General features: G+C 29.1%; 9 protein-coding genes and 1 non-coding gene across 18 annotated transcripts; 6 read left to right on the top strand and 4 right to left on the bottom strand.

The window, feature by feature from the left end:
- The first annotated feature begins 829 nt into the window (after positions 1-829).
- On the top strand, positions 830-15,881 carry LOC111036222. 2 transcript variants are annotated; one of them, XM_022318176.1, is made up of 3 exons: positions 830-964; positions 7,727-8,047; positions 14,808-15,881. In XM_022318176.1, the coding sequence occupies exons 2-3, from the start codon at positions 7,745-7,747 to the stop codon at positions 15,336-15,338; spliced, it is 834 nt and encodes a 277-aa protein (XP_022173868.1). In that variant the 5' UTR covers positions 830-964; positions 7,727-7,744; the 3' UTR covers positions 15,339-15,881. The 2 variants fall into 2 exon arrangements, with proteins under 2 accessions (XP_022173868.1, XP_022173878.1); XM_022318186.1 differs by lacking the exon at positions 830-964 and adding an exon at positions 1,256-1,393.
- A 2,576-nt stretch (positions 15,882-18,457) lies between these two features.
- On the bottom strand, positions 18,458-20,599 carry LOC111036448 (flightin). 2 transcript variants are annotated; one of them, XM_022318472.1, is made up of 4 exons: positions 20,489-20,599; positions 20,198-20,418; positions 19,376-19,719; positions 18,458-18,673 (listed from the first exon to the last, which is right to left on the bottom strand). In XM_022318472.1, exons 2-4 carry the CDS (start codon positions 20,360-20,362, stop codon positions 18,583-18,585), a joined length of 600 nt encoding a protein of 199 aa, XP_022174164.1. In that variant the 5' UTR covers positions 20,363-20,418; positions 20,489-20,599; the 3' UTR covers positions 18,458-18,582. The 2 variants fall into 2 exon arrangements, with proteins under 2 accessions (XP_022174164.1, XP_022174172.1); XM_022318480.1 differs by having other exon boundaries at positions 20,198-20,382; positions 20,489-20,593.
- Positions 20,600-28,414: 7,815 nt separating this feature from the next.
- On the top strand, positions 28,415-30,059 carry LOC111036172 (52 kDa repressor of the inhibitor of the protein kinase-like). Its single transcript, XM_022318101.1, has 2 exons — positions 28,415-28,454; positions 29,125-30,059. The coding sequence occupies exons 1-2, from the start codon at positions 28,415-28,417 to the stop codon at positions 30,057-30,059; spliced, it is 975 nt and encodes a 324-aa protein (XP_022173793.1).
- Positions 30,060-31,551: 1,492 nt separating this feature from the next.
- LOC111036231 (citron Rho-interacting kinase-like) lies at positions 31,552-41,359 on the top strand. Its single transcript, XM_022318198.1, has 26 exons — positions 31,552-31,964; positions 32,096-32,271; positions 32,355-32,536; positions 32,610-32,823; positions 33,043-33,235; positions 34,336-34,550; positions 34,611-34,988; positions 35,046-35,155; positions 35,231-35,513; positions 35,605-35,847; positions 35,995-36,105; positions 36,183-36,443; positions 36,512-36,673; positions 36,789-36,983; positions 37,058-37,252; positions 37,359-37,571; positions 37,638-37,843; positions 37,919-38,155; positions 39,227-39,656; positions 39,736-39,889; positions 39,969-40,194; positions 40,273-40,421; positions 40,477-40,653; positions 40,720-40,878; positions 40,966-41,104; positions 41,209-41,359. Exons 1-26 carry the CDS (start codon positions 31,775-31,777, stop codon positions 41,318-41,320), a joined length of 5,310 nt encoding a protein of 1,769 aa, XP_022173890.1. The 5' UTR covers positions 31,552-31,774; the 3' UTR covers positions 41,321-41,359.
- A 731-nt stretch (positions 41,360-42,090) lies between these two features.
- LOC111036241 (ATP-dependent RNA helicase DDX42) lies at positions 42,091-47,007 on the bottom strand. Its single transcript, XM_022318207.1, has 14 exons — positions 46,805-47,007; positions 46,582-46,726; positions 46,376-46,476; positions 46,188-46,290; positions 45,217-45,514; positions 45,008-45,147; positions 44,713-44,941; positions 44,372-44,640; positions 44,154-44,304; positions 43,868-43,960; positions 43,672-43,805; positions 43,507-43,614; positions 43,316-43,438; positions 42,091-43,251 (listed from the first exon to the last, which is right to left on the bottom strand). Exons 1-14 carry the CDS (start codon positions 47,005-47,007, stop codon positions 43,135-43,137), a joined length of 2,214 nt encoding a protein of 737 aa, XP_022173899.1. The 3' UTR covers positions 42,091-43,134.
- A 3,643-nt stretch (positions 47,008-50,650) lies between these two features.
- LOC111036274 (ubiquitin-like modifier-activating enzyme ATG7) lies at positions 50,651-57,081 on the top strand. Of its 4 annotated transcripts, none has more exons than XM_022318278.1 (16): positions 50,651-50,669; positions 52,515-52,579; positions 52,658-52,886; positions 52,966-53,164; positions 53,232-53,345; positions 53,419-53,657; positions 54,194-54,291; positions 54,363-54,474; positions 54,541-54,685; positions 55,426-55,584; positions 55,722-55,898; positions 55,982-56,113; positions 56,198-56,307; positions 56,367-56,499; positions 56,561-56,680; positions 56,738-57,081. In XM_022318278.1, the coding sequence occupies exons 2-16, from the start codon at positions 52,564-52,566 to the stop codon at positions 56,795-56,797; spliced, it is 2,043 nt and encodes a 680-aa protein (XP_022173970.1). In that variant the 5' UTR covers positions 50,651-50,669; positions 52,515-52,563; the 3' UTR covers positions 56,798-57,081. The 4 variants fall into 4 exon arrangements, with proteins under 4 accessions (XP_022173970.1, XP_022173978.1, XP_022173955.1 ...); XM_022318263.1 differs by lacking the exon at positions 50,651-50,669 and adding an exon at positions 51,328-51,601; XM_022318271.1 differs by lacking the exon at positions 50,651-50,669 and adding an exon at positions 52,315-52,392.
- A 6,400-nt stretch (positions 57,082-63,481) lies between these two features.
- LOC111036049 (thyrotroph embryonic factor) lies at positions 63,482-124,557 on the bottom strand. 4 transcript variants are annotated; one of them, XM_022317956.1, is made up of 7 exons: positions 124,100-124,557; positions 84,373-84,429; positions 66,576-66,724; positions 65,356-65,674; positions 64,933-65,036; positions 64,692-64,829; positions 63,482-63,872 (listed from the first exon to the last, which is right to left on the bottom strand). In XM_022317956.1, the coding sequence occupies exons 1-7, from the start codon at positions 124,176-124,178 to the stop codon at positions 63,789-63,791; spliced, it is 930 nt and encodes a 309-aa protein (XP_022173648.1). In that variant the 5' UTR covers positions 124,179-124,557; the 3' UTR covers positions 63,482-63,788. The 4 variants fall into 4 exon arrangements, with proteins under 4 accessions (XP_022173648.1, XP_022173653.1, XP_022173631.1 ...); XM_022317961.1 differs by lacking the exon at positions 124,100-124,557 and adding an exon at positions 102,651-103,043; XM_022317939.1 differs by lacking the exons at positions 84,373-84,429; positions 124,100-124,557 and adding an exon at positions 76,357-76,890.
- A 23,817-nt stretch (positions 124,558-148,374) lies between these two features.
- Positions 148,375-183,576, top strand: LOC111036188 (cationic amino acid transporter 4). The gene is made up of 10 exons (XM_022318124.1): positions 148,375-148,735; positions 155,118-155,286; positions 162,521-162,769; positions 177,737-177,904; positions 179,273-179,560; positions 180,029-180,279; positions 181,094-181,309; positions 181,382-181,604; positions 182,030-182,191; positions 182,273-183,576. Exons 2-10 carry the CDS (start codon positions 155,139-155,141, stop codon positions 182,473-182,475), a joined length of 1,908 nt encoding a protein of 635 aa, XP_022173816.1. The 5' UTR covers positions 148,375-148,735; positions 155,118-155,138; the 3' UTR covers positions 182,476-183,576.
- Trnae-uuc lies at positions 171,072-171,143 on the top strand. The gene has a single exon. It is a non-coding gene; the product is annotated as a tRNA-Glu (tRNA).
- A 1,458-nt stretch (positions 183,577-185,034) lies between the features above and the next one.
- On the bottom strand, positions 185,035-188,643 carry LOC111036299. Its single transcript, XM_022318294.1, has 3 exons — positions 188,479-188,643; positions 188,328-188,411; positions 185,035-185,356 (listed from the first exon to the last, which is right to left on the bottom strand). The coding sequence occupies exons 1-3, from the start codon at positions 188,509-188,511 to the stop codon at positions 185,171-185,173; spliced, it is 303 nt and encodes a 100-aa protein (XP_022173986.1). The 5' UTR covers positions 188,512-188,643; the 3' UTR covers positions 185,035-185,170.
- Between the last annotated feature and the right edge of the window lie 69,883 nt (positions 188,644-258,526).

The raw sequence follows: 258,526 nt of genomic DNA, 5'->3' as shown, positions 1-258,526 counted from the left end.
CGTGTTTCGCGTCATCTCGCTGTTTGAAAACGAAAATAGCATCTTATAAGTTAAATTGCACACAGCAATCGACCTAAGTAAGTGTAGCAATTAACAACTATGCCTTTTTATTGTGCCTACCTATTATAATATCATCTGGCAGTGACAATAAATGAAAGTAGACATATATATATATACAGCATGTAGATGTGCATAATAATTTTTTTACATATATACTGCCGACAGGGAGAGTTTCGATGTCGGGAAAACCAAGATCGTAGGTAAACATTTTGAAAATTGACATACAAATTACTAAAATATAGGTGAAAAAAAATGTTCTAAAATTCCAAATGGGCGGGATAAAGGTTGTGTACGTCTTTAAACCGTGTGTGGTTAACACGTCACCGTCGTGATATAGCAAATAGCTGAAAATATTAAACTACTTCACTCAATTATTGGTCTTCGCGGTGCGGTTAGGTTTTTGTTGATGATTAGTTTTTACCTAAACAATATTATTCCATTTGCGGTGGACAATGGCACGAAATTGCGACTATTGTAAATAATAACAATAATAATAAATAATGATCGGTTGTTGTATCCGTCGCCCCGTCGATCGTGGTCTGCAGCAGTCGCGGATCGGTCGGCGGACGCGGTCATTCGCGCGAAATCCGAGCTGGGCCGCGTGGGGGCAGCGGGAGGTGGAAGCGGCGTTTGTTTTGCAACGCGGCCGGCCTGTCGTATGGTATTATATAGGTGCGGTGGTAGTCGTGTAGGTATATACCATATGCACTTTATTGGCAGCGTGTCAATACCGCACGGGCGGCGGCGCGAAGGACGCGTAAGGGTACCCTGGTATACGCGCGTAACTCAGTGCCATTTCGTCCATCAAATCCGCCGTGGAAAACTACGTTTTTGGTACATAGGTAACCACCACGCGATACGCACAGCACGCCTATTCCACCGGCTCTTTCACCCCGCGCCCGAGGTGAGTCCAACTGCAGTACTGCATATAACTTATTAGTAATATTATTGTTTTGTCGTCGGCATTGAGACGGCCGTTCTTTTCTGTACGTTTTCGTATATTTTTGTGTGTCGTGCGACCGCCGCCGGCCGCGATCCCGGTACCGTCGTTCCTACGCGGTCATTCGGAGGCGGCTTGAAAGTTTTCCACGTATTTTACGTGAGTTAAGTTTAGTGGTGCAAGACACGGGGACACACCCGCCTGTACCGACCCGGGTCATTGGTATTTGTGATACCTGCCTGCTAGTAACCGTTACCTAACTGATGACTTAAAGTGAATTTCGACCACGATTATATCGCATTGGGGTAATGTTATTGAAAATTAAAACCATGCGTTGCAGTGAACAAAATATTGTGTCCAACAAACCACCAAGCGCCCTCCTCCTTGCACAATGTAAGTAAAATTGTGTATATTCAAACCACCTCTGTTCAATCATTCCACATCAAAATATTATTGTACTACGTGTCCGTCATCGCATTACATCTTGTTCGTGACGCTTTTCTCATATTTTCTCACAACAATTATAACGGTTAGGTGGGCGAAAAAACATCGTCATAATATTGTCGTGTACTCAGACCTCCGACGGACGTGCGAAATACCTACACATAACATACGTCGTTTACGCCTATTATAATTTCGTGTGTCGCTTGGAGACCTTCATATATTATGTCCACAATAATTTCAGATTTGCGGGTAGCCGAAAAACGCGTCTAGCGGTGTGCGTGTGTCCTTTGTGGTTTTGCCACCGCCAAAGTGCGAATATATTTTTCGCACCACACCGGTGTATTGTATATGATGTGTACATGAAATATGCGCATATATCATCCGAGTGCGGTGTGGCCTGCACCGCACCCGGGTGGAGGATGTTATTTTTTTTTTATCGTCGAGTATAAATAGCATTTTGGATAGTCGTGTACACGCCGCCGCTGCCGACTGTTATAAATTCGGACTCGCGCGCGAATTTGGCAAACTTTCCGGGTCAAGCCGCAGCTGCTCAGCCTCGTCGTTTTCGAACTAAGACTATTCGATTCCGCGGACACATAATATTATAATACATTAATTATACCTCCATACGTTTTGTATTATATTCTATATCTACCGGATACTTAAACATTCACACTGCAATGACGCCTGAGCCCTGAGACTTTTTTTTTGATGATGGGTATATAGTTTTATGCACCTACTGCTTTTATTGACAATTTTTTTCTCAGCCCATTTTGTTACGTCGGTGTTTAAATTAAATGCTATTGGTAATAATCAAATTAATTATGAACGTGTAAAATTATACATTAAAAAAAAAATGTAAATCTACTTTAGCTCGATTAGTTTTAACTTTCAGTTCCCCTACATGACGAATTTATTTTAATGACTATTATGCAATCATGATGATCTAATAAAATATGCATAGTAATCATAGTATATAACTATAATATAAGTATCACATAAGTCATATACTACAACAGATATAATTAAAATTTAAAAGTTTTAATCCACGTACATGATTTAATACTAAATTCATTATTGATAACATATTGATGAATATTATGATCGATAATATGTCTATTTCGGCATGGTCACAAGCTGTTCGCCTCAGGGATAATAATCCGTCATTAGAACAGAGTCTGTGATTAAAAATTGTTAATTATTACTAAAATGTAGTGGCCGTTACCTACACCTCTACTCTATAGTTATAGCGTTGTATGTCACTGATTTCGTACTATTGTGTTTTATTTATAGGGTCCACGTCGAACGTCGGCCACGCGACTATAATATATACATATTGTGTATAAATATATAACTATATATATAACTCAAATTGTTTAACGACAATTCATTATTAGCAATGAATACTATGCAAAACATTTTAGTATATTGTATATGTAATATTATATAATAAATAAAAATATCGTTCATCGTCACTCAGTCACTGTGTAATGCTAGGACGTAAATTAAAAACAATATTTTAATACATTACACCACATCTATACGGATATGTACAAATTATTATACAGCATGTCATACCGAATTGGAAAATCATATTTCGCATTTTATAGTATTTGGTTCGATTAACTTAACATTATTTTAAATTCTTAGCGTACCCATTTTCAGAGATGGTTGACAACGCAGGCGACCGCGAAGTATGCGCAAAAGCGTATACGGTGGAATTAATAGCTTAAACTCAAGAGAAGACATTTTTTGTACCTTGTCATGTGTAAAAATAATTTATCATCGGCCCTAGCCCCTAGGTACCTATATAGAATTTATTTTTCAAATGTCCCATATTAGAACACAAAAAGAAACCTATCTGAAAAATCAATGCAATTTAACTTCCATCTAGGTCGTAGCCAATTTGTATGTAATACCTGTTGGCTGTTTGACTGTTAAGAATGAGTTCTGATTTGGTTAATACTATTGAAAAAAATTCGTGAGAGAACACAATATTCCACAGAGTAGTTATACAAATAATTATACAATACGTGTTAAGATTTTTTCAAACAAAGAATTCAATTAGTTTGTAGAAAGTAATATTGTAGGGACCGACCGTATTGTTATTTTACCGATTTTATTTATTTATTTTTATATTTTAATATAATTTGTTGTATAGATAATTCCACCATATTTCAATTATTTTTATATATCAATACTTTAAAAACTCAAAATTAAGTTTGTTTTCATGGCTGCAGCTTCTAAAATGTTTTAAAATTAAGTACTTAAAAACTAAAGTAGTTTGAAACAGATCCCCCCCTCCCATATAGAATATTTTTGTTAGACATTACTTTTAAATCCATTGTGGCATTGTGCCGACATTGGTGTAAATAAGATCCCTACGAGCTACAGTATCTGGATATTTGATTTGAATTGTAAATACCAATGAAACTTCAATGCTTTAACGTACTGATTATATTATTATGCATTATTGTTTACACGTCCTTGTGAAGTCGTGTGTCGTGTTATATCCATATTGCATTTTATACGCAGTAAAATGACATTTTAGAACTGTCGTGATAATTCATTAGACTAAAGTAATTTTTTAAACATTTTATTATACAAGATATATATACGTTGTATAACATGAATAACATAATATAATAACTTATAATAATTCTTATAAAGTCTAAATCTTATAAGTTCGTAATTTTTCTTTTAATATCATAAAATAAATAAAGTCAAATAAAAAGTTGTTTTGAATGTTTTGATAATTTAGCATAAGACTTCATGTTTAATTAAGACTTAGTGATTAATATTTTGTACATACTAACTTATAAGACTTGAAACATTTTCTTAGTAAAATCTCAATGTAGATGTTAAGTTTTAAGAAACACTAAGTAGGTACATTATGTAGAGAAAATAATAGAAGAAAAGTAATATCAGAATAAAAGTATACACAAGTAAAGACACAAGCCCAAAAAAGTGGGATCGTTAATAATTTGCACTAGAATATTAGAGTTAGACTGATGTATGAGAATTATCAAAAAAGTTTTCAGGTGATTAGGAGAATAAGAGATATGGAAAAGAAAATTAGTGTGAGTGAAGCTTGATCGTACCCATTGATTAATAAGAAACAGAAGTGTGTAGAAGCTTCGAATTTTTCATTTAGAATGTTTGATACGATTGGATGACGGATGTGGTTGCGATCAGCACGACTTGAGGGAGACATTGGACTGCAGGGGTGTAATTGTTGAGAGAACAAATGTTTACCTTGATATTATTATGGTTATAGAAATGGTCCTTAGATAATTTCAAGTATAGCACTTGACACTTGTACAATATTATGCAGTATAGATTGACCAAAAAGAAGGCGTATTAGGAGATTGGGCACCCACATTTGCACAATATGTAGAGCTCTCGAGAGACGATACCAAAAGTAAATCAAGTGAGGTTAAATTAAATTTCATATAGTCAGGATCTAGTGATAAATCATTATATTTGTTTCATATTATTAACATTGTGAAAACATCATTCTAAATTTGTGTAGGTATCAAAAATATAAATCCTTAAAAATAATCCTTTGCTTACAAATAATTATCAATAATTTAAATCTTCACACATACAAAAATAAATTACAAAATCGTACAGGAAAAAAATCTTCAAAATAACCCAAAGTTATTAATATTATTACCTGCTACTAACTATAGTATTAATTTCGGTTAACCTTGAAATTTTGATTGAGTGAAACCGAATAAAAACTCAAAATAAAGATGTGTAAGCTTGGAACACGTCATACCATGCAATGTTATAATTATAATAATGATGTAATTTATAACAACAAATTATTACGTTGTCGGATTCTTCATAATATAAAAGAAAAAACACAAGTACCCTATTTAATTATATATACCTCAGCTCAACCTACTAAAACTATGCATTATTCGAATGCCTATAATAATTATTGATCAAAACTATAATTTTTTTATAATTAAGGCGTAGGCATAATTATTCATATTTTTTTATTTACTTTTCTAAAACTTAAGTGGGGTTTAAACAACTATTTTATCTAGTTTAAATTTATATTTTATCTAGTTTAAATTTATATTTTATTTCCCTCACACTCATCTTACGAGACAAATTATTTCACATGACATAACATTTTTGGTATACTTAGATAGTTAGATATTACACTTAAATATTAATTATACCTTAAATTATTTTCTAATAATCATTTTACAATAAAAACACATTGTATTGTTATAAATATATAAATAAATAGGTAGCTTCTATATATTATGTAAGTTATTATAAAAAATTATTATATAGTTCAATGCTAGGTGGTTACAACAATAATACATAATAGATCTAGTAACTATTATATTATTCGTTTACTAAAGTTGATAAGTCAAACCTTTAAAATAAATAATGGTACGTTTCGAAAAATATCCTCAAATTTACAGTAAAAATATTTTGTGCAACTGGATGGGCTTGATGTATAAAAATACGTTCGTTGATTACTCATTATTATTGTACATTTATATCACTTTTAATTCCAAGGCCAAAAAACATAACATTAATATTTGAGTTTAAAAGGTTTTATAGTATATGATAGTAGTAATTTTAATTTAGATAGGAAATTAAATAAAGAATTTCAACGAACAAAATAATAAATTAAAATTTTATTTGACATGGTTTACAACAAGACGTATGTTATAACTTATAAGTATAAAGTTTGAACTTATGCTTGAATGTTTTGTTGAAACTCGACTTGGTATTTGTGGCTTTTATTATAGTCCACTACTGCAGTTGTGAAGTTTATCATACAAAGTAACTGTAGTAAAAAAAAAAACATACAATCGATATTGTTGTAGGTAATGTTGTGATCAATTAATTTTATTTAGACTGCATAATATTGCCAAACAATTAATTGTATGATAAATTATTTTTAACATTTTGACCAATAAAATAAAACAAATTAAAAACATACATTTCTGACCATATTAAAAGAAATCATAGTATTATATTATAATATATGGCTATAAATATTGGCTATGGACCAATTCGTTTAACAAAGCGTGAATTTAATTTTTATGAAAAATACGTAAGACATATAAATACGACTATTAACATTAAATTAAGTAAAAATTGTTTAACTTCTTGACAGGAACGATAAAAATTTGACCACTCAAAAGTAATTAAGAACTTATATTTGTTTTAACAATCAAACACATTAAATAGGTGCGAATAATGAACGAAAATTCATAGATACAATGTACAGGCTAATACGTTTTCAGAATTAGTTCTAAATAAATTGTATTAATACTATGCGCACATTTTTAATTTACAATATTATTATATTATATATATGACAAATTGACAAATTGTAGCCCATATTATATTCTTATAATTACTGATTTTATCACATACCTATTGGCTATTACTATTGAATATATTTTGAAAAGAAAAATTCATTAATATGCCATACAATTTCTACTAATCTTTATTAGGTAGGTACATACTAATTAAGAATCTAGGTCAAAATGTCCACGGTAAAAATTTTTCAATTTTGGAAATTTTACCATAGTCAAGGGCTCATAGGCTTGGATTGTTGTCATCAGATGAAAAATGGCTGCGAAACGGAATATCACAGATATCAATTGTGTGTACCATATACACTTGATTGTTATTGGCTCCCTTTGTGTTGGCATTTTTGAATTTATGAAGAAAGGGATTTAATATGCAATAAACTTGTACATTTTAACCATTTCAAGTATCTATCTATCTATTTATTAAGTATATATTTGAGTTTATGCAATGTTATCACCAATATTGTGATAAATACTTCATTCAGTTCCACTATGTTATATTTATGTATATCCAACAAAGTTATATTTATTTTATATATTTTATGTAACTGCGGATTGCTGATATATCAAAATAAAAAAAATAAAAATTTATGATGACACATGGTACATAATATAGTTGCACAATACTTGAACTTGTTTGTCGTCATTGCTCTAGCATAAATATAAATTTGAGACCATTTAAGGACAGATTTTCTGATCGAAATAATAATAATTAAGTAGGTACCTAAAACCTATAGATGCCTAGATTATTCGGTATATAAATATAAATATTAATAATAATATCATAAATACAAAGTACAAACGCATATTTCATAATTGCAGTAGCAATAACTGTTAGTAACAATTTATTCAAAAATAATTTGTTTAATATTATTAAATAAATTCGATATCTATAACATTATAAATTAATCTTATTTATTTATTCATGCAGTAATACCTAAACAGCAGCATGTCAGAAAGACGGACACTTTTGAGCCGTCCGCGGACCCGTGTGTATGACTGCAACTACAACATCGGCGAGGGTTATTATAAGCCAATGATGGACCACCTGGACCGCAAGTACTACGGTACTTCGGCCGCGCCGGCCGCAGCCAAGCCCTCAAGTGGATTCTTCGACTCCAGTCCAAAAAGCCTGTTCGGCACGTCCGGCTCATCGGCCTTTGACGAATATAGATCTTCGTCACCAGTGCGGTCCCGGCGCAGCGGATCTGACTCCAGATTATCGTTGCCCGATGACGAATTCGAACAAGAGGTAAATGCTGTCGATGACATTATATGTTAATCGTTTATGGTATAATGCATGATGCATCGATCGCTATACGATTATTGTATGTATTAAATCTGTGAAGTTACTTGAGGGACAGTGTAGCAGTGTGAGTATAAAATATATTAGACAAGTACCTAATGTTAGGTAGTATTAAATGTTTGGAACAACATACGTCTCGTCTTAAATATTTTTGGTGAAAACATTGTTTGTAAAGCAGTTTAGCCGGATACTTTGTTAGTAGTAGTTGTAAAATGTATATAGGCCAAGACTCGAGGAAATTTGTCGAGTACTGGCATATCAAACGGTTAATTTAAGAGCAGGAGTTTTGCTTAAAAGTTTTGCTAAAAGGAGTTTTGCTCTTCGTGATTTGAAATATATTATTATTTATTACTGTTGATCGATATTTACCCATTAGATACTGGTTCAGGATAAAGAAATTTACGTAATCACATTTATTTGATCCATCAGATATTTTGAAGTTAAATAAACTACTTTATTTTTATGTGTGAGTACAGCCAATGCATGTAAGAAAAAGAACGTGTGGCATATTTACTGTTTATGAACTATACATGTAGTATACAATATATTTTACTACTATATTAATATATACTATTATTGCCATATTATAAGTATATACCATATATTGGACCTTGGTAGTGAAATAGCATTCCCTCCAAACAAAAAAAAGTCTCTAAAATATTCACCATATTATATAACAGAACTGTGAAAACGGTTAATCAAACCTTAGCTTATAAAAAAAATAAACAAACTGATTGTAAAAACGTATAATCTAACTGTATAGTGTATACATATCACATATGTAGCCATATAGCTAAACGTATAATTTACACCTTGGAGTTTATCCAAAATTAAAGGATGTCAAAGTGTATAAAAATTTGATATGTATTTTTAACATCTATTTTTGGCATTGTATTTTTTCTAACATTTAAATGGGATTAAAAATAATCAAAGAATGATTTACATTGTTATATGGATGCAGTTTTAAAAATATTTGTGTATACATAATAGTATGTACCATATAAGTTTTATATATTATAATTATATAGACACCTGCTATACAAGTTTTGGATGCCTATATAAATATTATCGTCTATATTATTTTAATACATAATACAGTTATTTGTAGTATAGGTAAATAAATATAAATTTAAAAAAACATAAATTTTCCGTTCGTCTTTAAATGTATTTTAACTTTTAACTTGAAGTTCATGAAATTACTTGATTTTTTATCATGTAAGTATGGTAATTGAAATGCAAAATGTCTGAATTTTGAAAACTTTAAGCATTTGTGTTGAATATGAAAATAATAAAAAAGTAACTTAGTAATAATGAGTGGGTGTGTAATTAAGCTAGCTTTAAGAGGATGTTATACCCGCATGGGTTGTCTCCGTCTTACAAGTGCGTAACATAGCTAATTGTACACTCAGCAGAACACGTGTAGCTCCGTTAATTTAAAAATTAAAGTGAATTGACCTCTTATAAAATCTAAACTTAAGATTATTATCTAGGCAACCTCATAGGTTTTTTATTATATTTTAATTTTAACGCGAGTTATGAGTATTTTAACATTGTAAATTTTTTATACATCTTAAAATACTTATAACTCGCGTTAAAATAAAAATATAATAAAAAGCCTATAAGCTTGCCTAGATAATAATCTTAAGTTTAGATTTTATAAGAGGTCAATTCACTTTAATTTTTAAATTAACGGAGCTACACGTGTTCTGCTGAGTGTACAATTTGCTATGTTACGCACTTGTAAGACGGAGACAACCCATGCGGGTATAACGTCCTCTTAATATAAAATATCACATTTATTCGATATCAAATCAGATCCGATATCACACCCAAGCGGTATAACGAATTGAATCCACAAAAACGTCTGCGTCAACAGTCACGAAATTTCTATTTCTTAACTTTTCTCTTAAACTATGATAGCTAGAAAGTTGGTTGATAGCTCATTAAAAAAGGATTATCATGTAGATACAAAATGTGAAATTAAAAATTTTTAAAAAATGTATTTAATTTTTCACAGTTAAAAAAAAGAGTTATTTTTTGCTCGATTTTCATTTAGCGGAGTAGATTTCCGAAACTGGAGAACGGATTTTGTTGTATGAAGTTTTGTTAGCTTCACATTGGCTAGGAAAAGTGCAATGAGGATATTCAGAACTTTGTCTTCAATCGTTAATTCACTACAAAGCTTTAAAGCTGAAAAACATCAAAAAACGCCCAATAAAATGTGTTTTGATTTATTTTAAAGCTCTACAGTGAATTAACTATTAAGGATAAAGTTCTGAAAATCTTCACTGCACTTTTTCTAGCCAACGTGAATCCAACAAGACCCCAAACAATAAAATCCGCTATCCGGTTTTGGAGATCTATCTTACTAAATGAAAATGATTTTTTTAGCGAAGCTGTTCACAACGACATTTTTCTGGATTAAAATTGTTATACCGCTTGAGTGTGATATTTTGATTCGTTATCAAGTATTCAAGTTTAATAAATAAGTAATTTAGTAAATAAAACAAGCAAACGACTTTAATACCTCTTAAATTCAAACCAGTTATATTTAACCTACTATATATTCTACTAATCTACTATAATCAAGGCCGTAACTGGAAATTAATTTCAGGAGGGGTTTTAAGCAAAAAAAAAAAGTGCTCTAATTTTATTAAAATATTTCATAGGTAATTTAATATAGTATAAAAATTTCGGGGGGGGGGTCCCCCAGGTACGGTCTTGACTATAATCTAATATCTTCTCAATAAATTAATTTGTAATTGATAATTTCTTTAAAGTACAATTTTGGTTTAATCATATTGTAATAAAATACATACATATTACATACAATTAATAAATTTCTAAAAATTAAAAATTAAAAATCAAGAAAGTTTACATGTCGATCTCTAACTTGGCAAGCGTTTTTTTTAGATTCTGAGTGGAGCAATGAACTATATGTTAGGTAATGAATTAACAATGAAGTGTCTGAATAGACCATACAATTTGTTTAATATTTTAACTCATATTTATAGGCATATAACATTTTCGATTAATTTCTATAAAAAATGTTTAGCTGCTGGTCAAACAACTTGAGAATGTCATACAAGGTTCCTTATACGTTGGTCTATCATTAAAAAAAAAAAATTCTAACGGAAGGTCAAATTTAAATTTTTATGAGAGTTTGAATTTTATTTTTTTACAACATTGGGTATTCAATAACCATATTATTTGATAAACTATACATATAGGTAACCAATAATATTAATAAGTAATTAGTTATAATGTAATCGATATCTATAAATGAGATTTATATATACCGATTACATTATAACTAATTACTTATTAATTTTAATGGGTACCTATATGTATAGTGTATCAGATAATAAAGTTATTATTATGATCACCATTATTTAAGTCGAATACATACGTCATCTACTCATCTCTATAACGACACCAAAATGTCATACTGATACACACCCAACTATCCAATAATAAGTTCACAGAGAAAAAAACTGTAACCTTGTAAAGCTGTATACCTGTATGAGTATAAATTAAACAGTTAGTTTTTTTTAATAACATTAATGTCCAGGTTACAATAATTTATTTGATGATAAATAAACATTAATAATAATAAATATATATGAAAAACAGCATACCTATATACAGTATGCACCGTGCATCGATGCTCCACTATTGGAGTTCAAAGAGGCATTGCATATTTTGGTGTATACTGTATATTGGAGTATTTTTTTTAAGAATATTTAAGTCCAAATTACAAATTTATGTTTGTTTTACTGATTTTCCGATGTTTACGTTAAAATCTTAAACTCCAGATGTTCGAAGCGTTTTCGAGGTCGTGTACTCATGTGTACAGGAAATGAGCAAATCACCACGTACTACATTTGTTCGAGCAACTTAGAATGATCTTTTCTGTTTTCATTACTTAGATACTTATTGAATAAATTAAGGCCTTGGGATGAAAGGAATAAATACAGCACAATAGTAGGTATATTTTGTGTTACAAAATAATAACTAACACTCTCAGCTGGTTCCTCCCGTGATTTGGCAGAGTGGTTAAATTGTACTGATCAGTGTTATAAGAATACACACACTCGGGCACATTTTGTTGCTGAACTCGCAAGTTAGTGCTCAATATAAAAAAACCTTTTATTATAATTTCACTTTATAAAAAGGAAGACACTATTTCTCAGTATACCCAGAATATTAATATTAAAATGTAGTGGTTGAATGTACCAAATGGATTCTCCGTCTTCTACAAACGAAGCACATACAAATTTGCATTATGAGTAATATTATAGGTACAAAAGATGGCCTAAACTCTATAAAACTACTGTATTATAAAAAATCAATGTGTGTTGTCAAACACAGATAATTTTCTTTTCTTTAAATTTGGTAATATAAATCAATTTCCCTACCTATAACATTAAAGCAAACAATTAGAATTTCAAAAAATCAATTGGTTCTGCTATTGGTTTTTGGCCGACGGCGAGAATTACTTATACTGTGTTTCAAGTTTTCCTACAATTAGTTCACAGACCTTTCCTATTACAGCAAAATATTAAGAAACTAACATGTAAAAAGCAATAATTGAATATATTATGTAGGTAGGTATATATGCATAATAATACTTATAGATATATTGGTATAGGTACCAATTAATAAGACCTAAATACTGTTAATACATATAATGCTAATTAATTGGAAAGTCAGTACCTAACCCTTTTTTAAATTATTTTTTTATAAATTATGGTAAAAGGGAGGCCGTTAGTAACAAATTGCATTAAATATTCGTATTACATCATGATTTATGCAAGCAAGGGTTTCTGACTTTTCAATTAGTTAACATACTTACTATATATTATATAGTGTGTAAGTATTACCGTAACTCGTAAGTACTAGTGGTTGTTTTAACAGTATAAACATTTATAATTATTGTCTCCAATTGTATTATATAATTCAAAGTCATTACAATACAACATTTTTAATTGAATTTCAATTTTTGCCTTCCAAAAGTACCAACTAAATCCAGTTTTTACTAGAAAAAATCTTCAAAGTTGAGCATTGAAGCATTTTTTCATCTATAAAACATACACTTATAAGCAAAAAAGAAAAGATATAACTAAAATAGTTTTTAATTATTTATTGATCATTACAAAATATTATAATTACCAGAAAAAATTAGCCCGATTTTTAAATGTGTACAAACCTCTGTTCAGATTTCATAAGAATACTCACACATTTAACTTTTCATTGGCCCTCGCACTAGAATGTTCAGTGGAACCCATTATTCTGTTGAAATAAATAAAAATATAAATAAGTAAAAAAGAAACAATATTTTATTTTTGTGGAAAATTTTAGTTTTAATCTGTGTGTCGAAAGTGTTCAACAAATGTATTTATAAATTAAATACAGTTTATGTAAAGTTTAGATTAGTTGTGACAACGGTGACGGTGATCAAAAACCATAAAGGAAGACTTTTATTATTATATTTCTCCATGCCAAAAACGCCGAGACGGGACGAAAAGGGAGAGAATCGGCGGACCTCACCGCACCGCACCATAGACCTATAAACTTAATTTCTCTTATTAAACTCGATCCACTTATCAGTTGGTACTTTTGAGGGTTTAAGAAAAAAAGGAAAAATGTACGTAATACCAGTTATCGATCAAAAAAAATTTAATTTGTATTTTTACCAAATATTTATATTAGTAATTTCTTTCCATAATAAATGAATTAATAATTTTGGATTTTTTTGAGGTATTTATGCGATATTTGAAATTGTTATTGTTTTTTTTTATATTTGTATTGATAACATTTTATTTGCTTAGTCAAAAAACTTTAGGAAAATTTAGAGCGAGGTTCTCTAAAGTTATTCATGTGATTATTAAACATATCGATAATAGTATAATACTGAATCATAATTTGTTTTTACATTAAACTAAAAATATACTTAAATAATTCCTAAGCTCACTTTCTTTAAGACATTTTAAATTCTAATTACCTAGTAGTTTAGACAACATTTTATATTTAAATGAAAAACATCAATTATTCCTATAGAATTTTTAGTTATTATGTTGTAATTCGGAAAATAATAGATGTAGTAGATCTCAGATTCTCAGCTCTCAGGGACATAAAACAATATACGTTTTCAGATATGTTATTGAGTAAATAAGTTAGTTAATACAATATAAGTATATGATTGATATGTATGAAGCGTTGTTGACGTGTGATATGTGAATGCATCATCGTGACTCGTGAGGTACTCACCGCACTATTTTGTTCACACACACTATTACACTAATGATCACTATGTACAAATTTACACAACACACACACACATTCACTAACTATAAAAGTCTTTATCGAATCCAATTACCTTAAAAAGTAGGTATATAACTGGCAGTTGGCATTACCTGTTGTATAAGTTATTCAAAGTTATTAGATGGGTGTAGTGAAGTCTGACCCCCGAGAGACCCTACAAATGTTGGTCTACCATTCCAATCATTTGAACTTTAAAATTACTTACAAGTTACAACTATATAGTATGTTCGAACGATTTTGAAATTCGATTGAAACTATAAACATATGCGAATTCGCGATGTATACAGTATAACAGCATACCGACAAGTGATGATGTTACTTTATTTATTATACCTATGATTTAATAATGTATAACATAGATTGTGTGTTATTTGTGTTTCAGGTGGCCGCAATGCGTCGGGCTCGTGCCGCCAAGGTATCAGCTGCCCGGACGGCATCTCTAGAGAAGGAATTCGAGTCAGCGTTCAACGGTTTTGCGTCGGACGGCAAGCCGAGGCCGCGGCTCAACTACACGGAGAAGATGTTGGACACTGTTGGGCTGAACAGCAAATCACAGGGGGCGTTGGAGGACGAGGTCTACAAAAAGAGGACAAAGTCCTTCTTCCAGGACGCGGAGGATGTGGTGGCCACAGCCGAACTGCACGCCAACAACCGACGGTCTGCTGCGTTAAAAGCGCATCTACAGGACCAGGCTGACGAACAGTCTGCCGGTCAGCTGGCGGCTGAGGCCAGGGCGCGCAAGTCCAAGGCCCGTCTACTAGACATACAAAACGAGCTGGATGGCATCGTGGAACGGGATGCTGCCCGCCAGAAGCGCTCGGCCAATCTAAAGGCCCTGTTCGCTGATAACGAAGCGCTCACAGAATCAGTTAGCTCTTTCAAGAAGAAGTCATCGAAAAAAGTGTCATTTTAATGGAATTTAACGTATTTAATATTATTGTTATAAACATAATATATTAAGAGAGAAAGAGGTATAGGTACCGAATCAGATCGGATGTCGTAACCGCTAGCTGTCATCTTTCATCATTACAACAGTTCTCTATTTTTCCCACTCTATCTCTCTTCTCCTCTCCTTTCTCTCTCACTCCGCTCTTCTTCTCATATCCTGACTCTTTTTCTTTCTCTCTTTTTGTCTCACAATTTTTTCTCTTCCACGTTAAAGTCTAATATGGCATTACATATTTTAATAATAGTGATATATTTCATCTGGCGTTGTTTTTTTTTAAATAGATATAGAGCATAACATTTTTGTTCGTCGGATTTGTAGGTATTCGAGCAGGATAGAACAAAGTTTAATTAAATTTCTCTTTTTAGTTACGTTACATAGATTTGAGTTCAAATGTTGTTCGATATTTTTTTTTGTTGTTGCATTTTTGTGTTATTATACATTTAACGAACAACTGAGGTATGTATTACCTTTAACGATTGATTAAATAAATAAATACCTACTTATAATTGTTCGAATATATATATATACGATATAATAATAATATACGTTCAAATCACAAATAATATTATGTTTTGTAAATACTATAGGTACCTATTATATTTTTCGGTTTTCCGAATACCTATATTGTTTTATTTAAAGTTTAAAATACTTTATAAATGTTGGGACGACTAATACCACGAATTTAAAATTATTATGAGCTGTGTTGAATAGTCAAAATATATTGAATATAGTTGCGAGAACTTTTAATTGAATTCCATAACGTTATTTTAGTTACGACTTTTTTTTATTTTATTAAAATATTATTTACAATCTATACAATAAAAACAATAAGTATAATGACTAAATTTGATTGATGGTTATTGACAGGATGTTGTGTTTATGGGCAGGCACTCGGCAGTGCCACCCTACACTTTAAGTTACCACTTAAATGTTTTTAACAGCTGCTCAGATATAAAATATAACAATTCGTACAGCCAACACAGCTATACTCAACAGGTACCTGATATACCCATTATTATTACTTTAAACAGTGGGTATTTGTGACTTGTGGATTCTATTTGACTATTTCTAAACCTATATAGACAAATTATCATTTACGTAAATGAGAGGAGCTTATAGAAGGACTTAACCCTCCCTGGCCTTCACCTCTCAGGCCTTGAGATATTATTTTAATATGTATGTATGTATTATAATCGATATATCAAATATGAAATAGATAAAATGTATTATAAATATAATATATATTATAATTAAATCATTAGTTGTTGGTTAACAGGCATTTGTGTTGTGTAATCGAAATTATGTAAATGTTTTGATATTGCCACGTAGGTATTGTTAGACTTATAAATAGTTATAAAGATAGTGTGAACAATTTGTATATTAGGATAATAGGATCAGTGGGCCAATTGCGCTTAGTGTTTACCTTTTAGTTTTACATTTCGGTATCAAAGCTGTGTTTTGTTCAATCTTATTCCATCAGCTATATAGGTATATTTAAATAATTGAAAATTAAAAACTTATATGTTGATCAATTCGTTACTGCTTAAATGTTTTTTTGTTCTCGACATAAAATTATACATACTTATTAGGTGCGTATAACTTGCATTAAAAATGTAAATACCTGATTTGCAGCCAATATTCTATAACTTACAGTCTTGAGACTTTTATGAAACTTAATCATTCTACGAACATACACAAATATTGAAGTATTACCAAGTTAACTTACCAAAATATTAAATAGGTGTACCTATATTGTGTATTTATATTTTATGCGAAATTGAGACAGTAAGTATGTCGATATGGTGTTAACATTGATTTTATATTATGCTAATACATCAGTGGTATTATCTTATTACAGTTGGGTGTACAATATTATTATTTTTTAATTGTTGATAATTTGAATGGGCTATACAACTATAAAAACAATTGATTTTTTTTTTGTGTGAATATAATATGGTGATTTAAAAAAGAATAAGTTTGTTGGTCTAAAAATTGTTGTCGGACAATTGTTCCGTGTTTCAATATAAGTTGCGTTATACGAGTGACGTCATAAAATCACTATGTTTAGCAAGCCTTATATAATATACACTCGTCACTCGTGATATTTATTTCACACGATTAAAATAACTATAGAGAAAAATTGATTAAGGTATAAGTAATTAAAATACTTTTATAAAAAGGTTATAAATTCTTTAGAATCTAGTATCATTTTTAAAGTATTAAAATTTGTGTCAGGGATATTTATAGGAAAAACAAACAACAAAATATATAAAATAGCTAACATAAATAATATTACATATTATATACCTACTCTGTTATTTAAAATATAAGCAAATGTGTTTTCATCATTTATAACATAATAACTCAAATAAATGTGTTAAAAAACATCACTGAAAATGCATACTTGCATTATATATATACGGTCCGTCTGGCTTGATTTTATGACGTCACACGTAAAACGCGACTCATATTTGAACACGGAACCAATTGTCCGACAACAGTTTTTAGACAACTAAATACTTATTCTTTTTTAAAGCACTATAAAGAGAAATTGATTTTTTTAGTTGTAAAGACCTTTAATTATAACTTTCAAAAATATGAATTCCGAAGTGCTGTCAATGGGAGGTTACTCCACCCACCCACAATCAACCCATCATCAATCGTACAGCTTTTGCACTTAATGTAAATAATTATTTTATTGATAGTCCAATTCAGGGATTCTCAAACTCTTATAAACACTGTACCCCTTTTTATCAATACATTTTGTTGAGTACCCTTTCTTAGTTACTAAACTAAAATATATAAAAAAATTTAAAGACTTAAAGAATTTTTTCCTTGTTGATTTGTTGGCCAGACTCGTATTACCCCAACATTTCGAGTACCCCCAAGGGGTACGCGTATCACAGTTTGAGAATCCCTGGTCTAATTTACTAACTTAGTTGAAAAAAAAATATAATATGATGACAATATTACCGACGAAGTTTTCTATACATAGGTATATAATTTTTATTATTCAGCATATTAATGATAAACATGAGGTCGTAGACTTCGTTGATCAAAATTATAATAAATTTATAAAATAAAAATGATGTAGAAATTCAGTTTTATTGGTTGATGGTTCTATAATACATAGTATATTAGTATTAGTATATTGTACAGCAGAGTTTGCTGTAAGTCTAATTTATCTGTAGCATTGAAAATTATAAATTTAGATATTTTGAGCATGCAATCGGTCTTTAATTGATGGCCGTGGTACATCCAACATATTAGGATGACGTCCTAATGTTGACAGCGTAACCCTGAAACATGAAAATAAACTCATACAATTGTTCTCAATAATAAACAAATCTAAAATAGGCATAAGCAAAAATTTTATAAACAAATGATCGTTTGGATTTCCGTGAAATTCTAAGACGTATAAAATATAAATTAATAATACACTTAGCAAGATATGGTTGGTATGTTTACCTTAATGATTTCCGATCGAAACTTAAAAAATTAATTTCAATCTATGTTTGGATAGTAGAAATATATAGTACCTATAATACCTAACCTAATTGTTCTGGTTTTGTCGTGAAAAGTGTTTGATTTTGATAATCAAAGGCACAGTAAAATATATAATACCTATTTTGAATATTAATAAACCCTAATTTTATGAAATAATGTATAAACTATGAACAATAAGGTATAAAGAAATAGGTACCTAATTCAATAACTGAGAAGTGTGAATACATTAACAACCTATACATTTATAATTTACTATTAAAAAAAGTAGAACCTCGTCTAAAGATTGAAACATTTTGGAGTGCTTATAAGATATTTTCACATGACCTTATGTACAGTATTGGTAATAATGTTAATAAGTTATTTCTGCATATAAACGTTATAGACTTTACCACGTAGGGTACCCTGTATACATGTATAGGTATATAGGAAAAAGCACCTCTTATACCTGTACACGTATATAGTATTAAATTATTTATAATATCACCGCGACTTACCAAGGTGTACCGATGAGCTGGTCGTAGTACTGTCTGTAGTAGTAATGCTTGTCGTGATCTGCCCGGCAAATGGACGGTATTACCATGTAGTCGTTGAGCTTGGACTTGACCAGCGGGAAGTCGGACGACGACAGACGGCGGCCGTCTTTGGTGCACGTCCTGAGCACACGTTCCTCCCACGTCTGCGGCACAGGGACCGGGTCGTACAGTCCCCTCTGCCGCCTGTTCATGTAATTTATGTAGTCGTCGTAGTAATTGCTCTGGTATTCGTACAAGATGTTGTACTGAAGCCTGGTCGGTCGGGCCCAGTGTCTGAAAATCTTGCGCCTGTCTTTTTCCTCGATCTGCGCAATCAAAAACACCGCGATAAGTATGGATTGGTATTAGCACCATATATATATATATACGATATGCCTACGTCATGCGGAGCGTATTGACCGAGTAAAGACATCCATACGAAAAGCTGGTATATTATATGGATACAGTATATAAAGAAGTCATGAAAGAGGCATTCGATTTTGTCGTGAAAATGTAACATTATACACACTCGTGTACACCTAGTGGCTATACAATAGTAGTTGGCACATTGTGAAAAATTCAAAAATTATATTATAATAATAATAAATAAATTCAATTGCTCTAAACATGAGTACCTAGATGAAATTATAACTAAATGGATGATAATAATGATACGACACGATAAATTAATTTCGAACAAGTTTATTATTATTGTTGTTAATTTATACGCTGGAATATCACTGTGTGGCTTGTATTTATTCTACGTTTCAATTCACGTGAAAATAATTATATTAAATTACTCACAGCGAGCTTATAAGTTTTCCTCCATTCGGCTGGTGGTTTAGGAGCTTCAACTGGTTTGGCCGGCTCAGTATCCTCTTCGATCACTTCTTCGTCACCAGCGACATCAGCAGATAAATCTGTGTCGTCACCATCGAGCATCCAGGCAGGTGCATCAGGATCAGCCATGATAGATGTGTGTGATTTTACTAAAAGAGAACAAAAATCGGAAGCCTCTATAAAGACTAAAACGAAACAAAAAATAAAATAAAAACTGTGGTTTGAAATAAAGTATAAGTATATATACACACGAACCTCAACTGAATTCCAATCCAATAAAGTACCGACTGAAAGCTTAAATGAATCGATCACCCTTTTGTCCCATACAACTTATAATTCACTTGTGGCCATGAGTATGGCTCATGCCCAATATTTCAGGGATCGCAAAATGTGCAGTGGAATTCCTGCGCAAAGCGCCCCCCAAATATGTCCGGGAGTGTGGTAACTGTATGCAAATAGTGTACATAGTTTTCGCATCTCCGATCGCAATATTAGGAACCATTGAGAATTCAGATCAGATGTGTGTCTTTTTTGGCGCTGATACACTTTATAGATATCTCATTGTGTCCTAATTGTCATTGTCAATGGTGAACAATGCCAATATTTTGTGATGAAGAAACCTGTAACGGTTTTTGTTTCATTGGAATTATTTTTTTAAAATCTTAAATCATGAAATGTTGGTTGAGAAATATTTGAATACCATATCTTATATACATGTATAGCCTCGAGTATTGTATGCCAAATGCTGAAAAAAGAGCTCCCGGGTGAGGGATGTATGCATACAATACAAATAATATGCAATCAGTTTGATTAATAAAAAATGTAAAAAAAAAAATGACATAAGTTTAATGAAAAATTAATATTCATAGTTTTTGGTAACTCATGGATGTCAAAATACAATGAATAAACTCAACAAGGGGAATTCCTAAAATATGTAAGGTTATGTATTATTTAAATACTCATAAATAAATAATTATATTTTATTAATACATAATTTCCTTTATATTTGGCCAAACAAAATGTTCTTGACCCCTTTATTCATTCATTGCCGTACCTACTGACAAAAAAAGTTGGCCCCGGTGGTCAATCTTATCTAAAATTGTTTTAAAAATAAGCTGTCGAAAACAATACATTTGTAAACATGAAGCTTACGTTTTTTTATTTACTTATAATATGGCAATATGCTAGTTAAAATGTTCATTATACCTCTCTTTTCGAAGTATTTAAATGATTGAATATTTAATAAGTCAGTGTTTTTGTTTTGAATTGCAAATGTAATATTTATTACTATTGATAGATTTTAAAATAACTAACAATAAAATGTATAATTAAGTCAACCTTTTTGATTAATTAAAAAAAATGTTGATTATTTTAATAAGTATAATAATCAATAGGTATTATATGTTAAACTGCAGAGTCAGAAAGTAATATACCTATAGTTCTCCCAGCGTCGTCAATTCAAACGGAGAAAAAAACTGTTTAAGGATAAGTTGTAGTACTAAAGTGAATATAAAATAGGTACATGCATATATTTAGCACATAGTAAGTATACCTATTTTAAATATTTTAATATAATAGTTGATATTCAAATATTTTTTGGATAATTGGATTTAATTCAACCAGGAACTTGTATTAATAATTAATTTTAATCCAAACTTCTTCAAAATCAAAATAAAATAATCTAAACAATTCACTGCAGGATGTATATTTTTTCATATGTTGATTTATTGGTGAACAAAACATCCAAACAGTCTTCTTCGAATAAATAAATGTTGTTGAGATCCTATATAAATAAGTAACAATTTCATAACTTACATTTTAAGACAGTTGATTAAATAACACATATGCAATAGCCAATAGTTGTTTTGATATTTAAAAAATTCAGTTTAATACTTGTTATTATTTAATAGTGGAATTGTTCGAGCAAGTCACAACAAAAACGACCACTGGAAAATACAATACTAGTAGAACCTAAGAAAGAACTTATAAAAAAGTTAGAAAGGGTGTCATGCCGATTTATTGGATAGGAGTTACCTACATATTATTTGAAATACAAAAGAAATAATATTTTGTTATAATTTATATTATTAACTTATCAATTAAAAATGAGTAAATATTATTTCGTACATTCTTTGTTGATAGGTTCATAAAATATAAGTTATTTATTAGAAAAAACTGGATTGCAACCAGATTACTTAATATATATTGTTATATAGGTATCTCCTATACAATATGTACAAGGTACATGGCCGTCTTTAGAAATTACGCGCCCTGAGGTACTTATAAAATTCCGCCCCTCTTTTGTGGCAAGGAGGGGGTAGATTTTCAGAGATAAAAATAAAAAATAGTAAATACCTGTATACAATTATAAAACTTTACTTGTATTTTAAATACAAAATAAATAATGGAACAAATTCACTTTACTTCCCTTGTTTTTTTCTGATTTTTTTTGTAAACATGTAATTGAACGAGTTAAAAACGATTGTGCAAAAATGATTATTTTGAGATTTATGTTCTTTCGAAGTTTGTGACTGTACGCATTCGCACAACGCTGCTGTTTTATACGAATTACGAATTGTATTATGTTGTGTTTTCCAACAAAGCTAGCTGCGGGCTGCATTTTGTCTAATATCGTTATCAGTTATCCAATGAATTATTCGTATAAAAATAGATTTAAGAGAATATCCGAAAATAAACTTTGGAGAAATTTCCACCAAATCATAATACATACGAAAAAAGTGGTTCTTATTTGGGTTTCAGACTTTCAGCAGATTTGATCTCGATCAACGGATAAGAACGATATTTTACGTTTAATCGCACAACTGACAAATCGTCTTTATAGACATTTTGAATTGTTTACAATTTACAAACCAATAATATCACTATAAAAATAAAAAGTACCTACATTCTGAAATTTGTTCTTGTACAAGTATAAACATATTATATTTTTAAATAAAAATATTTGCAAAGTAAGGTTTTCTTAATTATTTGTGTGGTCCTGATCCTGAGATTCCACAAAAAGTCTGTTGACTGTACTTAAGACTGTATCATAGATAGACCGAGAAACGACTTAGGAATCAATCGTGTGCCGTGACTATTACTAGCACTTACCTTGCCGAAGGTAAATCAAATAAAATAAAATGAAAATTTGGTTAAGTAGGTAAACCTCTTTGCTGTACAACAGATGCCGATTGTACCTCAAACAATTTAGAGTGAATTCATTCACTTTCCTGAAATCGTTGTATTTAAATGTTCTAAAAATGTTAGAAACCATGTTTTTAATCACGCAAAAAATAAAAATGCAAATATGTTATTTTCTCAAAAATTTTTATTTTAATTTCGGTTTTTTTGTTTATATAAAATTTTTTATTTTTTCTGGTATTTTCTTGTTTTAAAAGTGATGGTTTCAAAAAAACAATATTGAGTTATTTTCACCACGATTATAATTAAATAAAATTGTTTTCCTGAAATGTAGGTGCCTATGTATTTTAATGTTTTAAAAACAATAATATAAAACAAATTATAACCATATTTTTTTATTTTTAATAATTAAACATGTATACATTATAGTCTATTATTATAATAGCATGATTCATCACTATCAAAATCTGATGCAACTGACGCTTGATCGTCTAAACTATAGTCTTGTTCTATAGCACCCAACGGATTATATAGCTTTCCTGTATATATTTACAAAAAATCTGACAACGGACTTCAGCTCAGAATTCTACAGCGTTTCAAAAACATGAATTTCGCAAGATATCTCCCTTAAAATCGTTTCTTTCGACAATATTGCAATAGAGAACCCTTGGCGTCACGCCACATTCCTTCCACATAGTTAGCGTGAGCTCCAGTATCCGGATTCTTAAATTGGATTGAATGGCGTACCGTTATAGGTGTTTAATCCCCTATTCTTCTGAACAGTAGTAAATTTAAAAAATTTAAAATAGCGAACTTAAATTTGAGAGAGTGACCCCGCCCGATATCTATGTGCATTTAAAATACAATTGTTTTTTACCCCGCGACCTACGACCTATCTACCCAAGGTGGTTTCGTAAAGTTATAGCCTATACTTATTAATGGTTTTATAATTACTTTCCAACGGTCACCTATGATTATGGTTGCACACGGTAAAATCCAAACTTTAATTGCCATAAGAGGAGTTTATTTGTACAACGTTTATGAACTGGAATCAAAAAACAATTTCCTGTATCTCTTTAAACACCACTGGATATCCATTTTCCTTCAACACTGTGTCCACGGTGGTATTTTCGGTGGCTAAACTTAGTTTCATCAATTTCAACTATTTTATTGAATACTCCTAATATAGAAATAATATATTATTATTTACTATCTAAAGTTTCTTAAATGTTGAAAAAAATATAACTATAAATTTGTTATTTTATCAAAATAAAAACTAACCATTTTTTTTATTGCTTATAATCACAGCATCGAAAGTAATTTCAAGGTGGAATGATGTCCAGTCAACAGCGGATGGTTAAGAAGTGTTTATTTGATTTTGATTAACAATAATGTAACATTTTCAAGCCATAAATATGCAAAAGATATTATTTAGTATAGAGATAAATGTGTTCTGTTAAAAAATATATCCATTCTTATGGACCGCGTATAGTAACAATTTTTTTTTTTTTGTTTATCGTGGCTGTTTGTTCGACACCGCCAAGTAAATCCGTCAACAGCCAACACACATCACATCTTCGAAATTTTAAATAATTTCCACGGTCACATTCGAGGTACTCACATACTCTCGTGTGAGTTGGTTGTCAGATGTTATTAAATTCTACTGTTGTAGTTGTCTTATAACTAATATTAGAGACACCTTACCAGACGTTTTATTTTCAAAAATATCGTAGTCGATAAAATGTGTGACGGACATAATATTTTTATTATTTAACAAGGCTACGACCTTAAACAGTCGCCAGTGTGGCCAGTGTGGGTAAGCCGCGCGCCGTCGTTGGAAATTTGAATTCACAGAACCGCCTATAATCATATATTTTAACTGCTATAGGTACACCATCGGGCCAGTTCGTCGCTGTTAATAATTTAATAATTTCACAATACATAATAATAATTATGTGCTTTTCGTATAATCCCTTAGCCTATTTAACACGCGATGAAAACGATGAAAATGACGAATATTAAAAGAGCCGATTGGATTAAAAAAAATCGTTTTTTCATCTGAAAACCGGTAATCGGCGCCCGCTAGATTAGCGAAGAGTGTCCGCCGGCGGCAATCCTGTGGAAGTCCAATAATAATAATTACAATATTAGACATCCCGAGTGATAGGCCCGGGCATCGGACCTCTAACGGACGTGACTCAACGATTGTTTCTGCAATGAACTATAATTTAATTTCATATGAGAAAATAGCAATAAGTTCGTACCGGTGTAATAATATGTATGACAAGTAATAACTTTATGTAAATAATGGTATAGTGAGTTTAAAGGAAAATTACTGACCGAACTGTTCGGGTATGGAGTATACAACGCTTTAACACTCGTTCAATGATAATCGCAGTAGAGATCGACAAAAAAGACACCAACAAAATCAGTAGATAAAAAAAAGTTAAAAATTTGAACCAAAAACTACGAAATTATGAGTATAAATTATTAAGTATCAGCTTTTCCGCGTAATCGGTCCATTTACTTAATCTGTATAGGTATTATACATATACTTTGCCAATTCGATTGACAGTAATCTAAAAACACGTTTACTAAAATACAATTTCCTGGCAATGACAAATTTTGTTTCAAAGACAGATGAAATTGCAAAATATCTCATAAAATCTAAAAATTCCTCAAAATATTCAAAAATATGCAAAACACAATTTTTAATTTGAGTTCTCTGTATCATGAAATACATTTTTACTCTGTTTTTTTTTTAAGGTATCATATAAGAAATATACAAATGCTATAAAATCCCAAGCCTGATCATAAGCATACATTTTTTTATAACTATCAGTAGGTATAATAATTATTATTTTTAATTAATTCTTCAGAACATATAGAAGTTGTAACAATAATTAATGCATCTGAATTGCTAATTATTAGTTGTGTTCTGTGGTAAAAAATGTTGTTTTTATTTAATTTACTTTTACAGATTTTTTATAACTATACTATATTATTTACATATTTTTTATTTATTATGATATCGTTTAGCTCTCTAATTCTACTCTCAATTGAGGGTTTATTGTTTTTTTTCTATTTTATAAATGTTTAATAACATTGGCGTATATCGGTTAAAATTGTTGTCATATCCCCTTTATCTTTTAGTTCCCGAAATTATTCAATCATTATTAGAAACATTTTAAAAACTAGAGTATAGAAAAATGTCTATACTTATACATATTATGTTCATATTTTTTTCTTTTCATAAATGTTATACATTTTTTTTTTTAGGAATACTGCTATGTGTACTGGCTAATAAAGCACATCAATTAAGGAACCCGCAAGGTGAATTCACTAATACTAATAATTAATTATTAATCCAACAGCGAGAATTCCAGTTGTATTGATGGGTAAAACTGCACCTTCAAATAATTCATTGTCACAATGTATACGCGTCTTATAATGTTCAATATTTATACAAAAATAAAATGATACCCAGGTTATAAAAATATTTTGTATTTCTTTTATTTATACTTTCAAGTATAGTTAAGTTCAAAAACCATAATTTTAAATATAGATTATATACTATATAGAATATATATTTATTATATTTTGTTTTAAAGAGTATCTAGTTATCTACTATCTTTAGAGATATCTATAATAGTTTGAGCAATTTCTTCAATAAACTGATTGTAGATGAACGTATTGTCGATTTTTAGAGTTTGGTATACTCGAAAAATAGTATATTTTTTCAACTAATAAAAATAATCTTAAAATATTGATGATGTTGAGAACTTTGACTAAGTAGCCAAGTAGGTATTATAGTTTCTGAACTAAATAAAAAGTCAAAATTTGATTGGGGCTTATGGGCTATGGACTACATTATATATTATTCATATAGGACATAGGTAATAACTAATAACAAATTTCACAATTTCCATGAATTAAATTTTCAATATCATTTTAATTCACTTTTAATCACTTTAATTTTTAATACTATAAAAAACCGATTAAATGACTTGACACAAAAACGTTATTTGTGTGAATTAGTACAGTAAACCACTTATTTTTTTATTTTAACTTAAGGTCGAACATCATTTTTAAAGTAAATATTTATTATACCTAAATAAAATATAAGGATTGTATTATTAGTTTATGTAGGTAGTGATATCAATTTTGTGAGTAAGATTATCTTTGAAGTCCATCAACTCGAGCACTTCACTTTTACTTTAATTAGTTTTTACTTTATTTAAGACATATTTTAAGTAATATAAGATATAATTGTTAAGAACCTAATTTAGGAACTATTTAAATATCAATTTTAATACAAATAAATAAAGTTTGATAATTGTCTCTGTATTAAATAATTTTATTAAACAAGAAAAATATATTTTTTTGTCTCAATAACTTTTTCAATTGTATATACAACTGTATATTATGCAACTGTAACATTAATTTTTTTTTGCTCACGTACATTTAACCTAACTTTAAACGGCGTCGCACAATTTGGAGCCGGAATTTCTTCGTCCGGCTCCAAATTGTGCGACGCCGTTTAAGGTTAGGTTAAATGTACGTGAGCAAAAAAAAAAAATTAATGTTACAGTTGCATAATATACAGTTGTCAATTTGTCATGCGTTTCGGGTTCTGGTTGGTCCATCAGTGAACAACGTAGGAGGATGTTCGGTGCTGAGGACCACCGACAGCCACCGAATTCGCTTGTCTTCAGGATGCCAGCCGACGTTACCCGAAGTTCCAGCTCAGACGTACACGATGTCGTGTCAACTCTGTCCGGTGTATCCACAACGGGGGAACTAATCGCAACTAACCTTAGCGACATGTATTGACGGAACGTTTGTCCTGCACAGTTCGCTACGGGCATATTGTTTTCCAGTGGACTGGATGGTAGTAAGTTTTGTCCGATCTCTTTGGGCTGCTGAAGTAACTTGGGCGATTGTTCGAACGGGACTGACGACGACTGATAGATCTCGGCGTCTCCTACCTAGTGTCGACGACATGTTGTGGCCACGTTCGGCGTCGACGAGTATCGTATTATGGCCGGCCCTGTTCTAACTCTGGTTGGAAACGTCGATGGTATATGAAATCCAGCCGATCTCAGCTCTCCGACCACTAACTTCATCTTGTCACTCTCCGTCAACAATAGCTTGATGGATTCAGACGAGGTAAACTTATTGAAAAATACGTATTAAGCTGGTACAATGATATAGCAGACACGCAGATATGGATGCTTCAAGGTACAGTAGCAAGTGGGTAATGATCGTAATATGTCAATAATCTTCGAGTGACAAAAATAATTTATACTGGTCAAACCTATCGCAACGATGTTTTGTTGATTTTGTATCGGCCAGAAAAATATTAGGTACTCTATCAGTGGCGTACCGACGGGGGGGGGGGGGTTAGGGGTTTAACCCCCCCCCCAAGTAAAATACAAATAATGATTTTTTTATGGAATATTATATTTAGGCTAGGATCATATTATGCGGTTTGTCGGTCGGTCACTTACCGGTGGTTTTAAAAGGTTCCGTATATCGGTCTAGTCTGGCCCCGATAACGCGTTAATAATTATTTTTGTCGAAAAATAATTACTGTCATTCCATGTTACATTAATTTATTACATGGGTCGTGGTTGCTTATGAGCAAAGTACTAAGTTCATACACAGATATACGTGTGCGTGTAATGTGAATGTGCATGTAATACCCACAAGATGGATTCAACGACATGAATCAGTTTTAATTTTCTTAGAACTACAAAATGCTGTTACAATTTCTCTTGAAACCATTTCTTCGTGGCAAGACAAAACTACTTGTTCTACAGCTTTACAACTATTATCCGCAATTCAGAATGTTGAATTCCAGATATCCCTCCGTACTACTGCCAAGATCTTTGGTATAACTTCTCCCTTGAGTCGTTTATTACAAACAGAAAATCTAGACTTATCAACTGCAATGATTCTCGCAACAAACATTGAAGAAATGTTAATTAAAATGCGTAATGATAGTGAAAAAGAATTTAATTATATTTTCAATGATGTTCAAAAAATATGTTCTGATTGGGATGTTGATGTTAAAATTCCACGAAAAGTTGGCAGGCAAGTACACCGTAGTAATATTGAAACAGATTCACCTGAAGTATATTTTCGTGTTTCAATATTCATTCCATTTTTAGATTTTTTTATTACCCAAATTCAAAGACGTTTGTTAGATCATAAACAAATTTTGTCAAGTTTTCACTGTCTCTTGCCATCAAAAATAAATAATTTAGAATTCAAAAAACAATTTGAGACTGACATTGTACATTTAGTACGTCGTTATGAAAAAATCGTTAACTGCAGTGAAGAACAAAGTATCGGAGAACTTAGATTATGGTGGAATTATGTAAGCCAAATGAATGACAATCTTAAAAATGCCCATTCAGCTTTACTTGTATGTGATGAAAAAATATTTCCAATTATACGAAAACTTTTAGTTATTCTTGTTACTCTACCAGTAACGACGTTTACACCAGAAAGGACTTTTTCGACTCTTCGTCGTCTCAAAACCTATCTACGAAATACAACCGGAGAATCTCGCTTAAACGGATTAGCAATGCTAAATATTCATCGGGATATTGAAATCTCAACAGACGCAGTACTAGATGAATTATCAAAATCATCGAGACGAATTAATATTAAGTTATAACTTAATAGGTTAGTGTTTTTAGTCCATAAAATATACATTTTTAAAAAATTTTAATGTGCATGTCTTTAAATATAAGAAGAATACAATTGTTTAAACATTTTTTTTTTTATATATGTATATAAAATATGGTAACCCCCCCATTAAAGAATTCTGCGTACGCCACTGTACTCTATTAAATATTGTTACAAATGAAATGGGACATTTCGCCGTGGCCGGTTAGCCGTAGCCATTTCGCCATGAGTTTAAGCCTTCTGTTGGGCTTGAAATCACCGTAGTCGGCAGTATGCGATCTGCATTATTTGTGAAACATGTCATCTCTTAATCTCTTAAATATTTTTGAACTTTTCTTGTGCAAAACAAACGGGCCCGTTAGTATCGAAGTACTGGAAAAACTTCAATAAGAATGGAATTTTATACTTTTTGGTTACGCAATTAACTAATTACGTGCAACCTTATATTAGATTTTCAATCCTAAGCTTTGAAATTTGTTGTATGCATTTTTAACCACAAAATAATTTTTTTGTGAATTTTAAATTTCCTACATTTTTAACTTAGAATGCTTATGAAAAAAAAATGTGGCTATGTATTATTAATATTTTTCAACAGCTGTTGTTACAATTTATCAGGAGCCTTGTATAACATTTTCAAGCTTTTTGATCAAACGAATACGATTTTATTGATATTTTACAGAATAAAAAACTAAAAATATTTCAAATGTTTATAAATCACTTAAAAATAGTCAAATATGCTGAAAACTTAATCATGCATGTAGAAAATGATAAAATAAACATTTAATGAAAATTTCAAGTACCTATAATTATTAGTTTTTGAATAACAACCATATAAGATCATTGTATGAGAATTTGTTAATTTACTGGTGAATATCTAATATCTAAAACTTTAAACATTCGTAAAAAATTAATTTGACTTTTCTGTGACCTGTACACTTTATTTTTGTTAAAAGTAGGAAAACTTATGGAGAATCCATGTATAGTAATTTGCAAAGCATAAATATATGTATATAAATATATATAATGTATATATTATAGTACATGTTTGTGATTTTTTTCTTGAAATAATATTAAAATAATGTCATTTCGTGACTACCTACTATAAACAAGCGATGAGTGTGTGGAAAGCGTAACAACATAGAATTCGTTTTTCGATTACTCGTAAAAAGGGTAGTGTGGAGTAGAAGGGTGAGATAATATATAGAATATTAGAATATAGATATTGTATAGATAATTGTAATTTTTCGTAAAGACAGACTACATCACTGCGAGATGTTACGCAGCCGTGCACATGCATAATGCTGTGCGTATACTTATACGCAGTTCTTGTCTATAAAAAAAAAAAGTATAGTAGTATAACCTGTATAAGCATCGATAAAAATATTGTTGTCGAGTGTTGTCGTTAGTTAACCGGTAGATAGCGTCGCGCGTCGTGGTCGTGCGCGTTTAGTGTTCATTCCATGAGTCGCCGCAACGGTTTTTTTCGTCCAGCTGCAAAATTGAAATAATATTCGTTATTCGGATTTCAGTACTACCGTGATTTCAGTTATTGAGACGTTGAGTTATCGGCGTATTTGCTTTTGTGGTTCCCGAGTTCCGACAAGCTATTTCCGAGTGTCAGTGCGAATACTGCAATTAGTGTGACACTACGACAGCCCGTAGTCTGTCTCTATACTACTCTATGAGGCCGACGACCATTTCGCGATGGAACCGGCAACCGAATCTATATCGGTGCGATCAATGCGCATTGGCGAAGTGCTCAGTGGTCCGACAATTATGGCTTCGACGGCTCTGAACAAGGAACTGCTGTTCGACGCCATAATATTGCTGTTCGACGAATGCAACAACGACTTCATGAAGAGCGATCCACTGATCACGAATTTCGTAAACAAATGTAAGCTCCGGTCGTCGGCAAATGAGAGAACGTTCTATGTACCTACCTCTTCATTTAATTGGGCTGTTGTACATTTGCACTTATCCAATGTGTTTGCGTAACTGTTGATTGACATGACTTTTCGTTTTCAGTTAAAATGGCGATACCGGAGTTGAAATCCCTCAGAGTCAACCGTTTGGATTTTGAATCCAAACAAGTGATCGGCAAAGGACATTTCGGAGACGTAGAATTAGTAATAGAGAAACATACAAAAGATATTTTTGCCATGAAAGTGTTGAAAAAGGATAATTTGCTTAATCACAGAGATGTAATAAAAATAACTATCATTAAATTTAGCAAATAATGATTCGCCTATATTATGTTAAAATGTCAAATTATTTACTATTTCAGATTGCTTTTTATGAATATGAAAGAGATATTATGGCATCATCAAGTTCTCCCTTTCTAACACAATTGCATTATGCTTTTCAAGACTTTCAAAATCTTTACCTAGTTATGGACTATCACCCAGGTGGAGATTTTGCAAATTTAATTGATAAGTTTAATGGTACATTACCTGAGGAAACAGCAAAGTAATTGTCAAATCGAATAAAGTATTTTAATGTTAATGTGTGTGCTTATTAGTCAATATTATTTATCTTATAGATTTTATATCGCAGAACTCTTATTGGCCGTTAAACATCTGCACACCATGGGGTTTGCTCATCGTGACATTAAACCTGAAAATATGATGCTAGATCGTGTTGGACATTTGAAATTAGTTGATTTTGGTTCTTCAGCAAAACTTAACCGCGATGGAAAAATATGTGCTCGTATGCCTGTTGGTACTTCAGAGTATTTAGCACCAGAAGTCCTAATAGTAATTTTTTATTTAAATAATAATATTTTAAAATTTGTTTTCAAATTGAATGATAAGTGTTAGCTACAGGTATTCTTACACAAATAACATTTCTTAAACAAAAATAATTCTTTATTAGGATAGATATGAATATTTTTGATAAAGAATTGGAAAGTCTACACTATTCTTGTTTAAAATATGTATATAATATATATTTTATACTTGAATATTTACTTACAGTTTATGCAGTCAAATTCAAAATCAATGGAAGGTTATGGACCCCAATGTGATTTGTGGTCTGTTGGTATTGTTGCATATGAGATGGCAACGGGGGATACTCCATTCAATTCTGAACAGCAAGCAGTTATTTATTCAAATATATTAAACTTTGACAATATATTGAAGTATCCTTCTTATTTGAAAGTATCTTCATGTAAGTAACTCAATGTACTGACCTAAAATAATAAACACCACCTTTATCACTTATTAACATTAAAGTTGATTTTGTTAATTGAGAATGAATATTACGATATTGATCAACAGTGTTAAATTATGTATAATATATTAATATACAGTATGTTCAAAAATAAGAGTAACACTAAGTATTATGAATGCTATTTTTTTTTTTAATTGTAACTGCCGTTTTTTAGTTTGAATTTGAATTACTTAAATTTTTCAAGCAACTGACTAATAGTTTTTTCTTATTTCAAAAATTAACCTACTATGAGTGAGCCAAAAATGTATTTAACATATTTTTAACAGTACATTAATAATTTGGTAAAAATAATGTAAATGTGCTTTACTAACAATGACAAACTTGAATTTAAAAACAACCATACAAAATCACACGGAACATTGAAGAATTGTAGATAGACTAAAAGTATGTAAGTGGATGTCGCTCTGCTGTATAGTAGGTGACAAATGGGTCACTGACTGTAATGGGTGGTGTTAAATTTTTAACATTTATAAACGAAAAATGATTCTAAGCAAAGACGGCCAGCCTATAATATTACTTAGTAATTTAGTATATTTGATGATATTGTGATCAAAGTAATTTATTTTACTATTATTTGTTAAAACTACTACAGGTTAAATTCATTTTTGCCAAATTACATTTGTTAAGTCATTGTTAACATAAAATATAATAGTATACTCTAATAGTTACTAGTTGGTACCCACAAATAATATTTTTAAATTACAACAAAACAAATCTTTGTAAACATCAATACATTCATCACTGCTCAGAATCTAAAATATGATAAATACAATATGGCTAAATCAAAGTTGCTTAAAAAATTTAAGTATTTTAACTCAAAAATAGGGGAATAAAGAAATTGTTTAATTACACATGCATTGAAAAAAAATGTTAAAAATTTAAACTTTTCGAAAATAGAATTAGATGTATTGTTAAGAAAAAATCCTAATCAAATTTAGGGTGATGCGTTTGAAATATTTTGTGTTGCCCTAATTGTTGAACACATTGTATAATGATATAACATTTGTTTCATAATCCAAATTATATACAATTTTCAGCTTATAGACAGATGATCGAGTCTTTAGTATGTCATGTAGACAAAAGATTTACTGTCGACATGATGTTAGATTTGGATATTTTTTCAAAAATAAATTTCAATAGCTTACATGACCAAGTACCCCCGTACATTCCGTCACTTTCGTCTGATAATGATGTTTCTAATTTTCCAATACATGAACGTGTTCGTCCAGCACTTAATATAAATGATTTTAAAGTAAGTTGTAGAATATTCTTAAATTTTAACTGTCCAAAATTTTAACTTTGTGTTTTGCAGAAACAAAAACAATTTTCTGGCCGAGATCTACCATTTATTGGTTTCACATATAGTATGCAAGTATCAAAACGAAATCAATCATATTTTATGACCAACAATCCTGAACTAGAAACATCAATTAAAGTAAAGCGTAAGGAATTAGAAGATGCTCAAGTTTTAATACAAGCATATGAAGAAAAAATAACACAATACGACTCATTATTTGTTGAAAATGAAAGGAAGATTAAAAAAATGGAGGAAGAAAATGTTTTATTGCATGTAGATGTGACTTCCTTGAGTAGTGAATTAGGTAGATTAACCAAAATCAGTGAAACTAGTGATACTAGTCATGAGGAAATTAATAATATTACTCAAAAAAAACAAGCAGAAATGGTTAAAGTAAGTGGTCAGTTAGTACATTTTTCATATGTTTATTATCATTAATAATATTTTTAGAATGAAATTGATAAATGGGAAATTAAAACAATTAATGAATTGTATAATATTGAAGAATTAAAAGTACAAATTGAAGATTTACAAGCCCAGAACAATGAATTACAATCACAGTATAATTTTTTTTATTTTTAGACTTATTAATTCAATATAAACACTTCCTAAATATTTAATAACCTATTTCTTAGACTTGGAAAACACCAAGATGACATTAAAATATATCAAAGCAATGAAGAACAGCTCAATAAAAAAATTATAAAACTTAAATCTAAATTAAAGCACATTGTTCGCCGATCAAAACAGTTGACTGAAGAAAATAGTATAGATAATCATGTTTCTGCATTGATATCTGAAATGAAAGTTAAAGAAGATGCTTATGAAGTTGAAAAAAACAAATTAAAAACAGATAATCAATGTCTCAAAAAAAAAATAGTTGTTATGGAAAAAGATTTAGATAGTTTAAATTTAAGAGTAAGTATGTGCTATTGTTAAGTGCCTAGTACCTATAAAAATTCCTTTTAACTACTTATTGTTTTGTTTTAATATGATTTTGTAATTTTAGATTGCCCAGTTTACAGAAAAAGAACTTGCTATGCTATCTGAACATAAAAATATGTGTAATAAGATGGCTTCTGATTTTGAATCAAAATTGAATTGTGTAACTCGTGAGAAAGATAATGAAATTGAAAAATTACACGTACAATTGGCTCAGCTGCAACAACAAAACTGTTGTCTTAACAGTGAATCTTTACTTTCTTTTGAAAAACATGAAACAGCTATCTCTGAAAAAGAAAGTGAAAAAGAGGTAAATATTTTATGTTCTATTATCTTAAATAAATATAACTAAACAGGTACTTTTAGTAATTTAATTATTTTTCAAGCAATTTGAATATTTAGAAATATTTTTTATTTATCACTATTGTTAAGTTTTAAATTAATTAATTTGTTCTAGTATGAAACAGAGTTGCGAAATCGAGAACAAGAAATTCGTGATTTAAAAATAGACTTAAGAATACTTCAAAGAAAAAACAAAACAATGGAAGATAATATGAGTAGTCTTAGAGTAAGAATAATTCAGTTCAAAGACATGTTTCATACATTTTTTTTAGTAATAATAAAACTACCAATATAATATTTTAGGAGTATCACAAAGATGCACGAAATAATTTCAAGCAAGAAATTGCTAAATTACAAGAGGAAAATAATTTGCAAATTAAAAATAAAGAAGATGAACTAAAGTTATTGCAGGATAATATTGCAAATCTCAATCAAGGATTAGAATCATTACAATTGAAATATGACAAAGAAGTAGCTGAACACCAAAGGTTAAGTAATGAATTAACTAGGATAAATAATGAATCTAAGGTTCAAATAAGTGAAAAATCTTCTCTTGAAAGACAAGTAAGTGTTGTTCAGTCAAAAAAATCAATTTTTTCCTATATAACTAAAAAATTAATTTTGCATTTCAGATTCTTGAGTACAAAACAAAATTTCATAAAAGTGAAACAAATATTAAGACATTAAAAGAACTGGTTACTGTTCAAGATGAGCAACTTGAAAGCTTTGAAGATACTATTTTAACCTTTAAAAACAAAGAAAAACAATTTTTGGAAGACATTAAAACCAAACAGGTGCATATTATGCTAATGATTTAGATTTCGCCACCATAACTATAATTATATAAAGTTTTTTCCTGCAAGTTAATACACGTATCAGCTTGTTAAAATTGTGTTTTTATGTTCCTAGAATGAAATTGAAAAAGTAAGAAATGAATTACGTGAAACAAAAAAAATGTTAAATGAAGAAAAATCATTGAGAATTTTAGCTGAAAGTAGGGGAAAAACTTATGAAAGTGTGCAAGATAGTGTTAAAGAAGAGTTGAAATTATTATCAGATCGAATCCATGAGAAAAATGTAGAGATCGACTCAATGAAAAAACAAGTATATATTTAAGCATTAATTATGTACCTATTTGTGTAACGACAAAAAATGGATTTCTAATACTTGTGTTATAGTTAGACGAAGTCAACTCTGATTTAAGAGACAAAAGTACAATGTTCTATACATTACAAATTGAATCGGAAAAGGTCATAAAGGAGTTGAATAAAATGAAGGCTGAAATATCTGAAACTATTAGTCAAAAACAGCTTTTGAAAGAAGCCAACGTTCGATTAACTGCTCAGTTGGAAGCAATGGTTGAAGATTCAAATGTGAGTTTAAATATCAAGTTCATCTATGATAATTTATTAATTACCATATTATGTATACTAATTTTATTTATCAAATGAACTTACAATTTGTATTCTCATATATTAGGTTATGCAGAATGTAATTTCAAAATATAAGAATGGTTTGATGGAACAAAAAGTTTATTACGAAGAACGTTTAATAAAAGCAGATGCTACCATTCTCCAGCAAACAAAGCTTATTGATTTTCTACAAAAAAAGTTTGATGAAGTGACTAAAAAGAAGAGAACTTTGGGTGATATGTTGTTCAGTGGTAAAAACAAAGAAAATATTGATCAAAAAGTAAAATTATTATTTCTCTCTTCATCCTCGGTTATTATTTTCTTAATGCATTACAAATTTATTTAGGAAATTGAATCTCTATTGAATTCTGAAAGAAGTAAATCTAAAGATCTAGCAAATAAACTTTATCAAACTCAAGCTGAATTGAACATGATGAAAACACAAGGTCCAACAACACCTTTAGTGCCAATTTGTCTTAATTTTGAAGCTAATTCGCCTGCATATAAAAAAATAACTTCTAACACATTATCTAATTTTCAGTCATTTCATAAGCAAGTTCAATTTTTCATAATTGCTTAAAACCACAATATGTTAATAATATTTATTATTTTATAATATAAATTTAGGTTTGAAGTAAAGATATGCAAACGTGATGGATTACAATGCTCACACTGTAAAACTGAAATTGTAAGTAGGCAACAAATTAGTCAATGTCAAGAATGTAGGGTTTCTACACATGTGACATGTTCACATGAGTTATTACCTGATTGCACTCCTATAAAAAAAGAAGAACAAACAACTACGCCCATTCTAAACGATAATGAGAAAAAGTCTGAGATTGAATCATGGGTTACTATTTGGGAGTAAGTGCTTAATTGTTTTTATATTTCCAAACTATTTATTTTAGAATTTAAAACCATTTTTTTTTTTCTATTAAATTTAATATTTATATAAATTATTTTAATACTAAGCACTTGTTTTTTGAAGAATCCAAAGTTTTACTTATTTATAAATAAGAGTTGTAAACCACATACAACACACATCTAAAGTAGGTATGGCAATTAACAACACAAACACACTAAGAGCAGTGTAAAGAGTATATTGCTCATAAACCTGATATTCAATAAAGTAAATAAATCTAAGTCACACATATCCAAGGGGGAAAATGTGGACTTGAATAATCACCGAAAGGAAATAGTGCCTAGATAATACCTAATACTATTGCAAATTTAATATGACACCCTTAACTGTCTAGTACAGTCACCTTTGACCATAGCTACCAGTTGGCACGTAACAGAAGTACATGCATTTCTAAAATTTTACAATTTACTTTCATATTTTTTCATTCTTAAGTTAATTACTAAAACGACAATCAACTTTTCAGTTTTAAATTAAACCATCAAAGTGATGTCATTAACAAGCATATGGGTAAAAAAATTAAAATTTAACAATAGATAATAATATGTGTATTGTATACTCATTTTTTCAAGAAGTAAAAATATATTTTTGAATTTTTAAGCTATTCATCTTGTATTTGATGAGTTTTATAATAATATTGTTCATTTTTTATTTTTACTTGTGCACATAAATCAAAAATCAAAATTCTATGTTTGAATAATCATGATTAGATTAACATCCAAGATTATTGCCAAAACAACATGTTGTTGTAACAAATTAATTGAAGTGATTGTGTTTATATATTGAAATTTGAAATACATATCTACTTATTAAAAATAAAAAGTTAATCATGGGTAATTAAAGAATTTGAATGTAATTACCACAGTTATGCTAGATTATTTAACCATAATATTTTTTTTATCAAGCCTGCTAAAAGAATTCTGGACATCATTGATCATTAAAGTAGTTTTAAATTTGTTTTGGAAATATATTTATTACTTCTCTGAGTAACCATTTTTTTTTATTTTTTTTTCTAGCAATACAAAACAGATTTGGGATCGAAAATATGCTAAATTTGAACAAGGGGTACTTCTTATTCTCAACGATAAATATGATACACAACCATTTTATACTCTGCCATTGATGATGTCATCAAATATTGTTAAAGTTGTTGATGTGGCAGAATCAAATGATTCAACATTTGACAAAAACTCTAATGAAGATTATGATCAGATGTTTAAAATTGAAGTGTACAACTTAAACACTGGTTGGATGACCCTTTTTTTGTACATAATCGTGTCTAGCTTGTCTGAAAAACGGAATTGGTTGAGTATCATTAAAGAGTTCTTGGATAATTGTGAATGTGCCGCACAATCACAACAAAATCATGATTACAAAGATATTATATACACCTTCCATAAGGATAAATTACTTAATGTTAACTGCATTCATCAAATATCACAAAGTGTAAGTCTATACTCTAGTGATACTCTTGTGCATTATATGTATTTATATTTATCATATTTTTATTATATGGATTCTATAGGTATTCTTATTAGGTGCTGTTGAAGGATTATTTTCAGTCCATATAAAATCTGAGAACGAACATGTTAAACACGATCTCGTCCCTATAGTTGGACCAAAATTAGTCAATGACTTTGTATTCTTGCCAAAACTTCAATTGGTTTTAATGATTGCTGGTATGTGCTTGTAAAGCATTTTTTTTTTATTCTTTTTTATTTGTTGTATGTATTTATATTATATTTATCTGTATTTTAGGAACCACTAAAGAACTGCTAAAATGTAATATGAGAACTGTTGTCCTAAATTCGGAATTAAGTCATATGTCCAAACCAGTTATTGAAGTAGTTCGTATTGTAGATGAAATACGCAATAGTCAACCATCTAAAAACAATACAACTATGTCTGAATTGAAAGAAATTAACTGTATTGCAGTTTCCCGTTGTAATGAGTTGGTAGTTATAGGATCTGAACATAGTGTTACGTAAGTAATAAAATGATTAATGTAATATAATATAATATAATGTAACCATTTATATTGTAATTTTTTTAATTTCCCAAGGGTTTTAAAATGGCTTGATACGCAGTTTGTTGTAACTAAAATATTGAAAACCAATGTCCCAACTAATTGCATTTGCTTTATGCCCAATGGAATTATATTTACAACCAACAGCTTTTACAAAATTGAAACAGAAAATTTTAGTTGTAAAAGTAAGCAATTTCAAATTGAGCCAGTGGTTCGATTATTAAACATATTGTTTTTCAGGATTTTTTACGGATTCAGTAGCTAAGTCACATGATTATCGACCAATGTTTGTGTGTGAATTGACTAGAAATAAAGAATATCTTTTATGTTACAATGTGTATGGAGTGTTTGTAGACTCCGATGGCAAGAAAACACGGGGTGGTGAAATGAAGTGGCCATACAGTCCAAAAAGTTTTGGTATGTATAATCCAGAAATTTAATACCGATCATTTAATTCACTTTTAATAATTTGTTTTTGTTTAGCTTTCAAAAAGCCATTTTTAATAATTGTATCTGAATCCGAAATTTCGGTTATAAAAATTACCCAGTCATGTTGTGTGGATGAAGACACATGGAGCATCACATCTACTAAACAGCCCAAAGATAAAGCAGTTTTGACCATAAACTGTCCTAAACTCTTAAGTAAATAATACATTAGTTTTTTAATTAATTACATCTGAATCCTAGAATATAGATTTCAATATCATTGATTACATTCTGTTTTTTTAGGAGGTAGCGATATTTGTTTGACAAACACTAATGATTTCCAAGGTACATGTAGTATCTTTCAGTTAGATCCATCTAAAATTATTAGAAACTCAAGCGCTTCAAATGATACTTTAGACACCTTAGGCACACAGGACACAAAGTAAGTGTTTTTGCAAAAAAGTAAATTTTAAGTACCTAAATAGTTTGTACATTTTTTTGTAATATTTAAAAAAAACATAAATTTAATAAAAATCCAAATTGCAGTGATGAATCAGAGTTCAGTTTTACTTCTTCCATGTTGGAAAATTTAGATGAACCAGAGGAAAATCAAAAAAAAGTTTGCTTCAACCCTAATATACAATTTAACAGTAATTAAAAATTTGTTTTTATAATTATTATTTATTATTATTATTTAGATAACTGTTTTTAAATCTAGATTTATCTTTGTATTATTTATTCTATTTACTATTTATAAGTATTTTTCACAATGATAGTGAACCATTTGTTTTTTGTTTTATTTTATTTTTTATATACAAAACTCATGTTTTAAGTTAATCACAATTTTGTATTAAACATATACTTCTTTTTATAATTTGTTTCCGGTCTTTGTTTTTTTTATGTAATTGGTAACTGCATGTCAAATCCAGATGATTTATTTAATCAAACAAAATATTAAATTTTTGAATATAACTTTCAGTGTTATGAAGAACACTAGTGATTAAATTACCTTTTTAATACTAATATAGCTTGAAGTATTACAAGATATATTATTAAAAATAAATAAACATTGTTATAGTTACAATCAAATATATTTACTATACAGATTTCAATAGCATACAACAAAATGAATACTAAATTATTTCATTTGAATTTTAGAGCATTAATGAGAATAATAATTTAGTCTTAAAAGACAAAATAAAACAATACAAAAATATTTAAATTTGTACAAAAGTAAAACTAACTACATATTTACTAAATAAATTGAACATTCAATATTGAAATAATTTATTTTTGTTATTAGTTTATATACCTAATGCAAAATCAGTACTGTATTACGGCCAGCAAAAAGTGAACCGTGATATTCGTGTACCTATCAATTTTTGTTATTGAAGTTACTCCAATTGTTTTACAGAGTAAAATAAATTATCTATCATAAGTTTTTATGGTGTTCTCAGAATTTGATTAACATTATTATATGGTAATTAAAATGCGTGTAAGTTGTAAGATGATCCTAGTCCGTCCAACAAGAGAGCGCAATTAGGTAGCAACCAAAACAACTAATAATTCGCGCATAATGGGCAACTGCATGGTGAGAGAAATTAGACTTTGAAATGTCACTTGAATGCACAGGGGAGTAGCGGTCTCTCTGTGGGACATAGTTCAATATGTGCTCAGTACTCACAAACGTAGACCTCTGAATATTGTAAAAACCGTAAGTAAATCATAATCAGGGCTCACTTTTTGTTGATCATACTATAATGAATCATTATTAATGATTAATTAACAATTAATAACTACTCCATTTTAAAATGTGTTACAAATAATAAATTATGTCTTATACGTGTGATGAGAATGTTACTAATTTATTGTTTGCAAAATCTTATAACAGTTACAGTTATAAGCATTGATTAATTTTATTCATTTTTTACATAATATAGATTGGAATAACAGTGAGTTTACAAATTGAGAATACTAGACATGACTCAGAGCCAGCCTTAAGGTAGAGCAATAGGCCTGGGACAATTTGTTAATGGCAAGGCCTTAGAATATCATTTTTTAATAGTGAGGCCCCAAATGTCAAACAAATGCACGAGGCCCGATTTTCTTAATGAATGATGTTGGAAATCTAGTCCCCAAAAGAAAACCCTAGCACAATCACACATGGGATGTTGGTGGGGACTTAATTTCTGGGGTTATTTCTTTATGCGGTACCCACTGGCCCTTGCCTAAAGCCAGCTCTGATGACAACATGACAGGTTGTAAAAGTTATGTGTATACACAAAATATATCATTAATGAACGGATTTTGAATTTTTTGATAAAATAAATTAAATTTTGCAGTTGAAAAATGTGTGAACATTTTTTATTAATTAGATAACTACTTAAGTCATTATAAGGTCTTATGATTTAAATAGTTAAATAGGTTTAAGATCAAACAAAATCAAATTATGGTCACTTATAAATAAACTTTTCAGTTATCCCATCTGTTTTTTTTAGCTTTTCTTTCTTTTAATGGACCCGTATGCACTTTTACAGATGAACTTGATCCAACTGTTTGTTCCCAAGTGTGATCTTCACTGGCTTTAAACTGTAATCATAGTAATACAATTGAATACATGAACGACAATAAAGCAGTATAAATATTTTATTACTTGGTTTTGGTATTGCATTTTAAATGCTTCTTTTAGTGCCAACAGTCTTCCTGCTCCGGGACCCCCTTTTGACGCTGGGGGTACTGTAGCTGCAGGTTTTGGACACTGATACGAACTCGATGCCTACAATATAAAATTCATTATGTTTCAATATCAGTGGCATTAACTTGTTGAAATAGAACACTACTAACCGAAAAATTATTGGAACCTGACGGATCTCTATATCCCAGTCCTGCGCCCCCGGCAGTTACTGATTTACCCTTTCCGCCTTTGAAACGACTTTTTCTGAACCAAGAGCTCTAGAATAATACATGGTTGAATAATAGTTTCAATTAAGTTCAATGATGGCTTTTTACCTGCATGGCAAGATCTATAAGTGGTTTGGGAACCTCCTGCCCCACACCTTCAAGACTTCGAACTAAGTGACCGGCAAATTCGTGATCTTTTGGTGTGACTAGAGTAAATGCTGTACCTTTTTCTCCCGCTCGACCTGAAAATAACATTTTATATACAAAATAAATCTGTTAAGCAAACAAATGATAAATATCTTACCAGTTCTTCCAATACGATGTGTATGTGTGTCAATATCTCTAGCTATGTCATAATTCACAACTGTTCTGATATGAGCTATATCTAGACCTCTAGCTACATAAATTAAGAAAAACAATAAAAATATATTAGTCATATGGACATTGTCGCATTTGAAACAGTCATAATAGTGCAAATTGTAGAAATCAAGAGAAATCTGTTCCAAGATAATTTCTTTCATTTGGGACAAATCTGGTTTCTTAATTAATTTGTATTTTAAATGTATTATTATAAAAATATATGATCTTACCAGCAACATCTGTAGCTACCATTATGTTGACTTCTTGTTTTTTGAATTTCGTTATTACTTTGTTCCTCTCGGCCTGGTCCATGTCACCATGTAACAGCAACACTTCATACTCTTTTAGAGCTAACGTACTGGCTAGTTGTTCTGCGTCCAACTATAAGTTATCCAAATATATTATATTTTTCATTTATTTATTTATTTCATATCAAAATTGAACATACTTTTTTAGTAACGAATACGAGAATAGATCCAGTTGATGTAAATTGAACTATATTATCCAACAACCATTGGCACTTGTCACTCTGTGGCATGACCAACATAACTTGTGTTACATCAGTGTTTGCTTCACCAACATCCCCTTGAACAATTCTTATAGGGTCAGTAAGAATGTCGCGTGCCAACTTTTCAATTTTCTTTTTAAATGTGGCAGAAAACAACAATGTTTGGCGATCAGGTCTCACGTGGTCACAAATGGAACGCACCTGAGGTTCTAGACATTAACAAACACGTTGCTTAAAAAATGTCACATAAATACTTGATAAAAAATCACATTAATATTTACCAAAACCCATATTGAACATTCTATCAGCTTCATCTAGTACTAAGAATGTTACTCGAGTTAAGTTGGTTGCAGACATTTTTACTAAATCGATTACTCTGCCAGGAGTACCTACTATAATTTCAGCACCTCCTTCAAGTGCTTTGGATTGTTCCCACTTTGAACCTCCGCCATAACAACACACTACTCTCAGGTTATAGATTTTTCCAAATTTTTTTGCTTCTACATAGATCTAGACAACAAAACACATTTAGAATTAATGATTTTTAACAATTTATTTTTTATTATTGATTTATACTTGTTGAGACAATTCTCTGGTAGGTGCCAATATCAAACCAACTGGCCCATCGCCTTCTTTCAGTTCTGGTTGATCCATTATGTGTACTAACATTGGCCAAATGAATGCTAAAGTTTTACCACTTCCAGTTTTGGCAATACCTATAGATGTTTATAATAAGTTAAAAATATTAATTTAAAAAAAGTTCTTATAAAATATCTTAAATTTACCAATGATATCACGCCCAGCAAGCGCAGCAGGAACTGCTTGACTTTGAATTGGTGTAGGTTGTACATAGTCAGACTTGCGAATAATTTTCATAAGGGCATCATCAAAATTAAAATGAGCAAATGATGTGACTGGATAAGGTAAATCGGCCCCATTTACTCGGAGACCAAGAGTCTTACGTAGTTGAATAACTTTATCCACAGTTAAAGATGATATTTCATTGTGTGGAGTGTAAAAGTTCTTTTCAAAGCTTTCGTATTTGATTAATGAATGATCAATGGGAGGTAAAGGGTCTATTTCCTATGGGAAAAAAAATAGAAGCATATTAGAATATATAATGAATACTAAATACATATGAATATGTTTAAATATTTTTAAAATAAGTAAATAGATTTTATTATAAATCAAAATTATCAGTGGCATTTATTTCTTTAAGTTATGAATCAAAATTAAGCGAAAATTATTAGCTCTTTAGTTAATAACAATTTAAATGTAGCAAAGGCTTTACAGCAAACGAGGATGTGAAAACTAAGTAAGGATAAACAATTTTTAATTTTTAAGTTAGAGAGTAAGAGTTAAAATTGAATAAATTAGATATTTTCAATAATTGAGCTATGATAAGAGTAAGAGCTTAGCAACAAGCAAAACACGCTTGAATAACTAATGCATTTTATTACAGTAAATGATTTATTCCTATAATTAGTAAAAATGTTAAGCTTTAACTTATATCTTACTGTACTAAAAATATATACTTTATATCACTATAAAAACCAATAGTTTTTACGCTACTTATCATTTATTTTAAAATATAGTAGTTAACAGTTCAAAAACTAATGATTGCAATATTTGTTTTGATATATTGAAAATTTAACCATAAATATATATTTATATATTAAGTAAAAAGGTTTAGGTAAAGTAGATATGATTTTAACTATGATAATTTTGGAAATTGAATCACTTATTTGGTACCAACTTTTTTCTTTGGCGGTGCTATAGGATTACCATCTTCGTCATAATCAATTTCTATGTCTGAAGTTTCATCAACAAGACCTGCTGTTGGATTTTCTTCCATATACCTAACAGCATGATTGAAAATAAGTTATTATTTAGTTATTTGAGCAATGCTAGATATTAGAATAAAGTGTAAGATATTTTCCACACCTGTAGTATGATTCTTCAATGTCCTCTTCTTCGATGTCTTGTCTAATACCTTTTTCATCTTCCTTTTTTTCTTTTTTGTTAGAAGTTTTTGCTTTTTTTACCTTAGAAAATTAATTATTTTTTTTATTATTCTGGACAGGAAATCAGACCTGAATTACCTACAAATTTTTCTATATACTCAATTCCAAAAAATTTGCGTAACATACTTCTTTTTCTAATCCTTCCATGAAAGCATCTAATGGGTCTTCAGATGAATCAGATTCGCAGTCAGATTTTTTATTAGATGGACTATCGGGCGCAGGAATGTACTCGAGTTGTGGCTGTTGCTGTTCATCTTCATCTTCAAAATACCTTAAACAACATAAGAGTTCAGAGTCAGGCAAAATGATACCAAAACTATCAGTAGGAGAGTGTGTGAACTTCGCTTACTCTTCTTCAGTTTTTGCTCGTTTCTTTGGCACACCCCAAGTGTTGGAGATTGCCGAATGGTTTATGGCGTTCAAAGTGGAGTAGCCTTGTTTACTGAGTCCACTATTTGCAGGTGGAGGTATAGCGACTGATCGGGACGACGACGATCGTCCACCGGAGTTGAACGAAAACGATATTTTATCATTCATCTTGTTGTTGTGCATGGTGTTGTCGGATGTCCAAAGGATTCACAAGATTACCATAACGGGCCGAACAAGATTAGGTAACAATTACTTATTATTGTAATTGTGGTGATTAATAAATTATTTGGCTGAGCAGAAAGAATACAACATAACAATCTATAACTAAAATAGTTAATGAATATAACACTAAGTCAACACGTTAACGCGTACCGCCGTCGACCGGGACAAATCGTGCGTACTGTTTGACAATTTTTATCACGACAATTAAACGAGCTTATCGGCCGTTATCATAACAGAGCATATCACCCCAGACTGATTTGTAAACATCACGGACTAAGATAGAATTACTGTTAGCCACGGACTAAGATGTACTTAGTCCGTGCTGTTAGTAAACGTATTGCAGGTTAGCACGAAGCTGAACTATCTATAGAAGATATTATTTAATATCTTTATAGAAACTAATCTATCTTAGTCCGCGTTGAACATCGATTTGAGCCTTAAGGCCTTAAGGGCTCAAGGCCACATAATAGACCTTCGAAAGGGCCATCGTAAGGATATTAAATATGTAAGTTATAACCACGGACTAAGTGGCTTAGTAGACTTAGAAGACTTAGTCCGTGGTTATAACTTATAATCGGTGTTGGTGAGTTGCGGCCCAATTCCTAAATAGCGTACGAGTTGCGGCCCGGGTTTATGAGAGATACGTACGAATTGCGGCCATACAATAATGTATATATTACATATATGTATTATATACTTTATGTCCATTGTCCATGTATAGTATTTAAACATCACAATATTACGTATTTTCTAGTATCAATTGTCGTACTTATATTAATATTTGTCTTAAAAAAAATAAATAATAAAAAATAAAAGTATTGGTATAATACAATAATAATCATAATAATGTCGAAAAATTGAAAGTATTCATGTATTAATAAAAAAATAAAAATTTTATGTTATAACTGTTTTAAGAATACAGGTAGTATAGTATAATGAAAATAATTTAAAAAAAAAAAAAGTATTCATATATTAATAAAAAAAATGTTGTGTTATATAAATAAAAAATTGACTATTGTTTTGGTAAAAACTTAAAAGTTATTTTTTTTAAATTAACGTTTATCTTAACGAGTTAACGAAAACATATGAGTAACTTTTAACTTAACTTAACTTTATTATTTTAAAATAATTTAACTAATCGAGTAAAAAAAAATCGTTAGTTTGACCAGCCTTGGTAATAGGTATATAATATATATATATATATTATAGGTAAGGTACATAGATAATGATAATGATACTTAGCTTCTCTGACCAATAACAACTCTTCAATTCTTTCTTATTCTTCTCTCACCAATACCATTAATAATTCTGCTGAATCCACAATCCCTAGAAAAAGACCTAATACCAATTTATACCCTCCCTCCCCCCTTGGTGGAATTCCTCCAGTACCGAAGCCGTAAATAGTAGAACACGATTTTTTAGAAACTTCCGACGCTCAGGGTCCATGTCTGACTTCTTTAAATATCGTAACGCATGCGCTTTCACCACCCGTCTAGTGTCTACTCAAAAGCGAAAAGAGGAAAAACTGGAAAGATTTTTGTTCAAGTCGAAACCCTTCTCATTCAATACAACACCTCTGGACCACTGCCAAGAGCTACAACAATTGTATTAACCCTCATAAATGCTATGAAAATGATGTTTGGTTCGACAACTTCTGCTCCAAAGTTGTCCCCGGTCATGTTCCATCAGCTTCAGAATCTGCCCAAATTATTATTCCCAATATTCTCCACCCCAGTTCCTCACACATGACTTTACTATGCCCGAACTATATAAGTATAAGAAAATGTGATAATATTTACAGCGCGAGTCACGTATTAAAATATGTCATATGAGTTTTGTGAGCAACTTTGTCGCAATACATGGTAATAATAGTGTGTTCTGGACAACTGGTCAATAAATTTAAAACATAGGAATAAAATATTTCCCTCATTTTTAAAATAATACAAGTACAAAAAAAAAAAACAGAATTTTCAAATTTAATATTTGAGATAATTGTAACATAATGTTGACATGAGTTTCTGTGGCACTATCTGCTAGAGCCAAAAATAAATAATAATTAGCAAATGCTGCAACTCTCCAGCACTGCTTATAAGTTATAAGTATATAAAATTTAAATAAACATTTGGTTCTTTTATTTAAATGTTTTCAAATAGATAACTCAAAAAAGTCAACATATTTTGAAAATTGTATAGTGTATAGAAAATTGTAAAATAAAAATTTGTTGAACAATTTCAAGTACCTATACGGTTATTGTTTTTTAAATTACCTACAATAAAATATGTCAAATTATTGAGGATAACAATATACGTATAGTTAATTTACAATTTCAATGTGGAATAAATTTAATTTCGAACGCTCACAAAAAATGTATGTTAAACTTTCCCATGAACATTTTTGTCATTATTATAGATAAAATACTTACGAGAAATATTGAATTAACTTTTTAAGTGTATTGACTGAGCAAAAAATTATTGATACCTAATAAATGAAAATAAATAAAAAGTTCCTCATTCCAATAAATAGCTGAAAAAACTTCAACATATTTTTAAAATTGCATGACTTGTACAAAAACATAGTACCTATAAATATTTGGTGAAAACTTAAATTGCCTATGGTAATTCGTTATTGAGTTCAGCAAAGTTAGTAAACAGTCAATTGTCCCTATGTTATATGTACCACGAACTAAGATATCTTAGTTCGTGTTATGTACCCAGCAAAGGTATGAAAAAAATAATAACCTAACCTCGTTTCTATGGTTCAGACTTCAGATCTCATCACGAATTAAGATATCTTAATTCGTGGATCTCATCTCAGGTAAACAAAAACCAAAACAGCTGATCGAGTGTCGCTTCTATATTGTTCTAAATGGTATAGGTACACTAGAGAACCTTAATAAATAATAATAACCTTAATTAAGGCTCTTTCATCTTTGCCTCTTTAATATACACTAAAAGAAAATCATTAGTTATCATAAATCTATATACATAAATATGGAGCCAAAAATGTATAAAAATTCATTAATTAAGAACGGCTGGACCGATTTGGCTCAAATTTTTTTTAATTGTTCGTAATGGTCAGAAGAAGGTTTTTACGAAAACATTTTGGAAAAACCCTTTTTTTTAAAAATGTTTTGATGATTTAATTTTTGAGTTCCGGAATGTTTTTTTGAATTGACAGCTACAGCACGCTACAGCTTATAAAATTGTCCATATGACATAATTAATCGTTAAAATGGGGCTCCCGGCCAACACCGAAAAAATGGATCAACGTGGAGAAATATGTCATGTATTGAATATTAAGTATTAATATTATGTTTCACTATATAAAGTTAAGTTTAAATTTTGTAAAGTGATAATTTTCGTATCGTTTTTATTCCTTTCGATTTTATTTATAATCTTAAATACCCTCTCTTAACATAGAACGTAATAGTCTATAGAAGAGATAAAAATATAAAATGTCGGTTTTATCTATATGAAAATAAAATATGATTCGATTATTACGACTTCATTTTCCATTATCCGTTGTTGGCGTTACCAGAAAAACTACGGGAGTACAATTTTATTTTATTTTAATAATCTAACAAGACACAATCCTGGACGGCTTTAGATTCACAATTGGACCGGGTAAGTCCGACCCAGGGAGTTACTCAAACAAAGATTTTAAGTCACAGATATATATATATATATATTCTATATATCTGTGTTTTAAGTTGACGAAGAAAATATTTGTTTATATATACGATTGTTATTGGTTATGGGATGAATATAAATATAGAACCGTTGTACGAAAATGATGTAGAAATGGTTATTTTTTTATGTTTAATGGTTGCCTGCAGTGGTTCATCGGGCAGATCAGGTATATAAGCATGCATATAATTGAACTTTTCGCACATTGCCTGCCAAGGTGGCTGAGTTGCATTTATAGCCGCTCATCGGCGTGTCCGCAATCAAAATAAATATAAAACATATTATTTCAATAATACACAGCAGGTAGGCACAATATACAGCTAGCATTATCACCATCGAGTCTCATTTAGAGTTGGCATTTTTAATGGACAACAAAATGCACGGGATCAGCTTTAACATATATATATATAATCACAGGTATATAGAATAATAAAAAAAATATTTATTCTATATACCAGCTGCTGTGTATGTAATAAATAATATTGCACTATTACATTAATAATTAATATCTATGGATCATATTCAAATATTATTGGTATCAAATATCAATCAATCTCTTATCAGTCGTGGTATACCTATTCGAGAGCTGCTATCTTCACAATCATGGATCAGTAATCACAGACATGACTTGCCTGTTAAATTTAATATCTTACTATCTTAGTCCGTGCTATACGAATATACGTTACATATACCTACCTAATTGTTCTATGGTAATACGTAAATTATATATTCTATTTTATGCCTTTTGTTTAAGTATAAAAGCCTATGTTCCTTATAATCTATGGTGGAACGGTGGCGTACTTGCATAGCTAAATCTATGGAAATGTCATCTTCATTCTCACGAGTTACGAATCACGAACATTTTATAGGTAATAGTCTATTATTCATTCTAAATTCTTTAATTCTTCAGTCTTCCAAGGTAGGTTATTGGATTTTATAAAACAATAAATTATAATATAATATTACAATACAATTATTGTAGACACAGACATGATCAGAAGTCCTACACTTGTGCTTAATACTTAAAAAGTTAAAAAGGTTAAGGATTTAAGTCACAGTATAAATATAATTTAATATATAGTTTTCACTGGGCACTTTATTAAGCTGTACACATGTAGCTTTGGATTGACTTTGGTACACTGGGTGGCCGATTTCTGAATACTGTGTAGGTATTAGGTAATTATTACTTACAATGGTATATCTGAAAAAAATTACATGTATAAAATGTAATTTCAGTGTAAAATTTTCAATTCTTCTTAATACACCCTTATTATATTCATCGTGTATTCTTCGTCAATTCATTCTTTTAAATTTGTCCAAGTCAATTTTTTAATAATCCCGTTTACTAAAAAGTACATAAAATTGAAATAATTCTATATACAAATACATTGTTCAAACAATAATTGGACAGTTAAAAACTAACCAAAATAATCGAACTAAATTTGATTATTATAACAAATAATTTACTATTAATTGATAATATTGTCAAATAATTTGTTAATAATATGTACAACTAGATTAGATAAATGTAATTATCATAATCATGCATTTAAAATTTTGATTAGTAGCTTCTAAGATTTACAGAAGAGTACAGGTATTATGCATAGTATTTAAGTAAATGTTTGGTAGTGTTTAAAGAAATTTGTATTCACAATAATTTGTAAGTTGTATTTATTTTTGTAATATTATTAGAATGTAATAAAATTTAATTTTCAATACTATAAAGTAAAAATGTAAGTAGTAAAATATGTTAATGTTTGTATATTTTATTTTACTTTTCAGAAAAAAAATATTTGTGAATATGTAACATTTGTATCAATCAACTTACAAAATGGCTAGTTTACCAGGTAAATTATATATCTTTAATTATTATGATAGTTAACTAAATATAGCCATGCATAAATTACTCCATTATACATTTATAGAAACAGCAAGTACCACTAATAATGAAGATTCAAAAACCTCAGTAAAAAATGATGAAATATTATTGCGATTTGAACCATTATCATCTTGTCTTGATCCTAATTTTTGGTTCAAAGTTTGTCAATTAAAGTTAGAAGTGGATAAACTAGATGAAGTCCATAGACCATTGATTGGATACTATACTTCAAATAATAATCCATTTATGTCATTTGACTGTTCATCCTTCAACCAGTATGTGATTTGAATTTTGTATTTCATATCAAATTTTTTAAATCATCAATATGTATTTTTTTTACTATTTATGTTATAGAGAAGTTAATGATGAAACGTCTCTTAAATATATTGCTCGTGGCTACTGTTTAAATAAAAATACAATAGAATCATTTAAAATATGTGATAAAAATGAGTTATTAAAAGAATTTGGTGAACGTTTATTAGATGATTTCCGTTCTGGTAAAGCTATTGAAGACCCATCCATAATTCCAGCTTTTCATGTATTAATGTACACAGTGAGTTGTTTTGTTATTATTTGGAATAATTATGTTACTTAATTTAATATGTAATTAACTATTTTAGGATTTAAAACGATATATTTTTTACTATTGGTTTGCTTTCCCATCATTTTCCGGGCCAAAGTATTGTCTAAACGATGTACCTACTCTTCTTAAAAATACATTTTCTCCTACACAGGTAAATATTATAATATTAAATGTGTCTTATTCCATTGTTATATTATACTAGCATTCAAATTATTATATTTTAGTTTGATTTATTGGTTTTTGGATTTAAAAATCTAAAAATTGATCAAAGAGGATTTTTTGGAGTTGTATCTTCACAAGAAGGAAACCTTACAGTTATGACTTTAAAAGAGTACATTGATTTCTTTAAAAATAATACAGAAATTGGTTCAGTTGGTTATTTAGTATTTGCTGATCCATCAGATTTATTGAATAATCCTGGATGGCCATTACGAAATCTTCTGTATTTAATTTTATTTCACTGGTAATATATACAAATTAAAATAAATAAATATTATTTTAAGAGTATAAACTCTTATTCAACACGAGAAGTGACCTGGGTAGCCAACTACTGCAAATGGGTCTGGCTTTACTACACACAGGCAGGAGATAGTTGACTCAGTGGGGATTGCCTGTCCAGGGCCACTTGTTGTTTTGAATGCTTTGTAATACCATTGATTATAAATACTTTAAATTGCTCACTGCGATACAAAATCTGTGCACTACTTTTACTAGCAGTTCTGGTGTTGTTATCCAGAACTGACTAGACGGCTCTTCTAATTGAGCTCAACAAATTTTTTACCACATTGAGCAATCTATAGTATTTATAATCAATGGTAATAATTACTAAAAATGCAACACTATACTAAGTTAGAAGTTGAGTATAGTAAACTATCCATTTCTTCTCTTGGTAATAAAATAAATCACTGTATGATATAAAATGAAGGTTTGGTGGCAAAATTGCTATCAAATTGATGGCATTTGTGGGACAATTGTATTAATAGTAATTTTTACTTTTAGTCCCTCCATGAGAACTTCAATTTTGAGAGTAATAGCATTAAGAGGTTCTCCTACTACTACATTTTCAGCGAGCATGTTATTTAATATAAAAGTATCTTGTAAGTTTTAGTAATATTATTATGAAATAAAAAATAATTTCTTAACATGTTTGTATTTGTTTGATATTTAGCTGAAAATATTTTTAAACAAGATGCTATTAAATATGTGGGCTGGGAAAAAAATGCTAAAGGAATATTCTGTCCAAAATATGTAGACCTCAGTAGAACAATGGACTCTACAAAGTTAGTATATTTAAAAACCTGTCTAAGATTGTTTTGGTGTTTTATTAATTATTATTATATTTTTAGACAAGCAAAGGAATCTGTAGATCTAAATCTTAAGTTAATGAAATGGCGCATTGCTCCTGATTTAAACTTAGAAATTGTTGCTCAATCAAAATGTCTAATTATTGGGGCTGGCACACTTGGTTGTTGTGTGGCTAGAAATTTATTGGTTTGTATAACATTATTCAATCCACTAGATAGATTTAGATTTTAATGGTATACCTATTAAGATTCAATAGAAAATTTAGACTAAATTGTTCCAAATTCTATAACTTTTGTGTAAATACATATATTTTAAATCAAATATTTAAAATGTTCACGAAATCTGTTAAATGAACTAATATTATAGTAGCATAATGTGTATAAGATTAAATGTTATAATTTATGAACAAAGTCCATAAGAACATAATATCTATATTTTGTACTTAATAGTTATGTTATTGTCAGTCTCAATAACATTATTGACACCAGCATTGGAATGTAGAATTTTGTAAAATGTTTGTTAGAATAAAATAATTTACTTTTTAGCGGCCCTTCAAAAATGTGTATACATTGTTGGTTATAAAAAAATGTGGCTGAGCCCTGATGTAAATACTTTAAATATGTATTAGCTATTTCAATTCTTTCAACCATATTATGCATAACTTCTAAAATTCCATGATTGCTGTCTCAAATAAGTTGTTATTGATAATGGTTGATCATCAACATTGACATTAACATGTTTTATATATTTTTTATTGCTTCAAAAATCAAATTAATGAATAACAAACATTTTTATTTTTAAACTGCTAAAACTAATCCAATAAGTAATGGCATTTGATTAGTTTTTTGTTTAAAAATGACACATAGCACATCTTTAATCAAATTATATCTGTGTAATTTAATATTATTGTAATTTCTATTTTTTAGGCATGGGGTGTTCGTAACATAACATTTATCGACTCTGGGAAAGTATCGTATTCAAATCCAGTAAGACAGTCATTATACAGGCATTCTCATTGCATCAATTCAAATACTTACAAAGCAATAGCTGCTGCTGATGTATTACGTGAAATACATCCAGAAATTGTACGTACTAATAAATAATTTAATATTGATACATCAATTATTGTTGTTAAATAATCATTCATTGATATTTATACTACTGGAATTTGAAATTGTGAATTTATATTGTGTTTAATTTATTATTGACATGGTATTTTTAGAATAGTACTGGTGTGGTTATGAGTATTCCAATGCCTGGCCACGCGGCAAACATTGATGATCATAAAAATGTAGATTTACTATCAAAATTAATAGAAGATAATGATATTATATTTTTGTTGACGGATTCTCGAGAAAGTCGTTGGTTGCCTACCATGTTATCTACATTACACAATAAGGTACCTAATTATTTATTTACGACCTACAGTTTTTTTATTATGTTTAAATATTACAATTAGTTAATTTGTTATTTATGTTCTAGCTTGCCATAACTGCAGCATTAGGATTTGAATCATATTTAGTTATCAGACATGGAGTTAAAGTACCAGATGTTTCTACTGGTGAACAAAAATTAGGCTGCTATTTTTGTAATGATGTCACAGCACCGGGAAATGTAAGGATTAATCATTATTTTTTAGAAATTACTATATTTCTTTGTATTTCATTATTGTTTATAATAAAAATTATTTAAATGAAGTCACTCGCAGATAGGACACTTGATCAGCAATGCACAGTCACCAGACCTGGTGTTTCCAACATAGCAGGAGCTTTGGCTGTCGAGTTATTTGTGTCATACATTCAATTGAAGTATACTTGTTAAAACAATGATAGTTGAACAGTTACTCAAGTGAGATTTGTTTGTTTAGGTCCAATGTGTTGGCGAATGCTAAATCTTGTTTAGGGATTGTACCTCATTCCATAAGAGGATTTATATCTGATTTTCAGCAGATAATACCCTTTACTTCAAGTTTTTTTCAGTGTATTGCATGTTCGACAATAGTAAGTTTTAAACATATAACTGTTATGTAATTAATTTACTTTGATTTACTTTTTTTTACAGGTGATTAATGACTTTTTGAATAAAAAAGAAGAGTTTTTAAACAATGTTTTTACAAATCCTAACTATTTAGAAGATTTAACTGGATTAACCAGTCTTAAGAATGAATTTGAAAACATGGAAGTGAGTACATTTTGAAAACTATCCAACAAATTGTTCATGTTAAAATTATATTTGTAGAATTTTGAAATTGATGATTCCGATATTGAAGATTCTGGAACTTATAGTGAACGTGTGTGATACATTTTATAGATTTATACGTTAATTTTATTATATTGTTTGTTATTATGATTATTTACTCAAAATTTCTTTTTTCATGTATGAATGTAAAGCTGGTAGGTAATTTGTCAAGTATTTTAATTTTTAAAATTCAATTGTATTAATATATACAGTGCTGAATAATATGTTAGTTTATAATTGTTTCAAATATGATTGAGATTTGCATTGTTTTGAATTTCAGTATAACAGTTTATTAGTACCTATGCCCTAAATCATACAATATAAAAACATATTGAAACATGAAACATGAAACTTGTATTATTTATTATTTTATAGTTACAAGTTAAAATTACTAAATAAACTTGAACAATTGTGTGCATACATGTTGGATGTTGTAACAAGTTTGTTGTTTTATTCATGCAAAATTAATTATATAAGATAGGTACCTACAACCTACATACATAATGTAAGGCAGAAACATAAACTTATTAATCCTTTTTATAGATATCTGTTATTTCTATTTAAAACTCGGTATTGCATTTTAGTTTATAAGAAAATTAGTTTCAATAACACTTCCAATTTACACAGTAATCAAAACTGAAACCACTTATGTCGTTGATAAAATGTGGTCTATTTTTCAGTTTTAGTAATACTATGCAAATTAAGTGTTACCTCTGATATCTATTGGTACATTTTTAACATTGTATAATAATATTACAGGAACTTAGTTTTTATATTTTGTTTTTTATAGTTGATTTTAACACTGGTCTCGAAAATTAAAATTACAAAACTACAGTATGACTCATAATATTTATATGAGTATTCAAAGACTGAAAAATAAGAATAATTTGTATCTTAGCTCCTTCAGCACTGCAGACAATTCCACCTCAAAGTGTTCACACCAATCTATAAAACTATAAACTGCTTTTTATTATATTAAGAGTTCCTTTATTTTTGTAAGTACCTATAGGTACTTACTTAGTTATTATGAACTTATTTTCTTGACATTCATCTTACAAGGGTGCAGCAAAAGAGGATTATTGGAGAATGATGTGGATATAAAAATGTAAGTGTATGTTATATGTTTTCACACCACAGCGAAGCGTTGGACTGCAGATATTATTATAATATATTTGTACTGCCCACGGAACCACTAAAAAACATTTCATAGTACCATGTTTATCGTTTCATCGAGGATGCTTGCTTATGAGTAGATACCTCCACGTTATTTGTACGAATCTAAGTCAAAATAACCACGGACAATAAAATCAAACCAAACTATCCAATTTTAGTTTTTTTAAATTAACACAAATATTTTAAAATTTCGGTATACTCAAATAATATATTTAAAAATTAAATTATAAAATGTAAATAATTCAATTACATATAGGTAATAGATTATTATTTATTAGATACCACTATATTTTCTAATAAAAACTAATTCAAATTTTTTTAGAAAATAAATATTTGTTCACAGAATTTGAGAGTTGATTTTGTTAGTGTAGTAGATTATATAGATACATTAAAGGCCGGGTTTTCAATTGCCATAATAACTGTCTGTTAATATAATAGTAAGTGTGTTTAAATCGTGATTTGTGAAGAAAAAATTGATATAAAACGTATTAAAGTGACGGTACAAGCTAAAATTATCACTATAAATGATATGTAATTAACCAACGATTAAAAAGTTAATAAAGTTGTGGTTAAACCTGCTGTTTCGGGTAACTGGAGTTTCATAAACAGTTTAACTGGGACAATGTATTAACCGACAGTTATTAAATAGTCAATTGAAAAACCATGGCAATAGAAAAGGATCTAGGAACTAATCAGGTTTCTATATATTTCTATATTTCCCCCCATTCCACCCTTAGGTTGAGGTATTAATTTTTGTCGAAAGCTGTATTAATAATAATTATAATGATAAAAAAATAAAATGTATTATGAAGTATTATCAATGCTCACCAAGTTTAGCTCATGGATCCGCTGTGTACACTTTACACACGTCACACACACATGATAAAAGTGTGATGTTATTATTGCTATCAACTTTATTTATTTTTCTATAAGCTCAATACAGCGTATTTAGGTTGAAATAATGTTACGAGTTAATTTTATAACTAAATATTAAGTTATTTAGCCAATTGTATTAGAAAATAAAGTATTATCTACTAATTTACGTCATTGAATTATTTTACATTTAATTTTGTCTTTTGAAATGTTTGTATCTATTTATAAAAACGTTTTTCTACATTTTCAAATTTGGATATTTTGACCGATTACCGATTTGTACAGTCGGCATGTATAATCTTACTTAAATAAATAATATTAAATATTATATTAAACGAATGTCAGAGCACTGTTTGTTTTGTTTATCTGACCCTAGTACCAACAGCATATACGTCATAGACAACACCGCAAATCGGTTTTCTTTTATGTTTTTTTAATCTCAGAGTAAGAACATTTATTCCAAAAATACTATATGTAGAGAATAAAGTTTTTAAAGGAATGAAATCGATATATTATTGTCTCAAAACAATTTAATATCTATTTAAATGTACAACATTTTAAATTGTAAATACTTTTACTTGTAGAAAAAATGCTCTAATCATCAATTTCGACTTAGGTTTCTGATAGCTGATTGGATCTAGTCGGTACTTTTGAGAGGTAAGAATTGAAAGTAAATTTACCTAGGTATATACTTACATTATAATTAGGTACTAATATTAGGGAAATATCCAGGCAGACCTTACCCAAGACCTATACATATATCAGTGGACGAAGTGGCCCAAAATAAGTGGAGGGATGGAAACTGTGAATTATAAAAAGTGGAAGGATGCCATCCCATCGTATCCCCCCACGTTTCGACCACTGCCTACTACCTGGTAGTGCAGGATACTACCATTGGCTATAAATACAGTACTTACACTGAATGTATTGTATCTGAGTTGTGAAAAAATTGTTGCCCGATATGGCGACATGTCAAACCTCAAAAATATTATCCTCTGTAGTTTGTGTAATAGATGATTTTTAACTTGGATTACTCGAAAATCATAAAAAACGATTTTATATACATATTAATGCGTTTTATCTGTGTTGCGCGTTGTCCCGAGAGAGAAACTAAATATTGCCCAGACATCCTCTTAAGTAGGTATGTCGTTTATGTTGAGTTGGTGCCAAATATTTTATTACTTTATGATTGTCATTTATGAATTATGGGTACCAGCAGATTAATGTATTTATTTATTTTTGCAGAGAGATAATCTGCGAGTCTTCTTATCGCCGAATGTTGATAACCTAACCGGTGCCCGTTTTAAAACGACCAACTGTACCTATTAGTTGTGAACTTGTGACAACCTTTAGGCGAAATGCTCATAAATATAGTTATAATACATTAATACTGAGCTTTAGATGTCGTGCTGGTATAACCTCGAATATAACATGACGTGTGTTACAGACTACAGTCAATGATGAAAATTCAGATAAATATATGACGCAATTGACATATTTTGTAGCATATCTCTAGTATATTTATAGGTAGGTATTAGATGGTATTAGGTACCTAGTTCATAGTTGAAGTTGCATACAACTATACAACCATACAACTATAGGTACAAGCACAACAAATGGATTTTGTTAACATTGATCGCGTGTCAGGTCCTTTAATCAGTGACGACAATAAATAAATAATGCGAATGTAATAATAGTATTATATTAAGAATGCGTATACCTACCTATTGTATATTCTTTATTATATTTATACGTAACGCTAGTTCGATAGTTTTGTGCTAACTCGGACAACGACATATTATTATTTATAAGATCATAATTCACAGTGTAAAATAACTATTGTATTAAAATACCAACGAGAAAAAATAGTCATAATTAAATTAGAACAAATATTTTAAAACAAGATGAGGGATAGGTACCATTTATAACTGGGAGAAGTTAGGAAGTCGGAGGTAGACCAATTGTTATCTAAAGATTAGGCATAGCTACTCTAACAAGTTCTATATTTAAGTGTTAATAGTAATACTTTCTAAAAAATGTTTAGTCAATTATATCAATGTCGACAATATCTATTGAATCTCAACAATTTACAAATATTTTTAACTATGTCTGTTTAGGTAAAATATTTAAATATTGTAAATAATAACTAGTCAATTAAGCAATAGACTTAACAAATTATGTATAGACCTACTTGTTATATTGTCTAGGTCACCAATCGGCGGAGTCTACTACATTTCGATGGTCTACATTACATGTAGCAGGGTCGCCAAACTTTTTTTACGTCGGCGGCGGCAGATCAAATCTGAAATATGTATCGCGGGCCAGCTGTTTGGGAGAAGGTTAGAAATGTACTACAATTGAAGTTCAATTATTGAACAAAGAGAGAACGAATTGTATTATTATATTTCGATATGACTTGACAAAGGAAAAATAATATTTTACTGGTTTCCTCAAAATAATTCACATACCTACATAAATATTATATAACTAGAATCTTGGAAGTCAAGGTCAAAACATCAGCCAGCTTGACAACTGACGAGCCGTAAGTTGGAGACCTATAGACGAATCTGTTTACCTATATCCTATACCTAACTATCGACTTTTCGATTGTTGTCAGTTTACAACCAGTGCCGTATGGTTATGATGGTCGGCTAAACGGACGATCACAAATTGCGCGAGACCCACCCATGATGCTTATAATTTCCCTATAGAAACATTGTAAAACAGTAATTATTTTTTGAATCGTATATTACCCAAATAAAATTTCAGTACATGTATATTCACGTACGATTTAGAAAAATAATCTTCGTGTACTTGTGAAACTTAAGAATTTTATACGTGGGTAACTTAGACGGTAATGTATTACTAATTATGATATAATATTATATTAATGCCAGCCAAAAATGCAGCGATAATAAGGAGTAACTATTGGCTACGATATTATCATAATGTGTGTGCCCGTGGTGATATACAGAGTGCGCGAAATGTTCTTTTTACCAAATTCGCAATAATGGTAATATGCTAATATACATGTAAATATGTAATATTATATTATACTCAAGAACGAAGACTTGCTACTAGGCACTGAGTGGTTCAGCGTCCAGCGACGGAAATATATTTACTAGTCGTAGCCCATTTTCCGTGGAATTCAGCGTTATGAACATCGAGTGGTTAGTCTATGAAGTATGAAAGGTTGGCGACCACTGGTCAAGGATACGTAAATTCTTGTATATAAATATGTTGCCATGCAATGATTGGTTTTAAATTTTCATCATTGGTGGCAACTATATAGAACCAATAGTGTCCAATTATATAGAGTAGGTACAATCGCACACATCGCACACAATTAATTCAATTGAGATTTTGTGATTGAAAAAAATTGAAATACTTTTTTACACTAATAGTGAAGGTATATATTATTGAAATCAATAACATGATAAGCTAATGGTCATTTCGTGTATATTCAATATTCATGCAAAACAATAACATTTTTGGAAATAATTATAATTTGACAACAATGTTATGTATATATGAAGTTCATATATATATAAAAAAAAAAGAAAAAAAAGAAAATCTTACAGCAGCCCTGACCCATACGTTTGTTTTCTCAAACAAAATTACAATTAGGTATTATGTTATTAAAGTATTATAAAAAAAGTAACTATTCACAAAATATCAAATATGATCCTTAGAACAAATACCTTAATTTTCTAAAGCCTAATTAAATAATCCTAAGAAACAATAAGCGAGCTGTCAATAATCATTTAAATGTCTACAAATAAACATTTTTAAAAATCAACACTTAATTGCTAAAAAATAATAATAAAGAAAAAGATAAGTATCTAATCAAACAATTATATAATAATGGTAAAACTAAACATATTCAAAACGCTCGTCAATCATAATGAGGAGGAAGGATAATTATATAATATATATTATATTTTAGAAATTTATACATATTAAAATAAAACAATTAATAATTAATTTGTGATGATCTTATGAATTAATTGACATGTTATACAATATTGGAAGCATAAATAAATAAAACAAATCCCCACGCAACGATATAGATGTAAAACGAAAACAGATCCCTCAAAACTTCACTAAAGAAATCATATCGTCCACTACAGTATATTAACAATGTTATGAAATTAATTGGATCTAAAAGGGTCAATTCTCGATATATTATAATGACCAATGTAACCGATAAAAAAAATAAGAATAAAACGAAGTTAAATCCTATTTTTTTTCTCAGCTAGCATTATATAAAGTCTTATCTTGTACCTATGAATTATTTTTTTTACGTTTATAATATTTTTTTATACTTATCAAGACTATATTAATATAATATGTCAGGTTAACACGCATTTCATTTTTATAAAAACATATAAATAGGACGATTTATAATAATAATAATAATAATAAAAATAGTAATAATAATAATAATAATAATAATAAAATAATAATAATATAATTAATAATTTAATAATTGTAGACCTATTTTATGTACAGAACAACAAAAACCATGTACATCGACTTAAATGCTATTGTAAGTTTAAACTAGGGGAAATTAATTTTGTTTTATATTATGTTATATTGTATCCAGTGTTGTTGTATCGATAAATTTGTTTTCTTCTTGAGAATCTGTTGAGGTCCGATAAATTGTTTGATGATCTTGAATGTGGAATTTCTTTCGTATTTGGAATTGAGATCAGTTGCGTTATAACAATAATATTTATTATATATTATTGTATACATATATATGGTAATATGCATTTTTATTTTTATAAACTACAACGTAATAATATTATAATATAACTCATTTCTATACACGACTCCTTATAGGCGACCACCGCGGTGCGTTGGAAGAGTGAGTGTTTGTTTATTAACGAGCTGACGGTCAACAGTGCGATAAATAGTAACAATAATTTGGGTAAGGTATTTCTTTTTTCAAAAACACAGAGGGTAAGGGTATTATGGTGCATACAAATCCACGGGAAATATTTTAGATCTCGAACTTTGAAAGACGATCTCGGAGTGCTAAATTTTCTTTCTTTAAACGTTCCATCTCTTGTCGAAGGCCCATGTTCTGTAATGTACAAGAATACGTATTTTATTATTTTTGCATTAATAATCTGTTTGGTTTTTTGTTAGAAAAGCAAAGGTTATGTACGTATGTTTACGTATTGGAACACATAAATACGATTCTAAGCCCAGAAATTTAAGAATAAAGTTCAGATAAATCTGCACAGGTTTAAAGTCGACTATATTAGCAGTTTCTATAGTGCACCTATAGTTTGGCTACTTAAATAAAACCCTAATAGTAGACCTCGTAACTATTAAGTAATAAGTAATAACCGAGTAAATTAAAAATAGCCTAATGATGAATAAAAAGTATGTAGGTATTCGATCATTCAAATACTTTTTTTTATAGGTACACAGTACGGTGTTAAATTACAAGATTGGAAAGAAATTAATATTTATCGATGATAAATTATTATATGAAGTATAATGTGATGTAACATGATTAATTAGTCATTAATATGAATTCATTAATGAAATAGAACTTTGTATAATCATCTTTTTTTATAATTGTGATTTCCGTCAGACTTAGTTGTAGTCACTTGATTTTTAATATGACAAGAAATCAGTACAGTGTTTTGGTGATTTTCATATACCGTTAACATTATTCTACTTGGAAATATTATTAAGTACCTGAAAATAAACCTAAAAATACTTTGAAATAGGCCGGGTAAGTTTAAGCGGTTTTGTTTAGATTTTATATTAAACTTCGGATCTCGTTTTGAATTACACCTATGGGTACCACCCCTATTAAACCTACTGCAGTTTATAAGCTTTATATTGGTATTTTTTTAATAATATTCGTCCCATTGTACGAGTTAAATACCTCTTTTTCTAAAAACCCTGCTCTCAATGCAATTTGGTTCTCTTTCATTCGTCTCGCGTCCCTCGATCGCTTTGCGGCCATGTTGTTTTTTCTACGTCTTGCCCAGTATTTCTCATCTTTCAGCCCATCCGGTACAAACTAATGAAAAATTATGGTCAATATGGGGTGTCATTAGAGCCGCGAGTAAGTTCGCGTTGTAATGACAATAATAAACCAATCAAGTTAACGAGGCCCTTCTCACCTGTTTCCTTGATTTCTTTACCATTGGCTGCGGCTTCAATTCTTCGTCGGAAAACGGCCTGGTCCTCGGGTCGAAGTCTCTGCTGGACGACGCGAACGACAATGCTGCAAAAACGAAACACACACCATAAGTACACGCAGGATCACGGTTGTAATAATATAATATGTAATGACTGTATTATATATTAATAGTCATATAATCATAATATTATTATCAGCGATGGCGACGAGAACAAAATATGATAAACACGTATATAGGTAGGCGTACATCGTAACGCCGTTTTGTCACCGTATCAAAGGTTCGAGTACATCGATTTTTTTTATAGAATAATTAATTTTTTTCAGTGTCCCGTCGCACGCTCGCCTTATGATGATGATAATAATAATAATAATAACGATAAAGTATGAATTTTCTAGAACTCACTTGAATCTGCTGGTGACGCCGGGTTTATGGTGATCGGGCTGAGCGGTTCGCTGGGCGACGGAGACGGTTCGCGCTTGGTCAGTATGACACCCACCCCGGCCACGCCGTTTGTCTGCAAGTGTTGTATCGGGTGTATGGAAGCCGGCGGCGGCGGCGGCGGCGAGGACAGGCGGTTGTTGGCGCCCGGCATGAGCGGGCCACCCTGGTGGCCGACCGCCACTATGGTGCCCGGGTTAACATTGCCCGCGGTCGTTCCGTTCTGGTGGTCGCCTTCCACCGGCAATCCGTTTTCGGACAGGAATTCGTCGAGGTCACAATACTGAAACCGAACACATCGCGAGGTTAGATTTGGGCGCAATTATTTTTACAATAATATGAATAATAGTGCGTAATAACAGTGCACACTACTGCAGGATGGTCCACTGTGTTTTCCTGCAGTTTGCATGATTCACCAACACGAGAAAACGGGAGATCACGGTAGACCGCCCAGTGCAAATATTGTGTTTATTATTAATTTTATTTTTTAACTTTTACTTAACTACAGGTACCTAGACAGGAAAAAATCGATTTTGTACAAGACAATTAATTTAGCTTTATCCAGTTTATTTGAAAAAAATTAGTCAAATTAAAATTATATTTAGACATATAATATCTATAACTCTAATCAAAACTAATTAATAATTTATTTGTTTGTTTAATAATTCAGTATAATACATATAATAAGTTTATTACATATAAACAAATAAGTCATATTCCTTGATTTAATAATTTAGTTGATATAAGCCATTGAAGGTATAGTAAAAAGTTTAAAAAATATATTAACTTATTTATTAACATAGTAATTTTCTCCGCATTGATTTTTAAGATTTTTCAGCTAGTTACTTATAAATATATATATATATATTTATATACCTTAAAGATTTCAAAGTTTACTAATTGTTTCCTACTTTTGAATATATCGTTAATATTATAATATTATACCTAGGTGCGTATGGTGACGAAACGAACTGGTGAGTGACATTGCGAATGGTGGTTTGAGCTCGATTTCTTAAGACTTTAACATCACGGTGGGTGAATAAACATTAAACATAATTTGATAAATTGGCTTATCGAAAATTTCATTAGAGTCGTTTCGCCACTGTAACTACAGGACTACTGTTTGGTCGTGGAATATAAACGATATATGTATTTATAGATGACAATATGGACAAAATAATTACCTTAAGGTCATTGTCATATGGTATGGTTTTGTTGTCCCATAGATTCGGTCCCAGAAACGCTGACTGAGATTCTACGACGTTAGTCCACAAAAGCTCGGTTTCTTCTTTTTTATCAGGATTGCCATCTCTTGGTACTCCACAAGCTTTACCTGGAAAACAAATCAAATCACCCATGAAAATCTCGTTAGCAGCAGCATAAAATAATATTAATTGTCTTATATTTTAAGAAAACTATTGGTGATTAATTAATGAAACACAAGTTAATGAAAAATACGCAATATTTGGATCACAACGGTGCAGAATTCGGCCTTCGCCGTAATCCAAGGTAACTTTGAGTTGACAATCAAAAACGCAACAGAAATCAATACAATATAAAAAAAAAATAGTACGAATTAGCGTAATTAAGGTAGGTACATTCGTTACCCCCGTTTGAAACTATATAACTATAAACTATTGCGTATGTCATCTTTCATGTCTTGTGCACAAAATTAATAAACGAGATTTGTAAGATGAGAATAATTGTCGACTTTCTGAAACTTGTTCCAGGAAACGGTTCGCGCAAACACAATGAAAACACATTAGTTCTGTCATTGAAATTCATTAATCAGCTCATGGTTTAGACTTAAAACCGATTTATAGACATTGCTTTTTGTCATTTTGTTCTGTACAATGTTCTATATCATCCGATACGGGAAAAAACTTTGAATCTATATTGAACAGACGAAGATATAATAAACTTATCGGACAACTTTGAATATATAGAGTAGTCGGATAGGCATATATATATATATATTAGTATATAGGAAATGCCGTAAATGGTTTTATATCATTAAAAACGACCATATCAGCAATGTGATGGATACCACTCAAGGCTATACACTGTACTTATTCGACGCAATTAAACGACAATATTGTTATTTTATATCGAATTATATTTTATGCTATTCGATTCGCTTTACAACATTTTTGCTTCGTTGGCGAACATCGTCGAATTAAGCAAAATATACGGATTACAGTCGATTGCTTAAATCTACGCGGGGGTTCTGAAAAAGTATTTTTTTTTTTACCATATTATACACTTAATGTTCAGTTAAGATATTATGCAGCAATTATCGCTGCCCAGATTCGTGCGTAATTTACTGCAGCGTATTGTCAAGTAGGTATATACATACTTTAATCTTGAATACATATTTTAGATGATTCGTTTTTTCCGTTCGAGATTAGTTCGGTTATTTAGAGTTGGTATAATGTATGTGTGTATTTGTTTATTTTTTATCATAAGACGACAACATCTAAAAAAAAACCACCGTCCTTGCCGATTAAAAAAAAAAAAGAAAATAAAAGATTAAAACCACTAACGACCGCAGGCCAAGCCATCAAAAAACGTTCTTGCATAAAAAAAATAAATAAATGAAAAAAAGTTAACAAGACACACGCGCTTTGGTTTTGGTACAATGCAATAATAACAAGAAGTATACATATTACTATTATACATGTGTATACCAACAATATACAATTGTGCGAAAATATTCACAGAACCGAAGAGAGACGGCGGACAAACCTACATTTACCGGTCTGATAATTGCACCGCTACCGCGGTACCAAAGAAGAGTAGGTATTATACCTTTACATTTACAGTTGCGATCGTTTCGTAATGCAGGAAGTAGGAAGCCGTAACAGATTTGACACGTTTTTTCTTCCATTACGATTCGTTTTCACTTTCGTCTTCATCTCTCAGACATCAATCTGCGCTTGTCCGATTCGTCTGTCTCTTTTCCCCCCTCCCTCTATCAAAACACTAACTGACTCTCGGTATGTACATTATAATATGCGAGTAAGTGTGAGTGTGTAATTCGCGGTTGACGTTCGATTTACCCTCAAAAAAATCAAAACTACGTACGAGCATTGCCTATGACTACTCGTGTTTTCCGAATATCCGGACATTTATTGCTGGAGAAATGATACATTATTCACTTTAAGTTGATTTATTGTGAAGAAAAAAATATTTTTGAGATACAATAAACTAAAATACTGTGGCGTGTTCATAATCTTTCATTGCTCTATTCGTCGACTGGCTAACCTACCAGTAAACTTGAATACGATATTGTACATAAGTACTTATTATTTTTGTAACTTAATAGTTCATATTGCATACATATTTTACCTATAATATATAGGTATATAATATTATTTTACTTATAGTAAATGCTAAAAAAAACACTCGAGAAGTATACCCCCAGACACCACTTATGATATCACGTTTAACTGTCTAAAATTATTTATATGGTTAATACACTCATTCATTTGCTAGTGTTTTATTGTACACGTTTATATCGTAATAATTATACAAGGCCTAGTAATATAATATAATTATGTGTACAAAATAATATTAAATATAGATAATCATTATTCAGACTCCATCTATACAAAAAAATAGTTTATTCAGAAATTATGCATTACTTTATATTTTATCAGTGTTGAACTATGACTGAGATGACTGTATAACTAAATAGATTCGACGTATAACTGATATATGAATGATTTTATTATACATAAATTATCATAATTATCTACACACATAATAAATTTATTCGATTATTTTGTTTCAATTTGATGTATAAGTTAAACTCATTTTAATATTTACACCACAAAGGTAGACGGTGGATTTATCAATCATTTTTTAACATTATTGAGCAGTGCAGCTGTTGAAAGATTTAGGTGTGCAATATTACTATTAAAATACAATATCTTATAATCATTAATAATCTTTATTCTTTATAGTAAAAATGGTTGTATATCACTGTGTTTTATTTACTCGGCAATTACTAATTACCCATAAAGACAATAGCAGTAATGTTATAAAATATTGCACCTATATAAGGAATGCACAAGTGACTGTCGTCACTGGCTTGTACATTTTTCGATAACCAAAAAAAAAAAAATCGTCGCAACTTAAACGCATATTGAAAAATGTTTATAAGATTATCTAGATCCTAGATAACATTCAAAATTACAAATATAATTTTTCATTTCACGAAACTGGCATGCGTAGGTATAATTGAAAGTGATATAGGTATTAGGTAAATGATATTAACAAAAACTAGTTTAGACGATGATAACAATAATATGTAACTGAATAACATATATTCTGCACGATAAGTTTAACATATTTAGATATTTAGCAAAGTCGTTCAGTATTTTTTAAAGGGTCCTATTAATACACGGTGGTGTATGAAAACGTAGTCACAAAAGTACTGTTTATAACGGTACTTACCTTATTATTAGTACATATATAATAATTAATAACATTATACAAACGATAATAATACATTTCACAAATAATTTCAACCGTTACACGTTTACTCGTTTATTATTCTGTTTTTAATATTATATCCCACGGGCCATTTTAAACTTTCTATTCAAAGTAGATTTCGTTGGAGTCGACGCGTGTGCGCAAAATTTTGAGATTATCGCGTCAAAACGTGTGTGAAAATTCAAATTCCATTAATTTGTCTAATATATTATTTGCTGATAATCCGTCTAGATAAAGCCGGTCGGAAACGGTCGGGCGCGTTTCTTCTGAAAAATAAAATATATCGTCCGCGAACACGTATTACGTTTTTTTATTTTTTTTATCTGATTCGCAGTGTTCATTAATAGTAGCGGTATAACGGCGGCGTGCATTATTATTATAGTATAATGTGATTATATGCCGTGCTCGCAGACTACGACGTCGGCGGCAGTTTGCGTGAAGTGAAAGTGCTGCTCGAGAGTCCGGATATATAATATTATTATTCCGATTGCGCAACATCAGCAGAAGAGCAAGTCGTTCGGCCCGAAGAACTTAACTACTTCGCTACTATTATCATCATTAAATATTTTTTATATATTTTTTTCGCGTTAACTGGAAGTATAAAATTATCCGTTGGCCCGTCAACAATGGGTTTTTGGCTTTCTCTCATCTTTATTTTTTTCGTTTCGAAAAAAATCCAAAACCAGTTTGAAATCATACACGACGAACACAGATACTACTTGTAACGCAAAATATTGAATTCGCCAGGAATTTGGATGACGAATATCGTTTCACTCATTTATCAACACCAGTTTCGGTACATGACTGATTCGTTTTCTAGTCAACTAATTTTTTTTTGGTAGTTCATTATTTTCTAGAAAATTTCAAGCTTATATTTCAGAATCGAAATCGTGTGGGGTACAAGATTACATTACTATTGACCGATACATTTTAGTTTACAGGACATCTTAGACAAGAATGAAACCAGTAAGTTAGTTATTAACCAATGTTAACCTATTATAAATAAATAAAAATAGTTATTTATTATAATTTCCTTAAATAGATAGAAATATAGAAACCAAATATCAAATAATTTCGTACGAAAGTCTGTCTATACACGATATGAGTACATGTCAGGTCGTCAACATAATATTATAACTATTAAGCACAATATTACTCATTAGTTATTAACTATTGTTATCGCGTGTGTATATATTTTATACGTCTTGGTCGTTAAAATGCCAAAATAAATACGTCGTTAATAACAATACAAGTAGTTATATTAGTTTTAATTACATTAAAATGAATAAATAATTCAAATTGTGCAGTAATATATATACAATTTAATAGCACAACACTGTAATATCGTTTGGACGTCAGACGACAGCAAAAAAATCATATAAAATATAATATTATCGGCAAGGGCAGTTAGCACACCCATTTAAACACATACTCTAAAAATATAATGTTCAGCCACCCTCTGTGAAAAAAACATGTTCTTATCCTTGTCATTATTATTACACTGCACCTCTGTATATGTATCACAATACGATATTTGTAAGTAACTAACATTGTTATTTGTTGCTGGTGCAAATTAGAATATTAATTGTCAGGAGAACTTTGAGGCGTCCCAATATTTAAACCTAATTTTTGTACTAATTATTAAAAAAAAAAAATATGTTAGTAACATACCTATTTTCAATTTGGTAGCGTGTACTTATTATTAGATTACAGTATTATAGTAGGTACCTATCAATTGGCCATTAATATTACATTATACCAGCAGAAAATCGTACTCAACATCAAGCCCGACACCCATTACAGTGGTGATATACTGTACAAATTCAATGTGAACAAAGCACAATTGCATTTAAATTTCCCAAAAGTATCTAAAACTATTCACCAAGTAAGACATTCGTACAGAGAAGGGTATTTAAAAAATATAGTAACTGTTTTATGTACAATGTACATAGGTAATATAAAGCATACAACGAGAGTTGGTATATTATTGGTATTATAACGTCGGTCGAGGCCTATAATAGCTGTCTGCCGGTCCGCGTGGCAATTATTTTACCGTTGTGTTTTCTATTTTTGCAGACGGCAGTGAAAAAAAAAACTGTTAATAACGATTCCGGGCTCGGTAGGAGATTGGAAAAAATAAAAACGAATCACGCAAGGCGGCGGCGGCGGCGGCGGCGGCGTGGATTCCGGAAGGACACCGGTTGCGTCGGCGTCGTCAAGCGGGTATTTCCCGGCGAAAGTGGTTCCCATCTCACTTTCACCCGTCGCGCCACACCATCGCGTGCGGTATAGTGTGACCAACGTACCAAGACCGACCGAGCGAACGTCTTTCACCGTCACCTTCCCCTCGCCCCACTGTGCCGACCGATTAAAAAACGCGCGTCCCGTTATTATTTGCGAGTTTTAATAGATATTACTCAACCGCCCGTCCGCCTGGCGGCCCCACCGGAGCGAACCTCCGACAATTTATAGCGAGTATAGTTATACCTAAACATTATTATTATTATTTTTTATTTTGTACCGTTATCATTTATACCGACCGGACCGAACTGTCCGCCGGACGGTGGGATTCGCGCTCTGGTTTTCGCGCGTGGGCACACAGATAAAGCGAAGAAAGTGAGAGTTTTCGAATACACACGCCGATTTACGACCGGACGTCCGAGGGGATACGATGTATAATAATAATATAATGTTTTAGCGTGTGTGTGCGTGGTGTGTGCGTAAATACGCTAACGGACGGACCGGAGCGCGTGCATAAACGAAATATATAAAATACACATATTATTTATAGACGAAAAAAAAAAAATTAATAAAAACACTTTCACTTCTGCGGCGACGGAATTGTCAATATCACAGACGGTGCTGCAGGTCCGTGGTGGGCGGCCATTTCTAAGTAAATGTATATGCATACACACACACACACACATATATATATATATATTATAATATTATTAATATGTATATGTAAACGGGCACGATCGAATCTCGACGTATATTATGACGACGTCGTCGGATAATGTATATAGAGAGACGAATATTTTAAGTGTATTATTTTTATTATTATTAAAAAGTGACTGCGTTTGCGTGTTGGTCGCGACAGGGGAAATCGTATAATAGGCATAATATTATTATTATACTGCACCACCAGGGCAGCTATAAATATTATTATTTCACGCTGCCCGCGCGTGCAGCATTATCCCGATATTGTAATATACCTATATGTGCATAGTACACACACACTGCCTACAATGTATCGAAAAATATAGATGAGTATTTTGCCATCTATACATATCGACAGGCGAGTATTATAGAGGAGCCTTTTGAATGCTCGGGCTTTGTAACAAAATTTAATTTAATGATTGCAGCACGTCCGAAAAGTTTAAAAAATGATTGACGACCGAAGTTCAAAACGAAATCTAGGCATACATAATATTATTATAATTGAATTTAAACTCTGATCGAATGAAAATAATAGAATAGATTAACACAGGTTTATCACTAAAATATTATGCTTTAGTTGATACGAGCGTCTCTCTGCATCAGCTCACTTTCATCTGGCCAATTATAGTCAATACATTAGATGTAGGTACATATATATAGGTACTAACTTAATTCTTCAATATTAATTTTAATGGACCTATTTAGTTATAGTTAACTGTAAAATATGTGTTGTACATCAGTTGTTTCAATACACTTTCGACAAATTCGTTAAATAACATAATAAGAGAAAAATCACACACAATGTGAGTACCTATTATTTATAGTACTACAACGATAAAATATTTAATATAACTTCGTGTTTACATACTCGTTGTATATCGTCGAGCAGTAATTTATAATTTCTATTCCAGTAATATCGATCTTGAGAAAACAAACGAAATGAAAAAAAAAATGTAGTTTATTCTATGCCCACGTCGTTGATTTGTTTTTTTTTCTTTCTTTCTTTAAGGCGCTAACCGGTCGAACAAGGCTACCCCGGAAATAACGGAGCGGAGCGCAAGTGAAAGTGGATAATACAGTCGGCTGGCTCCTCGGCGTGCAGTATATACGACTATAGCGGAATACTGTTCGAATTTAACGTTATTTCTGCACGTGACTACAAATACAAAAAAATAACCGCATAATAATAATATACTTTTCAACCATATTTTCGCATTTGTGGTCTATCGTTAAAGTCTCCAAAAACTCTTATCGATAATAATATAATATTATCGTCTTCGTTGAAATAGTTTCGTCTGAGTCGTCAGGAGGATAAAAATCAAAAAAATCATATGTGAACACTCATCAACACACATACACACACACACACACACATACACATATATATCTATACATTACAATGTTTATTCTATACGCGTTCTGACGTGAGCGGATATATTATATAGGTAATAGGTTTGCTTTTGTTGTCGCTGCTGCAGTGTTCAATATCGCTTTCTGTTTTCATTTATTGGCCAGACAAAGGTGTGAAAAGCATATGAATAAAAAAACACATCGAAAGAATAACGCGTGCGCGTACATCATAAAATGTATATTGTGTAATAATAAATAAATTGATTAACGTCCTAAAATCCCTGCTATCAATTAATGATGATTATAAAACTTTCGAATTTCACTCATTAAGATTCGTTAAGGACGTTCTCATGTGCATATTATGTATTATACAAAAGTAATTAGCTGACCATTGAAATTGAAAGTGCGTGCATATACCGTGTGTGTATATATGTATATTTTCTGTTAAATGGCACATCGTAGAATATTTGTCAGCAGAAAGTCCAACGGATTTAGAACAAATAAAACTAAACAGCTGCACGTGTCACTTAGAAGGAGTGAATATTTTTTATGCAGGGAATGGGGAAAAAAAATTATGTTTTATTACATTAACATGGCGAACGCATTAAGTGCTTATTGTTATTACTATATTCCTTTTTTTTTATGATCACAAGTGATATCTATTTAATAATCTCGAACAATGTAAACACCGAACGGATTAGAAACTTCAGTAAATGTAATTCAAAGATAAATTACAATAAATTTCGTTAGCCGAGATAATATGACACTCTGTACGTTACTATTTATTCGTTTTTAAGGCGATAAGTGTACCTACACAAATAGTGAATAAGACGTGTTTACTTTCATATATTCAGTTTAGCTGCAGCGGGAAATGTACTGCTCGCATTCGTTCATGGATAATTCACTTGAATCTCAATAAATTTGTCGCGGCGTACAATGATATTAATATATTATTGCCTCTACGGTGTACACGGACGTACAATAAATAACACAGTGAGTAGGGGTTGTAGAAGAGAAGAAAATCATTTGTAATGACCCAAATGTATTGTTGTTCATTATGAAAGCTTAATCACGTGTGCGCTCGAGAATCGAATAGAAAGTGGTGTGCGTCTCTTTCAAGGTCGTTTCTACATACATTTCACTTTTGGGTATTCAAAATGTGACAAGACAATATTATCATCTGTTTCATTTCATTGCGAAAGAAACTCACCGGTTCTTTTTCGTTTTTTTTCTTTTATAGTAAACGTATATTGTTTATAGTAACCGTAATGATTATGGTTTCATTTTTTCAGAGCTATTTACGTTGATAACATTATTGGATTATAGCTTTGGAAAAAAATATACAAAAAAATATACGTTTGATGCGTTACCTAATGTTACCAGCAATATGAAAAAAAAATCTATATTTGCTGATAGATAAATAATCAAATTGTACACCAACAAAAATATTTTTTTGTTACGCAAACGATAACTTATCGCACTGTCGACCTTTGGTAAATTTGTTATGTTTAACCCTTAAAAATGTCACCTTGAGGTTTGAAATGTTGTGTACGTGATCACACAAACTTGTCCACCGATATATAATAATAATAATAATAATAATAATAATATAATATACTTAAATCATCATTAATTTAACACTATTGGAATTAACTTTATTTTTCTCTCATCTGTGATGAAAATGCTTAAGAAATATATGCTTCATATTTAGGAAGAAAATAAATTAGGTTTCTTTATTACGTTATATTTAAAAAATTAAATAAATAAATAGAGTAAGATATACATTGAACTTTGACTTAGCACCTAATTTACACGAATACGTTAAAAATTATAACTAAATCAATTATTTGTTGGTATTTTTTAGAAAATATATTTAAATAGTGATTTTTAATATTCAATATTCGGGCGGAATTTTTTTCCGCCCAATGATTAAGTATAAGACTTATTATACATATATTATATGGGAACATTATTTATAATAATTATAATAAATTAATGTATGTAGATATTCGACGTAGATATTGAAAATCACGAATTCAGAAACGCTTCGTTTCGTTTGACTGCGATATGTAAGTATTAGTATAAACATTGGGAATTTAATACGTTACACCTGTCCAGCAGTTGTAGAAAACGCAAAATAAAGTATATAATAATTGTTCGTATAAAAACATTTAATACCATTCATTAGCATCTGATGTCGCCAAAACTGTTGATACTGATTCCATCTGGTTGAATCCGGAGCTAACGATTGGAGTTGCTGTAGGTGTTGCTGTGTCTGCGCCTGCAGTTGAGCATTATGGTGCTGGTAGTCCATTACAATACACTTTGCTTCGTACATTTTTGATTTAAAATATACGCGAAATAATAATAATAAGTAAAAAAAAATCGAAAAAAAATTACGAGCGTGAAAACGATAAGTACGATATTTTTCGGTGGACAAGGAGGACTTTGCCGAGACTTAAAAAACAATAATTTCTCAATAACCGTAAAAAAATCCGTCGGAATTCGAACGTCCAATCACAGCATGATCACGTAAAAAACGGCTTAAAAACAAATTTCGAAAAAATAAAATAACAACAAAAACGAAATCGTCTTTTATAAAATTTTTCTGGAAACGTTTAAGCTTTACTGTGCTTCGACTACCGACGGGGGCACGCGTGTTCTCGGGGGAACTGATCTCGGCACGCAGCACCGGCGCTGACTGGCAGTCACGACGCCGCCGGTACCGTCTTGGCGCTCGCACCGCACGGTCCCCCACAACTGCGGAACCACGGTGACCCTCTCCACGCGGCTTCTCACCAAACATTATCATATCAATTTCGTTCCTTATCTGCTTCTCATAAATAATAATAACGATAATAATGATGATAATAATAATAATAATAAAAAAAAAATAATAATAATAATAATAATAATATGTAGGAAAAAAATGTACATATTATGTACGTATAAATCGTTCCCAAATTTACATTTGTCCACCATCCATATCCGGACCTTTCCTTTCTTAATCGTCAATTTGAATTTCGAACGGCCGTCGATGCTATTGTGTCCAATTTAATATACGATATTGTTTCCGTTGGGTTCATAATATTATGTGAGCTGCAGTATATATTATAGCCAACATATTATGCAGTAGTAATGGCAGACACCATTATAGTTTTATACGATTAAACGAATATCCAAAAAATTATTAGTTATTACTTATTACGATCATAACCACACTTCATAGTTCAAGGACAGTTGATTTTTTTTAAAATTGTGTCTTTGATTAATATAAATTAGCTATCTAATAAAATTAATTTTTTTTTCAAGAATCTCATTCAACTACTTAAGTATAGTATAGGTAGTATAGATACATTAATAAATATCATACTTTTTACGTTTACATAACATCTATTTATTAAATTAAAATGGACTAAAAATCAATAATCTATAATCCTGGCAATTTTTATATTTCCATGCATGCAATACATTTTTAACTATCATTATTAAAATTTAATCTAACACAACAAAATACTAATTTCGGTTCAATAGCATGTTATATATCAATATATTATAATATAAAATTCTTTTTGCACTACTCGTTTAATATTTTTAAATAATTCTCTTCATTTCCGACATAATAATATATTAATATAGGCATAAAGTATATATAAAATGTATAGCTATTATTTATTATACTATAATATAACACATATACCTATTTTATATTACATTACTCTTAGGACATAGAGTGACAAATAAAAAAAAAAATTAAACAATTAATCATAGTTTTGGATTAAAAATAAATATAGTGTCTATAGGATGATTGTTTGAACTGTTAACTTTCAATATCACGAAAAGTATTATGTTTTTGAAAAAGTATGTTTTGTGAAGCAAAATATTTTTTTGATTATTTTCATAGATAAAAATCAAATTTCAATTGAGTAGTTATAATTATTGAGTATTTAAAGTTTAGATTGAAGAAATAGAGGAGCAATATTTTTCTGGATAGTCCTGTGCCACTACAGTATACTACTTAATATCTAAACATTAAAAATTAACTAATTGAATATGCTAGTTCGAAATGTAATTGTTATACTTGAAAATTCTCAGAAGAATATTCTGTTTCGGGATAAGAAATGAAAAATCTATACGATTACTCAGAAAAGTAAACAATTTAGGAACAGTAACGTTTAAAAATATAATTTTTTTCAAAAAATTGTTTGAAATGACTAAATTATGTAAAATAAAATATTTTTAATAACTTAAATATTTTACGAATTAAGTTTATTTTTTTTTTATGGCGATAACTTCATGAAGGTCTTTTACATTAGCAACAACAATTATATTTATAATGTAAATGAAATATATGTAAGTATATCAAAGTTCAATGGAAAATTCGACAAATATGATTTACGTTTATACTGACTTTAATATGACGTTATCGGTAGTAGTATATTATAGTAATTTTACGCACATTCATTCAAAAAAACATTGTGCTAATAAATGAAATAATGCAATATTATGTTGAGATAAGTTGAAACAGTTTCATTTATACAAGACATTGTATTGCTTATAAATAATAACAAATATAATTATGAAATATTTGTATAGTTAACCAGATTGTCAGAGTGTAATAATAATAATAATAATAATAATAATATTAATGTTTTGATTTGGATAAACGATAAACCTAACCTAATTTTACATTTGAACATCACCTACATCAATATACATGACTCAATTACTACAACGGTTCAATAGTTTCCCGTGCACACGCATAAAATACATGGAATCATGGAATCGATCAAGTAATTATGTTTGAAAGAAATTAGAAGACGTTTATTAAGTACATTACATTTGTCATAAATGGCGTAATATTAATAAAAAGTAATAACCCGCCATAACCGTTACCAAATATGATATGCTTTTAAATAAAATTGTTATAACATTTAGCAATGTGAAGCAATCATTAATTTTCCTTCGTCAATCTCATCATTAAAAATGTTTAAATTATTTAAAAAGTGAAATTATTTTTCAACTCTTACAAATTAACCAAGTTTAAACCGGTGGTAAAACGGTGGTACGTCTATCGACGTATCGTCGAAAGAATGGAGTGCGGACCGTTACACGAATTTACAATTCCAGTTTATGGGAACACATAATAATAATTACTACATTGAATTTTGTAAGGTGTTTATTTTTGTCCGCCATGTTATGTTTTGTTTATGTTCTAATGTCAATTCACATATGGTGTTGACGGTTGTTTAACGAGTTTTTATGTATTTTCTGTTAGCTGCGTATAGGTAAATAGCCAATATTGTCCTTGTAAAATATAAGAAACTATAAATACTATGGACACTATTATAGCTTTGTCAAGCTGTATAATGTTGGAATTATGTATTCCAAAAACAAACGCATTTTTTCTAAAGCACCATAAAAAAAATACGGTAACAATATAGTCTGTAAGTCGCAGGTATCCGTATTATTATACTACAGCTGTATACCTCTATTTAGGTATATATACCGTATTTCGGTCATATTATTCAGTTGTGCTTTAAGACTATCGCGCTCAATATTTATTATTATATTTTTCAGTTTTGTTCGGCGTGCCAGCGTGTATTAAGTGCGGCTAAATAACGTGGGCAAATCGTCACGACATGTTCAGCTGGATACATACACTTGCACTCTCTACTGCGAAGTGCAAACACGATATCTCGTTAGACCAGTTCGCCTTTCCTTTGGTGTACCGTTTTTAGAGAAACTTCTTTACGCATATCTCGTTTACCAACAATTTGGACACCCTCTGAATGCATTTGAAACACGCATCCGGTTTTAAGACGAGTTAATTGAAAATTTACATTGCCAATATGTACATATTGGTACGTATACATGTATATATACCCACTATGGTCCACAAAGTGTTTATAATATAATTATAATATATATATTAATATTGTACTTGTTTTATTTATAGACCCGCGACGGTTTGGCACGCGCGAATGTTTTTCGTATGTGAAAGTGAAAGAAACGAGAATAATGTAATAATATAATCTAAAAAAAAAACATGACTATAACCACGTGGTTTTTTTGGGATTATGCAGCAATAGTTCACATTTTTATTATTAAAAATCCACCATCATCGTATTGCAAAATATATAAATATTAGACAGTTACAATTTGTATAGGTAGGTTGTACCGGTGGTCCTGTATTAATTGTATGTCTGGGTATCGACTGAATACCCGATAATGTGAATAATACATTTCTGTTTGTTTTAAACAAGAAGCTTCACTGTTTTGAGGCTTAGAAACTGACTAAAAATCACCTATTATACTACAGACAAGGCTACAAATCGCAATACATGAATCGAATTGTGTACGTAGAACAGTTTAAAAAATGTCGTCCAATAGATATAAAACATCCTTCGGTTTTCATTGTGACTGCTGTTATAGATTTTAGGCATATTAATCTGTGTTTTAAATGCTCCAATGCTCCCGGTGAATGAATCAAATGGCCGAATTATAATAATAAAACTGAGTACAGAGTTTAAATTATAAAGATTTTATTAAATATTTGCTTTACAGATAAGCGAATATAATAATATATGAACGTGATTATTATATAAATTGTTATGTTTTGTCTTTAATGTGATTCCAAAACATTCGAGCCAATGTGCACGACCGTTCAAATCTTTTATACTTGATGAAGCCGTGTTATTTGTGAAAAATAATATAATTTTTAAAACGGTTTGTCGTTTTTTAATTTTTTCGTGGACGGTGGTCACAATTAGAAATTAAGACGTGTAAACGTATTTTGGTAACCAATAGTCGCGGAGAAAATCGCACGAGCGCGTGATAACAATCACGCACACTCTAAAACAGTTAGGTATACTCCACTGCACAGTCCACACAAACTCTTACGCGGAAGTGAACGGTATATTCGAGCGATGTAATCCGTAGGCAAACGCTGCGGTGGGAAAAATAAGGATTCGCGAAGATCCTTCTTGCGGTGTTTCAGAGCCAATTATCGAGAAATTCGGAGGAGCGAACCAGCAGCTGGCATGGGCGACATTCAATATGGCGCGGCCTGTGCACGGTAGTTTTGCGTAGCAAATACAAGATCAAGGATTTCCTATTCTTATATCCATGAACACCGAGTGGCCTCCAATAGAACAAGATACCGGGCCGAGAACAAGGCTGTGTTGAGCCGTTTGAGAAAGAGAGAAAAAATCCTAACCTTGTGCAAAAAAAGTTATAATACTAGAATTTATATTTCAAAACTCATCTCCATATTGACATAAATTCTCGCCGTGATTTCTTAACGTATTCTAATAATTCAAACAAACGATACACTAGGAAATTATAAAACATAAATAATAATAATCACCAAAGCTGTCGAGTAGACACTTTTCATTGTGGTTTTCATAAATCATTTGTTGTAGCGAAATGTGAATTATAAACTATAATCAATGGTTAAATATACTATATTATACTAGTATATTTAATCAATGCTATAATGTAGTTCGTTAATGCTAAATAAATCTAAATTCGATATAAACATTTTAAAGCTACTTAAAAGATAACTGCAAGTCCGTTGTAACAGAAGTTTTATAAAAAATATTCCCGTAAAAAATTAATAACAAAACAAACATATTTAAGTAGATGCATAAATAAGAATCCATGTAATTTTCTTTTAATAAACCTATTTTTTGATAGAAAAAACAATAATAAAAATAAAAATATACGACAATACACAAACTTAATAATCTGAAGACTCATGGATGGTACCTAGAAATATTCTTAAACTGAATAATTTTCTATAAAGTATAAACTATCAATACAATAACTTGTGACAATGCTCTAATCATTTCTTTATAGGTACTAGATTACTCCAATTGTAAAAAAATAATAAAATAATCAAAAACATTTCTTTTATTTTTTTTTAAATTTTGAGTCATAATAAATTTATAGATAATATATAATATATATGCTTGCATTCAGTGAAGATGTTGTTGAATAGGTCTATTTTCCAATTATTATAATAACTATATAACCAGGAAAAGAATTATTGTGCCAACGCAGTCACCGTTAAAAATATTCATTATGCGTAGCGAAATAAGGTACCTACTAAATAAGAAAAGAAAAATATTTTTGAAGTTCTGTCTTTATAACTCAAAATCAAAATGCTTGAATACAACAAACGGACGTAAAATATTAAAATATTAATTTTAATTATCATTTATGAATACAATTATTAATACATTATCTAATAATCAAAAATTAAAAATTATATAATTATACAGGGTGCATACTGCTCACCTCCGTTTTCCCTTTAATTTATACATAATCCGATTCTCAAAATTTAAAGTATAATTAAGGACCATATTTACAATTATTTTTTTCAAATAAGTACTACCAAACCGTTTTACTGCAAATTGATAGGTATCTGATAGGTAAGTGCATGATTTTTATAAAAACTTTAATGAATCGAAATCGAAATTCAATTATGTAGTTTCAAAATCATTAAAATGTATGTAATGGATTTTAAGTCCATATAACATTGGTTAGGTCTGATATCATAATTAGTTTTAATACTCCAACCATTTTTATCAATTATTAAATATTAATTACTATAATTTCAAAATCATCATAGCTCCCGTATCTTCCAGAGCTATAATTATTACAACCATAAAGTTAAATAATTCAAAACAGCGAATTCGAATTTCAGTTTGGATACATTTAAATTTTAAAAAGCATCTGCTTAGCAACTTAAAGAAAGTAGTTCTCATATGAAAAAAATCTATTATCATCACAAGATACCCAACTCTTTAATTGTATTAACAATTTAAGGATCTAAAAATATGGTCCTTATAAGTGCACCTACTAAAAAGTTCCAAAAATCAGATTTCGAAAAAATGTACCTATTATGAACAAATAAATGAGGGGCATGTTTGGCGAATCACCCTGTAAAATAGCTGAAATTAATACTACCATTTGATTTAGGTAAATATAAAATAAAATATAATTTATATAATTTATTAATTTATTGTATATAATAAATTAATATTCATCGTCAAGACTAGTTTATTTCATATTGTTGAAATTAAAAAATAAATACATTTTCTCAATACATTTATGTAACATAACTAAAATTATTTTAAAATATAAATATGTTTGATAATAGCTATCAGATATTATAATACGAAGTTGATAGAAATAGTTATAAATTGTGCCAAATCAGAACAATACAAATTAATTAACTTGTATAGTTGGCATGCATATATGTATTATGTTTATAATGGTTTGAACACAATCAAAATGTGTATTTATTTATCGTAGGTGATTATTACTGATTTCGAATTTAACAACGTGCCATACGTAACCCAACTGTAATTATAAAGTAATGTGTTTTATTGGGAGATCCACAGCACTAATTAATTTCAAACCAGATACAAAATACGATGTCGTTATATTAGTTTTATAGGCAATACTGCTTAATATCGTGTTCGATTTGGCTATGTATAATTGCATTCGATACGCGTTTATGGTGAATATTGTGATTAATTTATAACTTTCTCGTCATTAACCATTTTTAAATTGTCATTTTCGAAGTAACAAAATAGACGACACCCATGTACGTGTAAGAAATAAATGTAAGTATTTTATGAAATATGTTATGATAACGTGTAAGTACATAATTTTTATGATATAAAGTAGGCACAACGTTTGGAAGTGAACTTAAGAACGGTACCGTATCGTTCGTATACATCATGTAACTAATTTTAAAAGTATATTATAAATTATTTTAACGCGGGTAATTAACATTAAGAATTTTAAATTTAAGTACGAGTCAACGAGTAAAAGGATAATATAAATCTTTAATTATGCACATTTTTGTCTTTCATTTTTAGAAAGTACTCAATCAGTCTCGATAGTAGGAGGCACACACTCGGACTATATATTATGTATCATCAGTCATCACTATTCAAACGCAAAACGAGCATAATCAGAAGAAAAGTGTCGTCAACAGTTCAATTATAATTTTTTTTTTATAGACGTTAACTATTTATTGAATATTGGTGTTACTGTCTATAATGTGGAGTTTTCGATTACCGTAACCAATGATTGTAACTTAGCGTAAACGAAGAACAATAATTAACGTGTGTGTTAGTAGAGTTAAAATCTATGTTATGCTATGAGCAAACAATATACCTGAAGTTTTGCGGTTGACTCTTTTTGGGACGCTGGCCAGCGATTGAGTTTTCTTACCTGTAACAAAACGTATACACATTATAAATAAATAATAAATATGCTCCCAAATTCGATGCAATTAAAACGATCACGGTAATAATAATATACCTAATAAGTAATGACATACAAATAGGTAATGCCATTAAAACTAATGAGTATTATACTGCAATAGCAGCTACAGCGAAAAAAATCGCAATATTATACTTTATAACAATATTGAAGTGCATGATAAACGTATAACATTATTTTTGCAGTCTTCTGATCATTAATTTACTCCTAAAATACTTTCAGGTAGTTAATTCGTCGAACATACGAGACAGTTGTGCTGCACGCACGTCCAAGGGGACGTCGAACGATCGCCACTGACCGGTTATGTGTTTCAAGGATTTCGGTAAAATGTCTCATATTTTGTATCACGAAAAAATAAATATTACTCCGATGTTTAAGTCAATGCTCTTAAAATGCAATTACACTCGTGATCATTAAGAACCCTTATCCGTTCCAGTCAGATTTTTTAACTTGGAGTAATGCCGCGCGACTGTGTCACGCAATTACTGCTGTCGGATACAAAATTTTAAAAATCGTAAATTATACATATTTGTAATCAATGATATTATTTACTTAAGTTTCGACATTGTTGCCATCATCCGTTTAACGTGCAAAAAAATAAATCTCCTTACATTATGTAACATTGCTTCATATCCTTTTTTCTTTTTTTGCGCGCGTTCTTTATTATTATTTTTGTGAATAATTTGGCCCTTCCGAAATAATTTCTGTTCGCACTACACGACGAGCACTATACTATGGGACGACCATTATGCATAAACGCTATAATATCTTTCTCTGTTAAACGTTTTATAATAATAAATAGTACCTAATGGTAACAACAACAACAAGGTATTAAGTACTTTGTTTTTCCCAACCAAATATTCCCGTATAATATACAGAAATATTACACTTGTGACGACAAGTTATACTATGGCGGTGTATTAAAAACGATTGCTTGTAATATGTATATAATAATATATATGACATACGTGACTGTTTTACATATTTATAAGACGCTGGCCGCTTTTTATCGTGTCGCGATCCATTAGGTTATTAAAAACGTTTGTTATACTAGCGCGATTTTAGTACTAAGTTGTGCTGGAAAAAAATCGTTTTCCTTGGTTTAGTGTGCTCGGACGAGGACGAACGAATTGAAAAAAAAAATGACCGAATACTAATAAAAACCGCCGAGGGGATTGCACTCGGTGCTCGAGCCGGGAAGAGACCCTTCGCCGGCGCCCGCCGTACCTATAACCTCCTAATATTATTATAATAATGACGGCGGGCGCCGGTCACGCCAATCTCCGGGGACAAGCGTATCATTTATTATAATATTTTTCTCCCAATAATATTATATTTGTACCTACCCAAAGGTAGGATGTATATAGGGGGCCTCGGCTGGTCGATCGATCGGACGTTAATATTTCCCTTCGTCGTCACTCGTCAATCACTTAAAAACGTGATGTTTATTATTATTGTTAATAGGTATATCTCGTGTACACCACCGAGGCGATATTATAGCGTATTCGTGTTTTTTTAATTTGCTACCCCCTTAAGAGAACGTCGTGCCCAGATGTGTTGTCTCCTTCTTACTAACGCGCAAATATAAACCTAGCAAATATTATATTTAAAAGAATTAATTTCACTTTGTTATTCTTATAATATTAAAGCGAATTGACCTAGGTATTATCGCATGTAAAGGCAATAATATTATTTAGGCCCCAAGTATACTTTTAATTTAATTTTAAATTTAAATTTTGTTGTAGACTAAAATGTTTTTAACTTGCTTCAAAATATTTTAAGAATTCAACGTGACGCCGCCTTGAATAATATTCCTAACTTTTTACCTTTCAATTTGATAGAATATCAATTCACTCTATTATAAAAAATAACTGAGTAAAGTGGATTTTTCCGATTATAAATTTGGTCATGTTCTGCGTTAGTCAGACGGAGACAATAGATGCAACGAATTGTTTCATGGCATTTCAAATACACCGAACAGAGACTCTACGCCTACATGCATATTTTTAAATGCTCGGCAGATAATTTGGTTTAAGTGCCTAAAACTTTTCTGACCTCTGCTTTATAAAAAGTTTTTATATCACGGGTCGTCTGTGAATTTAAAATTGATACCATGACTAATTTTATACGAATTGAACTGAACTTTCCACAAGATTATTCATATATCATTTTTTATTAGAATAAAGGCTTCGACTACTAAGTTCATTATTCTGCAAATTACAAATATTACAATGGCCTATATTTTACAAATTGTTCTACATTATTGATGACATTTAATTGATATAATAATATACATAATACCTAGTATTTACAATTATTCATAATTATTAATATATTTTGAAATCTCGACCGAATTATTATTTAATAGGTAACATAAATAATATGTTTGTGTTTTTGTACTTTTATTCACATGATAGGGAAGACATATTTTCTTGAACTGTTTCTAAAATCACCTCATAAGAGTATAAGGACCCATGTATACACCTCTTAGCTGACTTTGCACGAACATTCCACTTTGTTTTAGATATTTCGTACAATTGTAGAAAATAGCCTACATCAGATACCTTGTAGTGTAAATGAGCATATATTAAAATCTTTTTATACTCTAGGAAAACATTTGTTTTCAATTGTGTTCATTAATAGGTATTATAATATAGTTAGCTAACTTAAGATTAATTTTTTTTCATTATTTTAGGGAATTGACGGATTGTTGTAACAATTGATTTTGCGATTAAAAGATACCTCGAATCTTGGATGAACGAAGTGGGGTATGTGACACCCCCACACCACACCCCATCCTCCTCCTTCGCGCCTGCCCTGGCGACGAGTAATATTGTTTGAATCCGGTTGGAGTGTTTTCTCGTCGGTTGTGACTCGTGACGAACACACACATTAAGCGCCGTCCGGAGCAAAGAAAAATTTGTTGGAAACACGTGTGCCGACATAGACGTCGACAGTGTTTCCGATTTCTCGTCATAAGCGGAACATAAATATTTGTCGACGACAATGTCAGAAAAATATGTTTCTTGGTCTGGACCGGGTTTATATGCATGCAGTACGCACAGGTTAGGTATACCTGGCCTGCCCCGCACAACCACACACCACCCGCCTAACCCGCCTTCCCACTCGTCACTGCCACACAATACCCGGCACCCACTCTTACCAGTCCGACCGCCCGCCCGTTCACTAACCTAACAGGACACGTGTCCCGTAACGCATGCATTGTATGAAGAACCCCACCCCCAACCCAACACCAATCGGGCCGCAAAAATGTCGATCGGTTCGGGGAATCGCTAGAAATAATACATTACCACTGGATTATCGTCGTCGTCGTGTCGATACAATACAATTATTATACATTTTGCAAGGTAGGAGGTATGAAATTCGTTCAGTTTTCAAACGCCGTATAAATTATATTATATTGTCCCCACTCGTCATCGCAGCGGAACGATTTTCGAAACACGTGTCGCCCGGAAGCGCTGGTGTCACACGCACCACACACAACTAGCTGTTGATACGATCCGAAGAAATGGTATATAAATTCGATTCTAATTCGAATGTTCTTTATTTTTTTTGTCTACCTTATAAATTGTAATATTTAAGCCAGTATGGCAACAGAATATCTATACTAATATCTGTATTACAATATCCCCAGACAAAAGCAAAAAACTCCGATTTAACCGTATTGAATTTTTGAATTTTTCCCAAAATTAATATTAATACATTGTATACATTATTTTGTTCAATATTTACTCTTCAATAATACATACGTATCATACGTATACAGCATAATGTGGATAATAAAATACTACAGTATAATGGTTAGGTTAATCATTGTCACGGCGTTTCCATCAAAACTTTACCAGATTTATCATTACAATTTAAACATCATTCATACCCAGTATTAAAAAAAAAATATTATTTAAATAAACAAATGGTTTGGTCAATTGTACATTTGTGTTGGATATTGCTGGCTAGCACCTACTTCAGTTACTACATGCATGTAACGTGCAACAATATTTTTAAGAAAATGTCAAAATTTAATTTTTTACAAGCACTATCGTTATAGATTAATATCATGGCGTATGAGATGTATATAATTACAATACAGATACATCAGTATTGATGGGTGATTGCACGGCACTTTTTAACATGTACCTAAGACAAATGAAAATTGTTCTATGCTTAACTAATATAAGTAATACCGTTTGAGACCTTAAAATTTATAAAAACAATCTAAAATTTTTTTAACCATATCGTTGGTTTGAGAGGTTAAAATTCACTTCTTATTACGCTAGTACTTTATATCTATATATTGGCTTTATTAAACATTTTATACTGAGTACATTTTTACAGTGTAAATTATTGTTTTATGTTATTATATACGGTCAAAACAAATACTACATTTATTAAAACAATGATTTCATAGTTATTTATAAATGTTTGTTTGTCATGACATAGAGATTTAAAAATTATTATTTCAGATCCGGTATAAATACAAGTGATTAAAATGGAACTTATAGGTAAATGACTCAATATTAAGGTTATACACCTAGTTCCAACACAAACGTACAATAATTTCAATAACTGATACACTTTAAATTATAGTCGGTTGCGAACAAAGTCTCGTCGTAGACATTCATGTCTGTCTACAACGACCCAACAACTCGATGATTATTAATATTTTACAGCCAAAATGTAAAAAACTTGAAGACATCTATAAATAATATTTACATAGGTAAGTGTAAATATAAATAAAAGTTTAAAAAAATAAAGAATTAAAGATAATTGAGCCCGATTGTAAGTTATTAATAATTAAATGTATTTAATAAAATAATCATGTACAATTGTGCACCATAATCTTAATACCTAATGAATAAAATTGTTTTGTCCAAACCATTAATACCTATTAAAAATGTATTTGTATTTTGTTGTAATAAGATTTAAATAACGATGGTTGGTGATGTTAATCTCCAGAAGTGTTTTAAAAGCTGTAGATAAAACCGATGAGATAATCAAAATGTTTTCAATGGTCTAGTGTTTTTAGTTTTTTATAATAAATTAATATATAAATTATTTATAATTGTGGTCAGTAATGTTTTGTATACTTCCTATAGGAAAATTAATAGGGTTTAAAAATTTTGATCAGAATCATAGTCTATAAAAAAACCGGTGAAAGTAGTTGAATTTTCCGACGACTTCATAAATTAAAAAGAACAGCTACTTATAGATTATGATGTTTGTCAAAAACCGGCAAAAGTTATATTCATTAAGAACTTTCCAATAATCCAATCACATAATGATATATACGTAGATTAAATTAGAAAACTTATCTACAGTGAAAAGTGTTTGTTATTTTCAAAGTGCCGTAATTTAAAAATATAGATAGGTATTGTGATTTACACAAATATTGAAATTATGTTTCTTAATACATTGTAAATAATTCTCCAATGTTTTTATGCATATAGTACGAACTTGTATTATATCTGGTTAAGACAATAGCTAAAAATGTCATTGTCCATATAGATTACTGATAAACGTAAAAGTTTCCAGTCACGAATAATATTTTTTACTTAGGTGCAACAAAATAACTAAAATCATTATTCTTCCTTTAAGTATCTAATTGCATACACAGTTAAACTCAACATTTCTATAAAAAATTGTGTGTATAATATACTTTTTAGATTTTTTGGTTATACTATTTGAACTATAATTATTAGGAACCTTGTATTATATTTTCTAGATCTATCAAGCGAACATCTTTTTTATCGTTGTTTATAGAAAAAACCTAATAAAATCAAGGATGTCAAATGTATATAAAATAGCTCAACATTTTCAAAATATTATGAAAATTATACCAAGTAGGTATTGCAAATACATAATGCATGATATTAAATGAATATCATATGAACATTTCATGTTTATATGTTTAAATGTTATTACTTATTATGGTTATTCATTTTTTAATTACAACTAAGAATTATTATTATTTTAAAAGTTTTAGGAATGTTCAATGTTGACACCTAAAAAGTACCAATTAGATCTAATTTGCTATCAGATACCACACTCAAAGTTGAAAATCAAAGTATTTTTCAACTATATAAATCGTGTAGCAACAAACGTATATAAAACCACAAATCATTCTAAAATCAATACATTCATCGCTCCACTCAAATATATTATGTAATCTAAATTAAGTCAAACAATATAGGTAACTGACTTTAAATGAATTAATAACAGTTGAAATAAAAATACATTAAACATTAGTAATATTTTTGTATGTGTATATTTTTTTAAATCTTAAATTGTAATGGAATAACTATCACAAGTGCGTTTTTAATAATGGAAAACAGAAGGTCAGCTAATGTATGATTACTAAGTACTTTAAAATGGTAGATACTATAATACCAATTATTAATAATTAAATAATTAATATTTTCCAATTTATCAATAATATATTGGATATAATATCTTAAATATTGATAAAATATTTAGTTTAAGTTCACATTTTTAGAAACCAATTTAATAACAAATAATAAACTAATCGGCTTAACTCTTAATATATTAATATTCGAGTGTTTATGACTAAATATATTACATACCTATAACTTAAATTCTATCCATTATTTATTCTTATATCTCTTATATTATATTTCATTATAATTTTTGTCTACAAAATTATGTATAATAAGTTTTTAAAAGAATAAAAATGAGTTGCAGCAAAAATGTACTTTTTACTACATATCGTTCTATTGTGTAACATACAAACTATAGCAAGAAAAAGTTTATTTATAATTAAACTTAAAATACAAATTTTATGATGTTTGGAAAATAAGGTTTCATCCCCGGGTGATTTTTAAATACCGTACTTTGTTCTTCAAAACGATTATTAAAAAATATTTTTTTCATAGAGTTAAGGCTTCAACATCTATAGCCATTAGCCTAAAGGTTATTGAGTAGGTTTTAAATTGTGAGGAGCGTAATGTCGGTTAGAACACGTGTATATTTACGCGAGGACTTGTCACCAAAACCCAAGTGGTCACCCATCTGGGAACTAATGACACTGGCTAATGCTTAACCTCAGAACACGTTAGTGACTGGGTCCAAAGCCTGTGCCACACACTCATTTTTATACAACTAAAATGTGTAAATATTTTTTATTGATTACAGTTAATATTATTAAATGAATATTTTGCTATGAAAATAAATAAATGCGATATAAATATTAATTTATTAATCATTATCTATAGTTTATCAATTATAGCGAATTTTATTTTACATAAATATTTTTATGATCAGTGAACTTATTTTAGACAGTAGGGTTTTATTATAAATTAATTATTTATGTACATAAAATATTATCTGTACGTGTGAATTGAAATTATTTTGTTCGTCGTTAAATATTTAATTTTAATATATAATAATTTAAATTACCAACCCGTGAAGTTTAAACTGGGAATAAGTCAGTGTATTTGTAACTGTTTTTCTGAGTCTTTTAAAACCCCATTACTTATTTTAATAGCATTCTTATTTTAAAGATAATATGGTATGCATGTAATTGGATAATAATTTATAATTATTAAGTGGTAATTCTTTAAAAATAATGAAGTGCGTGCCTGTAGTATTATAACAATGAATAGGAGTAATTTTAGGTAATTGTATTAATACTTACTAAAATAAAGGTACTCATAGTCATGGGCTATAAACAAATATTTATGTAAAACTTAATTTGCATTAACGCTTTATAACATTTTAATATTTAATATATTCATAAGTATATTCATTATTTAGAAACCCAAAATTAATTGTATTATATTTTCAATTATAAATCCTTGTGAATTCAAATTTCTGTAATCCCCAAAATAAGTAAATCAGATTATAGGGAATAATTATTAAATAGAATTAAACATAACTTATTGAAATCGACTAAGGTACAAAATAGCCAAAAGTATTTTGAAAGTTTAATTTCATATAAAACGTGAGTCATATATTTAAATTTTTAACTGCACAATACGTAGCTTATAGAATACAAAATATACTGATTAACTAAACAAATACAACTGAATACCTACTGATAGTGGACTATTTAGTATATTAAAAAATTTCGACTAATTTGATAAAAGAAATAAATAATGTTTATAGTCCAATTATTATACCATAATTATTATTTATCAATCATAATACCATCATATTTATTTTGATATCAAAGTCCCTATAATGATTATTTTGATAAATAAAGATATGTATGAAAAATTATAGATAGGTATAAATAATGAGTGGGTAACATAGAACACAGTTCTTGGATTCGAACGTTTAAAAAATGTTAAGGTATACAATTGTTTCCTGTGTGATATGAACTGTACACTAGTTACTAGTAGTTAGTGTACCCACGGACTATAGAATATCTATCACACCTACGTCTTATATTATTTATGTCTTATCACATCAGAAAATAATATTATATACAGCGAAAACAAAGTATCCATAATAACAACGTAAAAACTAAACATTTTTATTTACGTTAAAAAAATCACATAACACAATAATACCTATACAGCACACCTTATATTATTATTATTATTATTATTATTATTATAACATATAGAACAATATCATGAGACAATCGTATACCTGGTATGGGTATGAGGTAAGTCTTTGGCGGGTAGTACTCGTGATTGGAAGCGGTCCATTGGTTATTTGACATCGGTGACTGTTGTTTCACTTGGCGGTTTTGTATCATTTCGATCGTTTTAAGCGCACATTAAGAACGGTCTGCGGTCGTATGGTGTTGTCCGAATATAATTATAACGTACAATAATTATAAGACGAAAAGCCTACAGTGCGTCAGTGCCAACAGTGGCACGGGGTGTGAGTGTCGACTTTGCGGCCGAGTGGAGAATAAAATATTAGCACGGCAAACGCGAATAACAATAACGTGTGATCGAGACTAAATGGGCAAAAAACTACAACGAAATACGTTCTCCAGACTGGGTGGGCCACGGCACGACAATCTGTGCAGGACGAAACTATTTCATTAATACTATTGTTACGCTTATTGGTGCCATTGGTGATATCTGTACCGGCCGATTCGAGTTCGCGGTACAACGTGTACAAAATGTCGGGGCCGGTCCTAAAGTCGATGCGCAGACGAGATTATTAATGTATTACACAATTATTATATTATTATTGACACGTGTTTATATATCACCGAGTGATACGGTCCGTACGGATGTTATTGTCGGATAAGACGAATCGCAGACGCGCGGGTTTGAGAGAAAAGAAACGAATGATCTCGGCCGAAGAATTATTGGAAACCGACAAAAACGTGAGGGACACGACGGACGAACGGGTCGATCGAGTGAGATGAGTTATCTGACAATGTGACGTATAATATAATATACGTGCGATGTGATACGGGCAACGGTCTTAAATGCAACTTGCGTAAGAATAAATATCATTGCGTGTTATTCGCCAATTGTTGTAATTTATTTTTTTGTCGTCGAAAATAAATCCAGTGTCTGTAAGCGCAGTATACATCCATCGCATGCACACTAACTTGACTAACTATTGAACTGAAAACCTGGGCCGTATATCCCAAATGACAGAGCAGGGTGCACGGACCCACGTGCTGTGCCGTTACGTCACGTGTACTCTCAACGTGAATCGTAGTATTCTAAGGATACAGACTTTTCTTTGTCGACAACTTTTTATACTAGGTATCGAACTTAAAAATTCAATTATACGGTTTATGAAAATACGATTTCCTATACCGAGTATTCATAACGTTTTTCTTTACGATTTCACGCTGCAGACTACATTAATTAATAGCAACAATAAAACAAATACTATTGATTATGGTAACGTTATATTATTATATATGGTGTGGTAACAATATAATGGTATATATGGAACACCCTTTATACGGCGACTGTTAAGCGGCCATACAGATGCATCACCACAGCTTTTAGAAAGTCTCAGTATTCGGATAAACCACGAATAACGGCCAGTGAACACAGTTATGGAATTAAAACAACATTTCTAAATCATTAGCGCAAAATCGACGTTCAAATGGGTGGAAAATAAATAATAACTAATAACAATGACGCTAGTCGCAGTTAAAACACATCTAAATTTCTACGTGTGTAGCAAAAATATTGCAATGTATGTACTACCTACGTTTTTTATTTGCCGTTGGCCCAAATTCTATTTGAGAGTAACGTACCACTAACTAAGATGATGCAATGTTTCTCATAATTAGTACATAGAACATAGAATATGTTCTCTATTCGAGTTTTTCTCTGTCAATAACCTTTGTTGTTTTGTTATCTATGTATATATATATATATATTACATACAATGTATAGCTAAAAAATCAATTCGGCGTTCATAATTTAAAATAAATATAACGGAATGAAAGAGACTGCAGTTGAAGCTGTGTCATGTTCAACAGTCTTCCTAATAATAGAGATACATATATTTTATGAACGTATATAATATGTACAGCATTAAGACTGACAGGTTGTGCATCTTTTTTTTTAATCGTATCGATATACACGGGCTACGACGGTTTCGGTTTGGACGTCGTATTTTTTTAATACTATCCCACGCTGTAAAATGCAATATGAAATGAAGTACATTTAACGTGATGTCAATATAATAATAATAATATAATCTTAACTTCTATTAGACTTATATAAGGCCAACACCAATGTCCAATGTTTTGTATAGTTATAAAAGTTAGACTCTTGGGCGTATCTATAACGTCAATACTTATCCTGATCTATTAAATGATCTTGATTTTTCGTTTAAAATACAAATATCGAAAGAAAAAATGTATTTTAAAAATCACGGCACTTTTCATTAGATCACTGTAAGGTACATAGAGATACTGTGCGTAAATTTCTATATACTTCAAGTCAGAAAGTTACAAATTTCATTACTCATTATTATTATAATATTATACATTATTATTTATTATATACCTACTTTAGAATAGAAAATATTATGTGGGTACCTACGTATGCAACACAATTTGAATGGATAATAGATTGCGCCATTTGATGTCGAGGAAATTTAAACATATCGCTACTTAAATCAAATATATTGGGTCAATATACTTTGATGATTGGGGAGAAGTAATGTCAACACCCCTCTCCCACCCCACATAATAGCAATACTATAGAAAAATTTTAATTTTAGGAAAATATCTACAAATATGGTTACATTGATATTTCATTTACATTATAATATCTTATATTTTCACGAAAACAGACGTATAATATATTATTAAAAAAGGTGTTCAGAAATAAACATATATTCTCAGCAGCATATCTTGGCCACAATTCATAAATACAAGTATAAATATATGTATAGTATAGTATAATAGTAGACGGTTTCTAAATGAATATGGAATAATATATTATTATGTTTTATTCCATTATATGATGTTTAGTTAAGGACGTTGTGTTATCAATCACCAGTTAATCAAAGAATACACATTTTGTTAAAAGTATCAATAAATTCAAGTAGTAAGTACGCCAAAACTTAATTTGAGTAATAGTTATACATTTTAAACCTGTCATAAAATTATTGAAATATTCGTTTCTTTATGTAAATAAAGCTTAATGTAAGTTTATAATATATTATAATGTTTCCAATGGAAATATTATTCAAACGCGTACTGCGGCAGGTAATAGACATTTGTCATACACTCATATAGTCATATGTATACGCTAATTCTTATCCAACTACATAACAATAAAATATATCATTTGAGTACAAGACCTATATATTTATATTTGCTGCAGCAAACGAAACTTTATCACAAAACAAACATATTTTAACCAAATAAACGTGTATTTATTTTATAATAATTAAAAAAGTGTCTAGTTTCGAATATTGTAATTATTATTTAAAAGATTAGTTGGTTAAGTGAAAAAATATCGAATCCAAAGTCAGTTTTAAATTTGAACTTTGAAATTCAAATGTTGACAATATTGGACTTCAACCGTAAAATTCGAAATTTTAGAGATTTTGCTGTAGGTAATTCAAAAATGTTGATCTTTGAAGCTTAAAAGATTTAAACTCTACTAAAATTATTATTTGTATATACACAGTGAAATTTTCAAAATATTTATACATAATTTTTAGCTATATTAATACCATTGTACATTGTACGGTATTTCGGTATTAGGTATTTACTATAAGTTGTATGCGATGTTGTAGACAAAAACTAAGTCAACCTACCGGAATTAAGAAAGTATGAATAATAATTTAAATTATATAATACACAGCGCGATGGATGAGGTTTCGATTCGTATCTATCTCAATGATAACAGTATAATACATGATTTTTAGAACCCTGATTAGTTAAGTGACCTAACCTGAACCACCCGTCAAGTCAGCTATACAATTTGCATTTTGTTGACACTGCAGTTTGTAATGCCACCTACCTATACGTTCATTTCTATCAGTCGATACGCCCATTATTGTTAAAACTATTATTTAAGTGCTTTGTTGATTTTATACTATGACGAACATAAAAGTAAAGCACTGCAGTAAACAATTACTTGGTGTGTATTATAGCAAAATAGCTTACACAATATACTCGTAAAGTATACACATATTTACTATAATAGTCACCAGCTAAAATCGGTGTTAGTCTATCTAAATGTATAAAATTAAAATGATTCGGTATACCCATAAAACTATATATAACGCAAACTTATACGGAGCGTTTTGAGGTTTCACCATGGGCGCAATATTTGGTGACTTATCTCTATACATACGGGCCTACATGGCTGCATGCCGTATAGTACTCGATTAATGGAAATAAATAACATCTCACTATATATAAAACTGTTTTACCCACTTACCCACTATGCACTCTAACTGACTCGAGATGATTTACACATTCTATCTTTGATTTAAATTTAATAGAAAAAAATATATATTCATGTATTCATTTAAAATATAATTACAGACGTGAGCCCAATGTGCATAGTATGAGTTCAAAACTAAATCGAATGCAGTTTTATACGTAATAATGTTGTGCGATAAATTTATATCTATTTTAATCGTTACTGTATTTGTCGTAAAAATGAATTTGTATATTTTTTTCTCGTAATGTGATCATTAAAACCTTACTATGTCAGTATTTAATTTCAATACACATGTATCGTGTATGCTGTACTTAGCTAGACAGTAGACACCACTAATCATAAAATAATGTAAAAACCTGTTTTTTAATCAGGTATAGATAGGCTTGTGCGTTTGCTAGTTTTTTTTCATATACCGATGATATTGTACTGCAGGTATTACAGAGTAGATGTATTTTTGTTTTTTATACGCGAGACAGAATGGCCATGATGGTGTATACGTTTTTGTAATCGTGAAAAAATAATATATTGTTAAGAGTTCAATTATGTATTACCCACGGTTAGATCTTATACCGGACATGTCGCTACATTTTAGAACCAGACTGACCAACCTATCTCATAGTTATTGAGATGAATACAGTATCTATTAACTCCCGAATACGTAAACAGAGTTCATTAGTTGAATAGTGTTTGATCTTACAGAGAAAAAGTTGAAATTACCTTTTGTTATTTTATACGCTGTAACACGAGTACAATTTTCACATAGAAGATTTGTGTGGTTAGGTCTTAGATTATACTAGTAACTTTATATTTTATGGTAATTTACCATATACCATGAAAAAATATTCTATTTCGTCTATTAAATAGTTTTTTCAAATGTATTGCATATACCCAATACATAATATCTAGCTACACCTATACACCTTATATTAGTATATTACTATACATTTATACCTACAACAACTAATTCAGAACGTGTTAGATATTTATATTTTATTCTAATGGAGAAACATTTTTAGTAAGTATCTATGTTTGGTAAAAAAAAATCATAAATAATTCAATATAATTGATTCATTTAAATAATTGTTTTAAAACATAAGTTTACCATTAAAACACAAGATATATGATGGGAATAAATAATAATATATCTATAGGTATTTAGTTATAATAAATTTGAATAATATTGATGTTAAACTAACTACCTAGTACAATAAAAAAAAAAATCGTGTATACGAAAATACTATTGCCAATTGTTTACTTTTAATTCAAATTTAATATAAATATATACTTTCAATTTTATTTGATATTTTTAAGACTTCAGTAGAGGAAATCATTTAGATAAAAACTATTAAGTCTGAACAAATATATTAATCGATTTTATAGTACCTAATTTATGCTACGCACCTTCCTACGTCTCACGATATATTATTAGTTCGTTTTTTAGTGTATGTCTCAATGTCTGGACACGTCTTATTCTGAACAAAATATTATTTTACTATTATGCTATACTTTATTTACTGAAAAAAAAATAGAAAACACATTTAACAGTTAATGTGGCTAGTTTGCCTTGAAAATTGTTCTGGCCATAATAATACTTTTATCTTGAGTTTTGCCGTTGATGCCGTTGGTCTTCTTTCGTGATTTTTTTTATAACTCATACCAATGTTATTTTTATGTGTTGCATAAATTGACGTGCATATTATTACGAAAGTGAACATTTTTAACACGGTATAGCGCAGAAGTATAAATTATGCATGTACCCGGTTACCTAGGTGTATAATATTATGTGTAAATCCATACAACGCACACAATATTATACACACATATTATAATGCAATATCTATAGTTAATCACGACCCGATGCTGGGCTGTAAAATGTAGGAAGAGAGAAACCACTATGGCCACTATATATAATATAGTATATGTATAACGGCCAAATGACAAAGATTTATTCAGTAATCTCAGAAACAAAATATGTGTGTTTGTTGCCTCTCTCGCCCGCATTACTGGAAATCAATATTATGTACATACCATTTGCGTGTCAATATATATGAAAGAGAAACCCCAGACATACACAGAATGTTTGACACAGCGAGGTCAAAACTGTGCTATTGACTACAACGGTATCATAGTATAATATTATACAGGTGTATATTTAAACTATATTTCCCACAAAGAGGAACACATCTCATTCGTTTTGTCGTCATAATGGTTTGGCCGATGTCTGCCCGATACTAACTACTATAATAATAGGCACGCGTGAGGTGCGCAGTGGATTTTTTTAAATGTACATATTATTTAAATTACTACAACAAGTCAGAAAATGTTTATTCACTTCCCATAAATATAATATAGTGATATAGGCATTGTACGGGCGCTCAAGTAAATACAACGAATCAGTAGGAGGTATAGTCGGTATCGAATCAATAAGTAAATAGTATTTTAGCTGTACTAACAGAATATCGACATCCTTAGTACTCAGACTTACTTGTAACTTGTTTAGTGTAATTTTTAATATTTTAATAGCTATAAAACGTTTTCGATAAATTATTATTCATATTTATGAAAATACTTGTCTTAGTCAAATGAGTAATGATTTTAATTTGTTATCTTTTATAGTTTTACGATGATGCCCGACAAGTGTTACTTCGTTCTACTCACGGAGTAATGGTTGATGGGAAAAAATTATAAAATTTATTATTTCCCCGGTACTAATTACTTAATCTCAGTTATCGTTATTCATTATTACTTATTACACAGCGATTTTCATATATTTGCTGCACGTATTATATTCGCCGATAAAGCATTGCCGCATTGGCATTTTTATCTCAAACCCACATTTTACCGTGTAAGCACGCAGTAATACGGTATTCACACGAGTAAACGACACAGGCACACCAAAATTGATCAGAATATAATAAATAACAACCAGAACGTTTGTTATATTGTTTATAATGTCAGGGCATTCCATCTTTCATCTGACATAGGGGATCGCAAGTACCATGTTCTATTAGTTCATATATATATGCTATGTATTATTTACCTAATCATAATAGTTGAATAATGTTATTTGTTAATATGATTTTAATTTTTTAATTTTATCTAATGATTGGTAACACACTATCACTATTAAAGACGTAGTAACCCCGTAACCACGACTAGTATTACTGCCGTCATGCTTCAGGCATTGCAATGAATTAGAATATTGAAACCTAATTTATTATTGTGGATTGATATGGTTTAGCTAAAATGATGAACAACTAAACAATTTTTAATTTTTTGAATAATATTATGTTGAATTTTCGTGTACCTACTATTATTTATTACTAAAAAAACTCCAATTGCTAGCCCCAGGCACATGTCTACCTCGTCTATACGTTCATCCTAGATTGAATGGTTGAAAGTAAGTGTATGTGTTCGATAACCATTATGTGTACATGTGTATTAATATACTATATATTACATTATAGTGTAATTATTTGTTTAGCTAACGTTTACAAGAAATGTTAAGGATAGTATAAAAAATAGTATAATTTATACTTGGAAATTGGTGTTTTCTTTCTTTTTAAATATCGATTTTGTAATTTTGTAATTTTTAAAAATTAAAATATAATTGAAATTTATTATCAACTAAAATGTACGTGTAGTTATTGCTAATCATAGTGAGGTTATGGGAGCCACAACGCCCCGTAATATACACGTGGTTTAACAAAGTAAAGAATCATTTGTTACCTATATATAGTCTAATATTTTACTTATTAGTGATTTATATCATAAGGGAGACGATGTTTAAGTATTTATCAACAAGACTAGACTCGATTATCGTGCAACTCATTTAGACATTTCGGCTTTACAACATTTAACACTGGTGATTGTGTACTATTAAACCAGTTGGTCGGCTGTATGTAAATATCAGATTAAAATGTAAATTGCGTATCTTTAAGTTGCTTCTAAGTAGGTAATATCATCAAACACATTACTATATAGGTATTTATATATTAATACCAATAATTGTAGTCAACATACGTTTTTATCGTGCCTATACCTATTAATATAATTGTTTTTAACAAAATTCAATGGAATTTTTCGTTATTAATTATTTTAAGTGTTTACGAAACTGAAATGTTTGTACCTGCAGGCTAACCATATTGTGTAAGGTAGGAGAAGCGTATTTAGTGTATTACCAACATCATTACAATATAAATACTTATTAGTTATTATACTAGATCATGTGTTAACGTACTCGCTTTACAGCGTTAGGCGCTGATCTACATATTATTGGTTAATTCTTGACACGTTTTCGCTGCTCACCATTAAAATATAATTTAATATCGGTTTAATAATTATAATGGACTCATTAAAAACGTGATTGAGGTAAATCACTATAAAATATCGTATACTACCCACTACGTGGGTGTCGCTATGCAGTATCATTATCTTTGGAACATTACATTATTATATTTTTGTAATAATAACACACTATTCGAGCGCCGAGGTACGTGTTAGAGTGGCTTGTAATTAAGCTCACACTTTACCGAAAAACCACCAAAACGGTACCAGACATTATCAATAGTCAATATACTAATCAGTAATCATAAACGCGTGCAAATGATAATACGATATTACTGAACGAACGCCGCCGCTCTTTAACCGACCGACATTCCGGCTCATGTGTGCGTGCGTGTGCGCCGTGCATGTGCGCATGCGCGCGGCGCAAGGCTGACGAAAAAAACGTATTATAAATTATACAATGTTGAATATTGTACATGTACACAATGACAGTCGAACAGTATTGCAGCAATAAAACGACCAAATCGAGGCGCACTATCGCGGCAGACTGACGATTTTGGGCAAATCACATGTTTCCCGCCATCATAATTCAGATTAGTGTACATTATTATATATAATGTTATAAATTACAATATTATTATTTATTACTCGACCGGGTTCGAACGAGGATAACGCATGGATCCTCGTTCTTCTCTCGTCGGTCGTTATTTGAAAACGTTCCACCGAACCGACATTAGACCCGAGTCACGTACGGTCTCTCGTTTTATACCCATCCCAACGAATTATTATCATCTCCTACGTTGCGTGTCACCAGTAACGCGCAAAGTAAACAGTGTAAAAAAGTGTTATAGTACACAAAAAATACCATTTTAATTATAATATTGTCGTTATATTAATATGTAGTTATACGGTAACGTAGACACGCAGAGCGACACGCATCGTCGATGGGTGATAATATTATAATATTATTATAATTACGAGGTTATCTCAGCAGAGTCTTACCCATGTCTACCGATTCTTCAGCGAAATCTTCTTTTAGGCTCGAATGGTCCATACATCTAACGTCAACGTTCCCCTGGATCGACGACGACGACGAAGAAGAAGAAGAAGAAGAAGAGGAGGAGGAGGAGGAGAACGAATGCGTTCGAATTTTTTTTTTTTACCGAGATAAATTAATTATTAACAAATCATTGCAGATTAATAATTATAATGTTGCGATACTGCAGCCGTATTATAGTGACGACGGCGGCGGCGGCACGAACGCGCAACACTATCACGAAATGAGTAAAACGCTCTCTGATCACAATGTATTCGGCCGGGACGGGACACACTGTGCACGCAAAACGACTACACGCTATGGTCGCCGCGTATTATATTAGCCGGACGGACGACGGTCGGGCGCGTACTTATCTATAGTGTGCAGCACGGCACGAAATACGTTCTATCAAATTCTTATTTCGTCACGGCTAATTAAAAGATAAACACAAAAAAAATATGGGGAAAAAAAAAAAATTAAATAAAACCGGTTCGATCGAGAACCAGATAATGTTTTAATATTTTATACACGTTTCCCCCCTCCCCTCCGCCGCCGGAGCCGGGTCGCGCGTCCACCGCGGCAATACTATGACGTCAATAATATCGTTGAAAAAGCGTATTCACATTATATCATTATTATTATTATTATTATTATTATATTATTATTATATTATAATATTATAATAATTTATATGCTATCTTTACGCGCTCAAGGACTCTCCAACGCCCATTATTTGCGTATCGGTGGCTGCGATATGCGATGTGCGCGGCGGCGGCGGTGACGGCTGTATAGTTGCTGTACACTGTACAGTCTGTGCTGTATAGTTGTTCAAGTTGTTGTATAGAATGGAGTGATGATAATAATTAATAATTATTGTTTTTGACAATAATACGCACGCACGCACACACACACAATACAATACAAGTGGTCACATGCGTGGATGCGTGTTGCTGGCTCGGTGTGATATTATTGCACCAAAAGCGTTTTTTTTTTTTCGTCAGACTAGATTACGATTTTAGGCTCTGGTGGTAATAATTAAAACATCATGGAAGATACTCATAGAATAAGGCTACGTATACTGTGCGCGTGTTGGTGTCATCGGAGACCGTCGATTGAACCTCAGACACGGCAAAGGAATTTTTCCTACTTTTTCTGTGTTTAGATTGCGACCGATGGATTAGGAAATTCAAAGTCATAATTAGTTAACATTTTGTAAGTGATATTCAAAAAATACTTATCACAAATAAAAATCAGTCAAAATATATAGTAGGCATTAAATAATTTTAAAAAACATTTAAACTAAAGTACATTTCTGGCCAGCCAGTGTAATACAATTATAATTATTCAAAAATAAATAAAAATCAGTCAAAATACATCTGATTACATACATCATTTACACAATTATTATTTGTCTTTTTAAAGAAGGGTTTTTAAGTAAAATAGTTCTGAGGTATTGTAAAGGGGATGTAATTTTATTTTTTAAACTGTTTACCAATAGATATTTTTTTTTTTTAAATACGTTGCTCTACGTTTTACAGGTATTAAATTTTGACCGACGTTATTTTTATGTATGTGTCTGTTTGACATGTATTAAAAAAGAGTTAAATTTTAAATGAAAGCTTTCACAGGCATTTGTTGTAAGCTGCATACTACTGCTCATTTCAGCCCACATTTCAAGGGGGAAATGTGAATTAAAATCATTATATTTATCAATTAAATAATTAGTAAATGTTCTTAATTGATCATTTAAGTGCCGAATAAAAGATAACACACACGCATAAAAATCTCCAACCATATCGGGATTTAGATAAAGCAATCACTGAATTCATAATTGTAATCTAATGTCAATCCAAGTTCTTGGTTCTAACGCCACCACGACTGACCTAAATGAAAATGACATCCTTATATTTTGATTAATATCAGCTGCTCTATAAATCTAAGATTCGAAATCAATGTGAATTGCTTCAGGGTTAAAATTTAAATCAATTTTGGATCTTTAATTAAGGCTTTAAATTCATTTTCATAAGCGTTACATTCTTTACTGCAAAAAAATGCAAGGAATAATTATTCAACATACCATGAACAATAAATAACTGTAAGAAATATTTTGTACTACAATGAAATGTACCGTCTAAGAATATTTCTTTTACTAAGTTAAAAGCTTGCTTGAGTTACTAGTACATGAAAACATAATATTATTTACCCAATCATTGATTAAAACAATTGGTTCACCTTGAATAGTTTTTATGTTTAACAATTTGATTATTTCATATTCTTCTTTGATAATTTTTGCTAAAGTTGGTAAGATCTTTCTTCTAGCCATATAAATTTCTCTGCGTATACATGAAATATCATTAGTTGTCAAGCCATTGACTCCAAAAAAAAAAAAATAATAATAAATATAAATTAATTAAATAAATAAATATTATTATTAATAAAATGAATACTACGTATAGTATATTTATTAAATAGTAAAAATAGTAAAAATGTGTATTTTGCTTACCATTTCTATTTATTTGACTATTTATCAATGTTGTCGGTCTTGCAGTAATATCTTCAGTTGCTTCTCGTTTTTAATGGCTTCGATTAGGTATTTTGTCTCTTTAATTGTGCAGAAGAATCCGTTTCATGACAATTATCAGAAAAAACACTTTCATTTTCTAAAAGCACTGATCCAGTTTTCTTCAAATAACATTTGCATTTCTTATTTGTGCAACTCCAACGATCGACATCATAGGCCAACATTTTTTGGAAACGATTATTCGAAGTTATAATGCACTAGTATCTTTAAAGTATCACTCGACTCTAAGTCACTTGACGTACTAAGCTAAAATATTTTACTTGAGTAATGTACTAGTTATCGTAATATTACCAGTTGTAAATTAAATGTACACGTGGTTGCAATGATATTAATCGATAAGAGTACATATCGGTCGTGGGATACAAATAAAAACCAACTATATTGTTTAAATAGATCTGCACACCATATGAGTCAAATATACTAGATGTATTTACTATTTACTGGGTGTAACGCTTACCTATACTATACAATAGTAAATAAGAAAAGATAGGGAAAAAGTCGTTTACCTATCTGACTTGCGGACGCAATCGAAACACTGAAAAGGTATAAAAGGTTGAAACGGGACGCCCACCCAATGTTATTCCTAACGCCGTTTTATTCCAAAATTAATAAACATTATTCTGACGAATTTTTTAGAGCAATTCAGGCTTCGGCGAACACCTGTTGTAAAAGTCTGGCCACGCCTATATGCAAGTGGTTCAGCGTTTGCGCGTGTGGCATCGTTGCTGAGTATAATATTATTGTAATATATTAGGAAATATTGTAAACGAACGTTGATTATACCTACAGAATCGTTGTTCGGAATTCTTCCTAAACGTTGTCGTTGATTTACGGCCGCCGTGAATATTATTATCACGCCGACATACAAATACTAGTCTATGACGTTGGTGATTTGGAACGATGTCAACGATATTATCATTATCATAATAAATTGATAAACGTCATTGTAATTTAACGATCACGCGGTTATAGGGTTTTTTTTTTTTTATTCTCAGACATTATTATCGACAACGCATATCGTCACGGGCAGACGGTCGTCGCTTACTAAAATGTAGGAACTGCGACAAGAAGTAGCAGTTATATTATATATTTCATGCACCATATAAGATATGCGTAGGAACCTATCGAAACAACACACGAGCCGTCCGTGGCTTACGTATAAATTGTATAATATTTGCCATTAGGCATAATAATCTGATTAATATTTTTTTTTATAATTATTCAATGATGTCGCCTTGTAAAGCATCACCTTAGAGTAGTTTATTATTTAAATTTAAATCAACGCTTGACCCTGAATCTATATACATTTTTTTCGAAAAAAAAATTAAAAATAATATGCATGTATTCAAAAGTAAAATGGTAGTGTTTTATATAGGACCACCATTTGTTATTTATTATTATTATTTTTTATTCTTGATTCAGCATCAACAACTAAGGAATTAATGTATAATATATATATTAACTTGTTAGGTTTTATAAACTATTGGCTAAAAAAAAAATACCAATAGTACCTATACGATATTTATGTTACTAAATAGAATAGGTAATATACAGTAATATAAATGGTTTAAACAAATACATGTTAATCCATTTTAGGAAAATAAAAAGATTGTAATATAATGTAAAGACTTTTTTTACAGTTGTCCTATTGTAGGGTTAAGAGAGTTGTATCTATAGGTTATCCAGAGTGTCAGTTTTCTCTGGTTTCAGTAGTGGCAAAAAGGTGTTTTGATATAACAATAAGGAATAGAGGTTAATAGGATTCGTCTTCACTAGTCAGGATATGAGGTCTGGCTGCAGTATAAAATAAGCGAAATAGTGTAAAATATAAGGTCCTAAGTGCGTTAGACAATCTGATGAGACGATTTTCAATAGTCAATACTAATATTCAAAATTTTTTTGAACTACTTTAAGTCGTCTTTTGTTCAGACGAAATCTGTGATAGTTGATATTTTGATTACGGAATAAATACTTGTTAAAATAATTAATAGAAAGATATTATCTTTTTTTTTATCTTTTTGCTAACTTAGTATTTTAAATAGTAATTTTTTATATAATAATTCATTATAGTATATTCATTTTAAATATATAACATATAATTATGCGGTGTACCTACCTATATAATAATAAATTATAATATTTATTATAGTTTTGATATGTTGCGTTCTACACGTATATTCTAAAGTATAGACTTTTTAGAATTTTTAAGAACTTTTTTTAGGACCAAATGAATACAACATAATATATTATAGAGGTATACTATATGTTTGCAGAAAAGATATTCTTCGTAGGTATATGCTATACAAAAATATCATGCGAATTGAAAAATCCAAAATAATCTGCAGCAGTAACTTATTAGTTATTATTATTTTAAATTAATATATAGTAATGATATATACAACGGCATTCTGCGAACACAATTCAGAGAAAACTGTGTTCTATGATTTTAAATAAAAGATATTTAACAAGACTCTTAAATAAAAAATATCAAAAAAAGATTAAATACTATAATTTTTGAACATTTTGTAACTAAAACGATATTTTTTATCACAGGATAATAGGTACCTATTTTATACGGTTTCATCGGATAAGCATTGTAGAGCAGACGATTATTTATTTTTTGATTTGAAGGTTAATTAATGCTCTTCGATTACATAGATTTTACAATTAACATTAACAGTTTTAGGAAGTGAGAAAAAAGGCATGAGGGCGCTAATACTTGCTACCATGGAGTTTTTAATGCAAACTAACTAGTTATATCTACATGACAGAATAATGGCGGCATAATCAGATATATTTTTATCATTTGTGTTGAATCCAGCAATAATTACGTTTTACATGCAACAGGTACATAGCATACCTACGGTACAAATATCCTTGGAATAACTATGTAATACATATTCACCATAATTTAATGTTAAAAATCATATTTTTGTACTTCAAATAGTTTTGTAACTAGAAATGAAATAGGATTTAATTCACAAAATGAGTAGTTATACTTTCATAAAATAACATACCTACCGAGTGTGATATCAGTTATACTTCAGTTTTCTACTATAAACCTAAACATCGTTTACCTTAATGTGTTTAATATTTATATAGAACTAGAAATTAAAATGTAATGTTAGATTAAGATCATATAGATAAGTAATGTTCCTATTTTATTTTATTATGTTAGTGAAAGCAATAATGAAATGGTCGACTGGGACGAGACGACCTTTGTTTAACAAGAATCTGTAAAAAAAAAAATGGTGTCGGCTAACAGTTTAATGCTATGTTTATGAATATAAAATTTTTTAAGGCCTAGAACCTGTTTTTTAAGAAAACTGGTCATTTCTAAACTGAAATATCCCTAAGAAGATGAACAAGAGTCTTACAAGTTAATTGCATTGTGTTTAAACCAGTTTTCATCATACATTTAATATCACAAAATAAATCTATTTTTAAAATGTTATATATTTATCTATGATACATAATAATAGTATACATCAGTGCATACATATTATTGTAAATAATTATTTTTAGAAAGAAAAGCCTATATGGAGGCATTATCATCGATTCTGAAACCTATAGAAAAGTTGTGAGACTATGGAAGAAACAAAGGTGAAAATCTAAGTAGAAAATAGCCCGACTTAACAGTCATACTAATTTAAGTATTTTTCGATATTTATCGGTATTTTTAGTGTCATACATTATTATAAGTAATTCTACGCAAGTGCATATTCTGAAAAAAAGTCAAGTAAAAAATGGCACGATAAAAAACGACAAGGTATAAATCATTAAATGAGCTTTTTATTCAAAAACTTCAAATATTTTTTAGTTAAAATATCAAGTATATGATAAATAAAAATAAAAAGTATCTTTTTTAGGTCTGGTCTATTATTCAGGTGGATTGGCTATCCCCTGAGTAAGTTTTTACCTCAATAAATGATAGTACAATTTGTAATTCAATGGTCTCGGTAAAGTTATTACTTATTTCTTTGAGCTGGTCTATTTTCCTTCAAAGAATGAGATACCTTTTTCCTCCACGAAAAAAAGGTTAGTTTAAAACCTTCTTAGCTGTTTATTTTATTTATATTAAACATAATTTGACAAAAATATAATATTATTATGAAAAAAATAAAATGGTTAAAAGGTAATTCAAATATTTTCTTTTTTTTGTTTATTATAGACTTACTTTCTTTATGGATGAAAATGGTATTTCAATATTGGGGGCAAATGACTGGTGCATATGACTTACAACACCTAGTATATGCGTGCAGCACCCAAGTCATAGGCGTCAACCTCTTTGTCAGACGTGCAACTTTGGCCCAACAATTTGGTAACAGAGCTTGGTTTGGCAGTTTAAGTGTGGATGTGCAGCATCATTACTGGACTTGAAGTAAAATGTTTGCGTTATTGTCATACTATTATTAATTGTTAAGAGGACCCTACGCCCGCATATGTTGTCTCCGTCTTACAAATGCACAACAAAGCAAAAACAGTTGGCGCAGGACAACTATACTCCCTTTGTATTTATAGTGGAATTACCAAAATTCCTCAACTAATAGGGAGGTACTGTGTCGTGGCTTTGCTTTTTTTCGATAGTGTACTAACCAATAATTTTTTATAATTAAATGAAAAAAAAAAACAGTAAAAACCTAATTTTCTTAAACCGATAACTTTAATTGTATTTATGTTATACAAATAATAAAAACCGTACGACATTGATTAAGTTTTTCCCTGTGCATAATGGAATTTTGGCAGTTCTACCATAAATACAGAGAGAGTTTAGTTATCTCGCGCCAAACAGCTTTTGCTATGTTGTACATTTGTAAGACGGAGACAATACATACAGACGTTAGCTTAATAGCGTGTGTAGTGTGTGTACAATTGTAGCGTCCTACAACTTAAACGATTGTTTCTAGTGTTCTTTTCCATCAGAATATATAAACAGTATTAACGAATCTGCAGAGCAGTGTTACTCACGAGTATACTACATTAACTTAATATATCTAATTTTATTATTTTATAATATTTAAATTAAATGTACAGTTGGTAATATTGGTATCATCTATAACGACCACAAAGGGACGACCGTTGAAAATACATCGTTACAACCAGAATATTATTATGCCCTAAATTGATTTTTATTTTCATATAATAATCGATTAATTAATTTTAACATACGAGTACATAGCAGTATACTCCTATCACAATAATGTATTAATGTGACAATAATAAACCTGACATCTGCTGTTATTTGCAATAATTTATAACTGTACAAATAGAATATGAAAACATTGAAAAAAAAAAAAAAAATGTTTTATGTTTTTCTCATATTTTACTGATTGCCACCATAATTATTCACCGTTACAGTATTTTATTCACAAATTACATAAAATATATTCTTGTGCCTTAATAAAATTTGTTCTCGTAGTATTTATCTTCTAAACAGTAAACTAAATCATTTTAAATTGATAAAAATATTAATAATATTTTATTGCAGCATTATGAAGTGCATATTCGTTTTAATTAGAATCAAAGAAAATACGATTGTTAATAATTATTATTCACATTTCAATGTTGTTTAAATGATTATAATAGGTATTTTGCGAGCAAAACAATCGGCTCTGATTATATGGTTATCTATTGATAAATTATTTTGCATTCCCTGCAATATTCTGAAATGACGCCCCTCAGGACGTGATGCCTGCATAATATATTGTCTCCGTCTTACAAAACGTACGACATAGCAAATTTGCTTTAACAGAATATATTTTTATGTTGTTAGTTTTAATATTACAGTAAATTGACGCAGTATATGTATTATTAAATCTAGAGGATATTATCTTTGTTCTCTCATTTGTTATTTTAATATTAAAGCGAGTTATAAGCTTTTTTAAATTCCAATATTTTGCACACCTGTAATTCTTTTTAAAATTAATACATAAAAATACCGACGAGAGAACACAATTATAATTGTAGTCCATTTATGTATAATATTAAAATAACACTAATAACACATAATGATTCATAGATTCTGTGGAATGCAAATTTGAAGGTGTACGTTTATAAGACGGATACAGCACATGCGGACATCACGTCCCCGTAAGTCCTCTACCTATTTTACCATGAATATATATTGCCCCATTAAAATTATGTTTGTGCCTACTAATCAACAACATATACTGTTTTAAGATCTTAAAACCATGCCACGGCCTAACATTATATTTTCCACCCATTTTTCAAGAACAGTGTATAACACTTTTTTTTAGTGTGATAACACCGATACACGCCAACTGGCATATTTAACTGTTACAATAATATACAAAAGATTTTTTTCGGCAGGTATGTTTTAATTACTACGAGGAGTCGTGTTCAGGTTTATTTTCGCCAATGCACGAGTGGTGCATTTATTTCAAAAAGCAATTTGATATTATACTTGCTATTTTTATCACACTTTGGAGTCGATCAAATCAAGTGGGTAAAGCTACCTGAACTCGACATGCACAATGATTGATTTATGAAACGTTACTAATTTTATCAAAATGGCTATACATTTTAATTATCAAAAGGTGAGAATATTGAATATGGTCTGACGAGTATAACTAAAATCTGTTGGTACGTTGACTAAAAAATAAATAATTCGTTGAAAATTTCAAGTTCTTGTTCCGGTCTACGAATCATACTAAATATATTTTTTTGTAATCATACCATTTCTCAGTGTAATATTTACTCGGGTGTAGAATAATAATTACACTTGTTAGGTTTTTATTATTTCTATCGAATTTCAAAGTTTTTTCCGCTCCTGTTTTAAACGTTTCCAAACCGTAATGACCACACGTATTTATCAAATAACGCTGACTCGACCCCTATAATATGTATACCCATTATACATGCGACCCTACAACGCGCGTGTCTTTTTTTCAAGGGAGGATTTAGTTCTGTGCGTATATTACTTTCACTGCATGTTAGTTCCATTCAGGGGAAAAACGGGGGAAGCCGGAGAACTGTCGTTTTAAAAAAAAAAATTGTTTTTTCTTAGTAGGTACACGAGTTAGGGTCACTGGACGATTTGTCAACTGCTGGGAATTGCTATATATATATATATTGTATCGGGTGCGCCACATATCCACATATCGACGACAGCAGACACCCAGCAGAAGAAGCCCGACACCAGGTTTCTGTGGTCACTATATCGTATATCACTCTCTTCGGAAATATACCGGCTGCAAGCACACGCGTATATTATACCTACGGAGGTACGCACATAATAATAATATGTATGTAACTGGTAAGTACAGTGGTATAGAATAATGTGCCTCAAATACATCGCTATTTTTCAGCACGTTCCTACACGTCGTCAAATTATATTATCATAACATAGTATATGATTATATTACGCGTCCCGCGATCGACACTTTACAGGAAACGGGATAACTGGTGGGGGGGGGGGGGAGCTCGCCATTGTCGGTTTATAAGTACCCACAATATAACCACTCGTTTCTTCAACAATTGTCAGATGTTGTGAAGACGGAAATGGACCGGGTACCAATTAAGTTTCGCAGATAAATTATTCTTGGACATTGTGATTGGTCAAAGGCCAAAACGTCTTAAAACTTTTACCACTTGTTTTTGTCAGTTCTTCAGGCAATGGTATACATATTACATACCAAATTGTCCGGTCTGTCCCGTGTAATATCGATGATATAAGTTCGATTCTAAAAATGTGCTTTTAGACCAAGCTTGTTGAAGTAATTATAAGCATGTGAATAATAGGTTTTTATTTATTCGTGTATGGCAACAATTATAATAACACAGTAACATTTAAAATTATATAATAGGTAATATTATAATATATAGAATGATTCACCAAGCATGCTAACCCCCTTTTTCTCCAATAATATACAACTATTCAAAATCTAATTTTTGACATTTTTAAATACTTCTTATAAGGAGTGTCCTTCTGATTTTCAAACGAGGATCCTCCTTTCTTTACTACTGTAAATTATTTAGTCGATAATTTTTATGAACATTTTTACGGATCAGAATCAAAATTTTAACGAGTAGTTATTGAGTTATTTAGTTTTATGTAGGTACTAAAGATAATGTTCCACGATAATAGGTTTGAAAGATATACAGGTTATGGTGATTTAAATTGTTTAGTAATTAATATTAATAATTTTAGTTGGTCCTGTATAGTAAATACTAGATTTAATATTATATTTATTTTATATTTTTGTTAAACCATTTTTAAGGAATACTATTCTTATAGTATAAATAATTTATTAACCTATACAGCTATAGTGGTAGGTTTTGGCTGGAATATGCGAGGACAAACGCAGTAAGACATATTATAAGTATATTACATTATTACAATAAATACTAAATCGGTAGAATAATATATAAATATATATATTATAATGTTTGGTTAGCCTTGGACGTTTTTCTGATAATTATAGTTGATCATTCTAAACGTTGATATTAACATATTAATAATTATGCACAAATAAATAAGATGTTATAATATGTTGTGAAAAACATAAAATAGGCACATATACCAAAATGTATGCATGTACTGCGATCATTTTCAGAAAGAAAGGACAATGGTTAACCTATTGGACATATTATGCAGATGTGACTATTGGATAGTGATAAGTAAAACGTGCGTGTCAGTAAAGTCGAACTCACCCGCCTTCGTAAACTATTGACAAGTGAAATATTGATTAGATTAGGGAAAGAAAATTAAATGTTTTTATGACATTTGGATAACTAAGTAATAAATTATTTTTCTCAGCACCCAAGATGGCTTTTCAGTTTTCAAGATAATATTGTAGATTATTACAACTACAGCACTTGTGTACTGGAATATCGTATCCCTAAGACCATTGAATTAATCTATATATTTGACTCTATACAGCCTAATTTTTATTAGGGTCCATACCAAATCGTTGTGCCACGTGTCATTCATTTTTTTCCGTAATTATTATCAAATGAGATTTGTGACATACTGATATTAGTAATAATGATAATAGTTATAGGGTAATTTTAATAGATAATAGGACTGGGCTGTCCTGGAGTATCAGTACAATATTTCTATTAGTTTGTTAATACAAATAAAGATAAATCATAAATGTGAATGAAAATCGTCATTTAAGAAAATAAGATAATTAAACTATAAATTATTCAATCATATTTTAATCAACTTACAAAGTAAAAAATTAATAGATTATTTTAGAAAGAAACCTAAACGAAGTATGCGTAGTACCAAATATATACATTATTTTAATAATTCAAGTATTAAAGGTATTCGTTTATCTCTCTCTCTCTATATATATATTAGCCAAATACCACTCACCGACACCCTTGCTCACTCACACATCACTCTTAAAAACTACAAATAACAAGTATAACTTTATTTGAAGTAGTGGTCCCTCTAGTGATCTAGATGTGCGATAAATAAGGATTTTCCGATATGCGCATTTTAAAGATGTGGTCAACAAGGGACTGTTGTGTATAAATGGATACCATTTGTTCCAGATTACAATAGTAATAGAAGATATTAATATTTATTTTTATGCATACAAATGGTTGCAATTGGTTATTAGGCAGATCAGGACGTGATCGGGTACAAGCAAGTATCAAGTAACTTCTACATCTTAAAACCAAATTTCAAGTGTATAGCAATAGCTTATATACTCAACAATCACTCAATTAAATTTGACGAAAATCTCAGTGATTGTTTTTAGAGATGTCACGTTAAAATATATACCAAGTATTAAATCTAATCCGCGACTTGCAGTTGCCCATCTATTTCGAATTAGACTCTAACAGATGCCGATTTGTCAGTGAACTGAAACTAAAACTGAGACACACTCAAACCGAGAGACACTCTCATAGCGTATATACAGCACACGGACGAAGCCGGGATATTTAGGTAGTTTTTCATAATTATAGGCATCTCACTTTTGTTATTTGGCAAGGCAGTTATTTAATTTTTTTTCACATTATATATAAATACATTAATTATAATGTAAAAAAAACTATTTTTACTCATACATTAATGTATATTATACTACACTATCTGTAAATAATTATCTGATAAAAGTAGTCAAGAGGTAGGAGCCTTGAGTAAAGAAATCTTCCATTGGTGGAACTTCATGGCATTGAATGATTGATTTAACATATAGGTACCTATTAGAAGAATGTGTTTATATTTTACACTATATGTGCCATTGCATCATCTATGACCTACAATTTTACATAGACAGTAGTCAAAGTAACTCAGAAAAGCTGGTTGGTGGATACATATTTGTATTATAATATTCAGAATAACATTAAGCTCTTAATAATATTATAAGACCGTTTAAAAAAAAAAATTAAAAATTAAAAAAATAAAATATAGATTACAGGGTATAGATATGTTTTAATGAAACATAATTAAAATAAAATAATATTTAGTCGTGTCAACGTAATTTTATTATAAACTATAGTTATGAAAAGTTATAGTCTTTTGAAAAATTAACGAGTTAATTATCACCTTCGTTGTAATACTCGGGTTAATTATCATACTCGGTTATAATTATTTATTAACTGTCTAATAAGTACTAGTCAGTTGCACACTATACAATAAACATTATAATCGTTACCGTAAAAGCAATAGGATAATTTTTTTTTTCATGTAATATATCATAGGGCAGCGGACATTTATGTACATTGGCGAATTGTGGTCAAAAATATTGTACGGAGGCTAGTACGGAGGTCAGGTCAGAATTTATGTTTGGAAAGTATAAATAAATGTTTATTTTATGTGCATATGCTATTTAAAAACGTGTAGGTATAGTCCGTCCAGCGAGAGGACAACCCGTGGGCCGACCAAAATCGGTTTTTCAACGCATCCTCACTGGACATCCCGCCATATGGGAACTGGTTTCGAAAGCAGGGTGACGCGGGGGAATGAGTAGAACATAGAGTACTCTTACATACTTACTCTATATGGCGTAGAATCGGCACGTTCTCTCTCCGGACAAAGTATAATATAATATTATGCCGTTGGTATACACTATACACTGGGTTACAAATTGGCCGGCATCATAGTACCATAAAATTAAATTTTATAATTTTTTTTCCGAAGAAGGACACTTATAAATTGTATGTAAATGCACGATTACAGCAGTAATTTCATGCTCGTGGTCATAAATGTATTAATTGTATTTAATCAATGTATATAGTCAGAGGTATCATGACGTTGCATTTTCATACGGGCATTGACTATTGAGTACGAGGCATGTGTATCAACAAATGGCTACTTTAACTTGGATGTTTACTATAATCCGGTTATAGAGTATAATATTATAGTTCTACTATTATAGAACAATTAAAATACACACGAGGCAATATAGAAAAATTATATTACAGAGAAAATTCAAAATCAAGAAATATCATATAATAATATAATTTATTGATAATGGCTGTATTTGGTTCAAAAAACTAACTTTTATAACTAATAACTATTAACTGTAAATAGGTGCATTAATAATAATTGTATTAAAACACAGATCACCATTACATTATATGTAATATTATATAGATAATATATTTTGTTCGTTTAGAAAATAGGTACGTACAGATGGCTATGAAATAAGTTTGTAGAAAATAATCTAATGATTATGTTCATGAATATTATAATTTTTCAATAGTTATAAATAAAAGTATATATTATTTGTTTTTGATAGCTATACATACAGGGCGTTTCACCAAGCATGCTCGAACCCTTTTTTTCTTCAATACTGCAGTTATTTGAAATTTCATTTTGACCATATTTTCACATTCTTGAAATTTTTTTGTACCACGTGGGGATCGTTGATGTAGAGATTCAAATACCTGGTTTTTTCAAAAAAGAACTCCCTTTTTTACAATAAATTATTAAGAGGATAATTTTTTTGAAAATGTTGAAATGTCAGAAACGAATAGTTTTTGAGTTATTTAACTTTGTGCGCTAAGGATAATAATATTGATAATGGGTCTGAAAGAAAAGGGGAAGAATATGGTGATATGATAATTTTAATAAGCATCAATATTAGTAATTTGTAAAAATGATCCAGGTATAATTAATAGGAAACCCAACATTACATCGAATTTAAATTTTAAAAGGCCATTTTTAAGGACTAAACCACTAAACTTATAATGTAAATATTTTAATAACTGAGAAACTAATTTTTTGAATTTTAAATTAGATATATCAACATTTTTCAAAAAATTATCTATTAAATAATTTACAGTAAAGGGTGGGGGGGGGTTATCATTTAAAAAAAAAAAAGTTTGGATCACCACAGGACACTTTTGAGTAGTGTAAAAAACTTCCAGAATTTGAAAATAATACGGTCTTAACGATATATTTAAAACATTTAAAAATTTGAATTTGAATAGATAAATAATTAAAGGGAAGAATGATGGGGTTGATTATGCTCACTGAATTACTCTGCATATTTAAATTGTATTAGTAAGTGCAATTTACCACAATGGAATTGTAAATCCTGCATATAAGTAAGTTAATCATTTTACACTGTATAGGCACTTAGTTTTCATTTAACTAATTACAAGGTTGTACACTGGTTCTCGTTAAATTGTTTTATAAATATAGAGTTTATAATGTATAATATTATAATATACAATATACTTAAATGGTTAAATATTATGTATGATGGTATTTAATATGATGTTATGTTACTGAACATTAACTTCTGAAAATAGTTTGCACTTATTATTTAATAACAAATACTTAAGAGTAAAAACTGTACCTACTTCTAATGGGGCTATTATGGTACCTTTAATTGAAATTATTATTTTAATTTATTTTAAGGTACCTTTAAAGAGGTCTATTTAATTGGTAAAATCGTTATATTTTGAGACAGTGATCGATTGATCATTATTGCCTATTGGTTTTAAGTTATTTATCGTATAATTGTACTCAAAGTTCAATTTAAATTTGAACAATTAACATATTATGATAGGTAAATTAAAAAAATCTATTTGTACTAAAATATAATTAATACGTGTACTATTGTTTAAGTATGAAACATAAGGTAATAATTAATAAGTAATTGAATACTTCCAACGTAGAAGTAGCATTTTTTTTTTTTAGGTGGTCCACCATACATTAATCTACCAATACACCACACAAGGTTGGTGCACATATGACGTGCCTTATACATATTATATCATAGAAACATATACACTATACCTATAGGTAAACTTTGTTGTCCATTATGAGTTTAACCTATGACATTAATGCGATCAAAGTCAATTTTGTTTTAATTTCAAAAATCTAAATGCAATTATTTATTAGTACACCTGTACATGATAAATAGTACCTTTTGCAGTAGTTTGATGCATTGTTTTAACATGTACTGGCATGCTACAGTTTATTTTCATTATTTTAAGTGTACGGATTCAAAAACTAATAGAGACTCGAAGCCTCTGTTTATATACCTACAACTGTGTTCTCGGATTTCTTGAGAATTGGTGTGGAAGTATCGTGTTTCGTGGGAATCCATTGATGGCTGACCAATTATCCACACGTCACTCGTTTCGTTTACGGTTAAAAGGACTTCGGTACCTGCGTGTGTCGACTCCGTCTTACCAACAAATATCATAGAAAATGTTAGGTAGGACATCCTCTTAAGAAGAAGTGAGCAACGCTAAAGTAACACAGAGAAGAACCTGTGTATAGGTATACTATATTATACAGCTATACAGCCGAACGTGTATACTATACGCAAAGCCGAAAAATAACGAATAAAACTTTGTCCAATATCGAATGCGAAATTTAAGCATAATAATATTCAGTTAATATTTATAGAGAAATATATTCACGTAGCCATATTATCAGTCAAATTATTTCGTGAACGAAAAATATAGCTTATACTGTTCACATTATCAACTTCGCCGTTGGCCTGTGATTATACGCATTCGCCTTTGACCCATTTAAACGGAAATGGTTAGGCTATCGGATTATTTTGTATCAAATAACCTCGGTTTTCAATTAGGCTAAGCCAGCAATCGACAAAAATAGAATATTTTGTCATTATTTTTATACTTCATTAGCTGTCTTAAATATGCCTATATAATAAAATGATTTTTATTTACTTTTATTTTTTTATTAAACCCATCCAATAAACTTAAACATAAGGGTTATTCACCTTTAGTTGGTTGTATTATTCACTCAATCGTAAAATATAAACAAAACCGTTCATACTTAGACATTTTGGCCTATATTGTACCCAGATGCGTCATTTGTCATTTCAGAGTTTTGTGTTGAATGCTAAAAAATTTGCCAACCATAATCAAAACCACTCTGATGTACTATCAGATTTATAAAACTATGATTAAACATAACAACATTTTAATAATTTATTATGTTTTCTTTAAAAAATAAAAATTATTAGGTACATAACACTACATAATGCAAAAATCTAATAAGTTACTTTTAAATTAAAAATTATCAATACAAAGGAAATACCGAAGATTATTTGAGATAGCTTATATTTAAGTTTTTAGAATGTTCAATGTTTATATACAAATATATCCAACTAAGTATTATGACAATTAATAAAAATGTTTTGAACTTTTAGTATGTCATTATTTTAGCTAAAAAAGCGTCTCTTAATGTCATTAACTAATCTGAACAACATATAAAGAACATTGTGGAACAAATGTATTTATACCCAGTTCACCGATACCCAGCTTTCAATAGTTTTTAAAAAAAGTCTAATTGATCGACAACGATGATAATATACGCTACGACCTACACAAGACAATTGACAAATATAATATTACAATATATAGGTATACCTATATTTAAAATATAAATAACTGAAAAGTTCACTACTGCGGTTTTTAAATTTATTCATTTCATTATTTTGTATTTAACTTATATTATTATAATACGTTATAATTATTTTTATTTTTTAATATATCAGACATGTACCTATATGCATAAATTATTTTATTTATTTTATTAAAGCGAGGTGAATACGTGTTTGTCTGCGAATTGGGAAATCACTGGCAAGTGCACACCATATCCCACAAATTACTCAAATGGTTGTACCTATAGACTACCACAGAATATAATACTATTACGTGTCTACGCTACTTTAGGTGACAATTTACAGCTAATCTAAATTTCGTCCCGATTGCCCGCAGGCGTACACCGTAGTAAACATTAATATTAAAAACTAATAAACATTCCGTGTTTGATTGAGTGAAAATCAAACGAAATGCACGTCATACATATTATGTGCGCAGTTCGTCAACATTTTAATATAATATTATATTATCGTAGTCGGCGACCATTGTCTGTAATATTATTATAGGTTTAACACAAATATACAATCTAACAATATAATAATTATTGTCAGTGACACCATTATACATAAATATTTAACGTTTAATATTGTAAGGACATTTCACCCGCAAGTGTTTTCCTCGTCTTACAAGTGCGCAACATGGCAAATTTAAGTTCAGAAGTTATCATATTTTAATTATTTAGTTTGCTTGGTTACTTTTAATGTTAGAGTGAATTTACCTAATATTATTAACCTTAAACATAACATAGGTACTTTCTGTGGTTTATTAGAAGGGTTTTTAGATATTTTAATTTTGAAGAGAGTTATACAATAATAAAATATAAAAATTTCAAAATGCTCATAACTAGTTTCAAAATAATTTAAGAATCAAAAAATTTTTTTTAGAAACCACGGGAAATGTGTATACCTTGATGTTTATAACAGGTAAAATTAATTTAATAATAAAACAAACGAAGCTAAATATATATAGTAAAATATATACCGCAGAACCTAAATTTTCTGTTACCTACACACGCTTGTAAGACGTAGACAACATATGAAGGATAAAGATGAAACGTACTCATCCATGGGTGCCGCCCGGAATTTTGTCAGGCGTCGTGCTAGTACACAATAATGCTTAAATTATTTGAGTTAAATACGTAGGAATATTTTTTCAAATTATATGACAATACACAGTTATTTTAGTTTTTTCCACAGCTTCAAAGTAATGCTAGGTATTAGAAAATCCTAAAAAGATTAGATGAGTTTACCTAATTCATTGAAAATGCAATTAATTAATTTGGAAAAAACCTAGACGTCTTGTTATTATTTAAAAATATATTATTTTTTTTGTAAAGCCCTCTTGCACCACCCTCCCGGCGCCCAGGTCCTCGTCTTAAATGGTTTTGCGAAGAGATCAATAACAAAATTAACAACATATTTTTAAACATAATAATATTATTATTGAACCTGTAGTAGGACGTACGTTATTTCAATAGTAAATGTTTGCTGACAACTAGATGCTGATAACTGATGTGTTATAGATAATGCATTTCCTATAGTATTATTCCATAGGTTTGGACCCCTTTTTAAGGTCATGAACTCATGAAAATATTTCTGCCTATTGATATTTGGTAAATATCATTATAAAATCGGATAAAAATCAAAAAACAAAAATTGGTAGTAACTACTGAATAAAAAATGAATTCTTACATAAACATGATATTCAATATTGCCTTGGGCAATATATGCTCCTCGCCAATATTCAATGTAGGCAGATAATTTCGTGTTTATCTTATATTTAATTATTTTCTTCTTCGTTAGTTTAAACTGATTTTGAATAAATGATTTCTGGGAAATAGATTTTGCTATTGCGACGTGTTTTAGGACAACATAAAGTGTATTGTGGTGTATTATAATATAATTTATCTATATAAGGGAGTAACATCTAGAAAAAATGTAGATAGGTAACCTGCCAATCGTCTTTTATTTTTTCGTAGACGGACAATAATCATTCTTAACCATCACATATATTAGAGGCAAATAAATGAAAACATAAATCGATTAAAATATCATAGAAAACAATAGTATTTTAAAACTAGCATGGTAGAATAGATTAATTTTGAGCAAAATAACAATAATATGTGAGTTAGAAGAAAAGACAGACTGACAATTTGCTTGTCAATTTAAGGAATTAATTAAAGTAAGAAAACTTTTGCATTGGGAAAAATTAATGTAGTGTTCAAAATAATGTGTGGCATGCCGCAGATGGATGATAAATGATAATTATAGATCGTAATTAACTGATTGACTTGTCGTTAAAAAGGTTAGGCGTGTAGAGTGACGGTTAAAATAATTTAAATGTGGTTCTAATAAAATGTCGATTGTGTACCTATTAGGATTAATAACAAATTACGTCAAATGTTTAAAATCGTTGCAGATATAAACTAATTACATAGACTATGTACAGTTTTTAAGAAATATAATTTATTCAGTAACTTATATTATCTATGATAATGATATACTTTTAGCATAATAATATTAAGGTTTAAACTTTTTGTATAGAGGTAAATATTATTATAGTTATTACTTATCGGTTATTTATTAGATTAGGACCATTATCTGTTCAATAAATCGTGGTACATTAAATTTGTTATTAGATTTGCATTTACGCAATATGATAAAAATGAGATTGGCAGGTAATTAGTTTTGATGATGCACCTTTGGTTTAAGATTATTAAACGTAATTTCGTATTTAAAAATACGAAATAGAACATTACCTGTTAAGCTATTGACAAAAATATAAGTATACCATTATAAATTAAGATGATCTGCTGATGTAATTATTCGAATGGAAGTACAAAATTAAACATAGTTTGCTATAATATGTAAGCAGTTAACAATGATAATTATAAATCAAATATAGCCATATGGATAGGTATTATACATTTATACCTCTATACGAATCATACATAAACTTGGGTTCTAAGAATATTATTGTTGTTCTTTTCAAAAGTGTGTAATGTAATGTGCGTTTTATAGATAATAGTTATATTTTTGGTGTTCTAAGTATCGAATTACAGTAATTGCTCAGACGCTCAGTGCTCACATACGGTCAAGGGGATTTGAAAACCAGTACAATCATTTACGATGATTAAAATAGCATATATTTTGTATAAACTACAGCATGGCAATTATTTTTAGAAGTAATCATATGCATTGACATAAACAATAGATGAAGATTTTAATTTGGCGAAGCTCGAAAAGATTCTTGTATTGAAGAGAATATCTTGTTCTTTTTGAATTTTATATTATTATTACTGTTACAATTCGAACTTTTATTTGATAAGATAATAATATTATTATGTAACAATGATCATATATGTGATTAATAAATACCAATCACTATTTTCTTATTCGAATAATGTGATTATTAGTTGCTGAGCGATTAAATACATGTATTTAAATCAAAGCTGACGACTTAATGAAGACATTGCACACCACGTGGTTCATAAGTTTATAACGCATAATGCATATGACATTTAAGTATTCTAATTATAATTTTCAAAACGAGTAATCACTTTTAACATTCCAAGTTAATATTTATATAAATATCCTACAAGAATAATTTTATTTAAAAATACATTTTAGTTAAATTAAAACATTAATCTAACTTATCTACAATAATCTTACGTACTTATCTAAAATGTCAATACTGTTATAGAATCTGACTTAAGAATATGCAGGTACCTATTGAATTTTAATTATTATTCTTTTTCTGTAATATATTAATATATTTAAAAATGTTTAGAAATTATAATTATTGTCGATCAACATTAAATTTTTGAAAAATAAAGCACCAGCATTAACTCATTTTAAAAATATAAAATGAACAGCTTTTTTTCAAATAAAATGAATAATAATTAGTTATTACACGTTTACAATTCGTATCATAATTCATAACAATACTTCGACGTGAAAAATTTAAAAATGTGTTGTTACTTACCGAAAAATGGATGAAACGATTCGTCTAGTATCATGTCATCGAACATGGACTCTCCGTTGTTGGTTCGTAAATCGCACATGTCTGTATGATAATTTGTATAAATGTGAGAGCAAAAATAATGTAATCAAAAAAAAAACCGTCGTCACCAACTACGACAGTTTTGATCACGTGTGCGAGTCATGAAAAAACTGTACAATCGAAAAAAGAGCGTATATTATTGTAATTTATAATATTATTTTATGACAGTAAAAATCACGGTTATGATTTATGAGTGTCCGTTGCTTTTACAATCAATAATACTTGAGTAACAATATCAATTAACTTCGTTGTTTTAAATGAAAACAAAAAACAAAAAACAAAACAAACGAACGGACGAGTACAACTGAGTGCTATAGTACTTTTAAATAAGTAACACACGTGAAACACCCGACACTTACCAACCTACTGAACGGGGCGATAGAACGAACAGTCGACGGGTCGACGTGCAGAAGCGTCTGGTATATCTAGCCATGACGTCATACTAATTGGACCGGTTTGTTTTTAATATTTCTCGTGTTTGGTCAAATCCAAATCATTTTCTCTGACGCTGATAACAGTGATAACTTAACTGCGAGACGGTCCCTATTAATTTGTAGGCAACACATGTAAATGCTCCGTGTAAACATGTATTCCGAATAGACATAATAAAAAAATTATATTAGGTACTTAAAACATAATCGCCATCGACGGTGTGACGATTGTTGCAGCGACCGTACTGTACGCCAGCCATACCGAAAAACCACATTTTGATTACCTATTTGTTTAGTTTCAATTTTAACATGGATGCAAATGATATTTAAGGACTTTACAGGTTCTATATTATAGTATTAAATATCAAACTACAATTGAGTTTGATAGGTAAAAATCGTGATAAATAATATTTTATGATTAAATGCCCTTGTTGATTTTGACAAATACGTAGTACCTATTAAAACTGGCCAATAATAATAAACGTTACTTATTTTTCAGAAATTGTTTGTATGAATAATACTATTTTTCTGTGTTCTATACACTTTAAATTCACATCAACGCGCAAGTCAAACGTGACTGTAAAATATATATTAACATTAACATTGTTTTTTTGCTTACCGCTTGTACAATGAACTTGATACAATTTTAAGACTGTTATTTCATTTTACTTTTTTTCTTTTCATTAGTTATTACTTATTACTAGTTAGTTAATTCAATAAACATCAATCAATTCATACGTATTTAACAGTTAACAGATATATTTTTCTAAGAATATAAAATCGAGTCTCACTGTACCTGAATAAATCGTATATCATACTTCATCTGTTTATAGTATTTAAATTTTAAGTAAGGTGTTAATGCTAAGACAATTGTATGAAGTGATAAAAAATAATAATGTACATATTTAATTAGACGTGTTGAACATAAATATATTTGGGCTAGACTACAACTTTTCAATTGATTTTGACGGAAAAAACAGGAGAAGTTGATCAGCTGTATGCTATAGGATGGGTACAAATGTACCTTGTTATTGACTAGGTGTCTAGCTCGGTCTAGGTCACTGATATGAATGTATTAATTTTGAATTTAATGATAATAATCATAAAATACGAAAAACGATTCCAAAGGTTCACGATTTGTCTATTATTATCAAAAATATATTTAATTCAAGTATGCATTAGGTACCTATGTATAATTATAAGTCATTATAATTTATTACAATAATACCGTACATTCAACTAATTTTTACCAAAAACATTGAATATTGTGTTAAAATATTATGAAATTGTAAAGTATTGAATATGTTTCTATGTGTATCATAATTCGCACGGTTGTTATATTAACTTCAGTCAGTATACCTAGCCACCTAGGTACCGTACAGAAAGAATGTTGTAAATAGGTACCTAATAAGAAGTATATACAGCTTAAAATCAATTTAAATATTTTAAAATGTTTAGTGTTAAATGTACATACGAAATAAAAATATACGTAATGGCGAAACAATTAAAGACTAGGTACATTAATATTTTTTGAATCACAGAAAAATGATTAAAATCGTTATTTTTAATTTAAATATTCACTTTCATAAATATTTGATTTTAAAATCACCCTAAAAAAATATCTTCATATTGAGTATAAATCAAGATAGATTTCATAATTTTGAAACTTGTATTTATCAAATTTATGGCTAAAATTATGTTTGTACTAATCTTAGACATGTAATGCTCATTAACCCTCAGTTTATGTTAATTTACGTAATATCTTATACACTCTCAACAATTTGTTAAGTTGCTTAAGAAAAGTAATTTGAAATATAGAATTTTTAACAAAGTAATTGTGGAGGGCATTGACAGTTATATTTTAACTATTGTGCATTTTAGCACCGCCCACTATAGAGTGATTGCCAAATACCGCCTATATGGTTAACACATTGCCTCTACTACAGAATGGTTCTGTTAATTTTTTACAGTACCTAAGTATAATAATTCATCTAAAAAAGTATGAACGTCTTTGAAATTATTTCTTTTACATGATTTTAAGACATTACGAAACATAATTTAAGAAAAAACAATATTTTTTGTATTTTTATATTTATTCATTGTATTGTTAAAATATTTCATGTTACTTACTTTTATACTAAATTTCATATTAATAATTATAATTTTATTATAAGTTTAAATAACCAAAAGTATTTGCTAGAAATTTCAAATCTATGGTTATATTAATTTATAAATTACAATAAAAAACAACATACATTTTCGACAACTAGTGATGTAAATATTCTTAATTACCCGTGGTTTCTTATTTGCTATTCCCAAATCCCAATTATTGAGAAAATAATAATTTCCAATATACAATCCCAAATTACCAACTACAGACTCAATTTTCTACCTGCAGAGACAAATCTCAAAGTAGTAGATTGAAGCTGTTTAGGGCGATAACATCTGAGTTAAACTTACAACGTTATAGGTGTATAAAACCAATACGTTCCAATAAGGAGCTCTCTCAATCTATTTAGGACTATTGAAAACTGAAAATAATGAATTTCTCTGAAATGTAAACAAATGTTAAATACCTATTACGTTGTCATAACTCACGAATAATGATCATCGACGAATGTATAACATTTCTTTCTAACAAAAAGTTAATAATTAATATTTAATTTTTAATTTTTTTTTGATTATATTTATTTACACTTATAAATAGTTGAATGAGAAAAAATGTAAAATTAATTACTGTCTATAATTGGAGACAGTTGATTCATTTGACTGGAAAATCCACATAATCGGGATGCTTTATAATTAACATCAACACACGCATAATAACAGATGTTAAAGGATATTCAAAGATAAATTTTGATCAAATCATTATATTTATTCAAGGATGGATATTGAAAAAAAAAATACTTCTAAAAACAAGTTAAAAGACCTTCAGTGAAGGATTGTTTACCTATGTCATTCCTTAGTACCTACATAATGATATATAATTTACAATCATAAATAACCGTGTAATCAAAAATTATGATAATATGTAGATTGTATTTGCGTTTAAGTTTACTTATTTATTTTATCAACAAAAATTTTTTAGATTTCACTTACGAATATAAACAATAGTAATTATGTTTTATGCGATGTTATCGAGGTAAAGATTATTATTCTCACACAGTCAAATGTTAATATTTTATAAATGTCACCAATACTGTTAATGTAAGGTCGACTTTATTTTGCTATTTTAAATAAATAGAAGATGTTGCTGAACTTAATAGACTGCATGCTTATACTTTATACACATTATAATCAGTTGTCTGGGTTTGCGTTCCACTTCGTAACTACATATATAGTTCACCACGGCCGACATTATAAATTATAATTATATGTAAATATTTTGGTTAAGACAAATATTGAGTTGTCTAGCCTCTACTCCACCTGAGCACCTTATTCATTTTTTTTTTTTTTTGATTACCTATTTAATTAATTTAAGATTAAATTTATTCTTTAATTTATAATGCTACATTACTAAATAGTTTTACACCATAAAAAGCATCCAACACATCCTGTGCATTGATTTTGTGTTTTTTAATTTTTAATTATTATTATTTGTGCATTTGTCATTACCTTTTGGAGCAGTAAAAATTTATAGATTTACAACTCAATATATTTTCCGGTAGAAAAATGAATCAAGTTGGTACTTAGGGAGTTGCCTATGCCTATACCGATGCCAATTAGCCCGTGAACTGTGGTTGGTTTACTAAAACCGAGACACGCTGATATAGCTTCATATTTTATGTTTGTTCACTTTTTCAGGAAAAGTCGGGTTAAACATTTAGTAATTACTCGTTGTAAAAAATATGCGATTTATTTTTGCAAAAACTTGTTTAACCTACCTGCATATTATTAATAAAATAATAATTACTAATGTAAAATAAAATATTGTCAATCTGAGTGACTTAAAACGATTTTGATATTTTTTTCTTATTCTGGGTTAAAAATACCAAATAGGTAGGTATAGCATTTGTTATACTTTCGATTGAATAAATATTCTTTAAAACTGCTGTCAAAAGTATAAAAATTTAAAACCTTGACATTCTTCATATAAATCCAGACTACTTGATGGTGATCAAAAAATGTAAAAACTTTGGTATTAGATTATTAAGAAATATTACTTGATTGATGAGAATATTTAGTATCACAAATACGAAAATACAAACTATTTTGATTCGAGAACGATTCATTTATTCCTAAATCTCGAAAATAAATAACTTATATTGATTTGATCAAATACAAATCAGATTGTTATTTGAAGTTAAACGGGTTGACGATGTAATAAAATATCCTTAGAACTTAACAGAATGCAGATAGAAGCTGACGAACCATCTCCTCTCAGAGTCGTCTTTTGTGTGCATTGCTTTATCATTGAATTTAAAATTAATATAATATCTATTACCAATAATGATGAGGTATCTATACTAATAGTACTCTACTAAATACAGCAACTACTTACATATACACAGCTATATTACTCCGGTTTATATTATTGTTTGTGACATTTTTTTTCAAATTACCCAAGTACCAAAACTATGAACTTAAAACTTAAGAGCATACATATAAACAGTACTTTTCTATACTATTTTTTAAATACTACTGAGTTATACGTAGCCAAACTTCCTACACTTTGTTATACGATTATTTATTGATTGGGTTGTTAATTATAAAACCGGCATGATGAGAGACCGCTTTGATCTTGAAAATTTAGTTCACTCTTTCAAACAAATTACACTTTAATAATTGTAACTTGTAGACGATAATAATATATTATGTACAATGATAATATGATATCCAATATATTATTTTAACATTAACTTAAACATAGTTTGCCGTAAAATTAAGCTTATCAGTTATCATGATTGCAATTAACATTAAGCTATTTATATACTATTTAAGTTAATTAAAATGGTTATATTATTACATATTTATGTTATATGGACAGTTGGTTAAACTATTTTTCATATATATAAATACTGTGTATTCTGCCCAACAAAGAATAACTGTATTTTGTCATTTCCACATTTTATTTATAAAACGTTCAATAAATAAACAATGTTACTTTGAACTACTAAATTTGTTTTTATTTAATACTAGTAACAAGGCACTAGTTCAAAGTGTTATTTTGTACTGTCTGTGATTCAGTGGCTATTTATTTTAAAACTCGATAAATAATTAAGGTGCATTATGTGTAATATAAGTTTATCAAATACTAGGTGGTAGGTAGGTTTATTCAGTGCTGTCTATTGAATAGTGGCGAATGTGCCATGACAAAAAACAGTATGGGAAAGGCCATTTTAGTCTTGTGTGAAATAACTCGTTTACCGCTATTTATATATATTTTATTTTTTAAACCTTTTATAGGCAAAAGTAATTTAATTAAAAACTGTATAGTGTGGGACAAGTAGGGTTTTTTTTTTATTATGAAAAAAGCGACGAGACAGGGCTGCCAAGTACTAACCTTGGGATAAGAAGATCCCCACGGAAATCTCCTCGTGCTGTAACGAAAATGGGTCTGCAGCAAGCTTAATGGGAGCCGAAAAGAGAGAGCACGACATCGTTCTCACCTCTTTGGCCAACAGGTGGAGTCGCTGTGACAACGCGGCCTGGACCCGTAGGATTTTTCCAGACATTTAAATATGAGCCAGAAGACGTCCTAAGGACCATCATGTGACTTAGGATCTTACTGGATAAGGGTTCTTTATCAATCATGCACTACTTATAGCATCGGACTAGCACTGACAGTGGTTAGTGTTTTCTTACCATAAGGTATGGGTAGTTATGTGTTACGAATATGTGTCCTATTTGTTGGTATTTCATGATGGTTTTATCCTTTATTTTTAGAACTAGGTTGTACAATATTTGTGTATTATTTTTTATTACATGTGATTTGGTTATTTTTGAATGTTTTGGGCATTTCTAGTATAGTGTATTTTTTTTTTTACCTACGCTCTTACCTATATACATATAATTGTGCAATCTTTTAATCAGGATTTTGTCTCATTTTATACCACTGTGTTCCGGTATGTATCCATTATTATATTTAATTCATATTTTATGTTATAATAGTGTTCATAATAATATAATACATAGACATAAAAAAAAATTAACACTTGAAGAGTTTCGCTCCAATGTTCTGTAACTCAATTTTTAGTAGATACACTATATAAACCAGTTGTCAGCTATTTGTAAAGTCTGTATAACATGAAAATTTCAGTATACAAGAATTGTATATTTGTATTTATTTAATAAATACGTGTGTTATCTTTTTAATACAAATTAATACTACAATGTGGAAATAGTATCTGATATGTCTATATATTTTAACTTCTTCAATAGATACCTTTTGTCTCACAACAGGTGAATTGTGTGTTTATTGTATACGTGGTATTCTATGCTTGCAACTGCCGGATTGCAAATGTGCATATAGTTACGCCACGGTTCTGACGTTATACGAGTTGCACCTTTTATAGTTTCCCTATATGTAATCTTAATCATATAGGTACATTTAGCATTTGCAATTTTCCGTTTTAATATGTTTTAGAGCAATACTAATAATAAATTATCAAAAGAAGCGTTGGAGAAATCGAAATAAATATACAGTTTACGGGAAGCGCATCCAACACATAAAGTCCAATACTAAATAGATACTGAGAAATTGATGTATTTATATTATTAACTTCGTCTGATTTATACATATAAACGTCTTATCCATTCGTAATAAACGAATGTATGACTTAAATCATCTAACGATGCATCATTAAAACATTATCATTTATCAATAATGCAGGAAGCTGATACATATTAAGAAATATCTGATTTAAATCAATATTTTTCCGAAATAAATCTGTCTAATTAGGTATAACCTATACTGATATAGACTATATTATATGTGTGATAAGTGATGAGTGATATAATTATGACCTACAATTAATTGTCTTGAAATTTTCAAAAACTATAGGTACAGTGCATATAAAATGTATTATTTGAAGTTTTTTTAAAAATTAATATCATTAAAATTGAATTTTTACTATAGAAAAAATTACATTTAGATAATATGTATAATAATTTGTCATGTGGATCGCATAAGTATAATTTGTTGAAGAGTCCATTCGCAGATGATTTACTATATATACCTACCAATTAAATAACCATTATTTTACTACTGACAACGTATAAATTCACTATTTGGAGAGCATTGAAAAACGTTTAGGGTGGGTGGTGTGAAAAATATTAAATGTGAGTTAAGAAAAAAAAAGATCAAGCCGCCACTTTATATAGTCATATATATATATAATATATATATATATATAATCTTTATGTACATAATATAATCTATTTAGGTACAAGGCAGTGACGTAAGCAGGATTTTTCAATTGGGGAGGGGGGCTTGAAAATTAATTACAATTTTACTTTTATTTTGTCTAGTCTAATAATTTCAGACATTTAGGTGAGGTATTTGAGAACGTTTGTACAACTTTAACGTCTCAACTTTTCTAGTAGAAAAATGATCTGATCCTAAAGTTCGAAGGAGGTTTTTGAAAGCAAATTGGATCTAGTTGGTAATTTTGGTAGGTAAAATTAAAAGTTATAAGTACTTTTTTATAATAATCGGGAAATACAAAAACAAATAAATGAAAATTTGTTTAAACTGTTTGGTAATATACCAACCATTTTCTTAGTAATTTATCATTAATTCATAATCAATTGGTTTAAAATTAAAAATAAATAATAGCATTTTGTTTGTTCTAGTCAAAATACTTTTTGAACCAAATTTGTCATTTATAAAGGTGCCACACAAAACTTTTGGTCTTTGGAGCACTCCGCATTCAAATAACAGAATAATGGTGGTTTGTAAAATCAATACATTAATAATATGCATGCTTCGCTTCACTTAGTTCACTTTGTATCAAACATATAAATGAGATATATTTATAACTCACAACTGACTTGTTGCAACGATAAAAATTATCGATGCACGCGAGTATATTCAAATATTCAAATATTAATACTATGTGTCCTGTGTAGATATTTCAAACTGTTTATTTAATTTAAAAGTTACCTTAAAATTGTTTACTTATTACGTCTTTTAGATAACATACCTACCTAATATAATTTAAGATACATTTCGTAGTGTAACATTTAATTTCAAAAATAATATTTAACACTCCAGTACGCAGTAGTAGGTAATCATATAATTTATTTTAATACTTAACAACTCATAGCCTATCTGCCTGTAGGTACTTAATAACCATTAGCTACTTATTTCACAATCATTCAAGTATAAGGAAACTACTAATATATATTATAATGTTTATATATGATTAACGAGGTATATGCTTATGGTGTATCGTGTATACCTATATAGAATCTGTTACAGTGTTATCTTCCAATGGCGCACTGAAGGAGGTCGATTTTGGGTCTGAACCCCTCCTTTAATATACATGGAATAGTGTCATATGCACTTACTATCAAAGTATCTAATTATTTGAAGATAAAAAAACTATAGTGTTGTAATTTTTATAGCTAAGGGTTGAAAATGTAGTACAAGATTCCTAATAAGTCATAACTCATAAAGCTATTTCAATTTGGAACCAATACGTCTAAACATTTTTTTTTTTTATAGACATTTTTAAGTTCAAATTTTCACAAAATACGGTGTTCAAACGATGTATAACGATTTGAATTATTTCGTTGTGTTTCAAAAATATTTTTGTGGGAATTTGAAACTTCTACATATATTTTTATATTATATTATGTACACAGTAACCGCTTAAAAACATTTGGATACATTTTATTCTATAACTTATTCATAGTTCATAGTTTATACCTACTGTATATTTGTATACCTATTGCACACGGTGTATAGTACTGTGTTAATGTGTTATTAATAGTAAAACAAACTATTATAATAATTATTAATAGCAAATAGCGTTACGTGGGTAGAGTAATGTTGATGATTATTAGTTAATTACACGACAAATAAGTTGATTTTTAGCGAAATCTTGAGTGGGAGAGGAAATATATCATACATATTATATTATAAAATTATTTAAATTGATATTTTTACTGGATATAACATATATGCATTGATGGTATACAAAATCAAATAATAAAATGAAATGTATTTAATGTATTTTTTTTTTTAATGGCCATGAAACTTTTTTACATTTTGTATTGCATCAACTATATGTTTAAATATTTAACTTTCGGTTTACATTAAAAATAGCGTTGAGTTTTTGAATATTATTTTTTTGTTTAACAATATTACCTTGAAACGCTTTCAAATAATTTCAGGTTAAACTGTCTAGGCCTTATACATCGTCGTGGCAAACCGGATATTTTGAAAACTGGAACACGAACGAAATGTTCGTCTACGTTTCGACCATGGTTATCTACAAAGACGGTCAATGTCTAAACAGATATATTTTTGTACTGCAAAAAAAAATATTTTAAATGGGGTGTATGATGTACATGAGTGAGTGATAAAAAAGAACGCAATCGCGGTTGTCGCTGACTTTAGTGAGTTACTTAAAAACATCTGATAGGTACATGATACCGAACATGAAGTATTGTACATGGATGGGCTTAACTAAAAAGCGGTTTACCATTTTTGAAAATGCTTTTATTTAATTTAATATCAGAATAATAGTAGATCTCACTGAGAAAAACTTGAGGCTCAGGATTATTGGGGCTTACAAATATATTATTGATAACACACATTTAACATCGCCAAACATAAATTGACAAAGATAGCAGAAATGCTTACTATTTATTGGTTTAAACATGATATATAATTTTAGTTTTAGTTGTATCATATTCATATATCGAACCTAGTGAACAATTTGTTTTTTTTAAATGGGTAACGACTAGGGCTCGAAAGAATTTATATTGAAAACTAGCGAAATATTCATATATTTATGTGCTTAAAAACACTGGAAATTGGAATGATTAAAAAACATTTAATTATTATTTAAAAAAAACATTTTAATACTACAATATTTATTTCAAATTAGTTGACTGATAAATTAAAATATTATTGTTTTGTACATATACAAATAAAACATGAATTTATAATTATATATATATTTTTTTTTAAACTGCAGATAATATTTGAAGTAAATATATTCAATGAATTTTGTTTATAAATGATGGTATTTCGGTTATTAAATGAACACTTAATTGAATTTTTTACATTCACACTATCGAATACTATTCAGAATAGAATATTTAGTAGGTGTGCATAGTAGCAAGTAGTGACTTACATAGATACCTATCTATTTTATTTTTTAAATTTCTATATGCGTAACGAAAAAGAAAATCGCTGAAAAAAAGTCCACTGAAAAAAAATACACCGAAAAAAATTTTAATATAAATATGAACACATAATTTATTGTGCTATAAGTTATAATTTATAATAATAAATCACTTTATATTGAGTCATTAGGTAGTTACTGGTATTATATAGAACCTACAGTCAAAAGACATCAGTCTTAGGTACATACTACATTTATACGACAATTACACAACTATAAGAATTAATAATATAATAAGTCAATACAAGATAAGTGGTAGTACCTATAATATTAATTCGTTGCTCAAGTTTCAAATGGATCAACTATTTTTTTAAATTTTATTCATCTTAGTAACATCAGGTACTTGGTCATTAATTATTATTATTATTATCTGCTATCTTTATATACTATATACTGTATACATTACTATGTATTATTGTATTATGCTCTTTTGAATTATAATCAACGAAATATTTTAAAAATACAAAATTTTACTCTGTTGTAAACTGTACTCTATTGTGAGGACGTTATACGGGCATGTGTTGTCTCCGCCTTACAAGGGCGTAACATACGAAATTTTAAGCTCAGCAGATCACGTTTAGCTCAGTTAGCATAAAAATTAGAGTGAATTGACCTCTTATTAAAATTAAAGGTAAGTTATTACGGAGGGTTTCTTTTGGGCTTTTTGTTATATTTTAATTTTAAAGAGAGTTATAAGTATTTTAAGTTGTACAAAAAATTTACAATTTTTAAATACTCATAATTTTCTTAAAAATCAAAATATAATAAAAAGCCCATGAGAAGCCCTTCGTAATAATCTTACCTTTAATTTTAATAAGAGGTCAATTCACTCTAATTTTTAAGCTAACTGAGCTAAACGTGATCTGAACGTAAAATGTTTGATGTGTTACGCTCTTGTAAGACGGAGACAACACATGCGGGTATAACGTACTCTTAATGATTAGAGTTAAATTTGAATTCAATGATATAAAATCATTGTACATGACAAACGATTCTGATCGAAGACGGTCTCTCAACCTATAATGTTACTTAGTATATTAGATGATATTATATTGTGACTTAAGTAGTTTATTTGTCTGTTAGGCATTAATACAACAGTAAGTTAAATTAATTTTTGCTAAAAAAATTACATTTGAAAAGTTATTGAGTGTAAAAAATATAATAAGATACTCTAAAAGTTTCAAGTACCCACGAATAATATTTCTAAATTACAACAAAATCATTATTCTAGGTTATTTAATATGTAATTTCGTTCGAATACGAATATTTTGTTACGGATATAACCTATTTTTGTGGACCTTTGTTTTAAATTTTCAATTCTTAGCTATAAGAGTTGAACAGTTTTTAACTAAAAAAAATTTTTCAATTTTCAATTTGATAAATGTTGTCAAAATTTGAACTTTGTGTGCCTATATAAAAAAGGCAATTGATATTGAAATAATATAGGAAACCAGGAAACTTACGTCAAACTTTTCGACTCAACAAATACGATTTTATTGACACTTACAGTAAAAAAAAGAAAAAAATTAAAAACTGGAAATGTCAGTAAACAGCTCAAAATAAGTCAAAATTTTGAAAATCATATCAAGCATAGGAAATGATAAAATAAACGTTTGTTGCAAATTGCAAGTATCAACAGTTATTCGTTTTTGAATTACAATAAAATAGGAAAATCGTTCCATGAGAAATCGAGTGAATATCCAACGTTGTAAAAATTTGAACGTCCCCATATAAATTTAATTTGACATTCCAGTAGCCCTTATTTTTTTGATAATAGTAGACAAACTTATTAGGTTTATAGAATTAAATTTTCAAATCTTAGTTTTAAAAAGGAAAACATTTTTATGAATTACTAACTCAAAATAATTTGAAAATGTTCGTGATTTTTACATATTTTGTCGAAAATCAGAATTCAGACGCTCATAAAAGGTTGTTGTGTATTTACTCTCAACTTTTTTTGCTTCTGCAAAATTGATTTTATCGACATTAATTTAAAAAAACTAATAATAATCAAAAATTGTATATACTTGTAAATAACTCAACATAAGTCAAAATATTTTGAAAATTGTATGGTGTATAGGAAATGCTAATTTTAACTTCCAGTGATAATTGCATGTATTTTCGTTAATTTGTATTAGAGTTACCTACGTCAAAAACCGATTTTGATTAAAAATGCCCACTTTTCCTTAATTTTTATTTTGTTTTTCCTTTTGAAAACTACTGGGAATTTTTTTAATTTTGACCTCCCGAAGCACCGAAAAAATTCACTTTTTCATTGAAAAAGATACTGAAGTTAAAAATTGAAACATTATTTCGATTTCTTATCGTGTACACAGACACACAAAAAAAACACACATCGTTGTAAAATTATTACAATCACTGCTCCGCTCAGAACCTAAAATGATCAAGCGACGTCCTTAACTTTTACATTTGAATGTCTTTAGAGAAATTTCTTAGCTGTAGATTTTTTTCCCAGTGCTTGAGTTTATAATTTGGTCCTCACTTAAACATATACAATTATAAACTGGTATTTACCACTCATTATATTTAGTAACCATAAAATATGATTTAAGTTTAATATGAGAGGACAGATGAGATTTGCTGATTTATCTGCAGACAGACGGCTAGACGTTATCGTTATATAGTACTGAATACCAATTATTATTATAAACAGAGGCACTATAGTCTATGTTATGAGAACCGTGTTTATAACAGACATAGAAATAGTTTCCAACACGGCGTAATCGGATTCATCGGGTGGGATTTTGTAGGTTTTACTGTTTTAGCATCTAGTCGCGATCAATGAAAACTAACTAGGTATACAACGACTACGTGATAGAATAATATTGACCGGCCCACGATTACAATGAATGAACTCTCTGTCCGGTTACACTATACAATAACAGAATATGAGATAATATTATTATGCAGGAAATATAACTTATAAGCACTATAATAATATACTGCAGAGGATCCTAACCATTTTCAACTTGAGGCTCAACTGAAATGTCTAGTGAGTAGTGGGTACACTGAGTAGTGAGCTTACTCATATTATGTGCATAGGACAGGCATTAGCCACAGGTGCGGATTTTCGCTCCAGTTCACCGCGGACATAGTAAAGCGAATAGCGATACATTTTTAATCACGAACCGTGAAATTTTTCGTAAAATTATAAGTTTAATAAAATATTATGCCCTAAAATATGTTTATATATACAGTATGAATCACTATTACAAGCATCGGTTAGAACGAAATACATATACTGATTATAACAACTTATAATGAGCAAGACCCTAGGTCCCGACTCGGCACGAACCCATATGATTGTGTGAAAAAATATTATATTATATTTACAGCCAGCATGGTTTGATATCGGCTGCAACAGTCAAATAAAACTATACTAACGACCTTCTACGAAGGACGTTATATTATGTCCATTATTTTTGGTTGTGTAGATATGAATTGCTTATAATAATTACCTAGGTTCATTTTATTTCTGTGTTATGTACCTATAAAAATATTATTACGAGTAAGCTGGTTCAAACAACAACAGTCAAAAATCAAGCAAAAACTGACCAACTGGCTGAAAAAATTGAGGTAGACAATTTCCAATCCTCCGCAATTTCGGATTCAGCGCTACTGATCTGTAAATCGATTACAACGTTCTAACGTATAAGTCTAACCGTATTTACCGTCTACGAAAAACCCCGCTGGCCCTTGAAACTCGTTATAACCGATTTCTACTATTAATGAATATTATATTTTTAATTACTATTACAGTATATAATATATGGGTACTGTACTTATTCCCAGACACCAATTTGCCGTCTAAAAATATTATTGCAATATAATTATCGTTAGAAAATACTGTCTGGGTTATATTATATTACACAACAGTAAAGTGATCGTATGTTATAGACAGTCGTTATTTTATAATATATTATGTGTAGTACGTATATTTGGAAATATTTTTCAGCGATTAAGTAATTATTAAAAACGATGGTCAGAGCAGCGAAGAAATTTTATGTGCTGACTTGACACTATATTTTTATTATTTAACATCGCCGCACACGCAGGTACCGAACAGTCCCGTATGTATTGAAACTCGGCAAGTGCATTAGTTGTATGTTTGCATGGCAGTTGTACGCGAGCAAGCGACAGCAGGTGATTTTTGGATGTTTGGCTTTTTAAACCAATAAAAGTGTTTCCGAAATAAAATTAGGTTAACATTTTCTTAATTCGATCAACTTTCGTGACCGAATAAGCGCCGGGGTGTTCATAGTTGTGATCATCCTATAGCAGTCAATGCGGTCTAAAAGGAACTTCCGGTTGATCGTATACCATCGTACTCCATAGTTCATAATATTAAGCTGAGAGAGCTGGTTAATTTTATATCAGAGATCGAACATTATAGCTTAGAGAATACGAATGTCAGAAGATCGTATGTTCATACTTAGTCTTAGAAATTACTCTATTATAAACTTAAGGCGTAACTGTGTAAGTGTAATACGCGTAAGTGAAATAAATAACTTGTTATCAAAACAATTGTTAATTTATTTAGTTAGTTCGCATATTTTACATTAATGAGAAATATGCCATCGATGTGATAAGTTTTGGAAACTGCTGCTCTTAATTGTTATTTATTATTCTCGTCCTATAATTAATTACTTTTGATTACTTTTCAATTATTTTACTCTTGAAAATAGATGTTGATTCATCTAGTAGAACCAAAAATGTAGAAACATGAAGCACGAATTTTGATATATTTTAGGTTTTGGTGTTTTTGATTAAAACATGCTTCTAAAATGCACCGGGTTTGATTGACCTTTAAACTAAATAGTCTAGCTGGTTGTGGTCCTTGCATGACGAAAATGCATAAATTATATGCAATTAAATTGCATTTATTATATTATTAATATATCATGTATAATATGCTTGTAGCTGTAGTTTGCAGCAACTACCAAATAGAAACGTATAAACGAGTTGTATTTATTTTTATTTCTCCATTTCAGAATATAATTATGGGTGTAGACCAAAAGTGAATATATTATCAAATTATTGTATTAAGTACATACCTACTATTGAATTGCTGAAAATAGTGTTGGAAGCACTACGGCATATTGTGCAGTTTTAATTTTCAAGTTTATAAAAAACACTCAATGTTGAATAAAACCACAAGTTTTACGAAATTACGAATGCTGCGATAGGCATCATAGAAACATTTCATGCGTCCATCAAGGTTTTTTTTCTTACTACTGATAATATAACAATATACACCAAAAAAGTTATTGACTTTAAACGTTATTGTTATTTATTTTAAGTTCAATGTTAATTTTATTAAAACATGTTTTTTTGTATTTAAAAGAAAATGTACAATCTAAATAGCCAGCATGTTGAACTTAAAAGATTTGTTATGGAGAATGATTTTTTTATGTATAGAATTATATTTATATAATGTATATAATATTTGTATATAATTATATTATAAAAGGATAAACCTTTTGTGTTGACTGGCTTACAGCCACATTTTTCGCTTTTTGCGTTCAGGTCTACCTCCAAAATAAAGTAATGACTGAGTGTGGCAAAACAATGTTCATGTTAATTTGTAAAATTGTTTGTTCCTTACGGGACGGACGGACAGTAAACGGAGGCTATTGTATTTGGGATGGGTTTGATTATTAATATTCTTTGATGGTAGCTAAATGCAGATTATCTAAATAATGATGTTTTGGGGAGATTTTCCAGAAATATCTCAACAGACGAGTATAAATAGTGATCAGGAGTTGACCTACCACGTTTTATACAGTTGTAGTAATCTATTCGTATACCTATACGTCATATTCGTTGTAAAGCGTATTAATATATTATTATTATTTATGATAATAAATTATAATATTACATCGGTTGATTATTGTGTGATTTTGCAGTCTATTTGTGTGTACTATGTACGAATATTCTATTTTATTTTTAAATTTATCTATAGATTTTCAGTGTGTAGTGGGGCGTGGAGAGAAAATTATACCCACAGTCATTGCGTTCCAAGAAATAAATGTACAGTATGCCATTTTCGATATTTTAAGTCTAACTATAATATAACCTATACATATATACGTTATATTATATTATTATGTACGAAATTGCACACATATAATATATTATATACTAAACAGTCACTATATACGGGTACCTAATATAATACACAGATGCTGTTATTGTAGTTGTAGTTGTACGAATACTGCAATTTAGCAACTCAAATAATAGGTACCTATAATATTATATTTGGTTTGGTTTTCCTTTCTTCCTGTGTATTGTTCGTAGAGTATATTTCCAACAGTACCGCCTATAATATATTATTCCTTGGTGACCCGCAGAGACCTCTCAGCCACAACTCGTATTTTACGTCCTCTTATTGAATTAGCTTCAATACCTATTTCCTACACCCCATATATAACACATAATATATACATATCATATAGGTAATAGGTATATTTATATGTACGGTATAGGTTTGTGTTTACGAGCCTGGTTTTGATTGTATACGCCCAAAATACAAGAATTACCTTTATGACCTGCACATGCTCACAGTCCACGAACCAATGGAATAATGACCCTCGTTTTAATTTACTAGACATTTGATAGACATCACCGTGGTCCGCAAAAGCCAGTGATATCACATTCCGAAAATGAATTATAGTCGTGGGCACAAGACAGTTTTTCATGTCAATTATAAATTATAATAGGTAATCTCATACACATTGCAGTATTTAAATATCATTATGCGATTATATTAATTCATATAGAGGACACGTGCAGCACAAATACGTATTATATGTATATTTTGTGTTATACCCTATGTTTTTTATTGAATGCATTTATAATAAATTATCATGGTTATCGCCTCGGCATATACTATAATATTATGTTAAAATTATGTTAATATAAGAATATTCACTACCTATTTACATAGGTATATACCATACAGGATGATTCTGTATTCACCGTGTTTTCCCCATCCATAACTTAGTAATCGGAATGATAAAATACAATTCAGGCTATCGTAATTGAGGGTAACCGGAAAAAAAGTCCGGCACATATATTATAATAAGGGGTAATCGGAATAAAAATCCCCAGACTACAATATACTCACAAACACATGCAAATTATTGAACAAATATTTTTTTTCACTTTAATTGCCTAGTGCAATTACCAACATTATTAATATTCAATTACAAATATATACTTATACTGTAGTAATATATACTTGAAATTTATAAAATGTTAAATTTTTATAGCTAGGGATTGAAAATTTTAAATATCAAGTACCTATGTTTCTTATAATGTTTTGACCATAATACAAATAAAATATTATTAGGAAGCGTTTTTACAAGTTTTACTTTATATATAGATGAAATATTTAAAATATTATAAAATAAAAATAATTATCAAACAATAGTTAATGGAGGTACTCAAAGTAAAAAAAAAATATTTCGAATACGTCAAATAATAATAATAAAAACAATTTTCAAATAATAGTCAATTAATTTAGGTAGGTTTAACTCACAGTTAAAAATTTAATATACAAATTACAAATATTTCGAATGATCGTTTACGTCCAATAATATGTCAAATAATACAAATAATAAAATAATTATCAAACAATAGTTAACTTACTATTAATTATTAGATTGTCTCCTAATATTGTGGCTTACCGAATTCAAAAAATTTGGAGTATTTATTTTGAATAAATACTTTTATATTTATAAAATATTTATTTTGAATATTTAAAGTTCAATAATTTGCATTTGTTTGGGTGAGTAATATTGTATAGTCAGGGGATTTTTTTTCAAGGGGATTTTTATTCCGCAATTCATAATAAGTTAAAAAGAAAAATACGATATGATACACAATCAAACTTCCACTTAGTATTAATATAAATTATAACTAAATGATTTACGTGACGAAATTAATAAATAATGTTGTAGGTAACAATATCGGCAAAATATTACTTTAAATATTTTTCATAGGACTTTTTTACTCTAGAATTTTTTACCATCATTCCGTAGTGGATATGTGAGTTGGACATTTCAGCGTGTTTAAATGAAATTGTAGATCATAATATTGTGAGCTCGATTCAAATGACCAATTTGAGTGCAGTATAGTTGTTTTATTCAGGTACAGATATAAAATAATATAATTATATAAGTTTGATAGCCCACATGAGCGCTTTTATAAAATGTTTGAGTTAGTTTATATTAATAGAGCATTTAATTTCAAGCTGTATATGTTCCTCGTTTATCATATTATGTATATTGTACAATGTGTATAATTCAGTAGGGGAAAAAAAAGTCCACGGAAAAAAAAGTTAGAAAAAAAGTTCAGAAAAAAAATTAAGTATAAATGTGAACACATGTACCTGCACTCTACTCCTAACTAGTAATTCATAATTCATAAATTATTATAGCCAATAGGTATAAGCAATTTTATATGTGGATCCTCAATTAATAAGAAGTTTTTTTTTTACTTATTTATTCAATAAAAATTTTCAAATATAAATAATTTTATGTCTGAATATGGCTTATGTTTAAGTGTTTAACTATTGATTATGTATTATAAGCAACTTGTAATAGTAAAAAAAATTAAATATAAATATGAACTCGTATATAAATAATATACAGTGTTATAAGTCAAAAAACGTCACGGGTATAAGTATAACATCTTAGGTATATATATTTATTCAAAAATTACACAACTATAAAAATAATAATATAATAAGTTAATACAAAACAGGTGGTAGAATAATATATTTAGTCAAAAATTATAGTCAAAAGACATCAGCCTTACGTATATACATACTACATTTATACAAAAATTACACATGTTAATAATTTATGACATTATTTTAATTATAATATTTCATATTTTTTTATAGGTACACGCCACACAGTAATTACTTATTAGGTGTAGAGTATACATGTATTCACTTTTATATTACATTTTTTTTCTGGGCTTTTTTCCTTGGGCTTTTTTCCGTGGTCTTTTTTCCGCGATTCGTATAGTTCATTAAGTAGCTACGTTTAGTTTAAACATTTAAATTGTCGTTTTATCTTCTCATGTTCATAAGTATGTACTTATTAAGTTCGTAATGGAAGTGATAAAAGTACCAAATATTTAGTAACCGAGAAAAAGTGTTAATTATCAACTGGCATACAAGTATCAATAAATTAGAACTCTTAAATTAAATAAATAATAATATCTTTTACTTACAAGTCTTATTAAAAAATGAAAAAAAAAATGTAGGTATTTATAATAAACACTCATCTTAAATGAGTAAAGAATGCAATAATTATCGTTTTATACAAATCAGTAATAACTCACTCTCAAATAGACTATGCAAATCAAGCTCAAATGACCTATGGTAGTTCTAAGTTAAAAAAAAGTAGGTAATGAGTGCTATGAGTACTATGAGTGCTTAAATGGGCTAAAAAAAGTGAAGTCAAATTACCTTATTAGTAAAAAAAGGTACCTTTGCCCAAACGGGTGCAGCCTGTGGACATAATGAGGGTGATCACTTATTTGTAATTAGAATGGCATTTTTCACTTTTCATACTTATATTTTTGTTTCGTTTTTATTAAATTGATTTTATAAATGATTTTTTTGTTAAGAGGATGTCAGTCCACTATTTGTCTATTCTTTTTCTGGCCCGCCTGTAACATAGACAAAACACATTTACGCAGAATAATTTTTTTTTAGTTTTTGAATAACTTTAGAGTAAAATCACCCATTACCAAATCAAATTAGAATAATACTTTTGAGGGAATGACATATCGATTTGTTTAAATATTGTCTTAAAACAATTTAAACGTCATTACAATTTTAAATTCAAATTTTTTAGTTTGAAAGTTGAGTACAAAGTCAAATAATATTGAAATATAAAACCAATATGTCAAAGTCAAACCCTCTAAAATATTATCCTCAATAATTTTTATAATAGGTGAGTTAATTTTAAGGTTACTCAAAAATCATAAAAGGTGAAAGCGTTTTATTTATATTGCACGTGTGTCTGAGAGAAAAACAGGTATTGCGTTGACATCCTCTTAATAAAATATTATGCTCAAGAAATAAATATGTGTTTAATGTATATTGTATCGACTATCAATTACTTCACCATTTCAATATAAAATTATTATTTATAATTTTAAAAAGAAACTTGTCTCGCTTCTTTCAAAAAACGTGTGTGTTCTGATATTAGTTTTAATGTTAACGATAAACAACATTGTGGTTAAAAAAAAACGATTTTATACACCGTGTTCGGTAAAAATCACGATTGCTGACGTGTCAAACATTTTCGATGGTTGTCACTTGACTGTAATTTTTTATTACTCTGAGAAAATCGAAAATTTACCTATTTAAAATACCACCCATGCTCATTTTCGTTCCACGTAAGAAAAAAAATGTTGACAGAAAAAGATAAAAAAAAAAATCAAAAAATTATTAAAATAGCAGTTTGCAGTATCTACATAAATTTAAAATGCAACTACCGTGCACGTAGTTCATGACGATAAATAATAATGGCACCTATATATATTATGTATTTAAGTTATAGATTATTTATAAATTATAATACTTATTATTTTTCATTGAATATATTTTTATTCTTTTGAAAATTTAGCTTGTAAAACGAAAATTCACACACAAAATATGTGTAATTATATGAAAACGTCTTGATGAACATATTATGGGGACAATAGATTTAAGATTAATATCTAATCATGTACTCACCGAAGATAATTATACCGTATCCAAGGTTAAGTTAGGTTTTGAAATAAAAAATTAGTTACCATAAAACGTAAAAACTGTATTGTATACTAAAACAGGTTTTAACGTGAAAATAAATAAATAATTAAATAAATGATTGAATACACTTTTGTTAACTGCATTTATTCAACTGGTCTCTCTTATTATTAATTTTTTACGGTAGGTAAATAATGAACAAAAAAAACAATAACGAAATGTTGTTAAATATGATTTTAAGTCTCATTTTTACCCTAAAAGACAATATGATGAATATGACTGATTAGAAAATAAAAAAAAAAATACTTTTTCAAATCACTTACTAGTAAGTAGAAATATCAAAAAAAAAAAAAACCAAACACATTTATCATAAATTATTGTAAAATACTATTACTGATATATTCATTACTTTAGTTAGAATTTATAATGTGTACTTATTTACAACCGTTTATTTATTTTATAAATAATGAATTACTTGTTTATACAGTTAACATATTATGAGTTGATATCGTGTACTATATTACTGATAAATATATATTTTTATAATTAATTATTCAATATTTTAATAACTTTAATCCCATAGTTTATACCTAATATCTAATTATAAATGTATATTACTACATCATACATACCTATGTGTTTTCGATCTCTTTAAACAACAATACTATACACATAAATTAAAAGAGATTGTATTTAAATAATTTAAGACAGCACAAAGCACAATAATAGTTTATTTGAGAAAAAACATTTATTATCCTGTATCTAAAGTACCTAATTTGTTTTTAAATGTACTAGTCTTAAGCTTTTAAGGTACTAAATTAGAAAATAATGTACTTTAAGTAAAACAAAGATTTAGATAGCTACGAATCATATAATATTGATCCCCTGAAGCAACTAGGAAAGTGAAGGTTAAAATTGGGCACTAGTTCTAAGAGTCTCTTCTTTTGTCAATTTAAAAATTGAATAAAGGGCTCCATCTATGGTTAAATACATTAAACTTGATTAGAGTAAACTTTTTTGAACTTAGTTATAAACGGTATGCCAGTATACGACATTCTATGACATATTATGCTGCATTATACTGTAGATATAATCGATATAATATCGATGCAATATCATCAATAATCCGGTGAAAGAATTCGTAATATTTATTAGAATTTTGTCCATACAATATAAGATAATTATCTAACTATCTTTTTGAATTGATAGAATATTTGTTCACTGTTCCTAACAGTGGTAAAATCATCATGAGTTTGTTTTTTTTATATTTAATAATAATGAAAATATGAAATACATATTATATTAATATTATATTGATTTACAAATTATATATTTTATGGTCACACCATAAATTTATAAAAACGTTTTTAATTTGTCAAAATTGTATTCATTTCACATCTGATGATGATATACCTAATATTAATAATAACGTATTTCTGTAAATACTATAAATAATAGCCTAACCTAAAGTCTAACCTAACCTAACACATATACACATTGCAATATTAACATATATTATATTAAATAGTTTGAGACAACTAAGGTAGTTCTTAGAGTTTAATCAACTCTACGAGTCCATAATAATGTTCAATATAAAGTGTTTTCTAAAAAATCAATAATCATCTGGACTCTAGAGATTCATGTGGTTTCAACAATAGCTTCATAGTTGAAATAATACCGTGACAATACAGACGTTAGACATATTATTATGTATACTATAATATATGAACGTCTTCAATCTCTATATCTCATAATAGTACAGCCAATATGGGTAGGGTACATAAATTATTAGTACCTATAAATTATAACATAATGTGTGTAGGTATACTGTACAGTGTGAGTACACTACTTCACTATAATGTAACCGTAATTGCACCCTATACATTATCTATACATAATATGATATTATGATTGCACATATTTTGTGTGTGTCTGATTCGAAATCTTAATTTCATAGGATATGTTAATAATAATATATTGTAATCTAAGTACTCGGTAATCTACAAAGAGTTTTTGGATGAATTAACTATTAAAAGATAAGTGGGAATTGGGAGGAGTGAACATGGTAGGTGGATATAGGTGATCTTCCTACATAATATAGGAACATACATATAGTTATAAATATTTAAGTTTTATATTAATTTACGTAATATCTCTTATCACTGCATTCGACATTATTTTCATGCAAGCAGCAAACACCTACCTTAATAATTTGTGTGTCACACATTACGTACCATAATGTAATTTATTATACGTGCCTAAATGTATTACGATTTACGGTGAAGTAAGCATAGGTACAGCTCCCCTTGCAGGCCAAAGACAAGACGTCGTGACAACAACATACATATTATAATGTCAAATAATTTCATTCGGCCATACCAACATCAAGATGGACCCAAGTTTGCCCTCCCTTAGAAAAAAATCCTCGTGCAACCATTGTCATTCGTAGTGTTGGCATCGGTCGCAGCTGTCGATTCTACGGGGCTTACGCGATATCTATGAACCTCCTTACAGTCTGTACTGCGGCCTGCGGGTAGCATTATAACCGTATATGGCGGGCGATATAGCCGCGCATGAACGAAACGACTCACTAGCGGCCCCCGGACGGTTGCGAAATCGATTTTCCGGGTCGGCTGCAGTACGTCACACAGTGCGTCCGTGCCGCCGTCTAGTAGTCGTCGTTTAAAAAACAAAAAGCCCACAATTATATTGTCAACGCAAACACCGATAAAACAAAAAACCGCCCGACTGTCGATAACGATATTACGTATTATGTTATAATATTATGTGATATAATATTGTGTTGGACTGATTATACGATAAATCAGTAATCGAAACGGCGTATAAGTGACGGACGACGCACCCGCAGTTTCAGGGACGAAAAACAAAAACAAAAAAAAGTTATAAATCGAAATGTGTGCCGCCGATTTGTGTTGACTATTGACCTCGCATAACATTGTAACCGTAGTGTTGTTTGGTAAGTAATTTTTACCCTTTTCTATTCGTCGTACCCACATTACACCCTCGCCTCGCATTAAATATGGATTATATTATTATTGTTTATGGATATTAGATCGTCTGTTACGCTATTCGCCACAATATGCACCCATCTAAGTACAGTATCTATACATATACAGGATGCGACTAAAGGATTTAACGATTTCATATAGAATTGATTTCTAATATGGAATATGTCTGGATTCTGCATGATACACTCTGTATGCACACGTATACACACATACTGATATATTATATAAATATAATTTATAATATACCGCACCTATATACACATTTTTTTTTGGTCGTTTTAAGTTTTATTTTCTCTCCACTCGCTATTATACTCATGAATAAAACCCGTTCCGAACAGATTTTTGAATAATATAAATGTAATTAATTTTTGATGGCCGTCTGGAGCATGAATAGTGCAGTTGTGAGTTTTGTCCTAAGAAAATACTTCGTATGGGTCGGGGCAATGCCTCGTGTATGGCAATACGTGTGTTTAGTTATCGATGATCGGATGTGTATATATTTTGAGTGCCACTTAACCATGTTGGATCGAACAGTATCATTTTAGGCGTTTCGATTTAGTCGTAGTCATGTGATTAACTCGCGGATTACACTGCAATCTGTTTTCTGACCGATAATTTGTACAGCAGTTTTTCAAAAACTCGTCATACAACAATTTTGAATTTTGAGTAGTGTTTAAACTAGCAGCAGCGGTTCCCGAACTGGAGGTCGCAGAAAAATAAATAAATTTACATATTTTTGGTTTTATTTTTTATTTATATTAATTGTGTAAAACTGTATTTTATGAAGTAATATTAACTTCTAAACAATTTTACTTTGATATCACTTATTTTTATATTTAATTTGTTCTCAATTTTCTATAGTACCTACCTATTATTATTTAATGTTTAACAGAAACTAGTAAGTGTAGTTGTACTTGTACTAGCTATTATCTAGTAAATACAAATAAGCGGTCGGGTGATAAAGATTAATTAAATTATGAAAGCAAATAGTGTCATACGACAATATTATACATTTATGTGTAAAAACTAAGAGCACTTAATTCACGGATATATAATGCAATATGCGAAGAAATGAAATCATAATAGGTACACGTGTTTACCTAACCCATCAAGACGGGTGTTCTCTTTCATAATATTTTTTTTAGTTAAATTTTATAAAAATAATTTAACAATTTAGATTAATTATAAAAACTCCATAATATCTTAGGTTGATAATTGAAAATTGAATTTAAATAATAATATTTTTTAAACTACGATTACTTGCATTCCTCGGTAAAATGTCAATGTGTTTGTGGTATGTAGTTTGTCTTTAGGCGTAGAAAAAGTAATGATACAATCAAAAATGAATTCTCTAAATAACTACATAGACTTGATTTCCTATCTTTGAATGTAGGTATTGCTTGTATGAAAAATGTTTAGTAGGCGCACATACCTATAGTTAGATGCACCTACTAAATCGATTTCACCTTCAATCAAAATAATGTGGGCAAGTGGGTCCACTATCTACTATAGATGTAATAGATGTGTTAAATTTGAATCAATAATATAAAACCATTGTAGGTATACGAAAAATGAGTATGAGCGAAGACGGTCTGCATATATTACTATGTATATTTGATGATATTATTGTGATTTAAGTAATTTATTTTACAAATGGTAATAAAGTAAGTACTTAGGTTGAAATAATTTTTGACGAAAAATTGTATTTGAAAATGTTTTTGTGTAAATAAAATATAAAAATGTACTTTAAAGATTTCAAGTACCCACGAATAATATTTTTAAAACACAGCAAAATAACTAAAATCATTATTTTTTGTTTAAATAGGTATCTAATTTTGTCAAAAATTGAATTTAAAATGTATAAAAAAAACTGAGTTTATATTTTTTGTTGGATTTTTTAGTTTCAGAATGAAGTGAAATATATTTTTTACATTTTCAATCCTTATCTGCAAAAATTAAACATTTTATACATTTTAAACTACCAAATAATTTGTAAAAATCGTGCCTATATATCTTTAATATTTTTAAATAGCTATAATAAAAACATAAAAGTGTATTCATTTATCAAGCATTTTGATAGAGTGAAAAATGTTTATCAACAATTATCAAAAAAAAAATTGAAAATTTCTCATGCTAATTATTAACTTTAAAAGAGTCAAAATATTTGATATTTTTGTATTGAAAAATAATAGCAAAATAAAATAAAAAATAAACTTTTGATGAAAATTTCAAGTATCGGCAGTCGATTTTTCGTTTTTGAATCACAACAAAATTAGAAAATCGTTTAACTAGACAACGTGTTAAAATATAGTATATTATCCAATGTTGTAAAAATTCCAAACGCTCATAAAACATTTAATAGACTTTCCGGTTTCTTTTTTTTTTAAGAGATAGAAAAATGTATGTGGACTCTTTTATTAAATTTTCAATTCTTAGATATACATAAAAAGAACATTTATTTTGAATTACTAACTTACAACAATTTGCAAATATTTGTGTTTTTGAAGAAATTATAAACTTACACGGTTATCGAAAATTATTGTGAATTTACACTCAATTTTTTTTTATTTCACTAATAACAACTTATGAGTAGCCATGTTGTATATTATTATTTCATGTTTTTTGACTATCGAAAGTAATTAAAAAAAATTTTTTTTAAAACAACTTCTCATTCATGTGTAAATAAAATTTCAAAAATTGAGTCGTCTCATGACGCCTGGGAGATGTGAAACATAGATTTTATTTTGTATTCAAAATTTGCTTGAAAGTTGAAAGGATGGTTTATAAAAGGAAATTAACATTGATATAAAGCATATTCCAAAAAAAAAATTGTTTATTTGTTATTTAAGGCACATTAGATGTTTTGCATATGGAGCTCAAATTTATTGAAATTAATAAAAAATATGTTACTACAAACATTTAAAACCTTATATCGTCAAGAATAACTAGAAATTGCAATTGCACTACTTGTTTAAAAAAAATGTTTCCATATAAAATAAAAGAATTAGACAACTATCGTACATGTTTAGAATCTGCAGTATGTAAGGTATGATTATTTAATGAATTGTAAAATGAGAAATTAACAGATATAATCAATAATTATACAAAATATTTTTACATCATATACATATGTTGCTTAGGTATGTACATTTTGGTATTCATCTCGTATAGTTAAAAAACTGCACAATTGCATTTGCATCATTTAGATATAACCCAACTAATAATATCTGTATTAGTCAAATATAAAAACATTATGATTTGTTCATTTATCGTTTTCGTTTGCACCAGTTGAAATATTCTCATTATTTTGTTTTGTCAAAATCAGCCGAGTTTTGTTTTTTTAGTACCTGTATAAACCTCATATACTTTGCAACTTCGCCCCTAATATATAAATATTGCTGTTACTCAATTTTAAATTTAAATATAATAGCTTTTTTAGCCTAAATGACAAAATATAAAAAATAAATGCTTAAAAATAATAAACTTATTACTATCCCTCTCATGCCCATTTCAGTTTTATTTTGTTTAGTAAGATGAAACAAAATTCATTTGTGAGCCACATTATTGCGACATATACAGATTAATCGAGTTGAAAAATAAAGCTGCAAAGTACAAACCCTTCTAGAGTTTCAAGGAATTGTTTGTATTGATTATAACTTTTTACTTTTTATTGAAAACGGTCCTGTAGTTTTTGAGTTTATAGAGCACAAGAAAACAAGCAAATGAACATTCATTTTATGTATTAGATAAGACTAATATCCCTTAAATTAAATCAGTTACATAAAAAACTTTTGTGCAGGCTGTACATACAATTTATGTAAGTCAAACTACCTTATAATAATCAATGAAATAATAATATAATATTCTTTCTATATAGTTTAATTTAAGTAAATTATCAGCAATAGTAGCAATTTGAAAACTCTCATTTGTAAATATTGTTCGGGTTGAGGGATATTATGTATTTTTTCCGGGGGTGTCTTATCCTCTCAAGCCACTTCTAGATATGTGTATACAAGCATGCTTTATAATTTTATTATAAAATATATTTAACAACCATAACACATAGTTGATTAAACGTAGTAAAAATCATTCAATAATAAACAGAAAAAAGGCCATACAAAATTCTACGTCAGGCTTACTGATCTTGATTTAAATTTATTAACAAAGTATACTTGTTCTTATACTTATACACCTATAGGAACTGTATTTTTTCACACAGCCAATATACACAGCCAATAGGCTCAACATATGGAAATTAAATATTTTTTTAATATACGTATATATTTTTTAGTTTAAATTGAATGCGTACGTGTAAGACACCTAAATATTTTATCCGTTACATATGTGGGTACATAATTTATAATTATGTATTGGAGTTTTGAAGCTCTTAAATGTATTTTTATATGTATTGATTTTATATTTAAAGTAATCTATGCCATTAAATTTGATTAAGTATAATTAAACGTGTTTCCATTAAGATAATTCAGTACCTAATGAGTAAAATAAATATCAATTAGTATTCTTATCCACAATATTATATCTATAACATAACCTTATATCTGAACTACGTATAAGAAAGTTACTCATTAATCATTATTATAATATATCAATTATATGTATGAATGTTGTACACAATATTATAATATAATATTTACTTTTTTTAATACCTACTAAATCGTGATTATATATCTGATACATTATTATAGGTAATCGTTTTTATTGATGCACGAATTCCCGAGGTATTATTATTTCTACTTCCAAGTATATATTCAATGTTATCTGCTATCCATATATTAAATCGTTTTGATATTTTGGGTTGAGCATGCTACGTCACGCCGCCAGTCGGTGTAGGGTATACCGTATAGAGCGTATAATATGTACGTACCTACTATTATTTTAATTTTAAAAATAAATCGATGTAATACGACTAAGAGCCTTACAGCCAACAATTTAATAATAAATAACTTCTATGTACAAAAGTAAAAGGTTTGACAACGATATTAATTAATATTAATCCTCGAGGATTGAAAACAAATTAAATTCTAATTTTTAACTCTTCAATTTTAATCAGTATTAAACCCATCAGAAATAATAAACACCAAATTAAATAACCCAATGTTTATTTTAATTTTTAAGCTCTTAATAAAAAGTTTAAAGTATTTTTTAGTAGTTGATTTCAAAAAGTACACAGTCGTTCAATATAAATGTATCTTAATTGCAATAATTATTATTAACTAATTGTTAACCGTTGTACTATACCTATATTGTTTATTGGTTTAATTTATTTATTAGATGGAATATATTATGATGAACGAATATCATGAACAATAACCTAATCGAGTTCAAAAATAATACCTAATATTTAAAAAAAAAAAAAACATTTTCCATCCTATATTGTACAGAGTACCTACCCACAGACTATCAGTACCTAGTGACTCTTCAATCAATTTTTGATATTTGTTTGTTATTAAAAAATGAAAAACTGTAGATATTTGAAATTTTGATCAGTTATTCATTGTATAGTTTTCTGTACAAGATAAAAATTGAAAAATATTTTGACTATTTTTGAGGTATTTATAATCATAAATTTTTTTCGATTTTTTCAATTATTACATGTACACTATTTTTCATTCAGTCCAAAAACTTGGAAATGTAATTCAAGGTTTACTATACGTTTTCATTTTAGCCATTTAAAAATATTAAAGACACATAGGCACTATTTTTTTTATAAATTTAGTTCAAAATTTGACGAAATTTGTGAAAATCACGAAAATTTGGAAATTAATTTGTAGTTAAAAATGTATAAAATGTTCAATTTGTAAAGCTAAAACTTGTAAATTTAATTCAAGGTTCCTTATATGTATTTCATACTGAAAACAAAACAATCTAAAAATTATATAAACACAATTTATTTTTATAGATATTTAAGTTTAAATTTCGAAAAAATTAGATATATTCAAACGAAAAATAACGATTTTAGTTATTTTATTATAATTTAAAAATATTATTCGTGGGTACTTGAAATGATTTCATGGTATAGCTTATTACTATGAATATTAAAATAAATTAGGTACTATGATAATTAATAGCAATATATTCATATGATGATTGGCTGGCAGACCGGCTGCAATAATTTAACATTAGAATCAAACTTAACACATCGGTGACCTATACCCAATGACTAGGTATATTCGACTCCTACTGTATAACATAAAGGTTACCGATACTTTCCCTCTTCTTAAACCTCATAATTGATAAATATTTAATAAAATAAAAACATTCATTGTGTTTTTTAAGTATTCTAATAAATTTGTTTTTTTAATTTTTCAGAGTTCAACAAGTTTATTCATCATGCCGGGTTCAAGGCACAAAATATTAAGCCATGTGTTCAGTGGCTTTTCTGAAAAGATGGGCCGTACAAAAGTATTGGACATTGGCACTCAAGCAATCGAAACACCACTAAAACGATGTTTGACAACATTTGACATAACTCTTTTAGGTATACTCAAGTTTTTCCATATTTTAATAGCAACAAAGTTACTTACATTGTTTTTTTTTTTTGTAATTTAATTTGATGCATAAAATATTCAATACAAGTCATTTGTATGAATAATTTTGACAGAATTGCAATGTTTCAGCGGTGTTTTAAATTAAGTACTAAATTTATAGCGCAAATTGAAAAAACTAAAACAAGATATCTTAAAATATTATCCATCTATTATACTGAATTAATCGGTACCAAATTTGGCATACATATAGAGAGTCCTCGAGACTTGGGGGGTATTTATAGCAACGTTTTTCAACCCCTATATAGGTTGTTTACGTTTGGCTCACAAACATTGAATATTTGTTTGGTTATGTAGAGGATTGACATAGGCAACTTTCCATGCGTTGCTATCGTTTTTTTTTTAATAAAAGAAAATAATTAATATTTAATTTATTGTTTGCTATTTAAATGTGCTTACCTATTTTTTGGAAACCGATTGTGTGTATAATAATAACTTGAAAATTTTAATATAAAAGAATTACCTACTATTATGAAATTAAAATCATAACCGGTTATTCGTTTATTACTAGTTACTGGTTGCCATTGGTTACACTGAAGAAAAACTGTTACTTATTAGTTATTACTATCCTCCGCAAGCATATTGCGCATCTCAGGTTCACTTATCCCTGGTTAAACTCTGTAATTCAACTAGTTTTTTATAAACTTTAAAAGTTATCTATTTTTTATTAATATTGATACACAACCTAATTTAACAACACTATTATTTAGTATTTATCTTTACCATCGTAAAAATTATAAATTATGAAAAGTTGTTTCTTTAATCACTAATTTAAACTAATTTTTAAAACATTTCTTGGGTCCAAATCAAAGGTATAAATGGTAAAACATTATTTTTGATTTGCTATGATATAGTATAATTATATTATGTTAATATATAAATTATATATACATGGTTCTAATTATAAAAATGTTACAATATTAAATACATAGTAAATAGGTAGATGGCATTAATTGAATGAAATATGTATAATGCACGTGATATATACTTTATAAGTATTTTAAATCTTCCTAACAGTTATCCTAATGTTTTTTACTGTTCATTAAGGTTTAAACATTTAGCAATAACACCGTATGTATTTACGTAATCACAATATATTGATCAAAAATAAATAGTGTTTGTTATTGGTCAAGTAATATATTATCGATTTACACTTTTCAGAATATTTAAATCTATTATACTATCATAGCATTAGTAATAACATATTCAATGTTTGTATTTAGTTATTTATTTAAAGATAAATTCTAATAATACAAATGTTAAAATGATTAATGACGATAAAAATGAATACACCTATATTATCTCCAAGAACTTAATTAATGAAAACACGTAAGATATTATGTAATATTATGTCAGTAGTAGGTATTGTTACTGTCGTTGGTAATTATATTGAAAGATGTAAATTATGTGATAAAATGATTTACCTCATAACCTATACATTATAGTATAATAAGTCGATATAAATAATATCATAGAACAATGATAATTGGTATTGAGTATGTGAGTACCTATTCTCACTGGTTGCATATTATTTTGATCACTTATCACCAACCAATAATAATTAACACGTACCTATACACTGGTTTAGGTGTATGCTTGAAATAATTAGTTAATATTGGCAGTCACTGTGCATATTTTTATTTAACACAACGAAATTTAGCCACCATGACATTTAGAATTTAGTTGCAAAATATTCCCCACTTTTACACACATAGGTGTATACAACTATAATATTATTCTGTCCATTGCATATATTTGCCAATCTTGGCTTAAGGATCACTTTTGGAAAGTACGCCCAACCAATCATGTTATATGATATTATTAACATAACGCCTTCGTATGGAAAATATACCTTATCGTACACACCGCGCTTCGAGTAATATTAGGAATAATTATAAAACACCATAATAGGTGCCTAACCTTAAATTGTGAATGTCTAAAATTGTAGTTGTATAAAAACAACCACACAATGATATGAGTTTTGGAAAAATTCTGCACTCCGAAATTTAGTACATATCGTCATATATACTGCAGGTTACTATGGGACTGTAGATATCCCAAATTTTGGTCAAACACCTAAACATGTGTTATGCCTATGGTGTAGGTATTGATTTCTCATATTTTGTTACATATTATTAGTACAACATTATTTAAGCAGGCACATTAAAAATGATAGTACAATTACACACACACAGGTGTACATTAAATAAAAAAACATTTTTAAACACATAATAATTATAATATAAATAATATATATATTAAATATTAAATATTATATACCACTATAGTATCTGCAATATAATTCAATAATCATTAGCATTTTATATTTTTTTTGCAGAATTTACCAATAATAATTGTATAGCCTTGCAGACGGTTTCTTTCCGGGTTTGTAGAATTATTTAACTGGCTGCAATAAACCATCTCTTAACTGGGGCTAAAAAGGGTAGAGTTGTATTATATTTTAGAAATATTTGTTTTACTATATGATATTGATTGAATACACTAAGACTTGTAGAATCTACAATAACAGATTACAATTTTTATCATCTGGATAAAATAATAGATAAATCTTTTAAAAATTATAATATAAATAAGATATAATACACGGAAAAACTACCTGAATAATGCTTAAACCTGCTATTTAATTGACTACATTTTGAATACATTTATTGGAATACATACAATCTGTAATGGTATTTACAATAAGTACATTGTTGCCAAAAATATGTACTAGACTTGAAGATGTGAGGAGAAAGTCACCCAGCAGTAACATTCAATACGATCGATTACATGATTAGACTCTATTATTATATTATACAATGTATATTACATATTAGTTTTTTTTCTTTGGTTAACTATTTAATTTAATAGAGCCATAACAGCGCTTTTTAAGCCTTCTAGGTGGATTACCAGGAATGTTAACTGAGTTGAGCTCAGAAATAAGTGGATTCGGATGGTTCGCGAGGTGACAATTTAAGTGCTCGTAGTAGGATGTGGCCACTTCGGCGACAGTCTGTAGGTATACCAAGATCTGAGTGTAGTGTATGATTCGTTACATAGAAGGGCGAGTTAGTAATTATACGGAGTGATATTGATTGGAACGTTTGTATTTTGTAAATGTTGGACTTCTATGCCACTCGACACCATAAGTCCAAATAAGCTTTAGGAGACTTTTTTAAAACAACAATTTATTTTTTAAGTTGAGATTGGAATGTTTACCGAGGTATAGGGACTTCCGTCTTAAGTTTAAGAGAATACATTTTTGTTTTATATGTTCTGACCAAGTTAAGCGTTTGTCAAGAATCAAACCTAAGTACTCGACACTAGTAACCACTGGAATAATTTTATTTGACAGAAAAAGAAGAAGAACAATGCCTTACTTAAGAGCAACAAAAGTTATATGCGAAGACTTCTCATTTTTATTTTTATTTTTCATTTGGAGTACCATTCTTCCATGTCATTAGGGTGACTTCGAAATTGATGGCTGAATCATTTGTATTAGGATGGTAATTTATTGTTGGATAGGTAAATAAATAAGTACAAATGTTGAATAAAATATTGTTGACTTTTTTGTTCGACTATATAGAACCATTACTTGATCAATAACAAAACATAACTTATATAACTTATAATGTAGATTTATAGCAGTATTGACTATTGGTACATAGATATTGCTACCTACATTTTAAAACTCAATCCAGAGTAAACAGAATTAGGAAGATTGAAAATAGCTTATATATTTTACTGCATGTATTACATTTGTAACTTGTAAGTATTAAGTAGCTAGCTGTATACGTTATTCGGATACAACATTTGGATTTCACTTTGGGAAAAGTGAAAAAAACATAAGATACTGTACAATACTGGTGTATCTCGGTTTTGGTGTACCTTTGTAGACTGTAAAACCCGGCAAATCGGTGTCGGTGTACCTCGCTTTGTGAACTAATTCTACCTAGATTTGTATTCGTCTGTGTAACACTTGGTATATTTTCGAGCGTGATTAAAACTACTGCAATAATGTCTACTTTTGTGATATTTCTAATAAAAGTGTTCCTGAAATTATTGCCAAAATCATTCGATCATTTTGTTAGTACCCTTATAAGACACAAACATACATCTATTAAAAAAAATAAAAATATTTCTTTTATTTCTGTAACCAATGGCAACAGTATAGTCTATAATACATTAAAAGACAGTATGTATGAAATAACCTATATTATATAAATAAAAAGTTGATCGATTTTCGTGAGTTAACTAAAGCAACTTATCTGGGTTGAAGACGAAACTATAAACACTCCCCCCGGGCCCCGAGTCTCAAGGAATATATGCTCAAAATTAAGTGCCAATTGGTTCAGCAGCTTCTGAGATTACCGAGTACTTACAACCATACAGACATTTTGATATATAATATATTATTTATAGATAGCTGACCTGGCAATGCTTTGCCATTAACTATGCATATTTTACTATCATATTCAGTGATAGTGTAGCTTTCTATGAGTGAAAGAATTTTTGGAATCAGTTTAGTTACAAAGATAAGGTATCCCTACATACGAACAAATATATATATCTTTATATACATACTATTAGTACAGATATAAATACAGATTTTAATATCTACTTATTTATTTTTTGTTCACTAACCATTATAATTTAATAATGAATATTTCTTATATAGTATTATTATAAATAATGAATCTAAGTACCCATAACAAAAAATTCGAAATAGGTATATAAAAATATAAAGAATATAAGAACTAGTTAGTTATAACAAAGTTACAATTTTATTATGATAAAAATAAATATATACATCATTAATCATTAATATTGGTTCATAGGTAATGTAGAAAAGTATGAAAAAAATTATATTACAAATGCCAACATTTATCAAATGTCTATTGAGTGTTTTAACAAACAACAGTTCTAAATATCCGCATTCTTGTAGTATTTTAATATTTTTGACTAATGTGTATTCATCAATTACTGGTAACTCCTAATGTCAACAATATTGCTACAATGAGGTCGCACACCTTAACCTAATATAATATGTATGTGATACGTATAATGTATATCATACGTAAATATAATGATATAACTATATAAGCATATGAAGTTAAACACCACTTGACTGCTAGCTGCAGGATTATTACTGGCAGTTTAAATGTAAAAATTGCTACCTTAAATACTATATTATATAGTAATAAGGCTGCATTAGTTCTGTACTTATATGTCCCAAAGATAACTAACGAAAAAACCTCTAATCCGAATTGGAATTTAGTCAGAATTATGTACGTTACACCTATTCCAGTTTTTTACGTTTTATCTGAGTTGTAGCATGATTAATATTTAAATCATTTTAATATGTGTATTGAGCATAGAAAGGAGAGGGGCTAAGAGGGCCACAGCCCCTTGGAATATTGTTCAGGCCCCCCTCACCGTGCATTTTGTAGTTACATTTTTAGAATATATGTTGTGTAGCTGAAACATTATAGGGTATAGCCCCTCCCCCCCATATAAATTCATCACGAAATGCCTATGGTATTGTGTCCACCATACATTCATACCTATAATATTATAATTTATAATCGTTGCCTGTTGAAAAATAACGACTGTCGACTACTATACAAACTACTATAATAGCATGGGGCTTTTCATTCAAGGTTCAACAATCAACGGCATGTTCTACTGCACACATCCAAATATTTTTGTGTTACCTACTTTATGTTTTCAAAAATATATACAATGAGATATAAAATGTATACACAACTAAAAGGGAATGACTTATATAACAGCAGAATAAATATAGTATACAAAGAAACATTCATTGAAAATACCATTGCACTTAAAATAGAAGAAAACCAAATTACCAAATTTGAATTGATAAAAAAAATAAAACAAGTTTTAGCAGTTCTATAATATAGTTCAATATGACATCATCAAACAAAAAAAATGTGGGCAAATGGCAAATGCTGCACATTGGGTGTCTTGTGGGTCACTGCTATGGAAGTGTTAAATTTGAACTCAATAATATAAAATCATTGTATAGGTAGGAAAAATAATTCTGAGTTAAAACGGTTGGTCATATATCACTAAGTATTATTATTAAGTAGTATGATTATTATCTACTAAATAATGTAAAGTAGAAGGGGGGTTTTCAAAAAATCTCAAGTATTTTAAAATATGGTTTTTCAGTATATTTAAAAATTCCAAAATCAGATATTGAAGAAAATAGTGGGTGAGCGAGCATGATAAATCACCCTGTATATATATTTTAGATTTTATGGTTACAGTATGAATCACTGATGATAAAACTTTCATCTTACAAGCATATTAACAGTAAAAATTGAAAATTTTATTAATTTTTTATTACAAACCATACCTTTACATAATAATAATTACATGTACACTTTCACGATTTTGATACATTTTTTTTAAAAAATGCTAATAAAAAAGAAAATCGTGCTTACATATTTTTATATTTTTGAATTGCCATTATAAAAACTTATGATAAACCTTGTATTAAATTCTTACGTTATTTGACACAGCAATATTTTATCATATTTATAAAAATAAAACTAAAAAAAATCGAAATTTTTTCATGCCTATAACAATTAATAGCTCAAGTATAGTTAAAATATTTTAAAAATGTATGGCTTATAGAAATGATTAATACAAACATTGGGTAATGTCAAATACAGTTATTTAGTAAAATATTATTTTACAAAAAATTAAGAAAACCGTTAGTTCACACGGTAGATGTAGAAAATATTCAAACTTCAGTAGCTCTTAAAAAATTAATTTGTCTTCCGTATAAACTTTTTTCTTTTGTTAAAGGAAGAAAAACTTTAGAGGAATTTCTAATTTCACTTTCAAATGTTCGATGAAAAAAGAAAATTTTTTATTAATTTCTTACTCCAAATAATTACAAATTCTAGTTAGTTTGACAAACTTTGTTAAAATGATAACTTTGAGCGCTTATCAAAATTGTTTGTAGGTATTTTTGGTTAGTTGACCTGTTATAGCGAAATCGTTATTTATGAAATATTATTGTTGTAACATTAACCGTTGTAAAATGTAAGCGAACGCGTTATTTTCAAGATGTACCTTCGTCCTTCAATGTATGTAAATATGTTTTTTAACCGTTAACTATGTTTTATTTTTGCACAGGAATCGGGCACATGGTGGGTGCTGGGATTTACGTACTGATCGGCACGGTCGCTAAGGAAATGGCTGGTCCAGCAATCATTCTATCGTTTATGTTGGCTGGTGCAGCGTCCATGTTGGCTGCATTGTGCTACGCCGAATTCGGGACACGTATACCAAAAGCCGGTTCTGCGTACGTGTACACGTACGTGAGCGTCGGCGAGTTTTGGGCATTCGTTATTGGATGGAACATCATACTCGAGCACATGATTGGTAATAATAATTTCAGGCGATGCATAATAAGAGCAACTGAGCAACTGATCCTTGACGGACCGGTACTCGGTAGTAGGTAGTGCGTGCCTGCAGCAGGCCTTCAAAACGTTAGATACTCACAACGTATTATAACGGAAAATAATGAAAAAAAAATAAACAAAATCAATAAACAAAAAAAAATCGAATATTATTTGACATAATATACCATTAATCATAATTGATGATTAAAAATAAACAATAAACGTATATGATGTGACTTAAAAGTGTTGCAAATAACGTCAGTACTTTTTCTCTGCGTCAAACTTAATTTTATTATTGTTTTTAGATCTTGACATTTTTTTTGAAATACTTTATCCCTGTTCGATTTATTAATATTGCATTTAATAGAATATTAGTTTATTCCTGGAATTCAAATTTCAATTAGATATAGATCTGCGAGCGTGTGGTTTGGAGTATTTACTAAATATACTTATACCTATTTAACATTATTAGGCCATTTCAAGTTGTATTATTGTGTATACATAACCTTCTTGCGTGTGTGGACGAATAGGTAGGTACTTTCTTCACAGGCGTTATTATACCTTCGGGCTACGGGGGCATTTAAAATTACTTTTTTTTAGTGTTTTCATATTATAAATTCCATGACTAAATACATAGGTAGGATCGCAACTTCGTGATACGCAGGTGTCATGGCCGTCGTTGGCAGTGCATGATATTATCACTTCAGTTTATTAGTTAAGAAACCAAAAATTCGTTACTTGTAATCGGTGACTATTTCCCCTTAAAATTACGACAGGTGAAATGTATTATATTGCGGTGATAATATGTGATTATAAAATCTAGTTAATGTGTTTGATGTTAATAAGAGTGTGAATGTGTGATAGTCAAAACTAAATTGTGAATACTGAATAAAAAATATTACTTCATCGGCTTCGAATGGTTGTGGGAACAAAAACTGAGTTGAATACTTATATATATAATATATATTCTAATATATTTCTATATTATCTGACATTACCCTACCTATAACATTCAATCACACTTTTGATCGTATTATTACTTGATAAGTAAAAATTAAATTAAATTAAGTTCCTGTATTGAAACTATTGTGTATTTTAGACCATTTCTGGACTGTGGAAGGTATGGACTATTGATTACCTATAATAATATAATATAGGTATGATAACATATTTTCGCCTTTCCCAAAACCCAATTGTTACAGAACATAGCTTACTAGAATAAATCACGGATATAGTTATTAAGTTATTTGTTTGATTCTTCTGAAACTGTTTCTTCGACTTCTTTAATAAATTATAATGAGTACTAATACAATTTGTTTGCTTATTAACAGTGTTGTGTAAAAATACTTTAAAAAAGTATTTGAGTATTTGAAAGAAGAATTTAATACATTTTTCTCATTATAAATATCAGTAAAGTTTTAACTGAGAGGGATTTTACAGTTAAATTTAAATTAATATACCTAATACAAAATGTCAAGTTGTATAAAAAAAACAATGTTCTACAAATATACAGTTGGGTATTTGCGTTATAATTTATAATATTATACTTGATATACCGTTGATGAAAAAAGATTTAAAAAAAAAAATACTAGCTATGCTAACTATGCTTTTATATATTAGAAATGAGTAGTGAATTTGATTTACAAACATTATTAAAATATTAATTTTATAATTCACAATAAGAAACACTCAAATAACTGAAATTAAAATAAACTTTTGATACCTTTAAATATTAATAAACAATATTCTGGCATAATCTGCATTAGTAAAAAAACAATTAATAGTGTGCTGAAATAATTTTTAAGGTAAATAAATTATGCTAGAATAAACATATTCAAATACAAGACAATTTTCAAAAGTTTATATTTCATAATTAAACTACCCTCAATGGTTTTGAATCAAATACGTCGTGTCTGCCAACAACACTCTCATCATTGTAAAACCAATACTATATACCTATAAACTGTCGTTCATTTCAAAATCTAAAATATTAACCAACTGAAATGATGGAAAATTAATATTATTTACATAAAAAGAACATTTTTTGGTTTAAAAGAATCTAAAAATATTTTAGGACAAAAGTTCTGTATAAAGATTTGTATATCTGTGGTGTACCTTCTAGCTATATATACTTAGTATCTATATCAATATCATTTATTGGGTTTAGGTTGTTTATGCATATAGCCGTGAAGGTACCATACTATTATATAATATATACCTATTAGTTTAAGAAATGATTAAAGTATAAATAAAAACTTTATAGATGAACCGAAATAGAATAGCAATACATCTAATAAAATATAATATACTACAGAAGTCGGCCGCATCCTATGTTCGGTTATATTTACATTATTTGCCGAATATTCTAATGATGATTCTGAACAAACATCGGTCCAAACAAACGTTAAGGCAATGTGAAAAAAACGATACCTTATTAGTTATTCATTGTGTTCGCAAATTAATAACTTCATTTCTGATCTATATTAAATAAACAGTAATATGAGACACGGTAAGTGCACTACTACTCAGAAAGCATTCTTAGAAAAAATTGAATATTAGTTTAATTTATAGGAACTGTGGATTGGTTAATAAAATAATGTAATGGAAAATAATAAATTAACATAGGTAACACTTTTATTCCGGGAACGGGAATCGAATCCGAGTCTCCTGGTATCCTAGCCACTTGACCAGGATTCAGGCCAATATTAAATGCAAAGAAAATTAAAAATATAGGTACCTACATATTTTATATTTTATAGATTTACACAGTTAATTGTGTAAGATTCGTGTTAAACATACAAATTTAAATATTTTTACAATGCAATAAATAGGTTAAAAGTGATAAAAAATACACCTAAAACCTGCGTATACGGAATGTATCTGCTACTGGTGGCTTCTATTGATGCCAAATTTGTCTCTATAATATCATTGAGTTTCAAATGAAAGTCGGCTCGTTAAACGTTAAGTAATAACTAATAAGTATAGGTACTTAATATTATTGTTATAATAATTAGGTATATTTATGTAGAATGCTTTTAAACATTTATACTGGATACTAGTGGATAGTATTACTTTTTACATTTATTCATTTATACTGCTAAGTACTAGGTAGTAGGTACATGCAACATTGCGACATGCCTATTATACCTTCCTGGTAACTACACAATAGGTACTGATTACTCATTGACATTAGAAGACGGGGAAGTCCAGAAGTCCTATAATTCTTATATTTAATGTTGATTATGTGAAATCCTGCAGATTTCCTTTTCTAAGTAAGTACCCACATCACCAGCTGTATGTAAGCCTTTTGTATAAGGTATTACTATAATCGATACCTACTTTATACTAGATACAACCTACCCAGTCACTACTGCGAGTACTACAGCCTACATGTTGGTTCTTCTAACTCGAGGGTGTCCAACTATTTAACTTTGTCCAACATCTATTAGCCACAATATAAAAAAGATAAATTTACATTTATTTAAAAATTTAAAGCAACTACCTATGCAAAGCAAAATATAAATTCACATATTTTCTTCTTTTCCTTTGTCAATTACATATGTTGTTAATATTTAAAGATATGAAAATGTGTCGCGGCGTTCCTCTAGTCAATACCTACGTTTTACATAAACACTAAAACACTTAGATAACATTATTCATCATCAATATCAATTTAGTTTTATCGACTGAAGTATTAAAGGAAATATTTGGAATTCGTGGACCACCAAGCACTTTTTTTGGCCCTTGTTAAAAAAGGTTGGTCACCACTGTTCTAACTCACATAGGCATAAGTCAGAGAGTGATTGTACACTTTTATCTTCGCTTACTTGGAAAAATTAAAATACGATTTCGTACCAATAGAACAATTTTTTTCTTCATCAATACTGCAGGATGATTTTCCTCGAGGAAATATAATTATGTGTACTGGGAAATTGTTTTTACAATCATAATTAATTATTAGAATAGATAAACGAGTGGAGGTGTATGTGTAAGTAGTGAGTAGGTATATCTATGTGTATTTGTGAATAACGATCAGTTCTATCAGTTGGGCCCAGTATTTATATCCATACTTTAATATTTTTGCTATTATTATGAAATTATGAAATTAAAAAAATATACATGAATTTTAATTGCGAGCTATTATCGCTTATTATAATCTGCCGAAAGGGAAGACACGAATTCACGTATATATTATATAAATGTACAAAAAGTAATAGGTATGTATTATATTATAAGTACACGCATTTACAAAGATTTGTATGCTGGCTTGTAATTATAACATTCTTATATAATTTATTTCTAAAATTTACTTTTTCTGTCCCGGTTAAGTAAGTTATATCAACTGGGTAATTCAATAACGATAGAAACAAAACAGCAACATGTATCCATATTTTCTAAGAAAACAATTTAAAAATATTTTCTTATTTAATATTTTTCATTTTTTTTCAGTTATTTATTAACAAATAAAAAAATTTATCAAATTTCCATCAACCATTGTGAATTTCAAAATACTTTTACAAGTACTCACCACTTTAAAATCCGAATTTTGATACCCAGATTTTTCAAGAAAAATGATTCTTTTTTTTAAAGGCGCATTAGATGTTTTACATGCTTAAAGCTTTTCGAGCATGCGCGTATGAGAGCGTTGCCACGGTGTCACCCATCTCATTTGATGTTTTACATCAAAATTAAATTCCGATTTCGATCTTGAATCTCAAAGTCCTCGTTTGTGCAGTGTGCATCTCTTTGAAATGCATAATTCAGAAAATCCTTTCTTATTGCACATTTAGATAACCAAAGAACATGCAATATTAAAAATGTCAAATTCGTTCGTTTTCTAGATTTTGAGATGTAATGTTAAGTGAATGAGTGAGTGGTATTTGGCTTTTACATATATAGATTAATATTTAATTATTATTATTTTTACTATTATATATTACTTTTATTTATTCTTCAAGAAGATGATGGGCCCAACATATTTTTATTTTATTAGTATACCTATTGTTTATATTTATTTCATACCTATAATTTATATATTTTGTTATTAAGTTAGTTATGACCTATACTGTAGAACAGTCTGAATAATAGACTCGTGGCATAAATAGGCAATACCATAAAATGATTTATTTATTTATTCTATATTTTTTAATTGGTATGTAAACAATGTTTTAGGAACCTTGTATTACAATTTCAAGGTTTCTGAGTGTGACCAAGTGAACAATGTTACAAAAAAACCAAAAAATCAAAATATGTCTAATATTTAAAATAATGTTATGTTATGATACATGTATAGATATAGCTCAAAAAGGGTCAACATATTTTAAGGGTTAACAGCGCATTTGGTGAAAATTTAAACTATATACGGCGTTATTGGTTTTTGAGGTACACCTAAAAAACAAAATTGATCATAAAAATTTTTAATTTTTTCTTAACTTGTTTTTGTTTTTTATATTACTTTGAAAAATGCTGAGGATATATATTTCTGACCCCCCTAAGTTGTAACTAGATTCACCGCAAATGTTGAAAATTTAAACATTTTTAAAAGCGTCTTTAGACACAAAAAAAAACCTCATTGGAAAATCAATACATTTATGTAGAATCTAAAAAACTAATTTATTGTAAAATTAATATATTCATTTCTCTGTTCAAAATATTGAAAAAGACAGTTTGAATCTTGTTACACCTTTTTTTTCCAATTGTTTTTAAACGGTTTTGAACCTTTTGAAACACGATGTAATCAACTTTAAAACAAAATAAAAAATTGATAAGTATAGTATGAGTATAGGACGTGGCCTAAAAAAAAATATTAATAATAAGCCAACAATATAATATATATTATCCGTATTATCCATGGCGTTGCCCGGGGATAAATGAACATGAAACCTCCAATTTTTTTTTTCTTACCGAAACAATTGTAAGATGAATCATAACATGATGGTTATGATTTTAATATTATTAATAGTGGGTAAACCACCCTAAAATAACCGGTTAAATATACATTCTGATTCTCTTCGAATCGTCAAAATCAGTCGTATTTTTTGATTCTATTATAAGCCTCGGCATAGGCGCAAATCGACTAAATTTTTTTGGGGGATTCATGTTATTCTCCCCATAAACTATAATATAAGACGTACTTATTATTAGATTTTTAACTGGTGGGACTTAACTGAAATTTGGAGGGAATAAGTCCCCCCTAAGCCCCCCCTTTATTTACGCCAATGAGCCTCTGCCACTTTGCACACGTTGAACACTTTTCCCTTTATATAACATAGTAATTAATAGCTGTTACCCGTGGCTTTTATTCTAATATTCTTACAACCCGTCTGGGATCTCAAATAACTTGTGTGCAAAATTTGGTAATGGGCAAAATCTGTGGATTTATATTATATGCGTAATTTAAATATAATCCGACTATCTATTACAATCGATCTACCTATCGTTTCCGCTTTGCTTCAGTCAAAACATTATCAATTGTTTTTTGTCAAAGCGGACGAGTATTTTTTTAGCATATAGGTACCAATAAAATATAATGTACTCAACCATACACTCTGACTTTGCCTCCAACATATTATAATAGTTGTTACTCAACTTTACATTTATGTAGTATAGCTTTATTGAGTTAGTCTAAATAACAAAATATAAAACAATACAGACAATTATATTCAATCTGCGTGATAACTATTTTAGTATCTGTAACTTGCAATGGCAATTCTAAATATATAACAGAAGTATTGAATTTTCGTAGAAAAATTTCGCAAAAAATTCATGAGTGCTCGCATGAAACATTCATTTTTATATAATATAAAATAGGTAGATGACTAACGAGTAACTGGAGTATAATTAAATTTAATATATAGTAGTTAAGTGTAGGTAAGAAGAATGCTCGTTGTGTTATAAATAAAACTCATAAGTATATTATTCCATAGGTGCAAACGTTCAGATTACTGACTTGACGACTTAGAATAATAGTAATATCAGAATAATATAGTACACAAGAAGCAAATTAAGCAGTAATAATATCCCATGAAGAACTGACTATCTTTCTTTCAAAATAACATACTAAATTATTTCACAGAATATTGGGAATAATATAGGCAGGTGGTAGGCGCAATAGAGTTATTTATTATTATTATTGTGGTTAGGCGTTAGAACGCATGTTTCTGCGTCGCGACCGTTCTTGGTAGCTTCATAATCAACAGACAAGTAAAAATATTAAAGTACCTAATATGTAGTCGAGAACACGGTTGTAGATAAATGATAATATAAATAAATAAATAGGTAGGTACTATAATTTTGGTTTATAATAAAAAATAATATAATGTATAGGTGTGTGGTGAGGTTTGGTGCAACTATAAAACAAATAACTATTTACTAGGTATTCAATATTCAATTTTATGAATTTGCTTATTAATAATATATTTAAAAAAAAATACTAAGAGCAGTTGTTATAACTAATAGTCCAACAATTTTATTTTTTAAATTTATAAATGTATAAATCATTTGTTTTAAACACGAGTTTAAACCAAAATATTTTGAACATCTCAACTATGAACACAATAATATATAATATAATTTTTTTATACTTAAAAGTTATTTAGGATATAACAGCCCGTGTGCCTGTTATATGATGTGTATTGTTGGAGGTACTTACTGTTTCTTAATAATTTGATCGAATACCATGTGTTTGAATGATAGTATACCAATTTGACATGTAATTTGTTTGAAAATTGTTACCTAGCTTTAAAATAAAGTAGGAATAATATGATTTTATAATTTTATCGCATTCATATTTTATTTTTAACATATGGGTATTGAAGCTTGAAGTTCATTATTGTGCATATGAGGTGTTCGTCAACCTTTTTGATGTCAAGGACATACAAATAATAAATATACATTTTTCACGGGCCACAATTTGAATAGGAACCTATACCATATTTTATTTTAAACAAAAATATTTGTATAGTAATTTAAAACTAACTAGTCCTATTTCCAACATCTTTTAAAATTGAATGGAACAATTAATAAAGTAATTTTCCCGCGTCAAAAATATATGGATATAGATATCTTACCTTAGTAAACAAGATGCATAATTTTAAAATCAATAATTTTTTGCTATTTCAATACACTTCGTTAAATAATAGATATACCTGTTATTTATTATTTATGGTATATTTGTATGATTGTATGACATATTAAAATTATAATTAAAAGACAAAATTATAAAATGATTTTAAATTTGTAATATCTATAAATATAGTTCATTTATCTTGTTATCTCAACAATCCGGTATGGTCTAGTGGCTAGGATACCTGGCTTTCACCCAGGAGGCTCGGGTTCGATTCCCGGTACCGGAATAAATATTTTACATTTTTTCACTTCTAAATCACAATTCCGTAACTCGATTAAGGTTTGTGCCAGAGAAAACATTTTTCTCATTCAGACCCCCGTCCCCCACACGACAAAGATAAAATACTTTCGCTTAAAATCTTTCTAACGATTTTTGAGTAATCACTCTTCAACTATTAGAAAATTTATAGAGAATGATATTTTTGTGGATTTACCATACCAATTGTTTATATTTTATAATTTTTTTACTCGAAAAAAATTTATTTTTTAAATTTGAACTTAATGATCAGTCATATGAACAACTATTCTGTGCTGAGACAATATCTTATATTTTTGTGTCTTACGAAGGTTTTGAGAACTACTAGAAATTTTCGATTTTGTGTACTCAAAAGTACCAACTAGTTCACTAAACCACTCTTTTAGTTGAAAACCTAAGCATTTTTTCGACTTACATAAGTGCACATAGACACAAAAAATATTAAAAAACACATAATATACTATGTCATGCTTCACTCAGAATCTAAAATATATAAACTTGTAAACCTGATTTTTTTATAGATACCTATTTTTTAATGTTCAAAATTGGATGAAATCCTATATTTTAACCAATAATAAAAAGAGATTTTTAATCAATTCGTTGATGTTCAAAAATACTTTTGAATATTTTTCAAATATTTGACATGATTTTCAAAATATGTTGAATCTTTTTGAAATCTGTATAGACATATTTTAGATTAGTACCTACCAAGTATGAACTACTTATGAGAGATTTTGTATTGCATTTTCAAGCCATAACTATCACCATTGAGAACTTTAAAATTTGAATTTGAGTTACACAAAAAATCAAAATCGATTTTAATGTTATAAAATTAATTATATTAGTATTATTATTTATCGATCATTAATTACTTAACACGTTGAACGCCAACGTCGATTCGACGTGCGCGAGCCCGTCGCCGCCGTCGATCGACATGCGGGTGCCTGTAGCCGCGCGTATAATTGGTATAATTTGCGCGTGTCAACTATTCTGCGTAATAAGCAATACGCTAATGAATAGCCGACTAAAATTTCAAATATGTACGGCTATAGCCAGCTTCACAAAGTCACAATAACGGACAGGTTACAGAGTGTCAACGGCTATAAATATGTAACTAAAAAAAGTTGTGGATTATATTATATTATCAACATTTTCACTGCTACAATATTTTTATGCTCTGCTACTTTTGTAGTATGTATGCTACATACAATAATTTTTAATTTTTTTAATTTTGTTTTATATTCAAATGTTGAGGTTTATATGATTTAACTATTTAAGTTTAAAATAATGTGAGCCATAATGGTTTCCTAAAATTGTACTGTTACCGGCAAATGATAATATTATTAAATACAGGAACTTCTGGAACAGTGAATGGTGTAAATATTTTGTACTTAATAGAACGTCTGGAGAAGTGAAAAGTCGATCAACTACCAAAGAATTGACATTTGTGCATTTCACCTTATTGATTATTTTTGATAGCAATGATTAAATAATCAGAATTCAGAATATGCCTCATATGAAATTTTTTTTTAGCTTATTATTCAGATTTTAATTAAATTTATAAAATATCATTATATAATATTATATCTATATTTTTATAGCATATACGATAAATATTTTATTGCTAATGATGGCCATAGTTGCCGATGCTTAAGATCAATTAAAAAAAAATATACATATATTTTTATTATTTGTGTTACGGCCTCGCAGATTCTTAGAGACTAAATTAATACGATTAGAACAACGATCATTTACATTTATGTAAGCTGGTCTGAACTGGAAACGGCGGATTAAAACATTGTTTGTAGTACCTTGTTAAATTAATATTCCTAACAGCTATGAAATAACCTTTTATACAATTAACGAGGAATATTACATTAGACTTTCAAGCTCTTTGACTAAAAAAAATGAATCAAAAAATCGACAAATAATGAAAATTATCTAAAATTACAAATGTCTATAAATAACTTAAAAAATGTCAAAATATTTTAAAAAGTTGAGAATGTTTAGAACAATTTAGTACAAACATTTGGTGAACATTTCATGTTATTGTAGGTTATTTATTTTAGAATTAAAATAAAAAAACAAAATTAATTTGTTGAAAACTGTTTAGGTTGACTAAATATTCCTGTTTTTCCGCATTTTTAAATGCATGTTACTTTTTTTAAATAATAAAATATAAAACCATGTCACACCCTGTAAAATATTATCCTCTTTTGTAGCAGATAATATTACTCTAAGATTCTTCAAAAATCATAATAAAATATTTTAGATGAAGTTTTATCGATGTTGCTCATTGGTGTGATAGAGAAAACAATTAATATTGAGCTGACATCCTGACTTTTATGAACTAGTACACAAATTTCTTATATTCGTTATAATTGATGTTCATAATATTCTATTATATTAATTAATAATCTTAACTTTGTATGCCTACACTATGACCTATGTACACTAATAATTATTCAATTAAGTATTGAGTTAATGAGTAGCATATTTGCATTATATAATAGTTATTCTATCACACTTACCTATTTCAAATGTTGTAATGCTCTCACTCTCAAATATATTTTCTAAGCTATTTTATTTTCTAGTTATTTCCTATTAGATATTATTAGTTAAAGAACTTACTTATAGAGGTTAAATTGTGTAATTTTAAATATATTGTTATTAATAAATTGATTGCCTATTGATTTAGATTAATACTTTTTAGGTGTCAACTTTTAAGCAATTTATTATTTATGCAAACAAATTATTCAAATTTTGATACCTAAGTGAATGTAATTTATATACATAGGTTATTGGTTTACATAGATGTACAAGGTTAGCTTTGTAAATGCAGTACTTATAGTGCATTAGTACTAATGTAGTTATGCACTAAGGTCATAATTATATTATTTTAGAATACTAATTTATAACTGAAATTATATTAGTTCTTTTAATTTTTATAAGCTAAAAAAATGTAGGTTTTGTACGAGTATACTATATTCATAAACATAAAAAGTTGATTTTTTCATAATTTTACGGTTGAAATTAATATGATTATTTTCTAAAATATTTATCAGATTACAAAATCATTTACATAGGTCATTATAGTTTTTTTTATGTTTCTTTTTTTAACTACGTCAAAAAGTTTTTTTTTTTAGAATAAAATGTTATGATGATGCTTATCTGGATTTGGTCTTACCATCGCATCCAAAGAATTTTTATCTCATATAGTATGTATTGTGTTGAGATCATCTGTGGTCTTTTGGTGGCTTTCTGTCAGAATAGGTATGTTTAGTGTTGGGCCACAGCTTTCACATGTTAGTGGATTTTCTTCAATTTCCATTAAAAAACCAGCCGTATATTATTCTGGTTCCACGTTCGATTTGTAGAAAATTTAGTATTGTTTGTTCTTTTATTTTTATTTTAGAATTTTACACTCATTTATTTATTTATTTCGCATTACACACAAACCAACTTAACGATCAAACTATAAGTAAAACAATACAATAATGCATAACATATTATAGATATACCTAACGACATAAAGGTATAGCTTTAAATATAATTATATTTAATCAAAAATAACAAGTATTAAAGGTAAATTGTTCTTGAGATGTGGGTTCATAGACAAATGTCGAGGTTCGAAATCCAGATTGCAGGTTACTCTTGGTGACACTGCATGCTGGCCTTCAAAGTCTTGTTTGAATTTTCTACTTTGGCAATCAACTACTATATGATTTCTTGTTTGTTCCCCGTTTCCGCAGTCACATACTGGGCTATTTTGAAACCGCTACTTATGTAGAAGGCAACCAACACCGACCATGTCCTTGTTAGCAGTCTATTTAATGTGGATCAGGAGGAAGATTTATGCCTACAACTCCATTATAAGGGTCACATAGTAGTTTTCTTTTCAGTGCTGTGAAGCTTGCCCGTTATTTTCTCTATTCCTCAGGCTATCGAACCTTAAACTTATTAGTGTTCTGGCCGACTCAACTGGTGGACTCCTGGATTTTAATCGTTGGCCGGGTGTTTGAAGCATCATCTGACATAAGAGTGAACGTTTGTAGGCTACAGATTTCTTAATGGTTTTTACAAGTGCACCTTTCTAACGTCTGTGTGATGGTCAAATGTTTGCTAGTGCCAGTAGCCATTGGAGTGGTGTAGATTTAATTGTCCAGCTTATTACTCTCATTACGCTATTGAGCTGCGTGTCTATTTTCCTTACGTGTGTTCTGTTACCCCTAACTTGGGACCCATACTCTGCTGTACTATATACTAGGACCAACGCTGCTATCCTTAAGGTCTTAGCATGGGCACCTGAGCCCGCTCCGGCAAGCATTTGTACCAAGTTTACACCAACGTATTGTGCTTTACGTTTCAGCCGAGTGAGGTTTATTTTTGATATATATATATACATTCTAATAAAAGTACTATATTCATTGATCAGCCGACAAACATCACTCAGCTGGAGAGGTTCTCTCATGCTATTTAAGCAAATCCTACAACCATTAGTCTTATACGCAGCCCTGTGTGGGGAAATGGTGCTAATACACAAAATAAAAGTATACCAATCCAAAGTTCTGAGAACCATATATAATATTACACCTTACGTACCTTGTACGTAATGATGCACTTTACAAAGTCTTCCAGCCACCCTCAATAGCCGAGTACATAAAAAAATTAGAATGAACTTCTTCAACCACATCAAATTTGTGAAATTTTATAGACTAGGTAAAGACCCACCTCCTGTACGCCGACTCAAGAGTGGGCGTTCGCGCGATATTTTGTTATAATTATTTTTATTTATTTTTATCTTATTTTGTAAATACATTAAAACGTAGTAGTTAGTATCTTTCATTATTATTATTTTATTACTAATTGTTATCTATTTCCCAAATGTCGAAAAAAATTTAATTCTGTTAACAATAAGTTTTAGATGACATACGTCAGGGAAACTTTAAATCAATAAAAACCAAAAAAAAAATAGTAATATTCTCGCAGCCGGCGAGGTGGCATGCGATATCGCGTTGTTTATCTACATATTATATAACTCGCAAGACACATTCAATAATAATTTTGACAAAAATAAAACAATACAAAAAAAAGTAATTATTATGTGTGTGAGTCGTGAGACCAGCTGTTCTTCCGTAAACGATAATATGCATATATTTATAAATAATACATACCTGTAGCTCATTGATGTGTTGCGGTGGCAACAATATATACATATATAGTATATTTAGTTAGGTACCTACATTTAACTTAAACACTGTATACTATAATTACTAAATTTGCACAAATATAATTACAACTTTTTATCGTATTGAAAAGGAATACGTTTATATATGCATAGTATTTTCATAGTCATTCGCAGATAGTTCAACGTATATTTGTCTAAATAGGTACCTATGTTGATTTACGGTTAAATTATGGACTGAAACCATAAATATATGTGAACTATTTTAGTACTTTTCAAATAGGTTTAAATTTATATCATATAACTACATAAGCATTACTATCTGTTATAAGGCACAATAAAAATAATTTTTGGAATCCTCTTATGTATTCTGCAGTGTAGGTGTATAGGCTGCAGAGTGTAACTAGTTTTCCGACGAGTTTACTATACACAATAGATTAATACGTAGTTATTAACAAAATATAGACTTACACATCCTACAATCACGTGTTATCATAATTTAACTTATTTTTGCTTATAACTCTGTGGACTTTGAACTCGGTTAAGATTAAACTCCTATATATATTAAATATTTATTATATTGTACCCATATGGTTATTATATACAGGCTGATTCACCAAACATGGTCATCCCCATTTATTCCTTGATGATTTTTTATACCATTAAAGAGTTTTCAATAGTAAAACAAACTTCTTTTTCCAAATGAGAATCAAGCTTTACTAATCTTACTATAAATTGTGAGGCAGATGTTTAAATGTGTACGAATCTAAATAAAAATTCAAACAAGTAGTTTCATAAAAGTAGTGCTCATTATAGTACTTATAGGTAGAGGTACTAAGGAAAATAATTTTAGTCCCTAAAAATAGTTAAACAAAAATACAATGTATATGTAATATTGGATCTAGTAGATATTTATTATACTCTGATAATTTTTATAAATTATAAAATGTTGATCGATTAATATTAATTACTGAAGTTTTCTGTAGCCTCCAAATCTTTCAGATCCGTTATCATCGACTTAATATCATTTGTGCCCAAAAAGTTAAATAAAATAAAAACTACTCATTTAAATTACAAATTTGGATACCTACATGACTATTTTCCAAAAGTCATCTGATTAATAATGTACAAAAAAAAAAAAATAGTGATTCTCATTTGAAAAAAAGATACAATACAATCGTGTACCTTATACAAAAATAATGTATACATTTTGGAAATATGATTCTTAAGTATGGTAATAACATCCAAATTTGAACAAATTCATTGTTAAAGGAAACAATTATGAGTATGTTTGCTGAAACACCCAGTATACGTATACTTAATACATTTAAATTTGTATAGAAAAAAATTATAATTTGCTATGTTTATTTGATTGCCAGGTGCCGCATCTGTAGCTAGAGCATGGAGCGGGTTTTTCGATTCGATGTTTGACAACGTTATCAGAAACACAACGATATCCGTGTTGGGTGAACTTCATGAAACACTGTTTGGAAAGTATCCGGACGTGTTCGCATTTTTCGTGTGCTTGCTGCACGCTTGTATCCTGGGTAAGTGAAACCACGGCTAATGAGCAGATCACCTTAGATATGACCTGTCTTGGTAATGGGCAAAACGCAGAATTCGTGGACTACAGATTATAACATACCTCCCTATTTAATATATTTTATAGTTGCGCTGTATTTAGTGCGTGTTGAAATGTACGTGCTCTTGCAGGAACATATTATATATCTCCATTCTGACTTAAAGGCATTCAAAATGTAATTATTTTTTGCATAGTTTTACAGATCTATTCAACTGTTCAAGATTTATTTCGCTTTGCCCGACTACTTTTGTTGTTTTAGTCTTACTTTTGATATTCGTGTAAATACATCTAATGCACATTTTGATTGCAATAACCAGTAACCCAACTAGTTCTTGGTAAATTTGTTTTCTTCACTACACAGCACATTGCTGTTAACTAACTCCAGATGTACTCATACCCAATAAAATGATCGCCTTGTAAATTGTAAGTAACGAATATCCGAGTATGCTTAGTACATATATACGTATATGTTCCTTACGGAGCATATTGCTTATCGGATTTTGTTTATCTCTATTTCATTTTGGAGATTAAAATATGAAAAGAGATAAAAATCATACGTTTTATAATTATTGCTTATTAGTTATTAAATTTAACAATATTATAATACTCGGCGATTATTTCAGTAGATTTTAATGTCGAAACATTAACTATATATGTACGTCATAATGATATCACCATTATGACGCATATCGTTTCATTATTTTTTTTACTGCTATTTAAGTACTAGAATAATTATACTGCCGAACAGTGGTGTATAAAGGAAAAGTTATCTGCGGAGTGGGGGAGGGGGGGTTATAAGCCCACTGGGCCACTGATTATTTATTTTTGAATATTATTAATTTTGACCTCCAATAATTCTTCGACATAATATGCTTATAATACTTATAAGTTATAAGGTATTAACATATTTTTTAAATGTCTATAATAAATTATAAATAAGTAACGTTACAATATTTTATTTTTAAAACAAAGAATTTAGTTTGAAGAAAAACGTTCATAGTTAATATCATAATTGCGTATTTACGTAAATTGTATATTTTAACTCCAATGTAAATAATTTTTATTGCAGGTATATTTCTACAATATAAATGTTATGGAATAGAGATAATTGCATAAAAAAATCATTCGAATTCTAGAAAAACTCTTGTAAAAAATACACGGAACAAAAAAATGTTTGTCTTAAGTTGAATATTAATTTTTTATTTTTAAAGGCGGGTGATATATTATGATCGTTTTAATTTGCTCCACCGGCTGGTGGTGTCCAGTCCCGGTTGGGAATTACTATACAGTTATTATCGTGTTATTATAATAACGGATCCTCTTGTCGGCGCAGGGGTTGGCGTGAAAACTTCGTCGTACATGAATAGCTTCTTGACGCTGGTCAACCTTGGCGTAATGGCTGTAATCGTCGTGGCTGGATATTATTACGGAAACAGTGACAATTGGTCCAGCGACGGCGGGTTCATGCCGTACGGTACGACTGGTATTATCGCAGGGGCAGCCACCTGTTTCTACGCGTACGTCGGCTTCGACAGCATCGCCACCTCGGGCGAGGAAGCAAAGGACCCTGCGTATTCGATTCCTGTGGCCACCATAATTGCGATGAGCGTCGTTTGCACAGGTATGATGTCGGCGGCGTACTAATATATGATATCGCATTCAATAGAACCTACCCGATTTACGTAGATAATAGATATACACCGTGTGTCTACGAAAACAGAGTACACAGAAAATGTGATGTTGTTGCGCATGCGCAAAATACCATAGTTGAACAATATTGCAAGTTGTAGGAATTTGTGATCCAGCGTTATGGTTTCACGTATCGTGAATGAATTAAAAAATATGTAAAGGGTACAGCACGAGTAATGTATAAGTGTAACTGATTTATAGAGTGTAGCCTGTTTTGTGGATACACGTGTATATATTATGACATATATACATGCGATATGTATGTATTGTATACCTACGCGCCTCAACACGTACATTGGTACCTTTTATTTCATTGATTGGATCCTATTTTACATTTTACTTCTAGAAAGAAATTCATAGCTATTCGTGGTTAGTAATGATTTTATTGATTTGTTTACAGGCTACGTATTGGTGAGTGGAGCATTGACATTTTTGGTTCCATACTGGTCCATCGTTCCCGATGCAGCATTTCCAGCGGCATTTGCTGGATTAGACTTGAACTGGATTAAGTATTTGGTATCAGTCGGAGCATTGTGTGGAATGACTACTACTTTGTTTGGATCGCTTTATTCATTACCTAGATGTATTTATGCGATGGCCGATGATGGACTGGTTTTTAAATTCCTAGCCAAGGTCAACAAAAGAACTCAGGTATGCTTAGTAAAATTATAAAAATACAATTTATTACAATAAATATACATATCTAATATGTAAGTTATATTAGTAATAAAACAATTAGTTATACACATTTATAAATTGTCTAAGCGTTTAACTGATATCTAATCAAATACAAACATCGATATTAATTTGATAAAAATAAAATAATTCACACTTGGGAGGACGCTATCCAAGCATGAATCGTCTCCAATTTACAAGCGTACACGTTTGAGATCAGCATGCAGTTCTGCAGAACTAATTTATGTGTTGTTAGCTTAAATATTAAATCAAATTTACCTGTCATCAAACTTAATGGTAAAAAAATATCTGTATTTAGGTGACAGATTTTTTTCGACAATTTAATTTGTAAGCAATATATGCACATCACATGCAGTATAGGTATAATAGTTTGTGTATTAAAATATCTTTGAAATTAAAAAAAGATGTCTACATGAAATATCACAATTAAAATGCTCATATCTCGCTTTAAAATTAAAATATTGGAAAAAGCTGACATTTAAGCACAGATAGATAATATTCTACCTAAGTCTGATCATAGGTCAATTAACTCTATTAATTAAGCTAAATAACTATCAACAAAAAATTGGTTCTATTTCGATATGTTGTACGTACGTTTGTAAGATGGAGAAAAAACGCGAAAGAAAAAACGGGAAGCTTCCGCTTTTTGTTTAAAAACATATTATATTGTGTTTATTGTTTTAAATTATAACCGTAACGAATATGTTAAAAGAAATGATTCATTAATAATATTGCCAAATAAAAATGTTTATCTATTTGTATGTTACAGATACCATTAATAAATTTAGCTATATCTGCCTTTTTATGTGCATTGATTGCCTTATTCTTCGATTTGGAAAAATTAGTTGAATTTATGTCGATCGGTACATTGTTGGCTTACACTATTGTCAGTGCTTCAGTAATAATATTAAGATACCGTCCTACCAACCGTGGTCTGGTACGTGATTCTAGTAGTCTCTTAGAACTTCCTACTTCACAGGCAGACGTAAGCATAATATATTTTCATTTATTCAATGTATAGGATAGTTATGAATTAACATTGATTTAAATGTTTCAGTCTTTTGAAATGGATATGGGAGGACGATTAAAACCATCCTATAAGTTTCTAGAACCCTTTTTTGGAGAATTTGAACCTGGTTACATAGTTTGTGTAAGTATTGGTTGGTTTACAAGTTCCGCCGTCATCTTGTGCGTTTATATCCAATACTGGTTTAATATTCAACATGTGAGTTGGGTCGATGGTATTGTTTTAACAACGTTGGCCACCGATTTAATATTATGTACGTATAAAATAAATAAAATTATTTCAATATATTATTATATAGATAGCTATAAGAAGATAGGTTCAGTATAATTTATATAATAATGCATATTGTAGTACTAATACATTATTGTGTATATTAGGTACGGTACAATGTACCTGGTACATATTATATTGAATAAATATAATATATATTTTTATTAATATTTATATTAGCTCATTCACACCATAATTTATAGATATAAATTAAACCATACGAGGGTTCTTAAAAATCCATTTTAATTTTATTCGTTCACATATTAGTATTTTTGTATTTATCAAAATATCCATTTCCATTAGTATTTAAACATTTTTTTAACTGACAAAAAAATAAATAAGAGTAATAGCTCTGATAACAACAACAAATATATATATAGATACAACTATTATGTATTATTATTTCAGGTCAACTTCTGATTGAAGCCCATGAACAAAATTCAACAGAATTACCATTTATGGTACCCCATGTACCTCTAATACCATCGCTTAGCATCGTATGTAATATCGTGTTGATGACAAATCTCAATTTGCTTACTTGGATACGGTTTTTCATATGGATGGTTATAGGTAAGTTGAAAATACCACTTTGTAAGTTTGTTTAACATTTAAATATTTTATAATATTTGCATTTTTAACTAATATTTATAGGTCTATTGATTTACTTCTTATACGGAATGCACCATAGCAAAGAAAATGACGTGACCTCTTATTCAGTATTGCTTTCGTCTTCTGAAGCAGGAAAGACACCTTGGGGAGCCATAAACAAGTCAAGAAAACGAGTGAAAACTGAAGATGACCGAAAACCAATTATTGACAACGAAGAACTTGCAGAAAATGGTTATTACCACTGAACAAATAATAGATGATCTGCTAAAATCGTTATTAGTGAGATGTTTCATCATGTTGCTGAAAAATACTCGTTGGAGGGTGCCATTCAAATATATATATTTATATGTAATAATAATAAATAGTATTAATTATGGTCGATTAAAACTGTGCGTGTCGTCTATAGTGTCCTTGTAGGTCTTTAAACAATTGCTACGGAATGTTTTGAATAATGTCGTAATATTTTTCATTTCTATGTTAACTTTAACTTCAAAAGTTCTTACATGTTACATTGTTAAAAAGTATTTTACCAAATGGTTAATCGACAATCGTTTTCCATGCAAATTGTTTGACATAATATGATGTGTATAGAATTACTGAATAATATGGACATTTAATTACTGAGCAAATACTTATGTCTTAATCAATTATTATAAAACGCTTTATTGTTATATTTCTTATGCCGTAGTCGTTTATAAAACGATAAACCGATAAACTGTGTCATGAAGTGTGTTTGTACATTTAGATCATCGTTCGAATGCATACGGTTTCAGAGAATTACACTTAGATGATAATATCACTTTTATTATTTACCAGATAATTATGACTATATTGTGAATTATGATGAACTGCAATTACTAATTGAATGCATCCCAGTTTTGGAGTGGCACCCTTTAGTTGTACAAATAAATAATAAGATTACAATTATTGACCATCCAATGTTAAACACATTTTGCGATAATTAATTATTTTTAGTTTTTAACTTAATTTTACTTAAAAACAATTTAGTGTAAAATTGTTTTTTTTTTTTACGCACACTTAATGCTTTGTTATGAGTCTATAATATATATATATTTATAGTATATACAATTTAATGTGTAAGATGTCTATTTATCTTACCATACATGTTATTTCGGTTGTTCCAAGACAATGTTAATGTAGATGGATTTGTATTTTTAATACATTTTAAATATTAGTCTACTTTTCATAGGGATTATCAAGTTAATAGCATGACAGAATACACACCTTTATCGTTATAAGTAATAGTCTCAATGACGTGTAATAAAAAATATGTCTAGTAGCATTATAAAGGAATACAAAATTATTTAATGTTATAATATAATATATGTTGTGTTTAATTTCAATTTATAACTTTTAAAAACCTATTATCTAGTCATTGAGTAATCCACTGTGATTATGGATGTGTTAAATTGTAATTCAATGATAAACCTCATTGTGTACGGAAAACGGTTTTGAGCTAATGAAATTGTTGAATCCGCATCTATTTCTAAAGATGGTTTAACTTAGATTATTATTTTAGCACTCTTTCTCAGTTCAGTAGCTTTCACTAATTTTCCCCAAAAACGTCGCATATAAGTTGCAGCTTATTAGTTAATACTGACAAAACGTACAATATCTAGTGTGGATAGGTTTCATGGTATAATAGCTTAAAATTGATCCAAATATTTTGAAAATGTCATTGTGTATAGAAAACAATAATGTATTAAAGACTCAATCTATAAGTTTAATATTATTTTTGACTAGAATCAAAATTGTTATGAGTATACTGAATCAAAAATTTAAAACATCTACAAGTAGTTCAAAAGAATCAAAATATTTTTAACATTATTTAATTATGTAATGCTTAGAAAATTATTTATTTATTTTTACTTAAATTATTTTCCATATTATAAGAAAAGTACAAGATTTTAATTTTTTTGATAAAATAAAATTAGCAATTAGAATCCATCTCCAAAATTGAAGATTGTAGAAAACTTCATGCTCCGAGACGTGATGATAGAAATAAAAAAAACAGGTTTTTGCACATAATTGCAAAAACACTAGGTAGGTACATTCCCCGCTCCGCCCAGAATCTAATAGGAGAGGGTTAATCCTATAAGAACATTTATAATAGGTATACAGTTGTATAATGTATACAGTATAGTCTCTATTGAATACTGTCGCCTATGTCACCTATATGGCATATGAATTCAGCCCGCCGACAAGATAAATAGTAAAAATCCTGAATATTGGGTGTATTACATACGTTCTAGTGTTGAAATTTATCATTTTGTTTCCATTGGTTTTTACCGATGTCAACAACTATGAACGATTTCTAAATACCTAATGTGGTCATTTAAAAATATTAATTGGTATGTTGGTATTAGTAAAATTATTAGTATGATTACTTAATAATATTGATCATTTTGGTATTTTATACTATGTAAGTGCTCTTTACTTATGTAAAATTACATTATAAAAATGTCTGTAGTATTTTAAGAAAATCTGATTAAAAACAGCATAATAAGACAAATGTGTAAAATAATATACGGCCGATAGTGTATCAAAATGCAACCATAATATTATATTTATGTTAAGCATTTGAAACATATTTTTTTGGACTCAACTGCACAGCTTCCTAGTATAAAATATGGGCGCAGTATATTTTGTTCTGCAAGTGTTTAAAGTTTAAAAAAAAAACTTTGATTTATTTTGGAATCAAGGAAATAATACAAAGTTCTTTAAGTAGGATGTACCATTTTATGGGTCGATTGTGACATGGGTAAATGAAAAAAATATACAAGTGTTCGGAATTGCTTGTTTTATTTTATACTTGAGTGAAATTAATTGGGTTTAATTTATACAAATTCATAGTTATACGTATTGTCTAAAAGTGTTTACATTTTTATTGATGTTTTGCAGTAGTGTTAGTCTAAGATGTTAGTCAATGTAGCCCACCGGGGTCGATGAGCCCTCTGCCGATGTCGTCGTCGATGGACTTCCTGTTGGAGTCGTTTTCCTATGTGGTTTTGAATAATGATGATGATGCTTTTCTGTTGTTTCGGTTACAGGGTCGGTCCCACTGGTCTCACTGGGAGTGGGAGATAAAGTTGTAGTATCAGCAGTCTGTTGTGAAACAAATTTGATTAGTTTTGGCATTAGTCAATGTGGACCACCATGTGAATTGTTTATCTGTGTTAGGGACGCATTTTCTTTGTGAACAACATAGTGGTACACTGGTACAATATATATGCCATAATAATTAGGTAAAGTCTTAGGCTCGTCGTAAATAGCTAATGGATACATTTTTTTTTTTTCGGGAATTATTATCACTTACAGTTATAAATGTGAATCGTACATAGTATTTGTCCGTTACAACCTTTTTTGTTTATAAACCAGTTTTACTACCTATAACATGCGCTATAGTTTTACAATATACTGTTGAGTATTTAGCATTTATGTATTAACATAAAATAATTATCTCCAACATGCTAAGTAGGTAACTTGAGATAAACGCAATCAGGTCGGTACCGTGCCACGAATACTAACTCTGAGCATTTTTCAATCTGGGTATACTGTATAAATTAAATGTAGACGGTTTACCTTGGACAACACCGGCCAGAAGTGATAAATTTTCGTTTTAAATGATGATTGTGGATAAACTTGTTATACTTTAAAATTTAAATTAATGTATCACTAAATAAATAAACACAATTTACTTTAAGAACACAAGCAAAATTTGAGTTATAAAAAAATCAACGACCCATTATAGACACTGCTACTCCGTTTCAAGTTGTATACGTATGAGCATGCCTACAAGTTACGATATACCTACCTACCTAACATATAAATATAATAAAATATAATATTATACACTCGGCGGTGTAACATGAATAGCTGTGTAATGTAATGACCTAACGATGTATATTTACTTTTGTTTACAAATATTACATTTATATGTATAATTGACAATGACCATAATACCATAATATATATAATATATATGTACAGGGTGTAACAGAAAGACTTGAAAAATAAATGCATTTTTATCATAATCAATATTTAAACATTAATTTTTATTTTTTAATAGGTACTGATTTTTTTTTTTTGGATAAATTCGTAATAACTTTTTTCAAAATATTCTTTTTGGAAGTTTCCTGACATAAGTAGGTATATTCCTAAAAATTATTAATCATCCATATAATTTTCAAAATGTTTGCCACACATTTAACTAGTATCAATTTTGTATTTTTATTTGTCAGTTCTTTCAGTTACATACTCTGTGGCCTGTATGATGTGTGCTCAACAAAAAAAATTACAATTCAATACAAATAAAAGTCATTTCACAGTCAGTTTATTACATTTATTAGTGATTTCTATTTCACCCTGTACAATTGATATCGATACACAATACAGCTAACGCGTAAGTATGCCGCTGCAGCGTTTGTTGGTATTTAGGTAACTGGGAATTATTCTTGCAAAACAGCAAAAATATTTTTTTCTCCATACAAATTACGAACCATCGTTGAGTACCTACTTGATAATGTAGGTAGCTTGTTGCCGAAATAAGTACACAGACGTCAATAGTTTCAAAATCATTCGTCTCAAGGTTATATTATCTACGGCCACTATAATTATATTCTAAACTGAAGTCTGACACCTGCCCATTCTCTTATTTCATAAAGTGCAAATGTGCACTAAAAATGTGTTATCAGAGGTAAATAACTGATAAATTATTTTTTGTGTCATAAATTATACTGATTAGTGATTGTATTTGATACTGCATCTAGTGACCAGTATAAAAAATAAAAATCAGTGACATTAAATAAGAAAAATATTACTAACTAATAAATAGTAAAAAAACTTACAAAATTAAAAGGCAACTTTTCAATTTATATTAATTAATTCTAATATTTATATTATGTTATTATTATTATTTTACATATATTATATATTGTACAATGTACATTTGTACCTAAGTAGGTATCATCATATGCATAAAAAATACTGTCATTGACACTTGTTGTTATCATTGTCATAAAACTCATAATACGTTTCACTTTTTATTTTGGTACATGCGCATGGAATTAAATACCTAAACTCACTTCATTTATATTTTATTTTTTTAAAAATGTATATTTTACCTTCGATGTTTGTTAATTATTATGATAAATCTAATTCTAATCTGGTTAGTTGATAATTATTACCCATATATTTATTAAAGTACTTAAATTGTACAAATATTTGTTTAAAATAATTGATTGGTAACAATATTATAGGTAAATACCTACCTAGTCATTTAAATGGTATTTTATGTACATAGTTAAATCAAAATATTGAATTTTAAGAGACTAAAATATTGTTAGTTTGGAATAAATTTTAAAATTTATATTTAAATTTAATGCTCACAAATACAACGGTTTCAAATATTGAGTATTAGTAGCAAATTATTTCAATCATAGACATAAAATTGAATAGTCTAAAAATGATAGATGTTTTACGTAGAATATTGTATTGAAGCCAACATGAGTGCGAGTGAGACGGACAACTTATGGCTATTAAGTTTTTGATCTCCTTAATAAATCCCCGGATTAGCCTTTGATAATTCCTCAGATTTATAAGGATTTATATGGGCAATGAACATGTTAGCTTCACATATTTTATATAATTCCTGGTTTATTCTTTTATATGTCTATGATTTCAATGACATACAATATGGTGATAGATTGCTAACTAACTGTACATCGACTAGCAGGCCGGGCGACCCCACTTTTTCAACATATAGGTTGTGGGCTATGGTATTTTATCAAGTCCGTCTAATGACAAATTATTTTTGTCGGATGATAACACCATACAGAGCCCAAACATGATAGGAAATTTTGTTGGCGTCAGCTGTTATCACTATAGTTAGCAATCTAGTATATTATCTGTATCTGTGGGTTGCATGAACAATTTATTAATTTAACGGTTCAATAAAATTTAATGGACCAATCAGGGTCTACTAAATTATGTTTAAGGGACAATTAGTTTCTATTGATTAGTGAAATGTACAGTGATTGTTCGTGCAACCCGGCATAGGTATTTTAAGTTTAATTACCGTCTCTTCTTCATTATTGAACACATGACGAATTGATCCACCTACAGTAGATTCAATACAGCAATAAATGACTAATACTCCGACCTACGATTACAAACATAAATAAAATTAAAATCACAATTTTAAAAAAGGAATCTAAAATGATATTTACTACGAGTCGAAGATTTTGTTTTGTAACAATCATTTTGTTTAATAAAATTGTAATACTATACGTCTTATTGGAATAAAATGTGAAATGAAAATAAATGAATAACAAACGATATTTTATTGAAAAAATTATTAGCTAAATAACACTCAAAAGTAATCTAACAATCACTTAAAAACGTAGTTTCCTTTAAAAAGTACCTATTTATAATGAAATAATAATGAATCATTATGATAGGAAGGTACTTGAAAGTAAATATAAATATACCATCACATTAAATTAATTAATTAATTGAAAAATTGAGTAATTAACTTAATATGATTATAGCCATGATATTGTTAAATTTACCTTTCTTCAAACAAATAAAATTCGCAGAAAAATTCCCAGTAGAATATTATATTTACGTTACCGATGAACAATGACAATAGATAAGATATTTATTTTCATTTATACAAAATTATATTTACAATCTGTTATTTATGAACAATAAGTGCATTTGTGCATAAGTGCAATTAAATCTAATATTTAACAACATGAATTACGTGGAGAGGGAGGTGCACCAGTGTAGACTTGTACCTGTGGACTAGGAGGAGCTCTAAAAAATTGTTAAAACAAATTAAATTCGAATGAAAATCAAATTGAATCGTCCAATATTCCATATCTTATCATCATAAAATCTTTTTTTTTTGTGGCATCGATGACACTGCCGGAACTGCTTGAGTATTACGCTGATATCGCCGCCACCGTTTATTAATTGTTTAACAATTAATAAATATTACAACAATTTTAAGGTGTCATACACTTCTGAAGACGGCATCATAAAATCTGCAATAATCTGTTTCACTTTATTTTTACAATCAAATAGAATAGGTACTCGTCAATTTTCAATAATTACTAATCTACTGCTGCAGGCTACATGTGAACTGGTGAATATTATGAAACTTCGATAAATCCAGTTGAATTCGTTTTTGAGATAAGGTTACAAATTAGAATATACGAATGAGCAAGGTCATTAGTTGCGGCCAAACGCTGGTTGTTGAGGTGGTATAGGCTATAGATCCCCACATGACCTTTTTTAATGTTTAAGATATGATAACCATAAATTATATTTTTTATAATTAAATAGTGCATATTAAAAAATCAACCATTTCCCCCTCATGGACATATCATCTGACCGCCACTAATCGCCATGGTCCAAAATCCAAACTACTTTTTTAAAAGTTCAAATTTTTACAATTTGAATAATTCAATGTTTTTAAGTTTAAATGTACAAAAGTTAAGTGTTCTAAAAATGACGAAAAATGAAATAAGGCTAGAAAAAAAATATAATCACTCACCTATTAATGCTTAAATTACAAACTTTATCATTTTTTAATGTACCTAACATTAATTTACTTAGGTATTTAGGTCCATCCGAGGTAAGAGAAGTCCTTACCGTGATTTTCCCGTTTCCCAACTTAACTCTAGTTTCTAATGATATTGGTTCATATAGTTCAATATGTTCAACAGTATTACCTTACAATATTTACTAGAGTAATAACATATGTTGATAATTATAAGAAGATAATAATTTACATGGCTCACAAACAATGACTTTTCGTAAATTTTACATCTAAATATTTGCGTGATTTAGTAATAATGTATTTTTATGTTATTATAAACTAAAAAAAAATAAAATGTAAAAAAAAATAAAAAATGTTATATTAATACAAGGAGATTACATTAGATTTATATAAGAATTTCATCAAATAAAAAAAAAATATAAGGAGACCAATATGACATAGCTGTACTTAAAAAAAAACTAATCTAATAAAAGCAGTTATAATATTAAGATTTCAGGACCTACTTACAATACAATTTCAATCTCACCCCAACCTTCCGTACCTACTTATTTATTAAACTCAATTTTTTGGTATCTTGTTTTATAGTGGAATTGTTATATTAGGAAGGTACTAGAATAAAAATATAAATAAATTGATCGATACAATGTGTAATCAACTAAATCTCATTGTAACTATGACATTTTTAACTTATCAAATAAACAAATATTATCCGTACCAAATATTTTATGTTTATCTAATAACACGAGATCATTTTATGGCACTATTTAAACAGGTTTTATTCATATTTAATTGATGCAACAAATTAATTATTAGTAAATCAAAAGACGTTGAAAAAAAAAAATTTGATCATTGTAAAAAATCTAACGATTGCGAATTATCTGTTGGTATCTATAGATTTAATAATGTGTAATAGCTGTAGCAACGGAGCACTGGAGTGATCTGGGTTATAACAATTACAATCATTCCTCAATTCGAAATATTAGTCACCCTGAGTCCTGAGATCCATTTTTAATGAAAATGACACAAGTATAACGCTTATGTATTCTGAAATTCTTACAAAAGAATAAATAAAAAAATATATCATGGCACGTAGTGTTCCCAAGCAGAACATGAAGATTTTGAGGTACACGAGGATAACGAAAAACTCAATTTATTTAACTCAGTGTTTACTATATATTTTATATCTCAGACAGGCATATTACCCTAGAGTCACTAGAGACTAGACCATGCCCGAGATATATAAAATATAGTAAATATATATAGTATATAGTATATGTAGTAATATATATATAGTAAACATTGAATTAAATAAATTGAGTTTTGTTATCCTATGGTTAGTATTGAATATACCTGGCTTTCGCCAAGGGGACACTTGTGTAGTTGTGTTTGATTCCTAGTACCAGTACATATATTTTATTTTTTCTCAGCATGTTACCAAATATTTTAAATACCAAAATTAAAATTTATAAAAAAAAATTAACAATATAATTACTAATTAGTTATATCTGTGCAGTTAAGTTAAGACATAGGGTGATTTTTTTGAGAGATTTTTGTTTAATAATATAATATTTAATATTAAATCTTTTATAAATTGTATTCAATTCACTTTCTCCATTTCTATTAGTTATCTAACCATCACCACATTTTAGATGTAATACATAGAGTCATAAATCATAATATTGTAACCTTTCACGTCGTCGCTACTGTTATTTTATCATTTTATTAGCCAACAGTGGATAGATAATGTTAATTTTTTTTCACGAAAAGTTTCAAATTATATCGAAGTAAAAAATGTATAAATTGTTCAATTTCTATAGCTTAGGTTCGAAAATATAAAACAAAATTTCTCATGAATAGTCTATACTGTAACAATAAAATCTAAAAAAAATTTTTTATATGGATATTTTAAATTAAAATTTGGACGAAATGAAATATTTAAACGAAAATTGCTGATATTAGTTATTTTGTTGTACCTAGTTTAAAAGTATTATTCGAGAGCGCTTTAAACTATTAAAGAATTGTTATATTTTATACACAAAATATCTTTTTCTAATGCTATATTTTCGGCAAAAATCAATTTAAATTACTGTATTACTAACACTAAAATAAATTACTTTAATAGGTAGTAATAATATCATTAAATAAACTTAGTAATATAGACTATCAAGTCTGACAGACATTCTTCATTCAGAATCATTTTTTGTATACAATGATTTTATATCATTGAGTTCAAATTTAACACATCAATTACAGTGACCCACACGAATCTTAAATGTACTGCCCACTTGCCCGCCTTTTTTTATTGTGTCATAACAGATAAAATCATATATTTTTTCACTCAATAGTTACAAATACATATTTATAGTTAGGTAAGAGGTATATAATTAAAGATGATCTATTTATTCACAAATTGTATTATATTTTAATTTTTTTGTTTTAGTATTAAAAATATCATAAACAAATTTTTGTTCTATTAATTTCAGACAGTTTTCCAATCATGTCTTTACTATCAATATTTTTTTTTGAAAACTACAGTTATTCAATATTGAGGATTTTTAGAAAGTTGAAACGATTTCGAACCGAGTTCTCAGTTATGTTTTGAAACGTTTTATGAATTATTAATCACAAGTTTTATAACTATTAACTAAGTTTTACAACTCGACATAGCTACCTCTAATCAATATTAATTTGAAAGAAATTGAACGTTGAATTTAAGAGGGAGGCTATTAGAATATTTATTCAGAAGGGAGGCTTAGGGTACTCATCATTTATTGAAGCAGAACAAAATGTATTACATCTTTGACTTTGATGGTAGATTCTGGTAGTAAATTTAATCCGGTCAGATTTCTACTTAGATTTAAAAATAGTAAAAAATATCCTGTAGGTTATAGGAACCTTTTAGAAACTAACTTTTTAGGAACTAAAAATATGCGGGAAAAACGAAAATACAGTTTTTGTTTAAACTTAGTTAATATTTAAAGTTTGACGAAATTGAACAAAATCACGAAAATTCGTTAGTAAATTATTTTGTTGTTAAGACTATATGAAATTTTAAAAATTAAACACAAGGTTTCTCATTAGTTATTTATTCTGGAATTTAGAGTTTATACAATGTAGTACAACAAAATCAACTTAAGAACACTGCAAATCTTACTTTTACTTTTTAAATTCTTTTATTTTATGAAGCGTTATTATAGTAACAATACCTACTGCCTAACTGGTTAAACAACTTAGACAACATTACCTACAGGCAACAAATAGTATGAAGTAAATACAGACAGTAACTGAAATAATGAACTGACAGATATAATAAACTTTTATTCTTATATATTTTTTTTTTTAGAAATTATACAACTTTTAATTATATATTCAAACAAAATTCAATATTTATACAAACAAAAATTATTACATAGTTAGTCAATTACTTTTGCTAGCTAAAGGTGTTTAATGTTTATGTTATGAATACATACATACTATATACTATATAGGTATAAGTACATAAATTATAATAGAGATTGCAAAGCGTAAGCACAATTTAAACGTTTAAGTACCCAATAATTCAAATCATGACTAATTATAGTACTTAAATAGATAGAACCTATATTTAAAAATCAAGATATGAGTTCAAAAATATTAGCAGATACAAGCAAGAATATTAAATTTTGGTTGACATATTCAGTGGTCCAGATTAACATGTTTCAAGTTAGAATTTAATTAAAACTGTAATAGGAGGTGTAATATCCAACTAAATAGTCCCAAGCATATTTTATCAGACATCCATGTGGTAATAGGTAACACTACCACAGACGAATGTGACTTAAGGTTGCTACGATAACCAAACTCATCCCAAACTCTGGCTACGCACCTATAGATGAGGTGTAACTAAATCGACGACCCTTCAATTCTTCTCTCAGTTCTTCAATAGCATGCGATTGACACAGGAGGAAAAACTAGATACGCATATATAAATAATTTGATAACTACTTCAAAAGTCCCAAGTACCCACGAATCATGTTTTTAAATAACATCAAAATAACTAAAATCGTTTGGTTTTAATATGTAGTTTCGTTCAAATTTGAACTTAAAATGTCTGTAAAAATAATTGTGTTTGTCCTTTTTATATATATTTTTTTGTTACAATATGAGCTACTTATGAGAATCCTTGTTTTAAATGTTCAATCTTTAGCTATAAAAGTTGAACATTTTATAGTTTTATTTCTAAAAAATAATCAAGATTTTCGTAAATTTTGTTAAAATTTAAACTTTAAATAAATATGAAAAAAATCTTTATCAACAGATATTATAAAAACTTATGAGGAACCTTTTATTAAAATTCTCAAGATTTTTGACCTAACGAATAAAATATTATTGACATTATAAATTCTATAAGAATAAAAAATAAAAAAATAAAAATGTCTAAAAACAACTCAAATATTACTTTGAAAATGTTATCATGTATAGAAAATGATAAAATATACATTTTATGATAATTTCAAGTACCTATGGTTAATAGTTTTTTAATAATGAAAAAATAAAAAAATTGGCGAATGAGAATTTGATAATCAACGGGTAAATATCCAATGTGTAATTTAAACGCACCACCTAAAAAAATAATTTAATTTTCTGGTTAATAATTATTTTTATTAAATTTACAAAATTTCAGAGGAATCTTGTATACAAATTTCAAGTCTTAGATCCGCACAGAAATTTTTTTAGGAGCCTCTAACTCGAAGTAATTTGTCAATTTTTGTGATTTTGATGAATTTTGTAACTTAATGAACTTAATAAGCGTCTAACTCATAAAAAATATTGTGGTCTTATCCTCAACTTTTTTAAAATGTTCATTAACAACAACTTATGTTGAACTTTGTATTACATTTTCCAATTCCAATTTTATTCACTTTTCTACCAGAAAAAAATGCTGTTGAAGAAAATCAAAGTATTTTTTCGTCCTAAAAGACGATGACAGAGTGTCGACACACAAAAAAAAAAACATCATTGTAAAATCAATACATTCATCGCTCTGCTCAAAATCTAAAATATATACTTCGTAGTATATGCGTACAGATCGACTTTGCTTAGAATAATTTTTCGTACGCAATGAGTTTATTAACATTGAGTATAAATTTAAGCTACCAAACACAGTGATTTACTCAATAACTCAATTCTACCTTACAGCAGAGAGGTTACCTATTTGCTCACTTCTTCAAGCATATATAGTATACACATTATACATACATATATGAGTAATTTTTTTAATGATATCTAAGTAAATGTAGGTAAACAAAAAATCATATTCAAAGCTAAACGTGGATTTTACTGCATAAAATATCTAACCTTACATAGAAGCAAATCAACCATTAAATAAGCTTTAAAATGTTTTGAAGTTACTAGAGAAATTTCATGTACCTAGTTTTTGTCAATTGATCAAATTCGTATAATTTTTCAGGACTAAAAAAATTATTGAAATAATAAGGTTTATTTATTCAGACACCAGTAAGCAAACTTACAAAATATTTGAGTGTTTTCAAAATATGGAATGTACATTTATTTATTTTGTTAGTTGTATAATAATGTATCATGCATTTGCCTGATTTTAAACCACATTTAAGTATTTTTTTGCTCCAATAGAAGTTTCAAAACGCCAAAAAAGTAAAAAGACAATCTATTATATTAAAAACACAATATATTATACATCAATAATAATAATAATTGACAAATTAAAAATTAATTGTATTTACCAAATATTTAAACGAGAAGTTCATAACGTAATAAAGATATAATGTAATCTTCTTATCACAATTAAACAATAATGTAAAACGAGATTCTTGAAATCTTGAACTATTTAAACTAAATTCTAATTGACTAAAACGTGATATATTATAGGTAATAGGTATAATTTAGGTAATTAAATTATTCATTGTTTTAAAAACCTGTATGTACATCTATAATCGAATGAATACTTGAAAGCTATTAGTTTACTACAAAAAGCTTTCTACAAACATATCTGATGTACTTGAATATTAATCCAAACAATTTCTTTGAAATACAATGACTCAACAGTCGGGTTGTCGTATACTCGTATAATAAGTATAACTTAAGTAGAATTTGTATATATTTATTTAAAGTACCTACCTTGTACCTAATTAATTATAATTCATTCTACAGTTAAGTGATGAAGTTTTATATTGACCTTAAAGTGATATACTTTCTATTTTATGGATTTCAATAATTACCTTTTTAAAAATTTAAATGGAAACAAATAATATTTTTAAATTAATAGGATTTCTAAATAGTGTACTAGAAAATAATCGAAATACGTTCAAAAATTAAAATATACTTACTACAAGCCGTCTAATTATTTAAGAACAACTTTTTTTTCGATTTTTTGAAAATAATTTAAAAACTATAAGCTCCATAGAAATACATTAAAAATTAAAAATTCATACTTAGGTATCTAATTGTTTTGCAATTTATTGAGGCTATACAATTTTTTTTAAACATTGTATGAGTTATGAGTGTTATGACTATATAAAAAGCTTAGGTAACCTACAACCTGGAATATTTTCAATGTATCCTACAGTGTCTTAGATATTTAGAGCGTATTAACAAAAACACTAAATAAAACCTATTTGTTTTTTTTTTCAACAATTTAGTTTGAACTTTCAAGTACTCCGATGATGATATTTAAAAAATTCGATTTTTGTAGTTTTGCATTTTTTATTTTGGTACCTACATTACTTACTAAAATATGAAGCTAGGGGTAGCAAGCAAGGTACTATATATAATATAGGTTTATGAGCTAAAGGTACATTTGAAAAAAAGGGTTATCTATATTTTATATTATACCAACAGCAAAATCAACTTTATTTTTTGAAATGGTAACTGTATTTTTTTAAATATTTAGCTGTTTTAAATTAAATTTATACCAATTATTTCAATTCAAAGCATTAATGCATTTACTAAACTTTACAGGACCATAGTCGAAAAATTAGTGAACCAAAATGTATGATTTGACTATCAAAATGTTCAGAAAAAAAAAGCTTTACAATCCATTAAAAAATATAGTTGTTACCACTTGAAAAAATACAGTTGGTTTTGCTGTTGGAACAACTGCGTGTTTAAAAATTTTGAAATTGTAATAAAAGAGCGGGTAAGTGGATGTCGCTCTGCTGTAAATTAGGTGTCTAAGAGGTCACTGTAGTGGATGGTATTAAATTTGAATTTAATGATATCAAATCATTGTATACTAAAAACGATTCTGAGCGGAGACGGTATGTCAGTTTAGGATATTTTATATTGTTATTACTTGTTATTTAATATGGTAGCCGGTAAGTAGAATAAATATTGTTCTTAAATTTTCAGTGATGCTGGAAAAATAATACCTTTGTGAAATTGGGGTGTTTTGGAACCGAATTACAACAAAATGATAACCGTTATTCTTTGTGTTAATATGGAATTTCGTCCAAATTTGAACTTAAAATGTCTGTAAAAAATAACTGTATTTATATATTTTTTAGATTTCTTAGTTATGGAAAAAACTACTTAGGTGGAACCTTGTTTTCAATTTTCAATCCTTAGCTATAAAAATTGAACATTTTATACATTTTTAACTACAAAATCATTTTCAATTTTCAACATCATAAATATTGTCAAAATTTGAACTTTAAATGCTTATAAAAAAAATGGTGCCTATGTATTTTTAATTTTTTCAACTGATATTGTAAAGAGTTATCAAGAGTCTTGTATTCAATTTTCATGTTTTTTGACCCAATCAATACAATTTTATTGACATTTATAGAATAAAAAATGAAAATTGAAAATGTCCGACATCAGCTCAAAACGAATCAAAATATTTTGAAAATTTTATCAAGTATATGAATTGATGAAGTAAACATTTGGTGTAAGTTTCACATGTATACAGTAATTCGTTTTTGAATTACAACGAAATAAGATAAATCGAATCAATATCCGATGTTGAAAAAATTTCAACTTCAAATGCTCATAATAATTTAATTTGACTTTCCAGTAGAAATTTTTTTTTTATAAACTTAAACAAACTTTTAAGAAATCTTGTATTACATTTTTAAATCTTAGATATAAATAAAAAATTTGTATGAATTTTTAACTGAATATAATTTGTTAATTTTCATGATTTTTACAAATTTCGTCAAAATTCTTAGTTTAAACGCTCATAAAAAATTATTGTGGATTTACGCTCCACTATTTTTTAAATTTCCATTGACAATAGATTACAAGGAACCTTGTATTACATTTTCAAGTTTTTTGATAGAGCGAAAATTTTTTAACGACTTGGGTTTAAAAAAAATAAATAATAATCGAAAATTTAATTAGCCAATAAATACTTCAACACAATTCAAAAATATTTTGATAATTTTATGGTGTGTAGAAAATGCTTCCACAAATATTCAGTGAAAAATATGAATTGTATGAATCATGTATCTACGGTTATTTTTGTTAGATTTACACTAAAAATAAAAATCGATTTTTTCGAAAAATTCACATTTTTCTTAATTTTTTGTTTGTTTTTCCTGTTGCTTTTGAAAACTATTGGGAATTTTAAATTTCGATTTTCCAAATACACCAACTGGATTCACTTTCCTACCAGAAAAGTTGTTGTTTGAGAAAATCGAAGCATTTTTACGGTAAGAAACCGCGATGCAGATACAAAAAAAAAATAGTTATAAAAACACATATCATTGTAAAATCAATACATTCATCAGCTCCACTCAGAATCTAAAAATGTCCTGCTAAAAATATAGAAACACGCCTTTTTTTTGTTTTTTCAAAACCCCCGTACATCGATCCGTAATCATTAAAAAAAACCCGCGTATAGTGACATAAGGTACACCCGGTATATTATACCTAAATGTTATGTAAAATATATGTGCCTTTAAATTTAATCAGATTGTATTATATTAAATACTATAAAATAAGTAATAATAAAATGATTATTTGATTATTTTATACAAATGGGGGTTATTAGATAATAATAATATTACTTTGATTGTAATTTTAAAATGTATATTAATTTATTATAACAAGCTAACCCGATAACATTTTACACTTATGTTGGATTGTTAGTCGATTCTTTTCTAGCTAAAAATGTGGTTCAATAAAATACGAATCAAAATTATAATATATATATATATTTTTTGACTTTGTAACTCGTCGTTGCCGAGAATGGCAACGTCGCCGCCGCCGCGTTCGCACAGATAGCATTTCGAACTCGTATACATTTTATTCAATTAATCTGATATCTATCTAATCAATGCCTTCAGACGACATGTTTTCATAATTATTTTTCGTTAAATTAAATGATGGCGCTATAATTTGTCGTTTCTTATGAGTTATGATTAACTTATATTGATCGACGTTATTGATTTAAGGGAGCACCTCATGCATTTTTTATCACTGGCACAGCAGTCATCGATTACGTATTTTGAAATAAAGTTACTGTTTTTACTTTTATTTATTTAATTATAAATGTTGGTTAAAAAATTCAAATGACCTTTTAGTAAACCGTAAAACGATATATATTTACATGAATGATTCAGTGTTTTTAGTTTATCGAGCAATTAATAGTAGTATAAAACGTAATAAGCGAGCTTGGCGTTCACAGTTTATCAATCGTGTTAAGATAAGTTAAGGTCATTTTAAGCAATTTTTTTACTAATTGAGGAAAAAATACGCACCTAAACTTCCAACAGGTTACAAAAAATTGTCGAAATTGTGGTTTATTATTTTCACTAATAATACAAAAAACACACAAGCATAACTATACCATGTAATTATTATACTATTGTGTGAATAAAAGAATCACATTGTTATTGTTCATTTGTTCATGCCGTCGTGGTCATTATTATTATTATTATTTTGCTTTTTTTATTATCTTCTAGTGTAAACTATGATAGCTCGACAATTATATAGATTCATATATCATATTATTATATTATACCGCGGCGAGTAGGTAGGTACTCGTAAAATAACCGGTTATACATTTTGATGTAGTTGCTTTTTCTGGTGAGGGTAATAACGAATGCTATAGCGGTGGAACCGTTTTACAGAACACTGCTGTCGTAATAATGAAGGTACCGAAATATTATAGAAACACCAAAGCAACACCAGGCCGTAATTTTATGCGATTTTCTTAAAAAAAAAAAAACGTGTGTGCACACGCGCGTGGCGACGCCAACAGCCGGTCTCCACCTCCTCATTAGGTGTTTCACATCAAAAATATTATATACTGTTCGATCGCGGAACGATATAATATATATAATCTCCTCGGAACACCCCAGGTGTGGGAAAAAAGATAAGGTGTCCGACAAGCTCCCCCTCCGCTGTCCGCTGAAAGCTCGTTAGCCGATGGCCGAGCCGCTAGCCAGCCCGGCGTCGACGACATTTTTTTTGAGTCTCATCTTTTCCCAACGGTTGAACTGAACACCACGTCGTGTCGTTCACCGTTCTGTTCGTGTCGCAGCCAAACCTCGTGTGATCACGAGGTGTGAATGATTTTTGTTTCTCAAGTGAACCTCACGATTGATTCACGTAAATAATCCAACCTCAAGTTAACGTAAAGATTCGCCAGCATTCGCGGTCATCGCCACAAATTGAGGGATCAGCTCGCCTGTTGCTGTCGGGTCAGATTGCCATCTTATTGTATCGGGTCCACTCGTGTTTAGTGGCCAATTAATTATTATTGTAACGGAACATAAGTATATGAATACATTGCTTCCATTATTATTATTTTACATATTATATTCGGCGACACTTGAGGTCGTTGTACTCAATGTCGTATTTATATTATAAGCACACGTATTGTTTTTCGTGCTATTTATTATATTAGGTATATTTTATACCTTCATGTTTAGGGCGCCCGCATATTATCAATCAAATTAACTTTTTGTACCTATTATATTATAATTGTAATATATATAACTACTGTACGCTAGGCGTTGCATTAAAATTATTATACTCGAACATAAATATTCTGTACATTTATAAGTTGGTCACCCGATCCTTTCGCCTATCATCTGCGCAAGTTGCGGCAGAAAACTGCATGTTCGTAAGTTCTGTCGTAGCGACAACATATACCGTGATACTATATAGACCGGAATGTTTCACCAACCGTCTTTAAAATTTTACACTCGCGTAGTTACTATGCTACATGATAACTGGTATTTTGAAACAATTTAAGATAGCGTGTATACCTATGCTGTGCCCGCGAATAATCTCTTATTCTTGTCCGTAAAGGTATAGTATTGCGGGTACTATTATACTCTTCTTTTCGACACTACGCGCACTGTACTACCGATCACCACATATTTGGACGTAATACATTCAAATTACATAAGGCGGTTTTCCAATCTTTATAATTATTGACAGGCGGGCGTCATGGGTTAACACGCTGTTATGGCCGTGATACCAAGTTCTGCCGGTAGTAATATTTTTTTAGAGAAAAACTATTTTAAAATCAAATTACTATTATTTTTTAATGTTTTATTATAATATGATTGTTTTCTCTGTGTATGAGTGTTTGATGATTGTTATTATTAATATTAAAAAAATGTTCTTAATTCAAGTCATATTTTACAATTTGAAGAATATCTTTAGATCATTTAATTTTTTATTTGGTAATTATTTGTGTTCTAATAACATAAATAACCGGGCCCTATAATAATATTATGTGGCATGTAGGTACCTGCTTAAACATGGAATATCTTATTATCATTATTATACATTCCTACTTATCGCCTATTGGTACAGTTATGCTTATGAATATAATAATGCGTTATGTTCAAATGTTATATTATGATACCTACAAAATTATAAAACCAAGTATCTATTATAAATTATTAGTATTGTTTTACAATTGATATGTAGAAGAGTATATTATGAGAATAAGTTTAAGTCAAGTTAATTTATACTTATTAACTTCACTTCGATGTTTTAATTATCATAATTCAGTAGCCTCTACATTAACTTAAAATTGACTCTAAATTGTTTAATATTAGTAATCAAGGAAAATGTGTTATTTTCTTATTATTTATATAAATATTTTGTTTATTATCACCGCTTATAATTTATTTATTATAGGTAAGTTCGTAGAATAAAAAAAAAATATTATTAGAAAAAAAATTTAAGACATGCTTTACATATGCATATTTACAAGGAATTTCGTACATAAATTATTGAAAAAACTAGGTAATATATCATATTAAATACTAATAGAGGGAAAACACACGTTTACACGTGTACATGTTTAAGGAGACCAATATAATATAGTTGAACAAATGAAAGAATATGCAACTAAATACGGCTCACTTACAATTCCTATCTTAGGTAGGTACTTCACCTCAAGTATAAATATTTTTTTTATCATTTTTAATAATGAAATAGCTATGATAGGAAGATAGGTACTTGAATATAAATATAAATATAAACTAATTAATTCATATAAAGAGTAATTAACTTAATCTGATTGTAACCATGGCATTTTTGAACTTATGTTTCTTCGAACAAATAGTCTTCACATATAAATTCTAATTAAAATATTATGTTTATCTATAAGAATACACATACATAACACAATTTGAACGATTTTTATTCATACTACATATTTTAGAATACATTTTTTTAATAATTAATAGACGATGATGTTTTTTACTCTCTCTCCGATACCCACGCGCAATATACCAAATTGTACGTTCGCAAAAATGATTATAATCATAATAATTTCTAAAATTAGATTGAAATGACCTCTTATAAAATTTAAAGGTAAAATTATTATCAAGGGCATCTCGTGGGATTTTCATTATATTTTAATTTTAAAGCAAGTTATGAGTATTTTAAAAATGTAAATTAGTCATAATTGTGAACGTAAAATGAGCCTAAAATGAACCTAAAATACGTTTGGATCAGAGAAAGAAAAACAAATACCCTGACATCCTCTTAAGTGAAAGAAATTGTTCAAAACATATTTTGATCACCCAGATAATATATTATACACATTTAAGAATATTTTCAGTCCACTTTTAATGCTAATGTGTAATAAGTTTGCATTTTGATAAAAAAAAAATTAAAAAAGATGATAATGGCACGTAGTATTCTTAAACATTACATATATGAGGATTATAGGGTATACGATGATAACAAAAATTCTGTTTACTTCATACAGTGTTTTTTTTCATTTCTCCGGTGTGGTCTTGTGGCTAGTGGCTACTAGCTTTGTGGTTATTATAGGATCCCTGATTTCACCAAAGATCCTTCAGTTTTAAAAAATGTATAATAATATCCTTGTATAAAATTGGTGATGACTCTCTATATTCTAATTATAGACCAATAGTTTTGTCTTTATAAACGTCAAACATTGAGAAATGCATTAAAAGTAGAATCTTGTCATTTTTTAATAAAAAGGAACTGACAGGTCTATCTACTATTGAGTCTTTATTTTCCGTAAATAAATGTTTGCATGGAAATATAGATTTAAATAATAAAGTATTAAGCATTTTTCTTGACATTGAAAAATCATTTGATAGTAGTAATCATAATATTTTTCTATAAGAGTTAGCTAAGAGGTAACATTTATAATCTTTTTAAATCATATTTATTGAATAGATCGAAATTTGTTAAAATTAACAATTCTAATAGTAATCTACTAGAAATTAAAATTATGGCATTCCTCAGGGAACAGTTCTTGGCAATATTTTATTTATTATATATTATATTAACGGCTTATTAAATCTGCAATTGAATGCAAAAGTTAATTAGCTATACTGATTGCACTGCAATATTAGTAATATTACTATCCATTAAAAGTATAGATCCTTTGTATGAAACCTCTAATATTGTCATAAAAAAGTTAAGGAGTGGTTTGACAACAACTTATTGGAGTTAAATATTAATAAGTAAAAACATATCTTTTTTAATGATGAGCCGAAATTATCTACCTTTGATTACAAACTATTTTTCACTCGACACACTGTAATGGTATTCGCACGTATTGTATAATTTTAGAACGCGTTAAACACTGTTAAATATTTGGTATATCAATTGATTGTAGATTAAGATGGAATGATCATATTACTAATTTAACTACGACTGTGCAAAAATTATTTTAGTTTTTAATGAAATTAGATTTTTTTAAACAAAGATACTAAACATTTACTAAACCTACTTGTCAGTAGTCCAATCGTTTATCTCATATGGAATTTATAGTTGAGAACAAGCATATGACTCATATATAATATAACGTCTACAAGTTTCCTTAAATAGATTTATATAAAATTTGTATAGCTTAAGCATATGTATTAATGTAGTAATTTAGCATATTTAGAACTTAACATAGCGCCTACAAATCATTCATATATTAGTAACACTCTAATTATTTTGTTCAAATTTAAACATTACATTGTCAATGTGGATCACTCGTAATAGCATAATCGGCATCAAAAGTGCCTCGCAATGCGGGTTGATCTAAGGCAGTGGTTCTCAACCGGTGTGCCACGGCACACTACTGTGCCGCGAGATCTACTAGATGTGCCGGGAGAAATGTCATACATATTTAGGCGTGTGGCGATAACTAATGTCTTCGGCGAAGTTGTTGATGTGGTTGTCAAGTGCGTGAGTGTACCGTGAAAACTTGTGACGTATAATAGTGTGCCGTGAACCAAAAAAGGTTGAGAACCACTGATCTAAGGCATAAATATTGAACAATTAAGGGAGATATTAAACCACATTGTCCACATTGGCGTACACCTGCTTCGAATCTCTATTTCTTGCAAAACAACAATATGTACATATATATATATATATATATACTATAGTACATATGATATAATAAATTACAGTACAAGTTGTGAACTCCCCTATCGAACATTTGAGTTCATTAGAATTCATTGCTTTAAAAGAAAATGTTAATATATCTATACATCAATTTAAAAACCAAATTGGTATCAAATACTGTACATCCGTTGCAATTCAAATATGTAGATTATGCAAAATTAATACCTATGATTTTTTTTGATTTGCATATTTTTAAACTATTTATTAAAGCAATTCATCTTACAAAAATTCAACTATTGTATTTTTATTTTTTCTCTTTAAGGAAATATTTAATGTTTTTGTTATTCAATAATGTATTCTATAACTATATTCTAATGAACTCAAATTCTCCATGCCCACCACAAGCATTATGCTTATAGGGGAATTTGCAACTCGCACTGTAATTTATTATATCATATTTACTATGTATATTGTATATTGTTGTTTTGCAAGAAATAAAGGTTACAATTATTACTATTATTATATTTATTTTCGCTCGGCTTGGTTTACAAATTACAAAATATTTTAAATATTAAAAGTACAATTTGACATGATGGTCTACTGTTCAAACTTTGCAATCTTCTTTCCCCTTCACTTTTTTATTTTAATAAAATTATGCCTAACACAACGTTATTTTAAAATTCATGTATTCTCTTGAACCTTAGAAACGGTTCCATTCGAAGCAGGTGTACCCCTATGTGGTATACTATCTCCCTTATTGTTCAATATTTATGACTCAAATCAACCCGCATTGCAATGCATTTTTGATGCTTATGCTGATGATATAGCCATAATTTCAATTTATGATAGCCCTCTTATAGCCAACTTACTCACCTCAATCTTTTATCTGTAATTCAGGGGCGGCTTGTTATAAGAATACTAAGAGCGACTGCTCCTGCCCCGAAAATCGGGAAATAAAATATTTTAAGTTTAGCAGGTTTATTTATAATTCATAACAGAAGATTGATCATTCAACATTCAAGTAAAAAATAAGTGTATCTATATCATAAATTGTAAAAGAGATAATGAAAAATTTAACTTAAGAAGAACCTATGAATATGACATTGGTCCTGGTAAATGTAGTTGATGGGTGGGTGGATGGGTGGGTGAGTTGTTTATAAACTTGTACCTTGAATTATGAAGACTCAGGCCGTCACTGATTTGTATAGTACTCTTAATGGAGAAAAAAATTAATTCCCAACAAATCTATACACAGGACCTTAAGTATGAGAAATTAAAATTTGAAAATCCGCCACGTATCGAATTGTAATAAGAATGCATGAAGTAACACGTATTAACAGCTGGTAAAATTAATCAGAACTGACAATGAAAATACGAGTAGGTCTGATAGCCCGCATAGGTGCTTTCGCCCATTCGGCCATCAACGTCTTTGAAAAATATTTTTAGAATATCCACAATCGTATTTTGATAAAGCGTATAATATGTACTCAAAAGTTGTCTTATTTATACTGACTGGGAATTAAAAAAAACACTTTCTTATTATGAGAACTGATATCTTTTAAAATGAATGCAAACTTGTATATTTGCTTTAATTTACGAATTTTTAAATTGTATCAACGTATTGAACATTAAAAATGCTAAAAAAATATATTAGCATTGGGAACTAGTGTATTACATGTATAGAAAGAACAATTATTATGAATATTCCTAAAATTAGAAATTACTTAAAAAATGCTAAATAAAGACGACAGATTTCTTAAAATAATTGAAAAAATTTATATGAAAATAATATGTTGCCCGAGTGCAATATTGGTAAATACTATATTTTTTAACTTACACGATTTAAATATTGTATTTAATAGTGGATTGATCGCATTATTTTTAAAACCTTTAAATACTTATTCTATTGAAATAAATATAGAAATGCTTCTATAAATATGTTTAGATTTTATTTTTTATATTACTAACCTACCCAAGATTTATAATTAGCCTTAAGCTTTGAACTAGGAGACACGAGAAATCTGTTGCTCTCCGAAGGTGGAGTGTTAATAATATTCACCTAGATGTGCTACTGGCTATATAGATTATTATTATTATTATTTAGAGCCTTTACCGTTTGAAATATGAAAATTAAGGTAAACATTTGTCTTTCTGAAGTATTTATAATCTTCTTCATATTTGTTAACGCACACATGGTAAGTATAAGATGATTGGAACACTTACTACTTAATTTAACACTAACTATAACTACTATAATAGGTAATGACAGATCTGATAATCAAAAATATTATAAATCTGCGTGCCACAGATAAATATAAAATGCATTATGTACATAAAATCATATAATATATATATAACATAATGGCTGTATGGCGGTATATAATTGCATATAGATCAGAAATAAGTAGGTCAGCTCTTCGATTTACAATCTAATATTTTCACCAGACGTGTACGACCGTGTCTCGTGCGGGCGAATGCGAACGTCGCCCATCGCCGACGTATATAAATGCATCCTTTTTTACGTCACTCAGCGAAAGTGTCCGTCTACTGTATAATTTTTTTTTAAGTCCAATAGTAATTATACTTTTTTTTTACTGAGTATTAATTTTCTGTCGACTGTTATAATATAATATATTGTAGGCACAGTTTTAATGATTACCTATGACTTGTATAGTTAATTGAATGTTAATTCGATTACATTATAATATTGTAAATAAAAAGTACTTAGTAAGTACAAATTACAGGTTTTAAACTGGTAAATATGTATATTAATATCATAAATAATAGGTACTTACAGAACATTTTAAAATTAATTAAATAATTATGTGATGCATAGTATACAGTTATTTCATTTTGAAATTTCACTCAGCTTGTTATTACTAGTTTAAGAGCACATTATAATATAAGTATATATTATATATTATCAATAGTAAACATATAATTGATCTACTCGTTCAACAAATGTGTTCGTTAAGCTTAGGCATGTTGGGGCCTAGGTGAGTTTATGAAATAAAAACAGCTTAAACTATGTAATCAGATTTGTATTAAATTATTTTTTCTCACTAGTATTTACTTTGTGTTTACTCCAAATTATTTCATAATTTAATAATACAGTTCATTAAAATATTTGATGAATAGGTGAATAGGCGAATGTATATGAATAGGTGAATGCATATGAATAGGTGAATATTTATGAATAGGTGAATATAGGTGAATATATTCATCTATATATATTTATATATTCACCTGTATACGATAATATGTAAATGTGAAACATAAACTTCAAACGAAGTGATTTTTTAATTTAGCACCTATAACCAACTTACGTTTATGCAAATTGAGTAAGTTGAGCTTATCTTGAGGAAATGTGTTTTACATTTTTCATGTATTGGCATTTTATTATATACAGGTGAATTTGTTTTGTTGGTAATTAGTGGAAACTTCTTTTTATAGAGATGCATTTATACCAATACCCCATCAGCGATTATACTTAAAGTCAAATTCTGATGTAATATCTAGTACGGAAAATCAAAAGATTATTTGAGGTTAGGGAGTGTATAATGATTACATTAATTATTGTGGTTTAATAATGTTCTCCTGTTTGGGAAAAAATGCAGAGATGAAGATAACTGTAAAGTGTATAAAACCATTGAAATGTGGTACCTATCTATAGTTTTACAAATATTTGGTGAAGTGACATTTTTCAAATAAAATGAATTACTTTAGTTATGTATTTTATTTTTAGGCTCAAATACTCTACTGTTGAAATGTAGTTAAGGGTAATCTTTTTGTTTTTTAAAAGAGCTAAACCACTCTAATTATCTCCGTAGTAAGTCAAATTTTTATTTGAAATAGTGGTATTATATAAATATGTATAAAACCAATTGAGTAGGAGTCGGAAACACGCCCACCTGCAGTCTTTTGGGTGTGGAACATGCCGCAACACGTTTTGGAATAATATCAATCACTCCTACTTCTCCTCCGTGACTGATTATCGTCTTATCGACTTTGGACCAATAGAAAGAGTCAGTTGTGGAATTGAGAACAAATATGGCGAGGAGGGGGTAAAAAATTGATGATATAAATAATGTATGACGTTTATCAAACATCACACATCTCGCCGACACCCACACGCATATTCATTTGTTCATCGATTAGAAAAAAATACCAAAATTAAATTTGTATGAATATAAGGTTAAGACTAAAAAATACTATTGTCAATCATTTAAAATACCTATCTAGCTTTAATACGATTTGAAATAATATGATAATTGGTATATAGGTGATGCGCATTTGCGAATATAAATATTTTGTCAATACGCTATCATATTTATTGAACTTCATAAACTAACGTAAGTATACCTACTTGTAAAAATGAAAAAATGATTTTTTTAATCCATTTAACAAATATTTGGTATGATTTTTTTGCTCCCCGTGCTACTACAAAATAAGTCTTCCTCATATAGATAGTGTATACATTTACATATTCAGCTGTATCATGTTGAAATAATATTGAGTAGAATTTTTACAAAGTAATAAATATTGTTAGAGACGGTGTCTCATCGGTTATTGATAAATTTCGCATTGACGAATCGATTTCGTAACACCACTTCCACGTAGCGATAGCACGTCCCAGTAGAATATCCACTTTCGGCGCATCACTACTAGCGGCTATGGCGAATTCATCTATCTGGCTCAGATGCTCAAAGGGTAAAGACGACGTATCCCGAAGACAACGTTATACGAACGTACTAACTCGTCTGACTTGTTTTCGCCTCCTGGACACCGGTATGAGATGCGCAATACCGGACGAAAACCGGTTGCAGGCCGCTGTCTTCTATTTTGAAATGCAGTTTAAAAAAAAATGTATAATAGCTTTAATGCGCGCGCTTACCGCCTATTTCGTTAAAAATGATCAATGTGAGAACAGTGTACCGCCCATCGCACGCTATTGCATTCAATTGGATGTCATCCTATCATAAACATTATTTAAAATTATTCAATGGATTCGATTTCATCCTGTACAATTGGACCGGGTGTATGTTTTTAATGTCAAATTAAAAAATAGGTATTTATAGGTAAGGAATTATTTAAGAGACCATATTCATTATAAATGACAATATAGCCACTTAGTACTTACAGGTTTACGGTCTGTTTAGTTATTGTACTGCGGTGGGCGTGTCTCTGTTGTTTTCACTAACCGTGCTGGAAATAGTATTACGATGACATATGGGTTCTGGATGTAGTTTTAACGACAGTGGAGAACCGTGGCCAGGAGTCAGTCTTGGGTAATTGTAGAAGAAGCGTGATTGCGCAGGACGAAGCAAACGAAAAAGACATCGCGAGACAATACATTGCATTGTGGATATCGCATCATAAGTATAGGTAGGCATGGTATAGGTGATGTTATTAAGTAATAATTATAGTATGTACTTATAGTAGGTAATTTCTAATTAGTATATACTATTTTATGTTATGTACTATAGTTCTTTAGTTTATAAACCAAACAATTAAATATACATAGGTAGCTATCAATACCTATATTATATAATAGATGATATACTCGATTGTTAATATATAATTACCATTCACATCATCTCCTAAGCTAAACTTCCAAGCAGTGTCGTCGTTACAAATATTGGCGCCCTAGCTGGGCGTTGGCCCTGGCCGCCCACCCCCACTACTTTTGGGGCTTCGTTAATAAAAATATTTAACGAGTCGGGATCAGCATCAGAACGAGTAATAAATAGTTAAAGATAATGATCGATTACAGCCTTCCCCCTCCCCCAATAAAAAAAGTATTATAGATGATACATAGATATCGCATAAATCTAGTCAGAGTAGGAAAAAAAAAGTTTATGGTCTATTATTACCAGACGGTCCCGCGATGTTATCAACTTACATGACCGGCATGGTATTTTTACCGCTTTTATCAGCTCGGACCGGTACATTTCCGTACCATTGAGATTCGTGTAAAACCCAGTCCATGGTATAATCTCGCGCGTCTAGCCGTTCTTATTTAAAAGACCTATCGAGAAAAAAGTAATTTACTTAATAGTTATAACTAGGGCTCAAGAATTATGGTACTTAAAATCATTAAAATAAGCACTTAAAAAGCGTTGAAAAACATCATTATAAGCACTCAAATAAAGATTTTAAAAACATCATTATAAGCATTCAAATAAAGATTTTAAAAACACTTAAATTTGAGAAAAAATGTTTATTAAAAAAAAAAAATAAATAAGAAATAAAAAATTTTAACCAAAAAATCAAAAAATAAATTTTTATCTTAATAATATTACAAAAAATTTTAAACTTCACTTTCGAGACTAAGGATCTTATGGAATTTCTAAAAAATATAATTGAAACGATATTTACAAATAGTTGAAAAACGACGGACTACGAGACACCGTAGATGAGACAAGAATTATTTTTAATTTTAATTCTATCAATGACAACTTTCCAGGTCAAAACCATAAAAAAGTAGAAAAACTGGTAAAAAAAAAAGAAAAAATAATCAGAAAAACTGGAAATAAACATTTTTTTGAAAAATCGGTGAAAAAAGCAAAAAAAAACCATTTTTAAATTTCATAATTGAATGCGTTGTAACACGACATACAATTCCATAGCACTCTGCTATATTTTAAGTCTATCTATGAAAATAAGCAAATGCTGTAAGTCCCAAGCCCTGGTTAAAACCGATTTTTTGCCAGACGAACCTCGCAGAGGTTTTTCGCGTGGAAAGTATTTTTTTTTAGTTGTACCTATAGTTGGTGCGCTGTGGCCGTCAAAAACGATTCCATAAAGACTACAAAGTCAGAAACTCAGAAATTGTATTTCTCCATTTAAAAAATAACACTATACGGGTAAGTCCAGAGAAGAGCCTGAATAATAAAGGCCCTCTATAGGTAAGTCTATTTAAGGTTAGTCACTTCCGCACATACGTACTGAGAACACAAAAATGTAATAATGCAGGACCTTACGTACAGGTATTCTTTATATTATATTATTATGTATTATATAGTGAAATACATACACCTTAGAGACGACAGAGCGTTGACGTTCCCAAGATTTGGAGTGGAGATATTTGAAATACGCATACTACACATTTCCTTATTTTATTCAACAATTTATTCGTCAACGGTAAGTCAAACAAAAAAAACTATAATTGTTGGTGGCTTTAAGTTTTGTTTCCACAATATTTTAAAATACAATGTAGGTAGGTATAAGCAACGTTGTAGGAGCTGTTGTCTGAAATATTGTATGTTTTAGTTTTAATGTGAACACAATTATTTTAATACACCCAATAAAAGAACCTAAAAATCATATTTACCCAAAACGAAAGGCATATACAATGCCACAACAGCAGAGAGAATGAACTGTGTTTTCTCGATCAACGGGCGCGCAACGTATAAGCCACGCCCACTACTTGAAGTCGGCTACTCGCGCCGTTTATTGTTATAATGTTGTGAACGTTCGTAGGTGGCACGCCAAAACAAACCAGTTTGTTCACAACGGAGTGAATTTCGGTCAGTCAAGCGCATAAGTTGGTGGGGGGGAGGAAGTCTCTCGCGTCGTTTGATCGGCTTATATTTTATTTTGTATATAACCATTTAATATCATAGCCCACAATATCAGAAACCAATGAAATGCGGCGGGAGACTCCCTCCTTTTTTCTCGATAATGCACCGTATTGCCAGGTTGTGATCATAAACCATGATATAGGTACCTTGTGGCTTTGTTATTTTGTCATGGTCTATCGCGTATAGTGTCCATTGCCCGTATACAATTCGTAGGTCCATGTAGATTCCGCGGTCACATTTTCGACGACAGCATAATATCTTTTTAATTTATTTTAGTTGTATAACACTATTCAATATTATGTAAAATGTATCTTTAAAAATCAATTATTTTGATTCAAACAAACTATATTTTTATACATAATAATTTTTTATGTATTTTTAATTATGATTTTTATAATACACTTTTGAAAATTATTAATTAAAATATTATAAACCAATTCGCATAATTTATACTTTTAAAAATCTTTTATAAACTATAATTTTAAAAAGAAATATACTACTTACCTATAATTGTAATATTTTTTAAAAATATTTTACCAAAATCATAGTTAAAATACTATTACATTATACGCAATATTTCACGTAGGTATACCTATATATTATTTTCAAATTTAATCTACTTCATAGTGTACCTTATCTTCTCGTAGTATTACATTTTTTCATCCAAGGTACTTTTCGGTATGGAAATGATTCTACCAGAAGCATTTGGTCGACTTTGTTTAACCATCCATCATATATTTTATAGTACTCACCGATAAGGGTAGATATTAGAGATTTCACTGGTTAGGACGGGCCATATGAAAAATATTTCTTATTGCTTACTGTTGGATCGCAGTAATTACTTGAATTTTGGACCGGGCCAGTTAAAAATAAAAATAAAACCTAATATATTTAACAACAGAAGTACAATATGAAAACTATGATTTTCCCCAGGAAACGGTTATCGTTGACGACAATCGAGAATTTGAGAATTAAAAAAAAAAGAGGACTGGGCCTGGTCGGGCTCGACTTAAAAAAAAAATTATGAACAGGGCATGAGTGGGTACAAATTGATAATATTTATGTCTTGAGCCGGTTCCGGCTAAAAAAATTAGCCTGTGCAGATCTTTAGTAAGCACAGCTTCTTTATAAAACACTAAAAAGTGTTATGGCTATACCGACTTTCACATTCTACTTGTTAAAAACGTACGCAATCCTTCGATCAATCACAGCAAACGACAATCAATTTATTGCAATTCATAACATTCATCATTCATCATGTCCTGACTGCAGGTTCATTATCGCTTAGCTGAATCGTCGAAACTATAATGAGTTCCTATACAATTTGGTCAGTAGTTTTATTTTATGATATACCTACCCACTTTGAAAGGAAAAACCAAATAAATTGCGGTTAACAGGATATAAAATGGAGGACGTTATTTCTTGGTTGGATATTTCGGAAGGCGGTAAAAGGGTAAAAGCATTATATACTTGGTAGGATTTTCTGCTTCTGCGCCGCCTTGTACCACTGTACCACAACCTGCAGGCACTCTCATAATATATATGTTAAGGTCAATGACGACAATTTTGATATTTACGTTAAAGCCCGGCCAATTTCGAAAATTATCTTGTACCATACGAATTTACGTAAACGGCCGGTAATTTACGTAAATGGCGATACATAATGGTTAATGTTGTAAAGACGGGTATTTTTTTATCATTTACGTCAATTCCCAACTCCTGTTGGACGTTGTTGTAAATTATACACTTATAACATACGGGTCACTGTTAAGTGTCAGTTATCTATCTACATTCTACACACGTTAGTATGTATTATTTATAAAAATATCATCCATAATCAGCGATAGTTACTCGAGTTACCCAGGTTGAAGATGATTTATGTAAATTAGGTAGGTACTTATAAGTTATATTATTTAGATACATTTATTTGAATTCATTAATGCTCTTTAATTAAGTACGGCGTACGGAAAACGGCATTATTAAACATATGTATACTCGATCGCAGATTGATTCTTGCAAAGAAAGTTTCGTTGATTTGGAATCTGGAAATACCGAAAAAGAAATTACGCTGAGAGAAGCTGCAGATTTAATAGTATCAGTGGATCACAAGGTTACATGCAGAAGGTGCAATTGCAAACTAATAAAGTGCAGAACAAACAAATGCATTTGTCAATCAGCGGGAATATTGTGTAACTCAAAATGTCACAACAGCATGCCTTGCGAAAATAAATAATAAATAATAAATATAATATATTATTAATAATAAAAAAATAATAAGACAATTATTAATAAGTGTAGTCTGTAATTAATTTTATTTACGTAATTGACCAACAGTCAATGGTTAATAACGTTAAGATTCCGTCATTGAGGTAAAATTGTTTTATTTTATTTTGTGATTTACAACAATAACCTATTATCTTGGATACGGACGTTATTGCCCGGTAGTTAACGAAAATAACCTAGCGAATTGGCTTCTAACGTTAATGGCCGGTTAATAACGTAAATATTCAATTTTCATCATTGACCGCAACATATATATGTATATTTATTGACCCCATGGGGTCAACACCAGATATGCAGCTAGTAAATTTTCCCTAGATTGGCCCTCAAAAACTAGTTGCCGAAAAGTTTACTATTTTTTGGGAACGCAGATAGCTAACTTAATGCCCAATGATATGGTTAATTTACCGCTATCCATATTCAAAAAAAAAATTAACCACTGGCTACGATATGAATATGTGCGTAAAACATAAAATTGTATGTAACATACTAATTTAACGCTTATAATAGTTACTGGAATTATTTATGTGATTTATTTATGAAAAACTCCTCATTTGTCTTTTAAAAATTTAACATGTACCTTAAAACAATAAGAATTATTTGTAATCTAAGATAACTCATGGGCCTCCACACGAGTTTTCCTCAGTGAGGCCCAGTAATCTTTCGAAATTAATTTAAATAAAAAATATAAAAAATATAAATGTATTAGTGTTGTTATTTTAGCCCAGAAAATCAATATCACAAACACTATGTATATAGAGGTATTCGTATGAATAAAATATGTATAACAATAAATTTAAATATTAATGATATTTATATCACCATAACATAATAACTATAATAATGTTGCACGTGTTGACGCAGTCTTATTGACGTCGTAATACGACTTTACAATGTTTTAGAAAATGACACATCAACCACTATTTTTAATAAAACCAGCCGTGGTCTAATAAATAATAATATCTATCATATGGGGATGATGATGATAATAATAATAATAAAAACAATTAGAATAGTTATGATCCAATATCTATACCTGTAATATATAGGTAAACTAATAAAATAAAATTACAATACGAAAAAAACTGTACACGGCCGATGCCGGTGGTTATTCGGCTACAAAATTGTATTATAATATAGTGTCTACCACACCGTATATATAATTGTTAAAAAAAACTATATTCCCCTATTAATACACCTACCTATACCCCAGATGAAACCCCTATTGAAATGATTTCAATACGCCCGCATGATGTAGGCTGTCGAATACCGGAATTTTGTCTGTTGATATAGACAATAAACTTACACCCGCGCGTTATGCGGGCGGTAGGTGGTTTATACAGACTACATAGACACATTCCATATAAATTTAATAATCGCACCCCTAGAACAAGACTGCCACGACTAAAAATTTAAAGTTTATTGAGAAAAGACGATTTGAAGTTTGAATTTAAGATATTTTTAAGAACTAATCACCAATGCGTTTGAAACTAAAGACTTTAATACTTGCAAGTATATTGTACAGTCTATGTGTATCTATGAATTTTTCAAAAAATATGAAACGTTCTCTTAAACCCAAAAAGTGTAGACTTGAGGTTTTTTACAATTTTTAAGTAAATGCTAGACTGCCATATTTTGATATGTGGCTGTATTGCATACAGAAATTGATTTTGAGACAGTCATACACTATACTGTGGCAGTATTATTGAATTTCATTCTGTGGTTGCAATATCACAAATTATAAAAAACAATCCCACCGCACTTCTAAATATTGCTGTTTGGCACTTAACATAATATCACATAACCAGAACATTAGTTTTTAATTAGCACTTTTGTACTAATACTCCACAAATCGAAAAAGGGTAGTAATACAATTTGATTTCGGTGATTAATTGGATAAATTAAATCAAACATACTGCTATACAGTAAATATAGCACTATTGTTTTGAAAATTAACAAAAAAAAAAAATCAATACTGATACATATATTTAGTGCCCAAATTAAAATTGATATTGAATGCGGCATTCTTGCATTTTAAAATGATTTTTTTTCTCAACTCGAAAGTAGTCATGACTTTTAACGATATACATATATATATAGATACAGGACCTGATGATTCAAAATTATCATTCGCTGTACGGTTACAGAGCTCTTTCAATAATTCACTTAGAAACAAGGCTTGAAATCAAAATGATTAATATTTATTTTTATTTTCAACTTCACTCATCGATATTTGTTTTTTTTTCAGATTTAAATTTAAAATAATGTATTGATTGAATTTTATCATCTTTTGATTAGATTTTGAAGATAATTTTTCTTTTTTTTTGATTTAAAATTATATTTAATTCTGATTTCTACCTAGAGAAACCGGTCATAGTTCACGTGGCTCTGGAACAGGTTTAAAATTTATTTTTTATTTTTAGACCATTTTGAACGACTTTTATTGATATATTAAGTACCTATTAATATGGATTTTGAAATCAATGTCAAGCCCTGCTTAGACGAATTGTGTTAAATTCTTTTGAAAGAAGGTAATTTGACTGATTTAACAATTCCTCCTTATTTAAATACAATTTTTTTAATAACTTGAATATATAACTTAATATTCAAGTTTAAAAATGTCTTTTTTTATATTTTCGTTCTATTTTAATAACAAACAAAGAATTTTTTTTAAAAAACCCACAGAGGCACATTGTAACAATATTTTTATTGAAGGTGTTAAAACTTTTTATAGATACTATGGTTTGTCCTCACAAAATAGTAAATATTAAATCAGGAACCACCATAATAACAAATAGTATCTATTAATTATCATCATAGAATACCTAAATAAATCAAAATGGACAATGATAACGAATTATACGAAAAGCATATAGGGGAAATCTGATAAACGAATTTACCATTTTTTTTTTTTTTTTTGAGGAAATTGGTAGACCATTAAACATATAACAATATTATCATCCCCCCAAAAAATGGCGTCTAATTATTGTTATCATTTTACAGTGACGTCCAACTAGTATATATGTGGTATAGTGAATTGCTTATTATGTGGGTATAATAAAAATACCCATACAATAATGTGTAACGAACTTCCAAACTCTGACGTGTGTAGCAAAAAAAATATCAGATATACGTGTAATATTATCACATAGCTAACATGTCGGTGCAGGTTTTATATGTTTGATCGGTATATTTTAATTGGTATTTAAACAAACCATAATGTTATTTGATAAATTTCTATGATAGCCTATGAGAACCGTTTGATTATTTGTTGATTATCGATGGCGTCGAGATATAAAAAAATCTATGTGGTGGGGCTATAACGTTCTCTCACTGCCGGGAGGGGATTCGACAAACCAGCACCAAACTATGTCTCTGTTGCATTTGTATGTTGTGCATGTACGCACAGCTGAGGCTCGTTTTACCCAATCAGCACACACGTTCGGCGTCCTTTTAAAATAAAAGATGTATGCAGACGTTATATATTCGTCAAAATCATCAACAATTTGACAAGCCAAGCCAAAAATGAAGATGTATAAACGGTACCTAATACAAATAGTTTAGTGGCATTTAGAAGCGGACCCGATCTGCCAATACTCAATAAGTCGATTACTCGTTTTGCCGGCGCGCAAACCGGTTTCCGGTAGTTCTGAAATTTTTTTCAATACGCCTACAGTTCGTAATTTCACAAAAAAAAAAAAACCTTAAAAAAAAATACATCATTGCATTGATATACTTAGTTGAATGCTTTAATGTATACAATTATACATTGAAAATGTTGTAGTTTAAAATAATGTAAACAGAGGAAGAACCAAATGCCACCTTAAGAAGACATGTCTTTAATATGTTAAATCCAATCACTCGAATGTTTGTGGATATTAAAACAAACTTATGACTTACGAGGAGCCTTGTATTTAATTTTTTTTTTTTTAACTTCAGGAATGAATATTTAACATTTTATATACGACTGTATTTTACAAAGTACGCATATATATCTAAATAATCTTCAATTTTTCACACTTTTGACATATTTCATCAAAATTCCAACTCCAAACAGTCAAAAAATATATTGTGGATTTATGGTCAACTTTGTTTTTCAATTCCGGTATTAACAACTTATGAGGTATCTATATTGTATTGAATTAGAAAAATAATAAAAACCACATACATAACCAATTAATTCACTCTGCTCCGAATCTAAGAGTTATAGAAAGATTATCATTTGCAAAATAAATTGGAAAGGTTTAATCCTTTTTTTTAAATTTGAACGACATAATAAAAACATTCTTTTTATAAGAGCATTTCAAACTAATATGTAGGTTATTAAGTGGTAACATTACGATTTTGATGAATTAGACGAGATAATTTTCCATTTTGAACTTGAAAACAGAGACACGGTAAAAAATTAATACAGTTCTTGTATAAAATAATGAATTATTATTAATGTATAGATATAATTAACTTAAATAATTTTCTTGATTTTAATATATAATATACTTATGTTGAGATATTAATAATTTTTAGTTTATAATATATAACATCTAAGGAATAAGTGTTATTCATTTTTTACCTATAGGGGTGAGTCCGCAAATCGAGTTTCTGATAATTGATAAGATACATGGGAAAACAGATTTCTAACTATATAAGTACATAGGTATTTTTAATATTTTTAATATTTTTTATGTTCACCTTTATTAGATCTAAATGTTTTAGAAGAATGCTTTTAAAATGATTTGGTATCAACTTTACTCGCTGAGGATGAATTAATCAATTCATAGATCATAGATTATTAATAGCTAAACACTTATAACACAAATAAATACATATGTTTCCCTTGAAAATTTGACTTAAACTTTTAACATTTTTTTCCCCTCAAATATTTATGACTTTTTTGATTTTTTAAAAGATCCGTGGTACACCTATACATTGGTATCCATAGAAATATGCAAATTAACTAACAAAAAAACTCTTAAAATTGTCGAAATAGAAAATTGTGAATTTGTAAGCTGTTAAAAAATAATTGAATATGAAAATAAATTATTGTCATATTATTATTATAGATATCAAAGCAGTTTTATTTACATTTTTACCAGTTTAGTTGCATATTCATGTCATTCCACTAAGAATGAACTGATATTGAATATTTATGTATACATATTTAGTGGTGTCTTGGTAAGAGATATAATAAAAACAAATTGATCATTTGATACAGAATACTTTCGAAAGTTGAGTGATGCTCCCCCTATATTTATGGAGATGTGAATTTTAGAGAAGGGTTAAAATCTTAGTTGAGTTAAATAATATCACGAAAAAAACAGTTTTTAAAATTTTTTTTTTTTGGGGGGGGGGGGGTATCCTCTCCAGAGTGCTCCCATCACAACTTATTCCCACATAACCATATGAAAGATATCGTGACAGTATTCAAATTCCTGCCAAAATCACTCAACATGTTATTATTGTTTGGTGTGACAGTATAGCTATACTGGAGGTGTTATTGAGTCTGACTCTATGATTTTGTAGAATTATATCCTTTCGTGGTGACTGCATTACAAATTATTTCATTAAAGTGGAATGATAGTTCAGAATCTGATGGCAATACTTCTAAAAACCTTTGATAGTGAATTTTTGATTTCTCTACATTTTCTTAAAGTAACTATTTATTTTATTTTAATTATATATCATTTTATTTTAATTTAGTTAGTGCACATTTTTGATTTGACAAATGTTTTTAAGGTTTTGCTTTGACATTTTAACATATTATAATAATATAACTTAATATGAATTATATATTACACATATTCGTACATAATTTTGTTACTAGTTTCTAGACAATTTTTCAAAAAATCATAATCCAACCGAAGAAGAACTATCATTTCAACATTTGACTGAATTTTACAATCTATACATAGACTCAGAAAACAATTAGGCTGAGTTAAAATTCTGGCGAACTAAGATTATTAAAAAGAATGAAATTTTAAAAACTCTATTATTAATTATGTTCTTCTAACATTTACTCAAATAAAAATAAGGTATTAAAAATATTATTTATAATGCCAAATTCAACGGCTACACCAAAAATGATCGTTTTAAATCTTAAAAAGGGAGAAAACATATCTTGGAAATTCATTGACTGAAGTACCTATATCTTTTTATTTTATATATATATCAAATTATATTCAATTCAACTATTGTTTTATTTTTATATTAAAGTTTAAACGGCTTAACATTATTGGATTTGCATAGGGATAATATATACGATATACCTCTCACTCTGGAAGAAGTCATCGATGATTGGCCCAAAAGCCAAGAAAAGTTGATTTCGTTTTATAATAATAAATTATATATGATAACAATATAGAATTATTAAAATAAAATATCATAAATAAAATATTATAAATATTTTTTGGAAAATGTCTTCCCCCCCATTAGAAAAAGCTGTTCACTCCACTACCGTGGTGGAATGACCAACAAAGTGATAACTGGTTAAGTCGATTCGAATTATAATTGTTCGCTTCTAGAAACTTTTGTATTAAATATAACAAATTCTGTGTCTCGTCGTGTGTACCGCGCCAAGAATAAAATCCGGACAAACTTTTCGGTTCGAAAATATAAAATACTAGAGTCTGTCCATTCCCCGACACAATCGTTTATTAACGAAAATCGACGCATGACGACCTCGTTGGTCATCGTGTCTTGCAGCGGCCCGGCGGGCGTCGTATTAGTCTCACGATCCATCTATCGCAGGCCGACCGGCGCACAGTCCGGTTTTGGTATTTGCGTCGTCTAAAATACGGCAACGCCCGTTACGAAAATCCCCCCGGACTTCGACGAACGTTGGCCCATCGAGACGCTCTCCCTTTGAGCCTGTACGTCGTCCTTATCGTGTGACAATAAAAGACACTCGCAACAGGCGGGTACCAAAAAAATATTCCTAGGATGGACGGGAGGGCCCAACATTTTTTGGTTGTACCTATTTCTGTAAATGTGTTTGATGTTTTAATAAATTGAACTTGCTTTTTTTATTCATCCTGTAAATTTGTTCTTCAAAAAATAGTCAAGAGGAGGAGTTAGATAAGTGGGTGGGTCGATCTAAGTTAGAGTAAATTCAGGGAGGGCCGGGCCCACCCAGGCCCCCACCTTCCCAGTCATGTTTCTGACTCGCTTTTGTCCCACGTGTTTCGTTCAATAAATGTGTTTTATTTAAAATAACAAAAAAACCATTTTCCTTTAAAATTATTTCTTACTAATTGTATACCTAAGTGTCACCTATTCTTTGCAACTGCAGTAGGCAAGCAAAGTGTCAATATTCTTTGTGGAACAAGCACTGTATTTTATTTTTTCATAAATGATTGAAGAAAACTTATTTACAAAAACACCACTACCTGGTAACTACGAATAATATTTAATTATTAATTTATATATTATGTAATACTTAAAAATGAAATATAAATTCAAAGATTAGGAAGCGTATATACATGACCAACCAATTCGTGGTGTCTTCTAAGTCATGTCAATAAGGACCAAATCAGAGATAGGGGCAGACTCACCTAGTAGTAAAATACTAAGAAACAACTGACTCAATAATTCACCTACAGCAGTAAAATAAAACTGAAGAAATTTACCTATATTAACGTAATAAATATTCTACAGGTATAATAATGATAAAAAAAAGACGACAATATTAAATAAATATTACATAATATTATTATTTCTTATTCAATAAAAATATTTCTTTGCATCATCAGTTTAAAATGTTTGAATAGATAATTTAATACTGGGTATAACAGAAAGACCTATTGGTAAATTAAAAATAAAAATTAGAAAATTATTTAGATAACAAATTATTTAAAATTTACGACTTGGGTAAGTATGTGAAATTATTCAAAATTCCCAAAGAGAATATTTTGAAATTATTTTAATTCGAAAAAATGTGATATTTAAAAAAATAGTTAAAATGTAAATCGCTTGACTTAAATAAACCTTTTTTTAATTTCAATCATTTTTTGGGAAACATAAATATGGAGCAGGCCACTTTATTTTTTTTTCAAAATATCTAGCATTGTTAATGACTTATCGGCACAATTAATATCACATTATATATCATAACACTAATGTTATTAGGGGATTGCAAATGTACAGTTTCTAAGGAGTAAGAATAGGCAATCTTCGAATTGAATGCATGCGGGATGCGGGTATTGCAAATGTGTGTGCGTAGTACCCAAGTGACCATTAGTGTGTGTGTGTGTATGTGGGTGGGTGTGTTTATTATTGTGTGTAGACAAATAGCAGAGCGCTCCCCCACGTGCACGTACCGCCCCGTCGTTGAGTGCGTAAACGGTTACAAAATTATGTACCAATTTGTGCAACATTTTTGTCAATCTTACCGATGGACCGGATAACGTAACGTGATGAGACTTCTGAAGACTGATTTAATTTGTCAATATGACTACTTGAGGTCGATCAGGCAGCATTTCAAGATCTTAAATTTAAATTTCGAATCATCAAAATTTAAATTTCATATATTTTAAATATTCAAACAAAATGTATAGGAGCTAAGGAACAACAATTTGAAAATTTGACCTTATCGATCTCAAGTAAACATGTTAACAAATTTTGATCAGTTTTCAGAAGTCTTATAGTTTTATCAAGTCCATTGATATGATTGACAAAAGATTGATATCTTTATTATATTTAAAAAATAACTAAGTGGATAAAGTACCTAATAGTTTATTTTCAGACCTTAATATTAGAAAAATACCTTTACATTTTTATCGCATTTAAATTAAAATAAATGTACGCAATATTCAATATTAGTATTTTCTAGAGTATAATTTCTTATTAAAATAATAATTATCAAATTATTAATTAATTTTTTCTTGTGGCACTATAATGCATACACTGCATACGGCGCACTGCCATTGAAGTTCCTGTTTGTAGTTACTAGTTATAGTATTTATGTGAAGTTAAGGTTACCGGTCTCGTTCTAGTATTATCTTTTTTACGGCTTTACATACCCACTAAAAATTTGCCGCCCCTATAAGAGGTAAACAAGTTATCATACAAACTCCAAAATAGTCTAAATATTAAATTTTATAGATAATAGCACCTAAATCCATTTGAATTTCTAGACCAGTTTTTTTAATTATTCAGCCTATTTTTGGAAAATTTCAATGGATGTCCAGCAAATTTTAATGAAAACCTACAATGATAATTTCTATGAAAAATAAATAGTAGTTCTCAGGTTAGGTTGGGTAAATTCTTAGTACTTAGTACTTACCTAAGGTATCTTAGGTACGTTCTTGTTGATTTGTAAAATACACGGATACACCGTACACTCCACAGTAATCTGTCAAAAACAGACTTGATAAATTAAAAATATAATATAATAATTATTACAGACTCAAGTTTTTGATTATTGTTATTATTGTCCTTCGAACAAGACAGATTATAATAATAGCAATACCGCAAGAATTGTCAAATTAGTAATGTAGTGTGGCTGTGTGGTTATATTTTTAACGCGACAACGCGGGCTCTGAGCCGATCATACCTGTTGCGGAGCTCAAATGTAGTAGTTACAATATCAAAAATTGTTTTCTTTACAACTTACACACGACTATTGAGTTATTCGTACGAATTTATAATAACTATACATTATAACGAATTAAAATAGATACACCATATTATACATTAAAATAACATATATATTACATACAAAATTATAGTATACACTATTATACAATTAGCATGGTAAATATGAAGTAGGTAATTAATGTTAAATTTTTTTTTGTATGATGCATTTAATAAAGCTGTACACAATATTTCACCCCCTACATTTTGCCATCCAAAGTGCCTACACTACCTAATGGGAAATCCACCTTTGCTATCACCATAATATTATAGTATTCTTATATTGATCAAGTATTTTACGTCAGTTCCTTAAAACCGCATCCTGCAGACTGTAATATGAATCATAATATACAGTACCATTATATGTGATGTTTTTGCAGGGTTTGATGAAGGACGACTGGCTTCCACGAATAAGTACATTTTTTCGTGAAGCCATAATATTTAATGAAGGTTTTCTAGGAACGTTTTGTTAGTAATAAGAGAGCTCAGCGAATAACTGATGATGTTTAAATAAGTAGTAGTTACTCAAATATTATTTCTATTTAAAACTATTTCATTTGCATATTTAATTAGCTGATTATATAAGTAGATCGTACGTGCCATTTAAAAAAAAACATCAGTCCTTTTCCACACCAAATTGCATAAATTCAGTTATTTATTCCATCACATTATTTGTCACTCGTAAATATTCCTCTCTCACCCATTATTTAAATAAACTTCAGTGGATTGATGTATTCATGTGAATGAAATTCAAGCAACAACATAACATAATAAACCTAAGTGTCTTTAAATTTTTCGGAAACACCTTTTTTAAACTCTCCAAACCAAAAAAAAAAAAAATATAAGTACGTAAAACGAAAAGATAAAGTTCTCCTTAAGCCACGAGTAAAAAACGTTAAGTAAAAAAAAAACAAAAATAATTTTACTCATTAGACCATTTACTTAGATTCTGTTTTATATCACTCATTTTAAAGCAGTTATTTTTTTTTGTTTAGTTTTTTTACTTAAATTTACCAAGCTTCTGCAACCTATAATTATTACGTAGTAATTTTCATAAGTAGTTAGTAGACTGAGTGTTTTTGGGTATGTTTATAGGATATCATCAGTTTTTTTTTAAAATTAGATAATTTTTTTGATATGAAATATCTAATGCAATGAGTGTGACCAAGTGTTGGAATAGATTAATGTGCCTTTAAAATAAATATTAATTTATCCTAAAATAATCTTATCATTTTGTTTTTGATTTTTCCATGTTTATTTGTTTCAATAATAACCATCCTACCAATTGGCATGCCTACTTTTTATACAAAATAATTTCGGTGTTTCACATCTGACAGGCGTCCCTCGAGGGCTCACTTTTTTCCATTACTTTAATGTACGAGCTAAACATATTTAGCACCACAAAGCCAGGGCTCAAAATGTATGGATATATATTGTTACATCAAACCAACCATTTTGATATTTAACTATATAGAAGACAGAAGTAAAATGGGTTTCCATATCATAAATTGGCCATGGTGACTAATAACTGAGTATAAAGTATGATATTTGCAATCAGCTGTAAATGTTGTGTGGATTGGAATGCATATTTTGTTTGTAGATAAGACATATCGGTATTAATGCTACTCCAAAGCTGTACTTGAAACTCAGTACAAACAGAACATGCTCGAACGCGACATCGGTATTCGATATTATCCATACTAAATAAATATTACTGAAATCTAAAATCTAAACAACACCAAGTGTAGACAGGCGGACTGTCTGACTATGTGTAAGTGTGTATACTCAATGAGTTTTTCGAGACGTGTGTCTAGGCGGGGGAATGCAATATAGTGGGAGAAGTACCGTCTTGTACCGTACGATGCGGCTACAAAACTGTTTTAAAACGACCGATGCCCACTAAAAAATGGAGTATTATTTTCTTATAACTGAAACATTATTCGACTAATGACTTTGGAAATCACAAAAGCACATAGCCTATGACTTTTTCGACCTGCCGATACCTCATTCTAACGATTCGGTTCGTTCGTTAGGGCTGTAGGATTAAATAAAAACACTATCACACCCATTTACACGGATGGGAATGTTTGGTGTCGCATTGTCACTACGCTTCTTTTTTTTTTACTTAGCTACACGTCGAGTCGCTGGATATTCGTCAAAATATAAAGACACGCGTACATGTCTATCTATATGTTATATATGACATTGAATGAATATTTATAAACGAAGCCGTGGGTGCACTGAAAGTACGCATGATAAAAATTGATAATTCGAAAAAAACGGAGTTCAAGACGATTATTAATTGATTCCGAGTTCTGTCTGTCAGGAGAATACTGCGGGAGTGTACATCTGGTAATAATAGTGAGCACTGTCGTATAATTAACCGTGCACTTCAGATAGTTTTAAAATAGTCAACTATTTGGACTATTCGATTATTTCAATACAAATTATAAATATTCTAATACTTGTTGTAAAAAGCAATATTTTGTCAAGTACTCGAGTCGAATTTCATGCGACAATACTAATTTTATAGATTTCGTACCCACTTATACTAACTATTCGATAACACTCATGGTCGGATGGATTTTGAATAAACATTAAGTCGGCCTCGATTGATGAATCATTTTTCAAACAATTGTAAATTATTAGTAAATACAATTTTCAAATTTGTAAGTGATAAGAGGGCTGCGTCGGTCTCGTTTTAATATATGCGAAATTATTGTAGGCAATTCAACATGAATAAATTAAACTAACTTGTGTGCGCAATGTAAGCGGACATATAAGTAGGTATGTCGTATGTGTGAGTCTAATCTATAATTGTTTTCTGTCGATATTCCCGAGGAGTAATTTTCTAACAGTAGGCCCGCATATACCGCCAGTTCGTTCGATCGGTTGGTCAGTAGCAGTCCGTCTTATATTTTGTATATTCGTCGTCAATTAACTAAAATACGCTCAGCCATTGACGATTATATTAATTTATGATAAACTTTTTTTCATTAAAAACAGTGTAGGTACTATGTTAGACCAAAAAGTCAGACCAAACTTAACCTGGTTCGAACGATTTCAATTTTTAAAACTGATTTTAATAGTCGATTAACAAGTTTACTAAATTACAACAGAGGCGATTTAGAATACATATTTTTTTAGCTGTTATATCGATGAATACAAATATGTTTTTTTTTTAATACCAATTATTCATAATGACACTAACAATATTTGGAATATTAATAATTGCCTCTATTAAAACCTAATAAACATGTTAATCATTCATAATCCGTTTTAAAAATTTAAATCAGTCAAACCTAGTTCATCTAGTTTTGCCTGATTTTTGGTCTGAGATCCACTTTTTTCGTCGACTGTAGCCCCCTCAAACCGTTAACTTAAAATTTAGTCATAGGAGGCCTAATTCATGTAGTTCCCATGCTCTACAGCTCTAATGATTTCGCAGATCATGATAGTTGTAAATGTATAATTTTGGAATTAGTAATTATCAGAAAATGTAGAAATCGAACAACAAAAACCAGGGCCGAGTATTCACATAGTCCACATATATTTTTCCTAGCTACAGTGGTCTACTTAATTATGGGGGGAAAAATATTAATAATATTAATTTGTACATAAATTTGTTTTGTAGCATCATATGAGGAAGTAACTATTGGATTAAATTCGATGACTATGAACAATTTTAGGATTCAAATGACAATAATTGAGCTTGAAAATCAATTTTGTGACAGTTGTGTGAAATAAATAATGTATATACGTACTACCTAGTCACTAATGTTTGAAAAATATCAGAAATTATATTACTATATTGTAGATATAATACAATAAATACTAATTACTAGGTTGTAATTAAATATTTTGAGCAATGCCTTTGAAAAAGTTTCCTGTCGTTCTAGAAATGAACTGTTGACATTATACGTACCTATTCTGTATTCTTAATTCTGTATCGTTGTATTTATTGTTTGTTTGCTTTGTTTTGTTTTGTTTTGGTTCATTACCTGCCTGTAATGCACTGTTTATTTAAGGTTGTCTAATTATATCATCACACTGCAGTGACAGTGGTCTTTTGTCTTAGTGGTGCCTATATATTTTGTCCGGCTTCATTTTACCTCAGCCGCCACCGCTTCTACTGCTGCATTGTGCAGGTACTGCTGGGGACCGTGAGTCGATTAAATTCCAAATGTATTAGTGAACAACATTTAAATATTCATTTAAATGAATTATGTCATCTTTCAATAGCATCGTTGATACTTGGTATGTCATTTTAAATTAAAACATGATAGGTCTATAATTTTATTACAAATTTGGGTGATATCCGTTGCCTGTTACGACCAATTCAACACTTCGACCTATAAATGTGTCTTTAAAATATACTAGAGACCAGTTCTTTATAAAAATCTGTTTGTAATAGATCTTCATCAACAAAAAATTCTAGAGAACATATTATGTGCTAATGAATTTAACATTTTTATTTTTACTTGCAAACGCCGAATTTTCGACGTATTTACGGCAAGTCCGGTATTTTGAACGTGTCTCCGGGTATAGATGGACAAAAATTGAAAAACATTCACGTGTTACAGTTAGGAGGAAATGTCGTGTTTATGGCAGTTTGTTCGTAAACAGGCATTATAAAAATCGGATTCAGCCCTCGTTTCATTAATAAAATACGTACCTTTAACTTCGTTCATCGTTATTTAATTATAACGATATTACTTGAATATATAGGTACCTTAAATATTAACAGACTTTTTCATTGCACCCGATAAATTGTCTTTGATTTCAATTTTCTCTCCTCTCAATCGTCCACGCATAATAATTGTCACAACATCGTATCTTCTATCCATGACATATAATAGGTGCGAGGTGCCTATTCGTATACACACAAACGTAGTATGGACAGGGCTCATCGTTATTGGCTCAGCGATGGTTCGATGATACGCCCCGTGTCGTAGGTAGTAAGAACTTACTATTATTACTAATATAATATTTTCCATAGAAAAAAAATATGCCAAGTAAGGCGCAAAGTGGGTATTGTTTAAGGCTATGCTCTATTAGCTTATTATCAATGATCATGTGGTATATATAAAATAATATATATATTTTAAAATCAGGAGTTTAGTCTCAAAATTTGGTTTAGGTGTAGTAGGTCATAAATTATAATATTATTTAAATTATTATATATGAGTATTATGGCAGTTTATGCACCTCATGAGTGCACTCACCTATATAACTACCAAAACTGTCACTGTATTACGGCCACGTACCGAAGCCAAAGTACACTTATTTATAGGGGCGGTCTAACATTTTACACTTAAATTAATATCTTTACAGCCGAGTTGTTCATGAATAACTTGGTTCTCTTAAAAGCTATGTTGTCATTTATCAACATCTCTATACTAGGGGTGGGAAACATAAACCTACCAATTCTTCAGTTATAGGTTCAACTATAGTGATACCTACCTAATTTTTTTTTTTTATTTCTTATGCTGTTTATTTTTTGAGAGTGGGCTGTAGCCACAACTGTGCTAAGCTATAATGTACAATTGTTAACTTTTATTATGAATTTTAATAATTATAAATCAATATCGGGCATCTGCAAGAATAAACTTCAACTTTATACCAAGTTAAGGTACACACATAGAAATGGAATAGTTGTTTTAACTTTTTATTATGTTCTTAGCCATTAAATGCAGGTAAGTTAACTGCATGTGGCAGTCAAATTAACTATAATGGAGGTTTAATCTAAATAAAGTATTTGAACTATTTGAAGGTATTGAAATAACTCATTAGAATTTTGAGAATCGAAGTTGTTGAGTTTAATGTTTTTGGAGGGTTAAATTTAACACAAGTTAAGGCCATTATCAGAATTATTTTAACAGTTAAAATAAATATCAATGAACGTTGTTGGAACAAGTTAAGTAGTTGATTTAATAAATCCATCGACAATAATAACAAATATGAGAATACCACTGCGGTCTGCAATTGTTTGTAATCGTTATCATTGACCGATTGCCACCAATTAATTTAATTATATAAAAGCTTAATTTTAGTGTTTTTGTTACTATTCTCAATTGCTCGGTTTTATTATTTATTAACTGCAGTATTCGCTATTTGGTATTTCTGTTTTCAAATTTCGTTTTATACTTCTACAGTTTAACAGAAGTACAGACTACCTTACTGTGTTATACATATCTAAACAGTACACACTCGACCATAAAACAATGTTATAATAATAATATATTAATTATCGAGAATTTTAATTCTATATTTTATTAAATCACCTCGAAAAAGGTCATACACACCACATACATGGTAACATAGTGAAAAAAGAGCCACTAAAGGGACACGAAAGAGGCCGGACAAGAACATACGATATAACTGAACACCTTCACAACGCACTGGGTCCGACGAAGAATCCATCAAAAATATAATTTTATTCATGTAAGACATTGAATTGTACAATTTAGTTTAAACTATTTAAGACCATATTATGTCAAACAAGCCAATGGTCATGCTATAGAGGTTTTTTTTATAATTAATAAAAAATAATTTCATATTTTCTATATTGTATATTTCTATCGATGTCGACAATCATCTCATCATTACTTCCACTTTAGAACTACTTCTTATATTTTATTAGTATTTATTAATATAATACAACATAATAATTAATGTTATTTATACTGATATCAGTTGGACTGTACATAGAATATTGAAGCAAATGACGAAATATATAGTATAAAACCTAAATTTATTAAGGTTCATGAACAATTCACAAGCAGTCCAGATCTGTTTGACATATCTAAACCTTTTATAAATAAAAACTCACCTAAAAAGTCTGATGCAAAGCTGTGTTAAAAATTTCAATACAAAACTTATCAACGGTTTCTTAAATTATGAAGGACAAAATGTACTTACAAAATTGTTAATTAATCATTTGTTTCAAGACCAATACAAGTATGTCCAATTTATCTTAAATTTGTATTAATCTATGACTTACGAGTACTAAGTTACTACAATATTATAAAATATGAAATGATAATTTCTGACCGCAGCCGGCAGGCGAAGGGAGTTGCCTTAATAAATACTTATGTTATTTATATTTTATAGTGAAATTTAAGTTAAGTCTCTGTTCTCCTGTAGGCCGTAATATTTTTGAGTATAAAATATTTATCATTTGTATCATTTACAACTATAAGTTTAATTTAACATCGAAACATTGATTAATATTTAAAAAATAACTATACTTCCGGTAATTTGCACAAGTTTCTAAAACAAAACATAAATTATTCAGTAAACTAGAGTCGTGCGTGAATGCATAACAAATTCAAAATTGCTAATTTCCAAAGGCAATAACTCCGAAACTAAATCCGACCAGCCAATTCTGATTGCGCCATTGAACTTAAATAGTTATTATAAGTAAGTTTCAATAAAAATATCGAAAATTTTGAATCGAGTGCTAAAGTTCATTTTCTCCAAATCTCCAAATTAATTGTTGAAATATTTCTTAACGAATTCGAGGTTGGTTTACTTAAATTACTTAAATACCTAGGTATTAAGGATAATAAATTTACTTTTAAGAAGTTTATGTGTTTTATTAGAAAGACCAGAATCTTCAGTTCAAATAGATGCTCTGGTTGCTGAACACAATAAATTACACTTTAAATATTTCAATAGCAAATTAAAACCTATAAACGTCACTAATAATATCCTAACACATCAATACATTATGGAAGACTTTTGCTAAAAAATTGCTCAATTTTTTTTAACTTTTTCTACTATTCGCTTTGGAGTAACTAGGGTTTTAGGCAATGGTAATTGGTAAATTATACTTTACATTAAGATATCTTGTAGTGGTAAATTAGGCAGGTTGTAGTGAAGTTGTTTATTTTAATTTTAATTTGAATGTGTAATATACCTACACTTGAATGCACTTTAATTAAAATTAATTGTTTTACCTGTATGTATGTATTTACTTATAATTTGGACGTGCTTAACGTTTTAGTACAAGAATTAAGTTAGGTAAATAATGGATGCAGCCTGCAATTAAAATTAATAGTTAAGTAACAATATTATAAAAAATGTATAATAGGTGCCCAACCAATACGGTAAACTAATTGTTAAGTCTTACTATTTAACTAGGTATTATGGTAGTAGAAATTAATTGTACCTTCGTATTTTCATAGTTGCTATAGTTTTTACTTATTTGAACCATTACAAAGTAGGGAGATAACTAAACTTACTAATATTAAAAAAAATAATATCAATATTTATATTATAATTCTGTATTTTGTCTAATCTCAGTCAACTTATTGTCCTATGGCTAAACGGATATCAGGATGAAATTTATATACAAATTACCAGTTTATCCTACCTTACTAGTCAAATAATAGGTACTTCGATTTTTGTTTAAATAACAGCGTTTTCCCTCCACGGAGGCCGTTGGGTAGTGGCTCGGTAGGTTAGGCTGTAGAATAGGTCTGTCATTAGTTCCCGGCATGTGAGCGACTGCGGTTCGAAACCTGGCCCGCAGGTTTAAAAATTTTGCATTTTTTACTCATTTTAACGACCAAATCAGCAGTTATTTTAACTACATAAAATAGTTGCGCTAACATATAGTTATGTTTTTGTAACTATAATTTGTATGAAGTTAATTTGAACTAAAATTAATAGTTATTTTGACTATACCATAGATAGATCGTCATCCCTGGGATAAAAGTTAAAACAAATGGTTACTGTTAACTACACAGAGTAGTCAAATCAACTTTCCTTGGGCCCTGAGCGTAATTTGAAGCTCGGATGTGTATATAATTGACTAACTAAATACTCAATACAATTTCATAGTAATATGCGTGTAAATATTAGTGAAAAATTCCCACTTTTATCTGTTTCCTACCTCTTAACATGACTCTGGTTGTAGTTGCCCTCATATTTTTTCATTATTAACATGTGTGAATATTTCATCCACGCAGCTCTAACAATTTTATACATTTGTATTAGTTCTAATAATAAGGATATTTTGTTATTAATATATTTATTAATTCATTAAAAAAAAATTAAATATGATGAGACTATATCCTTTAATAAATTGACAGCATATCTTTCCATATTGAAAATATTTTATACTTTTGCTGTGTTTCGTAGGATACCTACTTGTCATTGTTAATTTTATATAAGTTATAAGTACGCCTCATTTTGAAGAAATCCATCTCTTATAATAGTGGCTAAATTGCTTGGTAACTTATTGCCACTTATAACAATGTATATAAAGATTTGGTTGAACATTTTTTTTGAATACCTAATAAATAACACCCATCATAACAAAATCCTGTTCAATAGTGTTACCGAATGGTAGACAATTTATAAATAGTAACAGTAATAATAATAATATTAATTACTAATAATTACAAGAATACAGTTGATACTTTAATTGATGTCATCATTTATATAATTTATTATACAAAAAAAGTAAAATACCTACAATATTCTTAATTGTAATAATTAAGTTATCTTGTTTATAATATAAAATATGGATACTAAGAATATTGATGTTGCTTAGATCACTCGACTTCCTAAAAATACAAATATTCTAAATTATTGGTTAGTGTTCTCACAATAGTCACAAACATTCTCCATTCTTATTTCTTCTCCTATACACTATACAAAGACACGCAATAACGAATAGCATAAGTTATAGTAACACATGTTCATAGTTGGACACTCTTAGTATTAAGTACTATTGAACCAATACAATTTGAACAAATAAAATAAGTTATTTTTTAATAAAAAAAGTAGGGGGGCTATACATTACTTTTCAGAAGTACAATACTCTACTAGGCTCCTCCCACCGTACGCCCATTCAGTTCACCAGTATATTTAAACTGCGTGTTTAATATATATATTTAAGTATCAGGTGGGTATTTTCAAGTATTACCAATACCTACTTAATTTTCTGCATCTATAAAGTATTTGTAGAAAAACGCTGCAAAATCTTTATAATTTTGAGGTATCTTCTGAGCATTTAGTTCGTTTGATACTTACACAAAACTATTAAATTTAATCATTTAAAAAATATATATGTATTTAATAGGTACCTATCTTTTTTTCTTCATTTTAGCTCAAACGACGCCGCGGGTATGGTATATATGGCTTCGCGTTGCTTTCACGCCACCGTCGCCACCGATATAATATCTAATACCCTGCAGGTATATAATATTAAAACAACCTAAATCTGTAGACATTTCTACTAAGTCAATGTAATTTTTTTTCACCATATTAACCCCATATATTGAATACTACTCTTAATCAGTTTGTATTAAATCGTACGGAGAACGCAATATTGACTGCAGAGTTAATAATAAAATATGTTGAGGTTTAGCAACAAATAACAATGTTCAATTTCAAAGTCATGTTGAATAAATATGAACGGTTCCCTCAATAGTTAATTAACCATAAAAATAAGAATAAAATCAAATAGTTTTCGTCATCGTTAATAAAATCGTATTAATAATTATTATAAAATTTTTTTTAAAAAAATAGAAAAGGTAGCCATAATAATAAAATAGCCTAGCACTTATTGGCTTTCCGTACATGGCTTAAGCGTTTGATGGTCTCTGGAAAATTATTACCTGCATACCTACGTCTTTAATTTTACTACTTAATAATTAAAATAAGCAGTTTTAATAATAACAAAAACTAATTGAAAAAATAAAACAATGTTTATTAAATTATTTCGTACCCGTATTTATTTATATAGAAGAAATTAATTAATATTTTTAGTTTTTCTACTAATAAATTAAAAAAAAGATTCCTAATAAACTATATAAAAGAACTTAAATAGAAGTAAATGCTTGATTTAAAAATTGTAATCAAATATTTACGGCGGTCAATGATGAAGACTTGTAACGCACAACGGTAATGTCCGTAGCGCCTGATAATATACATAAAATAAGTATTGCAATAATAAGTATTATGTAATTATGTATTCGATAATATCTAATATTTTCTACTACACACAATACAGTATACTATTTATAACGTTGACGTAAATGAAATAAATGATTGAAAAAAAAAATGGCTATCCGTTTTCATAACGTCTTTAGGTATATAACGATTAACGAGTGGAGCCAATGGACCGATGCCTTTTTGTCTTCACCTACCAAGTCATAATGCCTAATCCGGCGATGCACGTAATAGGTTAATAATCTTCCGTTGCATGTAACTGATAAATCGATACTGTTTTTTTGAAACTCTTTATTCATACAAATATAATTAATTACCTATTTCATACAAATATGATAAAATGAGAATATTTCTGAATAATCATAACAAAACACGAGTAACAATAAAATAAAACCCAATAACTACCTATAAGTACCTATTTTTATTGATTTATCAACTCCACGTATACTTCCAAGGTATAATATCATATAATTATGGAATTGTATATATTTATAAATAAATTAAGCTATTACAGGTTTCTGAAACGTAGTGAACATTGGAATCAATAAAACGGACACATATGACATCTTTTTTAAAGACACGGCACAATAGTATTTTAATATTTTTTTTCTAACTATTAGTTATATTTTAAAAGAATACAATTAAAAAGCGTGCATTGTTAAGTGATAAATATCGAGACGACAACGGCAGTATGCCGTTGATAACTTAATAATTAATAATGTATAATTTTATACCTACTTACCCAATTTATTTATGTATTAATGGACAAAGTCCAATGTACAATTTAAAATGTTAATATGAGATAAAAAGGATTGCTATTTATAACAATTTAGAATAATAAGCTAAATCATCTACCTATTTCTCATAAATATTATTTATTTCGTCATTAAAACCACTTTTACATCTTTTAATTATAATTTTGCGCCCATAGACGATTAATATTCGATATTGACCGTGTATTAGTTATAATGAAAATATCAAAACCGTTTTGATATTTATACGACAGGTTTTTATTGATATCAAAAATATTGATTGTGTGTAGACCGCCAATACCTTGATATATATTATTGCCTAAAAATGTATTGCTGTAGAGTTGAAAAAACGGTGAGCACACTATACTGCAGTCTCAATGCTTTAGGCTATAATATTAGAAAGCATACCTACGACAAAATGGACCTTTATTCGAGTACGAAAACTCACTATACTCAGTAGTCATGCAGGCTTGACGGTTTTTTTTTTATCATTAGCTATTGAGTGCGGTAAATTTTATTAGTCTGTATTATTTGAATTGTTGAAATGGTTTCATTCGCCATAACTGCTAACTATTTAATTTCACAATTTTCTCAACAAATGAATAGCTTTTTCGGCTACAACTCATTTGCGCACATTTACCTTTTTTATAACTCATTTGCGCACAAAAACGTAACTCATTTGCGCACAATTTACGAACAATAGAAACGTTTTTTCAAAGAAATGTATCCATGTATATGGTGTACATAATCACAATTTTTGAATTGGTCATTACTCAGTACTCATTACTGATGTAAAATTATTAAACTCAAACAACATTTTCCTTCACCCTTTATAAAGGCCTAGGACTCTCTGTCTCATCATATTCTGATGTTATAGACTGGTGGGTTATAAAAATATTGTTTGAGCTATTTACCTTAGAATAGCTTCCTTAGAAGTTATTTAAAAGCCATTAATCACAATTTTGTCAAATTACAAATTACAGAAATTACAACTAGGTACAATCATAAAAAAGTCTAAAAATACTAAAAATCATCTAAAAATGTCATTAAAATTTACAAATTGCACAAATTACAATAATTACAATAATTTTTTATATCAAAACATTTATTTATTTATTTGTTAATACATATTTAATATTTATTATTACGTGTTTGCATTAAAAATGTTAAAAGATCAATTCTTTTACATTTGTCATCAGAATATATTTTTTTCATATAATTTTGTTTTTTTAATATTTCTATTCTACGGGTATTTTCTTTATTTTTTTTTAATGAATTTATTTTTAAATTAGTATCGACTTGAATTTCCATTAGAATTTGAATAACTTGGTGAATGTGAGGGTGGGAGGTATAAAATTGACTATTTAACTCTTAAGACTCGTGTACTTGGCGAGCGTTAATTCCGTTTTTGATAGATAAAAAATGATAGGAAACCACGTTATGCTTTAAGACTATACGGTCATAATCGATCGAGTATGGGTAGCTTAAAGCACCCTGTACACCAAAAACTATACCTACAATCTGGTTTTCATTGTTCACTAGTTTGTGCGCAAACGAGTTTTCGTAAATTTTAAAAATATTTTAATATGTGCGCAAACGAGTCTCCGCCGCTTTTTCTTAATACGGATTACCTAGTTATAGCTTATAGGTCTATGTATATTAAATAAACAATTTCTATACGTCATAATTTTTGGAATTATTTTAAGGTGTACCTAATATTATTTGTGCATTAAGGGGATTGGAAGCGGCGATTTTCTTTCTCTGTTTAACACACGTGCAGCATAGCAATTTAGACGTTTTCTAGTTCCAACGTACCGATCGATCTATTGATGCTATAAGGAATCTAAAAACAGTTTTGAATTCGTCGTCGAGTCTACTTTAGATCGAATTTCTCACTTTTTTTAAATTTTTTTCCCCAAAATCCAATAAATCAGCTTTGAGCAAATTAGAAACCTAAAAATCATCAAAAGTTAATTTTTCGATATTTTTAGCACATAATTTCAAAAACTTGGGAAAGTCGATCGGTAGAACATTTTGCGACTAATCCATATCTGTTTTCAGATTTCTCATCGCATCAATAGATCGATCGGTACGTTGGAAGTACGATATTGTGCCGATTTCGAACAGTAGCCGTTTAGGTGACGTGCGTGCGCGTGTGATTGTTATATCCGCGCGGAGCCCGGCACACGCAATTATTACATAATTATAACATAATTACTAGAGTACGGATTTTGAAGGCATTTGCCTTTTTTTTCTATTGCTCTAAAACGAAGCTATGTCAGCTACAAATTCGATTTATACTACTATACTACAATGCACGAAATTTTATTTTGCTTTTTTTGCGTTTTTTGTATATTTATGCTTTTTTGGGCATTTTTAGTACATTTTTTCAAAATGTGTTCTTTTGAAACGTATTTGAAGTATTAATTTTTATTTTTATATTAAATAGTTTATTTTCCAAGGTAATGACAAGTTCAATCGATTTTATCTCGTTATGTTTGATTTACGGATATCTTTATCGATGTAATTTATATACGTATATAGACATATAGGTATAATAATAAGTAGATTAATTTATCTCGAAACGACAATAAAGAAGAATATAAAGAAGAAGATTTAACATGTGATGATTTAATCCATTACAAATTTGCCCCTATACTTCATCTGTTGACGTCGAACGTAGTTTTTCAAAATACAAGCATATATTGTCCGATCGTCATCGTAGACGATTTTTATTTGAAAACTTGAAAAAAGTTTTAATTATCTAATGCAACTCCGATGATATAGGTAAACAAATTATTTTATAACTATTTATAAATTATCTTAAATAGAATAAATTTAATTTACAGATGTATAATTGCGGAAGAAGGAAAACTCGGAGAATTCGGCTTGTAAATTAATTAATTTTAATACCTTTTTTTTTTTTAAATAATTTTAATACTTTTTTTATAATAAATAATTTTTTAAAACCTATTTTTAATGCTATTTTTAAAGCTTTTTTGGAATATTTAGACAGCTTTATTGCTTTTTTTTAGTTTTTTATTGCTTTAAAATCCGTATCCTAATAATTACATAAACAATAATATAGAACCCGACTATCGCATATATATTTTATATCTATATTAGTTTTAATAATATTTTAGCTCAAAAATGTCAAGTTCCTCTTATATATAAGTATATTTACATAGGTAGTAGAATTTAAACAGTAAAAACAAAGACATACCAAATCTTTGCACTAAAATATCAAAATATCAGAATAATAATGTACCTATTACCTATGTTAAAATATGTACCTATGTAAACCTATGTAAATAACTCAAATAATGATAGGTTACCTATTTGTTAAAAATGAAGTAATTATGAATTGCCAAAAATTTACTATTATTTTATTATTGATTTAAACTGAAAACAAAGGTTATTAACCATTAGTATTACAATAATTATTTTTTTACAGTAAAAATAGAGGTCGAATATTCTGAGAAACTGTCACAGTAATATTTTAGGGTACGTCCTCGGGAAAACTGTCGTTAACCTTTCTTATGAATTTTATCGGCTAACACATAATATTTCTAAGGTTTCTTCCCACTTAGCTGAATCCCGATGATTTGCCGACTTCCCAGTTCTCGAAACTCTTACAGAATCCCAATTGACCGACATCCCAGTATTCACAGTTACCAGGACCACCAGTATAATTTAAATTTATCATAACAGTAAAAATAGTGATGGAGTGATATGAAACTATATACTAGACGTGAATTTGTTCAGCGTGTTGCTCAATGCGCATGCTTGATTATAATTAATAATGTATCTTCCTCCTATAAATTCTATGCATACAAAATGTGATGTGGGCAAGGCTATAATTGTTGGCTCTGCGATGATTTGTTAAAACATAAGCGGCGAATCGTAGGTAGTCCAATTTACTAGTAAAAAAATAATATTTCAAGTATAGTGCAAAATTTTATTATTTAAGTGGGCGTGACACTGCCATTTGTTGTCTCCGTCTTTCAAGTGAGTTACATAGCAAATATACGCTCAGCAAATCACGTGTAGCTTGGTTAGCTTAAAAATTAGAGTGAATCGATCCATCACGGAATTTGATGGTAAGAACATTATCTGTGTTTGAATGAGAGTTTTTAATGATAGTTCAATTTTTTATAATATAGCGTAAATCAAAAATGCTCATACTCACTTTAAAACTGAATTATCGTATAAAAAAATCACATGCAAACACAGATTATGTTCTTATCGTCAAGTTTCATGAGAGGTCGATTCACTCTAGTTTTTAAATTAACGGAGTTATACGAGCGTTCTGCTGAGCATAAATTTGCTATGTCATTTATTGTAAGACGAAAAAAACAAATGACAGTGTTACGTCCTCTACCCATACGCATATCCGTATAATTCTATTGTCTAAAATAAAATACCTATATATATTTTTTTACAAACAGGAATTTAATCTTGACATATCGATTAGGTATAGGTATCTAATAATAGCAGTATATTATTTTATACTGCGGGCTTTAGGTATATTCACTCATCTAACTGTGACAAGAAGTGATATTAAATCATTGTCATGTACCGAAGCCGAGGTAAAATATATAGGGGTGGTGTAAAATTTCAGACTTAAATTCATATCTGTGCAGCCAATGCCGTTCACAAATAATACATGGAATAAATTTGAAAAAACGTTTGAGATAAGTCTCGGGAAAAAGAAAAACAGGAACTTGTTGAGTTTATTAAGTAATCTTCAGTTAAGAGAGTTTCGTCTACAGGACACTGGTTGAGTTTATTAAGTAATACTGATTTATAACAGCCTAATAGTAATAATAAGTCGAGTAGTTTGAATTTGAGTTCAAATTTCAACAAATAGCACAGAAAACGCCTTTTCCAAACATCAAATATGTTCATTCGCTTACATAGTTTCTAGAGTTAATTTATTTTGTGCTTTCTAAAAATATTATAACATCTTATTTCTTATTATCACATTATACTATCTTACCTGATATCGTATTTTTGCTTCAATAATAGGGTTAGAAAGAGATGCCATTAAATAATTACGACTTGCATAACCTCCATCTTCTACAATTACAGCATTATTTTAAAATTCATCATTTTCAAATTGTGCTTTTAATAAAGAGTTGTCGAATTTTTTTTAACGGACCATTATTATAGTGTATTAAAGGCTCTGCAAATCGTTAATGAACGTTTTTCAACCCACCCTACATGCGAGCCTCTAAATTTTAATTGTTTTTACTATAGCGTTGTCGATAGTTTCTTAAATAATAATATTAATATATTATATTATATAGATATATACGAATATATACTTTATGTCTTTATATAACTTATATTGGCATTAACTTATAATATTTATAATAATTGTCTTTATTGGGTAGCAGATCTGTCAGCAATTTGGGATTCAAATATTAGGTTTTGGCGACGTGGGATAACACGATTTTTTTAAAAATATGTAATGATATTTGCGATTGTACTTATAATGTAAGTCACAAAAAAAAACTGAAATATATGAAAAATTTCCTATTATAAGTTTATAAAATAGGCGTGTACCTATACAAAAATAAAAAATAGTTCGAGATATTAAAGTATGCAATTAATTTAGTATACTTATGGGTACAAAATATATCTGCAAATGCAACATAATTCATTTTATATTCTGATCTATAAGTCTATAACTTTTATGCAAGAGTATAAATATTTGCAATTTAATAAAATAATGTACTATAGTATTTTTCCAGCAAAATTGAAAAATTCAATTTTTGACTCAATTGGTGATTAAAATTAAACTCCACTTTTCAATCATCTAGATTTATATAGTATGGCTCGTGACTTCAACGTTGATTTGACAAAAAAGAACACAATTATTATGTAGTTATAGTATACAATTATGGGTTAGAGAAATGAACAACTATTTGGGAAATAACTTCTATTCCATAAAAGTCAAGATGAAGATTTCACCTGTTTGATAAAGATGTAGAGTTCGCCTTAATTTTAATAATGGACTCTTCCAAGCACAACAGTTGAAACAATAAAATTTAGGGTATTTATGGTAATTTATTATACCTACAATATTAAGGTGCCGTGAAGCGTGATCTCCTACTACAATAGCTATAGGTGAATCCCTGAAAAAAAAAACAAACTAAAACAAACAAACAAACAAACAACAGAAAAAAAAGCACGGGAAAACAGAACAGTTTACAAATTTAAATTACATTGATCAATATTATGAAAATTAAGAAAATATTTAGCAAAATGTATGTTTAACATAATTTTTAAAAATATTTCTTTTGAAAAATATTATTTTAAATTGCATAAAATTATATGTAAAAAGGTATTTAAAAAAAATTAAAACTTTTGCTAGTAATTAAAAATTATAATATGATAATTGATAATATCATTAACTAATTTTGTTTAAACTATTTTATTATGTTTAAATGTCTAATGATTTATAAAATAATTTGTATAGGATTGAGAACGATCAATGAAGCATTTTTGTGAATAAAGTCAAAACAATTAGGCGCATTAGATTTTTTACAGGTTTACAGTATTACCGGTAATTAATAATATATAAAATAAAAAAATAATTTTAATGAAATGTTTTTTTGTTTGTGATTAATGATAATCAATTAACATATTTTTATTTTTTAAATTTTTGTTCTTTTTCCATGTATTTTCTGTGATCTTTTTGGATTTTTATTTTTTAGCCGATTATCGCTGTAGATATATAATTATTAATAAACATACGTAATATCAAGTGTTTCATTTGATTTCCTATTTTAAACCACTAAAATGATAAATTAATTTCCGAAAATGTTGTTCTAACTTCAGTTCAAAAATAGCATAGGTAATTCAGTAATATCTTAATGATATTATTACCCATGCAAAAATTACAGTTGTAAATCAACCATATTTGTGATTAGTTACACATAATTTATATTTAAAAAATGTTTATGTATAGGTATTTATAATTTAAACTGTATATCTACGTGAAGTTTAAAATTAAATGAGTTTTTACCTTTACACACAAAAAAAATTACATAAATGTGTGCATACTGCCATAATTACTTAAAAAATGCATATTATACAATAAGCATCTGACAGGAAAAAATATTTTGTAATCAATTTTTATTACTTATAATATTCGTTCAACGTCGAAATTGCATTTCTATGTTATAATAACACATTACAACTTATAATCAGCGATTATTAAAATAAAATGTAGATATTTATTACAATAATTATTGTGGTTTTTAAAAATAAAAATAAAGTTATAGCCGATTATGTATAAAAAAATACTGCGGCACACGTACCCATTGAGAACGAATGATAATAATTTGAAGATTTAACATTTACTATATTATATACTTTGGATATAGGTACCTATAATTGGAATTGTTTAACCTTCTAGTTTCTTTAGTTCGTTTTTATTACAACTGTTTCAAGGCGAAATCAGTGGTAGTGGTACCTACTATAATAACAGGGAAACTGTAGATATAAGTACTTTATAAAATATGTGCATATTATATTTACTATATCATAGCATTACTGTGAAACTTTTATTGTGGTTCAACTATTATATTATTATACCTAGGCGATTGTGATTATCTGCTGACTGCTGATTATTACAGTAATTATACCTACACATTGCTGTGTTAAAAAAAAAAAAAAAAATACAGCGGCACAAATATTGACCGATAACGAACGAACAAAACGTTGGTTATTTCGTGTTATTATACCGGTGTTATTATAATATATAGTTTATGTTTATCGTCGGATATCTAGGAATTCGGACGATTATATTATTTGAACGCGACAAATTGTAACAAACCGATCCGCGACTGGTGTAGTAGGCACTATTATAAAAAAGAAATGTACACTGGGCAGTCGGGTCGCCGTCACGTATAGCTCGCTCAGACTGCGATGCGGGCCGTTGACTGACAGGTGATGGACGGCAAAAGAATTTGTTTTGTTTTGGATTTGTGGCCCGCACAGCCACATAATAATATCGATAGGTATTATGTGTTTTTTTTTTCCGGGAGGTACCTACACAATAATATAGCATTATTATACAAACATGACTCGTATTGACGCGGGTAAGTCCGCCCGTCGTCTCTGTGACGATTTATTTACGCCGTATGTAAAGTAATATATGGCACCTATTCATAGGTATTAGTGCCCATATAACTGGCTGTCATGCAGCATAATGACGACTTTACGCTGATTATTTATTTATTTTTTATCGTGTTTTAGTTGTGACGCACTCCGTCCTTTTACCATGCAATAATATTATGTTGCCATGTACAATGTAGTTACGACTCCGGTTAAATTTTAAGTAGTGAACTCAAGAACACCGATAAAATAAATTGGTCATATTATTCATAACTGCACGCTGAAATTTAATGCGAAAAATATTTATCACATTAATTGCTACAAATTGTTGAATCCATTATAACAATATCATAAATCGTAGTAAAATTTTTTATAATACAAAATTCATCGTTACAAACAATGTTGTTGGTTCGCATCCAATTTGTTTGGACAAATATTCAAATATTGATAGTTGGCGTTTTCATTTATTACAATTTCTGTAAAGCTACACAATGACCTCATGTTTAAAAAGTGCAATAAGTGTAGAATATATTTTTTTTTAATTATCAGTTTCCGCTAAAATTAAAAATGTCCATTTCCGTCATCAACCGTTTCCGCCAATATTAAAAAAGTTTGATTCATATTTCCGTCAATACACGTCCTACGATCAAAATATTGCGAAACAACTAAAAACCAAAGAATTGTTTTTCCTTACACTTAAATATTTAACACAGGGTGTATACAATTTTCACATTTCATATTATAGATAGGTGGGTGTGTAATATTAAGTATTTTTTTTTATTATTATAAAATGCTACTAGTCAAGGCTCCACATCTATAGATAATACTATGTATTAATATATATATTATATTTTTTGATAATATATATATTATATATAATATCATATTATAATCTAGGTATGGTATAATATTCAATATTATTATATATACAATATCGTATTATGACCTATTAGTTATTATTTTTATTTTTATAGAAAATATATTTTTATGTTAGATAAACAGACAAAATATTACTTACCTATGAAGTAGGTATGAATAGTTACTTTTTTTGTTTAAGTTATTAGTTATACAGAGTGATTCACCAAGCATGCTCATACCCCCCATATTTTTCTTTAATAAAGAATTTATTCAAATTCTGATCTTTAGAATGTTTAGGTACACTCAAAGACTATATTTTAAAATTCTTGAAGTTTTTGTTCTACGTAAGGATCGTCCAGTGGTGATACCTCTCTTGTACTATAACTTAATCAGTGGATAGTTATTTTTGGAAATTTTGATGTCCTACATTCAAAATTCGAATGAGTATAATAGTTTCTTAGTTATTAAAATATTTGTATTGAGGATTATAGTCATTAGAATTGGGTTTACATAAATATAAAATAGACTTAAAATTGGATCTAGCATTTATTATACTTGGACCATTTTTACAAATTATTAATACCGATATAGATTAATATTAATGACAGCAATTTTCAAATCACCATAGCCCCCATTTCTTATTAACTCATTACTATGAATCTTTTATCGTTAGAACACAAAGTTAAAAAATCAAAAACTACTAGTGCAAATTTCAATTTTTATAATTAAAAAATGTCGGAAAAATTATCTACTGTATAATTTATAGTTGAATAGAGGTGTTCTCATTTGAAAAACAGAAGTTTGTACCTCCACAGGACACCCCTTAAATAGCATAACAAATCTCAAGAATTTGATATATGATTTTAAAGTATATTAAAAAATTTAAAAATCAGATTTTGAATAACTGCATTAATGAAGAAAAAATGGGGCGAGCTGCTTGGCGAATCACCTTGCATACTTATAGTTATATTTTTTAAATGTTAAATATTGTCATACAGATACTATATATTTATGTTTATTTAAATATACCTTAAAAATCGTTTTTTTTTTTTTAAGTAGGGACAACTCGTAAGTAGATTTGTTGAAATATACAACATATATAAAAATTATACTACTTATTTATTCCACGTGTATGCAAATACATATTAAAATAAAAAACTTCATACATAAATAATATGGTATATCTATGATAATTTATAAGCATAATAATTTTACCAAAGCAGGTTTATCTACAAAGCAGCAACGTATTCGCAGAAATGAGATTTAAACGTTTTTTAAAATTTGTTGAAACGGTGCGTACAATATTGTTGAATATCATTAGAAACCAAAGAATCCCAGATAAAAAGTGCGAAAATACAAAATATTCTACTACATTTTCATAAATAATTATATAATATATTATATAGGTACCTAGCTGTATATGTAATTATACATATTTCATTTATAATTAATATTAGGTAATTTAAAAATATAATTCATTTTCTCATACAATATTAATAGGTATAATATTATTGTTGATAACTTTTCCTTATACTTATCTACAATTTACAAATATTATAGTTCCATAAACAAATTTAAAACAATGTTCAATTTAATATAACTGCGAGTTAAAAAATATATAAAAAAAGTATAAAAATATAGGCTTTTACAAATATTAAAAACAATTAAAAAATATAGTCAATACATGCATCGATCGCCCTACATTAATAATAATAATAAATTATATTGAACATTATTTTAATACGTTTAAGGAATAGTGTAATCAAATATTAAAATACATCAATATTAAATAAGAATATTAGTTACATTTTTAAAATAAATATTTTTTGTATAATATATTATATTATTAATTGTTAATATAATTATAAATTAACATTTAATAGAATGTTTGTATTTTCGGACTTTTTGTCCCTGGACTTAATTATCGATTACCAAACATAGGACACGCCCGACTGTATATAATATATTATATTTTAAAGTTTTATTACTTTTATATTTCCGTTCACTTATACAGTTTTTTATTTAAACTTTAACCATTTCTTACTCTATAAATGTTGTGTAATTCATAAGTATGTACATATACCCTCATGGCTATTTACATAAACATCCTAAACATAATAAATTATATTGATATGGAATATGGATACTATTTAGTATTTATAAGTACACAAATGTTAAATACACAAATCTCTGTACACAACTTTTGTCCTAAAATATTTTTAGATTTTTAACAGTGTGATGATGGATAAATTGTTATTTTAATCAAAAACTTTTTCTTTGTCCCCTACATACATATTATTAATTTTCCATCATTTTAGTTATTTAATATTTTAGAGTTTGAACAGTACGACTATTTGTGGGATAGTATTAGTTTTACGATAATGTGTGTTTTTGGCAGACTATATTATTATGCTTTAAAACTATTGAGGGTAGTTAAATTTTCAAATTTAAACTTAATAGAATTGACATGTATTTGAATATGTTGGCTTTTTTAAGGTATATATATTTTTATTTGATATTTTAATATTTATATGAGTATTTTTAAATTTTAATATTTTAATATCTTTCTTTCTTCAGTAAAATGATTTATCATAAAAATGAAGTCAGCACACTGTTGCCTAATTGTTTTCTACGAATAAAGATTATTCCAGAATATTGTATCTTAATATTTAAAGATATTAAAGGTTGCTTTAATTTAAATTATTTTATATTTCTTTTTGTTTTAATAATATTTGTAAATAATGTTCATTACTTATTTCTGGCGTATAAAAGTATAACTAATATTTATTATTTTTTTTAAAATGATTTGTCATCAATATTATATTGTATTTTTGGACTTTTTGTCCAACTTTTTTAAAAACCGACTTTTTGACCGATTACCGTATCTAATATAACTGGCTGCATGGCTTAACAATAAAAAATTGAATAACTTGATGTTTTGTCTTAGAGTTTTTAGAGTTTGAAGTTGTGTTGATATTTTTTTTAAATTAACATTTGGTAAAATAATCTAATCATTATCTCCGTTAGCTGTTAAATTGATATTATAATGTTGACTATAGTCAACAAGAAGGTACAGTGTTTCTTCCACTTATATACTTATGTATGGACTGCTGCTACACAAGACTTAAGTTGAACCTCCGATGCTGTGAATCGTGAACAGTTTCATCAACATTTTAAACAAATTAAATAATACTCATCCTCGCTGCAATGAAAAAATCATGAATAGGTACATCCAGTGGCGCCGAGTTCATTAAAAAAAGGTGGTTCAACTCTCCCCAAAGACCACCCACCCACCCACAAAACTAAACCACACAAAAGCGCTATGTTGTACCGTACATCAAAATATATATGAAATTATTTTTATTTTGGATATTAAATACCTACGTATATATTAATAATATATATTAATGTATATTTACACTATTATTATCATTATTATTAATATTTTATTATTTAATAAATTATCCTTTTTTCCAACGTGTTTAACGTTATTTTATATCATTTATTTATTTATTTTTATTAAATATTTTATTATTTATATTTTTTTTAACTGTCCACTTCGGGTTTTTTAATCAGATAATTTACGTATCCCGGAAAAAAGCAAGGAAAAAACTATAAGAGTAAACTATAAATACCGCTACAAGGTACTTCCTATAGTAAAAAAATTAATTATCTAAATAGGTACATATCATAATATTAAATTATTCTGTCCAATTTATGACATAGATATAATTGTAATCGTATAGGTAGGTAACCAGTATCATCACGCAGTACCTCTGCGTGGTACCTACTATAAACATGAAATATAGAAATAACTATAAGCACTAATAAAAATGATGAAACCTTATAAAACCGCATTAAACCTGCACCCAATAATAAAATTAATATTTCATTTTACTATAAATACACCTGTTAATAATTAGACAATTTGAAAAAAAAATAATACTTCTATTACTACTAATACTATATAGACTAGACTAGGATAAAAATAAATAAAACAAAGTCATCTTAATAATTAATACATTAGGTATTTTTATGAACATTTTTTTTCTTATCAGGGTGATTCACTAAGTATGCTAAGGTACTCCCATTTTTCTTTAATAATACATGTATTCAAATTCAGATTTTTGGAGTTTTTAAATATTATACTCAAAGAAAATGTACTCAAATTCTTGATTTTTTTTGTATTAGGTACTTAAAGAGTATCGTGTGGTGATACAAGATACTATTTTGCAAATGAGAACCTCCCTTTTTTATTGTAAATTATTTAGTCAATCATTTTTTTGAAAATGTTGGTGTACGTAATTTACGACTCAAACGAGTAGTTTCTTAGTTATTAGAATGTTTGTACTAAGGATATAATAGGATATAAAATATTGACAATATTGGAAAAGTTCCGTTTTTTAAAGGAGCAGTTCCGAGCTTCGTTCTTACAAAAATAACTCGTTCCAGGAATCCGTTCCTTCTCAACACTAAATATTGGAACTATTATTTATTATACTGGGCCCATTTTTACAAACTATTAATGTTGATAGATTAATATTTATGGCTACAGTTTTCAAATTATCTAAACTATGTTTTGGTGCTCCACAGCTACCTATATTTTATAAACCTATTACCATAGAAGTGGAATTTATCCTTAGAGTAGGTGCAAATAGGGACGCAAATATGGACGTAGTAGTTTAGATGTTTTAGCAATTGAACTTAAAAAAAGAGACAGACATAATATCAAGTGACAGTATGTCCTTCCTAAAAAAATCGGAATGAACAAGCAAACTTAGAAATAATATTTTAATATTATTTTCTATGTAGATACATATTATGTATTTACTCGTATATAAATATATATTTCTAAAAGTATGTTATCTGAATAATCTAATAATATATACCTATAATAAACTTTGGAATTTGAAAAATTAATGGTCTTAGCTGCTAGAGTTTAAAAAAACTGCAATAATCATAGTCACGAACGATAATTAACTATATCTAGGTATAATACGTTATACAATTAGAATATGTGGTAATAATACTAATAACCAATCTTAATAATTATTTGTTAAACGGTTCTATAACACTTCTAACTTATAGGTGACTGATAAATATCATATGATAATAATACAGACAACGGTAGTACTAAATTTTGAAAAATTGATAGGTATTTGATTGTATAATTTGCACATCATATAATGGTAAACGGGTGTACGCTGTATTCACTCATTAAACGACACTGATGCAATGGATGGATCATTGTGCTGCAGACTGTCACTGTACTGCGCAATGTGCCCGCATACTTGAAAAAGCTCTTTAAATTGTAAATAAAAGAGTAAAATATGGAAGTTATAAAAATCTTATAATTTTTTCTTAGGTTTTTTGTCATTGGTTTTATTCGGTATATACACACGTGTTTACCCAAAATTGGTAGTATTGGTTGATGAATACTTTAGGAGCTGAACACATTCACTCCAGTCGCAATATAATAAATAATTATTAAGTACTTCGAATAATCTTATTATTATGTACGATTATTAATCTGAATATTGGATACTAGTTTTATTTCGCCCCGCCACTGTGGTTTGTTATCGAACCACCATCGGGCACCACCCGCATGAATTTCGTAGGTTTATAATCGATATATATTTCGTAACAACAAATTCCCAAAGTTCATCAAAAACTAATTTAATATTACAACGAACTCATGTAAATTCAACAGACTTAAGGTGAGATGGTCGATTTTAGGCTTGGATACATAACATGTACCTAAATTTCACCAATACAGTTTTGGACAAAATCAAATATAAATTCAAGTAAATTCCAAAAATATAATAAAAAAACAGACAAGAATTTTTATGCATAACTAAGCACTGGAATATGAATAACTTCATTTTACATGCTATGATCAGATAATGTTGGGAACATTTAACAATAGTTTCGCTTATTATCAGAACAGAATGTCAACTTTACAAATGTATAATTATCATAATATACACACACAAAAAAAAAAAATCAAAAATCAAATAAAAATTATTGTATAATATGCCATTTAATGTTGTGAAATCAATTTTGGTCTTAAATCGAGAAAGAAAATGTGTCCACTTTAATAAAATATTGTTTATACTTCAACATTTAAAAATAAAATTGGTCAAATAATAATATAAGCTGAGTTTATGTTGATTTTGCAGGTTAAAGGTTAGTACCAGTAAAATATACATGTTTTCCACAGGTAAAAATCGTACTAGTAAAATTAACATATAAATAAGATATAATTAACGGAATTTACAATCACCCATTTCAAAAATAATTTTTCTGACAGCCGAAAACCTTTTGCTCATTTGCAAGGTTTCAGGGTATTAACGAGTACCTACAATAATAAGTTAGAAGAAACAATAATTTCTAAGTATTAACATAACTTACTATTTATAGTTTGATTATTTTAATTGACTTAACTTATTTGACTCTACATTAATTTAAAATAAACTTGTGATTTTTTAATATTCCCAATCATGTTAATTTTGAATTTTGATATTGTTCAGCAAAATATTTATTTATCACCGTTTATAATAATAATGAGTTCGTAGAATATGGAAAATATTGTTATTAAATAATATTGTATTCATTATTAAATCTATACATCAGCAACGTAACGGTGAAAAAAGGGTTTGGTACGAGACTTCTTCCCAAAAAAGTCTGCCGATCAAAGTAGTTGTATCTATATATTGTGAGCAAGTCAGCTCTTTCTTTAGACAATAACTTTAATACAAGTGCAACAATCTCATTTAGTTTAATTGCTAATCACTTGGTTTTAGTTTCTGATTTTGTCTCTTTGACGTTGTGGACGACTTAAACAGATATCAATTACCCACTGATTGACTGCTTATTTTTTTTTTTTGAAACTAATATGCAATAAAATTTAAAAAAGATTTGTTTCATGGTTATTGAATAAAGAAAGAGGAGACTTGGCCTCAATGTAGATATTACTGCATTGATAGGTGTCACTTTTTCAAGGTTAGGTTTTTGTTGGATATAATTTATTTTTACTGACATTAGCATAATAATATAGTTTGTATCGTCTGTGTTAATTATAATAATATGCAGTAATCGACAACCAATTTTTGCTTCACGTCGCTGTCGGCGATTCAGTGACACTTGATGAATTTAGAACTACCCTCCCTAAAGTGCCACTATTTTTTAGAAAATTTCAATTCTTAGATTTGTTTAATTACTTTCACTATAATACTTATCTTTGAGTCAAATTTCACGTTTCTATATATACCTTATAATTATGACGATCAGTCAGTCACTGCAGTGAAAAAATTAAAATTTGAAGTTCTCCCCTTTTGAAAAGCTTAACATTAAGGCTTATTTGATTACAATGTTCTAAGATACTTAAGCTTAATCTACGATAAAAATGTAAAAAGTCCACTTTAAGATGATGCAGAGATAACATGTAGGTTAGAAAAAACCGGCCAAAGACGTTCGTGCGTGTATGTATACACTGGTATTTCTGCAAGAAATTGAAGGCGCGCTAGTAAAATGCCATGCGATCTGATATTATATTTTAAAGACAAGCAAAATGCATTTATTAAATTAATTACTTATAATGTTGGGACAACGCGTATTAATCGCCCGCGTGTAAAGACATTAATGACGTGCCCACGTATTATATTCATTAAAATATTTTTAGAGGACGCCATACCCGCATACGTTGTATCCGTCATACAAACAAATAACTTGCAAACTGTACGTTCTGGATAATTGATTTAACTCTGTTATGTTTAAGTTTAAAATTAATCGTCTTATTATCAAATTTATAATTAAGAATATTATAATCAGCGAATGGCACAGGTTTTTTTTCATATTTTAATTTTAAAGCTAGTTAATAAAATTGCTAATAAGTTAATAAAGCATTTTAAAATCGTAAATTGTTCGTAAATTTCAAATTGCTCATTACTCGCTTTAAAATAAAAATAATATAAAAAACAGTTAAAATAATTAATCAGAACCTATAGTTTGCAATGTTATGCGATTGTAGGACTTGAGACACGATTGTGGAGTATGGTGTAGTATTATAGCGTCATTTTAATAGTTGTATCTACATACGATTACTATAGGCTGTGGCTCTTTAAATCTATCATAACCTAACCTATATAATATATTGGTATAAACCTCTAAAACATTTGTACAGTTTTTCGTTTCCTGTTCAATACACCGAGCCAATAATATTTAGTATTTACTACTTAGTAGTACTAGTAGTAGTAGAAGTCTCATAGTTCCAACGATTGGTTAGACTACTTATCAGCTAATTATTTTGAACAATCTAGTTACTAATTGATTGATTTAATCAGTGGTGCCGAACTATGAAATAATCACTATGGTTAATATCAAATTGTTATAGTACCTACCCACGACCCACCTACCAATGTCCAATAATTGATGTACGCTAGGGAATGCAGATAATCCAATATAGCAGTCACCATAGGTACTTGTGTACAGGGATCAGCGGTCACTGGGATGAAAGATACACTAATAGTCCATCATGAAATGTATTATATATGGGTATATTTGATAATTTTTGATATTTGTATTACCTATGTACAATGAGTGCATATAGAAACATAGTAGTTTTTTTATACTTTTTATTAATGTTTCAGTTATTTATTTTGTAAATTATAAATGTTAATGAACACTGCAGTATTAGTACCTACATTAACAAGCAATATTAAATTTAAGAATTATCATTAGGTATTAAATATTAATGTGTAATAATTGGGGGCCGGACAACTACTAGCCAGAGTGCGGCGGGGCGATATAAAATTATAGTAGTCCCGGTAGTCGCAGTTAGGGCGATAACAAACTTGTATCGAATATTTAATTAATAAAATGATTATTGATTTGTATATTTTTATAATATTTTATTTGATTATTGTTACAATATTTCATTCAATAGGAATTTCGACTATTTAATTACGATCGATTTTAAAATAGAGTATTTTTTTTATATTAGGCACCTATGGCCATATCTATATCTTCAGACGTTATTCATTATTGCTAATCGATCGAATACCTCTCGCAAAAAATATTCTTCTTCTACGTCATAGTATAATCATATACCGTTATTAAATTTAAATATGGCAATATTGAACAATATCATAAAATACTAGGTTCGGTGTGTTTAGGTTCGAGTATTGTGCTCAGCTCATTAGTATGTCGATGTCAGGTTGAGTCCGGCGATGATACCTCACATAAAATAGGTTCATAACACGGTGTCATAAAAACAGTTATTAAAATGGGTACATACTATACTAATACGTTAAGAATAATAGTTCAAACTCTCATCCAATCTTCATGAAATCAAAAGAATCACCTATCTTTGGCCCACCTCCTACAACGTACATCAAGAAACTATATGAGACCTCCAGAATTTATAAAATGCAGAATAGCACCCCACATACCAAATAAATTAATAAAAATAGAAGATTCTTCCGTCTATATTAGCTTAATAGCTTAATTTCCAATCGCTTTTTTCTTTACCGGACGTACAAAAAGTAGAGGACTATATGAGTGAATTGGAAATATTTAATACTATTTTAGAATATCTATAAACCTGGAAGGCTGGAACCAAAAAACATTTTAAAACACTCAAATGCATATCAAGAACTAACTTCCGCAGTTAAATATAAAATAATGTTAAATATAAAATAATGTTAAATATATTGTATTAAACTTAAGGTAGTTTATTTTTTTTGATTAATCATTACATAACTATATAGATAAATTATTACATAATATTAATTTCGTTAATACTATTATATAATGTAACCTAATTTTAATCAAGAATTCCTTGTGACAAGTGTAGGTATTATTGAAGGTTATCTTTACGTAAGAAATGTTGCCTTTTTTATACAGCTGTGATGGTTTATTTAATTTTTACCGCCAAATACAAATAATAAAAATATTTATTAGTTGATAATGAATTAAATATTTTACTTGATTATGTTTTGTTGTCATTAAAATATATAAAACTGACATCCGAAAAGAAACCGTATAGCAGTTCTATTTTATTACTCTTAATTCTTTCATATTACGAATACCTATGTTGAACGTTTGAATGTGAAAATTAGGAAAGCAAAACATCAGGGTGTGCTGTGTCATCTAATTTATTATGAACTCATATAACAGTTAAAAATTGATCTCCATGACTCCATTCCACTGAAAATGCCATAATGGAATAATACTGACGAACAAGCTTAAGTGACTACTGATAAAAAAAAATACAAAAAAAATGAAAGAAAATAAATAAAATATGATTTCATTTTCTAATATATTTTTGAAAAGTTGATCGTTGCATGTATATTTGAGACTAAACGTCTTCCTTAATCTTATCCTACTATGTATTTAAAGATGGTTAGTAAAAATAACTATTATATAACTATTGTTATAATATTGTTGCAAAATATAATAATATGTTATAAATATTGTTATACTAGTATTATTAGTAGTATTCATTTGACTCGAGAGAGGGATGTTCAAGCATTTTGGAATGTGTTTATGGAAGATTTGTACATTTATATTTTTTAACACAACTTTATTTCTTGTAAATGTATGTGTATAGGTGCCCCACAGATAATTGTAGGTATTTTGAATATATTATAGCTAGTAATGAATAATAATAATTTAGGAATCAGATTTATTTTATTTCGAGGTTGGTTTAATGAATTTGAAATATTATTAACTAAGAAATATAATAATAAAATATAAGACTTCTAATTCCTATGTATAAATATATGCCTATATATTAGTTTATATAAATTACGATCACGTCTTCACTGATTACTGATGAGTGATGAAAGATGAGTGATCTGTAATGAGTTTAAATTAGTTATCTAGTTTTGAACAAACGCATTCGTACATTTTACTATGAAACTTGATATATAAAGTACCTAAATAGCTGTTGTGAGTATTAAAAAATATTCACCTACATCGTAGCAATAATTTCCGTTTAGTATAACTTAGGTTTGGCTTCATTAGTTTTAATGTTAGATGAGCTTCAATAATCAATTTAAAGGTGATAAATATAGAAAAAATTTCGTTTTTTTGCTTGGAAAAGTGTTTTCAGTACTTATGTTAATTTTAAAGTGAATTGTGATGATTTTTAAATTGTTACCTATATTTTACACACTTACCAATATAATCCACTCGAAAACTAAAGTTGATCAAAAATACATTTCCAGTAAAACGCAGACTAAATTGTTATTTTTAAGTTTTGCAATTAACTCTAATATTTAGAGGACACAGGGCGGTGACTGCTTGCGCTGCCGATCTCCACGACTGAACTTACAGCAATTAGGTATCCTAAGTATAGACGGTTTTTTTTCTTATAGGTATCTACACATTTTTTCTTATGGCAATACACAACACAACAAACTAGAAAGCATTAGCTGGCTAATAGCTAATAATATATATTACTATATAATGCATCCATAACACTATAACAGAAACTAAATAACACCCAATAAATAAGTTATAATAACAGTACCTAATATCAATTATTCTAATCAAACAATCAACCTCAGTGGATGATAAAATTTTGAATACCTATATTTTATTGTTAAATGTTGATTTTATGATTAAAGTAAAAATTAGTTTATCTTATACTAATATATGTATTATATTGCTACTGGTAAGATATGTGTTTTAGCATGTAAGTTAATAGTAATATTGTAGTATTTTTCAAATAGCAAATTTATATTTAAAGTAGGCCAAGTGATTATTAATTGAAAATTACATCTAATAACAACTATAGGTATCTGAAATCTGTCAATACAAATCTCACTAATACATTATAATATTATATCATTTTTGAGGAAACAATAAACTCCATAAAAATATGTCAATAAATATTTACCAGCGCTTTAAAGAACTAAAAAAAATGACAGCCCTCAATATGGTACACCATAGCCTCCTGCAACAAATATGTGACCGCTAGTGGGCGGCTACAAAGTTATTTTTTTGGGATAGTCCTAAATTCCAATCAGTCACTGAAAGGACGTCTCACCCGCATGTATTATTGTCTCTCAGTTTTACAGTTATTATTATAGATTATTAATCAAAAATAATTTTTACAAATTCTTTGGTCATTCTTTAATGAATTTATAAACTAGTTTTCACTCCTTCGATGTCTTAGTAAAACTAAAATAAAAATTTCTCAATTTTAAGTTGCAATTATTACTAAGAATATATTACAAGTTGATACCTATTTTTGGAAATAAAATAAGATACCTATTATCCAAAATAAAAATCTTAGTCGACTTGTGCTGACTGTCAAATGTTTTGGTTGTTTTATTGTTAGAAATAACAAGATGTATAATTTGACTCTGCTAGGAAAAAATTGAACCAAGTACATAAAATATTGTATCTTGATTTTAGTGTACCTACCTCAGTTCATGACAAATCTGCGCATCGGTCTACCTTTGCTTTGTAAATTTATTCAACCTAGATTGGCAATCCATCATTAGATTGGATATAGAATTTGGTATAATTTTAAACGTAGTTCAAAGTGTCTTCAAACTATACTCTATACATTTTCCTCATATATCTAAGAACAATTTCTGAAACTGTCGTCAGAATTGGTCTATTAGTTTTTGTGTCTATGAGCTATTGTAGCTTCACCAAATTGCCTTTTGTTGTATACATACTAATATACCTATATTTAAATAACAAAAAATTAATTATATATTATTTTCTTTTATTTAAAAAAAAACCATAGGTATCATAGCAACGCATCATTGTGGATCGGCTATTATATATACTTAGGTATATACTATACTAGTATATAGTTTATACAAACTTTTTTTTTAAATTGTACTTATCATATCTAACATCAATGAAAACCCTATATCTATGTAAATATAAACAAAAAAAAAATTTTTATTTATGTGAGCTAAAGTGGAATCTTTGTGTAACTGTGTGAGCCACCCTGCATTTATACCCACTTACAGGAGTTCAAAAATAAAGCAAAGAACACTACCCGAATCTCAAGGTATATTTGGTGTCAATTAGTTCAGTACTTTCAAAGTTTCAAACAATCTTTCTATCGTTTTCTATTTTGCTTCAGTTGAAATATGTTGGTAATATAAATACAAACATATGCAATGATTCATTTTTATGATTTTTCACTTCTTTGAAATTCTGCAGTCTCGACTTTGGACAGATTTTTTATGTAATCATAGAAGAACTGGAGATAGATTCAACTAATATTTAAAAGACGACTTAAGTTCAAGTTAAATTGTCTTATGCGTTTACATAAAAAATGTGCGCAGAATTAAGAAAGAAAATCATAAAAATAAATATTGTACCTCATTGTGTTAATAAGCATTTCATAGTAATATAATCTGTAATCGACAGCAACTGCTCTTAAATAAACAAAACAATTTTCTTGAGCCGAAACTAAATTAATGTGTGAGCCACATTTTAGCAACCTATATAGGGGTTGAAAAATTAAGCTATAATCAAACATTCCCTGCTGTCTTTTTGAATCTACTGATATAACTTTTATTGAAAAGCGTCCAATAGTTGTTGAGTCCACATAGGACAAACAAAGAAACATTCATTTTTATATTAATATATACTAGCTGTTCTGCCCGACGTTGTCCATGCCAAAGATTGAAAAAATATAAAAATGTGAAAAAAATGTGTATGACATGGTTTTACTAATTAT

The sequence above is a fragment of the Myzus persicae genome, unplaced genomic scaffold (genome assembly GCF_001856785.1).
Source record: "Myzus persicae strain clone G006 unplaced genomic scaffold, MPER_G0061.0, whole genome shotgun sequence".
NCBI lineage: Eukaryota > Metazoa > Arthropoda > Insecta > Hemiptera > Aphididae > Myzus > Myzus persicae.
This window is presented reverse-complemented; position numbering and strand designations above follow the sequence as displayed.

Excerpts from the sequence above, each read along its gene's own strand:
- LOC111036241 (XM_022318207.1), bottom strand. The coding sequence starts at position 47,007 with ATGCACAACAACAAGATGAATGATAAAATATCGTTTTCGTTCAACTCC. Across the intron at positions 46,727-46,804 it reads CGAGCAAAAACTGAAGAAGA|GTATTTTGAAGATGAAGATG; the intron begins GTAAGCGAAGTT and ends ATGTTGTTTAAG. Across the intron at positions 43,252-43,315 it reads AAATGCAATACCAAAACCAA|TTTAAAGCCAGTGAAGATCA; the intron begins GTAATAAAATAT and ends CTATGATTACAG.
- LOC111036222 (XM_022318176.1), top strand. The coding sequence starts at position 7,745 with ATGTCAGAAAGACGGACACTTTTGAGCCGTCCGCGGACCCGTGTGTAT. Across the intron at positions 8,048-14,807 it reads ATGACGAATTCGAACAAGAG|GTGGCCGCAATGCGTCGGGC; the intron begins GTAAATGCTGTC and ends TTTGTGTTTCAG.
- LOC111036274 (XM_022318278.1), top strand. Across the intron at positions 53,346-53,418 it reads ATACATTTTCTCCTACACAG|TTTGATTTATTGGTTTTTGG; the intron begins GTAAATATTATA and ends ATTATATTTTAG. Across the intron at positions 56,308-56,366 it reads GTGTCATACATTCAATTGAA|GTCCAATGTGTTGGCGAATG; the intron begins GTATACTTGTTA and ends TTGTTTGTTTAG.
- LOC111036231 (XM_022318198.1), top strand. The coding sequence starts at position 31,775 with ATGGAACCGGCAACCGAATCTATATCGGTGCGATCAATGCGCATTGGC. Across the intron at positions 31,965-32,095 it reads CACGAATTTCGTAAACAAAT|TTAAAATGGCGATACCGGAG; the intron begins GTAAGCTCCGGT and ends TTTCGTTTTCAG. Across the intron at positions 34,989-35,045 it reads AACAAGCAGAAATGGTTAAA|AATGAAATTGATAAATGGGA; the intron begins GTAAGTGGTCAG and ends TAATATTTTTAG.
- LOC111036172 (XM_022318101.1), top strand. The coding sequence starts at position 28,415 with ATGGCCGGCCCTGTTCTAACTCTGGTTGGAAACGTCGATG. Across the intron at positions 28,455-29,124 it reads TCTGGTTGGAAACGTCGATG|AACTACAAAATGCTGTTACA; the intron begins GTATATGAAATC and ends TAATTTTCTTAG.
- LOC111036299 (XM_022318294.1), bottom strand. The coding sequence starts at position 188,511 with ATGATTGTTACAAAACAAAATCTTCGACTCGTA. Across the intron at positions 188,412-188,478 it reads AACAAAATCTTCGACTCGTA|GTCGGAGTATTAGTCATTTA; the intron begins GTAAATATCATT and ends TTGTAATCGTAG. Across the intron at positions 185,357-188,327 it reads TCAATAATGAAGAAGAGACG|ACTGCTGATACTACAACTTT; the intron begins GTAATTAAACTT and ends GTTTCACAACAG.
- LOC111036188 (XM_022318124.1), top strand. The coding sequence starts at position 155,139 with ATGCCGGGTTCAAGGCACAAAATATTAAGCCATGTGTTCAGTGGCTTT. Across the intron at positions 181,605-182,029 it reads GGCCACCGATTTAATATTAT|GTCAACTTCTGATTGAAGCC; the intron begins GTACGTATAAAA and ends TTATTATTTCAG. Across the intron at positions 182,192-182,272 it reads TTTCATATGGATGGTTATAG|GTCTATTGATTTACTTCTTA; the intron begins GTAAGTTGAAAA and ends TAATATTTATAG.
- LOC111036049 (XM_022317939.1), bottom strand. The coding sequence starts at position 76,516 with ATGTACGAAGCAAAGTGTATTGTAATGGACTACCAGCACCATAATGCT. Across the intron at positions 65,675-66,575 it reads CATATGACAATGACCTTAAG|TATTGTGACCTCGACGAATT; the intron begins GTAATTATTTTG and ends GTTCGGTTTCAG. Across the intron at positions 64,830-64,932 it reads TAAAGAAATCAAGGAAACAG|TTTGTACCGGATGGGCTGAA; the intron begins GTGAGAAGGGCC and ends ATTTTTCATTAG.
- LOC111036448 (XM_022318472.1), bottom strand. The coding sequence starts at position 20,362 with ATGGCTGATCCTGATGCACCTGCCTGGATGCTCGATGGTGACGACACA. Across the intron at positions 19,720-20,197 it reads GGAAAACTTATAAGCTCGCT|ATCGAGGAAAAAGACAGGCG; the intron begins GTGAGTAATTTA and ends TTGATTGCGCAG. Across the intron at positions 18,674-19,375 it reads CAGCTCATCGGTACACCTTG|GGTTACGCTGTCAACATTAG; the intron begins GTAAGTCGCGGT and ends TTCATGTTTCAG.